Source organism: Parus major, chromosome 8, assembly GCF_001522545.3.
Source record: "Parus major isolate Abel chromosome 8, Parus_major1.1, whole genome shotgun sequence".
Taxonomy (NCBI): domain Eukaryota; kingdom Metazoa; phylum Chordata; class Aves; order Passeriformes; family Paridae; genus Parus; species Parus major.
Genome location: NC_031777.1, coordinates 3,487,441 through 3,734,810, shown reverse-complemented (window position 1 = coordinate 3,734,810; position 247,370 = coordinate 3,487,441). Strand labels below are relative to the sequence as shown.

The following is a 247,370-nucleotide window of genomic DNA, read 5'->3' as shown; positions in this document are numbered from 1 at the left end:
CCGTTCTCCGCTCCCCGCTCCGGGCTCTCCCGCACGCAGCCGCCTAGTGGGCAGAGGCGGGAGGAAAATCCCACCCGCAAACCCGGGCGGCACCGCCGCATCGCCTCCCACCGCCCTCGGCTGCCCCGCCGCCCCCCCGCGCCCCCGGCGCGCCGCCCGGACACGGCTCCCGGAGCCAAGCCGCTGGAAGGAGGGGAGGGAGAAAAGCGAGGGAGAAAACGGGGTAAAATGGGGTGCAAACAAAAGTGAGAGCCAACTGAGTTTGACCTCAGTCTACCTGGGGTCTGGATGCAAATCGGCGTGGGCACAGAAATGGTCGGAGGGCTGGAATTCCTCTGCTGTGGGGGATGGCTGGAGGAGCTGGAGTTGGTCAGCCTGGAGAAGGGAGACCTTAGAGCCCCTTCGGTGACTGGAGGAGCTCCAAGAGAGGACTTTGGACAAGGGTAGGGAGTGACAGGAGATGGGGGAATAGCTTCCCACCGCCAGAGGGCAGGGGTAGATGGGATATTGGGAAGAAATTCTTCCCTGTGAAGGTGGAGAGGCCCTGGCACAGGGTGCCCAGAGAGGCTGAGGCTGCCCCAGCCCTGGAAGTGTTCCAGGCCAGGTTGGATGGAGCTTGGAACAACCTGGTCTTCTGATGGTCTTTAAAGTCCCTTCCAATCCAAACCATTCTGGAATTCTGTAATAGTTGTGGGTAGCACCCACAACTCTGGGTTCTGACACCCCCTTGCCCCCCAAAAGTTAATAACATCTCTGGGGGAGGTTGTTACTCAGCTGAAGTTGGGGTATCAGTTGTACATGACAGGACAGGTGAGCAGAGCTGCCTGGGAAGGAGGGAGCAGCAGCTGCAGCCTCAACAGGAGGGCTGAGGACCTTCCTGTTGAGGGTCCCATGCAGCTTTCCTTCTAAGCAGGGCAGTGAAAGAACCATGTTGGCATTACATGTTGCCCCTGGCCAGCTGTCAGACCTTGGGGGAGTGGAAGGGTAAGTGGCCAAGCTGGCAGCAGGTATTTTTACACCCATCCTTACTGAACTTGGTTAAAAAGATCCGAATTCAGCACTCCCCACTGCTCTTTGAGAGCCAGAGACCAGCCTCATCAAAAACACGTGAAATGAGCCTCTGTTCCCAGTGGTCACTTACTCAAACAGAGCTGAGAGAGATTTTCAATGGAATTCTCTCCTTGCAGGTTGAGAGCCATTGAAGCCATTTCTGAGTTAGTGACAAATTCACCCAATTACTGTTATATATATAATTACCATCAACCAAAATAATGCAGGAAAGATTCTGGAGAGGCTGTATTTTCGCATATGTGGAGCACTCTAATTCCTTTTAACATCATAACCTACCTGAATATTGAAAATAATGAGCCTCCAAAAGCTTTTTGCTCAACAATGAGTAGCGCTGTTGACAGTGGAAAATATTTTTTCCTAGCTGAGCTGGTGAACCAAAGTTGAGAAGAGCAATTCCACCTGATTCTGCACAAAACTTTGACAGGTTTCCTGGCAAGCTACTTACTCCCCCAGGTTAGAGACTCCTGTCCTGGTGTGTTAAAATAGACCTTTTTCAGTCACAGGAACAAGGTAGTCCTAAATGGTCCATGACTCCTCAGATACGATTTCATGTCCCAATTTCCCCACATTGCTTTGGGTAAATTTCCCAATTTACCTCCTACCTCTGTAAAATGGAGGCTCAATGAGAAATATAAAGGCCATTAATAGTGATGAGCAGTTCAGCTCTGTAGGTAAGTACCCACTTAGATGTGTAGGGAGTCCTAAACCTTCACACAGACATCCAGAGTGAAACCCACCACTCTAAGGAAGCCAGCAGTGATTTTTCCATGGTCTCAGACACTGGAAATAACTAAACCTGGCTGACCTACACCCTGAGTGCCACCAGTGAGGTGGGAGACAATTTTGCAGACTGTCATGCAAAAGCCTGAGCTGGAAATGAGGTACTTCAGCTTTGGCTTTACAGATCATGACATGATCATGACAAAAATCACATTCCTTGGACCATGCTGATGGAAAAAAGCCCAAGAAACCATACATAAGCAAGGGTGAAATAGCTGATCAGGCCCTCCTGGCTTCCTCCAGCTGGAGGAGTCACTGCCCTCCTTCACCTTCCAGCCACAACAACGAGTCAAAGCCAAGGGCAATGTCCCCAAAACTCAGTGTTTTGGGTGTGACCGTGCATGAAGGAGCAGTTTCTCACCCAAATCCCTCAGAGCAGGGTGCCTGGCTGTAAAAACCATGTGCTCCAATTCCTGTGAAGCTGCAAGGGAAAAGCAGGGTCAAGCAGAGCCCAAAGCTGACAACCCTGCTTGAGGGTCCTTAATGAAACCTTAATGATGCTGAGGAGAGATGGACAAAATCCCTTGCTCTTAAATGTACTTCAGAGAGAAGTACACCCCAAGCCAATACCAGTTTTCCAAGGAATGGTCTCTGGAGGGAGAAGCATGTGGTTTGCATGAGGCATGGATGGTCTGAAGGGGTCCCTGAGGGCCATGCTGGGAAGAACTAGAGACCTTAATTTAGAAAAAATATTTGGGGGATCATTTCAAATCCCTTTTCTCTCTGTTTTGCTCATGCTCATTTTGGGACTCAGGGCCATAATCACCCACAGAGCACAGGCACCCTCATGTTTCACAAGCCTGCCTTGCTGATGCCAGTGGGAATTGAGCCTCAGGGATACCCCAGGGGTTTCCATCACTTCAGTATTAGGAAATACACTCCAGTGAATGAGACCTTCTGGATTGGCCTGAAAGCCCCAAGATCTCTTCCCTGTGCAGTCTTAGGGGGATGTCCAGCAGAGAGTCGCTGCTGTTCCCATCCCTTCCCTCCTGCTGCACCTCTCCCAGCACATCCCTCCAAAAAAACCCTGTGGAAACATCCGCAGCCGGTGCCCACACTCTTCCCTGGGCTTTGAGCATCCTTGTTATTTCCCTGGAGGTGTGTGGCAATGGGAATTTTGCAGAAGAAGTTTGGGAGATGGCTTTTATTCCTTCTCTCAGGGGTGCTGGGGACTGCAGCCCCAGGGAGAAGCTCTTATGCAGAGCTCCGTGTGCGGAGCGGAGCCGCTCTCGGCAGCGGCGATCCTTCCGTGCGCGCCGAGGAACGAACCGGGGCTCCCAGCCTGAATTACCAGAAAATTAAACATATGTCTCCACTCACCCAGGCGAGGAATTAGATGTTGATCCGTCCTGATTCCATCTATTTCAATTATAGACAAGGACAGGCACCGCCTTCCCCTCACAGAGACCCAGGAAGGCTGAGTAGTCCCAGAGAGGTCTCCAGCCCACAGGGCTCGTTCTGGGCAGGGGAACATCCCAGGCACTGCAGCCCCTTTGAACCCCAAGGTGAGGGGATGCTCAAGGCTATGGAAGGATGCTTGAGGCTGGGGGGGATATTTGGGAACCTGGGGTAGATGTTCAGCACCATGGGGGGGTTATTGGGGCCATGGCGGGGGGACGTTCTTAGGGCTCTGGGTGGATTATTGAGTTTTAGGGTGGAAGTTTGGAGACCTGGGGTAGATCCTCAGGGCTCTGGGGAGATACCTGAAGCCAAGCTCAGGGCCCCAGCAGGATGCTCAGAATAAGGGGCTATGGGGGGCTGAGAGCAGGAACTTGCAGAATGCACAGGGCTGTGTGGCTGTGATAAGAGGGAGCAACACGCTGTAAACCAAAGGTGATATTAAAAAGGTTTGACTGTAATCATGAGAGCAATAAACCCTCCAGTCAAAGCCTCCAGATTATCTGCTATCATGCAATGGTTCACTGAATGTAAGCGCTGGCAGGGGTGTGGAGAATGGCAACAAAGCCAAAAAAGCATCCCACAAAACAGATGTGAGCTTCATGCCAAGGCAGCTCAGGTGCTTTATTAGTCCATACCACCAGGGCTTCAATCCTCCTGGGGATGGGCTGGGAAAGCCACTCCCCAGTCCACTGCAAAGAACTCCTTCAGTGCAGTTTGTGTTTTCAAAGGAGAGGAGAAAGGCCTTGAGATGCTCCAGCAGTGGGAAATGCAAGTGGGTGATGTGCTGGCAGCTACAAGCTGTGCTGCCTGTGAGGCTGTGTCCATCTTCAACCCTGCTGGGGAGGAGCAAACACCTTTGCTGTGAAGCCAGTGGAAGTTAGTCTTGTAATGACCAAACAGTTTCTAATGTTTCACATGTGAATAATAAATATCATTATTATAGAAGAGCACTGATGTGAAGCCCAGCTACTGCAGCAGGTGTGTTAAGCCAATGTGCCTGTATATATAATACCCACTAGGAGAGGAGGCTTTTCAGAAAACATCTAATAGACCTGTGCTTAGGGATCACCAGGAGCACACAGGAAACCAAATGGATTCTTTGATTGTGCATGTTAAGGACAGGCACAGCTTTGATGCTGAGAGCATGGAGACACATTGATCCTTGAGAGGGGCACAGAGGATGTGGCAGCTCAATTAAATGTTGGTCTTGTCCACCTTTTTCTGTCTCCAGCCCCCCCTTGAGCGTGCCCAGAAGAGTCACCCGTGGGCATTGCTGAGGTTGGTTACTGCTGCTGGGGGTAAGTGGGTGCAAAGCTGTGCTCCATCCTTGGGTTTCAGGTGCTGCTGGCAGCAATTTCTCTGCTGCTCCCTAATTTCAGCTGCATCTCCCTGCATTTAACAGTCCCTTTGTTGCCAGCCTGTGCCCAGATACATTCCCAAATACCTCTCCATTGTGTTTGAGCCACATGGAGAGAGGTGTCACCCTGCAGGGGCTCTCTCTTCTGAGGGTCCCTCTGGAGCCCAGTGGGAGCCGTAGCCAGGCTGGCAGGGGCAGGGCAGGGCTGTGACAGATTGGCTCTGATGGCAGGGGGCTCTGCCATGCTGCTGTCACCCCCAGCCTCAAAACATGCTGAGAACTGGGGAAGCAAGCAGTGGCTTTCTTGGCTCACCAGGATGGAGACAGCAGCCTGCCCAGAGGACAGGCTGAGGGCAGGAGCAGAGAATTTGGGCATGCAGGGACTGAGAGCAGGCGTTGGATGGAGCATCTCCTTCCTTTGGTGTCCTGAGGTTCTTCCATGCAAAGCAAGGTGGAAATCACCCCCTGCTCTCAGGGCCAGCCCAAAAAGAGGGTTTATCTAAGCCCAGACACTTGTACTCTGGCAAAGCACAAGAGTTCCCAGCTTTCTAAATCACACTGGGTGCTTTGGGACATTGTCTTCCCTGTTTTCTTCCCCCTCTGTCCCACTGCTGACAGCAGAAGTGCAGCAGCAAGGCCTTAGATGCTCAGAAATGTCTGGAGCCCCTGGTCAGACAGCTCCAATCTGATTTTTGTCCCCCTTTGCCTGTCCGGGATTACAGTAACACTTCATCATCATTTAAGCATCATCATCATGCCTGTGATGAGCCTTTCTCACCCATCAGCAGTGCCAGACACACAGACCATCTCCATCTCCAGAACAAACAGCCCTAAAAAGCACAGGCGAGAGGCAAACAGCCTCTGGGGGCTCAAAACAAGTGATTGAAGTTCCTTGAAACCTTCTTTTGGAAGCTTTCACCCAAATTCCTGCCTCCCAAGAAGCAGCGCTGACACCCCCCCAGCCCATGCCATTGAAACCCATGGCTTTGCAGCCCAGCAGAAGAGGCTCTGCAGGCCCCCAGGCAAACAAGCAGCTGTGAAAAGAGCCACGGGGGAAGCTGGCACATGAGAGATGTCAGTCCCTGGTTAAGTGCAAGGATTTTAAATCCTGATCTCTTATTGCAAACAAGCATTGTGTGCTCTCGGCACAATCACTCCTTCGGTGCAGCCAAGCAGGGATGGTCTCCTTGCCCCTGTGCAGGAGAGGACAAGCCCCCTCCCACCCCAAATTGTCTCCTAGTGCTCCACACGAGAGCCTGGGGGGTGCTCCATGCCTGGGACACACTGGACTGGAGATGGGAGATGTCCCCTCACTGGCTGCACGCTCCCTCCTCCTCTTCCTCCTCCTCCTTCCAGGCCCGTGGGGCACAGGCAGCTTCCCAGCTCGGTGGGAATTGCAGCATACCTCAGTGACATCAGGATATTACAGATTCCTGGGGTTTTTAAAGTGCAAAATGCCCTTTAGCGCTGCTATTGCCATGCACAAGGCTTTTTAGATGTCACAGGGATGTAGTGAAATAATTAAAACCCGTGTTCAGACCTTAAATTTGGTATTAAAATGAAACTCTGCCAGCTCCAGAGCTGTTCAGAAGCTCCACAAAGGAAGGAACCTTAACCCCCTGTCTCTGCCTTGGGATAAGGCCACGCCATTCTGCCTTTGCCAGCAGTTTGGGCACATCCTGAGTGCTTCACATGCCTCTCCAGGTCCCACAGACCCACTTTCCTGCAGGATATATAAACATCTGAGGGGTTGGCATGGAGCTTGTGCCTACTTTACAGCTGGATAAAACTGATCCCAGAAGCAGTGAGGGCAAGGCAGGAATTACGGGGATGGTTCACCACCCCAAACATCTCCTTTGCCAGCAGATGGGGGTGTGGGGCAGCCAGAGCAGCTCAGTGGGTCCTGCCCAGCTGTGGGGGTATGAGGGGATCCTTGTCCTGCAAGGAACCAACACACAGGTACTGGAATTTCCATCACTTGGCTACACACAAGTTGTTAGGAAAAAAGAAGATAAATAAAGATAAATGGAGGAGAGCTGAGCATGCTGGCAACCTTCTCTATCATTCCTTTTCTTCCCTAAGCAGATCAAATTATGACCTGGAATCACTGAATACATATTTTATTATGTGGATAATTTAAAGGATGAGGATGAGACAGAGAATTCATAAGGTACAGTCATGGTAGAAGACAAAGAGTTCCCATTAATCTCCTACAGGGAAAAAAACTGAACAGGAGAAAAGTGGGGGGTGTGGACAGGTTGTAATCGATGCTATCCTCTCCTCTTCTCTCTGGGTGAGCTGGGGCATGCAGGGATGTCTTCTCCACTAACACCAGACAGAAGCTGCTTCAGATCTCACAAAACAGGAGTGGTGCTCTGAACTCTTCCTGGCTCCACTGCCCTTCGCTAGCAACACAAACCCATCGTTTCTCATCCCATTTCAAGAGCCTGGAAATCAGCTCTCCTCCTCCTCCTCAGTGCAGAGCTGGGGAGCAGGGGATGCCCCCCTACCCTCCCCACAGCCCCAGGGAGGGCTGTGCTGTGTCCCTCTCAGGACCCACACCCTCCCTGGGGCTGTGCCATCACGGTCTGCTGGCCTTTGGCCCATTTCAGCCCGGCCTGTCTGGCGCCAGCTCGAGCGTGATGCTCTGCTGACTTTGAGGGGTCAGCCCCACTTTCCTCCCCCCCCAGCATCCCCTGCCCCATTCAGGCATGGCTTGCTCTGCTCTCTGCAGACCAATGCCAGCTTCAGGATGTTTTTTGGTCACCACTGGACCAGGAAAGAGCCACTGGCTCTTGGTGATTGTTTTTATAACTATTAAGCAATAAAAATGACTCTATGGGCAGCTGAGCCCTGGCAGCACGCTGGGGGTGTGAGGGCTCATCCCTGGGGGCAGTACCCTAACACATGCCTCTGTCCCAGAGAAATGGGGAATGGGACAGGAGCAGTTGGCCTGGTGGCTTCAGACCAGCTCCTGCTCAGATCTAAGGCAATAAAAGGAGTGTATTTTCCCTCTTAAACACCTTGAATGGTTTTAGGAAGATTTTGACAAGTCAGATTAAGTGCTGTAATCAAGACAAACTTGTTGTTGAAATAAGGCCCCTAAGGACAAAATCAGAGCTGCTGAGCATTTTCCCCACCCAGCCCACCAGAGACAGGTGCTGGGATGATGCCTGCAGCATGAGTTGCTCATCCTCCAGCAGTCCCTGTCCTCACTGTGGGGTCTGGAGCAGGGGACACACTGGTTCCACTGCCATCACACCTCCATTAGAGCCCAGCACTGTGCCTGTGGCTCCCTGCAGACCCACCGTGGTGGTTGGCCCTCTCTGAGAGAATCCTGCTGTTGAGGGGGGTTAATGATGAGCTTATCTTGAAATGAACACTTCTAATTCATTAATTAAAAGCTCCCAGGGCTGCAAGGGCACACCAATGCTTGTGGGTTTAGGATTCATGTTGTGCTCACACTGCTGGCTCAGTTTCAGCTGTCACATGCTATTACTCAGGCCTGCCAAGGACAGCCTTCACCTCCAAAATTATTTCCCAAATTAATATCTGCCCAAAAGGATCTTATGAGAGACAGTGTGCTCCCCAGTTCTTGGATGGGTGGAGGCACTGGAGGGATTTCAGGGGGGATGATGGCTTTAGAGATGCTCATGGCACTCATACTTCTCTGCTATTCATGCAAGTCTCCACCCGCAAATTTTGGGACTACAACTCCACAAACAGATTTGGGAGACACTAGAGAAGGCAGAACTGAGAGACAAATAAAATCTGTCTCTGCATGCATCAGAGGTTTTAGGCAAGCAGCTATCAGATTGGTTTTGTCCCCTCACTCCCTGAAGAGCTGTTTTCCAGCACAGCCCACTGATGGTAGCAGGCACACTGCAAACATTCTATTCCAGGCAGATTGGAGGCTGTGATGTGTGTGTGGAGCCCTCCCTCACCTGAAATGTTCATGATGTGTGGAGCCCTGTGAGATGCTGCAGTCTAGGAGAGATGGAACCACCTTCTCCCCTTCCCCTGCACACTGCTCAGGAAAGTTCATACTAGTTTTCTTTCTCATAATTTATTCCTAAGAGATATCAAAAACCCATCAATTTCTTTCCACTCCTAGGAAATTTTCCCTGCTGATGTTGGAGGGCAAATTCTTGTTCTGCCTCTGCTGTGTACCAATGGCCAACCATCAGCCAGAGCCAGATTTAACATGTGAAGGCTAAGGTGGAGAGATTTAAAGGAGTTTTTTGGTGAGACCTACTCAACTCAAATGGCTGGTTAACACACAGAGCAGAGAATTCATTTTGCTTTAACCCAACTAACTACTTTTAAATTATCTTAAGAAGAATTTGAAGATTTAACATATGCAAATAGTGCCTTGTAACTGAACAGAGATGAGATGATCATCATTTCAAGAATTTGCAGCTCGCTCTGAAAACAAAATTAAAACAAACCACGAGGTGATGGTTACCAGAAGGCTGGGGGGACTAATGCTACAGGTGCTTCTCCAGGAGACAGATGTGGGCTCTGGGCCTTATGCCACTGATGCTGCTCTAATTTGTGGATTCCCATGGTCTCAAGCACACCTTCCCACTAGCCAAACCTCTCAGATCCCCAGCATTTAAGGTAGGTGAGACTCCCTGACCTTTACACGCTCCACCCATTCACAAGCGCAGCACATGGTCTCCACACTGCTGAGAGGAAGGAAAATTGCTCTCTGAGCTCAGGCAAGGAACCTCCCATGAGGCTGGCCTCAAGGAAAAGCCTTTGCAGGCAGTGGCAAAGGCTGGCAGGAGGCAGGATGCAATCACCTCCTCTGGATGCCTGCCAGGACACCGGGTGCTGCTGACACACAAGAGGAGTTCTGCAAGGCAAATGCCACAGTGAATGCTCTACTCACCCTTGGACTGCTGCAGGGCCTTGCTGGGGATTTCTGACCACCAGAAAAGCAGTGAGAATGGAAAGAGGACTTTTGAGCTGGAAAGGAGTTAATCTGCCTTCTCAATTATCTGCTGATGTCATTATGACCTTCCATAGTTAAACAAAATTACCCTAAACAAACAAGGCTCCGCACTCGGTCGAACACTGGCATTAGCAGCTGGCCACACACACTGCAGGAGAGCCCTGACATATTGATATTAATTTAGATTTCCCATTGACCATCATTTTCAATTCCCTCCAGCACTGAATTTTTTTAGCACTGAGGCATGTTCCTCCTACTCTTCTGTTAAATGCTTTAAAGTTAATTGAAGACGCTGTCTAGCCAAGAAAGGTTTTAAATTCCCTTTCTCAAAAAATCTGACTCACCTAACACCTCTTGCAAGGACACAAGAGCTGGAGGAAAAATGGTCTAGGGCAGCTTCCAGTCAAGGGCTTTGTAACCCGTTATTTTCAAAAGAAGAAAGTGAGAATTAAGACTCCAAGTGCCCACCAATCTGCAATTAACTTCCACAAGGAGAGTGGTTAAGTGCTGGGACAGGTTTTCCAGAGGGCCTTGGCAATTTTCTATCCATGCCTGGTTGAGTTGTGAACATCTCCAGGCCCTGAAGCAACCTCATCCAACTTTGAGTAAGCTCTGCACAGGGGGTTGGACCAAAGACCTCTGGACATCCCTCCCAAAGTCAATCACCCCCTGACTCTAAAAAGGCTGAAAACATGACAGGAACCATTTGCTGAGTTGGTGACTAATTAAAAAAATACTGACCACATGCTGTTTTAAAAAAAACTCCAACAGAATTACAGTAATTACATGGGACTTAATTTGTCAACTGTGAAAAGTTACCTGAAGGAAAGAAAATTAAGGGGATTAAAAGAAGGAGCATTACCTCTTGTGACAAAGAGACGAAGACAAAAAATTGCCATCAACTTCTGTTTATGAGCTGCTGTGTTTCTAATTAGGGCCAGACACCAAATTTGCATTTTATCTTGATTGAAACAGAATGAAAACTGAAAAAAATAAAGGCATCCGATGTTAAACAGCTTTCCCTGTTTAATTCAAGGAGTAACCTTACAGCATTCAAAACAGCTGCTTTTTTTCTTCTTTTTTAAAGATCTCGGCTTTGTCAGAACAATTTCAATTTAAAACACGGAGGGATCTTCAAGTGGGGAGAGAGAAGGAATGAGGTCACCTGGCCAACAGCGGCTGCACCAGGCTGGGGTACAACAGCAGCCAGGACACTTTGCAAAATAAATCAGTAGGCATTGATAAACAAACCAGAGGCTGGGGGGAATCCACACCTGAAAGCAGGGGAAGCAGGAAGAGCAGTGGCAATGGATCATCACATCAGCCCTGCCTTTGGAGAGGGCTGGCTGGGAAGGATGCTCAGTACAGTCACTCCCACCAAATTCTCTTCAAATGCAGCAAACTGGAAATCAAACTAATGCCCAGTGGGACGTGTCAGGCAGCTGCCATCAGGCAGAAGGAACCAATTTTGTTTTCTTCTGTCACAGTGACTCAGGTTGCTCATACAATGGAGACCTGCAGGTAGCACTCCTGAGCAGAACACAATCTGGTGTGCTGTCCTCTCATCTTTCCTTCTCTCCTCACCCTCCCCACCACTGACACACCAGAAATGATGGAAGAAAACCAGCATGCAGCATCCACCCCTCCCTTGGAGCTCAGCATCACTTTTCTCCCCACTGGACTGGACTGTCTGAAGCTACTGGCAGTGTCCCACATACTTCTATCTTTGAAGGAGCATAGATGACCCCCTAGAGACATGCACCAGCACTGAACCAGGACAGGACCTGTCCCCAGTTCTGCCACAAGGCTTTGTCCCTGCTTCTTCATTAATACCCTCAAGAGCATCCTTGATCTCCTTCCCTGCTTGGTGCTCAAAGGGTGTGGGAAGATTACACAATCCTCCTGGGAAGATGAGAGTCAGGCTTTTAGCACCTGGAGCACCTGTGCAAAGTCCCTGCATCAATCCCAACCCCCCTGGCATGCGGGAGACACGTCCTGCAGTGAATGAATGAGAAAGGATTCTGTTTGCAAACCAAAACACTTCCCACAGGTACCACTGTCTGCATTGCACCTTTGACACCCACGGCAGGGAAAAGACACTACGCCCACCAAATCCACTTTCAAGCTTAAGGAGTGCTGGCAGCAATCCTGACAGTTTAGCCTGGCTGCTGCTCGTGACGACCGTCTGCACCTTCTTATCTGCTCTGCTCCTGCCAAGAAAGCAACAACAACTCTCAGCTTCATGGTTTATTCCCCCTCCATATGTACAATTAAGTGTATGCATGACCATTAAAAATAAGGCTACTTATATCATGGCTCTGAAACACATTACAAACCAACTCCATCCCCTCTCTTATTACAACATTCAAAATGCTTGGCTTCCACGGTGTGCAGAGAGGGGCAAACACAACCAGACCACACAGGCGATTGAGTGGTGCAGGGCTTTGGTAACTGGATCTAGAAGCTTCCTCTTCTAGCTGAGATAGTCAAACACAGCCAGGTCAGTGGGAGGCAGATCTTTATCCCACGATGTCTTGGCAAGGTCGGTCCAGGTCTCAGGAACTGCAGGCCCCCTCAGCCCAACACGCTGCTGGGGGCAGGTGGCCCACATGGATGGGAGGACAACTTAATTCTCTCCTTTGGAACTGCCCCTTTGGGGCAAGGAAGGGGTCTAAGGAGAGGAGGAAGGGGAAGGTGTCCTTCTCTTCTTGATGACTAGAGGACTTCAGTCTCCAGTGGTGTCAACCTCGGTGACATTTCTCAACATATAATGCATCTAAAAAATAATTAATAATCAAAGGAACAACAGAACCGTATCATGATGGGATTTCAAAGTGAATTGCTTGCATGTCCAGGTAAGGCTTAGAGATTTTCTTTTTCTGGTGAGGATGAAGGAGAGTCCAGATGTAAGTAACTGGAGATGTGCAGCTGAGGACAGCCCTGTGTGCTCCTGTAAGCTCCCTTCACAACTCACTCTGTTCTCTTATGCAACAAGACAATCTTCCAGCTTCAGCTTGTGGCTCAATAAATTTTATTACTCCTTTTTGTTTTTATTTAAAAGAATTTGTTTTCCTATCATAAAAATTAGACAACCATACCACCACCAGCACCAGCAAAGTCTGTGGAATTAATGTTGATGGCAGACAGTTCATTGGTGTTACCAGTGTCTCAAAATGTCCTAGAAAGTCCATAAATGGAAAAAAACCCAAACATGATCGTTCTGGGGAGGAACATCAAGGTGGTTTTGGTTTCTTGTCCCACTGTGGTTCTCAGATGAATACTGTAGCATATCAGCAGGACCAAGTACCTCATGCCTCGAGAGAAAACCCTTCATACCAGCTCCAGTACCTGATTAGTAAGGAAGATGAGACATTTAGGATAGGAATTTATGACATTCATTATTTCCTACGTCAGCATATAGATCACTAAGACAGGACTAACCCTTCTGTCTCCACCCCTTACCCTTTATTCACCAGCATGCAATAATATCCCACAAATGGGAAAAGCACTTGGCAAGCATCCCAATTTTGATGTCTGCTTGTGTGATGATAAATTAGCCATGAAGCAAAACCATCCACAGATGCCTCATTTCCCCTCATCTCAATCACACAGCTCCTGGAAATCTTGCACCAGATATCAGAGCTTTTGTCATGCCAGCTCTCTGTGTTTGTTTCCCTTGTCCAGGCTGGGATGAACAGCAGCCTCTGAAGAGAGGACTAGAGACAGCAGAGGAGTGCCTGTGGGGCTGCCAGAGCTGCACCATTAACCTGGTTTGGCTTTACTGGGAAAAGCTCTAGAGCTGTAGCTCGTGGGTAATGCCCAGTGTGGCATCTGTCCCCAAAGTGGTGGGGGTTTGGGCACACCCAGGCCTTTCCCAGCCCATCCCACCTTCCCACTGCATGCTGTCAAAGGCAAAAGGAGATACCAGAGCTCTGACAGCCCTGGCTGGCTGCACATTTCTCTCTGTCTACCTTCTCTCATTAACAAGCAAAGTGCATGAGCAAAACCTCTCCTCTCTAATCACTGCTCTTGCTGCTGGATTCACTTCAAAATATCAAAAGCGTCTGTGCATTTTGTCCATTTTCCTAAGGAGTAGGTGACCAAAGTAACCATCAACCAATTCCAAAACATGAGATATAAATAAATTCCCTATGAATGAGAGGCCACAGCATTAAATGCTGCAACAGCAGGGGTAACTCAGCCACTTGTGTGTCCTAAAAAAGGGGAAAAACATTCTTGACACACAGTTAAACACAGACCACTTGGGTCTCTCACCATTCTTGCATTTTTGCTGATTTTTCCAGGGTGATTCAGACCAGCAGCTCTGGTACAGCTCCAGAGAACTGCTACTGCCACAGGGATGTGAGGGACAATCAGGACCTCAGCCTCATGACAATGTCAATGCAGTGTAAAACTCTGCAGACAGCAAGTGAAGCCCTTTACCAGCAGCTCCAGAATGCTGCCAGGGGTCTGGGCTACAAGCTTAGGGCATTAAGCACCAAACCTAATGGCATGGTGGAGGTCAGTGCTGCTGTGTGCAATGGGGGATAAAGTTCCCAAGGGAATGGTTTGGGCTGAGTTTGGTACTGCCTTGGATACTGGTTTTGCTTGGCTGATAGACACATAAAGAAGGACAGTCTTTTCACTCCAATCACCTGACATTCCACAGACAGAAATATATTGTACAGACACTCTGGAAGACTTAATTAAAGAGCTGAAAACCTGGTACTGTGTACAGGGAAGGCTGATGCTTTCACAAAACCCCGAGCTGGCAGCTGCTGTCTGTTACCGCCCGTCTGAGCACCAGAGTCAGCAAAGACAGGGAGCATCCCTGCTCATTTCAGAGCTGCTCCAGCCAGCTGCACACCAGGAGCTCAGCTTTCAGCCCTGCTGCATCTGCAGCAGCCAGAGGACAGGCTCAGGTTAATACTGGTGACTTAACACTCAGCCTCTGCTGCCATGGGAGCCAGCCACAGCCTGGGGAGATGCTTGTGCCAGGCCCTCTGTGCTGCCAGGACCCCAAGGAGCAGCAGTGGGTGCTGGATGGCCACCAGCAACTCTTCCACACCCCACTGCACTATTTTCACTGCTGGGGCACTGCCTGCTCACTCCACTGTGTGCCAGAGGCAAATACATCATTTAAATTGCAAACCTCCACAGCCAAGACCTTCTAATGGTTTCTCCTGCCTGTTCAGTGTCTCTGACCTTGCTCTTTACTATCAACAGATTCAAGTGTTTAAAGGCAAGATGTGTAAAATAACTTACCTTAATTGTACCCTGACTGTTAGCAGCAATAAGCACGTTGGACTCCTGGAAAAAAAAAAAAAGAGGCACTATCAGAACCTGCCATTGCTTTTTTCCTCACCCTTTTTTTTGGATGAAGCAGTGGAGAAGTTATTTTTATCTTAAACATTAGAAGTATATCTTATTTCAAAGGGATTTAACTCTTCCTATATCCGAGATGTTTTCAAGGCTAGAAGTCTTTACAAGTTATACTACCTTGAAGAATTAGAAAGCAATAATCCTTAGTGGTTGTACCAAGCTTTAAATCTCCAAAGCAATTTACAAACATGAATTAATTCTCACAGCCTCCCTGTGAAGCAGACTCATAAAAATAATAGTTATTTCATTTTTTTGGCAGCACATGGACAAATATCCCCAGCACACTAACTAAACCAACTAATCACCATTACAAAACTCCACTAGCTCCAAGGCCAAGAGGCTTCAGATGAGTAAAACAAAGAGAAGAGATTAGAGAGCAATAGCAGATGCACCCAGTTTGAAAGGGAAGATAAATAGAGAGGGCTCCAGCCCTGCATTAAGCAGAAAGGCAGCATCTATTTACCTCCTGCCAATGGATGGAGTTGCATTTGGAGATATCCTGGTTGACTGCAAATTAATGGTCTGCTGCATCAGTCAAGCAACCCCCAGGCAAAATCTGGAGGAGAGAGAGCATCTTCTCTCCAGACCACATTCCTCACGTGACCAGCAAGCACAGCTGCACCCTCCCCAGCCAAAATCCTATCCAAGAATCTACAGGGAAATCCACAAGCCTAAGGCACATAAGCACTGGGGTGCTGGCAAGTGCCCCAGAGATGCTGAGGGAGAAACATTGCTCCCAGATGGGTGTCCTGCAGCCATCCCCATGCCAGTAGGTGTAGTGCACGCTGCTGAAGCGCCCGCAGCAAACTGTTTTCTCTCAAGACAGCTGATATATTTTCTGAGACACATTTTAAAATTTCTCTTGCTGCTGCTATCCATCCCCAGACAAACTTGCTGTAATTATCCCATCGCTTAACATATGCATTTTTAATAAACTGGATGACTAGAACACATCCTGCTCCAAAGGGAGTGGGAAGGCTCAACACAGCCCCAAGCTGGCTGCGTGCTGCCTCATCATCAAGTTCAGGACTTTGCACAGCCTCCAGATTTGGGGCAAAGGGAGAAAAATCCCCTTCAGTGTGAAAATCCATTTATCAGGTAAGAGTAGCCTTGTAGTAGGCCATTGGGCTAACTGACACAGATTTGTTCACCCTGGTACAATCATTAGAGGATTAGTTAAAACTCCTGATATTATCTCACTAATGATCCTCCAAGTCTAAGCTCCTGAAAAGAAAGTATATCCTCAAAGGAAGAATATACTGCAATTTCTTTTAATTTGGTGGCTATGAATCTAATCCAGTGAACTGTTCAGCTTCTGGTTAACAGCATTAAAATCAACACCCACTGGGGGGGAAAGCAGATATAAATATTATCCAGGGACCAGGATGCCTGATAGGATTCTGAGAGGGACCAGCAGCGATCTACTGTGCAGTGCAGGAGACCTGAACTCCTGAGTACAGACGATGCAGGGTTTGAATGATTCCTGTTTGCACTGTGAGTGACTGGTAATTCATCCTGCTGCTGCAGTCTGCTGGGGTGCCACTGTAAATGAACTCTGTTTCAATGAACAGCTTTACCTGCTAAATATAAAAATGCCAGAGGGTAATTTACTCTCACTCCCTTGTTCTTCAGAAGCTCCTGGGTGTTGGGGGCTTCTCAGCAGGGTCTGAGCTAATCACAGCTCTGCTGCTTTCATCCACAACCATGAGATGCAAACAGGAGCAGACAGCAGCAAAATTAGCACCAAATCTGTCACCAAACAAACAGTGACTTGCTTGTTAAGGCACTCTAGCACTGCTTCTCCAGGAACACAGCTAAGTAACTTGTTTTTGATCCTCCAAAGAAATGATTCACTTCCTTTTGTGTAGCCTATAAAACAGTCAATATACTCAATGTGTTAAACACCTAAAGAAGTCATGAAGTCGTTTAGATCTGTAGGTTTGTAACTCGTGACAGCTGTGTGCACATTAAACCAATCTTTTTGCCAGGATGTGTATGACTGGAGTCACCAGGACCTCAAAAGAAAACCATCTCCACTGAACTGGCAGAACACCTATTTCCCCAAACACACTACTGTGACTACCTGTATCACTGAGGCATGAAAAACAGGGTCTAAACATCCATTGTGGCTGCATGTTCTCTTTTACCATAACTAATTGGTGTTTCCATACAGGGCAAGAAGGTTTAAAGACCAGCCTTACTCATCCCTTCCATTTCTGCTGCCTGCAGGAGCCAGCAACTCCCAAAGCAGAGGCAGCAGGAACGCTGAAGATCCAGCTCAACTGAGTAATCCTGCTATGAAGAAAGTAGCTATTAAAATGACTCTTGTACACATGAATCTTCTCCTATGAGTGGTCTGCACCTGCAGCCCCTCTTAGCAAGAGAGGCAGAAGGAACAAGCTGCCTTTACTAAAACAAAACTGAAGAAGAAAAATGAACAAACATAGCAAAGATTGAGAGATTAGGGTTTAGTGCCTGGCAAACAGCAGCATTTTGTACTGTGTGGCTGCTAATATCAACCTTTAGAACCTTAGTCTTCTTAATGCAATAGAAAAAGCTCTGGGGACATCAAACTTATGCATCTTCTTGTCCTTTAGTGTTACAAATGAATTAAAAAAATTAATTGGCAAATGTAGGTGCATGCCAGGACTCATGTTAAAATTAATATAGGGTGCAGTTCCAGAACTGCTCTAACATGCTCCAGGGTTGAAGTTCTTGCTAAGACCTATGAAAAACTTTCTGCATCTGCCTGCTTTTCTTTTGGATTGCAGAGATGGCATTATGTGAAATCTGAAGGGCAGTTCCTTGACATGGGAAGGCCCTGACTCCACCACAAATCTGTTATTGCACAGACTGGATACATATTCACAAGGCAGTAACCATTATGTAAAATGAAGCTGTAAATTGGTCTTGAGTGCAAAGACAGACCTGACAGGAGCACCTCTGTCCTGAACCTGACACATCCCTATTTCTCCAGTCTGAATATGACTGGGGCACCCACAGTACCTTCACAGCACTTACCCATGGGATTTGAAGGGACTTTCACTGATTGCACCAAAAAAAAAAAAAAATAAAAATTTTGCAGCACATTTTTGATGGCAAAGAAAAACAAAATCAAGTTTAGGACCTTCCTGAGTATATGAGATAGCTGCTACATTCATCATTCAAAGGAGTTATTCACCTGGTGACAGCTGGGTTTTGAAGCACACTGATTTCCTTCCCTCCAAGATGAGCCCTATTTTGGATGGCCCTGGGGAAGCAATTTGTACAGGAAAGGAACAGAGGAGAATTAAAGTCTGGCTGACTGCTGGTATTCATGCAAGAGTAGTCAACATGAAGACAATCAGAAATGCTCTGGATGTTTGAAGAAACGCAGCTGAACAACCGAAAAGTTGTCAGAGCCGCTCCAGTGCAACAGGGAGTCAGTGACAGCTGAGGTTGGAGCTCTCCCACTCCTTTAGATCTTTGTGTTAGAAAACATTGCTGGGAGGAGAGGATACCTCAGTGATCCCTGATGGACAGCTGTTAAAACCATGCACACCTCTCCTTGAAGGGGACACCCACTGATTCCCAAGTGGACTCAACTCCAGGGAGTGAGGAAAAGCTCTGGACAGACCCTCCACCCTCCCAGCACCTGCAGGGCTCCTCTCTGGCTATCCCTCCTCACCAAAAAAGATGCCTTGCTGCAGCTGAAGGAGCTACACATCCCTCTCACCAGTGGGCTTGTGCAAAATCATAGCTGAGTATTTCAGTCTTCCTCTGTTGACATCAAACCTGTCCCAACAGGGCTCAAAAAAGGGCAAGATGAGCACAAATCACTAACAATTCTATTCCCTTGAATACAATCCTTTCTGAGACCATTCCTGCCTTGCTATCCCACACATAAAAATCCTTGAAGTGGAATTCAGAAGCCCACACTGAAGGAAAAGCTGAAGAGATCATTCCTTAGGATGGATGTGTTTCCAAATTATATGTGTACATTTTCACATGAAGGACTGGAAATCATTTTTGGTCTTTCACCATATTATAATTAGTTACAGGCCATAATCTTTGTATTTCTTTGTTATTTTTTTTTTTGGCACAAATAAAGGAGATTCACCTCAAACTTCCAGCACAGCCATCACTCAGGTAAGCATGAGCTTTCTGGATTTTCAGCTAGGTTTGTTCTATGGAGTCACAAGTAGGGTTCTTAAAGATCTTATTTTAAATTAACAACTTCTCACCTTCCCTCCCCAGCAGATGTTTTGGCTAAAAAATGGCTGTTTTTTCAGCACTTATTCCAAGGAGCTGGAGCCTAATTAAGCAAAGCTGTTGATACAGTGGGAAAGTCACCTGGATGAGAAAGCTTGCCATTGTCTTCTGTTATTTACAGGTAGAATAAAAGTATATAGCTGAACTAAATCTAGTGCTGTTTGTACAGAAACTCCATCATTTAAGTAAATTTACTCCTTCCTTACTGAAGGTGGCAACTATTACCCTGGTGCTGCCTCTTAGGACTGAGCTGCAGACTATCTGCAAGACATATTTCACCAAAACTTTTCCCATCAATGTCACACACAAAGTCTTTCTACACATGTAAATGTGCAAAAGTGGTTCCCCAATAGACCACCACTGCTTGACTGCTCTTCATCTTGTAATTAGCAGATTCTAATGGCTTTTCACTCTAATTCCCCCGAGCCTTGGTTATTTTCTTGTGGTATGACACAAGTCAGTTTTTTGTTTTTGAAAGAAAATTACAAATTCTAACCCAGGAAACACAATGAACCTCCAGCGTACAAAAATCAAGAGGTTTTTGAAAAGCTGAACTGCTAGATTAGATCTCTTCCCAGCAGGACAATGTGCTGCATGCCAGATTTGGGGTTTTTTTTTCCTATTCTTGTGATACAACTGTTATCAATGAAAGGTGCACAGTGGGTTGCCTGAAGTGGTACACAACCCTCTATCTCCCTGTAAGCCAGAATTTACTTTCTATGCCATCACACTCACCTAACATGAACCCCTTCTGAAGAAATTTAAAGGAATATTTATTATCTATACTGTGAACATTAGGCTCAAGAAGAAATTAATTGCTTTATACCAAGTGCTTCTTTAGAGAACAAGGTCTAACATATAAAAGATGTTGTATCAAAATATTTCAGGAGCAGCAACACGCCAACTCTTTAGGTATTAAACCTGGAACAGAAAATGCACACCTAAACTGTGCCTTTTAATCCTTAGGAACTGGATTTTTATCTAATTCCTTTGTACACACACAGATAAAGCCTCTTTAGGCTTATCTGGGCCCCAGAAAAAAATACAAAAACTCAATACATCTGGAAAATGTCTTGTCTGTGCTTCACTCTAGATCCAGCTGTAAATACATAATCTTTTGGGTTTTTAAGTTCACAAATACTACACAATTATACCCATCCAGGATAACAAGAAAAATTCCTAAAATGTTAAGTCACAGATTTAAAGATTATGGCACTCCTTTGACTCACTTTCTGTAGAAAGACTTGCCTACAATCATTCATAGGCACATTGTAAAGCTTTTTAGAAAAAGGTTTTCAAACAAATCAGTGTTTTCATCATCCTACATCATGCACAGTTTACAGCTTCCACACAAGATAAAGTGCATGTCAATAGGAAATGTGCCCAGGTAGAAATTCAGCATCTCCTTGAATCCCTTCCCTTGTTTTTCAGCAATTCCAGACTTCAATCTCTGTAGCTGGGATGCCTTTATCAAGTTTTCTGACACTTCCACATCTGGCATTTCTAGCTCCAACTCAATACACATGACTACAGGCCTTTTTCCTACTCTCTGAAATACTCTTCTCATTTTTGGATTTTACAGCGCATTTTTCTCCTTCTATTCACACCAAACCCAGCACAAGAAGACGCTGTATCACTGGAAGCTTATTTGTTATCATACATAGCCAGGTCTGTATTCACAGCTCATGGGTGCCCTGAGAAGAGCAGTCCAAGGCTTGCTCCAGTGACACACTAAAATGAGCAGTAAGCTGTCTCTCAGCCAAGTGAGAAACCCCTTTTCCTTAACGTGCCCTTTTCATTTCTGCATGTAGCTCTCAAGAAAACAGCATCAACAAGGCAACTGAAGACAGGGCTAGAAGAAAATAGAACACATATCCAGTGCTGTACACAGACATCAGTTCCCTTGATTCTATTCCATCTTCTGAATTCAAGATGGAAATGGAGGCCAATGAGACTGATGGGAAGAAGGCAAAGAAAGCTCTGTAAAGGCAGGAGAGCCAGCCAGCAAAGTCCACCCCAGGTACTGCTGATATATTACAGGCAACTGCCTCTGCAATTTAGTCATTCTAGAACAAAACTGGTATTGACGAGCATCTAATTTATTTAGAATTCAGAATGAGAAAATCTCATTAGACACTGATTATTCTGCATCTACTGCAAAGCAAGATACACAGCTCTAACAGCTCTGCACACTCCCCCATCAGGCAAGGTAGGCATACCTACATTAAAACCAAATTATTCTGGCGTTAACCCTGCACCCCCAAAGCACAATTCCCCTCCTCTCTGTGTGGGAATATTGAGTTCCACTGCCCATTTATCTGTGACAGGGTCTCTAAAGCTACTTGTTCGTATAGTCATAAATCCTGGGATTTCAGATGATCCCTATAAACAATATGCTCAAGACCTTGAAGGAAGTGGCAGCAGTATATAAATACAGCTTATAATAAGCATTCAAGAAACCTATACATAAACATGCAACACATTAATATCAATATTGCAAAACCACAGGAAATGGCAAGGCATCAGTTTAGTGACAACAGCTTTTAGCATCAATTCTTTTTAGACTTAAAACTCCCAAATATTCATTTGGCAACACAATGCTGTACATTGTTTGACAACTGCACAGTTTAAGACCTGCATTTCTACTGCCAATGTTGTCCCTCTTTCCCTTCTATTGCTTGTTGCAGTCAGTCATTACATCATGCTGGAGGTGATGTATTTAATCTCTCCCTAGCCAAGGTCAGGCTGCCCTGCCCATCAGTGCAGTGTGGGGCAAAACCAAGCTCCAGGGTGTTATCATTAATATTGCTATTGTGTATGTCTCCCTTCCAAACTCACATCAGAAACAAAATGTTCAACCTGGAGAAACAGCCACCGATCTGCACGAGAGTATTCTGAAATATCATCTAAATCTGGTACTTTAGATGTTGATTTTTGCAGACCAGTGGCAAACCATCAGGGATCAGAACTGTAAACAGAAACCAGTAGAATGTGAAAAGCCTTTTCTGTTCAAGCTACCCTGAATTAGATAAGACAAGCAATCCACCCTACAAACATGAGAGTTAATGCAGCCCAGTCCCAAAACACAGCAAGGACCACAGCTCCCAGCTGCTCAACTAGGAAAGAATGGATGCAGAGACACTTATGAGAGAATGTTCTCCCCCAGAAGATGGCTGGGCACTGAAACAGGCTTTGCAGGGAAGTGGTCACAGCACCAAGCCTGACAGAGCTCAGTATGTGTTTGGACAGCACTCTGATGCATGTGGTGGGATTGTGTCCTATGCAGGGCCAGGAGTTGAACCTCATGATTCTTGTGGGTCCCTTCCAGCTCATGATATTCTGTGATTCTATCCCAGCTCTTTGGTCCTCTTGAATTTACAGTGTGCTCCCCTTGCCCTTACTGTGAAAGGCAAACTTCAATCTGCTAAAGCTCTGCTTCATGTTCAGATGGCTCTGTCATGCCTCTTTCACACTGATGATGTGCTTCTCCCACCTCTCTTATCTTCTCTTTCTTCTTCCTTCTTCCAAGTCAGTGATTTCCAGCTCAACTGTACCCAACACTCTTCAGCTCCCTCTTTCAAATCATCTTCACACTTGAATCAGCAATTCCCTTACTTGTGCAAGAACACTTGGATCTTTCCAAGCCCATCTGTTCCATATTTTCCATGGCTTTTGTATTTGTGGGATCATTGTCCCTGGCATGGCATTTCTCATCAAAACCATACTTTCAGTACTCTGTTCTTGGCTTCAACTGCCTCTTCTACAGTACTATGTACATCCTCCCATCTCCTCATCCTCCTCTAGTGAATTCACATTTAAAAATCCTGCTTACAACACAGTTCCCTTTCCCTTTCCTTTCCCTTTCCTTTCCCTTCCAGCAGTGTGCACATCTTCCTTGGGGCCAGAAAGGGAAGAGATGATGAAAGGGAAGAGCCTTCCTTTCTGGTCCCAGTATCTAATCAACCAACTGTGTCTGCTTCTAGAGGCTGCCTTCCCTTGGTTCCTGAACTCATTGCTGGGCAAGGATGACACATTTATTCCCCTGGGCCCTGCCTGGGCTGTCAGCTACAGCTCATTCCCACATCTAAGAAACATCTGCCTAGGTAAAACCCCAGAGGACAAAAGGATATAAGCAGGCAGAAGCCTTATGGTTAGGGACTGCAACCCCTTGTTATTTTGTGGGAACAAGCTGCCACTGGGCGAGGAGCATCCAACTAGAGAAGGTGATCCATGTCAGCAGCTTACAAATTCACACATGCCCCAGATATCCTTGCTTTCATGCTGTTTCCTGATACACAAGAGCTAATAGTGCACATCAGCTGTTCTGAGCTAGAGCATGGTCCTCTTGAAGGCTGACAAATGATTTCCAAGTTGGGCCAAGAGGGATCACTGCTATGTGACATGTCTCCTGTGCTCTATAAAGCTCAGCAAATCGTTGATGCTGCCAGCAGCTGGCCTGGGCCAGGCACCAGAATTCAGATCCTGATATTAAATCAGTCCCCACATAGAAATACCACAAAGGAAATTATTAGCTGGTCCAGCTCCTGCTTCCCTTCCCAGTGCCATTTGTTTCAGTTTCTAAATAGCTGAATGGTAACAGGCTTAAGCCTGTTGATCCAACCACCCTGATGATAATATTATAAATTATTAAGTCTTAGTTCTCAAATGCCAATAAATCATTTATATGTGCACATTTAATTAACAATCCAATCAGTAAAAACAACTTTGCATTCGCACCGCACGTTTTATCAGAGGAACCAAAGATGAATTACAACATTAATTAAGCGTAATAAATGCCCTGCTAAGGTAGTGAAGTATTATCTTACATGTGGGGAAACCGAGGCAACAACTTGGTGGATTTGCCCAAGGTTAATCCAGATGTTCCCAATGAGGTTTTGAACAAAAAAAGGCAGGGATGAAGACTCCTGAGGTTTAACTCTCTTCATAAGAATTCTTGTTGGAACTGCATTATTTACTTTCTTGCTGATGATGGGAAATCCATTCCAGTTGCATTCCTCTCCCAAAAAAACGTGAGGCACAAACCCCTGCAATCAAGCATGCTGAAAAGCAGCCCTGAATTGTGACAGCCAGCCAGGTGAGGCTGGACACACTGGCTCCAGCATCATCCCCAGCTGAGGTTCTGAAGGACACGTTATGACCTTCCCACACCACAGTTCACACCTAAGCTCCTGGGATGCTGGACACTTACCTGGTGGCCTGAGGTCCTAGGTGAGTGTCTGGTACCTCCCAGGTGCTTCAACAGCTCAGCAAGACCTTGGGGAATGTCATACCAGGTTCCCATGCAAACAGAAATTCCTGAATGACACAAGCTAACCTCTGGAGACAGAGGTCTTGCAGGTGTGTAACTGGTGGGAATACATATTGGCCACTGCTAGTGGGACAGGCTGGGAAAAAAACCTTCCTAAACCCCTCACATGATGCTGTTCCCTCAAGGCAAAAGTGGAAGAACAATTCATCCATCACAACCAGAGATGGTGGCAATCAATACAGGAAGATGGGTTAATCACAGGTGATGTCAGGAATGATTAAGGAAGCCAAGCAGAGCCAGGCTGGCTGGGTGAGCATAAGGGAAACACTTTGGCAGAAACTCATGAAATCAATTTATTTAAAACTGATAATGGATACATACTCTGCTGCTGTTCATTTTGTATGGTTGGCTGTTAACAACCTGGGGCAGCCAAGCTGTCTATCTGGGCAACCCCAAATATGTATGGTGGGGAGATGTGGCTGGGAGCCAGGTGCCCACCAAAGCCAGTCTGCCACTCACCTCCCTCAGGTAACACAGGAGACAATAGGGCTAGAGTCACTCTCCAATTACCATCACAGGCAAAACAGGCTCAACTCGGGGAAAATCTGATTGATTACTGACCAAATCAGAGTAAGATAATGAGAAATAAAAGAAAATCTTAAGAACACCTTTCCCCCACACCTCCTTTCTTCCCAAGCTCAGCTTCACTCCTGATTTTTTCTATTCTTTCCCCCTCAGTGACAGAAAGGGACAAGGAACTGGGGCCACAGCTCATCACATATTGTCTCTGCTGTTCCTTCACTTCTCAAGCAGAAGATTCCCCAAGCTCTTCTGCTGCTCCAGTTCTCCCACTGGAGACAGTTCACAAACTGCTTCAATGTGAGTCCTTCCCATGGGCTACAGTTCTTCACAAACTGCTGCAGGGTCAGCCCCTGTGTGGTCACAAGCCCTGCCAGAAAACCTGCTCTAGAGTGCAGGCACCTCTCTCCACATGTCCACAGGCCATTCTGGGAGCCTGCTCCAGTGTGGGCTTCCCACAGGGTCACATCCTTCTTTTGGGCATCTACCTGCACTGGCATGGAGTTCTCCATGTGCTGGAGGTGGATCTCTGCTCTCTGTGGACCTCCATGGCAGCAGGGGAACAGCTACCTCACAGGCTGCAGGGAATTCTCTTGCACCTGGAGCACCTTTTCCCCCACCTTCCTCACTGAGCTTTGGGTCTGCAGCAGAATTGTTCCTCCCATATTCTCACTCCCCTCTCCCTGATGCAGTTGTGCAGTATTTCCTCTCACCTCTTCTTAAATACATTATCCCAGAGGTGTTACCAGCATCGCTGATGGGCTCAGCTTTGGCCAGCAGTGGGTTCATCTTGGAGCTGGCTGGCACTGGCTCTGTTGGACAGGGGAAAACTTTGGGAAACTTCTCACAGAAGCCACCCCTGCACCCTCCTGCTACCAAAACCTCAACACACAAACCCACCTCTAGTGAATCACATCTGCAGATTGTAGTTTCTTTACCCCATTCAAATGAAAGCCACCTCTACCCCCAAGACTGACCAAAAAAGGGTCAGCCTGAATTCTGACATCTTTAGTTTCTATGCTTTATCTGTAATAACATCCCTCAAACATACCCAACCATTTTTAAGTGGGACCCCACCACCAAACCAAAGCCAAACCCTGATACAACAGTATCCTAAACCAATCAACTTCAAATGTTCTGGACATGTATTTAAATCCTGACCACTGCATTAGTGGGTCTCAAAATAATGTTGCAGGGGGACTTGAGTGCTCAATAAACACATTAATTCTTCTAAATGTTTTGCTTATTCCAGCTGGAAAAGAAGGATGACGGACTCACTGCATCTGCAAGCTTTCTAATTGTGTTACTGCATGGGCCAGAAGTCTGGCAACCATGGAAATCAAAGCCTGCACTTCTCTTTAGGCCAAGAACAGTATATTTAATACCAACAGGAATGGAGTCACAGTTTCAGCACTGAGAGTGCTGTCTGAGGCAGGGGACAACAGTGTATGTTAAAGCTGAGGCTGCAGGCAGGGAGTGTGGGGAATTAAACATCCATGGGGCAAGCAGGGCTACAGTAATAGGAAGAAATACACCAGGAAAGCTAAAAATATCTCATCCCTGGAGGCTGCTTCCACCCAAAGGGCTGCTTGGTGGTAAGAACAGACAAGAGAAGGATATCTTCAAGGTGGCCCAGCTTGTAGCTGCATAAACCAGTATTTATATAAAAAGATGTATTTCTTTTTTTTTCCCTTTTATTTTCTATGAAACACACATGTGCCACAGAAATGACATCATCAGGGCCTGGGAAGATAAAAGAAATGATAAATGATTTCTTGAGGAGAAAACTCAAGGCACAAACATTAATATTAGCATGCAGAGAAGCTTCAAGAAATTGTACCTATACTAATGCTATTTATAACATATGCTGATTTGGGAAAAATGACTTTGATTTGAGGAATGAAAGTTTAATTAAGGTAAAACAAAAGTTTCCATTAATCTTGATAGAACTCACAATTTGCTGCTCTCCTTCACCATCCACTTCAGCTAATGCTATAACAGGATCAAGAGCAGCCCTACATACCTGAACCCTCCTGCAATGCAGACAGGGCTGGGCAAGCTGCACCAGAGCACGTGGCCTTCCCCAGACTTGGGAAATAGGACACTTTGTCTCCTCAAGATACTGTTCCAAAAATGCCCTGAGTGCAGTGGGCACATGTTTTCACTAGCCAAGACACACAGGAAAATGAAGAAAAGATGTTGTTGAACTTGAGAATGGCAAAGAAAAATGGTTTAAAGCCTAAGGCCTGCAGGCAGGTTCTGATGACTTGCACTTCATGTCACAAGCACAAGTTTTCTCTTGAGCAGGTAAAATCTTCTCCTTGTGTGAATTCCAGTCAGAGTTTGTATTAAAAACATTTCCTGTCTTCTATTCCCACAGCACAGGTAAGGATAGGGCAGCAGAGCAGAGTATCTTCCCCAGCCAGCAGAACCATCCCCTATACACCTGTGGCCTAGAAGAGGTTTAGGGCTGGCTCGGCTCACAGCCAGTGAGGGCTCTGTAAATCTATTATAACTGTATGTAAGAGGGAGCTGACCTGAACTGTGTCAGGGTCATGCCTGCAAAGCTGCTTGGAAGAGAGGAATCTTTGCTTTGTACACTCAAAGGTGTTGGAATCTCTGAAAAGATCTATCAAAGCCATTTTTGTGGGTCAGTTTTCAAAGTAAAGCCACAATGCAAACTATCAGCTTTCATGGCAAAGTTATATGGCTGGTATTGATAAAAACAACAAAGTAAATTGCATTTTAATAAGGTCTGATTGTACATAAAAGGTGAAGAACTTCATTAAACAGAATCATGCAGAGTACAAATAACAGAGATGAAGTTGCTTTCAATATCCTACTCCTGATGCTTTCTCCATTGTATTTATATGAGGGGGGAAGGGAGTGAGAAGACAGCTATGCCTTAGGCACTAAGCATGATGAGAGTACAGCTTCATTGCTTTAGTACAATAAATGCAAAGCATGGCATCTTCCCTACTTCGTTCTGCAGAATGAACTATTCAAAAGATAATAATGAACTTTGCATCGTCTAGAGGACTCAATTGTACCTTCTGCCTGCTTCTCTAACCTCAGCCATCTAAAACACTCCTGAATCCAGAAGCGTGAGGGAAAACAGCAACTAAAATTCACCCAAGAAGTCAGAAATCACTGGGTCATTCAGTTGTAGAAAAGCATTTTAGATTTGAAAACAAAGGATGCAAAAAGAACAAACAAGGAAACCCACCAAGGACTGAGATTAAAGTCAGAAGCAAATACAGGATGCCTTAAGTTCATTGATTGTGAAAGAAATATCCAAACTCAACACACAATTCATACTAGACAGTAATTCTCTGTTCCTTCATTCACCTTCCAACTTTCCCTCTCCTCAACTTGCTCATTCACCTTCCTGCAAGTTACCCTTCCCTAAGGAATACCAGGAGGCAGCCCCTGAATTCTAATTGCATTTGCTATTCTACTAAATTCCATAGATTTAAATGGGCAAAATTAGCTGAATTCACCTATCAGGCATTCTTCACAATACCAGAGGAGAAGCTACCTGAAGCTGTAGATGGCTTTTCTTTTGTTTATGGCTTTTAAATAATTCAGAGAGGAGCTGTCAAGTTGAATCTACAAAGCTCCCTTGACTTTGGACTTGTGCTATCAGACTGCTTGCCTATTGTTTATAAAGACAAAAAGGAAAATGTTATGGGATCATATGTCTGCACAGGAGAGGAGTCAAGGACTAGGAGAACAAGGGCTGTCAGGACAGAAGTCATAAAAAATACAGATGGGAAAGCAAAAGTAGGCAGTAGGTGAGATACAGATGTACCAGCAAAGCAGCAAGTTGCCAGTTTGGTTGTGCTATAAATACGCAACACTCGCAGTTTCTTGTGGAATATGATGTCGTCCTTTAGAAAGGAAACCCCCAAATGCAAATGGTAACTTTAATTAGCAATTAAAAGCCCAACTTCCCAGCTATACAATTGCAGCTGCCTCTCCCAGATCTGTCTCACTTTTGCAAACCCTTGACAGCTGCCAGGCAGTGGGCCAGCACTTAATAATCATTCCCAAACCTCAGACAGCACAATTCCATCCTTTCTTTCCAAGCTCTTTGGGCAGACAAAGACTTACTAGGTCCTACCTGGGGACAGCAGCAAACCACAGGTGATGGCCCCTGGCATCCCAGGGAGTTCATACATTTCAAGGTGCCTTTTAGAAGTTTTTCTTTTAAAGTGACTCTGTGGCATGCACAGTTCTGATGGGGTTTTGCACAGTCATTTTCAATCAAAGCTGCAAACCTGACTTTAAAGCAAATGACTGTTTCTCGAAGCAACAAGAATGGAGAGGAGAAGGAAACCTCAGGACATGCAGCCTGCTCCCCTCACACACATCCCTCCAACCAGAACACAATCAGCTCTACAGCCAGTTTGCTAAACCTAACGAGAACTTTAAAAAAAAGAGCATTTTAATACAAAACCCAATAACTATGATTACAGTCTTGCTCTAAGCTACTGAGCTGGATTAACACTTGGCAATTATACTTAGCTGTGGATGCTGCAAACAAAATCCTGCCCAAGGGTTGTCCCCATGTGGCAGGACACTGCAGCTGAGGATGCTGCAGGAGCCCCCTTGTTACACTGCAGGACAACACACGTGTAAGGAGGGGAACGATCTGATTTAGTTGGCTGTCCTAAAGCAGACAGAGACCTCCACTTTGCTCTAGGAAGACTGCAACAGTGGACAAAACAATATTTATTTTGCCCATGACTGGTCCCAACTGGTCCCAGCAGCTTCCAGTCCTAGAAAATTTCATTACACCAGTCTTTCATACACTGGCTTTTATCCTGGGCTCCTCAGTGTATCAAATCCTAAATGAAACATGATGTAAGGCATGCAAATAAGGCAAGGAAGAGAGGACTCACATAATGGGAAAGTATCATTAAGTGGAAAAGTTTAACCCAGAAGGTCAAAATCATTCTAACCAGAAGAAAGAGATGCTGCATGGGGCACACTCACGCCCAAAATCCTTAAACGTGGCACTGATGGTGCCTTTCTTACTCACCCAGTGATTGCCAGCCAACAGCAGGGCCTGGAGCTGCAGTGCCATCATTACCAAGTCCCTACATCTCTTGGCCTTGGATACACTCCTAAACTACAGGGAATAGCTTGCCAATGGTGTGTTGTCTGCCAGAGTCCCTACAGCAAGATGCTGCTTCACCAATCCCTGACCTGGTCCCCTTTTCTTAAAAATTATTTTAAGTGAGGCATCTGAAATAAGCAATTCCAGCTCCCAAATTCTACTGGTTAAAGTCTGTGCTCAGTCTGTCCCTGAAATGAACACAGGGGCTGTCAAGTTCCCATGTCACAGCCTGGAAATCCTTTAATTAGCTGCTTTCCCCTGTGCTCTCTCTTTGCCCTCAAAGGACAAAATCCAGTTGATATCATAACTCTGTTCCAGGCTGTAACTGGAGATTTAGGATGACTCTATAGGTCTATGCACTTCCTGGTAGAATACAGGAGGTTAAGAAAAGACAGTAATTCTCGAAAGCATGTTTTTGTTAGGGCTAGCAGCAAAGGGGAGCAGTGGATCATGCTGTGGCTCTGCTGGACACGCTGCCCAGTGCTGGAGCTTGTCCTCCTCTGGGTTCTCAAAGAGAAATCAAAGCTGCATTAAGGTACTTCACTGTCCATCCTGGCCACTGCACAAACCCAGGAGCAGCTCAGTTAATGGCAGAACTTAAAGCCATCAGAGGCTTTTGCAAGTCAAGTAAACCTTTTTACTTCATGCCAAAGTAATTTCTAGCTAATACAGTACACAGATTTAACCCATTCTATACTACACCTCCTAACAACTTTATTCCAAAAGCCAGAATACATTTCACTTTCTAATGAGTAAAAAGCATCTCTCTGTATAATGTGCTCACAAAACAACTCTCATGCTTGTGATTTCTCAGCACTGTGAAACTGAAGTGAGATCTGGGTAACGTTCTACATCACTGTTAAAGAGCAATTCAATCATCTTTGTTCTGGATTAAGTCTTGCTCCCGATTAAATTTAACAGAGCAATGAATAGGAAATCCATGACTCGGGAAGTAGGCAGATTTTATCTTTAAACCCAATTCACAAGTAAAATCATCTCTCTTACAATAGATAATTCTGCTACTGTTCAAGATATTTTCACACAGTGGCTATAAAAAATTATCTCTAGATATCTCAAATGGAAATGACTATTTTTAATGCTCCCTGTCACTCTGAATGCATGCTAAGACTAACAATACTGCATCAAAAAGAAGAGCTCAACAATCAAGAAATCCATTAAGCTACCAATGACACTAATAGAAAAAAAAAGTTGAAAAAGACTTAAGTAAAACCCCTTGTGTTGCACCCACAGTACTTCTGATTTTCTAATACCCTTCAACTACATGAATATCAGAATACAAACCCCACCTTTGCTGACAAAGGGTGAGGGAATACAAACACTTCTGACATTTGATTTTATTTTTTTTTACCTAATCTGCTTCATCCATCCTTGATTTTAGATATTCTTTCTGAATAGATGCTGCTGTTGACTCATTCCTCAATAGACACCAGAGCTGAAGCACGTGGTAGGTACTCTGCTTTTCTCTGAGCCTGATGATACTTAAAATGTTTCAGAGCAGAGATGGTGAGAAGTATAGGACAAAATACAGGAGATATAAGAAAAACTACTGTCCTCTATCAGGACTACACAACTTATTTCTTGTGACAGTGAACTTACATGTAGCGCTATGAACATCAGTAGAAAGGCTCCCACAAAGAGTTCATGATCATATCCTGCCCTACCTACACCATCCAGGGAAGAGATAGAGGAGTGAATAATGAAACTGCCTTTAAAATAAAAAATGCCACACACAGAGCACATACACAGTATGTGTTTGTGGAGATAAGGAGAGACAGAGACACTGGCATTTGGTGTCACATTCATTACTTCATTAACTTTGCTGTGTGATGAGCTGAGCTCAAATTTCACATTCATGTGTTATCTGAAATCAATACATAAGCTCCAGACTGACTGAAAATACATCATAAACCTACCTCAAATCTGTTTGCAAAGAAAAACAGCAGAAACTTCAAAAACCTGTACAAAATGTCATTTTCTTAGCTCCCCATCTCACTCCAGAATGGATAATTCACAGGTTCACAATGAATAACAAAACCCAAAAATTTAGTGCTGAGCTTAAGAGGAGCCTATCCTTGTCCCCACTGCCATGCTCAGACATCTCTGCTGTTGAGGGAAAACCAAGAACAATTATGGCAAGAAGAGAATGGGTGGAAGAGAATGGTGGCTGCAGAGGGTGGCACAGAAAAGGTCTGAACTCACATTCAAGGATACACTGGAAGAGCTGTGGCCAAATTGCATCCCTTCACCCTGTAACAGTACACCTAGCAAATATTTATCTGAAAGGAATCTCCAAAGCAGCATTTTTCTTAAACTACTGTGCCTCTGCTTCTGGAAAGCTAAATATATATATTTTCTTAAGTCTTGAAACAAAGAAAACTCTCAAGCTCCCAATGCTGGCTGCTGCCTGCTGTAACACCAGAAGAAAAGTTGCTAAATCTGGTTCTACTTCCCATTTCCCAATAATCACTTTTTTTCTTTACAAGCATTTCCCAAAAAATTAAATTTCTTCTGTTGTATTGTCAAGCAAAGCATGAACCTCAGAAAAACAAAGTCAACAGCAAGCTGAATCCTTATGTATTAAATAAGGACTTTTGTATTTCATTTTCAAGTAATTTTCTCTCTTTTTTTCTTACTCCTGCTGGCCCAAATTTATCTTTTCAAATGCAGCAGCTAATGTGCAAGTTGTGAAGCAAGGCATGCAGAGAAGAACTATTAACCTATTTTAATCAAGGATATATCACTCTAAACGGTCAAAGATATCTAAAAGTCAAGATATGCCCCAAGCACACACTCCCCAGACTAGAGCAGCTAGTGTTGGAAGACACGTTGGAAGACAAAGAGCAGTCAGCTTTGTAGGTCTTTCTTGGAAGAAAAACCTAGAAACCAGGAGAAAGAATCACATATGCCTGATTAGCATGAGAATTCTTGGCTGGTGACGCTGAGCCTCTGCCAGTGTGGGTCATGAGGAGGGACACAGCTTCTCCTGCTCCTACTGCAGTTAATTTATGTGCTACCTGAAGATTACAGGTAAAAGGGTCCTTTATTTATTTATTTAATGGATCTGAACCAAACTTTCTTCCCAGGATATGTAACATTACTTATCTTCCCTCCAGTATCTCTCATAATTATAAAAACTTGGGAAACAATGCTCTGCCTCATCTGCAGCTCTTCAGGCTGCCCCAGATATACTTCTCTGCTGAAGTTAATAATCACTTCAGACATACTAAAGTAAAACTAAAAAACCCAGTACTGCACCAAACAGCTCACTTCTCTCCAGCTTTAGCAACTAGATAAGCATTTTGGAAGTGATTATGACATACAATACCATAAGAGACATAATTATTTAAAGCAGCACTTCCCTCACAGAATTCAAAACACCTCGTGCGAGGGTGAACGCCCATCAGCTGCACAACCCCAAATTTAACAGTGCCATTTCTGTCAAAAAAGGCACTCATTACATTACTAAACATAACTTTCCTGTCATACTGGCTTTCTCTTCCTTAGAAAAGGCTGATTATTATAATTCTGTGTGTAACCTATATAAAATAATTATGTCTCCTAATTACATATCAGGTAGTTTCAATTCAGGCACAAGATTGCCTTCAAAGGAGAGACCATTTTCACTCTGTGCACATACCTAGCTCATCTAGTATTAGCTAGAATTAGAGCAGAACACCACCAAAAGAAATTTGGTTACAAGGATACAAATCTCTGTTGCTGTTAGAAAACCAGTCTCAGCAGTTGTTTTTGCAAGCCTTTATTCTTGCTTTATTAACATGCAACACAATTAGCATTAAGCTGGTCACAAGTTAGTGGATTTCAAAAGGCTTTGGGGTTTTGCTACTGACAACAGAAGGGCAGAGGGCACACAGAAACCTTCATAATAGATGCCCAAAGCCAAGCAGTAACTCTATTAATGCACAGACGTACATAAAGTAAGGCTTTTGCAGAGAAAACCACCTATGCATAAATGCTCCTACTTCCATTTCACCCAGAGGTTAAATTATCTGATCAAAATCTTGTGCTGGAATGGAAAAAATCAGTTCGTATTTTTTCCACTTCATTTAGACTGTGTAAAACATTAAATCCTGTCATTAAAATTGCTTAATTAGGAGTGCTAGAGCAAAAGGTTGATGCAACTCATGAATTGTAACTGCTGAATGGTGGTGGCCTGGCAGGACTTGCCATTGATATTAGCACTGAAGAATGGGGAAAAGAAAAAAGAAAAACACAATATTGCAAGGTTGTTTTGACTTTAATTGAAGCAGTGTCACTTGTTAAGAGGTTATAAACCAAATTCAAACAGGAGTGACAGCAGACTACCCCCCGTGGGGGGCAATTCTGCATTTGCATGGAAGCTGGCTTCAAAGGCAGTGGTTAGCCCAATGTTGATGGCATTTCAAAACCTACCTCATTCTTGCTCTGGTCTTGCTGCTCTGAAACCAAAGTCCTCCTTTAGCAGTTAGTGTTGGGACACACAGCTCTGCCCCTGCAGTTCCTTTCTTAAATGACTCCCTTCATCTGCTTTGTAGCACACCAAATACTGCCCGACTGATATCGGCTCCCGGCATTCAGACCTCATCTCACTGGCACTTTGTGCCAACCAAGGACTTCAGCAGATGGCACTTCACACAGAAAAAAGCCAGCATGAGCCTAGCAGTGGAAAGTAAAGCAAAGGCTGCTCGTGCAGGAGATGCTCTGACTCAGAGGAAACCAGCTTTAGTCAGAGCTTGAGATCAGGCAATATTGGCTCAGTACCTACAGAACTTGCCAGGATCCTGCTGTGACCCACTGCTTTCAGGGGGCTCTGCTCCAGGACACTACATATAACACACATTATATACAGTGGGTCCAGAGGAGGCCACTAAGCTGATTAGAGGGTTGGAACACTTCTCCTGTGAGGACAGGTGGGGTTGTTCAGCCTGGAGAAGGCTCCAGGAAGACTTCATTGCAGCCTTCCAGTATTTAAAAGGAACCTGTAAGGAAGATAGGGACAAACTTTCTATTGCGACAGGACAAGGGCAAATGGTTTTAAATTGAAAGAGGGTCAATTAGAACAGATGCAATGAAGAAGCTGTTTTACAATGAGGGTGGTGAGGCACTACCACATGCTGTGCAGAGAAGTGGTGGAAACCCCATCCCTGGGAATGTTCAAGGTCTGGTTGGATGGGACTTTGAGCAACCTGCCCTGACAGAAGGTGTTCGTGCTTACTGCAAGGCGTTGGGACTACATGGTCTCTAAATGCGCCTTTCAACCCAAATACTCCACGATTCTGTGATTTTAAGTACCCCCCAAAACACTAGGAATGAGCCTTCCTCCCTCCCCAAAGGCTAAGAGCTGTAGGAGGGCAGAGACAGAACACCTGCCACCTCTGATTCCCACAGCAGCTGAAATGCCTTGAGACAAAGGCACAGTACTAAGATAAGGCATGGTAAGAGAGAAGCATACACTTCATGATAAAAAGCTTTCCAGGCACCATTTGAAAACCCCCAAACTTTACAATAGACTAATATATTATTTCATCTGTGGGTTTAGAGCCCAACAGGGTACATACCAAAGTCCAGACCAGGGGACCCAGCAGCAGCATGGCTGAGATTGGGTGGAAAGGGAACACAGCTGTCCAAGCATTTAATGCTAAAAGCAACTGCTCCCTGAATATGAACCTGCTCTTTTTTTTCTCTCCACCCCAGTATAAGTAACACAATTCCCTTTGAAGTTGTGCTGTTTGGGACACAGCTTATATAAGTGCCACATGATATATACTGCTACACCTTGCAACACTATGGTTCAGTAGCAACCTGAGGATGGAGCTGGGAAAGAAGTCTAGGTTCCATGTGAATTCCTGAGTTTGGTTCATCTGTTATAAAACTGATACTTGAATAAAGAATTGATAGTTATTAAAGCAGCTGAGTACCCATAGGAGATAAACATCCACTTACAAAGTTTAACAACAGCTACAGAGGGACTTCTTTGCATCCCCAGCTCACCATGTGTAACACAGCAATATGATTTGCAATTGCATTGGGATGCTTTCATATTTTAAAGCTTAGGAAACAGCAAGAGCCTGCTCACACCTCTGCCTGCACCAGCAATGATCTGCAATCCATTATCTCTACAGCTGCACCACTGGGATCAGCTACTGGAATGGTAATGCCAACAGCACTCAGTTATGTTGGCCACTGTGTCATTCACTCAGTCTAGGAAAGATGACTCCAATAAGAAGGACCTCAGTACCATCTGCAGTATGCTCTCTACTCCTCTTGGCATTAGAAGAGATGCACTGGTGAGCAAATATCATCTGTAAATGTCTGAAAGAGTAAATACTGTCTTCATTCAGAAAACATGGATTTTCATCTGCCTTCCCTTCAAGACAACATTGACCCTGTGGCAATTTTCTGTGATTATGCAAGAAAAAAAAAAAGCCTCACCTTGCAGAAGGAGAGAAACTGAGTTTGCAAATGTAAAGTTAAAACCAACAAAGAAGGAAAACCTGAGCCACCTACATTTCTTGGAGAAGCTACTCTTAAAATAGAAGCTACAATGATATCAGAGTGCTGCAGTACCGCAGGGGACCTGAACTTGAGAGATGAACAGAAGTGCCAGACTCAGCCCCTGTGTCCTCAGCAGTGGCACAGGGAGCTCCTCTGCATCCTCTGTAGGAAAGGAAGAGTTAGCACAGCAGCTGATGTACCAGCCACCTGCTGCTGTGCCACCTTGAGCCCAGAAACTGCAACATAAATGGTGCAATATACTTTTTTACCCCCAAACACCCCAGGCAGGAGGAGCACAGTGGACAGAGGCTGGGTTATCAGGTAATCTCCTGGCTCCCTTCAGCCCTGCTGATGCTCCACTGCAGCAGTGGTGAGGTCATGTCCTCACCAGGACGAAGCTCAGAGGTTATCCTCCAACCAGGGAGAAGACAGTAAGGAAAGAACACTTAGCAGTATTTTTCTTTTTCTACAGAACACTCAAAATGAAACACTTCCTCATGAAGCTGGTCATTTGCATAATCACATTATCAAGATGGTCTTTCATATGCATTGAAGTGTCAACAGACTGAGATGTCAATATAATGCATGAACTGTTAATAATAGAGTATGATATTTTTTTCCCCCACGAATTTCTCTTTCACTTGGACTCCAAGGTTTTTGACAGGGAATAAAATATTGTTAGTCACCTCAGTATTTTTTAATTAATTCTCCTTAGCCACAGAAAAAATAGAGCCCAAAATAGAGCATTTGAAGAGATATGGATATAAAAGGATATGACCATGTTCGGCACAAGGGATCATACATACCTTGTGACATCTTTTATCTGCAAGTAGAAATTATTCTGCATAAAAAAATAGTTTTCAAGCAGCACATAAACCAATATATACAGTGTTGGTACACATAACCAATATGCTAAAATCTGGAGGGGAAAAGAATCAAGCATGTATGGTGTATCATACACGATGTCTTCTGATGTTCTTGGTTCCATTTGTTTTTAAAGAAAACTTCAGATTTTCAAATGATTAAGGGACCAGTAGATATGAAAAAGGTAGGAACGAAGAGAAATTGAATACATTTACTATCTAAGCAAAGAACAAAATAAAAGTCAAAGAAAACTCTGTTTAAAGCATTGCCAATGGCCAGAGAGCAGAGGGCATGTCAAGAGGAGTGGGAAGCCATCACACAGACAGCTGTGAGCCTTTGCAGCATGCAGGCTATGGGGATTAGACAGCTTTCCAGAGAGGGAGAGAGACCTTTGAAGATTTTCAGGTGGGGTAGAAAAAAACCAGTAGAATAAACCTGATCAAAGCCACATCCTGCTTTTTTGAGAAGCTGATCCTTCTCAGCCTTCCATAAACTGCTGTGCATTTCCAGCACAAGAATGAAGATGAAGACCTCTGTGTTTCCAGCATGAAGCAGTGGTGTGGGACTGCACTGGAGAATAACCTGCAAGGATACCAGCTTGGGAGATGCTGCACACAAATGCTACAGGCCAGTCCAGGTCTAGGAAAGAAAGCAGTCAGAAAGCAGCAGATGCCCCTCCAGAAAATACCACAGCTGGAGCTACTCATGCTGCAACCTGTGGCACAGCTGGTATCAGAGGCAGGCAAAGGACAGCTGGGGTCTGATCACTGCAGGCTGACATTTATCTCCTAAACTTTTGGTTTCTACCTAGGTATTTCCTGACACCTAACAGGTAAGTAGAGGATGCTGTGAAAACAAAACACTACTGAGTTGAAGCTGGAAGTCAAAAAATTCTCACCAATTTTGAGATTTTAAAATTTCAGCAGCCAAGAGAGACAATGAAGTATCAAGTGTTACTTGTTTCCCCCCCAGAATCCCACTGGAATTTGTACTCCAAGCTACAAGATGTCTATATTTACAGCAGATACAAGTTATTTAAGAATGACACTGAATTAGCATACGGTTACTTGGGAATGACAAAGGAGGTTTCATTTTTAATGTTCATAAGTCACCCAAATTAATTAGTACTTTAAAGTGGCAATGAATCACTTCCTGAAATAATTTGTATTGGCTAAATTAATTCCTGTGAAGGGAGCCAATTTGCTGATTGTAAATTATAAGAGCCCCTGACTAGCTCCTGTGTACACTGTGTACCATTTATAAGACTACTGGGAAACAAAGGATGGCTACTTTTCATCAGTGAACAAGACTGCAGCCCTATTAAGTGACTAACTTAAAAGTGCTACAATTACAGGTTTCTATTTAAAGAATCCAAGCCAGACATCATTAAGAAACAAAGCTGGATGTTCAGAAGAATGGAAAAATAAACAGAAGAAAGGCTTGGTTTCTGAAAAGGTGCACCAAAAACCTATTTGAAGGGAATATTTCATCCTCTTAGATTAACAAAGAGAAGTTGAGACATGCAGGGCTAATTAAGAATTCACCTCCATCACAGGGCAATGCCCATAGCCAACCTGAAACCTGGAGTTCCAGAGCTGCCTTCTCTTACCCATGGTTAGATGACTGTTTCGAGACCTCCATAAATTTAAATTACTTTTGAGGAGTGATGAAGTGAGAAAACACACACATGGATTTCTACTCGGGTGGAGGAGATGCTTTCCTGGCAGCCTTCCTCCCAGGAGACCTCTTGCACCCATCCAGTACATCCCACCATCCACCCACTCTTTGGTTAAAGACTGCAGCACTCTTAATAGATTTCCCTTCTTTACTCCTCCAAAAGAAAAAAAATGTACATAAAGCTTTACCTAAGCTAATTTGCATGGCTGTCTCCTGCTCTTATCTGCATCTCCTCACTGGTATCCAAGCCTCGACATTTCTGCTTGTGAAATCCTTCCCTGGTAACCTGCTTATCAGCAGTAATGAATACTTGTGCAAACAGGTACAAAATTAAATGGCTTCTTTACAGTGATTATGATAGATTGAGCCACGCTTAATCTACATAATCAAATTGCTTCTGTGTTCAGCTGTAATACCTTTTTGCTGTCCTGGGAGCAGGTTCAGCCTTTGTTTCACTTTCAACACCTTCTTTCTGAGAAACACTAACCATGCCTGGGAAAAAGGCTACTTTAGGTGCAATCACTTAACACCCCACGTTTGAGGCATATAAACACTGCATGAGGGCAGAGCAGGTCCAAACAACAGGTGCCCCCTTTAGGGAAGGAGAAAACATCCTGCAGGACACATGGGGAAACACAAAGTACAAAGCAATCTCCTCCAGCTATGATCACATACCCAGACATAACTGACCCTTCTAAGACAGATGACATCTCTACCCACTTAAATGCACTCAGCTGCTACCACTGCTGTAATTTCCTTTCCCTATGCAGTAGCATCCCTGCATTCAAGAGCATCCCCTGTTTACCTGCTACTAAAATAGAAGACTGTTGTTTTCAATCTCGAGACCAGACTCTTGATTCAAATTAAGCTGTTTAAAATGGATGGCATGGGTATATTATAAAATCCTTGAGTTGGGAAATTAAAAAGGATTTAGTCCAGGGAATGTTCTGAAAAGCATCTCCACATCTAACTGATGTTTATCAAGTCACTTAGGCCAAAAGTATCCTGAAGCTTTCTCTTCTTCTAAATACTGACCAATTTTTAGCATAAAACAAAAAGGGAGAAATGGTTTTCCCCACAAACAGTAAGTAGGTGCTATTTAAAAAATATCCAACAGCCTATTTGCTTTTGTCCAAAACACAGCACTGCAAGAATCTGAGGTTTTCTTCACAGTCAGCCTGCTGGCTTTTTGTTTGCCTGTTTTTTCCAAAGAGTGTAACAGAATAGGTAGCCTACAAGCTAGTGCTCATTTTTAAACACTTTTATAAATTGAAGAGAGTAAACCTAGTGCAAAATGCTAATAAGCTCTTAGGGAGAATAATTTCCTCATTATGGCTTTGATATAGGTAAAAAAGAAGGTGCTGCTGGACCTTTGAGTAGGACAGGTGACAGCTCCAGAAAAAAGGTCTCTGCATCTTTGTAAGTAAAGATAAAGCAATGCAGAGGGAAAAAATAAAAATACAGGTTCTGGCAAGGGCCACTAGCACAGCTTGAATTACGCTCAGGAGGAAGAAAAAGCTTGAATTACATAAAAATATATTTAAGAAAGAATCAATGACATTTAATCTGAAAGTTTTAGTTAAGTTTTAATTAGGACCTGAGATTTTGCACTTAAGTGCATGAAGTGAAGGAGTACATGTACTCATGCTTCCCAAGATAACTGACAGATCTAAAACTTACTCATCTCAAAAGGTTAATTAAAGAACAATCCTTGACAGAAACACTGTATGGAAACCGAGTCTGCTCCACTGGGGAGCCCTGGGGAAAGGCTGTGCTGGTATCTCCCACCCCTCAAGAACAAAATGAAGATGCTGCCTGGTGACCACAGCACAGAGATGAGCGAGATGCTTTGAACCAGCCCAGCAAGAAATGGAGAAGAGTGTGCCCACAGCTTTATAAAACTTACTTACTGTGCTGCCTGTGGATCTGGGGCAGCTTTCCCAGCCCCAGTGCTGGGCTCTGCACAGCTGCTTCCACACACACAGTCCTGCAGCAGAGCAGGTGGGATCACAGCCAGTGGTGAGAGGTATGTGTGGTAATTCTTATAATTCTTAAAATTAGAAAACAGAGTGACTCACCCAGGATCAAAATTGTAATTAGGCCAGAAATAGGCTGTGGGTTCCCCAAATCCTGCAGATAATGACAGCACTTTGAGGCACAGGCCTTCTCTGGTTCAGACCAGCATCAGAAAAAAAAAAAAAGAAGTCACCTCTTAGGGAAGCCTGTATATGCAAAGCTCATTTGAAAAAAAAATCATGGCAAATTGAAGAAACATTATCAAACTGAAGAACAGGAGAGTTTCATCATTTGAGTAAGACTTCGTGGACATAACTGAACTTTGGCTGTGCAGTAATTTAATTTCCTAAGAACATGAGCAAAGCCTCAATTAGGTCAGAGAGGATCGCTGCACTGGTAGAAAAGAAGAGAAATGTGCAGCTGGATCAGTGGAAAGATTTGGTGCAAGGAAACATTGAGGACTCTTGGCAGAAGCAAGTGAGGCTGCTTGCTTGGTAGAGGCAAAAACCATCCACAGGCAGCTTTTTGTTGCTGTCTTTAAAAGCTAGAGCCAGGTACTGGGGCTGCCACAGGAGAAACAGGCTCACTTAGAAGCCCAGGAAAAAGCAGATGAATGCTGAAGGGAAAAAAAAAAAAGACCAGAACAGCAATGGATTCTGAACGCTGCTTAATGGAGTGAAGCCTGAACATTATTTGGTGCGATCTTGACGGGCCTGATTTAATTATTACATTTTTGTATAGTATTTTTCATCCTGATTATGAAGAATTGCTTGACAGCTCTTGGTGACTGCTTAGAAGTTTCTCAGCCACTTCAGCAGAAGGTCTATCAGAGCACATTTATCAGAGAAAAGAGTGCTAAAGAGTGGACAGCAACAGACACAACCCCAGGGGTGAGACATCTGTTACTGCCTGTAGAAGAGACAACCAGAAGAGTGGTGGGCAAGACAATCCAAACACTGATGTGAAGGCAGCTCAAGGAAAGGCATTTCTGGACACACAGGTTCCCACAGCATGTTTTTATTCAGCAGAAAGACAAATCAACTAACTTACAACAGCCACTCTTCACCTGAGACACGTATACCAAGCCCTCCTAAGTCCCCGGTCAGAAAGAAGCTGGTGATCCTACATCACTGACTCTCATGCCCCTGTTCAAACCACAGCAGCCCACTTCTTACTTTTAAACACAAAGGGCAGTTCCAGACATGTGGGTTTATTCTGGTTTTGACTCAGAAGTGTCCATCTGAAGTGAGTTTATGTCAGTGACAAATGAATCATGGTGTTGAGGAAGTGTCTACAAACGCATAATGCAGATTGGTAGATGCTGTCTTTGCGAATATGACATCTCAGGACAGCAATTACACAACATTTCAATTAATCTACTTGGAAGACTGCAGTTAAAATCAACTCCTTTTTGCATCTTCCCAACAGGTCCCTTCAAGTATCTGATCTGAAAACCCTGTACATACAAGAGTTACTTGCACCATCTTTTTTAATGCAAGCTTTTCAAGAGCACTCTGAGTTCAAAAGCAGCATTTTGCTCTCCAGAGCAGCCCCATTCTGAAAGGACACACTCATAAAAGCTGCATCAGGTCTGTCTGCCACATTGAAACATATGCTAGGGATGTGAATTCAGTGCCACTGGAACAGCCACTCAGGTGACTGCAGCCTGCACTCACCTCCTTTACACATCTACTCATCTAAACACAAAGGCTGTGTTCCAATGAGCAAACCCAGATAGACACAGGAACACTGAGACACGCTCCACAGTGAGTATCTGCAGGCACAATCATTAAAACAACAAAACCCCCACTTAATGCACCCACAAAAGCCATAGAGGGCAAGAAATACAATGCTGCCTTTGGGATTTCAGATGCCATATAGAGGAATTCAAATACCCAGGTGGAAGAGGTAAGATCACAGCAGCCTCTTCTCCCCCAGCATTTCAGTTACCCTGCAAATCATCAAGGTTCTCACAATGACCTGCAAGTACCCTTACTTTTCCCATGAACAGGAAAATACCAAGCACACTCAAACCCTCAGCAAGGCCATTTGGTGAGAAAGCAGGAGGCATTCCTTCTGCACCCAAGCAGAAAGCTTACCCCATCTGGAAGTGCCCTCCAGCACACAGCGCTCACAAACTCATTTGTGTCATCTTCTTTCCGGTCCTTGTCCAGGACACTTTTGACTGTATCAAACTTGAATGTCAGCAGTGTCTTCGAGAGGCCCTTATAGTATAAGTAAAGGGAATTATTTTCACTTCCTAGAAATAAAAAAAATATAAGTATACAAGATTAGGTTCTGATAAGACAAACAGAAATAAGGGTTCTTAGCTCTTTCACTGCTTAAGACAAGCCCATATATTTCCTTGTAGTTACCATCGTGCTCATGGTGCCCTGGTAGCTGGAAGTGCTCCACAGCAAACTTCCATCACACTTAATAACAGAATGGGGTTTTATCACAAGACAACTGCAGTGTGCAGCACACCTGCAAAACATACAGGATTCCAAGAACATTCCACAATTTCCTCAGGGCAAAGCATTTTGAGCAGAGCATCTGCACTACCACATGAATCATCACTACATCCAGCCTGCTCAAAGGCAGGTAGCACTATCAAGTTTTTCCTGCCATAGTCAAGTATGAGAATTTGGTCTGTGGAGGTTTAAGCAAGAGAGACTAGACTGTACAGGCTTTATTTAGAAATCCATCCCAATTTCTGCCTTGCAAGCTGCACAGCAATCAGAGAACACACAAGCTAAGGTCCTCCCTTCAAGTGCTGGCACAGCTGTCCTCCTGCTCACCCACAGCTATCAGCCTGTCACTGCCTTCCCAGCAGGAGCTGTGGATTTACAGGGCTTCAATAGTCTGGCTTAAGAAGTGAAAGGACAGAACAGCCAAAGGGGTAACTATTGATTCAGTCTTCTAAGGAGCTGTTTGCAATGTGGGCAGTATTTACTTCACCATGCAGAATGCCATACTAAGTGACAAGTGTGTGGCCCAGCCTACTGGTGATGTATGAAGATGTGCCAATTGTTAATCTTGAAAGATATAATTTATATCAATGGCAATGACATAAGTAGTTGATTTTGATGACAGCAAGCTTGAATCATCAAGCACAAACAGCTGCAATGCTGTTCTTCCATCTGCAATGGAAGAAAACCATCTATAGACCCCTGTAGGTCAGGACTGCCAATGCCATTCCCTGGGAGGGGAAGGAGGGTGGAAGATCAGAAAAATTTTCTATTAAGAAGCCCACGCAGCTAAATAGCACAAGTGGTGGTGTGCTTTGCAACTGGTGAGGCCCCAGCTCTGAGGAATCCTGTTAGCATGTCAGGGTGGCTGCTCTACTCACCACAGGCAATGTAGTCTCCATTGGATGCAAGCCCTACGAAGTTCTTCTCGTTGATGTGACCCTTGAAGGAGCGCAAGCAGTGAGGCTTCCCTACGTTCCACAGCTTCAGCTGACTGTCTGTTGACCTGAAAACAATACTTAAATTTACCCTGCTACCATATGGCAGGAACTCCTCCCTGGCCACCCTGCTCCTCAACACTGCAATGACAAGGTAAATGTAGGAAGCCTTAGTGCACAAGAGATTTATCCCACTTTCAATCATATGCAGCTCAGCTTGAGCTCAGAAAGATATCACCTTATTTTAAAAGCCTGTCAAAACACATTAGATGTTTGAATAAAAACTTCCCTGAAGTATTACTCTTCCTTTCTCCTCTCAATTGCAGAGTCCTCCACTGAACTGTATGGCCTTTGGGCTATCACTGCCTCCCTCCAGACCCTCACAGATCCAAAACACACCAAAGTTATTTATATTTTAAACCTTTACAGCATGACTAAAATCTGTTCCCTCCTCTGTGCCAGCTGCAGTTCTCATTCATGTCTTTCCAGGGCTAGGGTAGGAAGCAGTCTCCTCACTCCCCAGGTTCCCTGAAGCACATTCTCCTCTTCCTGCCCAATACCAAGCAGCAGCACAGAAAAACCTATGGGGGCTCAGAGTTGCTGTTAAAATTGAATCTGTTTTTCTCATGTGTAATCAAGACTGCATATAGTTCTGGATACAGAACTCAAGCTTCTACTTTTTCCCCCTTGTCAGGGAAAGCTAAATATTACTTTTCAAAATATACAAAATATGTTGAAATTAAATCACAATCGTTGATTTCTATGCAAATATTCCTGCCTTCAAAATGTTTTTCTGTTTACTTTGAGAGAACATTTTGCCTTTGGGGTTAGTAATCTCTGCTGCCTGGCAGAGCTCAAATAGGAAGATCCCACATTTCCAGGAGATATAGGATTAATTTCTTCCCCTAAAGCTGAAGAGACATGAATGTAATCTCTCACTCCACAGGCATTATTTCCTAGCAATCACAGCTTACATGGCTCTGGTATTCTGGCACTCACTGAGATACACAGTTGGGGAACAAATGGTGATATGGTGGAACTGAAACCCCATGAAGCCATTTTAAAGAAAGGGATAGTGCTGTTCTGATCCCTAAATTTGAAAGAGATTGGGAGCAGGACCTGTCAGCCTCCTGGCTGGGAGGGAGGAGAAGCAGGCCAAGCTCCCCCACATAGGTCACATCACCAACCTTGCTGCTCCCTGAATATTTAGAGCTGAAGGGAAAAACTCAAATCACACAACATCCATCAAATATTACCAATGATGTAAGACATTAGCCTTGCACCACTGTCCCATTTACCTAAAAATATAGCACAAAAGAGGAGAGATGCACCTTGTGCTATCCTGCAAAAAAGCTTATCTCAGCCCTCAATGACAGCTGGAATGACAAAGGAGCGATAAGGGAGCTGCAGCAAGATTTGTTAGTCACTATTACTAGTTAATATGAGGTCAGACCAGAAAGAAGGTATGAATTTTATCTGTAATACTGTGACTTAAGCAGGAGTGCATTCCTAACCCCAGGCTGAGATGGGAGGCCCAAAACAGAGCATTCAGCTTCTCTGCCTGGTGCTTGTTCCACATCTGTCCCTGCCCTACACTGCTGCTCATTCTCCCTTCCCTTATGCTTACTCTCAGAGGAACAGCTCAGAAAAGGCAAAAAGGTGTATATTCCTGCTTTTTTTGGCCCACAAGTACAGGCATGTGCTTTCTGTGCTATTAGGACAGCTGTATTTTTAAAATGCTGATTTTAAAAGCATCAGAGTTGCCTGGAAACTAAACTTTCCTGCAGCCAGGAAAAGGCAGCAAAAGACTAATCCCTGGTCCACAAGCTGTCAGACTCCTATGACAGCTGCTGCTCTTAGCTTCCCATCAAGACGACCTCAGACACATAGGCACTTAACCTTTATATTTTACTGGCATACCTACTAGGTGTCTTTATTAAAATAAAAACACTTAAGTCTATTACTAATGGAAAGTTTTCTTCTGTTAATGAATTCCCATCAAGCTCTAGCCATGTTTACATTGCTTAGGATAAGCATGCCATGACAGAAGAAAGCTATCCACCCTTGAACTGCAAGGAGAGACAAAGGCCATTGATCCTGGTGGTGTTACACCGCTCTTCTGGTTTCATATCCTCTCCAAAAAACCATCTTGGATGTGCTGCTCTGTTACATCTGTGTCTCTGTAAATCAGCACTGTAATCAATGTGTTGTGCTAAATACCAGGCAGTTCTGAACACCCCCGAGGTCAAAACCTATCTCTACAAGGCAAAGAAAATCAATGCAATCCATAAAACAGCTTTAGCTAGAAATCTAGAGAATCTGAATACACATATAATTTTTTTCTTAAATCAGTGCCTGATTTTTGAGAATCACTACTGCTGTTGCCTCTACTAAGTTTGCAAAAAGGAAAGGCAGGAAAAATAATCTGCACTGACATTTCTCCCTGTTCACACACAAGAAGGTAGGTGGACTCTTCAGTTGGTGCCCTCACCCTGCTGCTGCCTGTCCAAGTCTGACAGCTCTAACAGCTCTATTGGTAACTCCTCTCAGAACTTTGGGAGATGCTTTCTCAGAATGCTGGCCAAAGCAGAACAGGGCAATTCTGTCCTAAAACATCCCATAAATGATGCTCCACTTGATTATGGCTGTAAAACATTCCCAGCCTCCTCCTGTTTCTATTAAACACTTTCTCTAACAGAGATTTGGTTCAAAGCATTAAATTTAATTTTCTCTCTGTTCCACATATGAATTTGCAGCCTTATAGAGTTATAATGTTAATAGAAGTAGGAAGAGAGAAGCTGATTAAATATAAGCAGTACCAGAAGCCACCAGGGAATCCTCCATCATGCAGCTCAGCTCAGAGTAACTCCCTTGCAGCCTGAAAACACCTTAAAGTGCTCTCTTTCACTGAGCATGGGATAGAATCAAGCTGGATAACCACTGGCTCAGCACAAGGTAGCAGGCATACTTCCTGGCATTAGATCTACCTCTGTGAACCATCCCTGCTGCTCTCAGATGTCAGACATGAATGTGTTGAGTTCAAGCATCCCCCTGCAGCCCCTCACCTTCCCCATTAGGTAAGAGGGGTTCAGGAGAAGAGGTTTGTAGCCAGTCATTGCCAGTTATCACTAGATGATCTGACACATTCATCACCATGTGACTGAAAACCTATCTAGGTGAGAGGCAGCCACATCTGGCTTTGGGGCAGCCACATCTGGCCTGAACAGAAGCTGGAGAATATTGTTCCTCAGGGCCCCCATAGCAGATCTTATGGCAGCACGCTATTAGAGTCATGAAACACAGCTTCTCTTTGTCCACTTTCTAACCCAAATACAAGACAGGAAAGGGCTTTCACAGAGCAGATAATAAATTACCATAGAACAGATCAAACAGTCAGTCCTACTTGAGCTGCTTTCAGGATGTGGCTAAACCTTCTCTTCAGACCATATACATAGCAGTACTATTTGATCACTTCTGTCACTCATCAGTTGTGCTTTACTGCAGATTATTATCCCCAGGGCTCTGCCAAGAGCTTTCTCTATCACAGAGCTCTGGTCAGGAGCATCCTCAGTGCACACAGTGAGAGGAAAGTCCACCTGCAGCTTCCCAAAGTCATCACAGGAGCCACATCCAGTTTTCTTCATATTCCTCTTAAGCATTTTAGCTCCACAAGACAGAGCACAGCCAAGTGACACAGGAATGAATTTCTATTTTTGACTTAGAGAAAAGCAATGATCTGCTTCCCAAAAGCACAGCAGCCTGTGAGAGCAGCCACCCACACAGGTGAACTCATTCAGCAGCCCTGAAGAGCACTGAGAAGGGAGGGCTACACAGTTTGTAGCCTACAGAAAAGGCAACACTTACGCAGAGACGATTTCCTCCCCGCTCACAAACTTTGCATAGGAGACAGCCTTGCGATGGCCCTTGAACACCATGATGGGCTGCTTAGTGTTGCGAAGGTCGTAGTAGTGAACACAGTGATCTGGAAACAAAGAAGAAAAGGGGAAAAAAATCACTTGGGAAGGACTCATAGACCTGTAATAATCACAGCATTACAATAATCACAATCCTGCCTGCAGCCTCCACGTCTCACTTCAAGCCCCATCTAGGATAAACAATCTGTACTACAGCTAAAGAGTGTTTAAGAAGGCTTCCTAAAACAGCCCCAAAATTCGTTCTACAAGGATCCCTGCTCCCTTTCAAATGGTCAGGAAGGGAAAAAGGTGCATTCATATGTGTGTGCCTGTACATGTGGCCTCCTTCAAACCTCATGACCCTGTTCAAGGCAGCAGCTGAAAGGACTCTCACCTCTTCTGCCTGTCTTCTCAGCCCCCTGCCCAGCCAGTCTAACTGCTATTTCTAATTCCCAGCCTCCTCCTTTTCCTTCCTCAAGCTGTCCCCTCTTGGAAAACTGTTGAAGAACTCCAGGGTAAAAAATCAAGTCTGCTATTAAACTGGATTGTGGAAAAGCAGGATTAAATACGTCATGCTTGCTTCTGGGTGGATAACCTTGCTATCTTTGTTTTTTTGCTTCTCTCCTCTGACTTCATTACCAATCAAGAAAGAATTAGCATTTCTGCTAATGAGGGAACAGACTAAATTCCAGTTCATTTTAAGATTTAATTCACAGATGTGCCCCAGTGCCACAACCATATAAAAGGGATCACAGCAGAATTAGTGATACGCTTGCTTTTCTACACAACTAAATGTCAATTCCCAAGAAACCAGAAAAACAAGAAGAGAAAACCTCATAAGACCCAAGCCCCAAATACCCTCCCAGTGCTCCTTCCAGCTCAAAAAGGTTAATAAACTGCTTCCTTCCCAACTTTCTGTCTTTAATGTTGAATTTAATTTAATTACCCCTTGCTATTCTGGAAGCACAGGGAGGGAAGGCCACACACATGGAAACCAAGTTGGACATCTCTCTCACCAAGCAACCTGTGATACCCCAGACATCAGCTGAAATCTGCTCTGACCCTCTTCCCACTGAAATAACATCATACTGGTGGAAGCTTATCACAAAGATTACATATAAATTAATTTAAATGCCAATAGCTACAGCTATTATTGTTATTTGCAGAGCATTTCAAAGCTGGTGCTGTCTCAAAATCCCACGTGGTTTGAGAGATAACCAGGCTTACATCAATCAAGTTACAGCAACCACCACTGGGCCAGCAAGGGGAGCTCCTCCCCCAGATTAAGGAACAAATTGGTGGCCATGGCAGGATGGAGTGGGGACTGTGTCAGAAATACCTTCAAGAAAACCAGGTCTGCAGGCAAATCACCTTCCCCTCTCGCTGTTTCCAGCACCTTACTCTCTGCAGATGACCAGCTCAGAGGTCTCTCTGGGTAAGGATTTCTGGCTCTTTTGCTCCTCAAGGTGTAAAAGCAGATGCTCCAAGCAGCCACACCAAGTTTTCTCCACTACTTACACTGCCAAATTACTCTTATGTTGAAACCCAGCAGCTATTGCACCCCTTACAGTCAGCACTGAGGCTGCTGTGCCCCAAGCATGCTTTCAAACAGCTCCTGTGTTTTTCACCTCTGAAATATTAAACCTCCAAACAACCAAAATCCCAGTGTGCTCCTACCCCTGGGGTATTTTAATTAGCTGTAGAGCAACATGATGGTGCAACAGGCTTATTGCAAAATGGGTTAATTTTCTATGGGACTTTGAATTAAGCATTAACATTCTAACAAAATTTAGGCATCTTGGTCTCTTCTACTTCTCTGAAAGCTGGAGCCAAGAAACTCCACAGTTTTTCATCTATCCAGCAGACCTGTGGGAGCTATGAAACAGTTAACTGGCAATTGTTATTTTAATGAGCAGAATGATTCTAGCAGGGCATTTTATTAGGAATCAGTTACTGGATAAGCCTTTCATGTCTATTTTTGCTTACAGTTTCAACACTGCCCCATCATTAGGGGACCTTTTTGAGCACCAGTTTTTATCCTTCAAGAAAGTGGCAGGGAAAGGGATACCTGCAGATGGCTGCATGTGAGCAGCTGGAGCAATGCAGGGAAGAGAGAGCCATAGCAGGGCAGACAAGTCTATTTGCAGAGCAAAGCCATGAAGTTGCATTCACCTTCCAAATATCCCAGTAAACAGCCCAAAGCCTGGCAGCATCTGGCCCCGGCATGGCTGTGCCTCTCAGCATCAGCAGGGCAATCAATCACTGTCTGCTCTCATCACAACGGGTCTGAGGGAACCAGCAAGGCCAGTGGGTTCTAAAATTAGCCACTTAATTACTAATTGATTATTTCAGCATACGAAGTGTTGGTGCCCAACTGAGTTTTAGCTTTTTGTTTGTTTTTTTACATTCAACTGAAGCAGCTATTTTTAAGTAGATGTATGAAGACGAATGCTCAGTGCACTCATTAAAATCTGAACAGGTGGTCATGTTTTACAATTAAAAAGATACTCTCTCTTGTAGGCCATATGGACTTTGCAAAAAACATGATAAAAATGCCATCTGCTGAGGAAGCAGAGAGCCCCAAAGTGGAGCTAAATGAGAAAAATACAACTCCCAGGTACCCCGGCAGAAGCCTTGCCTGGTGGTCTTTGATGAGCTGAAATTGTCTGGGATGGGCAGCATCTCTGGTACACCAGTAGGTCCAAGGTGAGATGGCAGAGTGCTCTGGAAAGCTCAGAAAAAGGGTTTTTCCTCAAGAGGCAGCTGAAGGTGAGGGAAAGGGAGTGGGCAATGAGGGGAATCAAACACTTCCTGAATTCCACAAGAACCTATCAGCTCATCAAAAATCCCAGTGCTGACCTTTGGCATCCCTGGCAGACAGTGGAGCATGCTCCACTGCTAACCAGCAACACCAGGGGTATTTGCTTCTTGTTTGCTCCTCAAAATGAACATTAATATCATAATTCAGCTAGTTTCCACCCCAACTAGAAAACTCACTTAGAACAAGTTCATCTTAGAATTTACAGAGTTAAAGCCTCCTGCCTGCCCAACCCTTAGGTAGCAAACAGCTCCTTGCTTCACCTTTTCTTTTGCATGCAAGCTTAATTTAAATATTTATGAAATAATGGGAAAGAACATGTATATATTTCATAACAAATTAAACACTCCAGAACAAGTCTCGTCTAGTTCAATGTCACTGCAGAAGTTAAGCATGACAGAAATCTGCTGCTACACCTTCTGAATTAAAATGTTTGCTGGTAGGTCATTTTAATTTTTATATATATATATTTTTAAGTGATCTCAGAAGGCAAAAAGGGCAGCTAAGCTCAGCCATTGCTGCTGAGAGGTCTCTGACCATAAGCCTGAGTTTTTAAATAGTGCTTTTCCATTATGCTCAGCTTACTTCCCTTAAGACACTGCTGCTTTCACCTTTGAGCCATCTAGTGACAACTAATCAAAATTTCAGACTTCTCTAAACTTCTGAGATCTTGCCACCTCTTCAGTAAATACAACCCGTGTCAGCAAAGGATAGCATCCCTCTCTGCTCAGCTGCTCATAAATTCACAGACTCCAGCTGGCAGGAAAAGGGCAAAAGAGAAGGATTTGAGGGGTTTGTGCTGAACAAGGTGAAGGGATCAGCACCTCCCCAGTCTCAATTCTCAGATTCAGCTTAGTTGCAGGGGTGGGGATGCAGTGAATGAGCTGATGATGTGGTTACACAGTCATAGAAAATCAGGTTTAAGAACATCTAAAATAAGATAATTGGGAATTGCTAATGGAACCAGGCAGCATCATAGGTGATCTCTGAGTTGTTTAGAAAAAATTACCTTGGATTTTTAGTTGTTTAAACAAAAGAAAGAAAAGGACAAAGTCTGTTTCTGCCAAAAGTGATTTTCCTTACATTTAGACTTGTTACTAAAATTTACAAAACTGCTGTTAGCAGCAGGCTTTAGGCTCAACAGCACCTATTGTAGAACTCTTACTGTGTACTGATGAGCAGCAGCTCCATAAAGAGCAGCAAGGGTTATGACAGGGTGTCACACAGCAGCAATTTTATCTTTCACTGAGTACCAGCACACACAAGGCAGCCACACACAAAAACCAGAGAGCAGAGCAATCCTGCTCTCCAGGTAACATTCATCCTCTAGGTCAAGTGTTTCACCCACCTTCACCATGAACATTAATCAGCATCAGCTAATTCACAAGACTCCCCCCACCCAGGCTTTTTTCAACCAAGAACAACTTACTTGAAGGAATATCAAGCCAAGGACAGCAAAACAAAAATTTACCTGCAATGCAACAGTTTTATATTCAAAGGATGTAACCACTAGAAGCCCCAAGAGCTGCATACAAAGGTTCTGTGGCTCTCCTCTGGAAAACTAAATTGCTGGAGAATCAATGCCCATTTTTCTTATTTCAATCATTTAAAAATGCACATTTCTCAACTGTTCAATATTTAGATTATTGATCCATTAAAAAGTAAGTCCTTTATATTACTTGGATTTCTCAGTGCTCACAGACTTGAGAATATAAGTGGTGCTCCGTGTTCCACAGCAGATGAATATCACAGACAAGAAGATGCTCATATTCAAATGCAGAGCTGTCAGGTAGGCAGCCAGATGTTAATTAAGTGGTCTGGGAGAAGTATTCTGTGATGAAGGCACATTTTGGACTTTTTTTTTTTTTAATAAAATACATCTTCAATAGCAAACCTAAAGGTCAAAATAATTCATACATTAATGCTCTGGCTACAGCCTGCAGTCCTGCACACTTCGTGCTACACATCTTTTACTGAAACAGACGCTCAGGCTGGGGTGTAATCTTTAATGTGCTCTTGTTCTTCTCTGACCATGATGGTCTCATTTTTTAGGTCTAGTAACTCATGTCCTCAGCTCATGATTGCCCCAGCTTCTTCATTTATCTGTTTTCCTCCATGTGAACTTCAAGCTTGGATCAAGGCTGGCTTGTTCTCACCAGTGAAACTCTGTACATCAGCAGTAACATTAAGAGACGTTTATAGTGTGAGGGGGTGTATTTCAATGACTTGTTTAACAAGACAAACTGAGTCAGAGCAAATTTGGTGCAAGGTACCTCTGCTTGCCATCAATTAGATTATCCTGGGGAAACCAAAAGAACAGCAAAATAAAAGGATATAAAACAAGCCCACAAAACGCTTTTCATCAGAATGAAAGAGGAGAGACATGACTTTGTAACATTTCATTTCAGTTTTATTTTCATTGGTTAAAAAAAGTGATTTCAGAGATCCTGGAAGAAGCCTCTGTGACTCAAACACTGAAAGGGTCAGCTGAAATCCAATTATATATATTTAACCATCTACCTACACAAATTGATCCTTCCTTTTACTATCTTCTCTGTACACCGAGTGTAAGCAAGATCACTCAGTTTTCAGGGCTCTGAGAATTGTAGCTAGGCAACTTGTTTAGCAGGAAAATATAACTGTATCCCTGTGCCTTCAAGTGTCCAGAGTACAGTGGTTCAAATCAAAGCTTGCTTTGAGTGTCTCTGGCTAAAAGGAAAGAGTATCCGCTTTTATTTCCCTACGTGGTATGTCATGAAAGAGGGCATAAGCCATCTTGATGAATATTTGCTGCATGTAGATAAACAAGAGGTAGAACAACAGAACTTTAGATGGGTTAACCAAAAGTGTCTTTTCTGGCCAAGCTCAGTGTGATTTCTTGCTATAAAAAAGGAAGCTTGCATCCACAAAGGTGAAGTCTTTGGCTGGACTAAAAATGGAAACAGGATCAGGAGATTCACATGAAACCTCAGTTTTCACTAGGAAAAGCTTATCTTCTGTTAGGGAGGAGAAGAAGGAAGGAGATAAAAAGGAAAAACATCCTGATTTAAAAATAAATCACTGTACTTCCATCCAGTACACTGAACATGACACAGCACATTGGGGTACCTTGGTCCTGAGAGAAACCTGAACAAGGGCCTGGGAAACAACACCTGAGAAAAGACAGACAGCTGCCACCAGAACCCAAACCTTGAAAATTGAATGCTTGAAAACACATTTCCTGAAATTACAGAGGAAATCTACAAAAGCCATTTACCTAGCTCCAGAATTACTTACAGACTAACTAAAAAGTCATTAATAAAAAGAGTGGAAGCTCTCCAGTGGATCCTCTACATACCTGTGCAGCAGGAAATGGACCCTCCCTGCCGAGGCAATGGTATCAAAGGCTGGTTGAAAGACAACTTAGAATTTAATTATGAGGAAGGCCAAATGAAACGTAATCCTATATAAAATACAATATCTGTTAGAAACCCATTTTTGCTTAAGGGCCCTGAAAGTCATGGAATACTGCAGATTGGAAATGAACTCTGAAATCCAGACAGTCCAAGTGCCTAGTCAAGGATGGGACAACTGCAAAGTTGGATTAAATTTCCAAGTTAAATAATTGTGTTCAAGAGTCCTACTCAGTCATGCTCCAAGCATTTCCAAAGACAATTCTATAAACACTTCCCTCAGCTGTCTCAAAAGTGCTGAGGATGTCAGAGGATTAGGGAGAGGTTTTTTTTTTTTAATATAAACTTGCTTAAGCTATTTGCTTTTGACATAAGAAAGGCAAGACATTAGCCCACCTCTCAGCATTACAGCAATAATATTCAGGCTGTGTTTTGCTGCAGAAGTTTCTGACTTCTCAGATATTTCGGGTTTTGTCTATCTACACCCATAGGATGGGGGGTGGCATGAAGCACTGTCATACAACCTTAGCTCTCCTTTAATTCACTTTTTTTTCTTACTAGTGAAAAAGACAGCTCAATTTTAACTGCTGCCAAGCCTGTAATACCAAACAACAGTACTTGCAGATCTTAATGTGATTGAGGTGGCTTTGTTCAGAAAGTTTAGGGTGGAGATTTAATCTTCCCTCCAGCAGAAAGGCAGGCTGGAGTTTGAATATCCATATGTGAGTCTTGCTCTGGAGAGAAGGCTGGGGACATAGGACAGCTGAACATTCCATCTTTGGGAATAATTCAGCTCAACAAGACAAATGAAACTTCATGGAATGACACCTCCCTCAAAAAAATCTCTTCCAGGGCAGAAGAGACAGTGGGGAGGACAAAAAGGATCTTTATTTCAGCAACAGAAATGCAGGGTGGCATTGACAAAGAATGGTGAAGAAGCCTTCCAGCCAACAAAACACTAGAAAGAGATTTATTTCACTCGAGAGAGTAATACTGGAATGGGATATGAGCAGCACAGGGTTTGGCCTATCACAAACCACTTCTGTGAGGGAAGACAGTCTGATAGTTTCTACTACATAAAAGAAATAGAATGCTTCAGGAAAAGAAAAGAGATGACAATGCATCAGAGACAGAAAAAAAGTGGACTTGAATTCACAGGAACAAAGCCCTGCACTAAAAATTAGCACAAGAATTTTCTGAAGAAGGAATTAGAGTGTCAACAACAGTAAGTTGACATCAGTGCCCTCTGTACAAACCATTTCCCTTACTATAAAGGCAAGAGATTAAAAATGGGTTTGATACAGCCTAAAGCAAAGCACCTTTGCAGATGAAACTGTCTGGAGCATCTTGCTGAAGAATGCAGTGTGCTGTTTCTCTCTTGCAGCATGGGAAATCATATGAGGAGCAGACAGCAGAAATCAACCCATGTCACCCCAACACCTCCCTGCAGAACACTGCAGCACAGGTAAAGCTACCTGGAATTTTTTATTTTTCATGTTTGTACCTTCCCTTCCAAAAAAGGCCCAATAAAGCAAAAAAAATTACCCCAACAGCCATTATCACAGGCATATTAAAATGTTTGCTGGATATGGCTTTGTAGTCACACATTTTTTCTTCCAGCAGAAACTGCAAGTGCTCTGTTTCCAGAGCTAAGACAAAATTATTCATTTGATGCATTTGCTTTTTCCTCTTCTTTTTACCTGGAGTTTCCTTTGCAGTGAAGGAACAGTTTTTCTTTGAATAACCATTTTCTGCAGCCCTGGGGAAATCTCAGCAATCTCTTCTAGAAGCAACGCTCTGGTCCACAGCAGCAAACTGTAACAATGCCCTTATTTTATATTTCAGGTGTGTGTCCAAGATGATTTGGGATGCAGTACTTCATTTATATTTGCTCTCAGAGTTCTGTCTAGACAAGTGGTACCAGACTCCTGGGGAGGTCCTGCATACCCCTTCTTCATAGGTGTCAAACATTCAATGGCCACTCAAAAAGGGACTGAACTTGAGAAAAGCATTCAATACATATTTTCCCTGCAGGTGAAAACCTCCCCCCTGTGCTCTAAAGACTGTACAAGATTAAGCAAGGTCTGGATGATTCATGTTGCTGGTGGCAAAATCATAAAAAAACCCAAGCAACTAAACCCTTAAAAGTGATGAAGCCACAGAGCCCATGATGTTAGTGAGGAGATGAAAGGAAGTTTCTAAAGCAGAGGAAGGCACATGGGTATTTGGAGATGACGACTTAATCTCATTTTCCTACAGTGCAATACAGATGATGGGCAACAGCCTCCAAAAATTAGATTTAAGGAATCCAAATGGAAATCCACCCTCAAAAAAAATTGTATTTAGGGAATTCAACACAAATCCAGCCCAAGTTTTCATTTAAATAAACAAACAAACAGCTCTGAGAAAAAGGAAAATGATCAACAGCGTTCTGTTTAGCAAACTGGATGATAAAATAAGCACCATGAGAAAGAGCCACTCCATGAAAACTGAAATAAAGAGCTGAGGTTAGACTGACTGTCTGCTAGCCTCAGTTTAATCTCTGGCAAAACCAACATCACAATAAGACCCTTCTATTTTTCCTTCTACAAAAGAAAGGCTCAGGGATGTGCCAGCACAGGGTTTCAGGTCAGCACTTGAAATATTTTGACAGAGCTCTGCAGGAAGCACTATACCCTGCTTCAGCCAGGGATTTGCATCTCTTACTCACACCAACTGTACTATTTTTTAAAAAATATATACCAACACTAGCATTCCTCTAAAGATCTATATCTCCCTCTGCTGAACAGATAAAGAGAACAGCAGCCTTGATGGGAACTGCCAACTGGGTTTTTAACCTTTGTATTCCACAGATTCCCTATAGCTCAAAGTTACAGATGACATTTGCCAGGTTATGGATAACGGGCTTTACACACCCGGGACATTTTGTTACTGACTTGTCTAAAGCTTTTGATACAGCAGCCCATAAAACCTTCACCCTAAATAACTTGTCTTGCATTAAGGAGAGAAGGAGGAGACATAAAACATTAGATATTAATCAGTTGAGAAAAGGGCTCTGATGCAAGGGGGAAGCAAAACAGATTTCTCTAGAACTCTTTTGAAACTTTGACCTTTATGGTTTTAAAGAGCTATAGCAATTTCTCACAGGACTAAGGGATAGATGGCTTTTGCACAATTCAAGGGTTGTCTCTCAGACTGTTGGAGAAACAAAATATTCAGTACACACAAGCAAGATTTACTAATGCTACAAAACTAATGAAGAGAACAGCAGTAATAACCTGCAGCTTTGGAAAGAATACATTCTTTACATGTGAAAGAGGAAAAAATAATTATGCACTGTTCAGATGCAACATTCAATTACGCTCCTAACACAGCTTTTCTCATTGACTACGTAACATGCATAACTCTACATGCACTAGTGACTGTAAACTGGTGTCCAAAATAAATTTTATGACACCTAGAACATGTGAAGAACAGTAATTTTATGGTAAAAGGTGCTTCAATCCACGCTGTTTAAAGGGAGTAGACCTTGGAAGAGATGAAACTTCTTACATAAGCAACAGGAGACTTATTTGTACAAGGAGTGCTGGGGACATCTATCAAAGTCAAAAACCACTGTCATTTGCTGAACATGTCTCTCTCAATTCAAGATACATACTGCACACAACAAACACTCTTCCTAATGCTAAAGCCATGTCAGCTGTGGTTCTTGAAAGAATCAAAGCTGCACAAGTCATGGAGCTGTGATGGAGGGAAAGGGCAGCACAGCCAGATTCCCTGCAACCATACACTCCAAGAGGTCAAGATCATGTAGACAAGGGCTTGAGCCATTACGAAAGATGGATGTAAACAGGAACATCCTCCCTAAGATTTTAAGAGTGCATTTATGAAGCAACAGCATTCAGGTTTCTGTTGTATTAGCAGACATCATAGAAAGAGAACCAAACAAGCTTCAGAGCAGTCAAAGTGACTCTAAGGAAAGGGAAGTGCAGGCTCCTGACAACCTGAATTTGCCAAATTATCAGTCAAACCTGATTTTAGTCCAGAACTACATTTTGCTTCACTAGCCTGAGGAGATACTAGCCTTCTTAACTAGGTTCTGGGGATGATGATCTAATTCATTACCTAAACTGACCTCACAGCAGACTCCACTGGAAGAGAGGAAGGATATTAAATACAGTGTCTGCTAAAATCCAAGTTTCAGATAAGAAGGTCTATACCAAAGGTAGGGTGGATAATGTATACAGGGAAACAAGCACAAGAAAGCATATGATGATAAACAAGGTATCCAAAGTAGAAAAAAAGCAACATACCCTGAACTAGCCAATGAAGTAAGTCACATGAAGAACAGCCAGATTTGCACATGCATCTACAGTCTCGCTTTCTGTCATCTTCTTGAGATATAAATGGCTAATAGGAGCCTTGCCCAAACATTCAGAACTCTGCTCTTAAATTAAATGCTCAGACACTATGAAAAGATGCCTTTGAGATGAGAGCCCACAGTGCACTCACAGGTTACAGATTTTCCTCTGCAACTTGACAATCTTCACCAGTTAGTATGGAAGCACAGTAGCCAAATAAAAGTCTGGAAAAGTTAATCTATGCACCAGTCTGAACAGGAAGCCATTACAGCAGATGTCGTTCCAAAGAGCAATTCCTTAGAGCTACAAGAAAAACTGCAGCTTTGGAAACTGCCGAGGTCAGAAAGCATTAAACTCTTAAGGGATACAGCAACAGATAGCAGCAAGAGCAATTTGGCATTCTGAGAAAAAGATGAATGTTGGAGTTGCCTATCTGTTCTGGAATTTCAAGGCTCATTTCAATTTAAATTTGAATTTCGTCACATTGACTAAATGACTTCTATGCCAGTTGTAAGACAAAATGTTCAGGAAAAGAATATTTAAGCAAACAATTAGCACGCTCATTTCTGCTAATGACAGATTTATCCTTCTCTCTAGAGACTCAAATGGAGCTTTTGAAGTTCATTTTATTCACTCACTTGATACTGAAGTGTGATGACCTCTGGGATAAAGTCTGGAAACTCCCGGTAGGTCTCTATATTGTTACTCACTATTCACTGCAAATTCTTTATCCAAGACAAGTCAGATACCATTTCTTCTGTGCAAGTAAAAAAGTTCTATCAGCTCTTAAACTCTTAAAGCTTATGTGAAAATTGCACATGCAACACATCCTGCACACTGATGAGAGGTTTCATGTCCCTTTGTGATTTCCTAGGAAGCAGTGGCAGGAAGACATTGCCTGGCAGTTCTGGCAGCATCTCTGATGTGCAGGAACAGAAAAATCAGCTTAACTACAAAGACATTAAGTTCAAATAAGAGGGTATAGCTGCAGTTCTTCTCACTGTCAGTCCCGAGCAAAAGTAGGATGTGATCCACGTACCAGAGCCAGAAAGATTGTCTTCACCAGGACTGCAGAAGGCTTGGTTTGCTATTTCACCTTCATTTACATCCCAGCATCCATGAAGAGGGATAACATAGAAGTCAAATTTTCAAAGATGTGTCCTCACCTACAAAATCCCACTAAGCTCAGTGTTTCCACCTGAGTAAGTACTTTGGGACAGAAGTATGATCACAGCCATACTGGCCAAAATTACAGATTCCTTCAAACAACCCCAACTGACTCAAGTGCTGTAAATGCTTTTCAGTGTAAAACTAACGAAGCCTTTGCAGTGAATTCTGCAATGATTTTGAATTAAAGGTGACAAATGTGCACTTCCAAAACACAGACCTTGTCCCCTACTTCCCCTGCCAACAGCTTCAGAGATTATGGACTAGAGGAAAGTTATTAACTATCCACAAAATGAAAAGACACACTGCAGGTAAAGTCCTGTCCAAGTAATGGGCTGAACTGCTGCATGCCAGTTTGCTTTCATCAAGGCTGAATTCTAAGCACTCACTGCTGTGAAGTTTTTCCACAGGTTTGAAAGAAATGCCTAACCTTTGTCTGTGCCTTTAAACACCGGGCTCAATTCATACGCTGAAGGTAATCTCGTAGCTCAAGCTCAAGGAAGCTGCCTAACTCCACCCTAAACATGTCATATATTCACACAAATAGATCCTGAGTCACTGCAGGCTTTCAATAGAAAACACTCCTCACCCATGAGAATCTATTAAGGTAAGACCTTGCTCTCAGCTGGAAAACATTAATTCTCTTCCAAAAAGGCACACTACCTTCTTGGCCATTAATATCCCATCATTCTTCTGAGTTGAGTGACAAGCCAGGTAAGTCACCCAGACCTGAGACAGAGTGCAAGGCTAACTCTATAGGGAGATGTTTGGAAAAGAGAAATCACTGCTCCCGTTACTGCAGCAGAAAAATCAATATTTCACTAGCCAGGATAGTCCCCAAAGTGGCCCCACTTGGACACCAGATATATCAGAAAAGTGGAATGACAATGATAAAAAAGCCACTTTTGACCCTGAACTGTAAGTGCATCAGGGTGATGCAGAGACCTTAAGGGATATGTAAACAGCTGTAAATGAAAACAAAGCTGTTGACACAACAACAGGAGTCCTTCATAATGCTGATACTGATCCACAGTATCAAATTAGTTTTGTGACCATTCAATGAGGAAAGAAAGGGAACACCATCCAAAAACAGAATACAACACCACTGGGTAATGCTAAAGATGGTGGATAAGAAACATCTTTACACAGCATGGAAAACATGGTGAGGAAGGGCAAAATCACCTTGGAAGGAAAAGCAGAAAGTGGGGAGGGGAATAAGGGAGAGCTGGTAAGGGAGGCATTAAGAGCAGATCTCATGTTTAATGAGGGTTTGCCCCTTGTTAGTAAATACTGGCATTGATAGATGCTGCCAAAAGCCTGTCTGGGGATAGCACTGGTGCTCAATGGATCAGGGAATAACCTGATGCAGAAAAAACCAATTCAGTATTGGCCATTCAATTGGTAGTGTGAAGGAAGAGATGGAAAAGCAGAGCCTGGGATGTTTAGGAGGGAGTATGGCATCTCCAATGCAGGTAGTCTCAAACTCCCTTGCTGTAAGCAGTAAATCAGCATCAATCAGCACCACCCCACTTTTTCCCTGCTGTGGCCACTTCATCTGAACCCACACTGCCACGAGTTTGTGACAACATAGCAAAGCTGTTTTAGAGACCAACCAAAGCTAAAACTAATGCAGCAAAACCTTAAGTTCTGACCATGTTGGAGCTGTTGTGTTGCTATCCCTTGTCCATATGTATTTCTCTGCTGCTTGCACTTCTTTTGTGAAGCTCCTGGAGAGGAGACAGTCTCTGTCCTGCATCTCTGCAGCCCTGAAAAACCTCTCTCAGCCCTCAATCCAACCTGCTAGATTTGTGGGTCCTACAGGGGAAAAATACAGCATTTGAGGAGATGATGCACCTAATGTCGTAGAAACTTCAGATGTCTGAATTCTTACAAAATCTCTCCATAATATATGGGAAACAAAAAAGTGGTAGCTGCCGACACTATTACAGCACGCTGGGAATAAAACATTCCTACTATCAACAGCTACACTGAGCTCACAGGAGTTAGCAGACAGTCTGATCTCACCCAGACTGCACAACTTGGACATTCCAGCTGCAAAGTGCATGATGCATTTTCAGCCCTTAGTTTTCTTTTTAAAGCAGGGAAACAGCACTGCTAGAAAATATATGGGTTAAGGACATCAGTGCTATTGCTGAGGCAGAACAATAATAACTTCAGCCATGATTTATATAGCTAATTTCAGAATAAAACCCTATCTGTTTTTAAAAAGAGGAAAAGACCACAGAATGACCTGATTTTGTATTTGGCAGTGATTACAGTTTATACTGGACAATGTTTCAACTCAGTAAGCATGCAAATAGAGTATTTTATTAAAGAAACAGACAAAAGGGGTCTTTTCTTCTTTATGTGCCCTCTCCACTTCAACAGATTTTATCAGGCTACAGCCAGACATACCAGCTTTGCTCTCACCTGAAGTCCCTGATTTTAAGTGAATTACTTTTCAAACCAATATCCACTTCTCTCTTCTGTAGGCTCTATTTCTAGTTTATTGCTCATTTGTTCTAAGCTACCCAAGATAATTTTTTTTGGTCATGTAAAAGCTTCAGAGTGAAGAGTCCAGAAAAGAAACATATACATCATCCATATTAGATGCTAATAGTGGGATTTGCTTTTATAGTGGCACCTAAAGCTTGGTTTCCTGAAGCCACCTCAGTGCTCTCCACTAAAGAAAAGTGTTCCTCATGGAGACACACAGTCTAAGAACACTTTTAAAGGTGGTTAAATTTAAATCAAAGCATCACAGCAAATCCTGTGACAGAATCCCCCCATTTCTCTCACTGTGCCACAGGGTTCACAGCCTTACTTTGCTTCAGAATCCACCCCTACAGTCCTTCAGTTCCCTCCTTTTATTTGGCAATGCAGCATGTAAACTGGGTGCAGGTGGAAATGCTTTTATTAAACCCTCATCTCTGGTTCAAGATTGCTACAGAGGCCTGAAGCTTCAGATGAGAAGCAAAGTCAGGCTGTGAACCCTGTGCTGCCTCAGCTGGTGCAATTCATGCCATGTGTTGGTAGATCTCTAAGGGACTTTGGTATCTTCCTTACAACTTTTCTGTAAAAGGTGGTTTTAAAACTGGAGAAGGCAGAAAGGTACCTCTCAAACCTTTCACCTCTGCATCATGGGCTGTGTGGGCCAGCAGCCAAAATATTACTAACAAGTGAAGAGAAGTGTAAGATGGGGACAGGGTGGAAAGGACCTTAAGATCATCCTATTTCTGTGGTGAAGGCAAGGGAGGAACCAGCACAGAGATGCTGATCCAGCTGGAGCACCTGATTAGGAAAATCCATTTCAAGGGGGCATTCTGAACAGATGGATGCAAGTGGACACAATGCATTTATCAAGGGCAGAGAAGAGCTTATCTTAAGCAAGGTGTGAAAGAACAGGACCTTATGAAAAGCTGCTCTAGCTTTGTGGATGGTTAAGAGAGAACCTTAAAAGAAAATAAAAATGTTAACCCTGAAAAAATTTAGACTTCCAGTGAAAATTACATTGCTTTAACAAGTTATGCTGGCTTTCAGCTATTCTGCATACAGAGAAAGGAACTGAAATGTGTATGTAATTAATAGTATAGTAAATCAATTTACTTCTTTTATATCTATTTATATTTATTCCTTTATATCTTTTACATTTTACTGCCTTTTATAGTCTCAAATATTAAGTACCAATACTTCCTCCCTAACCATTTTATGAATTGCTTACCTCATCAAGTCTTAAACTATAGCTATATACATATATAAACACAAAAATACAGACACATATATAGCATCAAGCTCCATCAAATCAGCAGATAAAATAGGAGCATATACAGAAACAGCACTTCTGTTCAAATACAATACAAGACTGCATGGGGCATGAAATGCTCAGAAGTCTTGGCTCTTCTATCCTTGAATAAATCACTAAGTAAGTAATTGAAACAGTTTTCAAAATGTGAAAATCCTCTTAGCATGTGAGCAAGCCAAGGCAGGGCTAAGACAGCTTTCTAAAATTGCCCACTACACTGGTCACTGAATTAGTGTTCAGTCCTGTGGACTGCTCATTTTTATTCCTACTGGGGGCAAACAGGAGTGGTCAAGTCAGTGTGCCCAGTTCCCTGCTTTTCTTTTTTTTTAGTAGTACTCAAAAAGTCAGCTTTGACTCTTCCTTTATTAATTTTACAGCCTATGAGACAACTCATGCTATGCAAAAGTCACATTCCTTTTTTCCACAAAATGAAATTATTAAGCAAGACTAGCTGAAGCTGATAGAGAAGAAAAACCTTTGTGTCCATCATAACACACTAAACATGACTTGTACTATATGGACTATGAAAGCAGACACTCATTTCTTTCCTCTGATTATTTTTAGGAGATCAGAAATAATGTCTTTCAAGATTCCAGTATTTCTTTTAATATGCCATTTTCCCCACATGTATTTATGACTGAAAGATTAATTAAAATTCCGTTGTGGGAAATAATTTCCATCAGTTCAATTACCCCATGTAATTGTTTCAGCAATCATAGTATCAATCAAATATCCATTTTAATTTTTATTTAGAGATTCAATTACCAAACATCAAGCAGATGTAAACACTTCCTTCAGTACAAATACCATTTTATCCCTCAGCATCCTCTAAATCATAGAAACACACATGCAGTCCTTTAAAACCTCTATGAAACTTTTAGGGCTTCCTAATGCTTCTTTCACTACACACTTGCTGAAGACAAACTCAATTTGTTGGATTTGGGTGTGGAGGTAGCAACACTCCCACCTGCTCCTATACCCCACATGCCCTCCATCTCCAAAAGCCTTCCTCGATTTATCTGTGCCTTATCCCTCCCCTGTCTTTCAGGTGGCAAGGAATCCCAGTTATCTATTTATCAAGAACTCTGTTTCATGGTGCTTTTACAGGTATATTTTAATCAGTGGCTGATCCATTTGGAGCTAGTGCTCTCATCTTTCCCTAGAGCTTTTCCCACATAGTCCCACTCATTCAAATGCTGCTAGTAGGTATTGTCATTCAACTATTTTTACATGTAATTCACTAAACTTCAGAGAGATACCTGTCAAGCAAGTCAATATTTTACACTCCAGCTTGAATCCATTTTTGTATTCAAAATGCAAGTTTATTTTTTGCCTCCTAAGAGTTACAACCAAAGTAGAACCAATCTGGAAATGAGAACACCTGAAAGAAACAGCAGACCAGTGGTTGCAAGAATGATCAACCTATCTCTTAGAGTCCAGAGAGAACAAATGTTGTCAGGACAACTAGTTACAAGTGCATTAAAACTCCCCAAGGAGAAAGAAAATGCTGTGTCAGTTAAATGTTTATAGGCACCTCTGAGTCTTAGTTACTGTATGCACAGCACAATACAGCTTCCTCCCTAAAGACACCTGCTCTGCTCTCAGATCTTTGTGTTATCACCAAGAACCATTTAATCTAAGTGAATAAAAAAGCTCATCGTGCCTTCCCCACTGACTACTTCAAAAAAATAAAAATGTTAACAGCCATCTTTGGCCAGCTTAGGAAAACATGAGCCCACACACAGGGATTGTAGCTGGAGCTACGGGAGCATGCACAGCCACAGCTTTACAGCATGCTTCAGGTAAAACCAGTTCAAATTCCCAGTACGGCTTTGTAGTATTTATAGAACAATATTATAAATCAGAAAGAGCAGCTCTCATCATGTTAACACATTGAGAGTCCCACAGCAAGCTCTGCCTGGTTGCCTTAGTGATCCCAATAAACACTGAGCTGTAGGAGGAGGGATTACAGCCGACCTCACCCCTAATCAGTCACAGATGCGTTAATTACCCAAAACAGCCTCGCCCCTGCTGAGGCATATATCCAATAAAGATAAGAGTGATAGAAGGGGTGGGTTGGCTGGTCATGGGAGGATCTTGAGGAAGAGGATACTGAAGGAATGATCCAGAAGGACTGGGCAAACCGGGAGAGAGAGTCACTGCTGTGAGGTCAGTCTGGGTCTGCAGTTAGAGCTGACTGTTGGAACCTGCAGTCATAGTCCACCTAGGTAAAAGCCTGCAGTCAGAGACAGCAAGGGAAACCTACAGTGGGAGCTTGCTGTAGCCAGAGTCAGTGAATAGCTGGAGTCAGATTTTGAATTGTGGAGAGGAATAAAATCAGGACCCTTTTTATGCTGTGATAAACAAGAAGTCTATGTCTCAGCTAATTTCTGGCTACTGCAACACTGGGCGACTTCTTTTCCTGCCTTATCTCTGATAGAGGCATCCACAGTAAAAAGTCAGGCTGGGGATGACATTGATACATCAATGTGGCACTTGAGAAGTTTTACTCAGACATTTTAACTCCAAAGACACTTCAGTCTTGGGCACAGCAGCCCACCTCACATCTTTGGGTGGGGGGATAAGGAATAAAGGAAGGAAGAAACAATATCCCTTTGCCCCAAAATCCCTTTTACCTACCTGCACAGCCAAAAGCTAGGTGATACCTAGAAGATGGGCTGAATTTGACACAACACACGTTAGCCTTGGCCTCAATGCTTGCGACTGAGTTGTCCAAGTTGGTAGACCACAGTTTCACTAGAGAAAGGGAAAGAGACATGAATAAACAAAAAATAACAAAAACACAAACTTCATCTGAAAGGCCTAAAATGTAGTAATTTCATGAATAGGATTCTGGAAAGCCTCAGTTGCTAAGATGTTAGTGAGCCTAAAGGGTCAGTTTGCACTGGTGGTTGCTAAGTTTGAGAATATTCTCAAGTCCACATTGTAAATATCCTGCTCACCTCTGTACACACAGGAGATGCCAAAAGTGTCCATCCTGCACACCTGAGACCATCAGAGCAGGTGACTAACCACATGCTATAATCTCAGTGCTTAAGGTTACCTCAGTGCAGATTCATACAACCAAGGACAGGAAGGCTTACATCCTTTTTTGTTCCTTGTTGCTGTGCTGGGATGCAAGAACTCCAAGCTCCACAGCAAAATTGCTTTGCACAGAATAAATGTACCTAATTGTATGCACAGTGAGGGAGAACAACTTGTTTTATTCTTAAGAAACTGGCACAGACAGGAGAGAAATCAGTATGCAGGCTTCCTATGATGCAATAATCCCTTCGTACAAGAACTTTACTGTTCTATGAGAGTACCACATGACACTGATTAAACTACGTGCTAGAAGGAGCTCTTCCCCAAGCACTCCAGTGCTTCAGAGAATGACCAACAAAAAACACCAGGACTATTCAAAATACAGCCTTCCCCACCTGCCAGTTCAAGCACCATTTAACCTTAAGATCAAGAGTGCCAGGTGCTCCTCACATAGTTAATCTTATTATTAAAAGCTAAACAACACACTGCCTCTAGCCCAGCTGAAGGAGCAGCAGATTGGCATCAAGCCCCATTGGTGCCTACAAGGCAGAAAAGACTTAAACATTCTCCCCTCCCTCTTTGGTTGGTGAGTGGATCAAGCTGTACTTGAGTATCACAGTCTGAGGCTGGAAGCAGAGCAAGCTGGAACCAATGTTGAACATGCAGCTGCTACATGAAGGGTTAATCCCCTCAAAAGTTCCCCTTGAGCTGCCCAGGCTTGTTCAGATCTGTGGCCAACAGGTCCTCCAGCCTTACTGAATGAGCACTTAGGAGGAGAAGTGAGCAAAAATGGCAAAACAACAGGAAACCTGCAACCCACTGTGATCATGGAGTACATGAGAGATCAGCAGTCTCATGGTGTGTCCCCCACCCTCTGAGGGGTCCTCTGTGTCACCTCTTGGTCAGCTGTTCCCAGGCACTTTGAGGAAGAAGCAAGGTTTCCATGTGGAGTATCCATGTTTCAGAAGGCAAAGGAGGAACACTGGCAGGTTGGTTCTACTGCGCTTTTTAATAGTTTGGCAAGTAATGAAAGCAACAAGATTGGGCTATTTCTGACTGTACAAGGGTGGAGGAAACAGCACTGCTCAGAGCACACCAAGGAATCATTGCAAACACAGCACTCTGAGGATATCTGGCAGCTGCCTGGAACCATCAGAAAGCAGCACACACAGACACCAGCAGAAATACAAACCCCAGTGGAATAATCTATTTTCCCAGAAGCATTATGTAAAATTCAATGAAAACAGCACCCAGCCTGAGGTTGGTTTTCAGAAATAAATCCATTCTCATTGATCAGAACTATAATATTTGCCCTAAACACCTGGCTACATTTTAAAATGAAACAAAAGCTTTGCAAGCATGGCTTAAGAAGCTCTCTTCTCCCAGGCAAGATTGGATGACAAAGCTTCTCCAACATGTTCTTGACTTGGGGGCAGAGGGGAACAGGACCAGGGAAGAATTCTTCAAAACAAGAAAATATTCACATTTTGCTTAAATGAACAAACACCAGGAGATGAGTAGTCTAAGTTCTTGTGGCAGCAAAGGCCATCAAGTTCATGGATGAAATAAGAAACAAACAAAACATCTTCATGAGAGGACAGTATCAGCAGACAATACCAACTTGAGGAGTGTGAGGTGGGTACATGATGCCAAGTTCAGAGCAATACTCTGCTGAAATCTAGTATTAAAACAATACAGTTTCTTTTTAAGCTTTCCACCCAGTTATTTAAACCTGCATACAAAGCAGCTAAGTCTCTCCTTGACCCCCCCCCAAGCAAACAAATGGCCATCTGGTCCCAGCTTTGTAGCAAAAAGCTAATTGAGGGCTCGGTTTCAACTTGGCTCCTTTTTTCATTCAAGCTTGCAGGTCATAAGCTGAGCCATTTAATCTGGTGAAGAGACAACCCATGTGCTCAAAGTCATCATAATATTCGCTACAAGTGACAGGCGCAGATTAGAGCCTGCAATTTCTGTGATCTAACTGCTGTGAGATATGTCGGGCTCCAATTACATCTTAGTCAGTACCATAAAAAGGATAGATGGAACATATAACAACACATAATGAAACATGTCAAGTTTTACCTAGAACTGCCCATTATTTTTTAAAAAGAACTGACAGGTTAATAAAGCATAATTCATAAGGGTAGAGTTTATTTGCTGTAGCTTTCATCGGTTTTGCTGAGGTCGAGGCAGTAATTATACAACACAGATGTCTTGGTAACATCTAGAATTGTGTTGATGAGACAAGCAACCATCTGAGATTGACTATTTCTGAAACACATGTTCTCAAAGCATATTTCCTCTCATTCTGCAGCTGCTGAGAGACATCTTTATGTGGCCAAAAACCTAACCCTATATATACCCTAACCAAAGTATTAAAAAAAAAGTATTAAAAAGATGCCTCCAGAACAGTTTTTTTCAGTTTAAAATGTTTAGATCTTTTCAAGATGTTTTTTAGTTGGAGCTTTACAACAAATGTGTAAGTTTATAAATTAATTTTCCATGCATCAGTTCTGTGTCTAAACACTGACTAAAAGAGGCAGAAGCCTGTACTACAATAGCTGAAGGTGTTGATGTTCACAGCTGGTACACAGAGTGAGGATGTTTCATCCAGCCCATCACTTGTGAATTCTTATCTGCTCATGTGACAAAGAGCCTGCTGCTACTCTGGAAGAGCTCTAAGCCAGGAATAGGATCTTGCTACCAGAAAATTCATTTGCAGAGATTAGCAGAATCCCTAAGAAAGGAGAAAGCTGTTGAATTGTCTTGCTAGGCAGAATTTTGGATCCACTGCCTTGTGCAGGGGTCAGGAAGGTGGTGGAAACTGATGACTGTCAGTAGGCAGTGACTGCAGGGTGCTTGCATAAGACCCAGATTTTATTGTCAGTAACTATCAGCATCACCTTGACCTTTCCAAGGCACTCCCACCAAATGAATCTAACATCCCCACAAATCTCCAGAAAATTACTGAACTTTTTAGCCAGAAAAATGACCAAACTGAAGGCTCAACTTGATATTTTGAGAACAATAAATACTTACACCTCAAGTCAACAGAAGCTGAAGGAATGAAATATCAATGAAGTCACAAACAATTCTGAGGAAGTTGGAGGAGCAGACTCAGCTGCAGTTCTCAGGCCATTTCTCCTCTGTAGAAGGCTTTTCTTTTTTTTTTTACTCTGTGTATCTGTGTTGCCTTGCTGAATTAAGGGGCACTATAAAAAAACCATATCTACAGGACTAGTACCAAGGTCTCATTTACCAATGCAACACAGAAATTACTTTCCTTAGATGCAATGAGACAGATGCCTGCACTCCTCCTTGCCATGAGACAATAAAAAGTAACTATTGCTACAAACTCAGAGCTCTCAGGTGCTCCTGTTCTATCCTACCTCTCAATTTTGAGCCAGGAATAATGAGGGAACTACAGATGTAAAACCAGGAGTCTTCCTTCAGTTGAATTTATCAGTGGTCCTTCTATCTTCTTGAGTTTCAGAGAGCTTCAAAAACAAAGCCAGAGCAGAGAAACATTTGATCACCCCCCAAAAAGCTCTATCCCAATAAAAACAAATTCTACCCAACAGAGCATCACAGAATATTTCACTCTCTCTCATCTGTTAACTTTACTATGGCCATAAAACTACACCCCCAATGTGGAACAGACAGCTGTAAGTCATTAGCTAAGTATATTAGCTCCAGGCCTGTCCTGGTACTTTGATGGCATCATTCTGCCTTCACAAAGTTGATCTTTTCTTCTCCAAGAGCAGAAATTCACCCTTTCCTACTTACATGAGTATCACAGCTCCTGCCATTATTATGTGCATAAAAGAATTTAAATTAAGAGTGCCTACTCCCCAAGCTGCTTGTAGAACAAGCAAACACCAATTTTGCTCACTGCTGTCTAGTTAAGAGTGTATCTTTGGGTCCCTACAGACATACACAAGTACCTTTGCCCATAGAAAAGGAGAGAGCATAACAACTGTAGATAAAAGTGAAGGGTTTCTACACACAGTAGTTATTCTAAGTACAATAATGCTTTCATGCTGTCATTATCTGCTATGAAAGTAGGAAGATCTTCCTCAGATAAACATATTCTGGATAATCTTCACCTAACAAGATGGACAATGCAAGAACCTGGGGCCCAAGGATGCTGCTTCTAATTATAGGAGAATAATTTTCTGCCTAATAGCAAGCTGTTAGCATCCCCTTTGCAGTGCCTGAGCCCTGGCAGAGAGCTGAAAAAGCACAGGATTTTTCATTTGTAAGTACCTTCTCCAACACATGCCTAACTTTCAGAATTAGCTTCTGACTTGAAAAGACCAAGGAGAGACAGGCAGATACACGGGCAAGAGGAAAGAACTGGCAAAGCTGTCCTGTTTTTGCTAGCTTGTCCTGATCACTTGACAGGAAAACGTGATACTTGTGCTTTGTGGGGAAGAATGATGAGATTAGCTCTGGAAAGCCCAGTGTGGTCTCAAAGAAGCAGAGAAATAAAAGAGGACAGAAAGAGTAGATAAAGGATCTTTCCTACAGACATTCTACCTGGCCAGACATGCATTACTGTGTATTAAAACTGACCAGAACTCGATCAAACAGTTATGAACATAAGCAGAAGGACAAAATTTTAAGTTAGGCAGGTTTGAATTAAGACACTTGTCATGAGTGTTACTGTTCCCTCACATTTAATCCTTTAATTGTGATCACCCAGATGGAAGATGGATACTACAACATTAATGTGGACATTTTTCTGCTCTTGCTTTGTACCTCAAAAACTTCTAAAATCTGTGCTAAGACTCCATTTGTCTCTGAAGGGCTCTTTATCTATGCAAATCACAGGCAAGTCATGGTAAAAATAAAGGATAAAATGTTCCAGCCCAGTTTTATCCACCAAAACCCCAATACACCTTCAAAAGACCTTTGTGAATTGAAATGTGGGTTATGTGTATCTGCAGGCTTTATTACAATAATTTCTAAGTAAACAGCACACTTTTAGAGACAATTACTGAAGAAGTGAACTGTTAAACTGAAGACAGAAGCTCTGCTTGCAGCTGGGTTTTGCAAAACTGGACACCTCGTTAACATGCTAATAAATGCAGATCTACCTGGCAGATCAGCTTTTTATATGCATGGCTAGAGTGGGGAGCACTGATGAAGAGCCTGTTAATTTACAAGGTGAATATTCACTCCTGCAGCATTTAAGCACGTAGAAAACACACCTGTCTTCCACCAGAGAAGGAAGGGGAAATTTATTGAAAACATTTTAAACCCACCTTAAATCTAAAATAATCATTCAGGTTTTGTAAATGGAATTATCAGCTTTGGGAACTGTAGTGACAGGACAAGTGGAATGGCTTCATACTGCCAGAAGGCACATGGGATATTGGATATTGGGAAGTAATTCTTCCCTGTGAGGGAGGGGAAGCCAGGGCACAGGGTGCCCAGAGAAGCTGTGTCTGCCTCATCCCTGGAAGTGTCCAAGGCCAGGCTGGACAGGGCTTGGAGCAACCTGGGATAGGGGAATGTGTCCCTGCCCATGGCAGGGGCTGGAAAAAAAATGAACTTTAAGGTTTCTTCCAACCCAAACAATTCTGTGATTGCCAAATGGAATTGATGAACATTAGTTTCTTTTGGAACAGCATTTAAAAGCTTTTTTGGAAGAGGGGGAGCAACTTACCAAGTTTAGCACTTACAAAAAATTAATTTATCATTTCAAAGCAAATCATGAAGAGCTCTGTCCAGAGCTCTATCAGCCCATCTGGGAGGAGTGATCCCCATTGATTAGGAAAGGAACTTAAAAGCTCTTGCTGTTAAATAACTCTGATTTGATACTGTAAACACATTACAGATAAAACTCTCATTCATTAGTGATGAAGAATACTACATCTTGCTCAGTGCTGTCCTCTTCTTTAGGAGCTTCCTGTATCTTTTTAGTAGAGGAACATATTTTTACCACCATGTGGTAAATAGCTTGGCATAAGAGCTCTCCAAAAGTGCTTTGTCAAATGGACTCTGGAGTGTGGAAGGCTGGGAGCTGCTCCCATCACTCCTCAGTCCACCACCCAACTCCTTTAAGTTCCAAGAAACAGTCTTTAACATGCAGAGCTACAGGTATAAAAGAGCAGCAGGCATTTCTTAACTGCTGCTGTTTTACTGACAGCCTCATTTTTGAAATATAAATACATGCTGCTCTTTTGAAAGGCCCTAAGGCTTTAACTCAACAAGTTTAACAGTGTTAAAACACATTTTGGTTTGTTTGGAGTTCAGGAGAATGTTAGGTGAGAGTACATTATACAAAAAAAAGTGAAGCAAGAGCTCTTAATCCAAATAAAGCCTTTCCTTCTCTAAGATCCAAACAGCTCAGTAATATCTTGCCACATCACCACAGCAATTACAATACTGAAGGCAGCTGAGGAATCAGCTACTTGAAATAGCACTTTTTTGTTCTTCCAACAGAACACATAGAGCCTAAGTCTTCTGCACTGAGATTGAAATAAAAAAATACCTTTGGCATCATCAGAGCCTGAAGCCAATAGCTTAGGGTCCATCAAGTTAAAGTCAACGCTCCAGCACCTTTTCTCATGCTCCTGTTGAGAAAAACAAGAACAATATTGAAAGGTAGTGAGTTGTAATGTGATAAAACAGTAAAGGAAAATACACATTTGGTATAATCTCCAGGTCAGCAGGGACCTGGAGAGAGAAGCTTATTATGTTTAGCAGTTTTTTGAAAAAAGCATCTTTTCTCCCAATCAGACCAATCCCATCAATATGCTAGACATGCCAGGAGAGCAGAAAACACTAGAATAGCTTTTTAAAAAACTAAAACTGATTTCATTTTCACTTGGAAAGAAAAAAATATTTCAGGATATACACATTAACAACCTGGTTTTGCAGCATGATTTAGCTGGCTGTGGTTTCACCATGTGCTGCTGCATATCCTAGATTGTAGTTGTAGATTTCAATATTAATAAGCAACTTCTCGGTATTTCCCAATTCTGACAAGATGCCCATTTCAAACAGCACCTCTCTTGAAGTCCAGGAAATCTGTACCTTCCTGCTGAGCTATTAAATAAATCTCCTGGTGTCTGTTTTACCACTCAAATAAATATTATTAAAAGACTGCACACTTTTCCTTGAAACACAGAAGAGCTGTAATTGCTATGCTGGCACATCCCACATGGAAGCAGAACATCGCATTGAATAAAATCTGAAATTCAGTCAAAGCCTTTGTTTAAAGCCTTCACACAAGACAAAAAGCTCATGAGGATGAAGTCACTAAAGGGTTTCAGTACATGCAAAGCAGATGTCAATGCTTCTATGCAAATCCAAATAAAAAATTCAAGTAATCTGATAGGAAGCAAAATGAGTTTGTTTTAACATAAGCAACAGCTGGTCGTCTCTAGGTTCATTATTCAGCCTAATAAAGAAATGCAAAATGTATTTGAGAGGAAAACAGACTAGATTTATTCTGTCCAGTATAATTCATCTTTTATTAAGATATGCAAAGGATTAATAAAAACAAGCATTATAAAATGGCTAAAAAACAATGAAAAAGTAAACAGGCCTAAATAAGAACTAAAACTTAGGGTGAAATGTCAAGGAGTCTGTAGTTCATTTATTATCACTGACCAGTTTCAGTGGACAACACAGCAGCCTGCAGCACTTCCAGCCTCTTCCCAAACACTACAGCCCTCTTCCAGCCTCCTTGATCTGATCATGAGCTTCTCAGAAGCCATTAGACAGAAACACAACGTTTGAGTTTCACAAAGAAACAAAACACCAGAAACCTCTGACACAGGTCTGGCTGTCGAGCTGAGTGCGCTGCGTGGGGAAGGAACTTCCCTGTTCTGCCTTGTGCTCCCTTCTCCAGCCTCACCACTCAAGTGTGCATTTTACACTTCTGCTTCACAAACACCTGTGCTGGCAATCACTGCAGAGTTTTATAAAAGGCTTTTGACAAAGACTGAAGTGGAACAGGTGTGGAGAGACAGAGGCTTCTAAAGAAAGGCGTGACAGCTTCCAGGAACTGATTTCTCCCTGTGCAGATTCCCTGCCCGAGAGCAGCAGCAAGAAAACATCAACTGCCTCAACTTTGACAGGAAGACAGAGCTGCCTCCCTTGGAGGACTACAGCTCAATAAAGCTGTGTGGATGAGACACATTTACCAAATGGGAGGAACATCCATTTCACCCTGTGGAATGGAAAAGCCTTTTCCTGGACTAGGAGCAGAACCTCAGACTCAGCTCTGCTCTCCCAGCACAGTGCACATGACAGGAAATGTTGCTCACTGGTTGTTTGTTACCTGGTACACCTTGGATCTCTGTCCTGTGAATCCATCCCAAAGGATGACGGTGCCTTCATAGTCACTGCTGGCTAGCAGGTTCTTGTGGTAACTACTCCAGCTGATACAGCTTAAAAAGAGCAAGTCCTGGTCAGTCTTAGAGGAAATCATAATGCACAATACAAAAATCACCCCTACAATACATCAGGCAATGAGTATCTTTGCAAAGCACGCAGCATCTTGAGCAAACCACCCCAGTGAAAAAAACCCAAACCCCTTCAGAAATAGAACAAACGTTATTCCACAAACAAAAAGCAGAACTTTATTGACTGAAGAGACATTTCCCCCTTGATATGAAGTGCTAGGGTCTAGAATTTTTTAAAAATTAATTCATCTCAAACACTATGATTTTTTTTTTTCTGTTTGAATACCACACAAATTCTCAAGAGCTCAAGGTTCAACTCCTTAACCTCTTAGCAATAGATGCTACTGTTATTATTACCATAAAAAATTATTATTATACCATAATTACTTACCTAAGAGTAGCTGTATATGTAAAATGCATAGATACATGGACAGTAAATCAACCTCTCCTGCAGCACACATCTAATGTTCTATATATGTACCTATGTGTACATGAAAGTTTGACTCCTGAGAAACTACTTCCAGCTTTCTGTAAATGCTAAAAAAGCCTTCCTGTCCAGGAGAAGACAGCAGTTTGTTTGCTATGAGTATTTTAGGAAATGTTTCTGATCAAGAACTAGAAAATATTATCACACAGGTTTTTATTTTGAGCTGAACTGAGGGGCTGTGCAAAACAAAATTATAATTCCACTGGCAAACTCTAACGATCAGCAGAGAAAACAAGAGCAGCAACACTGCCAAGTCACACTCATAGCATTCTGGCACTATGCCTCCACTCTGACTCCCAAAAAAATCTGACAGAGGTAAGAAAATTTGTAATACTAGTTCACCAATTTTTGGACCATCTGGCAAAGAAGCATGCCAGTTGGTATCAACTGTGATGCAGGCAGCAGAAGCTGAACTGACAGATCCCATTCATGCAGGTCCTCGAGCAGCTCTGACACAGATAACTAGATCATAGTAGCCTTGGGGCCAAGTTTTAGCCAACAATATAAACCAGAAGTCCACAATTCTATAACTTTTTTGTACTGCTTTGATCAGTGCAGCTACACATTGAAATATGATGTAGATACGTGGATACTGATTCAGGAATATTATACCTTGCTAAATTCTTGGTTCCACTATACACTTGCATCCTGTTTTCCTTAATAATTTACACACAGACGAGGAAAAATCCTTTCCCTTTCTCATGGTAGTTAAACATTTATTGTTCCATTACTTAAATAACAGTAAGCAGCATTGGCATTCTGCTCCTGACTATGGTGAAACTTAACAGCATTCCTTGGTTTTAAAAATTTACATTTAGAAACTAAAAATTTTATTTACCCAATATAAGTCACCATTTTTAACCACCAGCTGCTAAGAGGATGTTTGCAATGATGCAGCTCACAGAGTGACTTCCCTGGCTTCACCTCTTCCATGATATGTCATTAATGAGAAAATGTTAAGTATCCCTAAGCCTTGTAGACATGAGAGCTGTCCACAAACGCAGCCATCGCTATTTCAGTCCTACTTCCATTAGGTACCCACACAGAAAAACAGGTCTTGCAACCTATGATTTACTAAAAGCCTTATTCTGAGAAGCTTAAGTGGTTCCCTGAGTTCCAAATGGAGTTGGCAGGCAGTGCCCACCAGGACCATGAGGTGAAGGTTTTAGCAGCCCAGAGATAACCACATCTGACATGTGGAGTCATGTTTCCAGGTGGAGCAGTCTGGGATGGAAGCAAAAGCAGTTCAGAGGCCTAGAGCTACGCCACAGTGAGCTGTGGGCTGGGAGCAGTCTCCAGCCAATGGCAGGGAGGTAGATACCACACCACAGGAGACCTTTATCAGTTCCCCCAACCAGATTATCTCCTCTCAAGTCAGGGCTTCAAGGAGCTTAAGGAAAAAAGGAAATAATCTGTAAGGGAAGCCATCATGTACAAGCAGAGATAGTACAACCCAGAGCCATATCTTAGAAGGCAGTCTCCTATCTGGATGGCTTTGAGAGGACATCAGACAACATCAGCAAGCGAAGAGGGTAAAGGAAGGCTGATGTACTGGTGACACTTTGGGTGGTTAAAGGATGAATGTTCCAGATTAGTTATGAAGAGGATAATCACATAACCACATCTTGTCAAAAAAGAAATCACCCCCAACAATGAAAATTAAGAATTACTGAGTTGGTAGAAAGATGTAAAGGACAAGAGTTTAACAGTTCTATTGAGATGTGATAAATTTAAAATACTTCACTGATGGTACAGATGGAGAAAAACACAGTTTCTGTGCCCAAAAACATGTTCATTAGATCTGGCACAGCAAAGATCCCAATGCAGCCTGATGGTGTTAACAAGGGGTTAACACTCATTTGGAAAGCATTTATAGATAGACTTAGAGGGGAAAACAGGAACTGACAGGTGAAAAATGGTTCGGGATTTGCAGCCACTAAGTGGTTCAATTAACACCTTTTAAGTCACACACACCATAAATCTTTCATTTTTAAGTAATATGATTAAAGGATCATAATAAGACAAAATCAACTCTGTTCCAGCTCTCTACCTTAATTCTGCCCTCATCCACACCCAACTCTCTTTACAAAGTCTGAAACAAGAGCTTTGCCCTTAACATTGCAATACCTGAGCTTCTTTCTAACTTAAATTCTCCAAAGTAAACTTCGTAGAGTGCAATTTAGGGTTAGATCAGGTAGAGGAGAGCTCCCTTTCCAGGCAGTTTTTTAGCAAGTGCTGTCCTTTCACAGAAATCATAGAATGGTTTGGGGTAGAAGAAACCTTAAATATCCCCTCATTCCATCCCCCTGCCCTGCCCTTCCACTATCCCAGGCTGCTCCAAGCCCCATCCAGTCTGGCCTTGCACTCTTCCAGGGATGGGGCAGCCACGACTTCTCTGCCAATCCGAGTTGTACCATCCTCTGAGCAGACAGCTTCCTAACACATAATCTAAATCTCCCCTCTTTCAGCTTAAAACCATTCCCCCTTGTCCTATCACCCTCTGCACCTCTAAAAAATGATTGTAAAAAGTCCTTTGGTTGTATCCTCTGGCATTGTATCCTGTGACAATCCACACCTGGAAGAAGGCTGTCCTGGATCTGGGATGTTTCTCTTCTATATGGCTTTCCTGGGACCTGCACAGGGCTGAGAACTCACTGCCATGTTCCCCCTTAAGGGAAGCACAGATCTTTCTTCCATGCCCAACACAGGCAATTTTGATGAAGCTTTAAAGACATCTACTTTTTTTGGGTTCCCTTGAGATGCTATCATGGGTAATGAATTGAGTAACAAACTCAAAAAAGGCGTGAGGGAGCAAAGCTGGAGAAGGGCAAAGGAAAGTCAAAGGTGAAATGAACCAAAAATGCAGCTTACATAGTCCTCAAACAGATTAACTATCAAACCCCCAGAAGTTCATAAAAATAACCTTTTGCAGACAACTTTTAGATGGTATGCAGCCACATCCAGGAGAAACTGAAGTATGAAGGCTCTGAGATATGATATAAAAATAACTACCTAGGGCTGACAGAATGTATAATTCACTGGACTAAAAGGCGTTGTGTGATGCCATCTTTTATTTTAAGTACAGTAGCTGTATTTGGTTTTTTTCAGTTTTTGCTTTGTTCTTTAATCCAGAAAGAGAGTGATAGTTACACCCCAGAGATTTATCTTATCAGAAGTTCTGATGGCTTTCCTTCCTAGGGGATTAAGCTGGAGAAACTGTAGTTGAAAGCTAATCACCAACCTCCAAAAAACCCTCCTAACCTCAGCATCTGATCCAGCCACACAGAAATCCTGACCCTGTAAAGATTCATGTGTATCCTTCATTTTATTCAGAGACACAAGTGGGCCAGCTCAGTTAGTGTTGTCAGTTATGCTGATCTTTCTTTCATGAGACAGTATTTTTATGGCTGATATGTCTCAAAAATCCAGGCTCATGCTACCCAGTGTCACCCACCCCTCTGGCAGTGAGAGTTAAATAAAGTTAAAGCTTTTAATAAGGCACAAATGCCCGTGGTCTGATCTGCTTCTGAGCACCAAGTGCTTCAGACCCAGTCTGCCACCATGATGGCTGATAGTTTTAGGACTGAAATGTTTTTAAGAGCATGATCTACTACTGCTAAGAACATCTACATGAATAACAACATGAAATAAATACTTCAGTGATATATGGAATTACATTACTGTGACGAATGTTTTAAAATAAACCCCTTTTTTTCCTAATCAATTCAAAGAAAACATCTAGTATGGTTAAAGACAAATACTTCTGGAAAAAACTTTCATCTTCTTGCAAAGTGAATCGGTGATTCCAAAAACTTGAATTAATGCAAGTTGAAGGCATATTTCCTTATAACCTTTTTAGTGTCAAACATCCTCTGCTCTGGAAATACAGGCATCCAACACAACCAGCTCATACCACTCCAAATCACAAAGAATCTACAATGAAAAAGACCATATGACAAGTTTTTTCTTAATTTAAACTTAATAGTGAGAAGTATCTGCCATTTTCAAAGCTGACAGCAATACACCCCTGAAGTGCTATTAGGATACAGCAATCACACATTTGATTTATTGACACCAAAAAATGAAAACTGTAAAATATTAGCAGCCTCCTAAAAAAGAAAGACTACTGATGCTTTGCTTTTACTGCAATTGACTAAACAGATGCAGCTGATTGTGGAGGTTTGTGGTAACATCTATCACTGAAGTACAGATGCTGCAAACACACGGTGGTGAGCGTGCAGAATACAAAACACGGATTTCAAAAGCATGTTTACCTAACCACACTCACACATCACCTGCTGTAGATTAACGAGGTCTAAAGCCAATTTTTTACCTGAATGCTAGATCTCTTTAATTTTCTCCCCCCGTGACCTATGGCAAAACAACAAATCTGCCTCTTGAATAAATCAGAACAGAGCTGTGGCTTGCTGCTAGCCATTCCTCTTCGTCCTTTCCCATCTCCTACACGGGGGGAGCTGCAGATTAGTGCCTGCCATAGCTAGGGACACAGCAAGTCATAATTAGCTCACAGGGTGCTGTTTATAGCTACTACACAATGCCAGGATTTGTTTCTTGTACTGAAGCTATGAATCTGTAAATGGGATTTTTATGAGGATTTATGTGTCATCTTGTGTTTTTCCTGGAAGCTTATGCCACTGTTGTTCCCAGGGGACGCGATGCACATTTACCAGAAACCCGACACACCGACTTCCTCCCCGTTCTTAAAAATAGGGATAAGAAGGCTTAGCAGATGATGAAAAAAGAATGTATTTAAGAAGCAGGTGGGTGTAAAAAAGGGGGTTGGAAAAGAGGAAGAGACTCAGCTACAGCTGGTACCAGGGCTCAGCTCCAGGAAAGCCTACAATCAATTACTGCTGGCATGAAGCTCAAGCTTTCAGCAGGCACCCAGCTGGCACACGGCAGAGCAGGGCTGGGTTGGAGCCAGCCCCGGCCCAGGCACGGGCTTCCCTTCCCGCAGCTGCTCTGGGCCAGACTTGCTCTTGGCCAGACACGAGTCCTCACAAACGCTGTCACCTGTCTGCTTTTATAAAAGCCCATCACAGCCTCTGCTCCTCTGAAAGCTGAGTCACCAACATCATTGCTAATGATTTATGTTCTGGCATCATTGCTCTGAACAAGGTTAAGCAGGATCAATTTAACCAGGAGAGACATGTCACCGAACCCCATCTGCACACAGACCCCTGCATCTCTGCTGGGAAGAGAAATACCACCCATTTGCTAGAGCAGAAATATGTTTGTCTTTGATATCAGAAGAGGCATGCACAGGTAGAGTCTCTTGAAGAAACTGCACTTTCACCCGAATTAGGACCAACAGCTTTAAACTGAGGCATTTTACAAAGAGCAGGCTCCGCTTGTTTAGATTTTGCTATTACAATATGGGCACATTTTCTGCACACGGCAATATTCCATAATGAAATTACAGCCTTCATCTATAACATCTCCCTCAAGCTATGCCACTTCAGAAAAGCAAGTTATTATGCTGCTCAACGCTGCACCAGCAAACCCCGGCACCGGTGACTGGCAGCAAAACTAATGGATATAGCGAGGATGTGTTTGACTGACAGACCAACTTTATTTGTCAAAACCAAAAGCACCTACATGCCAAAGGAAGCCTGATATAATTGGAGGAGGCTGGGGGAAAATAAACCCCACCATTTATTTCTTCAAAGGAATGAGAGAAACTAGGGCAAGAAAATGAGAGAGGACCTGATCCTCCTCTACTGAGGCAGTGGGTCAGAGGACAGGGCATTTAGCATATATACATAAAATATATACATGCATGAAATTTGAGGAGGAGAAAAATCTTGAAAGCAAGCAGCATCTTGGCTGGAGCACAAAGCTGACACGAGACCACTGAAGGCACTAATGTGACTCTCCTCACTAGTGGGAGAAGGGAGAATTAACAACTTTCCTAACCACTGGCAGGAGCATCAAGGTAGGACCCCTGTCAAAACTGAAACAGCAAGTTTGGGATTTATTTCAAGGTGTCCAAGAAATACCCAAAACACATTGCTTTTCCCCTTCTAATTAAGGCAAAAGGTATTAACTCTGACTGCTTGTCCTATTATTCTGTTCTTCTTTCCACAAAAGTGCAGCCAAATGGTGCAAACTCAGCTATGACTCAGGTAAAAATGCAGAACATTTCACCAGCCCAGCCAAACACAAGCTCCATAATCAGTACAGCATATCAATACAAATCACTCTCAGGCTGCTTTTACCCATTGTGAAAAATCTAGTCCCAGGGTCAGCTGCACTTACATCTTTCCCTTCATAAAACAGTGTTATGCAATTCCTGGGAATAATGAGCACAAGCAACACAGGAATGACTGATCTATCTTTAGAAATGTGTCAGCTACAAAACAAAGCGTGACTTTTATGCTCTAAAATAGGCTCGCAAACATTCTTAATTTTGTTGCACAACATTTTGTTTTCATGGAAGCTGGACTGTTACATAAATTTATTACTTGCACTTTCATGGCTGCTTTACTGCTTTTAAAATGTAGAGCACCAAATAAAAACAAATTATTTCAACAGCAATGCTGGAGACTTGTATTATAATACTGAATGTTTGATTGCCTGTATTATTTACTTCTGAGCTTTAACAGAATTTTTGAATTAGGATTTTTAAGTTATTTAGCTGGATTAGTTCAGCTGAAGTTCTAACATGGTGGCCTATATTTTATTGGTTTAATATATCTAAAAGAAAAAAAAAAGGCTGACAGTAATGATAGCACAGCAGCAAAAATAAAAAAATATCAAGAAAGGTCTTTTCTTAGGAGCTTTATATTATGAGGCCCAGCAGAACAGTACTTCAGAGAGACAAAAATTCCTAAGTAGAAGGTGCCAGCAAGGAATATTTCCTGAGAACTAGCAAGCTCTCAGAAGAATGGAAAGGATCTGGTCAATGAAGAGAAGAAAGCGTGAAGCAATCAGTAACTGTTACAAAGAACTGAGTACAGAGGTTACCTTGAGACAAGCTGTGACTTTACCTGGAGCATATATCCACTGCTTTGAGTGGGTATCCAACAGCATTTGCAAGGAACACAACAGCAGTTTACTTCCCTATTGCCTTTTCTCCTGCTCATACATGGGCTTTGTTACTACCATGGATGAACCCAGCATACACAAGTACCAGTGCTTGTGCCACCCAATCTCCATTAGCTCCTGCATTCCTCCCTTCCCCTCCAATTCCCATAAAGAAAGCAGAACAATTGCTACACATAAACAATCAAGTGGAAAAGGCACTCTGAGTTCAAATACAAATCAATGCCTACCTGATTTTGGAATTACAGGTCATTTCATTCTCAGGGTAGTGAATATCCACTGCATCCTGAATGACTGTACCATACTCATAGACTTTAATCTTCTTTGTCACTCCAGCGATGGCAAAGTAGTCACAGTCTCGGTCGAACTCAATACTGAGAAACAAAACACAGGTTGAGAACTCTATGAAACACCCCACACATACTTACCAGGAGGATATTTTACCTCCTAAACATCCTGGTACAGCAGAGTGGAAAATTCACAATTTGCAGTTTGCAAATACCCAGTTCAGAACACCCTGGTCAGGTGTGGCACACACCCCAATGGTGCAGAGTTCTTTCTCTAAATCACTGTTCTCTAATCCACTCCCCATCAACACACACACCTCCATTTCTGTGGTAGCACAATCCCCCTCTCACAGCCAGGATATTTGTTCACATGCTCTGGAGGTTTTTCAGTTCAGCCACACCATCTACATTGCATGGTACCCAAAGGTCAAAGCCAACAGCTTGTCCTGGAAACGTGCTTAACATTCCATGGCATGACTGCCCATTGATTCCTCCTGTGTACAACAGCTTCAGGAACCTCCAAGTGCCAATGCAGAGCAAAGCAGTATTTGTGAAAAAAACCCTCCTAAATTCCCTGGGTAACAGCAGGGGTTTGAAATCAGATCATCAGTACTGTAAAAACAATGCACACTATGACTTCCACTTAGGGTTGCTTGTGCAAACAGAGGCGTCTTCTTCTTGACCCACAGGGCAAGTTTGTAATAAATATCAATGAAGCTGGAAGTAAAAGCAGTCAACTTATAACAAAGTTTAGCTGCAAATGAGAAAAGCCTGAGGTTGTACGTGAAATACATTTAAGAGAACGGCAGGCAGCAGGTTACAAACAGCTCATGTCATTCCTGCCTTCACAGCCTGGAAGGACTTGAGAGAAATCTGCTAGACATCCAGCAGCTGGGGAAGTAACCCTGCTTCCCAGGAGCTTCTGCTTTCCTGCAGCCAATGGCACTACTGGCAGGGCATGTGCACATATACCTATTTCCTTTGAGGCCATCAGCTTCAATGTGACACCTCCCCAGAAAGAGTGTGTGGGCAGCATTTGCCCTCAGTCACAAGGTTTCTGTGATCATCAACCAGCTGTCCCCACATCTTCTGACTAAGCAATCAATCTGCTGTTTAAAGAAGTCTCTTTTGGACTTCTTCCACTCACTAATTCATTTCAATCCCTGCTGTCTCTATCACATTCCCGCCACCCCCCCCTTAAGAATCAAGAATGTTTATGAACCAGGGAGAAGTTCTTAATGGCACCAGGGAAAACTGAATTTACACTAATTTCACATTCAAAATCCTGAGAGCAGGAGTATTTAGGGTACCTTTCTACAATTAGAAAGCATTAAACCAATTTCAAGAAGAGAAAGGGCTCTTCAGGCTGCCCCCATAGCTGTAACAGGAAGAACTTTCCATTTCTCAACAGAGCTGCGAAGTTGAAGGCAGTGCAATGTTTCCAAGGGAAGATAAATTTAAACACCAACAGAATTTTCAAGTCCTTGTATAGGAGATATCATCAAGTTATTTTCAAACTATGGAGCGAAAAGATTGTTGATATGCAGTCTGTTCCCATAAAATACTTCAAAATACAGTGAAGCAGCTTGAAACTTGGCCCTTTAACTCAGGCACCCAGAGTTCTCCCAGGCAGTGGCAGGAGATGGCCCCACTCACAACTGATTGCCAGAGAAGCTAATCAGGTGCAGCCTGCAAAACTGTGAGCCTCCAAAATGCAGGGAGAAACATGCTTATGGCTGGGGAATTAAAGAAGCATGAGGGATCTACTTAAATAAAGTGGGAAAGGGAAAGAAGTCACTTAAGCATCCAGGCTGCTCTCCCTACTCCCCAAATCTACACTCATCTAAATCACTTTTTATACACACAGGATGAAAACACCATTCAGGCCTGTCTTGTTTTGTCAGCTCACCCTGTTCTGTGGAAGAATTTTATAATCAAAGCCTCTATAACAATACAACGGATTTACTTGTACCACAATCTTAATTGAACCGCCGTCTCTGCTCCTGCTCACTGCCCTGTGGATTCAGGTAAAGCACAGCTAAACTGATGGCAGTGATTCATCTGCCTGGATTCAATTTAAACCCTCAGCCTTCTGCTGAAGAAAGAAAAATAATGCATTACAATGTCTGGTAAAAAGCCAAGTTATTAGAACAGAATAGAACCTCTCTCATTTGGGTTGGGTTTGCTTCTCTAGAATTAATTCAATTTTTTTTTTTTAATAGAGACATGCTGTAGACATAACAAATGAGTATTTCAATATGCCCATAAAAGTTAACACATCATTAAAAAAATAAAAAGCCCTAAGCAATGGAATTGTCAGACCTGTGACCTTCAAACAGCATCAAAGACACTGCAGGGAAAAAAAGAATGCAGAAATAAACCACTACCAGCACAGACAACACACACCTGCACCTTGGCCTCCCATCACCTGTGCTCAGTCCTGGGAGAGACAGTGTTCTCACTTTCTGCCAGTCAGCTTTTTGCCAGTGATTTACAAATAAAAATAGGAACAGTCTAAGTATCTAATCAAGTGGATTATATACCATATAAAACTGTTCCTAATATTTGCAAAGCTCTGTTCATGCCTGGACTAATCAGCATTAGGACAAACAGCCTACTTGCACAGCAACCATTATTTTTATGCTTTTTCTTACAAGTCTTTTAAATACACTCAGTATTTTGCAAACCTTATTTGCATTTAACTGGCTCGTGGGTATTCCTGTCACTTGCTGCTTGAAGTCTTTGTGTCAATGTAAGCTCTTGCTTATACACAAGCTTATCTATATGAAAATTCACCAGACAATTTAAGTTTTGTTTTGTCTTGTCAAAAGACTCAACAGAGCAGGCTCAGAAAGACAACATTCTACTTTGCAGGTAATACATTTACCCAGTCCAAGTCAAATTCCTCATTAGCACAATAACAACATGCAATAAAAGAATAGGAAATAATTAAAACCCCCAGTAAAATTACCTTTTGGACCAGCAATGGTCCTTGCTCCTCAAAGACGTACTTGTTAAAAACAGTTACCAACTGCTCCTTTTTTTTTAGCCTGTTTTTAAACTCTACATTTCTGACTGACAAAGACTAACCAAATTTCTATAAGGAATCTTTTGGGGACACATGAACTGATGGGTATTTGAAAGAGCTTTATGAACATGCCACAGAATTACTTAATGAAATTACACTGAAAGGATTTTGTTCTAGGGAAAACAGAAGAGAGATAGATCTCTCATTCCCAAATCACTGTTGTCTTTCTCCTAAGAAGTTGAAATCAACATCATATGGAAATACCACTAAGAGCTGCTAAAAAGTAAGCACATCCTCAAGGGTTCTGGTTTCTCCACTGTTTATCTTAATTCCCAATCTGTGAGATTATAAATCAATTGCTTTATTTTAATGGTAAAGCCTATGACCTTGGAGAACACTCATAGCTAACAAATAGAATTATGAAATAAATTGCTTCTGAAACATGCCTGGAAGCCTGCTTTGGTGTTGAGGATAGAGCAGCAGGGAAAGAGTAGAGAAGGAGTATTTAGCATCTCTGCCATTGTGTAAAGCCTTACTACATTTGCATCCTGCTGGTGTGTGCAGTTGTTCTCCACATCCCCGGAGGATGCACTGGAGTTAGGGAATGCATACAGATGGGCAACTAAATTGATTAAAGGAATGGAGCAGCTGCCTCACCATAAGGGTTATAAACAAGGCAACAGCAAGACTGGTGTTCAACAAGTCACACTACAACTAGGAGGCACCTGCCAGAAGATTTGATTTGGGACAGATGAGGGTTTCCTCCCATGCAGACACACTTTTAAGAACCACACACACATTTCGGGTAGTAACTCCTGCAGAAGCAACCAGTAGTAGAGTGAACCTGACAACAATAATCCATGTACAACTGGTTCACACCAGATATTAACAGGTATGTACTGTATCCACTGTCTGAAAAAAGGAGATGGTGGGGCTTTAATTGCATTTGCCTTTAACTGCACCACCAGTTACAGTTAAAGGTCTTCAGCCAACTGCTCCTCTCCCCTTTCCATACAGTCTCCAATTGCTACTGTAATTAAAAATGCCTCAGCCCTGACTTGTTACCAAGATCTGTGACTGTAGGAGTTGCCATTTCTACAAAGTAGATGATTCAGTCCCTCTCATGGAACTGTATCTATCTATCTATCTATCTATCTATATATATATATATATATATATATATATATGTACACACAGACACACACACACAGACATTTTCCTCTCTGGATATACCAAAGCCTTTCTATTCTGTTTCTCCCCAGCCTAATGCTGTTTCTATTTCTGTATCTCTAACATCAACTCCTATCTTGCTGTGGAGTCCCATATTTAATGACAACATGGATATATTGTTGGGACTTAATTGGTGAGAAGAATGAGAGATGCCAACAGCAGCTTTTGTCCCTCACTTACATTTCCTCAAAGTCTTTCTTACTCTGTGCTTCCCCTTCATGGTCTCCAAGGGGTCACTTCTAACAATCCCAAGCCTGGCTATCACTTTCCAATGCTCATTTTGAGGCATCAAAGCCAAAGATTAGAAATTTAGGTTACAATCCAACACCATAGACACCAGTGCAGACTGTTAAGCACCTGGGAACAATACAGAAATTGGTATTAATATCACACACCTGACAGACTTTTTACAACAGACTGATATTTTAAGTAATTAAGCAAAGTAATTAGTGTCACTAAGTATGCACTGGCATACTAATAGGTGGTTTTTAAAAACAAAGCTATATTCAGGGATTGAAAACTGCAGTAAAGCACTCAGATTTTGTATTCTACCAGCTCAAAGCCTAAACTTTGTCACACAGAAAAACAAAAGCTACCGGGAGAAAGTATATGAAGTTTCAGTATCAAAAGCCTGTTTTGCTAAAGCTGTGAGTGGCTGAAATAAAAAAAAATAATAAAAAATACTGAGGTTTTTCTCTTTAATAAAGCAGCAATTCCATTAGTTACTCCCTATTCCAGAGAACCACCTAGGTTAGTGCTTTTATTTCTGAGTACTTAATCTGTGCCACAGGGACAAGGGACAAGGACAGACCACCACTGCAGAACATATTTCTTGATTCAAACTTCCAGGCTACCAAATATTTTCCAAAATATAAACTGAGCAAGCATGTCATGATCCCAGACAGGTTGTCACAATCCCTAGTCAGAATGGACCACTTAAACCTCAATTCTCTCTAAACTGTTATTTGGATAGATGAATTAAGTGTATAAATGAGATTACCACTCAAAGTCATTCTATCAGAGAGCAAACACATCTCTAAGAATCATATTACCTTGGGTTAGATGCGACCCCCAGATCACCCAGAAATTTTTCACATTTGTTCTCTCATCTAGGAGAAGTCATCTTGGCTGCTGTCAGCAGATCAGATTCAAGTCTAATGGATGTCTAATAAAAACCAAGCGACAAGTTATTTTAAACTATTTCTTTGCAACTGTTTGGAATATCCCAGCTCAAGTGGCACCAGCAGTTACTGAATACACCCAGGGTACCCTTCCCATCACCTCTCCTCCTCCAGGCCCCAAACACCCGATGACAATTCACTATCCCTAATCAAACCTATTTGAAGCACAAAAAAAGGAGACTAGAAAGTCAGCTCTGTGTGTTAATTAACTTTCCCCCACCATCTGGGAAAGGGACTGGGAAGGGTGTTGCTATAGCCCATCAAAGCCTGCAGTGCACAGGGAAGGACAGTCCTCAGCTCCAGGCTCCCTTGGAAAGGCAGCACTGCACCAGCCATGCTGCAGTCATACTTTCAGGATTTCTCTTACAGGCACGATAGCCTGGAGGGCTGTTCTGCTCTGTTTGAAGAAAGGCATAAAAAGGTACCACATTAACAAAGTAATGTCATTAGACCTAGTTCCAGGCCCATTTCTTGCTTATAAAAATCCTTTTAAGTGTAATGAAATGCCATCAGTTCTAACAGAGACCACTTCATAATACTCCTGTTCCATAAAGAGCTTGTTTAAAGGAGAATATTGAACTTGAATCGAGGAGATTTGGTGGGCTTAGATCCATCTCACAGCTCAGAAATCAAACCCAACAGAGCTACTTTCATGCTTTGTCATCTCTAGATAAAACGGAGTCCTTCTCTTTTCAAACCCAACAAGAGCATATACTATGCTGTGGGATTAATTGAGCTCCTTGCAATAGCTCAGTTTTCAGAACCATGCTCCTCCCTACCTTGCAAAGAAGTTACCATAAACCTAATCTCCTCTAAATACAACCCAAAATATCCCAGAAAGCCATAGCAGGCTTGCTATGGCTTCCCAGTCTTGGCTGTAAGACTACAGCTAGAGACAACCTCTTCTGCTGCATAAGGTTTTTTTCCATACATGTATTCAGGGCAACTTGGCTTAATTAGCACTAATGATGAGAAAACCTATAGGGAACTGCTGAATTCTGCAAGCAACCAAATAGAAAGCGTATTGATAAAAAGCCACTTTACTGCTGGGCGATGCTCTTCTGCATGTTGAAGAGAAGATGACGACAATCCCAGGGTTTCTATGCCAGATCCACACAAGTACAATGAGCCAAAGCTGCTGCAAACGACTACCATGCAACCTAATGAGAATTAGATGCAGTTTTCCCACAAACACCATTTTAAGTAAGCTAGTGCAGGAAAAAATGAACTAAAAATGCCAACAGTTAAATGCAGAGTGTTCCTTATGACACTTGAAAATTCAAGCCAAACGATCAGTCTGCCTGCTGCACTATTTTGGGTAACCTATATCTATATTTGAAAACAAGGAGGAATTGTTTCACCTAGCTGGGCTGAAACACTGGGGGTTATGAACAGCTCTGACAGCAGCCACAAGACAGAGTCAACACTTTCAAATACTAAGGTGGAAGAGGTTACAACTATCCAAACATTCTCATCTGCCTTCAAGCTTGAGAAACGTTTCCAGTACAGAATCACTGAATGGATAAGGCTGGAAGCCACCACAGTGGGTCATCTAGTCCTGCCTCCAGCAGGATCATCTCAGAGCACAGGGTTGCAGGCAGATGGTTCTGGACTATCTCAGTGAGGGAGACCCTACACCCTCTCTGGGTACTCTGTCCCAGTGCACCATCACTGCACAGGAAAGAAGTTCTTCATGTTCAGGTGGAACAAAACATAGCAGCCTCTACCCAAGCTGAAGTTTTAGAGAGGAAACCCTGCTCCACAACAACCTGTAAGGTGGCCTGAACAATAGCACCATCTTATCAGGATTACACCATTAAGTAAGAAGGAACTCAAGTTGTGGCAGGAATTGAAATGCCTTCCAGATATAAAGCCATTCAAAAGGTTTTTTCCAAGCCACCCTTTTGTTACTACACCAACAAGGATTTTGTTTCTTCAAAACTGAGCACAGCAACAGTTAACAGAGCTGATGAGGCAGGGAAACAAATAGATCTGAAAGAGATCTCCATCAAGACACGGGGTTTTTAAACAGTGCAGTCTATCTGTAGGCTCCAGTTCATGCTTCCTCCATGATTTGGCAGCAGCAGCTGAGGATGTTTGTCTCCAGCTGACCACACTGCCAGAGGTCCCATTTCACAGGACAAATCACCACCCCAAGCCTGACACTGCCAGACAGCCTGCAGAGAATCAGGAGGGACAGCTGGAGACAGTAACTTCTTTAGACAACTCAGCTCAATCCAACAGGCACCATGAGTCAGGGCACCAGCCTTCCTAAATATCAAGTCCATACACCACAGATGAGCCTTTTCCAAGTGTGGGAAGGATGGGCTTGGGCCATTATCTGCAATGATTCTACTGCCTGGTAATGACAGAACAAGGTTAAAGCATCATTTGAAGCATTTTTCATCCAGCTGACAAAACTGTTTCGTGAGATTTCTTTTGATGGCATTCTGAATCTTATTTCACCAGTATTTTGAACGTCATCCTTCCTTACTTTTTCTAAAGAATGGTTTATGTATACCTTTAATTCCACAGTCTTGCAGAGAAGTTGTTCTGATATCACTTGAACAAATGTATGCACACACTTATATATAATCCCATGAAAACATAAACATCACTTCACAGCTTATTCTGTGTTATTTATTACCTTATTCTATGAAACAACTATGCAGCACATAAATCCCAAACATGACTTGGAAACTGTATTTATTAATGCAAACGATGATATATTAATAATCATGAGCTCCAGCCTCTTTTCCAGGCTGAGCTGCTTGTAAGGTTTATTCTCAGAATCATTTAGGCCCACACCATACATCTTTGCATGCTCTAACACACTACCTTATTATATTGTTTCAACTACCTACCATTTAACAGGCTAATATCTCTAGTTGGCCAGGAACAAACAAAAAAATAAAATAAAAAAAATCCAAAGGCATGCTAATGTTTTTCAGATCATCAGCTCTTATAAAATTCAGGCATTTACAACAAATATGGCTAGAAAATAGAAAGAATACTGTAACAAGATACAGAAATCCATGTTCTATTAATAACAGGTTTGTGTCTTTAAGCAGAAACAAGAATTCACTGTATCAACATTCAACACCACATGAAAGCTATAAAACTGGGGGGGATTAAATCAAATCCATCTTAGACTTTTACAAACACTGTTGGAATGCAAATTGTGTGTGTGAGATGCTGGAGCCACAGCTTTTGTGGCTTGCCTGGCCAGTTCTTGAGGCCGAGACACATCACTGCTGCCTGATGACACCCCTTCTCACATGACCATCACAAGGAATGGAAGGACAGCTACCTCCAGCCTCACTGAAAAGATTTTCATCCTGAAAAACCAAGAGGAGTGGATGCAATGATGCAAGGCAATTTCCACATGGTAATGATGCCATTTTGGTTTTTACTTTCTTTTCTACATGCTTTTATCTCTGTATTCTTTGCACATTTATTTGTAGCTCTGGAGCCTATTGTATTAGTGGCTAGTTTTCCCAGTAATTTTCCATGCCCTTTCTTTCAGTCAGAAAGACAAAACAAATTCCAGGGCCTCTATGCTATCTTGGTTCTTCCTGGCTACCAAGATTGAGAACAATTCTTCAAGACACATTTTCATAAACAAAGTACAGCTAGTACTAACAGCAGCTAGACTGTACCTTTATCCCAAGTACAGTCCCCAAGTCTCTGAGGTCTCTAGTCCAACATCCTGGTCACAGCAGGAGCATCTCTGATCAGACATAGGTTGCCCAAGGCTTTCTCCAGCATGTTCTTGAATAACTCTAAGGATGGAGTTTGCACCAGCCCTTTGGGAAGCCTACTCCAAAACTGGATTACCCCATGCTACAGGCAGTGACTGCTACAAGGCAAGAATGGAAACTCCTTGCATAAACTGCATGTAGATCCTTCATGATATTGAAAGAAAAGAAACAAAACAAACCTGAAGAACAAACACTATTTAAAACATTTTGTTTAAAAATCAATTCCCAAATTTGTCAAAAGACCGCTCAATACTTTTAACAGATCCTTTATGAAAATTCATAAAGTTGAAGTTCAACTAAAAATTCTCATCTAATTGTCTGCAGATAAAGACAGGTTTCAAGTACTAAGAGAGCTTAATGGGAAAAAGATCTTCCTACTACCAAATCATCTGAAATTAGTAGGAAAAAAATTAGGTCCCACTGGCAGCCATGCCACTTCTATTCATTAACCTCACAATTTCAAGTTATTTAAGTTTTAGCTCCTATGTCAATGAAATAAAAAACTTCTCTCTGCAGCATCACTGTGGTCACCAGAAAGTTTACTTTTCAGGTCAAGACTGGAGATAAGAGCAAATAAGCTCTTTTCTGGTGTCAGACCTTCTTGGTACCAGGAGCCCATCCTGGGGACTCTGAGGGCTGTGTTCCAGGGTAGAGAGTCCCTGAACTCTGAATTCAGAGATCACAGCTGACCCCTGCATAACCCTTTTGCTGGGTACAAGTCACATTTAGCTTCTGCTCAAGGGACCCAGACCACAGTCATGTATTAGGAAATACATCAGTTCAGCACTCCAGAGAAAGATGGGAAAGTAAGGGAAAGGCTCTTCACTTCAGCTCTAATTAAACAAAAATCTCATTTCAGCCTCAGACAATGTCTGATCTTCAGGCCAGAAGTTCAGATGAAGGAAGGTAAGAGAACCACAGGACAAGCACAAATAAGTTTCCTTGGTAATTCTGCAATTTAAGTCTCCTTATCAAGCATTTCTCTCTCCCTTCTACTTTTGGGAATAGTTCAAATAAAATGGATTAATCCACAGTTTTGAGCTGCCACTTGTAAATAAGAGTTCATTTAAAAAATGGTTTATTTAATAGGCTATAAGTAAAATCCAGCCTTCCTCATTTCTCAAGGAGCAGCATCTACTGCACTCAAACATAATCCTGTAAAGGATAAACCCACTTACATTTCATTCATTTATCTTTACCTGCAAGATAAAGAAGCATTGCTGGTCACAAACTTAATAAAATGGCTCTTCTAATCCTAGGCAGCCCAAACATTAAAAAAAAAAAAAAAGCTTGTTATGGTAGATACAGAACTAAAAGGTTCTTGTTAAAGTCTGGATCTGATAATTTATACAGACAAGTAATTGTAGACCAAAGTAAAAAGAGGAACAGAAAACTGAAACAGTTCAATGAATACACATGACAAACTCACTCATAATGGATTTTTTCTTTTAAGCTCGCTTTTGAAGAAAGGATTTCAGGTCATGCTACTGGAAGGGAGAACACAAACAAAAATGCAATCTTGAAACAGACTTAATGATACTGTCTGGATGCTAAGAGATACCTCTTCACATCTCATTCATTACTTAGGAGCAATGGAATAATGAGCAAGCAATGAATAAAATATAATGGGAACCAAAGGTAGCATCCAGGTTTTGAACACTGGATCATGACTCAACAGATGAGTTGAGCAAGGCTTCTGCAGCCAAAACCACAAGTCATTTCCCCCTCTGTAAATCACTGAGCCTTTAGATATAGCTAGTGTTAGCTATCCAAAACCTTTTAAATGTCACTTTAAGATCTTCCAGAGAAATGGTAAATTAATCTAGAACCATTTGAAGTCTGAGTCAATTACAAAAACCCACACAAAACCTCCAAACCTAAGAGCCTATTCATATTCCCAGAGCTGGGAATCATGGAGCAGGGAGAACCAGCTTTCTGATACCCAGGTTTTGGAGAGTCATCTCATTGTAGAACATTTCTTGGATTTTCCTGTTCTTTTTCTCAAATATGAAAGACTGCCACATTATTCTCTGAAGGCCTCTGACAGTGGTAAAGCAATTTTCTCCATAAATCATTGTAATGCTAACGCAGCAGTTTACAGACTCATCTTTAAAAGAAAGACTTTACATTTACTGCCACTGCCAGCAGAGAGAAGGAAAGTTAAGCTCTGACAGCTGCTCTGTCTGGGGGCATAATAAATGGAAAATTTATTCCTTGGCCCAATTCTAACAGAATTTAATATACTTGTGAAAACTGTAAATACTTTGTACTTAAGAGAAGTAAGTGTATTAAAAAGCCATTTAGCATACTGAGATATTTGCACATTCATACTGCAAGCATGCTGAAGTCCCCTTGATGTTACAGCACAACTGGGTAACCTGCAATGGCAAAGCCTTAAATGTGCTTTCCCTAAACATTTTTCTTGATAATCTGTAATTCTTGAAGAAAATAAGGGACAAAGGGTTGAAATTTTCCTGGTTTGCCTCCTCATTCCAGAAGGGAACTGGAGTGTTCCTAAACATTTAATCAGATTTTTTTTAGTAAGACAACATACATATCATACATATGTTTACAGTACTTTATTAGTCCACAGTCAGTCCAGACATCCATAAACATTCTTACCACAAGGCTCTCAGGAGGGTATTGCTGCTACCCAGTTTCAGGATTTTTTCAGCCTATTTGTACACAGTCTTTAATTACACTTTTCACCCTGTTAGCATAAACCTAATTTTATTTCACTTCTAAACATCAATGTCTTGCAGATAAGGAATATTTAAATATTTTTCCTTTCTGAAGCTAAAGGTAATACATCTTAAAAAAAAATAAGCTGTTTAAGCCAGCAGATCTTTAGGAATTGTCTGTGAACTTCATGTTGGGTTAAACCAATCAAACCAAACACTCTTGTATTCCGTCTATCTGTAACAGCAGATTATTTATAAAAAGAAAACAAGCAAACTTAAGGAAATTTAACTTCTGGTCACTACTATTTTTATTCCTAAGTATACTTAAAATACCCCTTTAAAATACTTCCTAACAATTTTATTAAGACTCCTTATGTATCAGTCTTGTATTAACTCTGTATTTAAATCCATTTGTCTCAACAGCTAAACACCAAGACTTAACCTTCTGCCATTTCATCACCATTTCTTACTGCATACCCAGGAAAACCTTGAAAGATCTGTGTACTGAACTGAACAATAAAACTTTTCACAGCACTTTAAAAGCACAATTTCACTTTTTAAGTACCTTAATTTGGCTCATCTGTGAAACCTGCATGAACACCTAAAAGGCTCTTATTTAGTTTCACAGACTCTGAACTTGAGGCTATTAGTTTAAATGAAAAAAAAAAAAAAAAGGTGAACACTAAACTGTGTTGCCCAACACATACTAATTGTAAATTCTTGATTAACAAATTCTGACTTTACAGGAACTGTTTGAATAGCTAGGAGCCAACAAGAACAATGGCAGCAGCACAAATCAGCAAAGCCACTTTACCAAAGCACTTCAGGATGTGCTCAGATGTGAACTGTCTTCCCCAGCCTACATGCTAAAACCCCTGAAAATTTCTTAAATGCTTTGATAAACAAAAAGCATGAGCAGGGGAGAACATCAACTTGGAAACCAAGTTATTTTTCAGTAAAATACATTTAATCACCAATTCTAGGACTGGCTAGAAGAAGGCTTCACTGTATCTTCATTGTAACAGTAACACACATTCTTTGCAAACTTGTATTTCATCCAAGAATTAGAATGCCTTCAAACACGAGTGTGATTTACTGTCCTTCCAGCATTTTCTAACCAAATACCACAAAAATGCTGCTCTTGCAGAATGTCAAGAAGAAAGGGCAAAGGAGCAAAATCCATTCCATACTGAATCTGGTAGTTGAGAAAGTTTGTCTACATTGCAGTGAGATTCCCATCTGCATTTCATTGCAGCTGGTGTGAACCCAATCAGTGCAGGTTAAATACACGTCAGATCCCTGATTGCTGTGCTCTGACCTCTGGCTAAGTCGGACATTATACATTCCTGCTACATATTGCAGTAGTTAAGGAATCAATGCTGCTTTAAACAAAATGTGTTCTGTGCTACACCATGCCTCCAATTTCTTCACATAGTGCAAATTTCTTGGGGTCCCTCACCAAAAATTCAAGCTCTTCTGTCACTCTCCATGTGGCCCCTTTGTAAGGCACTAGATGAAAAGTCACAAAACCCAAATTTAATTTATCTTGTCAACATGTTTTTTCCAAGACCTCATGTACAGTCTCTTTGGATTTCCTACTCCCTATATCTAAAACAGGGATGGATACTTCTCTCAAGAGACTGCTGTAAACAAACATTTAAATTAATGAAATGTGCTTGCAAGAAGCTCAGACAGGTTGTGAACATACACCATGCAGAGGAGATATCCTAGTTAACATGTTCCATCCTTTTTTCCACCCCAAGGAGCTCCAAAGACAAACTACCACAAATAAGCAAAACCCCCAGGGTAGAGAGAAACCAGTTTAAGGTTAGGGCTGTGGCAATTCCCATTCTCTTCCTGTGCTCTCTATAATTATAGCCTAAGGGCTAAGCCTTGATCCCTGAGGTAGCTGGTTCATGGGCCTGAACTAGAAGAAACTGATTCTGTTGAAAAGCAGTCAAAATCATTTCACCAGTTATGTGTCAGAACTGGTCCACAGGAGGCTCAGATGAGCAGCAGCACACTGGACATGACCACCCTGCACAGCAGGGATACAGAGGAACTGTTGGCAAGAACAGAAATGTTACATTGGCTTTACCACAGCCACTGCCTCGCTTATGTTCAGCACTACAAACAACTTCCAAAGCCCAAGACTTCAAGCAATCACAGCTAAAAACAACTCAGCTTTTTTATATTTGCTATTGTGACTGGATTGATCAACAAAATGTAAAACCACCACAGATTCTTAAGACTACTGGACAAGATGGTTCATTTTTGAGATGCTAGAACTGCATCACTTAAACACAACCAAGCTAACATGAAGACAACAGGTTTTGTAGAACAGCTGCTGATAGAGGCACCTCAAAGATTCTGGATTGGGTCTGGGCCAACACCAACAGGAACAGTAAGGAATACTGAGGTACCTGAGTGCCTCCACAGATCCATGATAGTCACAAAATCGTCACACACTGGCAAAACTTTTAGGAAAATATATATTTTTTGCATACATACCAACAATAACTTGCTTAAAATGCATTATTAACTCAGCCTCAGCAGCCCACACCCACATGATGTGCTGTCAGAACCACAGTGTCTCCTACCTGGACACTATGCTGGAGCCATTGTAGAGGTCACTAGCGTAGGACAGCGTTGCCAGCGGTCGGACAGAATTGTAGCGTGTGAACTTGGACAGACACTCCTGAAACTCATCCAGCTGGCTGGTGGTTCTGCTGTCATCTAGGAAGAAAGAGGCAGCAACATTGGAGGGGGCAGAAACAGAGTAAGAAGGTAAACTCAACAGTAAACACAAAAAAAAAATCAAGATATACATCCCTATGTGATGCTACCTATGCTTGTTATCTGGGGAGGATTCCTGGTCAAAACCAGGCTCTCTCTCATCTCTAGCATTCTTTGAAGGCATTATGAGCTTTCTAGAGCACAAATGAAGTCTCTCCACTGCAATCCTGGGTGAACCTAATGCTGAGACTCTGACTAGAAGTCAAACACAATTTTGTAAGCTCATTTATTGTGTTCACATTCAGAGCCCGTGGGCCATGCAGATTATTAACAGAAAACTTTTAAGCATGTCAGGATGCCCTGCAAAGGACATGTCTGGTTTTCAACAGAGGTGAATGTATATTCTTTTCCCTGTTCTATTATGGTATGTCTACATTTGGTGTCAATTACATTCAAAATACTTTTAGTAAAAAATACTTCTCTTGTTATTCCAAAAGCACCAGAGCTAAGGGAGAATCATTTCAGGGCTGGAGAAAGAAGACAAGCATGAAACCAAAAGGCTCCCTGAACTAGAAGTTTTGTGAAAATTATGACCTTCAGCAGACAAGGTGAAATTGAGCCAGCTTGAATAATGATGATAAATATTCTGTGGGAAATGGAACAGTTTACTACAAAACTTAAAAGTAAATTGCAGTGTAGATAGTTGAAAGTCATTCACTGAATTCTCAGAAGTCCTAACTTTTCTTGGTAGAAACAATTTTATTTAAACCATTTACATTTTATTTTGTAAATAAGGAAAAATTCCTAACTTGCAGCAGTGCCTCATAGGCAAATCTGGATTCCCAGTATGATCAGGTATACACAGCTAAGCATTAGGTAGTGTCTTCAGACTTCGTAATGAACCCCCAAATTTGCAACAATTCTCATAATCCTTTCTCTAATGCTTCCACTCTCACTTTGTTTTCGCACCAGTGCATTTTAGGGGAAGTACAGCTAACACTGCTGGTTTACAGGTACTGCACACCTTGTCTCCCATTCCACCCCAGCATCCATTGCAGCAGCACAGAAACCACCCACAGACACACACAACAGGGATCAAATTCCATCCACTACTTAACCTAGCCTTATCAGCAGCATAAGGAAATAACAAGATCCATTCATTAGAATGGCTTGGAAATACCAGGGCGAAAAAAGAGAGGTTGATCTATAAAAGCAAAATCCAGCTGTGATTTCTTGTGGAAAAACACAGAGAATAATCATTTCTGCACTCTGGTAATTCCTTGCCATCAGAAATTATTGCCTCTGTACTTATAAGACATTTTGACGTGTCCCTCATATGCACTGTTTAATGTTTGATCCTATAAAGGAACAGTGAAGGCTAGTAATTAGCATGCTTAGGGGTACTAGCATATACATTATCCATGTCAGAGGGATGAAAAGGGGCAAAATGAACAAAGTGCTGCTCTAAATTAACATCATCAGCACCTGACCACTACAGGAAACAGCTCAAGAAGCAACACAAACATCAGTGTTTTTCAAAGACTGTTTTCTCCTTCAGCACTGAGATAGGGACAAATAGCTGCTACCCTTCTATTTCCCTGATTTAGAGATCAAGCACAAAGTCCTCCTATAATTTATTCTCTATGTGTGCCTGTAAAATCGAATATTATTTCTCAAGACACCTTCCCCGTCAAAGAGCAAGGCCATTTGATAATTACAGTAATATTATGTCTCCACTCCCTACTCAAACAGTCAGAGGCACTTCTTGCAAAAAAAGCTTTAAATCTACATTAAATCCTATTTAAAATGTGTCAAAAGGCAGGAATGACTTAGGAGAGGAAAACTTAATCAAGTATCATAGGTTATCCCTTATTTAGGAGAAAACCTGTACTTGCAAATCCTCTGCTCTTGGTGCAAATGACACATACGAATACAAAAAACCATTTTCACTGCATTCATATTTATAGTTCCAATTATGAAGAAAGATGCCTTCTACAAGGGAATGCTGGGAAGAGCCCCATTTGTTATCCTTGGTTAATAAGTTTTATTTTTATATAAACACAGTTATGCATCACCAAGACAGCTCTGCATGAAAACATCTCAGTGTGAGCTGTGAAGAACTGCATTCTGCAAAGCACCTGCTAGCACATCACAGGGATCTGACTGGACACATGCCATGTGCTTCTCCAGACTTTCAGATATCGAAGTAACCTCCCAACAGGCTGCATTCCTTGTTAAAATCATTTTGCTGTGCACAATGAGAACTGAGCCAGTCCATGCTCTGAACTAGGTAGGAGATGTAAATACTTCTAAGACTGAACTCCCCTAAGACATCCTGCAGCCTTTATATTTGGAGCCATTTATTAATTAATTTTTTTAATTATTTTTAATTTATTTTAAAGAGACTAAAAATAAATTCATGGTGAGAGAAAAAAAAAGAGGTTTGTACCCCAGCAATCCTGCCTTGGGAGGATGGTCCTTGCCTTCCCAGATTGTAAGTAAAGATACTCTGCTGCAGCAACCTGTGCCTGGTTTCCTCTCATCACCAAGTGGTGTCTCCCACTCCCTGAGGGCTGGCTGCTTGCCTTGCAGTCTGTCACACTCTATATGGGATGCAGCTCAAGGCTTGGCACTGCAAATCTCTTGCCTGCCATAGTCCATTGCCTGAAGCTTTTCTTGCCAAGCTGGTTTTCTCCTCCAGAGGGGCCACAGAACAACCCTCCTCACCCTCAAGACAGTTATTTCACCCTCTCATTTCTTAAGAGAATCTTGTGTGTAATTAAGACCCATGCATCCACTAGGCAACAATTACTCTAGCTGCTGTCACGCTGTTACTCAATTATGAATGAGGCAATCTAGGCAATTTTGAAAACAGCTTCTAATTCTAGACAACAAGCCTTAAATCCAAGGTGTGCCCCATGGGACAACAGCCCTGCTGCACACTCAGCTTCTATAGTCCAAACCATTTGTTAACCAAGACACAATCGAGATAACAAAGGATAACCTCCAAGTGCCCTCTTGCATGCTAAATACAGAAGAATGTATGCATTTATGTTTATACCTCTGTAGCATTTCAATAGCAATGTTTTTAACTACTGGATTTATACCACATCTAGTGGAAAGACAACTCAGTCACTCTCTCTGCTTTCAGGCATTTGCATCTTCAGAACAGGCACCAGAGAAATTGTTTATTGTGCGTGTTGCCCTTCACACTAAGGGATTACAAAGCAATACATGTGCCCCTCCAAAGTGACAGGATTAAGTTTTCCAAATTTAGCAACTTCAAAGATTGGTTGAGAACAGCAAAATGGGATGATCTGAGTAACACAGATATGGACAGCCACATTCCCATGCATGGAAGATGTCAAAGCTGCTCTCTCAAAAGCAAAGCTTTTCTACAAGAGGTACCTGACATCAGAAGTGGAACACCACATGAGAACTCACCTGAGACCCGAGTCATCCTGGTGGAAAAATAGCACTGCTCTAGGTCCTCAAAATGAGCTGTGAGGCGCTTGCGTCGCGAGGCCAGCGTGCTGTTATACCACGGCTGCTTTTTGGTCTGAGTGGAGAAGGGAGAACGCTTCAGAAAGTTAAAAGCCAGGCCTGGGTTTCACCTCTATAAATTTTACCCAATTATAAACAATTATACAATATACATGACAGGTTTTAAGAGTAAAACAGCAATAAATCAAGAATCTTGGCACTGTCAACAATTATTTCTCAGGGTCCTATGCTGTACCCTTAAACATAAAAACAAATCCCTGCTTTTAGACAGTTTTTGTTTCCTGAACCTTAGTAAATTTAGTGTTTCTGGCCTCACACACAGGACAGGCAATCCCAACCCTTGGGGAGTCCTGTCTTGCATTTACACAGACAGACAGCACAGGCCAACTTCCAGCTTCACAAGTCAAACAGACTGTACAACAAATACTCCCCAGATCCCTGGCAGACAGCTCATTAGAAGAAAAGGAGGCGTTTATTTTAATGAGTTAGTTACTGAATTACTTCTTTTGAAGCAGCTCAGTAACTCTTTGTAAAACTAAGCAAATAAAACAGAAGCAAAAGACAGCATCAAGTTTAAAGGTTAATTGAAAAGAAGTTCCTGAAGCTCATCAGTAAAGCCACCATTTCCCAAACTACTCAAACAGTAACAGTGAGATGTAGGAGCAAAGGATTTTAACTACACAAGTAATCTTTCCTGCTGAAGTAAACTCAGGAAATGCACTACTCACCATTTTAATCACGAGTGATAGAACGGAATGAAACCCTCTACTACATAAGAAACACAAAGAGCTCCTTGCTTTAGCTTCTATTTAAGAAGTCTCACATACCACATCCTCAAAGCTAAATTTAAAAATATTTAAGACCCATCAAGCTCCCTAATGACAACATCCCTGAGCAAGTACAAGGCCCATCATACTACTTAGTGGCACTAACAAAACCCACTTCGTGTACAACTCCCCCTCAATCCATGCAGGGGAACAGCCTGTTCTCATTACAGCCACCCACCAAGCTAACGAGAACAAATAAGTTTATAGCCCACTCAAATTTTGTTTGTACCTGTATGAAAAGCAATCTAACATTTTAGGAAAAAAAGCAAACTCCAAGCCACCACTTCCCACACACTGACATTGTGGCTCACACTTGCCTGTGAGAGCAGCCATGGTCTTCACAGCTTGCTTCATCTCAAAAGCAGCTCCAACCTCAACACACAACACTGGGAAGTGCTCTACATCAATACTTTTTAAGTACCATTTTCTACAATTTTACATCCTCAAAAAATGCTTAATAGAACACTTCTATAGCCTCTTCTGTAATTTTTGTGCACCACCCTGCAAATCTCCAGTCTCTCTCAGCACATCATTAGTGATTTGGGCTCAAGACAACTTCAAGCAAAGCACAGTTGTTTCAGTCTCAAGGAAAGCTGCCTGAACCACAATTAGTGACAAAACCCAAACCCAAGCCTGATCTGCCAGATCCCAGTCCACAATGAGATGGAATCAATCAGGTGTTTGCCTGCTGTGCCACCACCTGCTGTGTGTCCCTGGAAGATCCCTGTGGAGCAGGTCCCAGCTTGGCAGGTGGCAACCCAGCTGTGCTGAGAACCAAGCAAGGAGCACTCACCCACAGTCATCAGACCATTCTTAACTAAGCATTTCAACCTGCTCACATTTTGCCAAAACCAGATATTCAGTTTCTATGAAGCCTGCTCCCTGGCTACTTTCTAAGCAATACTGGGCAACAGGAGATAAAAATTAAGAAAGATAGAAAAGATGCCCAAACAATTTTTATTCAATGGCTAACACTACTATGGTTGCTCTAGCTGAAGATATCAGTTTGGATTCCTCTGGTATCAGGAGTGATTTTACTGTCTGAACTCCATCAGATACTCTAAGAGTCCACTAACAACTGTGAAAAAGCCCCTTATCTGCACACAAGCTCCTTATTTCTAGCAGAAAAAATGGTACTGCCATTAAATACTACCTGAAGAATTCCACAGGGCCTAAGTGACTTGTCTACTATTTACTTCTGAAGCTCATCTTCTGGAAGAGAACTGTCCTAGAGCCTTGTGGGATATAAATTCTTCCCTAACAACATGTTTGTGGGCAATGCACAAAGTAATTATATTGAAAAAGGAAAGCTGTGCTGTCCATCCTAGATAACTCTTACTGCCAGCAGTATCCAATATATGCTTTTTGCTGTGACTGACAATTAGGGAAAACCCCCACAATTTAATTTAAATTCTTAAAACTGTTTTTATGGTAAAGTCCTGCTGAAATTAGACTACCTTTGAACAGAAGTGTTTAACTTCAAGATTTCTCTTTGAACTCCCAATCCAAACATACATTAAAGTTTAATTTGAAAATTTGTACTTGAGAGTACAGATCTTGCACTCTTGAGGACAAGAAATCACATTTGAGGACAAAAAAGATTATTCTCACACAAATAAGGCTGTCATACAGAATGACTAGAAAGTCTAGGTTGTTTGTTTTGTGAGCTCACCAGCAGCTCACTATGCTATTAATTTTGCCTTTGAAATAGGAAGTACTGAGACAAGTAATGCCAGTGGAGAACAAATACACTGTAGCACATCAGAGTCCTGAACAGAAAACCCCCACTTACATTACCCCTGCCACCAGAAATGCACAGAACTACAACTCTCTGTTCAAGCAAAAACCTCCAAACACCAGAGTAGCAGGAACAAGCAGCATTTTCCCCACAGACTAGTACATGGAATTTTCCAATTACCAATTACTTACACAGCTGTATGCAAACATATATGTGCACCAGCTGAAAAATCCAGGTGCTTTTTCCTTTATATCAAATTAGATCCAACAGCACATTGACCTGTTAATTTACCAGTTCTGTGCTGGTGTGTGCTGGGGATGGTCCTCCATCACCAGAGAGCACCCAAGGCACAGCTGGAATGTGCCCAGCAGTCCATCTGCCCAAGTGAAAACTGTATAACCTTTTTGGAACTGTGAGCTGGGTGTGAGTGTCACCTCCCCAGCCCAGCTGAATCCCTCCAAGGTGCAAGACTATGGCAGTGCTGTTTGGAATTCAGGAGGCCCCATGGATCAGGCAGTTTGGAGGCTGCCTGCCAAACAGCTCCCTTCTATATGCAGCTTTTTACCCTCTATATGAATTTGTAAGGGTTTGTAAAAGGCCCTGATGAGGACAAACAATACAACTGTGCCTGGAGATTATTTTTTTTTTTGTTTGTTTTTAAAGTTAACCTTGATCTACAGCCATTTAAGCCAATGCAAAGGGATTTACCTCCCTTCCCCAGTGCCAGCCACATGGGAGATGAAGAGGAAACTATATCCCCTCTTCTGGAAGAGTCAGCTTTAAGAAAAAAGTCAGATGTCTAAATACATTACACCAGGTCTCTCTCACACAACCGGGCACAATCATTCCTACAGCTGCAGTTGCCCATACAACCAGTTAAAAGCATTTTCAAGGCTCTGGAGATGGATGAAGGTGCACCTCAACCCTGCCCAACCTCCACATCCACTCTCCCCCCATGCAGACATTTATGTATTACCTTACCTGAGAACTGCCACTGAAGCCTGGAGGCTGGCTATACTCGGTGGAGTCAATAATACTACTGCAAAAATAAAAGAAATTGTCTGCTTAAATCACTACACAGCCATCCTTTATCATTTTTAACCTCTTTGCTATTCCCTCCTTGACACTCTGCAGCATACTTGCCTTTGAAATCCATTTTACAGATAGGGAACACAAGGTTTTATTTTGTTTGGGATTTTAGGAGAGATTTTTTTTTTTTTAAATACAGGCTTTTCCTAGAGCAGAATGCTGTCACACACAATTATGTGTAGTGCAGTCAAATAATTTCTAATTAAATTGCAAAATCATATCTTCTGTATGAAATACGCAGTAGAAGACATTCTGAAAATAACATGCTACCACCGGTTTTCAAATCCTTAAAAAAAGAAAGAGAAAATAGAGGATTTTAATGCTCTGGCATCTGAATCAACACTGGAAAGGGAAAAACTAGATAAATCAGTGCAAGACACACACTAGTTTAAACAGACCATTAAGAAAATACAGGAATGACCTAAAAAAAATAAAATACTGACAGCCAGGATTATTATTATTAGACAATACTACACCATATTATAATATCTATAATGACACAACATACCTTTTAAATCACCGTTTTCAAAACACAGCACAGACGTACAAACTCAAGGGAATTGAGCTTTGGAAACTGCAAAAAGATCTCCTGATCCAAGCAGGAAACTGCTGGTTCAGTGCTCTTGGACATACAGGCAAAAAATCCAATTCCCACAGTAAAACACCAGAGCCAGATTAAAGCACATTTATCACTCAAATTTCATATACTTCCATGACAGGCAAAGATTAGCATACAAGAGCACAATTTTATTGATTATGCAGAACACATGATGAAAATCACCATGATTTGTTTCTAAAAAAATATTTTTAACCACTTTGCTTCTGCTATGTCATTTGACTTGGACAGAGAAGAAACTAGCTGGCATCATTTTCTCAGTATTCTCAGTCTTTCTTATAAGGCAACCTTAGGTTTTAAGCATTGCCTGAGAAAGCTGAAGACTTCTTTAAAAAGCTTAGAGAACACTGCTGTAGGTCTTGGTTTTGTCAAAGATAATTGTAACAATTCCTGCTTATGTAACAGCCAACAGAATTTATGTGTAAACTTGAGACTCTTGGCCACAAACAAATTGGTTTGGTTGAAATGCCAGGCAGGGCACCTGTAAGTTTGCAAGAATGAATCAATGGTACCAGTGCTTAAATATTTCTCTGAAAGTTTTCAAGCTCCCCTAGAAGTGGAGGGAAGTGGAAATAGAAGATGAGACATAACTACTGATGAGTCTTAAAAAATTAACTTGGAAAATGAGATTGATTGGACTTCTGTTCCAGGCAAGACAAAAGCTGCAAACAAAGAAAATCTGAGGGATAAAAATAATTTGCAGAAGCTATTGTAAGGGAGAAAACAGCAGAGCCATTTCAGGCATGGCTGGGGACAATGAACTTTAAATTAGAATGCGGCTGCATAAAATAATGAAGCATGGACAGCAGATCCTGCCAGAACTGCAGGAATAACACATTCAGCTAGAAAGCAATGAAGAAGTACTCCACTCTGAGACAGGTACAGTGGCAATTAACAGCAGAACACACAGACTGTCACACAGAGTGTCTGGTCTCGTTTTGCTGCAGGTTGTCTGGTGATGTAAAGTGTTTAAGAATGTAGACGTCATCTCCCTACCCAGACTACAAATTCAAAGATTTTCTGTGTGGTGCCTATAGCTGAATTAACTTATGTATGCTTGATCATTTTTCCTTTTAATAAACAAGAAGCAAGTTCTCAGAAAATTACAGAGGTGCCCTCCAAGTTCTTTTTTAAAAGATGTAACATTAGGTTCAGTTTGAAAATTCAGCTACACTGATATGACATTTAAAAACCCCGAACAACAACAACAACCAAGGCAACCCAAAGACTATAAATCCCATTACAGGGATGGAGGGGATGGGAGGAGGTAATTAGAACAAATGGAGGGGAAGGAAGATGAGGATTTCAATAACTGAACCAGAGTTACCAAGCAACTCATTTCTAGATCAGAATTTTCCCTCAGACTCCTATTAGGCATAGTTTGTTATTGCCATTAGTCCCGGATAGCATCACAGAGAAGTTGCTTATTCCTATCTCCTATTTGCACCATTTACTGGGAGCAAGAATAACACACACACCCGTTCAGAAAAGCCATACACAGAACTATTTGTTCTCTTCCCTTATTCTTCCCCTCTTGTTCTCTATTAGTATAGGAACCAAGCAATAGGCAACACTGTAAACAAGCACTGTGCTATTACCCAATTTAATGTTTCATCACAGCCTGCGTAGGCACTAGAGAAAACATGTGTTTCTTGCAGCCAAGGATGTACTGAACATCATAGCTGTGCTAGGTTTTTTTGCTAAAGAGCTTCTGAAGGAAGCTGGGGGAAGGCAAAGTAATTTCACATTTTGAAGATATTAAGAATGGGGAGGAAAAAGCTACAAACAATGAAAAGAAACAGAAAATTAATGAAGCAGACCTGTGATTTAGATTTAGAGCAGATGAATAAGGGCAAGTCACCAGAGACCAGATAAAACTGAATTCCAAAGAACTCTATTTTCTTGAACTTTAAATTCAAAGGCTAAAGAAGTTTTCTTCCTCTCAGCACTAGTCTGTGATAACCTTGTACTCTTTATAAAGGCACATTACCAAAGTGCTATACAATTACATTTCATTAACAGTGTGTTAAGTATGTTAAGTTATATTTCAATTTAAATACACCATTTTAATTCACTGATAAGCTAAAGAGTCTCTGCAAGTTCAATATAATTTTAACATGGAAGTGAATCCATCCCAACCTATATTTGTATTTCACTCTTAGTGGTTCATGGCATTTCTAAAATGCACTCTGAAGATTAAATATTTCAGTTAAGAGAAATGAAAAAAATCAGCACATTTCATATCAGCTGTTCTGAAGCAATCTTGCCAAGGAGGAATATGGTTGAGATATTCTTCAAAACTTACACTTAATGTTGAAAATAGAATTAGTTTCAAGTGGTAGACCTTCCTGGAATCTCATTTATGGTAATTCACAGCAATGCAATTGAATTATATAAAACTATATAAAAATAGGAAGTGGGTAGAAGTTACAGGAGTAACTTCTGGCAACAACTCATGCCTGTTCAGACACTTCCTTCACATACTGATTTCTCTTCTACCACTCAAAGCTACTTCTTAACGCAGGAACATCAAGAAAAGATAAGGGATCTTCTAAAGCAGAGAGAAAAAGGCAAACCCACATTCCCTAGAAAACACCTAAATATCCTATTATATCACACCCCTGGCATGTTGAACCAGGAGGAAAACCCCAAAGCTCGAGACCCAGGCAAGATGGAGCCAGACAGGCAGGTAAAGAAAGAGCCCATGGTCTCTGCACCCATCATGGCTCCAACCAGACCCCAGGTGAAGCACATCAATCCAAAGATCATTACAATTTCATTTTATACTATCTTACATCTTCAAATGCAAGAACTGAGACTGATTGACCCCTAGGACATGAAATAAATAGGCAGAAAGGATTATTAGGAAATTCTTAGTAGACTGAAACCAGTGTAGTTCTCACTGCAGACTGTTCCCCCCTCAACTCTTTTACTCAAACTCCTAGGCTTTAAATTTTATTCCAGCCTTCAGCAGATAAAAAAGTTCTTTGGGGGCTTGTTTGTTAGCTTAGCTCAAGTAATAGAGATACATTTCTACCAATAAGTACAATCTCCTGTTAAAAGAGAAAGGCTTCTAGGCCTGAAGGCATCCAACATCTAACAAAGTGAGCCTGATCATTGCTCAAGTTTACCCCAAGCATCAGTACCATAGAGCAAAACCAATCTATTTAATAGCCAATAACCAGAAAAGTAGTAGAACCTGACAAGAATCTCATCAGTTTCACAAAACTGCTTCTTGGCAAAACAGCAATACCCCATATCAAGAAACAAATCTGCACCCAAAAAGAAGTGAAGAAGCAGTGAAGAGCTGAATTAGAAATGTGTTCTCATTCATTGTGACCATATTCCTGTCCTTTCCCTCAGGGCAGCCAGAGCTTCATAGAAATATGAGAGATATTGGTCTCTGTGTCCAGAAGTAGCATCTCAGTAGGAAATTCCAACAAATGTTGCTGGGTTCCTCACCACAGCACCGTGTTTAAGTCTCTCTCAGGGAAGAAATCTGATCTTTTTTACTTCTGGGCTATTAGGTTTAGAGCAGCTAACTGCAAAAATATCTACCAGTACAATTTTATAACAGAAAATGACAGTTTAGAGAGCTCTACTTCTAAGAGAGAGAGATGATCACTTAATAACATAACTCGGCCCTGTTGAAATTAAAGCAAAAGACACATCTGTAAAGTAAGGCACTTTAAACTCTGGCACTTACAACTTGGATACAAGAAGCAGCTGCAATATTGTCATCAAGAAACCAGACTATGCAATATTCCAGACAAAAATACACATGAAATTATGTTATTAGAAAGGTATTTCATTAAATCAAAACAGACAGCAGATAAACAGAATCAACAGGCTGTACATTTTACATTTTGATCTGAGCCCATACCTTCAGCTATCCATGCTGATTGGGGAAGCCAGAGCACTCCAGTATCATACAAAATTAAGACCCTTCATATGCCAAGCAGAACTACATAATGTTCAGAAAAGGTAGCACATAAATAACAGCAATATTTTATTTCATAGCAAAGGCTTATGACTCAAGTTTACTAATTCACATGACATTTAAAGCCATCGGTTTTCCATGGCATCTGATTCAGATCAGATTTTTCATCCAAATGCAGGCTCAGATGGCTTTTTCTTCACTTCTTTGTTCACATAAAGTTTATACCAATTAGAAACACAATAGGAAAATACTGTACAGCACTCAAAACCTGTTTTTTCTTGTGTTTTGGGTACTGCCTGGAAAGCACTAGCAAGTAGAGTGTAACATGTACAGCTTGAAAGGCAAGTTGAGTTGCAAGCTCCATACCTGTGTGAAGGTGAGGGAGCCTCAAACTGGGGCACTGTGCTGTCCTCACTGACAGGGGAGTACAGGCCACTCATCTCCTGAAACAGAAAGCCATGTTACATCAGAGCTGACAGAACATGTATGCCTAATATATGTGTTCACAGAATACTGATGTTTTTCCATGCAGATAATCAACTCCTATCCAAAACTCTTTAATATACCTGACAAAACACTAATTTTCTTCAATTTTTTTTCAGTTATCATTCAAACTGGGTTTCAAAAGTCCTACAGCTGTGGTGCTCTGTGCTTCAAGAGTGGCAGTTTTGGAGCTTATACTCTTAAAAACTCAACAGATTTGGTTATCATCCAATTACCTCTAACCCAGCATCTCCCTTAAACATGGCAGAACAAGCAAGCTGTAACTGCATTTTTGAGATACATACAAACTTATCTGACAGCCCTCACAACTGGAAAGTAAAGCTGGATATGGGTCATGGCAACAGTCACAAGACAACAGGGCAAAGGTGGTGCCACAGACATAAAAGAGGATCTGTCAGTCCTCTGTGGGACAACTGCACAAGAGAAACTTTGCACATGGACTTGGCTTTGTCCCTCCCAGACTAAGTCACTGCTGTGCACCCAGTATGAGACTGTCTTTCATCTGTTTGGGAAATGGAAGCTATGCAGGATGCAGCAGCTCATTAGTTGAGGGGCAAAGTGTTCTTAGGACAATTATTACTTGAGCTTTCAAATTCCCACTATGTGCCTATTAGTTGGTAGGTAGAAAGAAAGGTATTTGTGAGAAGAGAGATCCCAGGCTTTAGAGGTCAGAGCCAAGGTCACCATCATACCCCAGGAGTACACCCCAGCTGCAGCCCACTGAAATGCCTGATGAAAGAGCAGAGAAACAGGTAGCTGAATGCTCTCTGAGAGATCCCACAGATTATGGGAATACTTACTCCTAGATCTCAATACTTATTTTACCAGTTTGAAGAAAACATGCTAAGGTGTATTTATTTCACAAAAGCTGAGAAACATTTAGGAAAAGAGGTCTGAAAAAATTCCTAATTGCTATCAGATAAATGGAAATTCTTGCAGTTGTCAGTCATACTTATATCTTGCTAATTCATCAGCACACATATTAACTGCATGAAGAAATCTAAAAGGTTTCTTGGGAGGTAGTTGGGAACACAGGCTCACTGCTCAAGATAAGCAAGAAGTGAGAAGCAAACCAGCAAACTGATTCCCAAGAAGCTTTAATGGAATTATATTTTGAGAGGTGTCAGTCTGATGTATTCCTGAAACAACAGCTTCCTACTGCAAGATTATACACTAGAATGGTTAGAGGAAAGGACCAAGAGCAACCTAAAGACTCAGTGAAGACAGAAAGATTGCACTGTCAGGTTCCAAATTCTTGGAGAATAATTCTCAGCAAAAATGTCAAGAGATTCCCATCATTAAGGAATTAAGAGAACTATGCCAGGAGGTAGCAGAAATCAGATTTGACATGCAGCAGAAGCTGGTTTTGGTCCTGCCCAGTCTCTGTGTAACAACCCTCTTCTGAGTCCCCAACAGCTCTCCATTTTAAGACTTGCACACTGCTGAGGTTTAAACAGGCTGTGCAAACAGCCAGCAACACAGAAAAATCTCAAGTTCTGATCAATATACCAGCTGCTGATTTCTAGCAAGTACTCTGAAATACTTACTACCAACATAAAGAAATTATTATATAAGAGCTACCAAACTGCAGCCTGCACACATCAGCTAAATGAACAAATTAAAGAAAGAGCATCATCTGTTCATTTTCCCATTACTGACTTAAATGCCATAAATTTAACCCAGCAGCCTCACAGCAAGCAGACAGCTTGATGAAAATGAAAAATTGCCAGAGTCAGAATAATGTCTGGGTACCTCACCTCTACTCGTTTAATATCTTCTTCCAGAACACTTAGCTCCTTCTGGATCTGCTCCAATTGCTGTGGATAAGAGAATGGGAGAAGTCTAAATCAATCTGCACTGCACCACCACCAAGATAAATGACAATCTTTCCAGACAGGAACCTGAACTATCTTTGCTGGTGTGCTACACAATTCAGAAGTCACCAGGCAAGAAGTTCAAATGCACAGATTAATGTAAGTGTGCACACACACCACATTCAAGACAAAGCTGTTATTTTGAAACAATGCAAAACAAGAGCAGGAGGTATTTTGATGTCAGTCAGAGACCTACATTATTCAAAGCAACACTATTATGTTCCTCTAATATGTTTCAGGCAAGGTATAACTAGTTTGCAAGCACTGAGTACAGAACCACAAAGTGGTTTGGGTTAGATAGGACCTTAAAGATTATTTCATTCCACCCCCTGCCATGGGCAGGTGTTGTAATGCATTTAAAAAAATGGTATAACCCAAGATGTACCCCTGAAATACAGAACGTTAGCTTCCCCCCTTATCTCTTCCTCCCCAGTTTTCCTTATTTGCTGTGTGAATGCAACCCTTCCCCTTCCCCTGCCTTCAAAAAGGAGCACACTGAGAACATATATAAAATAGAGCAGGCAAGGACACCTTCCATTAGACCAGGCTGCTCCAAGCCCTGCCAACCCTGGCCCTGAACACTCCCAGGGATGGGCAGCCACAGCTTCTCTGGGCAGCCACAGCTTCTCCGGTGTGGCCAGAGCCTCACCACCTTCACAGGGAACAATTTCTTCCTAATACCTAAACCCACACTCTTTCACTTTCAAACCATTCCTACTTGTTCTGTCACAATTAGAAGAACAATGAAGGACAATGATCATTTCACCCTTCAACTAAATACAAAATGTTTTACTAAAAGGTATCAAGATAATTCTCATGCTAGTTGCTAATTTGTCACTTGCCAATTTAAACATTGTCATTAAGTATTTGGCTTGGAAAAAACCTGTTATGACCAGAGCAAGATTTACTCCTGGTACTGAGCAAGCACCTGGTATAAAGGTATCACTTTCTCCCAAAGGTGTGATACTTACCTTGGATTACACCATAAACTGCAGTCAATTTGAGGGCTACACCTGAAAGGGCCAGAAGGAGATGTCCCCTCTCACCAGACAACATTTCCTTTCCCTTCTTTGTGCCACATGCAATACCTTCCAGGCTTTTAGTCAGTCAGCAAGCTGGCTTCGCTCACCTCAAGCAATTGAAGCCACAGACTTGACAATTGTTTACACCTAAGCAAGGACATCATCTCCTCACCTGCTTTTATTCAGCAGCTGTGTACCACTCAAACACCCACAGAGCCTAAACCCAGCCTTGCAAGGCCCAAACACACACACTCTCCTCTAGGTGAGGGCTCCTGATGGAAACTCAGCTCCAGTCCAAGTCTGGTTCACTGAGATACATAAATGTAATAAATACATGGAGACCTGGAAATCCACATGACTCTCCTCAGCTCCCAGTAAAAATTTACAGACAAGCAGCAATGTGGCCTGTGACCAGAAGCATTTGCTGAGTTAAGTCCACTGAAAGCTTAAGCATAACACATTCTGCAAGGACAAAACAAAGTTTTATACTTTCAGCTTTACAACAGACTATGAAATTGTCCAAATACAAAGTTACTAGTCTGGCAAGACATTATTCTTAGTATGACATATTCCAAAGAGTATTGGGCAAGCTACTCCCAAAGACTTATTTACTCAAGTCTTGCTAAAGTTTGATCCTTTAAGTGTTGGAAGGTTTTGCTTAAACAAAAAGCACAATTTAAACCCCTCTGTAGTAAAGCATTCCAAATATGTGTCCTCTGCATTAAATAAGCCAGCATTTTAATTTTCCTTTTAAACACTAACAACAGCTGATGCCTCTGAAGACAGGAGAAGAAAGGACTACTAGGTCCATACCTGTTTCTAACGTGGCTGCTTCTTTGAATGAGATGACATTATAAATGTATCCTAATCTCTGTACTCTGAAGGTTTCAGTTTACATTTGAGGTCCAGTCAGCAGAAGTTTAATGGTTTAGAACTAGACAGCCACAGATAATTTACAAATCACTACACCATCACAGATAATTCCATTTTCACTTCTGAGATCTACAGCCAGAATAGCAGGTGGTGCTACAGCTCCAAGATTAGTGGTGAAGTTAAGTGACACTTGCACAGCACGAGTCCTGCCTGAACTCAGCTCTAGCAAGTACCATTAGTCCCCCACATTCATAAATCCCATTTAAAAAGAAGTTACAAAACCACTTACAAGTTCCAAAATTACAGTGAGGAAATCAGCTATTCTACATGTACTGGCTCACAGCCAAACTGGACGTCTGAAAAATAATTGATAGTTGTTGCCATCACATAAACAGGATACTTTTTAAAGGCATAAGAGCAGAGATCTTTTATTGGCCAGCTTTCACTAACTATTGCACACAGCCACGAGCATGAGATGTGGAATTTTATTTACCAATTCTTCCTTCTAGTTACAACCTACCATAAACTTACCCAACAGTGGCAACTCTAAAAAGCAGGGAAGATTGTTTCATGCTTGTTTTAGGAGGGAGTCTTCGTGTGCCATCAGCATAAAATGAATTAATGTCCACACTGAAACCTTTAGGTTTTTGGTATGTTAGTTTGAGTGTTTTAATCAATCAAAAACCTTAAATCAATCAACATTCATTCCAATTAAACTTTGAAAAATGAGAATACTGATTTATAATTGCCAGCCTCTGAGGGACATTTAAGGAAGCCTAAATGAATTATAGTTCTTGCAGTATATTCAGATTTAAGGGCCCTTAATTTAATTTTCACTGTTGGGCACAGAAAGCAAGCCAAGTCCTGTCCCAGTGATGGGCAGAATCATGCCTGTCAGACTTTAGATTGAGTCAGCAAAAGCACTTCCAATGAGCACTGAAATGCATGCTTAGAGAGAAGCATATACTATAAATTCTCTTTTCAGACACAGACGCTTTCCCAGAAATGAAAGGGCCAATAAGGACAAGGAGGAGGTCCTTAATTCAGTGGTTAAACCTCAATTTCAACTTCAGTGAATGAACTACAATAAGCAGGTGTACAACATTCTGGTCCCATTTTTTACATATGGGCACATAAACAAAAGAAAAGCTACGATTTCAGAAGTTTCTTATAATCCTGGAAAGGGGATTTCAGATGTTGAAATTAAGAAGCTGCCAAGAACTTACACAGTGCTAAACACCAGATCATGGTCATTTTGTTTTTGGTTGGCCATCTATGACAAGCCTATCTGGATACAGCACTAAGGTTTCATCCTGGAGTTTCCTGTTTTTCCTGGAGCGAGGGCCCCTTGGGAAGCAGCAGCTTCCTGCTGTGTGTTTGCACAGCATGGACAACAAGCAGTCCTGACTGGGTCTCCTGGTGCCAGTTCTAAGTGCTTGCAAAAAACTAAAAGCTCACCAGTGGCACAAGGGAAGGAGCCATAGACCCTTGCCCAACTGTCTTCCCAATTCTAGAAAAAGCACAAGCAAAGAACAAGAGTTATTTTCTACAGAAATACTGCAAAATCAGCCACACTACTCTAACAAGCAGTTTGAACAGAGCATTTGGATTCACACTTTTTGGAAGCTCACAGGCCATTTTTTCTTCAGTGACACACCTTCCAGGCTCTGATCCAGACTCTGTGCAGTCATCACAATATACACCATAGATCCAGACAAAAAGATGAGACTATTACCAGAGAGAACATCATTTTCCCAGACACACAAAGTCATTACACCAACCAAGACAAAGCAAAAATTATCCGAGGAGGATAAACCAGGTAGTCATTGTAAATAAACCCTTAATTCTGTCCTGCAGCTTCACCCATCCAACATCAGCATCTTCCTACTTCCTGCTCTTCCACCAAGTACTGCTTTGACAAACCACAGTGTAAACTTCACTATCAACAGCTGAAACTTTTCTGAAGGTAGCCAGTGAAATTAATTTCTATCTGCAGAATTCAATACCTCAATGACAATGCACAATAAGATCAGTTTCTCTCTCTGGAAGTCTTTTCTGTCTCTGGGTTTTCTTTTGATTATTACTTTGGATGCAAAGCCCTTGACAACATACAGGGCAACTATGGCATGAAGGTCATCTTCACACCTCAGAGAAATTTTAGTCTTAAAAATTAATTGCAAATATCACTTATTTTGACCAAATACCTCTGTGTTACAATGTCTCTACACAACTGAAAGTAGGTGCAAGGCTTTTGTTGGTATGAAGACAAGAACATCTGAGCCTCCACATGTTTCATTAGTGAAATATGGCATTCAAGCCTCCACAAAACATGTGGACAGTCCATCTGCAACACATTTATCTGCTGAGAATATTTTTTCTCTCTGATCAATACTTCCTCCAAATGATAAATGTTTCCTCATAACTGGGAAGAGCTAAGGCTTGAGAACATCCAGGTTGTTTAACACACAGGATTCCCAAAGGTAGGAGAAGGAAGATGCCAGGCTGGTAAAGGCTGTTTCTTACCTTGAATATTCCTCTCCCTCATTTAAATCCTACAGTATGGAGGAAATGTGCTCTGGAAGCTTAGTGATAGGGTCAGATAGAAAAGCCTCATGATATAAGGACATCTGGCAAAGGGAACAAAGCTGCCTAAACAATTAGACTAATTGCCTTTGAGTCTAATACATCAGTAGTAGGTGCTACTTGGCCTTTTTCTTTGCAAGTCCTCTCCAGTGCAGCAAGGAGAGACAGCTGTCATACACTGATATCACTGTGATAATTTTTAGTTTGCCACTCACACATTCACTGTATCCTTGGGCTCCTTATCGCTGTTTCTGGAGCTCACATCTCTCATTCAGTAACTTAGAAATGCAAATAGATTTAAAACACCAGGTAAGTGCATTGGATAGGGACCAGATTACTCTAGCTATAAATTCTCCTCAGCAGTCCTGAAATGTAACCAAGACCACATGACAACAGAAGAGCATGACTGATTTCTGGTTGTCACCTCCTCTTGCTTACTCATTAGTTCATCCATGTGTGTACATGCAGAACATAAGGCTTGACAGGTGAAGTGATTAACACAAGGTAATGGATATCCCTGGAGAATTCATGCTTGTAATTCCCAGCAATAGCTCCTCTTATTTTTAGTATTTAAGATTTGATGGTGCAAAGAACAATGATGATTCTGAAATGCTGAGCAGGCACTCAGTGCCACAAGCCTGAGACACCTCAGGATTATTTTTCTGTCCCAAGATGTTTACCAGCTAAAAAACAGCCTTATGCATTAGCAGACATCAAAGAGGCCTTGTTTGTTAGACACGAGAGACTTCACATTATTAGAAAGAAAAAGCCCAGAGAACATAAAAATGAAGTGACATATGCCAAGGGAAACATGAATGCACCCAGAGAATAGCACCTGTGTAGAACTTGATTTGTGGTACTAATCACCAAGCTCAGTATTCTCCTTCAGTAAGCAATGGTGCTGCTTGACAGAAATAGCATCAGGTAGCTGAGCTAATATTATTTCAGAATAAATTATCTATATGATGTATATGGTGGTGTCTAACTGTTTGGAGACATTCAAATCGTGACCAGACATGATTAGCAAGGCCTCTTCTTTAAAGTACTGAATGTAAAAGTGGGGAGAATTAACTGATAAAATCAGCTTTCTCACAAAGTGTTCAAGATGAAAGAACACGTGAACATTTCAAAACTAACGAAGTTAAATTTGTGAAAGCATTTATACAACACATGTATGAAAGCAAGAATTTTAAAAAGCCACGGTCTACATTTGATTTCCCTGGAAAACAGTAATAAACACCCACCAGCACCAAGACATAATATTTCATTATTAACATTAACCTTCCAGACTTTTTGCGTCCTTAATTTCAACAGAAGAGGACAGTGAATTAAAAAAAAAAAAATAAAAAAAAATAAAAAATGCAGAGTGTGCATTCAATTAACTGTGCACACACAAGGCACTCAGCCATGCTAAATTTGCCTTAGGGGTATCCAACTGTTGTGAATGATCAATACATTCCTCCCCTCCAAAACTATCTGTTGTGTGTGAAGAAGTATTTTTAAGCTTTAGCCATTTGTTTTCAATCTTTTCTAAAGTAAGACATTTCTTTTTTCTATTACTATTGGCAAGGATTTAGGATTTTTTGCCATATTGCTCTAGGTCAAAAAGAAAACAAAATACATAAACTTCAAAAGAGAAAGGGCTTGCAAGCACCTTTGTGCAAAAAACATGCAGTAAATTCCAGCTTGACAAGACCAACATTTTTAAAAAATGTTTGGAAAAAAAACAGATCAAAACAGGATTTCTAATAGAAACTGCTGCAGGTGCTCAACCTTACATTTATCTTCTAGAAAAATTATGAAAAGGTGACAAAGAAGCATTTGTCAAAAGACTTGACTGCACCAATATTCTGAAGTACAAGTCTAAAAGATAGTTTTCTTCTAGCTATAAACTCACTCCAGTATGCTCAGAAGCCACAATTTCATTAATGAGAGAGAAAAAAATACATAACTAATGAATGAAGTTGGCAAGGAGGGTTACAAGTGGTTACAATCATCTGCTCTGAAGATGTGAAATACTATACAGGGACATCAACTCTGTGGCAGTATCTTTATTCACTTACAAAAGTACCTTAGTCCCTATGTAAGAACTTGCCATATGTAGTAAATGAAAACTGTTAATAAAATCTTGCAATAAATAGTATTCAAAGAGGCATTTTAGGAAGCAAAGTTATCAGAGTTCCTTTAAACATTTAAGTCAAAAATTAGAAATAAGAACTCAGGACCACACATTAAAAAAAATTTTTATTAAGAATTTATCTTTACAGCTATGACATACTGAGTGAAATTGCATTTACTCTGCAGGTATCTTTACTAAAATCAAGTCTGAATTAAGAAAGGAAAAAAGGTCATGCTCCTCCCCATAATAAGGCTGCTAGTGTGACTCACAATGACATGCAATAGATCATTGTTCCAGGGTCCACACATGTTTCTTGAGCTCAATTCATAAACAGCCACCTCTCACAGCATCAAAATAAACTACAGTGAACTGTTGAAGCTCTGACAACCTTTACTGCATTATTAATGTGATCACTTAACCCCCCCACAACCTCTCACCTTCCAAGCCAGCATCTCAGGCTGTCTGCAGTCTGGATACATCACCACTGTCATAAACCAAACAGTAATTCCTCTATTACCCCACAAAACTCCCTCCAGGAAAGTGTTTGCCACAAGCTTCACCAGCTACAGGGAGGACCTTGTCACTTACCAAAAAGGAAGCATCAACTGGTGTAATTTACTCTATGTGTAAACTGATGCCCAAGACATATTTTGGTATGTAAAACTATCCTAATGACTGGTCTGTATTTTGCAGGCATCTACCCACTGATTTTTATCTTTCTTACCCTTATCAAGTGAAAGCAAAGACTGCTACAAGTCTGACAAGTCCTCATTTCCCTCAAAATAAATGGCAAGGCCAGACACTAAGCAATAGGGCAAGGACAGAACTGACAGGCCTGCACAGAAGTCCCTGGAGATGTGACAGTCTGCATTTCACACTGGAATATAAAGGGGGCTACAAAATAAAACAGAGGAAGTCTTGGCAACAGAGGGAGTAGGTACATAAGCAGGGATGTGGAGGATCTGAAAAACTATACATCCCAATTGCCTTCAGGATGTTCCAAAGGCTGTTTTCAGAGGATCTGCAGCCAAAATTAAGTTTCTTGAGCCTTAAAAGGAAATGTTATCCTTCAAAAATTATTACTAAAGCCAAAGAGATAGAGATACAGATAAGATGGGAAAGGATTCCCAGGTACTGAAACTCACAGAATCAAGGCTGAAAGAGACCTTCAAGATTATCTAGTCCAACCACCACCCCAGTATCACCATACTAACCCCTAAACTATATCCCCTGTCCATATCCAGATGCCACTTAGACATTTCCAGATGTTGTGACTCCACCAGCTCCCTGGGCAATTTATTTCAATACCTGACCACTCAGTGAAAAAGACTTTTTCTAGTATCTAATCTGAACCTCCCCTGGTGCAACTTGAGGCCATTTCCACCCATCTTTTCACCTGAGACATGGCAGAAATATCCTGACTCCCCCCACCCCTTCCCACTACAACCTCCTGTCAGGTAATTAGAGAGCAATGAGGTCTCCACTGAGCCCTCTTTTCTCCAGCCTGAACAACCCCTTCTCCCTGAGCTGCTCCTTGTAAGATGTTTTCCAGACCCTTCATCAGTTTTCTTGCCCTTCTTTGGAATTTCCACAACCACTGTTGGTTTTGGCCATGCCTGTCTGTTGGTGGACAGACTCCAGACTTGCTTTGGAATGACTCCATAACCAGACCCTCAATCCATTCTGGACAAGGCTTCTTATACCCATCACATTTACATGGTTTCAAGTTTGACCTTGTAGTTACACTGTTGGGTCTTCTGTTCTTCACATCATTTCTCAGAAACCATGGACCACAAGAGAGCTCATCCTTCTACTGTAGGATCATTTTTCTAGGTTTTTGGGCTATTTGTGGTATTAGTGTTTATGCACTGCATGACCTTATAAAGGAAGAGCCTCAAACCATGAAAGACTGTGTATGTGATTATAGAACTCTCTCATATTCCTTGAGACACTCATTTTAGGACAAATAAGGAAAAAGCACAGAATATTAATTCTTTTACGTCACCACATTAGTCATGGCATTTGATAAACTGAAGAGAAAAACTTGGTAGTGAAAATAATTTCACTCCTTCCCAATCTTTGATTTTCTTCTGTGTTGGGAAAACAATCTTGTTTCAAGAACTTGATGTACATGTACACCAAGGAGCATCTATATTCCCACATGCTTCACCAGCATGAGACAACAAGGCAAATGATTAAAAATTGAAGCTGTCACACATAAAGAGATTAATTTTCCTTCAAACCCATGTGTCCTGTGTCTTAGATTTTCCCCAACACGCCTTGAGTTATTCTTTGCAGAAATAATGCCAAGCTAACACATCACTTCAACAGAAATGCACTGGGAGAAAGCAGCAGACACCACAACCTCACCCACTGAAACACAAAGCAAGTTACCTCTCGTTTGTTTCTCCTGGCAACTTTAAGAAATTCCATAAGGATCTGCAGTTGGGCAGCATGGGATTCCTGGAACACAGTAAATAAAGAAGTGTAACTCTTCCACATACATTAAGAAAAACAAGTATTTGTTTTACACAGAAACTACCTTCATTTAGAGGTTAGCAAGAGAAAAATAGCTTAAGGAAGTTTTAAAAATGGTAGTTTAACTTTATCTTACAGGTCTTAATGTTTTGTTTGGTTCACAAATTTTTTATGTGAAGGCAACAGCCCTTGTAACAGTTCTTACTAATACGCTGAATTGTTTCTTTTTTCTTTGGCTACTGCACCTGGAATGGATTTTGGAATTCAGGTTCCTCACAAACTCACCTTCTACCCTGGAAGATCATTAACATCCACCTCATGATCAGCATACTAAAGGATAAAGTACTTATACAAAAAAAGCAACCTTCCCCAAAATTTACATTTATGCTTATGTAGAAGTTACTCCTAAAGATTTCTCCAGAGTGAAAGACTATTCAACTGATGAAACTAAACCATCCCTTTCTAGTATTTTTCACAGTAGGTTATTTACCTCAGCCATCAGCACAGTATTTTCACCCAAACTAGGCAAGAACTTGACAGGGCAAGATAAAGAGAACCACAAGAGGAAAGAAAACTAAGACCTATATTCCAGCATTAATATAGTCCTAATCATATCCCAGCATTCCAAGACTTATTTTCACAACCTATTGAAATATTTATTATTAAAGGATTGTAAACATACACTCAAAAAGGATGAAGACATAGGAGCACACAAAATCCATGAAAAGCAGAGGGGACAGCAACAATAATGACATTTAATGCAAAAATACTACTTTTCTGATATTATTTTCTTACTCCCCATGTTCTGACAATAATAAAAGTGAAGCAAGTAAAGCTAGACAAGAAAAACTCAAATTATTCTTTGAATGTGAGGTGTGGTTTCACTTTTTAGGTTTAGCATCCTTAGAAGATATTCATACCATGAAATATTCATACATTCAGTCATATGCCTTCTTTGCTTCAGATTTGTCACAAATTATACAAAAAGGCTTACAGAGAAAAAACTTCTATTGTCTTTTTCCCCAACCATAACTTCACTGAACCACAATGAACACAAGTCCCCATGCAATAAGGCAACATAACAGTTCTGCTAATAGTCAAGCATAATTTGGGGTTACTTACTTTCCATCAGAACCACAAGTTGTAAATATTGATTCTGCAAGAGTGAATAAGTTAAGATATTCCCAATACAACTTTTCCTCACCTATTTTAAAGCACTGTTAAAATCCTGTTAAAACTCTCCTACTCAAAATTCACTGGGTCAAATTCTGTAATAATCCAGTCTAGTTTATATAGGGCTGGTTCTCATAACTTGAATACAATCACTTGAAATGAAAAGCAGAATGGCCAAATACATGGAGAACTAACCCAAACCAACTATATTCCAGTTAAATCATAGGAACAGCTTGCTTCATATTGGATAAATCTTCAAATCAGCTACATAAACAAGACATCTGAACTTTTCTTTCAAGCATTAAATACTTAAAAAAACCTTCAAGGAAAGGTGGTAATTCAGATTCTGTGGGTTCCAGCAGAAACTAAAATGTGCGATCCTTTTCACACGCTCGTTGTGTTTATTATTTAATCTCTATCCTGGACTTCTTCATGCTTATTACTCAGAAAGATCTGACATTTACTTGTGCAACAGACAATTAGCAAACTTCTTCACGTGCTTCTCTGTGTTCTCTGAGTCATTTTCTCTTATCCTTTTCTGTTTTTCCTGCCTGTTTATACAACCCTGCCAGCAACAGCATTATAAGCATGTTATGGGCATCACAGCTGAAATGTTACTTCACTACAAAGGTCAGCAAAGCAGTCATCTTTTAAACACCAAAACACAAGAGAAAATACTGAGCAATTAATTCACCTATAGAAGCTTGCCTCCAGGAAAAGGTAGCAAAAGAAAAAGCTTCTAAATACACAATGTTCATTTAAATAAGAGAAACTTCTTACTGCTTCCAACTGCTTCTTCTTTTGCACCAGCAGCTCCAGCATCAGGTTGACATTGGCTAAGTCAAGATTGTCTTGGTCAGTTCCCAACAAGTCTTGAATTATCTGCCACCTGTGGCCATTCTAAAAAGAGAACAAGAGATGAAGAGATGGTGAGTCCAAGCCATCCAGGGCTATATAAGCTATCCAACAACAGATATTAAAAGCAACATGGCAATATTTCATCCCTTTCTAAAACTGCAAAACAGTTTTCATATATCCAGATTCCCAATTCTGCCATGTCTACAGGATATGGCTCCTCTGACCTACTGCAGAACTTCTTATCATATTTGGAATATATCTGTGCTTCATGAAAGCATATTTGCTGCTGCTGTTGGGAAAAGATTATTTCATAGCAACAATTTTATCTGATTTGTGCCCCAGTTTCTGAGAACATGTTTCTTTAGGGAGAAAATAAAAAACTCCACATTTATCCAAGCTTAGCTGCATTACATCTGAAATACTGTTATGCATCAATACCTTTTAATTTTTTAAGCCCAAGTAATAGGTAAAACCCTGATGCTAAACTCAAATCAAAAAGGTAGCATCAGCTTATTTTTTCTACTGTCACCTCTCACATTACTCCTCCTAAGTGTAAGGGAAACATGAAAGCTGGGAAGAAGATGGAGCTCATCAGGTTGATCTCATTTAAACTGCTTGGAGCTGTGGAGGACTCCTCAGAGGACCAAAATACTACTACACAGCCCATTCTTCCCTGAAGGCTCTTTTCTCTTCTTCTCCATTAAAAAAAAAAAAAAAGGAAAAAAAGTAAGCACAGGAAAACCTGAATAATAGGTTAATGCCTGCACAGCCTTACATCAGAAAGCCTCAGGAACCCACAGGAACAGCTGAGAGGCCTAAAGAACATCTAAAAAACAAAGCGGAGTTAAAAAATCCTGTCCTAAAAAAGCTATGACACTAAATCAAGTTATTTAAATTGGCAAGAACTTAAAATGCCATCCAGGCTAAATCAGATATTTTCTCAGAGGCTGTGCCTTTTTGTATTAACTAGATTAAGAAAAATAAAATATGTAACATCCATATACAACACACAACTTTTTATATAGTGCTCAACAGAACCTAGGAAACTACTCACGCCAAAAACTCAATTTCAATCTGGAGTAACTGGGGGAAAAAACCCCATAATTTTTAAGCAAGTGAACAGGATTTGAGACATTTTAACAGATGAATGCACTAGTTAATTGTACTGCTGCTCAACTACTCAAATGTTCAAACATGCCTTAACATGATTTCTTAACGAGACCATGACTATTGCAATGTGTCTTGGATGACTTCCCTTACTACCACAAAAGTAATACAAGACACATTAAAGAAGGGGTACAGGAGCAATGTTACTCTTTTAATGGATGTGTAATTTTTATTTGCTGCCAAAAGGTAGACAACACTTTTGGGCATGAAGTTATGGTACATTGTTCACTTACTGATAGTTATCAAAAACAGGTGCATCTACAAGCACAGCTTTTAAAGAATAAAACAAATTTCCAAGAAGCTATTGTGTATGCCTTCAGGTCAGCTGTGTGCACTTCAAGTAATATCTAGTTTATGCATATTTTATATTAAATATGGAATATGCATATTTTATAACGAACATAAAAACTTACTGTGAGTAAACCAATGAATCTTTAAAAGAATGCTCTTTTCAAACACTGACAGCACTGGCTTCTGCAACACAGCCCCTAAATTCATACCACTTTAATATAAGTTTCTAAAAACAGGAGCTCTGTTATTTTTAATATTATTTTGCAATCTTATTTATGAATTACAAAAGACAAGAATGTCAGACACAGTAAGACAAATATGCAAGTTTTTTGGCTCATGTCATATATTCTTTTTGATTTTAACGTATAAGAGCATCCACAGGTGCTGTGAAGAGGTTCTGATGAACTGAGGATGCAGATCCTGCTCTGATTCTGTGACATGAAGCAAGTCTAGACAATAACCCAGGCAGTTTTATGTGGCATCTGAACCACAACACCACACTCCAAACGTATCTTTCTCCCTCTTGTGGTTGGTATTAGCATTCCTCCAGTTTCCTGATAGAACACACATGTGATCAGACAAGCCCATGGCACTTCTAATCATTCACTGCTCTTGTTGTAGCTGTAATTTCCAACACTGAATGAAAATTATTACCTCTAAACAAGTGTACTTCCATGGGCAGCTCCCCAGGTTATATGCAATACATCAAAGGGTGCTTGCCTATGCTAACACAGCTTCTCTACAGATACTGCTGGTGGGAAGAAAAGGAGTTAACAGGGTAGAAGGGATCTACTGCCACTGGTGTTCATATTATTCCCCTTTAAAGCAAGTTAAAGCATCAGCTCAACAGTTCAATCACTTGTCAGTTAACACACATAATTACAATTGCTGCACAGAATCGTTAAATAAATGTAAAGTAAAAAAGTTGGAACATACGGTGCTACTCACTGAATGGTCCAGTTTGAGTCTTTTCTCCTCAGATCTTTGCTTCTGTTTGAGAATTAATTCATTAACTAAAAAACATAAATAAGATGTCAAAGAGATTGATTTAAAATTCACCAAACCAGTGTGAAAGATTCTATCTCAATATTTTCACTTTAGTTATTAGTTCCACAGTAAGATGTTTATCAGTAATTAAAACAGTAGACGATGTCTCCACTTTTTTTCCTTATCAATTTATTCCTTGGTGGTTTTTTGTAACATATATAATGACTCCTTAAAAATCATCAATAAAAAAAAAGCCAACACATTCTCCAAATTGATTCAGTTCCTTTTTCTAAACACCCATAGCTCCTTGAGAAAGTTTTTCAACTTCAAGGCAAAAGTATAACACAGAAGAGTATGAGGGAGATAAATCAGGTAAGATTCTATTACAGGCCAAAAAAATAAGCACAGCTGATTAGAACAACTTTTCCTTGAATTATTATGTGCATTTCTAAAGATATGTTTCTGCTTTAATTTTACACCAATCTACCAAAAGTAAAGAGAAAGATAACTTTAACCCTTTGCACACATATGTACACAAGCTCTTCCCCCTCCAGGATATACCTCAAATCCCTTAGAGGTATAGTAGTTACATGATACTTTATCTATATACTATATAGTGTATATATGTGTCTAACACACTCTTTGGCCCAACATGTACTCCAAGATCTGCCTCAGCACCATCTCCAGCACAACATGATTAGGTCTAAATCAAGATGCCCATTTCTGAAGCATTCCTTGGCTACCGTGGCTTTTCAGACATTTATTATTAAATGGGTATCTCAGCACATGAAATCAAGATTTGCTTTAATTTGGTTATTCATACTGCAACGTGTTTCCTTTCATCTTTTCTCCACAAAACTAAGTTTTAAACTGTATTTCCACCTAGCAACGTTTTCTCCCTCTTTAAGAAGCAATCAGGATTGCATATAGGTATATGTATGAATATTTTCTGTATCTAATTTGCACCTATACCCATCATATGGGCCTCCCTACAGCAGCCAAAATAGCAGTTTCTAATACAGCCTCCACCCTTTCAGTGTCCAAGCTTTGTAAACAGGGCATGTTCTTTATCATTAGACAGACAAGAGTGTAAGAAAACAAAAATAAAGAGATTCACATCTCTAGCCAGAAGAAAAACAGCTTTGCTTTTCATAGTATGGAAACAGCAGCAAGTTAATCTCACTACTGTCACTCAGCACATAGAACTGCTGGAGGCAGTGCAGTATTAACAATTTATACTACTAACCTTTTTAATATAAAAATGACAACCAAGGGGCTGATATTTGGATTTTGTTTTCAACATCCAGAAGACTGTAATTTACAGGACAAACTTACAAGTAAGTGCCTGCCTTCCTTAACAACTAAGATGTTTCTCATGCAAGCAAGCCTAAAGCTCACCTAAGAAGTTGGGATAAAGATGATCTATGTTGTCCACAACGTAGTTGCATTTGGGACATCTGTTATTGTCCTCCAGGCTCTGGTGAATACATTTATAGCTGTTCAAAAACAAGAAACAAAACAAGTGAGCTCTCATGAAGGAACAAAGCATAAGCACAAGGTAAATAATAACAGACTTAGACAAGGTGCTGTGTGTGTGTTGCCAGCTAACAGCTGCGCTGCCAGCAACCTACAGTGGAGTCAAAATGTTCCAGTGTTTGAACTCAGAGTGTGCTACAGCAGAAAGCAAAGGTTTCTGGCAAGGATTACAAAATGTAGTCAAGTACTTCACTCTTATTTCCCTGAGGATTACTGCAATGTGGGTACTCCAGCCACAATACCATCTCAAATTCATGCTCCCCACCACTTCCACAGGCAGGAGAAGCAAACAGATTGAATTACTCAGAAGCAACTCTTCCAGATTAGCCAAATACTTTGCAATCAACATTAAAAGCATTTTAGGCAACTGAGCAGAGGAAACACCTTCACCAACTTCTCATATTTCTCCCCATGGCTGCTTTTCTCACTATCAGTGACTTCAGAGGTGCTCACTCTTGAATGGACAGAGGAACGAGAAGATGCACTTCAGCATCAGGTTTAAGCATCTCATTAAGAACCTGCTTGATGTCAGCTCCTGATAGAGACATCAGGTGGTAACATTGCTCCACTCCTCCTAAATAAAGGTATTTCAATGTTTCTCATCTTGGACCTCTAAAAAGTTACAGGTCACAGGGATCAAGTGTTACCACAGAGGGCACAAAATCAGCTGTTATCTTACCTGCTGCAAATTGAAACTCTTCTGAAAGTTACCTGAATCTGCTGCTAGACAAAGTACTTTATACTACTATAATGTTACTTCTTAGAAGGTTTAGTTCTAATTAGCAGACCCTGTAAGAGTATAACACAGAGAGGACACTGTAGGACACCATGGTTCAACATTTATACCAATCCCTAGAGGGGAGAAGAAGCAGCAATTGGTTCCAGAAATTACCCTAGAGGGTTGTTGCACTCCTTCATGAAACATTTGCTCCTCATGACAGCCAGAGATAACACACTGAAAAGTAAGTGAAGCCAGGCCAATTCAATACAACAGGAAAGCCTGAAGCATATCCTCTCTTACAAGGTTTAAAATAATTGCAATATACAATGTACAAGCCACTTCAAACTGTGCACAGTCTTGCACAAAGCGAAGGAGGAGCTGCCAGCATTGCTCCCAACACCTCTACAGAGGTGATGCCAATAGAGGTAAATTAACAAAATGTTCTGACTCTGGATAGTGGGTGTTAGCAGCAGTTCATGAATATTTTATTTCTTTACAGAGGAAATATGTTGGCACAGCACTATATGGTTAAGACACTTGGATTTGGCTTTTTAATCTAACAGGTACCCATCTTTAAAAAATTTATTTAAACCTCTTTCTTCAGTGTAGGGACAGAAGACAGAAAAGAAACAAACTCTGAAAGGGAATCACAGCAACACCTGCCTGCACATGCTGTAAGAGATGGACATTTTATGCAATACAAGAAACCAAATATTACCAGAAGCTGTGTCCACATTTCGTCATGTAGGCTTCTTCAATCATATCAAAACAGATGGGGCTGAAAACAAAGCAAAACAAAAATCAGAAAGATGTCTTTATGTTAAAATATGAAGAAAAGTATTAATTCAAAGCAACCACCCAATGACTGCTTAGGTAATAATCACCTATATGTAAAATGAAAGGACATATTAGTGCAAAAACAACCAAGCAGTTTAAAGATCAAAAGGGCAATCAACAGTTCTTTGAACTCTGAATGATACTGCAGTTTGCTACAATTAGGAACCAGTAAGTGTTCACTCAAGCTTTTAACACCTGCAGACAACCCAAACAAATCTTCAAAAAGCAAGGCTGCAGAAGAACCTTCATCTCTCTAAAACCCTGATTTTTTTTTACATGAATAGACAATGTATTAATAAATGATACAATAACTAGTTCCTCCTTTTTTTTTTTTTCCAGGCAATAACTATCCATAATTTTTCAAAGTGGCACAAAGAGAGCAGATTAGAAATAGTAATGATGTCATGAGAACAAAACTAATAAGTGGGTGGAGAAGGTGCAAACAAGGGGGTGTGCCTGCAGAGCAATGCCAGGGTTGAGGCTGCAGGAGAGCAGGATGAAACCAACAGGCAGCAGGCAGACACAAAGCCAGAGATGAGAAAGGTAGAATAACTAGTTAGTGACCAGAGCACAGCCAGCTCTCTGTCAGGGATCGCCAAGAACCAAGCAGGGACCTGAAGAGAAGGATATGCAAGCAAGCACATCCACAGGAACCTGAGCACAAGAGATTGGAATCCAGTGAGACAGGTAGTGGAAGAAGTCTGGCTCATCAAGTGTCTGTGACATGTTTGAAAGGAAAATGAAACACAAATGAAAGAAGAGGAGTGATGCATCCATCATACTTCCAGTGACTCCTATGGCTGCTCTCCCTGATAACCAGTGAGATTTGCTGTCGTGTACATACTCATTTCCAGGTCTTGGCCAGCTATCCAGCAAGATGCCACCAGCAGCAACATCACAATTCTGCACATAACACACAGATCAGCTGTGTCACAAGATTCACCTTGTTTTCAATGCCTTACAGAGATACAAACACTCTCCTCTCACTCCCTCAAGTCCACACCAATCTCAGTTCCGAGAGGCTTTCACCAGCACTTGTTTTCTTCAGAAACAGCCTCCTCCCACCTCCTGCCAACAAGACAGTTCTCACCGATCGAGCTGTTAATAAACTGTTAACAACTTCTGCAAAGCAGGAGTATTTTTTGCATCCAAAACCCAAAATCAGGATCAGACTGCAAAAAGCAATGCTTGTCTGAGCAGGGAAGGGGAGCACTCCACAGAAGGCATTCCCCCATTCTGTAATCTATTTTAGAGTATACTAATGTTTGTTACCCCATTAGAAAACAAATCTTAACAAAAACAGGAAGGAGGAAACACCTCTTAAATACTTTAAGCACATAGAGGTGAAGCTGTGGCTCCTGCTCTAAATCACCATACTGGAAAACACAGCTGTCATGAAAGGTTTGTCCAGCCTAATATATGAGCCAGGTTGTCTTAAATATTCCACCAAATCGCCTGTATAAACACAATGTAAAGCCAAACAAATCAAACCAGAATGCTACTCTCTCCACCGAGCCATCTCAAAAGAGGCCTCAAAAATAATTAATCCACACCTGTCCCTCTTCCACCCTGACAGACCTTTTTCTACACCTGTCTTGAGCAGCATCATCTTCAGAAGTCCAAGTCACTTTTTTTCAAGTTATTTAGTTTCAAGGCACTGTTTAATCAGAATAAATTACAAGCAAACTCAACCAGCACAGGCAGATTATTAGCAGGAGAATAAGGCATCTCTGAATTCTGTTAGCTGCACTTTAAGAGAGGAAGTCAAAGACTTAGGCTTAGATGAGTATCTAAGGATAGTTTCTCCCCACTGGCCCTGGTGATGAACAGTTTAACTTCTTCACCTTCTTCTAGTCACAGCCTATAACTGAGGTATATGCTCTATGTATCATGCTAGAAACTGCTATTCCCCACAGGGCCAGAGGTGATGCTCCTAATAATGCCCTGCAGCAAACAACAAGGCTGTAATGATCCTCTGTCTACAGGAGAACATCACAAATTAAAACCAAATTAGAAGATTACCTCCTAACATGCCAGTCACACGAGATCACTGTTCCCAAACTACTCCTTCGTACCCGTTTGACTGCAGAAGTGACAGAGGCAAAATAGTTGAGAAAAAGCAATCAGAGCCAACAAATATAGCTATTCAGTACCAGGGACATCATTAATGGTACTGAAGTTTTCATTAAGAACTTTTTCCCCTGAAATGCTCCCTGAGTTACAAGAGAAAACAAGATTGATATATTTTAATACTTACTGAAGCCAAGCTGACTGCAACCCATGGAAGTTGCTACGCAACAGCTGTTTGAAGCTAATCTAACACAAAGGGAAAGTTAAGAAAGAGGTGGAGTGACAGGACTTGAGAAATACTACAGTTTGCAGTATACACTGAAAAAGGGAAGAAGTATGGTGAAATCAAGGCATCTGTGCATGAGGTAGCTTATTCTCTACTTGTCTAAAGCAGCAGTCAGGTTAAAAGGATGCAAATTACTTCAGCAAGTCAAAAATGTCACTGGTCTCTAGAAAAGAAGGCATCAGTATCTGATGAACACTCTTTTTTAATCCAGCACTGCAAAGGCTTACCATTCTTTCTCTGCAGAGCAGACCTCAAACATTTTAAACATCCATTTTAACCAAGTTCATGGCTGTAAGTTTTGCCAGTTTTTTTCCAGGCACCTTTCAAGAGTGCTAATGTCACCCTACTGCCACACAAACACCTTCCTGAAGTGGTCACTATGAAATTTAAATATACTCCAATAGCAAACAAGATTCATTATAGTGCCCACCTCCTATTCTGCTCCTCTCTGGTCTAATCAGAGACCAGGCCTTGCTGCAGGCTGTGTCCTTCCTATGGAAGGTAGCCAGGTTAAAGATCACTGCTGTTACTATCTACTCACTATGAAGCTCTAATGTAAGGACAGGTACTAAGACTTCTTGTACATGGTATGCAAACAGCTTGCTCTGTTTTAGTTTGTGACTTCAGGGCAAATTTGCAATATTCCCTACTAAAATTGCTTTCCAGACCACAAACATGGGAACACTCAGCCAATGCCTGGATTAACAGGCAACAAACCAAGGAAAGAACTGGTTTTAAAAACCCATGAACCTGCAAGTCCAGGTGGCATACAGCCCTTCCCACATCTGAGCTGTGGTACTGGGTGCTGATCTCCAGATCAGCACACAATACCTCCTCTTCCACACATGATTTGTGCCAGAGCTCAGAAACAAGGACTGGTATGAAGTAGCCACTGGAGAGACAGGTAAAATCCACTCCATTCAGGGAGCAAAGCAGATAGTAACTGGTTTTAAAGAGGTTCAGTCAACCACTGACTAGGGAGGGCTAATACCAGGCCTGGGAAAACTAAGCAATTACATTGCTGGGCAGGATATAATTGTTTGACTAGAGAAGTTCCTTTCAGACACTCTGCAGGCAAGTGGAAAGACACCTGGCTACAGGAGCAGCACAAAAATACCTTTATATTCTGCATCCTGCACTAAGAGAAACAAAGTTTTCCCTTTTATAATAAAGTGGTCCACTAAGTCAGACCTATTTGCACATAGTTACACATTTCCAGGCAGAACTGACATTCACCACAAACAGGAGACACTTGCAAACTCCTGAGCATACACATGCTAAACATTTCACAACCCAAAGTAGCAACACATGACAATGTTTACCCTAGAGCCTCAGCCTCACTTGAGACAGTGCTTTCAGAAGACAGGCAGGGAGGTTGCACATATTCATATTATTGAGGGAATTTCCACCTTGATGTTCAAAACTAACCCAAACTTCTTTACTCTTTCCCACTTTCCAGCTGGTATGGGCACAATCTACCACTGAGTTTACAGCTGTGGCTAACAGCAACTCACAGCTCATGTTCAGAAAAATTACCAAGTGCTCGCTGCAGCTGGCAGCATCTTGAATTGTCCTTACAGAGGCAAAAAGGGCATGGGGGAAATTTCTGCTTCTCACAATGAGATATGTAAAGCTTGTTTAAATCAATTATTTAAACTAACACACACACACACACCTGTCTTCTTGGACATTACTCAAAACTCCAGAGCTGCCCAGTTTGGTTTATTTCTACATAACTGTATTGCTAAGTCAAATAAAAAAAGACAGATACTGTAATTTGAAGCTAGAACATTAAGTAAGAACAAGCCCTTTAGCCCACAGAAATATACAGCAGCGAAAAACCCAAGCTAACTATAATCATTGTCTGCTCTTAAAGCTTCTAACCCACACTTCAGTATGCTTAATGTAGCTCTTGTAAATCCTAAGAAAAGACATTTTTCCCTGAGTACTACTGGGCTGATTTCTTTCCTCTCACTTGTTCAGTCAGTAGTGCTTCTCAATGAAGAGAAAACAGCCAATTATAGGTTTTCCTTGAAGCATGCACAGTACTTACCTGCAGAAATAAAGCAAGAACCTCAGCTTTTTTGAACCATCTAAAAATACTTCAAGTCTACAAATTGGTTATGGGTGTAATTTCCTTTCCAAACCCCTCATTTCTACAACAGAAAACAAAATAGGAAATAAGAGCTGACTAGAAAGGGCAGGGAGCCATGCTGGCAGAACACTACTGCCAGAGTGTAAGAGTAGAGGGAACAGAGGAGAATGGGCACTTGAAATTGTGTTCATACCCCATGACCAGAAAACCTGTGAGCAACTGAGCTCACACCAAGAGCTCTTAAATCCACCTAACATGGCCTAGAGCCAGAGCAGGGCATCAGGTGATGACAGCAGTCCTTTCATCCCCATTCTGCTACTGAGCAAACTACTAACTACAGTCATAAGCAGTAATTTTTGATTATTACTTACTCCTAACAAGAATTACTTACTGTTTTTTCTGCCACTAACTTCTTAGCAGCTTCAGGTTTTCACTTCAGTAGCAAAGATATTTCCTATTAACTCTGCTAAACACTTTACAAGCTGTAAAGCTTACAGGGTTTCGAGACAGTACCTGTCCTGTGGGAGATGCCTCACATCCAATCCTCACCTGTAAGTCAGAGCTTGAGTTAGAGTTGTCAAAATCATCTTGGAAGTTGTGGTCCACTTCTTTTTTTTACTATTTTCTTTCACATATGACTTGCCTACAACTTGATCTTTTTCCCACTACCTCTTCCCTGTTTGCCTTTCTCAGGTGCAAACACCTGACCTTACTCCCTGTTCTCACATTTTAGGACATCCAGCCAAGCTGGATCAAACTACTTCTTATGTTGGGAGGTTTGAAACCCACCAACAATAGATTTTCTTCAAAACTGCAAATTACCAACAGTTCTCAAACCATGGGCCTTAGTTTACCAATTATGTCAAAAAGTGATTTCCAGCTATGAGCTACAGCTCTAGCTGGATGCTAGAAAAACAACATCTGAAAAATGTTTAAACCATCACTGAGAAAATTCCCTACTAATCTGGTTTTAGGTGCCTGCCTGACATAACACTTATTGCTGTATCAAACTAGACAACCTTTCCCAGAAACATAGGCAAACAAAGCCAGCTTTGCTGGAGCTATCAACCATCATGAGGCTCCTTGGAGTCCCATTCAGAGGGGCACTTAATCCTTTGCTGAATCCTCTTCCAAAGATCAGAGGGCGCCAGACCACTCGAGGTCACATTGTTCAGGAAAACAAGACAGTTGCTGTGTTGTCAGAACACTGTGAGGATACATCTCTTGCTGCAGGGCCTTTCCAACAACTTGGGTGCACTCAAGGAGGAACCTGCCAGGAATAACCTTATTTTGCTTGAAAACAGAGAGCATGGAAGCAATGCTGCTGCACAGGGCCAAAACCAGACAAAAATCAGTAAATCAGTTAGGTTGGAAAAGACCTCTGAAATCATCAAGTCCAACCTATGACTTCATCAAGTCAACCATGGACAACACCATGTAAATTAGACCAGAGCACTGAGTGCAATGCCCAGTTGTTCCCTGAATAGCTCCAGGGATGGTGATTCCACAACCTCCTGGGCAGCCCATTTCAATATATAATCAACCTCTCTGGAAAGAAATTACTTCTAACGCCCAACCTAAACCTCCCCCGGCGCAGATGAAGGCTCTGTCCACTTGTCCTGTCAGAGCGAAGTGTCTGATCGTCACCTGGCTGCAACACCCTGTCAAGGAGTTACAGAAAGTGCTAAAGCCCTCCCCGAGCCGCTTCTCCTCCCTAGGCTGCCCCTCTCCTTCAGCTGCTCATGCTGCTCCAGCCCCTTCCCCAGCTCCGCTGCCCTTTTCTGGACCCGCTCTAACACCTCCATGTCCTTCCTGGACTGAGAGGCCCAGAACTGGACACAGGACTGGAGGTGTGGCCTCACCAGAAGGGACAATCACTTCCCTAGTCCTTCTGGCCACACTATTTCTGATAGAGAGAGGCACAAAAGAGGGAAAACCCCAAAGCCACAATCCCCGGAGGGCAGCAGCCTTTCCAGCACCAGAAGGGGCTGCCGCTGCTCCCTCCTCCGCTATTCCACACTTCCCAGGCTTCCCGACGGCATGGCGGCGCCCCGGCTTCCCCCGGCGACATATCGCGACATATCGCCCTCACCACACGAAGTCGTTGCTCTTGTCCTCATAGGAGTTAATGAGCCCGTTGCAGAGCGGGGTGAGCAGCGGCCTCTTCCTGCCGCCGCCCCCCGGCGCCGCGGAGGAGCCGCCGGGCCGCGCCGCCCCCGCCGCCAGCCGGGCCAGCCCCGCGCCCGACCCCGACACGGCGGCCGCCACCAGCACGGGCCGCGCCGCTGCGCCGCCCGAAGAGGACGAGCCGGGGGCCATGGCCGCCGAAGAGGAGGAAGAGGAGGATGATGATGAGGAAGAGGAGGCCGGTGTGGCGGCGGGCGGCACGGCGGGGTGCGGCGGGCGGCTGCCCGACATGCCGAGGCCGGGCCGGGCCGGGCGGAGCGGCCTCAGCGCATCCCCGTGCGCGCGGGGGAAAATAAAGTTCCTTCAAAGAAATTAAAAGGGGGGAGGGGGAAGGAAAAAAAAAGAAAAGAAAAATGAAAAAAAATACCACACAATAAAAAAAACCAAAAAACAATAAAAGCCCCAAACGGCGGCCCCGGCGCGGCGCTTGTTCAAGCTTTATTGACAGGCGGTCAGCGCGGCCGCGCGTGCGCGGGGCGGGGCCGCGCCCCCTGAGGGGCGGGGCGGGGCGGGGCCGCCTCCCCTCACGGAGCGGCAGGAGCCGGGGCTGCCGCGGGCTGGGGTTTTCCTCGCACAGCCGCGGCCACGGCTTCGGCAGCCGACTCGGGGCCCTGGGGCCGGGCTAGGGGTGTGGGCTAGGAGCTTCCAGCCCCGCCTGAAGCCGCTCCCCCTGACACCATACCTAGTGGTTCACAATCCTAAAACACAGGTCTGTTGAGGAGCGGGTGAGGGAGCTGGGAGGGCTCAGCCTTTTGAAAAGGAGGCTCAGGGGGACCTTCTCACTCCCTATGACCACCTCAGAAGAGGTTGTGGCCAGGCGAGGGTGGGGATCTACTCCTAGGCAACCAGCGGCAGGACAAAAGGGCATAGTCTTAAACTGCACCAGGGGAGGTTTAGGCTGGACATAGGGAGGAATTTTTTCACGATAAAGGATGATTATGTATTGGAATGGGCTGCCCAGGGTGGCGGTGGAGTCACGGTCCCTGGAGATGTTTAAGGAAAGACTACAATGTGATACGTGGTACTCGGTGCCGTGGTCTGGTTGACAAGGTGGTGTTGGGGCATAGGTTGGACTCGATGGCCTCACAGGTCTTCCAAACTAATTGAATCTGTGATTCTGTGATCTCCCTCAGAGCACTGAGGGGAAGGCAGCCAGGCCTCAGAGGAAAATGTGCCAGGCTGTCACTCAGAGACCCTCCCTGATCCCCCAGCACCACAAAGAGATCCTGTGAAGGGCAGAGCTGGTCTGTCTCACATGTTCTCACAGGATGTTCTTCACCTGCAGTTATACCTTAGATATGTACCCCAAAAGGCATCTCTAAGCATGTTGAGGTTTATCCTGTGCCATCCAGCCCCACACAAAGAAATGGATCAATGGACTGAGGCCAATTAATTGTGTGAGATTCAACAAGTGCTCGGTCTTGCACTTGGGTAACAACAGCCCCAGGCAGTTTGACACACTGGAGGAGGACATGAGGGTGCTGGTTGGCAGCAGCCACGTCTCAATTGCTGTGTCCAGTTCTGGGCCTCTCACTGGAAGAAAGACTTTGAGGGACTGGAGTGGCTCCAGAGAAAGGCAGCAGAGCTGGGAAAAGGATCTGGAGGACAGGTCCTCTGAGGAGCAGCTGAGGGAGCTGTGGGGGCTTATGCTGAAGAAAAGGAGGCTCAGGGGGGACTTTATCTCTCTAAAACTCCCTGACAGGAGGTTGTAGCTGGCCTTATCCCAGCTGGGGATAAGGCTCTGCTCTCAAGCGATAGGAGACGAGGAAACAGCCTCAACCTGGCCAGAGGAGGTTCAGATTGAACATCAGGAAGAATTTCTTCATGAAAAAGGTTGTTAAGCATTAGAAGAGGCTGCCCAGGGAGGTGGTGGAGTCACTATCCTTCGAACTGTTCAAGAAATGACTGAACATGGCACTCAGTGCTCTAGTCTGGGTGACAAGGTGGTGATCAGTCACAAGTTGGACTTGATCATCTTGGGGGTATTTTCCAGCCTAAACGATTCGATGATTGTGTGAAATGTCTGGTGATGAGTGAACAGTTTTTCCCAGGTTTGAGTCAGCTCTCTGTTGCCTGGGTGGGTGGGAATCCCAATGGTAAGGATCACAGCCTGTTTGGTCCCTGTTTCCCAACAGCAGGCCTGAGTTTTACAGAACAAGGGCAGATCAGTTTCTGCACAAGTTAATTAGTAAAGTGTTGATAAAGCATGTCCCAAAGATGTTTTGGGTGTAATAAGAAATGTTGCCCCCAGACCCAGCCTTTTGCAAGCTGGACTGAAAAGTTCATGAAACACAGCACTTGTCAACTCCTTGGCTTGGCCAGAAGTACTGTGGAGGGATACCTGCTGTTCCCTTTCATTTCTTTTTCAACAGCCTATGGAAACATACTGCCTCCTCTGCATTGAGTAACTGTATTGTCTGCAGTCAGCTTTACCTGTCTAGAGCTGGGGAGGCAGCTGGTGAAACATTAGGGCATTCCCTCAGGAGGTTAATCCTAAACCCAGGTATGGGAAAACGCCCAAAAGGATCAGTGCTGCAGCACTCCTCCCAGTAGGGACAGCAGAGTGAGCTGTAAAACCAGTATGGCAACTGGTAAAACTGGTCTGAGAGGAAAAAAAAGGTGCTTCAGGTGGACAGTATTGGTCAGGAGACCTCCCAGGCATGCAGCAGGCTGGCAGGGATGCTGGATGACAAATGTCCCAAAGGCAGCACAGCAAAACACAGCTCTGGATTTACCCTGGGGATGCAGCTGAAGCGGTAGAGCTGTGGAATGCTCCTTGTGACCTCCCATCTCAGAGGTGCTGGAATACCATTGGGTATCTGCCTCTGTATGTTTACCCCTCATGCTGGGAAAATTCACCAAGGGAGTCAGCAAAACCCAAAATGTCTCTGAGGAATTTGATTCAAGCCAGGAAATTCAAAGGCAGAGTTCCTGTGAGGTCCAGGTCAGCAGTCTCACCTTTACAAGCTGATATCTGCCATTAGAGTCACTCCTGTGATTTAACTCTTTGTTGCTGTCATTAAAAACATTTTTAATATCATTTTGGGGGCTCTTTTTGGTGTTTTCTTTTGGGTTTGGAATTTATTTTTTTTTTTAGCCATTGGGTTCCCCTGCTTTCTGTAAATAGCTTTCTGACTGTGAGGTCTCAAGAGTAGCTCCATAAAGTCATTGAAATGCAGTGATTCCCCTTGTTTTCAGTGGAAGCAAAAGAGAATTGCTGTTATTTCATCCTTTCTTTCAGCCCAGCTGTTGGTGTCTGTGTGCCTCTTATTTTCTATTGCTAAGAGAAAGGGAAGTCTCATTTCCTTCTCTTCCAGAGGGATCAAAAGCTTTATGGATGAGTGTCTATAATGGACTTTCTGAAGTAGTAAGCAGTAGTATTAGCAAGTGCACAAACCCATGTTTCACACTGAAATACTGGCTGATCCTTGAAAAGTCTTGCTGATGCCTTTACTGACTGCTTCAGGGAGGAAAAAATGACACTGGCAAAAGCTGTTAAAGACCAAATATATCACCACTTATGCCTATACATAACTGGCCTTCACAGCATCCTCTGCACCCTGGCAATGAGTGTGACACCCAGCACTTCAATACCTAGGGAAGATCTCCATGGTTCCTGAGCTTTAGGATACCATTATGAGTTCTTGGAGACCCTCTGAGTGAATACCTTCTTTTCACTGCCCAGGTACATCCAGAGCAGCCTCTGACTCCTGGAGACACTTCTTTCCCAGGGTTACCTTTGATTTCCAGTTCCTCAATGCATGTATGCAGCCTAAGGGAAGGTTGGATGCCACTTACCGGAGGTACCTGTGTGTAAAATCAGGAAAAAGGATATAGAAAAAGTTCTAAAGTTCACCAGAACAATGATTTGTCAGTTACCTTCTAGTTCTTGTTAGTACAAGTTGAGCTCTAGGAATTAGTTTGATTTAGCCCAGGTATCAACAACACTGTGATTATTCTCAGTGACCAGGATACAGGAGTGAAACAGGATAGATCAGCTGTGAGAGGTTTTTCTGTCTCCTCCAGCCATCAGCGTGCCTTTGCACTGCCTGCAGGCCAGAATCTTGCATTGAAGCATAACTCATGATGGGCTCAAGACAGAGGGGAAAGTCTTGGTGTGGGGACACCTGCACCCTCATGTAGCACACACTTCATAGGTCCTGCTTCCAGAGGATTTCCTCACTTACTTTTAATGGAGATAAGTCTGTCTGCCTTCAAAGGTGTATGGATCAAGCACCCAAATATCACCCACTCCCAAGTGGCTTGAAACTTAGGCTGCAAACAAATCAGTTTCTTTGGGATAAGCTGTCTCCAGCTATAGTCCTTAGTGGTTATTTTACACAAACTGGTATTTCTGACAGATGTACATTTTGTAAGACTGACTGGTGGAATCTGTTCTTACTTTTCTGTGTTTTATAGCCTCTGAAGCCAGTCACTGACAATGTCCCATCAAAGTATCAGTTCTGATCCTGTCAAAGAGATAAGACACACTACCCATGGCATTAAAGGAAGGAGAAACCAAGTATTGTCTATAGATGAATGAACTTTAATAGCAGTGTAAGACTCTTCTCTTTTGAGTACATAAACCCTACTTAATACAACCCCCTAGTTTGTGACATTTGCAGCTGCAGCTCCAGTTACCTGCAACAAGCAGCTGCAGCTGTGATGTCCAGTGGCAGCACAGCCACAGAAATCATTAAGGATACTCTGCATGGATCATCTTGCAGGGAGACTGAGACTTCTTCCACACAGTGATCCATGGGCTGCATGTCTGGGAGAAGTGACAGTCACCTCCCAGGCTCCGGGCTCCGTTCTGGTCTGGTGATGACTCATTAGGAAAATTGCTTCTACTTCTGTTTCTGAGCCTGCTGCTGCCACCTAATTTCCACTGGGTCCGTTAGTCCATTCAGGAGCTCAGCAAACCCTGCTAGGAACTGCCACCCTGGCTTGGGAATTGCTGCTCCAGAGGTTATTAGGGAACTTTATTAATAATCACTGCATTAACCTCTCAGCTAGTCAGTGATAGAAATGCCATTTCTCCCATTTTATAGCTGAGAAAAATGAAGCGTAGACAGATTCATCACCTGGTTACAGAGTCAATGGGAATTCTTAATGCTCCATAAATCTGAAAATTAGGCCGTCAGCAACTTCTGGAGTGAACCTGCAGCAAAGCCATTCAGGAGACCTAGTTCTTACCATCAGGTACCTCCTTCCTCAGTTCACTGAGAGAAACCAGGGCACATCTCTGAATTTCAATTCTTGAAGTCAGGCACAGAGAGGTAGGGATGTAGAGGGGATGGAGGAACACAGCTCAGTGCTCCCTGCCCACAGCAGACATCTCCTCCACAGCAAAGAGCCTTGAGGAGGGGGTATGATGCACTTAGTGACCGTGCTTTGATACAGGGATAGGAACTAATTGGTCATGTGGAAACTCAGATATGTGTCTGGTCACCACCTGAAACTTGACTCTGAAATATTATTTTGTTGTTGAAATATACCATTTAGGTTAACTAAAGCTGCTTGGGATATGAGAAGAGCAGGAACTGTGGAGAACTGAGCTGGTTCATTGTTTTTTTAAAATTTCTTTTCTAGTTTAATAATGCAAAAAACAAGTAGTGCTAGGAGGGAGGATACTTAGAGACATCTACTCTATTTAAGATTATACGGAGGTCTTAAATATTTTTTTCAATGCTTTCTAACAACACCTTTGCTATTTGCAAGATGAAATTTGATGTCTCAGCCTTAAGTTAGCTCCAAGCTGACATAGGGATTTTATGCAAAAATGCTTTAACCCCTTTCAGAAACCAAGAATCAGCAAAAATAAAATATTTAAATTTATTGCTGTGTTTAAAAAGGTCAGATTTTTTAAAGAAAAAAAAAAGGTATATGGTAGAAGTGTCATTTTTGCACTGCAAAAAATTACATCATTCTTGTCTTCTGATGAGAAATTTTCACTTGAGTGAACTAAAATGAGGTTAAAATAATTTGGTGATTCTTCAGTAATACTGAAATACCGTCTTCAAGGTTTCCAGGCTCTATAGAGAACTTAAAAGAAATATCCATGGAACTCCTGTTTCAACGTGTGTGCAGTGAAGCAAAGCTACAGAGGAGTCTGACCTACAGCAGCAGAAAGACCTGATTCACTGCTCAAAATTATGAAATTCCCTTCACACAGGAAAAAATGATGATAGCATCTTATTATGAGATACCACATTGTAATGGATGTGTCCAGGAGTAGAGTGAAGGTTCCCTTATGGCACGTCCTTTTGCTCCAGGAGTGTTTGACCTCATATTAGGGGTAGGTTTTATAGGCAAATATTAACTAAACCCTCTGCTTGGTGTAAGCATGGGTAGAGATGGTTCCTCACACACACAGGCTTGTCCCAGACTGGTGCAACCCCAGGTCTATCTTGGGATGCTGAAGCTCTGCCAAACTCTCTGGTTCTTATGCAGTACAGCTGCAAGGCTCAGCTGTTCCTTACCTGCTCCCATTGACACCCCCCAAACCTGGCCCAACTCAGCCCCTCTTGTCACTCCTACTCAGCTGGTACACCATGTCTATTACTTTCTTGTCTTACTGTAATAATAATTTTTATGAAGATGATCTGTCTCTGTCTAGGCTGATTTCTCTCCCACAAAATATGATGGCAATGGTGTATTTATGTGCCCTTGCAGGATGAAACAAGTCTCTTTTAGTGGACTGCATTTGGATCTTCAAACATGAGCATGTGCTGCTATCTCCGAAAGCTCCCTCTTTTATTATTATGGATGGCAAAAGTCATAGAACCACAGAATGGTTTTTTTTGGGAGGAACTTTAATGGTCATCCAGTCCCCCTTTCCATGGGCAGGGACACCTTCTATGAGACCAGGTTGCTTTCAGCTCCACCCAGCCTAGCCTTGAATACTCCAGGCTCGGGGCAGCCACAGCTTCTCTTTCAGCAGAGAAATAGAGAGACAGCATCATGCCAGGTGTCAGGACCTTGTGGGCACAAGAAGGGTTGCTTGCCTTGAGGAGCCTCATCTGGGACCTCCACACACACATCCTCTGGCAATTGGCCTAGGCACTATATTTAAGGTAATCCCAGGACTTCTCCTTGGGGGGATGGGTTCCCACCTCAATGGGTGGGAACTAGTGCCTCTGCTGTTGGTAGGTAACTGGTTACCAGTCCTGCCTCATCTACTGTTGCCTCTGGATGGGCCTAGGATCTGACTCCTCTGGTATGTCTGAGAGCTGGTGGACCCTGTTATGAGAGTCCAGCCCTCCCTGCTGTGCTCAGGCTGGACCCTTTCTGGCGAGTGCCCTGCTGTGCTGGAGTTACCCTGGGCTCCTGGCTTGTCCCCTGTGTGGGGCAGCCCTCAGCTCCTTGGCTGCTTCCCCTGCCTGCTGTCTCTTTGCTAGGCTGGGTGGATGGCTGGAAACAGGGGTTAGTGCTGCAAGAACCCCCTGGAACAAGTCAGCTGTTTGTTTGGGGTAAGCTCTAGATGGCAGGTAGAAAGTCATAGAATCTTAGAATGGTTTGGGCTGAAGGGGACCTTAAAAATTATCTAGTTCTAACCCCCTGCCATAGGCAGGGACAAATTTCATTAGACCAGGTTCCTCCAAGCCTTGTCCAGCCTGGCCTTGAGCACTTCCAGGGATGGGGCAACCACAGCTTTTCTGGGCAACCTGTTCTAGTGTGTCACCATCCTCCTAGGAAAGGGTTTCTTCCTAATATCCCATTTAAACTTGCCCTCTGTCTATGTGAAGCCATTTCCAGTTGTCCTGCCACTCCACACTCCAGGCTCTTTTCCAAAGTCCCTCTCCAGTTCTCCTGGAGCCCCTTTAGAACCTGGAAGGGGCTCTGGGGTCTTTCTGAATTCTTCTCCAGGCTGAATACTCCCAGATCTCCCAGCCTGTCTTCATAGGATTTTATTTCCTTTGTTTCTTTTTAAAACTAGTCCATAAAAAACTTTCTGTGGCCTTGTTACCCTGTTTGAGCTGCTGTAGCATCCCAGCATTGCTTCAGTTTCACCCCTGTCTCCCCCAGCCCTGTGTAAGGCAGGGCACAATTTGGGCTGTCATGGAGAAGCTGCCCTCACCGGGAAAAACTTCAGCCCAGGAGCTGAGGATGCCTTCATGGCAGCAGCCCTCTAACATGCTGCTTTAGCATCGGGGCGATTAGCTGGAGTAGGGAAGACATGATTTTGATTTGCTTCTTCTCAGTACCAGCGCTTGCCATCAGAGGGCAAACTCAGCCCAGGTGAAGATGATCCGCACCCGGTTATTGCAGCCTGCTGCTTCCCAGCCTCATTCTGTGAGGTAATGACAAAGGCAAGAGGCCATTTACCGTCCTTCTCACAGAGGACAGATGCAGCTTCCCATCTCTGCCTGCTGCCGGGAAGGGCTCTGCTCCCCGGTTCCCTCGAGAGCGAATCTTGCTTTGCAGGAGCATCCCAGCCGACAGCAAGAGGCAAGGATGGTGCTGTGAGCTTCGAGTCAGAGCAGTGTAACACAGAAGGGATTCCCAGAAAGCAGCAGGTCTGGGCTTTAACATCCCAAATAGAGTACAACCTTCCTACTCCAGCAGAAGTTTTATTTATGGCTGAATATAGACTTTGAGCAGCACTCAAAAAATTGTACTGGTTGGTGCTTGCTTTCTATCCAGCTTCTTGCTGCTCTCCAGAGCCACTGGTGAGCATTGCTCTACAGCCCCAGCAAAACCAGTGGCATTAAAGCAACCTCCCTCTATGGGAGTAGTGCCTCAGATGCATCTAGTGGAGCAAAGTGTTCTATGCTGCTGCTGCTCTGACCTCTCCCAGGATCCCCATCTGCTGGCATGTGGGCCCAGCTGCCAGCCCCAAAACCTCCATGCTTCCCAAGGCATTTGGAGAGGATTTAAATTTTGCCAGCTCTTCTCTTTGCCTCTTCCAATGAATCTCAGTCTTAATCCACACCCCCTTCATAGCCAGAGACTTCTTTTAAAAAGCTGGAGGGCTTTTCAGAGGGGAATAATGAACCAGACGCTTTCCCGGTGTCTCTCTTTGTTTTTACAGCCCTGGGTCTCCCCTGAGGACAGAGAGTCCTTTGTACTGCATGGGGTCTCCTTACAAAAAGGGGCTTGTGAACAGAGCATCCTCCCATTGGGTACCACACCACATGGATTTTTTTTTCCACCTGTCCTCCTAGGCATAGCCAGTGTCAAATCCCTTTCTGTGTGTCAGGGACAGAGCCAAAAGCTTTAACCTTGGAAGCGCATGGTGGATGTGTGCCAAATAGCTCAGTGCCATCCTGCTGCCCACCCTCAGTCTTCCTGGAAGGTGAACAAAGGGTTAACCTGGTTGTCATCATCTCCCCTGCCCAGCTGATATTTGGAGTGAAGCCACATTCCAGTTTAAAGACAGCTGATAATTGAATAAACTCTACATCTTGAGTGAATTTAAAACCAAGACAGGAGCTCTCCCCATCAAAAGTCAATACATTTCCTCTTGCAGGAATTTTTGTCCAGTTAATGCCACAGCTGCCGCTTCCAGGGGATGAGTGCATGCTTGGGAGCAGTCAATTTTTGCCTGCCTTAAGACTTTAAATTTAGGTCTCTATGTGCATAGAGGAGATTCCTATTTCTATTTCCTGCTAAAGGTGAAATCTAGGGCTACAACCTCAAATGCCCTTTAAACCATTAAGCTTTAAGTAACTTACTGATGGTGTGGTGTTGTCCAGCATCTTGCCCAGGTAACAAGGAAAGGAAGGCAGAGGGTTGCAAATACAGCTCAGGTGCTTTATTATGTTTAGATCATGGTGTGAATGGAGGAAACCAATGTGATGTAGCTAATTGACATCATGCTAATTAAATATTGGATACTCTGCATGTACCCTTGCAATAAATCATGCCTAGTTTCATGTGGGAAATTTTCTCATTGTCAATATACAGATACGCTGTGGACCTGGAAAAAGCTGCTTCCTGCAAAGTTGAGGCTGGTGATTTATTGAGCTCTGTAAAATATATTTGCTTTGGTCCTTCTTTGTATTCACTGTTCAATGATATTCAAACAAATGCCTATGAGCCTGGGAACCAGCAGCTTTTTGGCACGTGTTCATTTTGCAAATGGGGGCATTCACACCAGAAATGCGGTTCTACGATTTCATAGCCACGTGGTGGGTAGGCAGGGATGTGCCATGCAATCTGTGCCCCATCAGAAATACCTGGCACTGCTTCTGTTTCAAACTTCACTAAGCAAAATAATTGCATGGAGCTGTTTACTGTCAATCTGCTGCCTGCATGTTATTAATAGGAGAGATGGAGTGAATAATTAGGACTAATGATTAGAGAAAGTTGTCATCTGTTCATGAATAATTTGAAGAGAGACAGTGTTCAACAATTAAACTTATTGGCAAAAAAAAATGATTTATTCCATTTTGGAAATGTGTTCTCTATTATGCCAATATATAGCACCCACACACTGGGCCAATGTTCAGCCTTCAGCTTCCCCCAGTGCTGCGTTTGGCACTCAAGCTCATGTGATGTGATTTCCAGAGATGCTGGGGATCCCCTGCCCCATCGAACTTCCCTACCAGGCTTTGGAACTGTGTGTCTTCAGGAAAGCAGGGACATCTTTCTAAAGTCCAAATCGTGGTTTGAGGATCACAGAATGGTTTAGGCTGGAAAGGACCTTGAACCTCCTAAACCCTTGCCATAGGTAGGGACACCTTAGACTGAATGGTTCCAAGCCCCATCCAGACTGGCCTTGAACACTTCCAGGGATGGGGCATTAAATTCATTGCTTCTCTGTGTCAGGGCCTCATCACCCTCATATTTAAGAATTTCTTCCTGATATCTAATCAAACCTGCCCTCTGTCAGCTGGAAGCCATTCCCCCTTGTCAAATTATGACATGGTCTGGTAAAAAGTCTCCATTTTCTTTTATGTCTCTTTTAGATATTGAAAAGCTGCAATAAGGTCAGGCAGAGCAACCCCAATTCTCTCAGTCTTTCCTCAAAGGGGAGGCTGAGTGCACATCACCCACTGCTACCCTCTATCTCTGCGAGGCTGCCCTCAATCTGACTTTGGGCTCTTCTGTTGGATGTTCACAATCAGCTTGTGGAGATGGATGGATGAATCTTGGTTTTCAGTGGCCTCACAAATACTGGAAACTTACTGTGTGAGTTTGGAAAAACAAGCCAGCATGGGAAGACCAGGGAGCTGGGGCAGTTTACCAAGAGCAGAGAAGACTGAGGAGAGGGTGTAGAAACAGGCTCCAAATGTACCCAAAACCACCCTAAAAGGAAAAATAACTGTCTCTTGAGAAAAAAGGCAAGAAGCAATTGGTTTAAACTGTAGCAAAAGAATTACGAAAAATGGGGGAAACAGCTTTCTGACCGTAAAATTAGTGAAGCCCAAGGAGATACTCTGGGAAGTCCCTGTTCCTGGAAGAAGGATCCTCTATGGAGAAGGCCAAATAAGGTTTGCCCTGTGAACTGAGGTGCCTTGCCTGTTCCTCTCCCACTGCTGGCTGTGAAGGTGCAGCCTTCCTCACTCAGCAGCTGTGGGAGATAATGTGTGGAAGTGGACCTTGGAGAATGGGATGTGCAGACAGTGGGAGACATATTCAGAGGTGCAGATGTGCACCAAGAGGTAGGATTTGTTTTATCTAGCTTCAGCCATACAAAAGCTGGTTATTGCAGAAAAGCTATTGTCCGATATCCCTCAATGACCAAAGGACTTAATGAGCAGCTGTGAGAGTTTTCCATCCCATCTGTGCCAGTTGTCCCAAATACCTGGGATAAATCAGGTCCTGGATTGAACCATAGCTTGTCTTTTCACTCATCAGCCTGGATGATTTTCTGGCTTTACACAACAAAGCAAACCAACCAGTCTTACAGATATGTGAGGTGTGTTGAACTTGAGCATCATAGAGATTTTCCATCAACCACTCAGGTTGAGGTCAGGGTTCTTCTGAACCTGTAAAAACCCTCCCTAGACTGCATCAGGCTGATGTCAATACACCAGCTCTATGCCCCATTCCTTCTTCTCAACCACCCTCTGCCTACCAACACTTTTTTTGTTGAGTCTGGCTCTCACCAAGTCTGAGGCCTGCTGAAAAAGATCATCCCACAAAAGTTCAAATGTTTAAATCCATTTGCTTCCAGACAGAAACCATACATGGGGTGCTCACTATCCCAAAAGCTGTAGAGCCAACTAATTTTGTGGTGGGAAAGCCTGCCAGCATGTTGAAGGCTGAGGGAATTCTGTGGAACACGTTCAGAAAGCAAATGATTGATTCATCATCAGTGGTGGAGAACTGATTCCAGGAATTATGCGTGTGCCAAGCTGAAGCCTGTCGAAGCCAGGGAAAAGGCATCCTTGAATTCAGGTCATCAGTCAGGGCCAGGAAATGCATGGAGGCCCTGGTACAGGAAAGCTTAACTTCCAGTGCGTGCTCAATCCTAACTAACCTCCGTTAACGTCAACGGTGATAAAATTAAACATGAGGTCAAGATTTTGGATAAGAATGGTTTATGGCCTAGAGGCTTACATGGATGAGAAGGTCAGGCCAGCAAGCCAGGGCGTTTGATATTGATCAGTCTAATCAAGGAACTCCTGCGTAAGCTGCCACGTGAATCAGGGAATAATTCGGGATAACAGACACATCTGAGTAATTCGTGACCTACTGGCAGATGATTCATGCAGACAGACAACATCCATCAGATGCATTATTCCTCACAAAGGTCTTCTTGGAAGGCTTATGGATCTGTGGGTGGCCCCACCTCCTCAGGGGGTTCATCAAGGGAGAAACTGGGAGCAGGTGGGATTGTGGGAATACCCCAGCACCCATTGCTGCATGGGGAAGAGCTTGTCCTTCACCCATCACCTTTGGGCAAAGAGGAATCTTCAGGATTTTCAAGCTGTCTTTGAGAAGAAATGGATCAAAATGAGGGGGATTGTAACTGTAGACCACATATCCTGTCCCTGTTCTGCCACACATCTCCCATGTAAATTTGTTTGGACGTTCTTCATACCTTGCTTTCCCACCTGAAGCATATCTCTGCATTCTGTTCCCAATGTAGTCTGCAAGATCCATCAACTATATCCTGGTGTTCACCAAGAGTCATCATAGAACAATACCTCATATACTGGAAAAAAAGCCTGGTTTGGATCTCTGAAACTGGGAGTTAAAGTATAAGACTCAAAACCTGGAGAAAACCAAGCGATGTCATCTCTGTTCACCACAAATCAACTAGTTTTCGAGTAGGTAAATACCTACTCCAGGGACACGTTGCCATGAAATAAAGCACCTGCCTTGCCCCTCCAGCCTAAACACACAACAATGCTATGGCATTACAGCTGTAACTGTGTTAGGGTTGTGGTTTGCCATGCTGGGTCTGAGATTCTACATCAGACAGGGAAGAGTTTGAGCCTGACAGTGTCATTTGACAGTGTCAAATTCCTGTTTGACAGTGAATCACCCATGCCTTTTGGGAGCTTTCTTTGGGTGCACTGTACCTTTGCTCCTGCTCATGGACCAGGTGATGCCAGACAGTGCCAAGTGTTCCAGAAGCAGAGGGTTCCTGCTCCCCTTAGGAGATGCAGTCCAGCTGTTTCACCTGGCTTGAAGTCACAAAGGGGAGAGGGTGGCCCCAAAGGAAGAGCCAGGAAGTGTTATGGGGTGACAGGGCTTGGACGCAGCTGTAGAACCAGCAAAGAGTCAAGGGACAAAGCTTCCTGCGATCCCATCAGGAGATCTGCACTGGCTCCAGATGTCCAGGGAAATGGGCTACAAAGCAATTATCTTGAACTGGTTCTTTGCCAGAAAGTCTTAAAATAATTGCAAGTGTAGCTGCAACCAGAATCTAGAAAAGACCAGTAAGGAGAAAGAATGTCTGCACTGTGTTTGCATGATCAGCATCAGGCCTGGAGATGCTAGAACAAGGAAGAGAGAAAGAAATCTCTTTTCTGCCATGGAAAACACAGTAAGGGGAGACAGCATGTCAGGTTCCTGATTAAGTTTGGCTGGGGCCTTGCTAATGCAAGCTCTTGAAGAAGGTGTGAAAGGACTTGCAGGCATCCTGCTCACGCTGTCCTGTGGGATGCCCAGCACAGGCCCCAGACCAGGGTGATGGTACCTTTCTTTTCCCCAAAGGGCTCCTGCTCTGCCTTGGAGATGGGAAGCAGCTCAGACCAGTAGGGAACTCTCCATCCTCACCCCAGCACATGAGCATGGACCTAACTTTTGTTCATTTCTCACAATTTTTGTGAATTGTTTGTACCATCATTGGTGCTCTAGAGCCTCCTGCATGGGGACTGTACCCTGTCCCTGCTATCTGGCCTCTGTCTGCATGCTCCAGCGTGGTAGGTAACCTTCTAGTGGCTCCCACTTAGCTCTAAGAGTGGCTATAAAAAGAGCTTGACAAGATCAAATGCTAATAGAAAGGTTTTCTGAAGGTTGAAACTGATCTGCTCAAGGGCATTCGTGACTGGGAGATGCCAGAAGAAACCAAATAACCAGTTCATTGTGGAGTACGTAATTGGATTTTAAATACTCTCCGGGAAAGAATTCTGGGCAGGGTGGGGAGTGGGGGGAATACTGTGCTAAGTGCTTGGAAAGCTGTTGCTCTTCTAAATCTTCACTTTTCTGCAACATGTATAGAGCATTGTCATTCAAAGCTACTGATGACAAATGGGGGACTTTCTTCCCTGAATTTGTCTGAGGTGTGTGAAGCTTCAACATCTACAGCATCCAGCACCCTTGGTGTCCATGGATGGTGTGGAAAGCCATGTCCCACTGCTTATACCCTTTGTTGCCACTATTTTTGTATTTGAAAGGGCAGCAAGCAATTCCCTGGACCCTCAATGGCTGGAGCTGCTTCACAATCCTGAGTATCATCCTTTCCCACACTGGAGGAAAGGTCCTACCAGTAGAGCTGCAGCTCCCTCCCACCCAGTTGCAGCATGAAACAGTGCCCATCTCCTAGCATGGAGCAGGTGTATGTCAGTATTGACTTCTGGAGGTTAGCTCATTGCAATTCCATTCAGAACATGACCTCTGCCTCCTTCTGAAATGGGGAGGAGAATGTCAGGATTGCTCTTCCACCTCAGGGATCAAGAGCTGTAGCATCAGCAATAACTGGGAAACACCCAAATGGCTCATTCAAGCCTTGCCAGCATCCACATCCTCACCCTGACTAATGTTGACTCTCCATGAGAACAGCAGCCACATCATTGGGTCTTCAGAGCTCTATCTGTGTGAGCACCTGGGCCCATCTATCCCTATTTTCAGTCCATGCTGGTGGACAAAGGCTCTCTCTTCAGTGACTTCTTCCTGCAGAATAGATGCCGAACCAAAAATGGTCTCAGGCCTGCTGACATCCACTGCAGCTGAGCCAGGCATCCTGTTGTGCAATGAGTCTGTCTGTGGGAACACAGGACCACACAACCATGGTCACACAGCTCTTGGACCAGAGCTGGCCCCTAACCAGCCATGGCTGAGCACAAGTGTGGGCCTTGCCCCAAAAAAGCTATGCAAACATGCTTTTGGAAAAAGATGGCTCAGATCCTGTAGCCAAGAATCCTCAGACTGTCTAAGGACCAGAAATCACCAGCTGTCCTGTGTGTGATCCCCATCTTCAAGCTCCCACTCTTTCTCCCCCCATTCCTCTTTTCCACCGTTCCCTCTCCACTAATGCATCCAGCATATAAAGCTGAGGTTTCCAAAAGGTCTCTGAACCCAAAGAGACATTGAGGAGATGGAAAGAGAGGGAAAGAGAAAGAGGCTTTTTTGAATATTGAATTAAGGCTGTCTCCAGTATTATTGGATTCCCATAAGGAGGCAGCCAGGGAGCCCACTGCTTTAGTGTCCTATGAATATTTCATTGCTTGACTTAAGCTTGGTGAAGGGTGTTTTTTTGCACAAAACCACCTTTTGGGCTTGTGGGTTTCTCTCCAAGCATTTGGTTGTTGTCCCTGCTCTTATAGCAGCTATGAAATCAACCTGGCTTGTGGACAGTCATCTGACACTACAGCAAGCTAAATTTGTCAAACCTGGGTGATCTTTTGGCACCATCTATGCAGGAATTTCCAGAAGACAGCCAGACATGGCTCAAAACATCTTGGTGGCTCAGTGGGTCAGACTGCACGAGTGCAGCAGCAGTGATGCTCAGTACCTGTGTCCCATGCAACCATGGTGACATCAAAGAAGGTGCATGGTCAGGGGGGTCATTTCACCCCACTTCAACCTACCATGTTGGCTGCAGAAGTGGGGAAACAAGCTGTGCTGGCTGGTACCCTGTTGTAGGCACTGGCCTGAAGGGTCTGGGTCTGCCTTGATTCCCCAGATTTTAAGTGCTTACCTAGAGCTTCTCTAGACGTTCCAAACCACAAATTCTTCAGGCTGGAAATCTTTCCAAAATGAGCACTTCCACAAAAATTTGTGGGTGTCCTGCTCTCAGGCAGGCTGCAAATCACATTCACCAATGCAATGGAGAATCCCAACATGAGCATTGCTTCCCTACTCTGCACAGAGGGAAATGGTCTCAAATACTGTGAAAACACTCAATTTTCACTCTCCAGACTGTTTTTTGGAAGTGCTGCTGCCCTACTCCTACCACCTCATGCTTGGAATTTCCTCTTATATTACCCAAATCTTCATGGTCCTGATCAGAGATGGCGGTGGCAGGAACCTGTTCCTTGTTTATTAGATGAGCTCAGAGGTCTCCCATCCACAGCCTTTAACACCTCTCCTTGCTCTGCCTCATGCTGTCTCACAGATCTAGAGTGATTTAAGTCTGGAGGTGCTTGGCTAATTTGGCTAATTCCATTGCTTTCTTTTTTTTTTTGTTTTTTTTGGTCTTCTCTCTCTCTCCCCTGCCTCCCAGTCTGGAAATCCTCTTCAAAGGCAAAGAGGGTAAATTAATGATAATTAATTGTTTTATTGTAAACAGGGCAGATAACACTGCTTGTTATTGAGATTGCTCAATACTTCCCATTATGGGGCTGTTTCCCACTACTTAGAACAATGCCAAAACACAGACATTTAGGCAGAAATTGTCTCCCAGGGATTTGCCTCAACCTGAATTTCTGTGCAAGATTTCAGCCAAACTGGATCTGTTTTTTCCAAGAGAGAACACATGGGAAAACCTTTTGGTTTGCATGTGGCCAAACACTCTTCCTGAATTTCCTTGGGAAAGCTCTTTCACCCTGTGCTTTACCAGAAGAGGTGAAATTTGGTGAGAGAAGACCCTCTTGATGGGGAGCTGCAAACCCTTCATAGTTTCCTTAGAGGGACACTAAGTGTGTTTTGTGTAGCTTATTTAAGCTTCAAGAATGATTTTTCTTAGTTTATAGTTTCAGCAGTGGTCACACAACCCACTGACCAAGAGGTACCCACCACATGGTGTGCAGCCCTAGTGCCATCCTCCCTGAGCCATGTCTTCTGCAGGGTGGAGACCCTCCATGTCTCCTGCATGACTGAGTCTCAGCATGCTCCAATCCAAGGCTGGGGGATTGAACAGCCCACAGAACCCAGGATGGCAACACACAACGGGAGAGAGAGCACAAAATCCACTTCTCCTTGCTGGGCACCTGCCTGCTGCACACAAGGAACTTCATCTTATCACAACTCTTTGTCCCTGAGGAAAGGTGAGAAGGGAGGTGACAACTCATTTTATGAGCCAAATTCTGCTGACCATAGATCACACATCACAGACTGGTTTGGTTTTGAAGGGACCTTTAAAGACCATCTTGTTACAATGCCCCTGCCATGGGCAGGGACACTTTCCTCTAGACCCAGTTACTCCAAGCCCCATCCAACCTGGCCTTCAACACTTCCAGGGCTGTAACATCCTCATGGTGCTACACTTTTTACAAGGTGTGGAACCTCTCTTCCCCATGAGGCAGGAGGGCAGCACCCTGCTGTTACCTGAGACACCCCCCGAGCCCCTCAACATGCCAGGCAGGTACAGCAGGGAGCCAGTGTGCAGCTGCCACTGTTGGTTACCCATGTGGCACAGGAGCACTGTGATCTTTTCATACAGATGGAAGATGATGCCCCAGGACCACACCACTGGTCCCCTTTTGCAATTTAATCAGGAGAATCAAGAAGTTCTCTGGGTTAACTGGGCTTTTTGCACACTGAGGGCACAAGAAGCACGCACCCCATAGCAAGCCGGGTGGAACATCCAGTCCTGATTACAACTGCAAATCCCTTCAGTGCCCACCTTGTTCTGCCCATCCTAGGCTTTAATTTTCTAGGAGGGTGACAACAGGTGGCTCCATTTGACGTCAATGGAATTGCATTAACGCTGCTGAAAACCAGGCCTGCGTTGTCTGCTCCAGCAGAGCCCTCTTGGAGCGCGGCAGCACGCGGAGCCTTTTGGCATACATTAGCGTGGGTAAGATGGATTGCTCAGCTCCTAACTAGGACAGATAGATAAGGATAATGGATGGATGCCCAAAGAGCAACCATGCTTTAGGCAGATGAATAAATCACTTTGATTGTTCATATATAAACAGGAGGCACCAGGAGGACTCAGCTTTCAGAGCAGGGTGCGTCCAATTTAAGCCATACGATTGTGTTTAAGGATCTAGAAACTATTCAAAATGAACTTTGTTAGTGGAGGAAACCCCACGTACAATGCTCCTGCGACAGAGCCTTTGTCACTCAGGGCTTGGCTGAGAGCCTCAGTCCCTCTGGTCCTATGGGAACCTCCATCCTGAGATACCCTGTCCCTGTGACACCTTTCCTGGGGAAGAGGAGGTGCTTAGGACAGGGAGAGGGGCAGTACCCTCCTGCTGAGAGAGGCTGACTGCAAGACCTGCCTTCCAGCTGCCTATCTCTCTGCACCAACCACAGACCCCCAGCTATCCTGGGAATAGGAGGGGTCTTCAAGAGGTTTTGCAGCGCATGAAGTGCCCTTAATTTCAAAGGATGCTCAGCTGTGGCATCTCCAGCATCTCAGTATGGGGTGGTGGGGTGATATGGGTCAGTATGAAGGACATACCTTCAGCCCCCAGAGATGGGGCAGTGGGATGTTACAGGGCCACTACCAGGGCCACTACGTCTCTAGCCTGGCCTCTTCATGCTGCTGAGCACTGCATTTACAGCAGCCCATGTGCTCAGTGGGATGGCAACCACTAGGCTCTCAGGCTGTGACATGGGGACATCTTTCCCACCCAGAGAAGTGGACAGACAGTGTGTGCCTGGTTTTAGTATTTTTGGTACAGGAGTTGTGGCTGTTCCCACGGGTGTCTGACTGTGTTGCGATCCATGCTGAGCACTTGTGGAAATGCTACAGTGGCTGCAGATCAGATAGGAGGAGACTTCCAGCCTGTGCAGGGATGGGGCAAGCTTTCAGGGCCCATCCAGGGCCAGGGCCAGCCCTTCTGTAAGAGGAGCACCTGGTATGCTGCCACTGCAAGGGCTGTGTCCACATTGAGAAGCTGTCCTGTGTCCTTGCAAATAACCTCGCGTGCCCTGCACTAGTTTGGGAAAATCTTTTGGTGTTCATTGACACTCCACACATTGGTGTCTTCCTTGCATATGCCCAAGTACATATGGCTTCATTGGGAACTCCCTCTGAACCTCCATCCCCCAGCACCTGAGCTGTGGGTCTGGCTCATGGGGCTGGGCTGTCCTGGCTGCTCCCCCAGGCCAAACCACAAGGGCCAGCAATTGGACTCATCTCAATTACGCTTCACTCACAGCACCAGCTGCCAGCTTTGTCCTCAGCACCCAGCTCCATAAATGCTTCTCACCTCCCGCTGAGGGCTGAAGCAAGCCCTGAGAGACTCCAGGAGCCATCCAGTGGTGTCTATCTTTCTCACATCCCTTTTATTTGCCCTCAGCAATGGAGCAAGCCAGGATGATGCTTCAGCCATTCCCTCCCAGAGCAATTGGGGTTCTGGATGCAGTTCTGCTCCTCTACCAAAAGCTGATTCAATCCCTTCCCACCAGGCAACTCCTCTTTCTCTGTCTGCTTGTTGCCTTAATATCCCGCTCATCAATCTCAGACGGATCCAGTAACATGGAATGGCAGATGGGGAACAGAGCATGAATATTAATTAACAACAAATTCCAAGCAGAGGACTTTAATTACATTAAGAGCGCAGGCTCAGAGGCAGTGACTTACATCCTGCTGTAAATCTGTTGACAGGTCATTTGCCACAGTGGTCAGTGCTCCTTAATGAATGAATATATACATTTCTAGTTCTGGTGTATGGGAGAAATAGGGTCTTGATTCCAAAAGTGGCAACACAAGTCTGCGGACCGGCGAGAGGGCTTTGCTCGTGGGAAGGATTCCGGGAAATAATGATTAGTATAATTACCTGGTAATCACACACCGGGAGCTCTGCTCGTGGGGCTGGAAATCCCCAGCACGAGCCAGACCTGCTGCTTTGTCATATGTGGTCTGGTCACTGGGGGGAGACCAAGAACCGCAGCACCTTCTCCGGGGCCGGTGGGTGCCGGGTCCCCGCCACGCTGGCGCTCGGTGCGAGGGTGCGCCCGCACCGCTGCCCGCCCGGCTCCGAGGGGATCCCTCCGTGCTTCACCAGCTCCCACGGGCTCACGGTGCCTTCGTGGGGGGTGAGGACACATCTCCCGTGCTGGTGGTGCTTTGGCAGCCTGGCAGGGGAAAGCAGTCCTGTGAGGGCAGGGAAAAACCCTTCTAGCCAGGATCCCCTCTCAGCCCAGGGACAGCGGCAAGTTGAAAAAGCACGTTTTCCCCAGCACGGTTTAATCCCGGGAAAAATACAGCCAGTGCTGAAGACCTTCTGTACTAGCAAAGGGTCGTTTTGTTTTAATCCCTCAAACTGGCCTGGGACAGCAATGCTGTCAAATAGCCTCTTATGGGGACAACTCTTTCTGTGCTCAGGGATTTTGCTGGATGTGTTTGGTCAGAGGTTTGCTGCTCAGAAAAGCTTGAACTAAGAGGGTTGCATGAGTGCCAGCATGCCAATATCCCAGCAAAATGAAGCTTTATCTTTCTTCTCAGCTGCCTTCAGTCTGTGGAGCAGCACGTTCCTCCACAGTCCCCAGTGGCAATGCTGAGAGCTGTGCTCTCGCTAGGAGCAGCACACAGGCACAGACCCTGTTGGGCAATAGGTAATGCTCAAAGAACTGTTGCATCCTTGGAGCTCCTCCTGCTTGGCCTAGTGCCCCCAGGCCCAGCTGGGAAGCAGTGTGGGACATGGCATGTTTCCACATTCTCCTGGGCCGTAGAGAAGGCAAGGAGGGGAAGGATCACTGTGGGTGATGGTGGTAGAGCTGCAGCAATGGGCACAGTGCCATGGGCTACAAGAAGGAGATAATATGGGATCTTGACTATGTGGCCACAGTGAGCTGCAGAGGACTCTCCAGCAGCAGATTCAGGAGCTGGAGGCTTGTACAGGCAGGACATGGCACAAACAGCCTCTCCTCTTCATCTTTAACTGGAAAGGCCTCGCCCAACAGGTTTGCATCCAAAGTGATAGATTACTGATTTTGCTGGCTCTCCCCAGACTGGGATTCCTGTATTTTTCCTGTGCTCCTTGCCAGCACAGTGAGGCTGGCAGAAGCTGGAAGTGCTGCTGGCCACCTCTGCCAGTAGCATGAAGGGGAGGTCAGAGGGGGCTTTGAGTAACCCTTCTCAACCAGGGTTCATTCATGCAGCTACAGCTCCAGAAGAAGTCATAGACATGGTTGAGGGGGAAAAAGTGACCTGGGGATAAAGATAAAACAGCTCATTAGTTCTGACTGAGCTGAGATGAAGACTATGAGAGCAAGCTACAAAGATCTGATGAGTTTTAGCACTGAGGAAGGTTCTGATTTGAAAGGGGTGATCCTTTGCCAGCAAGATCTTGTCCTGACCAAGGCTTTCACACCTATGCTTTGCCCTCTTCAACCCCTCAACAGCTGTGGTGAGCACTCTGCATTGAGTAGGTTTTAAGGTGGCACCAGGGTTAAGACTGGGTAAAAAATGCCACAAACATCTCAGGAGCAAAGCACCAAACATCCTTAGAAGGTATCTCTGTGCTCTGTGACGTGGGCCACGGAGGTGGACCATCATCACAACCCCATTGACAGACGCTGAAAGGACTCAGGAGCATGAAACCAAAGCACAAGGGCTTCAGCTAACTAGCACAGGAAGCACAACATGGCAGGACACATCCCAATAGTCCTACAGTAAATGGAGGTACCCACTTTGGTTGGAAAGGCCGGAAGAAGCAAATTCCTTGGTGTCTCCAGCTCCTGCTTCGTGTGTGGACTCACAGGTACCAAGATGCCACTGGCCTGGGGATGCACACCTGGGGCTGTTGCCACTTCCTACCATGCAGGTGCAAAACCACGCTATGGACAACATCCAAAAAACAAGCTAAAAAGGAACTGAAAACTTGCTGGATCATGGGTGGTGCCAGATCATCTCTTGGTCTTTTTCCTTGTCCAGTGAAAACCAGTAGGTGTCATATCCCCATCCTGGGATAACCATTTTTTCTCTTGCTTGACAATAATGTGTGTGTGTATGTGCTTATCCTTTCTTCCACATTTTAAACAGGGTTCAAACCTCCCCCAAGGTGGGACATGAATGACCTGAGTGGTGCACAGTGCAGTTGTGAGTTGGAGGCTGTGAGCTTCCTTGGTAGCTGGCACGTGGCTCCGTCCCCATCTCTCCCCTGTCTGTGGCTCTTCTGGAAAGTCTATTTTTATTTGTCTCTTCTAAAAATTAATGGGGAAGGCAGAGGTGTTTCCTTGTTTTGATGAACTTGTCCAAACCCCAAATACTTAAAACTCTGCTGGCCGGCTTTTAAGAGCTGAGTCTGACTCTTTCGTGCTTCTTTTTATTGCTCACTGCCAAGTGACAAAGCAGGTTCTCTGCAGGACAGAGGATGTCCCAATGACAGTGAGTTTTGGATCAGCAATAATCACCTTTAATTCATAGTACCAAAAATCCTGCTTTACCTTGAGGTAGAAGTTAAAGGCAGCCCCTTTACCTCCACCCCAGTCACTGTGTTCGTTTACTTCTGCTCCTTTTCCTCTTGCTGCAGCTGTTCCCTGGCTGGGGTCAGATGAGAGATTTTAAAATGAGAATTCTGAGGAACCGCTGAGCTGTGCATCTGCGCTGGGGTGGCACAAGCCATTTCTCCCTTCCCTCGTCCTTCAGATACCACTGCCAGATTAAATGCTCACTTCATGTCTTATCAGCTGGCTCTAGCAAATGGCTTTTCTGTCTGGGCGACACATGGAAAGTGTCTAAAAATGCAGGAGCAGGGTGACGGCTATCGGGAGATGGTGGAGATTTGTACAGGTAATTGCTCTGACCCTCCTGCAGGGGAAGTCGTGCTCGATTAAGGAAGTGATGCTATCGTGCGAGCAGCGTTTCCAAGAGGGATTAACAAGCAGATGTTGATGTGGGCACACGGATGATGAAAATGCAGCAAGATTGTGTCATTATTCCACCTGGCCACCAGAGCTGCCATGAGAGCAGTAGTGCTCTCCTGGAAGCTCCTCCCAACAGACTTGGCTCTGCTGGGGTAGGATTTTCAAAGTCTGAGCCGGTCCCTGCTGTGTTTTTACAAACATGCTCCTCCCCTTGGTGCCTGCACAGCTCTCTGGGGTCCTGTCTCTGCTGCAGGCACAGGAGCTGTGCGGCATCCCTTGACAAGTGCTTTCCACTGAGCTGAGATAGAGCTGTGCTTGGACTATCCTGACTTAATGGGGCTGAAACTCCCCAACGACAGTGGCAGAATGGAAGTGAGAAGCTAAATTCCATTTCCCCCCTGCTTTTTCATGTATGCTTTTCCTCCTTGGCTGCTAGAAGAGCGACATTATGTAAAGGCAGATAAGTCCCTGCCTTTTGTCAGCAGTTGGAATAATTTTCAGTATCTGAGACACCCTGCCTGGCAAAGGTCATGACCTGTTCTCTAGCAGGTCTTAATTTAGCACCTGCAAGTTCTTGGTGAAGTGTGAAACTTTGGGATACAGGAAGATCCTTGGAGGGTGTTGTGTAGGGAATGTCTTCCCTATGTAGAGATGTGACTTAACTGCTGAGCATCTTCACCATCCTCACCTCTCAACTGGAAGCAAATGGTTTTTACTGGAAGCTTGCAAGAGCCATCCAAAGCACAGCTCTGCTGCAGCTCAGGGCTCCAGCATGATGTCCAAGGCTGCTCTGAAATAGCTGCATCTGATGGTGATGCAGCCATCTGGCTTCCAAGCACCTTACCTGATGCCCCAATGACTGCCTGGCTAGTTGGCTTCCTCCATGGTCTCCCTGCATTCCTGCTACCCTGGGCAATCTACAGCCTGCACAGCTTGGAGCACAGCAAAGGAGGCTGGTGTGAGGTGTGAGGATGATGCAGCAGACATATCCTTTGTTGTTTTTTAAATTCATCCTTGGCTCCATTGCCAAAGGAGTTGATGTCGTGTACATGGCTTGTTAAAATCTTAAGGCAGGTACAGCTGAATGCAGCAGAGAAATTGTTGTCACCAAACTCATGAGACTGAACAGCACAGGGAAGCCTTACTGGGTGTTGCAGGGTGAGAGGAACCCAGCCTCCCAGGCCATGGAGAATCCAGGGGAGTGCCCCTGGGAGGTCTCTATGGTGGTCTCTAGTCCCTTACAAGATGTTTCCATCTACAAGGCATAAACACAGAGGACAGGACTTTCGACAAGGGCATGTAGTGATAGGTACAAAGGGAGACAACTTTTAAGTGAAAGACAGTAGGTTTTGATTTAGATATTAGGAAGAAATTCTTCCCTGTGACTGTGGTGAGAACCTGGCACAGGTTGCCCAAAGAAGCTGTGGCTGCCCCCTCCCTGGAAGTGTCCAAAGCCAGGTTGGACAGGGCTTGGAGCCACCTGGGATAGTGGAAGGTGTCCCTGCCCACAGCAAAAGGGTGGAACTAATGATCTTTACACTCTCTTCCAACCCAAACCATTCTGTGATCCTTTGATTCTATGGCTCTCTTTTGCTGCTGGATTTTCGGTGTGCGACTGTGGACTCCTACCGGCACTGGCACCAGACGGTGGCTGCACACCAGGGCTTATCTCCAGACCTACCAGAAGCAGGAAACTCACCGAGTTCCCAAACAAACCTCTGGTGCGGGAGGCCAGCGTCTCTGACCTCCGGGGGTCCTGAGTGTTTGAACAGGCTCCTAATCTGCTTGGGAAAAGCAGGGGAGCTGGGGACGGAGAGGAGGGAGGGCTGGGGCTGTGCCCTGAGCGGGGTCGGCTCTTGCTCGTGGCTTTGATTGCTGAGGCTTGCTGTCTCAGGCTTGTGGGATTTGGCTGCCTGGCCGTGAACAAAAAAGCTGGATTCTCCCAGAGCCTTTATTCCCATGTCAAGATCACTGGTGGTTTCCCGAGGAGGAGTGGAGGGAGAGGAAGGCTTTTGTTGATGATTTTTGACAGGCGTGGGGAAAAGCAAGGCTCGGCCTCTGCTCCAGCTAAATCCCAGAATCATAGAATAGTTTGGGCTGGAAGGGTCCTTGAAAGGTCATCTTGTCCATTCCCCCTATAGTGTACCCCACAGCTGCTCCTCACCTTCCCCTGCTGTGGGCTGAACCAGCCCTGGGAACCTTACTCCTGTGTTGGGACCATCCCAGAGCCCTTGCTCAGCATCTCACTTTGATGGGGTTCCCTCCTTACCCTGCCTCCTTCCAGAGGCTCCTGGGCCCCTGCTCCTTCCCAGCATCAGCAGCCTGTGTTATCCGGTCCCCACCCCAAATAACCCTGACCGCAGAGACTGACAGCCCCAGAGGGTCCAAAGAGCAGGGAGTGGCAGGAAAGATGAGTGGGGAAGGGTTGAGGAATAACGTGCCAAACTGACCCTGTGACACCCCTCTGCCCCCCTCCTTCCTCCCACCCAGCATCCTTTTACTTGCTTCTGAACATCATTAGCAGATTTGAACTGCAGTGGCACCCGGCCCATGAGGATCATCTCCATGAAAGATCCCAGGGCTGTTGCATTCCTTAGCCAAGATGGCCTGGCTCTGAGCTGGGATCTTTAACAGATGCCCACTCTGCTCCCAGAGGGACAGGAAACATGCTGAGGGCACACTGATTGCCACTAGTTGGTTACTCTGGAATCCCTGCCTTATCCACAGAACCAGCCTTCTCTTCACAGGTTCACAGGCAGTGAAAATCATCTAATCATCTCAGTGGTCAGTTAATTTTTTATTTTCTTTTTTTTGAAAGCAAAGAAAATTATCCAAATGATAGGGATTTACTCTGTAGCCCACAGTGGTGCTGGGATGGGAACAGCATCTCAGCATATCTCTTTCCCAGAGGCTGAGCCAGCCCAGTGATATGCCCCCATTGTCCTGCCATCCTCATCCTCACCAGCCCCACATTAGCAGGGATTGCCAGGGGAACCTGCCTGGGTGGAGAGTGCTCAGGAGCCAACATGGAATAATGAATCAGTCTCCGCTTCCTGCTCTGGTGGTTCCTAAATCCAGACAGACTCATGCTTGGACAGGCAGACCAGGGGGAGACAAGGGCTCAGCATTGCAGGGAGCCTTCCTCTGCTGTTGCCCATCTTGCCCCCAGGAAGTGGGCTCCTTGGTGGGCTTTGCATCCCAACCCTGCAGACAGCAGAGCTGTTTGTTTGTGGGTGTCATTCTGTCAAGGGAATGGCTTAGCCCAGGCCAGAGCCTGTATATAGAGTCTGCCTGGGTGCACTTCTGGAGGGTTTCATTGCTTTGATGATGGATTCATCCCAGCTAGGCCATCCCTGAGGAGGCAGTGGTGCCGAACCTCTTGATACATTGCTGAGGGTCTTGCTTCTTTGCAGTACCTGGGGAAGAATGTGTGGCAAGATGATAAACAGCCTCTTAATAAAGTCACCACCATTCAAAATTAGCCATCCCATGGGATCCTCTCTTATCAGGCCTTGGTAGACAGAGCTATCAGGAGCTTGGTTCATTCCTGAATGAATACGCACTGTAAGCAGCGCATGCTGGCGTTGGCCCCAGGACAACACTTGCTGGGCCGCTTCACCAGTGCCAAGCCCTGAGCTGGGTTGTTTCCATGCCCCCCTGCCAGTGGATGGGCACTGGGTCAGTCAGTGCAGGCAGGAGAGCTGCAGACCTCTTCTCACCACCTCCAGGCAAGCAATGGGTGTTGGTGTTGTGCTTGGATGTGGTTCATGCCACAGATGTCCTTGGGAGTTGCTTGAACAACTTTGCATGAGCCATCCTTGCTCTTGCCTGGCCTTGTTCGCTCCCTTGTGTCCTCCCTTCCTCTTCACACACCGCCAGCCCAGCCCTCACCTCTCTGTGTGCTCACACCCACCTTCCTCCTTCCCAGGCAGCAGGAGATGCACTGTGCTCACCCCTCCTAACCCTCAAATTTTCCAGCACTGTATTTTTCTATCTCCCCCTGACTAAAGGCACCAGTCCCCCACCCTTTTTTCCCATCACCCTCCCACCTTAAGAAGACAAAAAAACCGCCCAGCCCCAACCCCACACAGCCAGCTCCTGCCGTTTATTCTTAAATCCCTTCCCTCCTGCCTTGCTGGTTTGAAAGCCTGTACCCTGGAATGGGCCTCCCAGCTTTCGCTGGCAACCCTGCTTCAGACTGACCGCCACAGATAGTGTTTGGGAGTGAAAAAAAAAAAATCTATATATAAAATCATAATAATGAAAAGGAAGCATAAAAAAGCTTCTCATCTCACTGAATCTCCTCGTTGAAGTTTTCCTAATCTCCTATGCCATGTGCTGGTGTGAGGGAGTCTTGGGAACCAAGAGGAAACTTTGGGGGTTTGTTTTCTCACCTGTATGCTCTGAGAAACTCTCTCTAGCAGTGCTGGTGCTGTACCCTCTGGCAGAGGGTGGATGAGGTGCTTCTCACACTGCTGCCCACTTGCTTGGTGCATTCATAGGTGTTTTTTTGGCTTTTGGATGTGGTTTGCTCAGATAAGGCACCTCCACCCCACCTTTTTGCATGTGTCATTGTTTGAGAAAGGAAAAAAATAATAAAAGCGAGAAAAAGCAGAAAAATCTCTTGCCGAGGAGGGACCCTGAGCCCAAGAGAACCTCTCCCCTCTCCTGGGGAGGGCTGAGGGAGGGTGTCCCCTCCTTTCAGCTTCTTTTCCTCCCCTCTGTGTGATGGAGATGGAGGATGGAGGCGAGGTGGGAGCTACAGCAGGAGAAAACAGGGGCAGGGACAGGGCAGGTGCTGTCCCAAAGCCTCGAGGGCGGGAAGGGGGTGCGGAGGGGACCCAACGCCCGGAGGGTTGTGTCTCCGCATCCCCTCCCCGCCAGCATCCTGGGCAGCGCCCGGGAGGGCGGAGGGAAGGGAGGGCGATGCTCCGCTCGGGGTTTATTAGATTGGACATAATCATCTTTAAATAAGGGCAGCCCCCCCCTCCACACCCCTCCTTGAGGTGGGGGGGGGGAGCGGAGCGCCTCGGGGCTTTCTAGATAAGGGCGACTAACGCATCCCCCGCTCCCGCAGGCAGAGCCGGGCAGCGCCGAGAGCCGCGCAGGGTCCGCCGTGCCCCGGGAACCCCGGCTGCAGGCAGAAGGGGGGTCCCCGCCGCGGTGCTCTCGCCTTCCTTCTCCTCCTCCTCTTCCTCCTCCTCCTCCTCCCGCAGGAGCAGAAGGGAGGAGAGCGGTGCCGGGGAAAAGTTGGGGGCAGCGGCTGCGGCGGGGGGCGGGGGACTGTGCCCCGGCGCTGCCGCCCGCCGCCCCCCTGAACACCCCATTTCCCCCGCGGCCACTCGCCCCCCACCTCCCAGCCCCCAAACTTCGTTCCCAAGGAGGATGCTGCGCGGCGGAGCCCCCCTGGCCGCGCTGCTGCTGGCGGCGCTCAGCCTGGCCCGCGGGGAGCCCCCGCCGGTCTCGGGGTGCGGGATGGAGGCTCCGAGCCGCCGCGCCGCCCCCGCGCATCACCCGTACGGGCTGTACCCGCAGGGTCCCGCCGCGCACGGGGCGCTCGGAGCCGCATCCCCGCGGGGCCGGAGACCGCGGGGAGCCAGGGGAGGAGGAGAAGAGCCGGAGGGCGAGGCGGACGGCCGGGGCCGGGGCCGCAGCCGGGGGGAGAGGCGGCGGGGCCGGGAGCCGCAGGTGCCGGACCCTCCCCGGGAGCGGCCGCTGCCCGCCCTGTACTTCTCGGGCGGCCGGGAGCAACTGGCGGCGCGGGCGGAGGCGCTGCCCGCAGTCCCGCGGGAGGAGTTCACCCTGGAGCTGTGGGTGAAGGCGGAGGGCGGACAGAACAACCCGGCCATCATCGCAGGTAAACCCCGGCAGGGAGGGATGGGGACCCGACACCCCGCGACCCTCCTCAGACGTCCGCACGGGGGACTCCCTGACTTCCCCGCTCTGGCAGGTGACACCCCGCGCCCACACCCGTGTTCTCAGCACCGCGGGCGTGGAATATTCCTCCTTCCCTTGAGACCAAACCCTAAACCATCCCCTCCCCTCTGTTCCCACCCGCCCCGTCCTCCCAGCCCGCCCCCCTCTTCCCCCCCCTCTTCCCCCCCATCCCCATCTGGTTTTTCCGTCTTCCCTCGCCGGGAGCTGGAAGGTCCCTGTGGTGATACGCACCCCCTGATGCTCCCTTCCCCCCACCCCCAGCCCACCAGTCGCCCCTGCTCGGGGCTCCGGGCACACTGAGGCTCTCCGGGGCTCCGGCGGGTCCCCGGGGCGGTGGCCGCACGGTGGCAGCCGCGCCGCACTCACGGCCCGGCCCCGGTGCGATCCCCCGGGCTGCGGCCCCGAGGGCTCTGCGGAACGGCTGCAGGGCAGGGGGTGGCCCAGGGGCTTGTTCCACCCATAACTGCCCCCCCAAGAGCTTGCTGAGAAACAGGCAAGGGATGAACAAGTCCTATGAGGAGCAGCTGAGGGAGCTGGGGGGGGCTCAGCCTGGAGAAAAGGAGGCTCAGGGGAGACCTTGTTGCTCTCCACAACTACCTGGAAGGAGGGTGTAGTGGTTGTCTGTCTCTTCTGAGTAACAAGTGATGGGACAAGAGGACATTGTCTCAAATTGTGCCAAGAGACGTTTATATTGGATACTAAGAAAAATTTCTTCTCTGAAAGAGTTGCCGTGTGCTGGAACAGGCTGCCCAGGGAAGTGGTGGAATCGCCAGGGAATCACCCTGGAAGTGTTAAAAAATGTATACATGTGGTGCTTAGGGACATAGTTTATTTGTGGGCTTGGCAGTGCTGGGTTAACTGTGGACTTGACCTTAAAGGTTTTTTTGCAACCTTAATGATCCTGTGATGGAGAAGCTGAGGAGACAGAGAAGACTGGCACACAGACACAGAGTGGGGCAGATGTCACCTCCTGCAGTGGTGCTTCACTCAGCTGTGCCAGGATGGGTGTTTGTGTCTGGGTACAAGTTTGGCAGGGCAGTGCAGGGACGCTAGGAAGGGCTGGGAACAGATGGCAGTGCCAGGATGTCTGGGGTCTCCACAGTGGGGGTTCCTGTGTTTCTGTGCTGCCCCAGCCAAGCTGACTGGGGAATCCCTCTCTCTATCCTAATTTTCCCTTGGCTTGTGATTATTCCACTTAACCTCCCTCTGCTTTGCCTGCTCCCTTTCACTGATTTTTCTCCTTGGTTATAGGGCAATAGCCACACCTGTGCTGTGGAAGAGGTAGGAGGGATGGGCTGGAGTCTGTGACAGAGGGGAAAAACAGCTGTGTACAAGGAAACTACCAAACTCCCTAGCATCCACTTCGCTGTCTGCCTTCCCATCGGCATCCTTGACACCTCCCTGCTGGCAGGCAGCACCTTGGGATGCATGGAGCACAATTCCCAGTCATTGCATCAGCAGCACAGCTGTTTGCATCTGGAGGTCTGGCCTGCAGGTCCTGAGTTTTGAGTTTCCCAGTTAGCCAGCAGAGTTTTTTAATTATTATTTTTTATTCTTTATTTTTAAATTTCCTTCTGGAGGGTGGGACAGTTGTTAGTGCTGAAAGCACCACCCGTGAGCACTGGCATTCACTGGAGTAATATCCCCCAGCTTCCCTGCTCCAGGGTTTGAGTCAGCCCGAGGAACCTCCGGCTGTCTGAGTCACTGTTCACTTCCCACTGTCTCCCTCCTGTTGGGACCAAGGGGCCTGGGTGTGGGTGGCCAAAGGGGGCCAGCCCAGTGCTGCTGGCATTTTGTGTGAGCAGGTGACAGAAGCAGCTGCCAGCTCTTGGCAGGTGCTAAGTCTGCTTCTGATCTGGTGCTCCTGCTCTGTCAAAAAAGAGGCAACTGAGCATGAGGTCGTCCAAAGGTGTGGAGAAGCTGGAGATGCTCCAAGTGTCCATGTGTGAGGGAAGGCAGAAGGAAAGCAGGGCAGAGCTGAGCTCTCCCAGCATCAGTGCCTGGGATGTAAGGGCAGGCTGAGCAGCTCTGATCATGGGAAGCAAGCTGTCCTGACAGCTGGTGTGGCTGCTGCTTAGATTGAAGGCTCAGGAGTTGCTTTTTTTTTTCCCCTAGATGCCACATTTTGCCTCAGGGCCACCCTGGATGGGGTTGTTCATCCTTCTTAGTCACTGCTTCATGGGGGGATTTCTGCTGGGGTATAACCTATCACAGCTGCTGTTAGGGAAAGAAAGTGGTCCCTCTTCCTTGTCCTACTCATTTTGGGCAGCAGGTGTGAGTCCTTTCATGTGATGCTGTTTCCTTTTCCACCTTTTTTGTCTCCCCTCCACCTATGCCTGCTCTGCTTCTGGTGAACCCCAAAGGATTTCCCTTTGTGCAAGTCTGAGTTTTGCGTTTACTCAAGATTGTAGGTGATTTTGTTGGGTCAGATCCTTCACCAGAGACCATCCCAAACATCTGATGTGTCTAATCCAGATGCCCTCCTTGGGGTCCTGAGCTGGTTCCCACTGCATACCCTGAGGGCTGGCCATGACTAGAGGCTCCTGGCCTTTGTCAGACCCTCTGGAGCTTTAGCAGCAAATTTCCCCCAGCATCTGGGTCTCAAAGCATGACTGAAAGCTATTCCTTGTGCTGCAAAACTCCTGGGCCCAGTGGGAGAGGCTGCTTGCAGTGTGGTCCTTACAAAGGGACACACCTGATCTTCGTGGGCTTTTTCTCCATGACCTTCCCTGGCAGTTACCTTCCTCTTTGAATTTTTTTGCAGTGCTACCAACAACTCTTGTTTCAACCCCCAGAGGCATTCCCCTAAGGCACAGGTGAACAACATAAATCAGGCTAGAGCTCCCCCTTCCCACCTGAGGCATCAGAGGCAGAGTTGTACTTGGAGCTGCTGAGGAGATACCTCACACTTTTCTACAAACAGCCTTCCCTTCTGGTGGGTTGCCTCAGGACAAAATACCAAGCTCCTTGGAAAACTCTGGGGTCTTGAAACTGCTCCCCTGATGATTTCTCATGAAGGCCATGAGATTTCTCATGAGACCCAGGATCTGCTTCTAGACCTTTTTCGTTACACTGTTCTGCAGTGGCTGCTGGCTGTGGGACATGTGGCTCTGCCTGCAGAACCTTCGCTGCTGCTGATGTGGAGATGGCCATGTCTAGGATGTACCAGCTGCTGATTTACTGATTTTCCTCCCTGTTGTAGAGCTGGCCTCGACCTTACTTATATCCCTTTGAGGACTTTGATGAAGTCCTTGTACCTGGTTCTAGGCTCACTTAAATTTCTTTTGGCCAGTGTTGAACTCATCAGGCACTGCCAGGCATGGCTTGGCTCCAGAATGGGTTTGTGAGGATGATATCTTACACTCACCCCAGGGGCTGTTCCACTCCTGATGCTGTTTTTCCCATTTTTATCTTGGGGTTTAATCAAATTTGGGGCACTCTGAATCATTTCAAGCTGAACTACATGAGTTTTCTCAAGAGAGAAGGTACCAAGCCCTGTTTCCTCACCCCCAGTACGGACCAAAAGATAGCCTTCGAGTGCACGGGTCTCAGCACGTTTCAGCCAGCACCCAGCCCAAAAGTACACTCCAGCTTTGCCTTCTCACTTCTGCAAGGCTCCTTTGCTCACCTCCTGCTTTTTGGCTTCTCCCTGTCTCAGCTTCCCCTGGTCTTTCTGCTTCCCTTTCACAATCTACCAGAAAACAAGAGCTGGCCAAAGCTCATCCACCCACGGAGGCTTTGTGCGTGGCTGCCTTTGTAGTGAGCAGTGACAGGGATCCATGCCCAGGGTGGTTACGACCGTGGGATGGTTTAGAGGCCACCACCCGTCTCGCCCTTGGTGAAAGTGATGGATGGAGGGAGGGATGCTGCTTCCTGGGGTGCAGCAGGGCTTGATGTGACCTTTGCCAGCCGTGTTTATAAGGGGGAAAATGTGGGGTCATGGCAACCCTGCTTCAGACACATCCCCTTGGATGAGAGCCAGGAGATCCTGCTCCTCCTGGAGCTCCTTCTGTTCTACACCTCTGCTTCTCTCTACTGCCTCTCTGCAATTCTGGCAGCAGGTGGGGTATCCCCAGTGACAGGCAAGACAGTGGCACAGGCAGGAGTGCTTTGTTTTGGACCACCAGGTCCTGATGCCATGCAGATAGGCAGGCAGTGTATGCAACAGGAATGGCACAGTGAGGGGCTGGAGAATCCATGCAGTGGGAAAAGCAGGATGGAGAATAACAAATACAGCAGCAGGAACATGAAGAGAATCTCTGGGCATGGCAGCAGGTTTTGCCAGCATTGGGACACTGTTTGTTTGGGGTGATGAATGCGAGAGCAGGGTGCCCCCAGAAGACACCACTGGTTGCTCAAAGAGTGACTCCAAGCTCGTTCACCTCAGACCTGCATGAACGTCCTGGCTGTGGTGATTTAGGAGCCCACAGGCATTTATTTCAAGCAGCAGGTCCCTTTATCCTTGCCAGCATTTAAGTGCCTTATGGCCATTGATCCCCAAGGGCATTCCGTGCCTGTATGCCTCTGGTTCTTTGCCGTGGGCACTCAGCAGTGTGGGGGAAAGTCAGCACAGCTCCAGGTCTTGCCCAGCCTAAAACAGGTGTGCAGCATGCTTGGGGGCAGAGGGAGAGGCTATTCCTGGGAATGGATTCATGTTCAGGTGACCTTAGGGGATGAGGAGTGCACTCGGCAGGCTGGAAGCAGCACAGCCTTCCCCAACCCTCTCCCGCCAGCACTGGATGCATGACTGGGAGGGAAACTGGAGCATAAACGAGAGCTGTAAATCTGCCTGGAAGCTGTTGGGGAAGCAGTCCCTGGAGGAGCCTGTATTGCTTTGGGTTGCTGTGCTGTAATTCTTAAAAGCTTTGGCTCACAGATAAAAAGCTTAGCCTCTAATCCCATCCCGCCAGAGCACTCCTACAGAGAGCAACTCAGAAACACCTCACTCTTCAGCCTCTCCTCCCATCCACGCTCTTCCTCCCCTCTCCATCCTGCCTCTCTGGCTCTGCCATTCTTCCTGGCTACTCCACCCACTCATCCAAATATTATTTTGAATGGGGGTTGGGGTGTCTCCCCTGGTGGAGCACCCACTGCCCAGCCTCTGACCACCTTAATTTACCTGCTGCCGAGGACCCAGCCTGGGCTCCAGGAAGGAGTGGTGATGCTCTCTGGTCCTTACCGGCTCTCCTATCTCTTTCCATCTCTGTCCCCGACCTGCTGCAGGTGTCTTCAACAACTGCTCGCACTCGGCCAGCGACAAGGGCTGGGCGCTGGGTATCCGCGCCCTGCAGCTCAGAGGCAAGAAGGACGCCCGCTTCTTCTTCTCCCTCCGCACGGACCGGGCAGCCACTGCCACCGAGGTGACCTCCCACCACCGCTACCGCCCTGAGGCATGGACACACCTGGCCGCCAGCTACGATGGGCGGTGGATGTCCCTCTACATCGATGGGGTGCGGGTCGGCCGCTCCGGCGGGCAGGAGGGACCCCTGCACAGTGCCTTCATGTCCTCCTGCCGCACCCTGCTGCTGGGGGGGGATGCCTGGGGGACCACCCACACTTTCCGGGGACACCTGGCTGGGCTGGCCCTGTGGCGTGGTGCCCTGTCCCAGTCCCACCTCCAGCGTTCCTTTCTAGAGGAGGTGGCTGAGGAGACGGCAGGGCTGGCTCTGGCCGCTGGCTTTGCCACCCCGGAGGAATGCTGGACGCCTTTTCGGGAGGGTGCCTTCCCCCAGCAGTGGGTGCTGCTGTCGCCGCCGTCGCCCATCCTGCGGCCGCTGGGCCCCCCTGCCTGTGGGCAGACTGCCTGCGATAACGTGGAGCTGGTCTCCCACTACAACCAGCACTGGCCGCTGCGGAGCTGGAAGGTGGTGCGCTACCGCGTGGTGAACCTGGCGGAGGATGACGGCGGGCGGCCCACGGTCAGCTGGGAGCAGATTTGGCGGCAACACCGGGCTCTGAGCGAAGCTTTCCGGCCCTACAACATCTCCTGGCAGCTGAGCTTGCTGGAGGTACGCAACTCCTCTCTCCGCCGCCGCGCCGTCCTCCTGGGCTGCGAGCCCAGCAAGGTGGGCAACGAGCGCTGTGACCCCGAGTGCGAGCATCCCCTGACCGGCTACGATGGCGGGGACTGCCGGAGGCCCGGCCGCTGCTTCTCCTGGAAGCGCCGCGACGGCGTCTGTCACATGGAGTGCAACAACATGCTGGATGACTTCGATGACGGCGACTGCTGCGACCCTCGGGCCACCGATGTGGCCAGGACCTGCTTCGACCCCGACTCGCCCCAGCGGTAGGTGTGGGGCATGTGGGGGTGGTATGTGAAGGGATGGGATGCGCTCTCTCCCCAGCACCTGCTCTGCGCCTGGGCATTGCTTCTGACAGCTGGCTTTCCAATGTGGGAAGACAGGGGGGCATTTTCCCATGGGATGGGTGTGTTTGCCATCAAAAGAAGTAAATCCTACGGTGTGACACGGCACCCCTCTGTGATGCCCTGTCAGCGAGTGTTCTTCTCTCCCCAGGGACACTCCTCCCAGGGGGATTCCCAGTGCAGAGCTGGCAGCCTCTGGTTACATGCCAGTGGGAATGTGGGCATCCCCTGGGTGGGCAGAGCAGCCTATGCACAGGATATTACTTACCCTGATCCCCCCTCCCATGGCATGTAGTTGGTGAATTGCTGTCCTTTCCCACCTTCCCTGGATGTGCCTAAAGTCTGGTTTCTTAATTTGTGTTCAAAATGCCTTTTCTTGAATGCTAGAGTGAGGAGAAGAAGGCAACCCAGAAGTGCTAGATGTGAGGTGCAGGATTTGGGAAGGTGTGGGTGGGTGTGCATAAGCCTTCCTGAATCTTGTCCCAGGGAGTGATGGCCACAAGGATTCCCTTGGTTGGAGGAGGAGGTGTGCCTTTACTGTGTGCTGCAGGTGAAAATCCACATGGACTAAAACCCATGCAGCATCAAAATGCTATGATAGGGGACCCTTGCTCTCTCCAGGGGTCTTTGGAGTCAGCAGCAAGGGGGGAGCTGGGGAGGATGACCCATTCACATGATGGGGGACCCCGGGTTGTTTGGAACAGTGTCCGTGGTGCAGTCGGTGTCTTACACCCACCTACCCTCCTTGCTGGAGCCTCTGAAGTGCTGACAGCCCTGCTGATGGCTTCTAGCACTCAGGGCTCTGCTAAATATACTTTCTGGATGAAGATGGGAAACGGGGAAAAAAAATAATGTTTTTTCCTTTTTTTTTGTTTTATTTAAAGCCATTTTTGTCTCAGTGTCAGAGAAAGCTCATTCCTGCTGTTGGTTCCTGGTGACAGGCAGAGGTGTCCCCTGGAGCGTGAACAGTGCAGCACAGATGGCAGCATCTGTTGAGAAAAGTTGCAAAGGAGGGTTTTAGGGACACATCTCTCCTTTGATCTTCTTTCTCATTCACTTTTCTTTCCCTGGGCTGTGGGAGCAGATAGGCTGTAGTCATGAATCCCTTTTTCCCAGGTCTGCCTCTTTTCTCTGCTCCTTCCCAGGCAGGACATGGAGGAAGGAGGGAAGCAGGCATCTCTGTTTGGGCAGTGCTGATAGAGAGGAGCAACACTTTTATCCTTCCTTCCTCTTTCTCATCCTTAAGTTGCCTGAGAAAACACAGGGGGAGGATGAGGCACATTTCTTTCAATGCATCCCAGCAATACAGAGAGGCATCATACCATGTCCCTGCCCAAGCAACCCTCCCCAGATGTTTTCCCACCTCTGGAAGTGTCTTTGGTGACAGCCACCATTGCCACCCTGTGGCCACTTGTCCCCTTGTTTCCCATGCTGTGAGCCAGCATGGCAGTGCTTTCTGATCATGGAGCAAATGAAAAGCCTGCACAACAACTCTCCACTTGTGGTGGCCACCAGCACCCAACACCACTTGGCCTTGGCTTTGGCAGGGCAAAGGCTCTGTCCTTGCCTCTGTATGCAGTTAGAGAAATGTTTTCATCCTGAGACAAGAAGGGCTCCACCTTAAATTGAAAAAGGCCAAATTTTTGCTGGTATGAATCAGGGCTTCCATTTGTCAGGATTTTCCCCTGAAAGTTGGGAAACAAAACAAAACAAAACAAAAAAACACCCCTTGCTTCTGTGGGAAAGGAATGGGAAAATGGGAACACTAGGGAAATAACAAATCTTTTGCAATTTTCTTTCCGCAGACCTCATTGGTCTGCGCAGACAACAAGAATGATTGATTTTAGGCTAGGACAGGAAAATGAAATCCAGTGTGCCTGGCATTTGGGAAATGAGGGGGCATGGGTTGAATCCTGTTGCCACTGAGGTCTTCTGAGCTGCTTTTGGCTGTCCTCAGAGATCACAGAAAAAAGGAGTCATTGAATGGTTTGGGTGGGAAGGACCTTTAAGTGCGTCCAGTTCCACCCCTCCTGCCATGGGCAGGGACACCTTCACTGGACCAGATTGCTCAAAGCCCCATCCAGTCAGGTGGTGCTGGTGGACATTCACCCTCCCTGTGCTCATCCCTGCTGAGGATGGTTTCTGGGGAAGAATATATATGTTTGTGGGAAAACTGCTGGGAAACTAGTAGTGTGTGTTTGAGAAAAATCGAGGTGAACTTGTGCTTGCTGAAGAGCATGGCCAGGTTTGTGGTGTTCCCCCAAAATTGGTGGGTGAACCCCAAGACACAGAAGCAAAGGACCTCAGCCTGAGGGTTTTGTTCAGGCAGAACTCCTGCTGAGTGCTGCTGCATTTGCTGCAAGGTATTACGCTAAAATGAGCAGGGAGACTGGCAAACTTACAGAAGGATTTTTGGGTGGTAGCCAAAACGGGAGAAATAATGTGAAATAAAATTTAACAAACTGCAGAAAGGTGGCACAATAGGAGCCAGGTGCTTTGGTGTGAACAACAGCTCCGGGTCTGTAACTGAAGGGGAGCAAGCTGGCTGCTGCTCACCCAGACTTCTCTGCTTCCTCATACCTGTGCCAAAGCCCAGGAGGGAGCTGTGGCTTCGGGACAATCAGGAGAGAGAGAACCCCCACTGCAGGTGATCTCTGCATCTGCTTTCAGGTCAAGATGGCAAGACCAAAATTCTTAGGATCTTTTTTCATGGATTAAATCATCTCCATTTCAAGGCTTTCACCAAGAGTGGTTTGGATGTAAACCTTTCTTACTACGGCCAAATATAATTGAATTGAGAAAAGGGTGAGATGCTGGGCAATTTCTTAGCAGCATTGTAGACAGATTCAATATATTTTGGTGAAGGGTCTCAACACTGTGTCTCATCCTTCACAACTGTAAGCACTCAAGCAAAAGCTTTTTCCATCTTAACACATTCCTGATTTAAAATTCCCTTTTGGGCTACAGCTTAGAGAGAGGTAAATTGGAGGAAAGAGCTGAGGAACAGTGGTGGCTTCAGTGCTTCTTAGCTGGTGAACATCTCATTATACTTCCAGGGCTACAGCTGGTGCCAGCTTATAGCCTCACCCAGAGGAGGGAAATGAGATTTGGAAAGAAGGATTATTAATTTTTTTTTTTTTTTACAAGGGTATGTAGTGACAGGACAAGGGGGAATGGGTTCAAGCTGAAGGAGGTCAGGTTTAGATTAGATATTAGGAGGAAATTCTTCCCTGTGAGGCTGAGGAGGCTTTGGCACAAGTTGCCCAGAGAAGCTGTGGCTACCCCATCCCTGGAAGTGTCCAAGGCCAGGTTGGACAGGGCTTAGAGCAACCTGGGATAGTGGAAGCTTGGCAGGGGTGGCAGGGTTGTCCCTGCCAACACAAACCATTCCATGATTCTATGAAACCCACCAGTGGGACTGTGCATTTGTGGCTGGAGGGAGACTTGAGCAAGAACTCATGTGGAGAGTTGTGTGTAGACATCCCTGCAAGGCACCCCAACAGGAGACATGGGAAGCAAGTCACAGACTTCTCATTCACTCTTGGTCCACCTTATGTGGAACAAGGGGACAGGTAACATCAGGAGAGTTACTATCATCCCTCACCCAGTTTTATCCTGACTGCAAGCATTTCCCAGGAGTTTTTGGCAGTCCAATGTCGGGGTCTGGAGTAAAATTTGCCTTAATTTTCTGCAGGCTCCCATCTTCTTGCAGAGCTTGAGTGCTGCTGTAATTGGTGCTCTTGGAAGGAAAGCAGCAACAGCTCATTAGCAGCAATTAACACTCAGCGAGGGTCCCCCTCGGGCATTTAGTCAATGAGAATCTGGTGTGTGACACAGTTAATGTGAAAAGAAAAACTGGAGGGGAGTCTGGAGAGCAAAGTGGGTAAGGGCAGGGCTGCTGGGCCTTTCATCTTGCTGCCCAAAGTAATGGCAGAAATAACCCAAGTGACAAAAAGAAGTGAAAAATGATGAGGTGTCTCCAGGCTAGGTGGCCTCCGCTGGGATGACCAAAGTTGTGATGTTAAAATGCACCTGATTAACTGGACACTTGATGGGCTTTACCCCGAGTTTAACTGGCCTCCCTCCTAAGGGACTGATGCTTAATTGGGTTAAGGCTGCTTGGGAGCCTCCTGCAGTTTAAGCCTTGTCTTCAAAAGCTGGTCCAGCTTAACCTCACTAAAAGTCTCTGGTGGACAACCATGAGGAAGAAGGAATCACTCTGAGCTATCCTCAGGCACCCGAGCAGCCCCTTGTCAGGAGATGTCCAGCTGAATGTGGTTGGACCTGAGAGCATAAAGGGTGTCAAATGGAGAGCAGGTGAGGAAATGAGGTATCTTGGGACCAGAGCTGACCTGCCTATATACACATCTAGATGTGTTGGACAGACAGGCATAAAGGGTGTCAAATGGAGAGCAGGTGAGGAAATGAGGTATCTTGGGACCAGAGCTGACCTGCCTAGGCCTTAATCCCAACCAGATAGTAAAATAGCATTCAAATTAGCTGCTCCCTTCCCCTTCTCCCCTTGCTACAGGAAACATTAGTAGGTTTTTCTCACTGTGAAAGAGGGCAGGTACATGCCAGATTATTGCAAAAGTAAAAGCCTTGTGTACAACCTTAGGCCACAGGTGCTGTTGCAGAGAACAGATTCAACTGGAGATGATAGGAGTCTGCTGCTTGTGGTGGCTGGTTGCTTGAAGGGTGGATGGGAGAAGGTGTTTTCAGTGATTTTCAGTGCCTGTGTAGTGGCAGAGACTATGTTGGTCCCATGAGGAGTGCATGGCTAAGAGGTTCTCTGCTCAAAACCTGAGCTTTGGCTGCTTTTGAGCTCCCTCTGGCACCTCTTGGAGTCCTGCTGGCATGTGCCCAAAGATCGTCCTGGTTTATCCAAAGAGCCTCAAGTGCTGGGCTTGGGGCTTTAAAGTGGTGAGGAGGGGTGTGCTTTGGAGACACTAAAAGTGGCAGTGATTGGTTCACTGGCTTCTGAGCTGTCTTCTTCTAGTCTCTAGCTCACTTACTGGGACTGTGGGGGTCAGTAGCAAACAGGACCTTTTGCTGGAGCCTGATGGTTTCTTGGTGGATGCTTTAAAGTTTCATGAGTGCTTGGATTTGAGATCATTGGAAATCTTCTCCTTTCCTTGTAGGAAAATCCCTTCCCTCTGAGCTTTCCTATGGCTTAACAGTTTTAAAACTTAGCAAAAATAGGAGGGAATATTTTTAGTAGAGCCCATTTTATCAGGTGGGCAGGGTGTCTCCCAAGTTGCTTGTGATGGGATTTGGAGGCTTCCACCCATGTGAAAGTGCCTCAACCCACCCACCGCCCTAGCTTGGGGATGAAGACCCAGATTTGCTTTTGACCTTCTCAAAGTGCTGGATAGTATGGGGATAGACATTCTCTGATTGGAGAATATTGGTATTTTACCACTGCTTAGTTACAGAAGCCCAGCAGTGGGATTTTTCTCCCAAGAGGGAGGACGTGGGATGGTGAGAGCCTGCATGGCTGTGGCAGAGGAGGTGGTGGTGGGGGCTCCAGTGTGGAGCATCCCTCTAAGGCACATGTGGCACACCAGGGTCTGACTCAACCCATCCAGTGTGGGGGACAGTGAGCCAGCCAACAACACACCCATCCTTCCCTGGAGAGAAGAGACTATTTGGGATACAATTTTCCACTCTCCTTAGGGGAGAAACCTTAGCTGGCCATCCTCTAGGTGTGGTGAGGTAAAAAGCCACCTGTCCAGCATCCTTTTCCATTCATGGTAATTCTGTGTTTCTTACTGGTTGTTCCCTTTAACACACCCTGACCTGCAGGGGATAAAAGATTAGTTCCCTGTAAGCCTAGCAGCATTTGTGCAGAGATTTCTTGGGGCAGAGAGCTGAATTAAAAGCCTCCAAAGAGATCAGATATGAAGCTCCCTCTCTCTTACTCCTGCATTGCTCTGATGAACTGATTTTCACTCACAACAGCCTTGCTAAGGGCTAGAGCAGAAATCCCAGTAGCAGCTAGGAGAGGTGCAGAGCCTCGGCATCCCAACACCACCCACCTGACTGTAATCCAACAGCTGGAGGGCAGTGGGACTGCAGAAATTACTTCTCTTCAGAGGCAAATAACTAAACATGAAGGTGCTGCTGTCCAAGGGCCTGTGCAGGCTCTTGGGAGTGCCTGATGATGCCTGCAGGCTCCATGTGATGCCTCCTTCTGGTGCGGCCAGAGATCTGTTGAGTTACCCTGTGGGGCTGGAAGAGCAGCACCAGAGTATAGAGGAGCTCCAAGGGGTGGTTCCCAGTCCCATCTTGTTGATGTGCACAAATCTTCCCTGCTTTTATTCAGGTGTTAAATTAGGAAATAAAATCACAGTAATGCACTTCTTTTCTTGCCAAGGTAGAAAGCTCAGGGGTTAATTTCCAACAAGGCTCTGCGGGAGGATGAGTCTCACTCATCCATCAGCCTTCCTGTGGGCATGGAGCTGCCAGGCAGCGAGTTCCTGGAGGAACCTGCTCTGTTTCCCTCAGGGGTGACCACATCTCTGTGGGAGAGGGAGAACATGATCTGCGTGTGAGCGAGGGCACAGGACCCCTGCCCAGGGGCTGTAGGCAGCCCGGGTGCTTTTGGGGAAAACAGCTGTCCCAGATGTGAGCTATTGTTCTTGAAAACACCACCGACTCAGGGGCTCACTTGAGGGGGGCCGATTGTGTTGGGATGGCAATTGTGAAGGAACAGCGTGTGTCCGATGGCTGGGAGGGGTCACTCTTTGTTAGGTCTCCCCAGGGCTCCTCCTCATTCTGCTGTACCCTTGTCTGTGGGTGGAGGACACCAGCAGAGCCCCTGGCCAGGCCTGTGAGACCCCAGGAACCGAGGTGGCAGGAGCTTGGCAGCCATCTGGAGGGACACCCTGTTGGCTGGCGCTGACGGGGTCTCTGGGATGATTTAATCTGTGTTGGGTTGGCAGCCTGAGCTACAGCCAGGGGAGTCCTTAAGTGAACATACTGCTTTTAGTTTTCCTTGGCCCAGCCACCACTGTTATTTAGGAAATCAAATTGCCCCTTTCCAGAGGGCTGTGGGGTGAGAGGGAACGAGTCCAGCATCACCCAAACCCACTGAGATGGTGTGAAGCAGAGGACTTGCTTTGGAGGCTTTAAGAAGGATGAGGATGCTGAATGTTTGTGACTGTTGCTTCACGAGGGCTGTGCTGGGGATGAGAGGAAACATTGCTTTTATTATTTTTTTTTCCTGTTAATGTATGATTGTTACATTACAGAATTTCCCTAATAAATTATCTCATGTCCTTTTAATATCTGTGAGGAAGGCATTTTTAGAATACTGGCTTGTGTACTTTGTGCTCTGGCTAGGACGCCCATTTGCCTGGATCTAAAAATAAGTTGGAGGCTTGGGACTTGGTTTTGCCCTAAAAAAAAATAAAAATATATGCATATAAAAAGCAAGTTGGAGACGTTTGGCTTGAACAGGGTTCTTTTCTTTTCCTCTGAATCAATCCTTTTCCTGACCAATATCATAGTTGCAAGTTTTTGCCCTTCAGTGAGAAGTTTAGGGTGAATATAGCAAAGTTTTGGATCTTGTGGGAAGGCTAGACTTTGCCATCATGGTGAAGAGTGCACAAGGAGGGGCTTACTAACCACAGGGCTGTGTGGTTCCTCTTGAGCAGTTAATGCCCTGGGAGCATCATCCTTGCTCAGCAATTGATTCGCTGCTGTCAGGCCTGTTAAAGCATCCTGCCAGTGCCCAGGAATCTGAACTGAAGTGGCAGGCCAGGGGTGGGAAGGGTGGCACCCTGGTCTTCTGCCACCCTTTTATTGCCTATGCTGCCCTGGGGATGCCTGCTGCAGCTGGCTGCAGGCTTGTCAGGCACCAACAGAAATCCTTCCCGAGCCTTGCGGTGCCTTTTCTGCTGCCTTGTTTTTCAGGGGGACTGGATGAAGAAGAGACTCATTTTATTTATTTATTTATTTTTTTTTGTCACTTTGGCTGTTTTTGGAGATTGTCTCAAGCTTGGGGTTTTGCCTTTTGCATCCATGCAGAAACCAGTTTGTGGTCTGGCCCCTCTTTATCAGCCCGGCCTTCTGTCAGGAGGTCTCCTGATACACATCAGCCAAGTTTCTCTCCAGCCTGGGCTGGTTCTAGCACAGATCTCCACACACTCCCTCTGCTGCAGGTGGTGTGCACCAGTCCCAGCTCTTTGGCTTTAGGCAGCGTATGGCAGATCCTCACTGCCACATCTGCTGTAGGGTCACCTTCACCATCTCACCCAGTCTACTGCTCTCCCTCTTTCCCAGGGGCTGAGGTCTGTCCTGTGGAGCAGGGTGCTGGGAAAGGTCAGGAGACACTTGGGAAGAGCTGGACACTTGCTTTCCCTTGAACAGCAGTGAGATGTGGGTGCCTCACTTCTGTGAGCTGCTGTGAAAACCCTGCATAGCAGAGGTCACATCTTTCAAGATGCTTGCAAACACCTGCCTGTGCTCTGGGTAAATCCCATTCCCCACCAGCCAGGGAAACTGAGGTATAGAAGTCTTGGACATCTTCCCTCCGGTCATGCAGCAACGAGATGCTGCTGTTAATTCTGGCATCTGGCCCTTCTGTCTCCCAGTTCCTGGGTAGGGAAGAGAGGCATTTAATGAAAGGAGATGAAGCTGCTCTGTCCTGGCTAAATGCAAGGAAAAAAGTTGCACAGTTCCCCTCTGTCTGAGGGCTTTAATGAGCCTCCTGTCACTGAGACACTGCTCAGCCATGTGAAGCCCATGCAGTGCTGAGGCAGGCCAGGAGAACTGCACCCACAGGTGTTAACCCCTCTCCCTTACCTTGGCAGATTCTGAATTGCACTATGAAAATTGGGAGTGAAATTTGAGTTCCTGGTGACCCTGAGCTGTGTACAAAAACTCTACAGCCTTCCTAAGCCTGGGACATTGCTTTATGGTTTTGTTTTAGCCAAAAAAAGTAAGATAACTGATTTACAGGTCTGTTCTTGTAGCTTGGGTGGGACAAGGCTGATCTGTGCAACATTAGGCATAAAAAAGACCTGTAAAACTTTGTCCTGACCTGGGATGTTTTTTCTTATTTTGCTTTGAAACAAACAATCCAGACAGAAAGGGAACCATCCCTGACTTTGTTTAGCTTGGAACTGGCTCTAGAATAACTTGCCACCGTTGAGTTCTGCCTCTCAAAACCACACAGGGCTGTGAACATATTTCTCCATTTCCCCTGCTGCTTCTTGCTTGCCCTCTCTCCCACACGCTGTGTAACTGCAGCCAGCACGGGCACCGCCAAAAAGAAGGTGAGTGCTTACCCTGTGCCATGGATAGCAAGTCTCTCCCCAGTTGTTGGTGGGTCTTGGAGCTGGGATGGTGCCTATGCTGTGCTTTGGAGGGCAAGGCTGGACTCCCCTCCTTCCCTGAGCTGCTGCTTCACTGCCTTTCTCCCAGGCAGAGCTTTTTTTCCTTCCCCTCAATGGTTCCAAACTTGATCTTTAACTCTTTCTCTTGAATTTTTTTTTGCTAACTCTGTGCAGCTGTAGCTCTTTCTGTGTTTTCAAGGATGATGTCTCAGAGAAGCTGTGGCTGACCCATTCCTGGAAGTGTTTATGGCCTGGTTGGGCAGGGCTTGGAGCAACCTGGTCTAGTGGAATGTGTCCCTGCAAGTGGTGGAGGGATAGAATGAGATGGTCTTTCAGGTCATTTCCAACCTAAACCTTGAATACTTGAACATAGAAGTGGGAGATGCATTACTGGGGTGGAAGCAGGTGGGGAGCTGCAGTGTTTGTCTCCTTTGCTTATTCCACTAATGAGGACAAGAGGCAACAGTCTGTGACTCTGAACTCTCTAATAGCTGCTTCACTGAGTATTTGAAGAGGTGGGTTAGAGGGATCAGGAGAATAGATGTCCCTTTGAAATCTGGGGATTTTTAGGTCCTTGGGGTTTTTTTCTGCTTTATTCTAAGGGATTTTGCTGTTACCCTCACCCAGCCCTGCTGTACTGTACACATATCCTTTGATCTCCTCTTTGTAGTGACTGAACCCACAGTTTGATTTCAAACAGGTAAAAATCTTGGGCCTCTGTGTCCCTGCAGCCTCACAAAAAAGGCAGCTAGAAAGGAGCTTCTCCAGTGATGGGAAAAATGGGGAATAACTGCAGCCTTGTGCTGAGCCTTGGTAGACCTTGGAGGGCTTTTGGGGGTGATAACCCTAAATACGTGCCTTAGTTGGAGCAGGGAGGCTTCACTCAGTGCTCACAGACTGTGTGAAACAAATATCAGAGTTTAGGCCGTCCATTGCTTCCAAGATTACTTCTTAGCAATTAGTGCATTCCTTAGGAGTTTGTTCCTATCGATGTCTTTGATATGTGTCTACCCCAGACAAACCAAGATTTCTGCCTGGGAATTTCCCTGAAGGATTGTCAGCTGGGAGCCTGTTGCTTGAATTTAAACCCAAGAGTCTGAGGCACACATGTCTTTCCAGCTCCTAAGGAGTTGTCCTGTGAGCAATGGGTGCATCATCCGTGAGGGACGGTCCATGCGTGCTCCGCTCCCGCAGTGGAAGCATCTGGGAGCCCGGCTGTTCTGAGAGACCGGCTCTGCATCACTGCCTGGTCTAATGAAAGACATCCCTAGACCCTCATGGGGCTCAGATGGGCCTCGTGCTTTAGGATGATCTCAGCCATGAGGAAATGGTGAGCCTTTCCGAGGAAGAGACGGCCATGATTCACTCAGAAATAGAAAAGCCGAACAAGCAAATGGAAACTCCCTATTGACCAGGTTCCTGCAATTTAAATGGGTTTTTACTACCTATTCCAGTATTCATTTGAAAATCATAAGCATTTACTCATACACACTACAATCAGATGGTTTTTAAGCCATTAAGGCCCATTGGGTCAATAACCAGCATTTTCAAAAATCTATTAAATCCCCATTTCCGTGGAAATAGAGCTTTTACAATTGATCATGGCTACCGACTCCCATTAAAGTAAACCCTAAATGCTATCAACTCTCCCAAGATGTAGAGCACTAAAAGACAGTTTGCCAGACCAAATTTATCCCAGGGGAAAGTTGATGGCCCATTATGCCTAAGCAACATGAGAATTGTCATATAAGTCAGGAAGTTTATGGGACTTGCATGGATTCTTCTTCCCTGAGGGGGTGAAAAGGAAGGTTCATCACTAGTGCTAACACAAGCTCAAAGCCAGACTCCTGCAGGAGCTTTTTTGAGAACATTTAGCTTATTTTGTATTTAATTTCAAGTGTGTGTAGACTTTGGTTGTTTGGCAGAAATAAATGATGCTTTAGGGCTGAAGTGCTGTAAGAAATGCTTCATTTCTGGATCTTTTATTGGTGGCACAGGGTTTCCTGTCTTGCCTAGGTCTGCACAGCAAAGGTGCTCCAGCCCTTTGATCACCTCCATGGCCTCCTCTGGGCAAACCTTGAGAAGTTCACATTTTCCTTGTTCTGAGAGCCTCAAGTGCTGCAGCTCTGGTACCCCCAGCTCTGGACCACTGCAGGTGGGGTCTCACAAGAGCAGAGTGTAAGAATCCCCACCCTTGTCCTGCTGGCCACTCTTCTTACCATGCATGGGAGGCAAGACCTGTGCCTGTCCTAAACCTGGAGTGGAGCAAGCCTGCATGTCCCTGCTGAGCACTGGAGGGTTGCAGCTCTGGCAGGCCCATGCCTGGAGGTGACCCAAAGGCCTGGGACCCATCGATGTGCTCGTTGTCCCCTCTGAGAATGGACAGTAGTTTTCAGGACATGCACCAAGGCTGGGGGAAGAGCAATGCAGAAGGAAGGAGTCCCAACCCTGACTCCTATGTCTTGGCTTGGTGCAGAAACGGGGAACTTTGTGATCCAGCTGTCCTTTCAGATTAGGGCTTTGCTGCTTGCCATCTCTGCCAGACAGCAGCAGCTCTCAGGATGCAGGCTCGCTGCCGGCGTCAGCCCAAAGCTGCCGTGCCCCTTGGAGGAGAGGTCAGGTAGTCCCTGCAGAGCCAGAGGCCATGCTTCCCTTGTTTGTCTCCCTTCATGCCTCCTTCAATCAGCTTCAGTGCAGCCCTCTGCTCCCTCCCACAGCCCTGGATTTCTCTGCTGCGTGTGCCTGATCCAGCACTCCTCTTCCTGCAGAAGACCTCCTGTCCCCAAGACCTCTCTTGCTGAGGATGATGTCTGTACTATTGGGTCATGTCTAGATGAGACCACTCATGGAAAAGACACCCCTTCCCCTCCAACAACGTGGTGATGTTGGATGGTATTTGTGATGGGAATGGAGGAGGCAATGTAGTGAATCGATTCTTTCCTCCCTAAGAGAGTTCTATTTGAGGTGGAAAGGAGTGTGTGAGTTCCTGTTTCTGGATGGAGTGTTGAGAACTGTCCCTAGAACAAGTGTTGTGGGAATGTCTCATAACAGGTCCTGTGTCAGCAGGACCACTTGACCACTTGTGGTTGTTGGCCTTGGTGTTTCTTGCAGTGCAGGACTGACTCCTCCAGGAGCTCAGGAGAGAATGACTACAGGTCTGTCAAATAGACACAACCATCAGCATTCTTTTTTATTTTTTTGGAAACTGAAAAGCAACTCGAACTAAATGCTGGTGTCTGACTCCCAGCGAGTATTTCTCAAAAACCTTCTTTCTTCCAAAGGTATGCTAGGGCTGGTGGTACCTCAGTTCTATCTGGGAAGCCTACACAGGCACATGGAGATGTGCTGGGATTCCCAGCACAGCCATCCCAAGAGGCCCTGTGGGTGCCTCTTGGGATCCCAAGACAGACTGTGGTGCCCATTATGTGCATGGCAGCAAGCAGTTGAGTGAGGTAGTGAGCCAGCCCTGCCCTCAGGGTGCAAATGTCACAAACCCAGTGTTTTTCCATGGTCCAAGTCTTCAATACCCATGTGCACCCCATTGGTACTGGTGTCCTGAGGGTGCCCACCATGCTGTGAGAGCACAGCTGGGGGTTAAACTCTCCTGAGGCTTATTCTCATGTATTCACATGTGGGGGACCATCCTTGGTTCAACCCCCAAAACATGAGGACTGCATGCAACCAGCCTTAAAACTGGTGCCTGCCCTCTTGCCCTGCACGTAAGCTGTCAACAGAGCTGTAACAAGATCCAGAGAGGAAAGCAGCATGTGGCAGAAAAGCAAGCAGGCTCTGGGCAGGCAGATAGGAAGGAATTAACACAGCTTTCCTAAAGTCAGGTGTCCTGTGGTGATGCCAGAGGCAAAGACAACTCCTTGATGCCTGACTGTGGCTTTGCTCTATGTAGAGGAGAACCTTGAATGTGTAGAAGCTGACTGTGATGATTGTGGAAGTCCTGTCAAATGCTGCTGAGTCAAGATCAGAGGGGCTGCCTCCAAGGAACATATTACAGTAGGAGATCTGCTCTTGATCTCCAAACCAGGATGGTAAGGCCAGCAAAGCAATATTTGAGTCATTTAAGCTCTTTGTTCTTATGGGTGACTTCAACTACCTAGATGTTTGTTGAAAGAATGGTTCAGGAGCTCATAGATCATCCATAAGGTTCCTGGAATGTGTAGAGGACTGCTCCTCACACGAGTGTTGGATGTACCAACCAGGAATGAGGTGCTGCTGGACTTGCTACTCACAAACCAAAAATACTTGGCTTATAATATGGCAGTCTTGCCTGCAATGATCACAATATTGTGGATTTTGGATCCTGCTGTGTTGCTGGTGGTTAGTGCTAAGACAAAGGTTTTAGATGTTTGAAGGGTAAATTGTAGCTTGCTCAAAGCTCAGCTGGGAGGGATTCACTTCCATGCAGGCTAAAGGAGTGAGTTCTCAGAGTTTTCAGGAACATTCTCCTAGAACCACAAAAACAGTTAATCCCCTTTAAAGATCAGAGAACCAGGTGGGAACAGGTCTTTAGAGAGAGGACAGTCCAATTGGCCTGTCTCACTGTCATCCTTGTTCATCCTCTCAGACATCTCTGCATGTACCATAACTCTTCTCCAGGCATGTGTCCTGTGGTCAGTCCTTCTGGAGCCAAGGTGGCATTTCCCCTGAAAATGTGTTACATCCACTGACTTTTGTTTTCTTATGAATGTTTGTATTTCTGCACTCTTTCCTTTTGCTTTTTGCCCCCTGCTCTCCTACATCCCACACTTTTGGAGTCAGGCTTGCCTCCCCAGTGGTCTGTCTTCCACCCAGTCCACTTCAGTCCTCATCCAACTCCTGCCACCTTTTTTTAGTTTTTGTCTTTATCTTGAGCTCTGCTCCACTACCATGAGTTTAAACTTGGATAAAAGCAGGGACCCTACTGTACTTTTGTCCAGGGATGCATCTCAGTTACACTGAGCTTCAGCATCTTGGCAGATCTGCTTCTTCCTTCTTTTGCCCTTATTTCTGAAAGGATCTTTTACTCTTTGTTTTCACTGGAGTCAGCTTGATTTCAAGGAATTCCGTTTCACCCCATTTTCTCTGACAGCTCTGATGCAGCAGTGGTCTGCTGGTCAGTCCTGATTTTCAATTCTTCATTCAAGACCTATGTTCATCCCTCCATTTAAGTTGATCTGAATCAACTCATTACAAGTTCATGCCAAGTTTTCTTTCTCTCATCTGCTCTTTCATAATTTCTGTGCTTCTTAGCAAAACCAGGTCTAAAATAGCATTGCCTTTGGCTGATTCAGTGATGATTTAGTGAATAAAACTTTTAGCCAACACTTCCAGGAATAACTGGGCCATGCCATTGTTAGCAGCACTTATTTTTCAGCCTATCTCAGGGCAAAATGCCCTGCAGGCTTTCTTGTCTAACACTAATGTTAATGTCTTTCTTTCCCAAATCTGACCTCAAGAAGTTGCATGCTACCCTCTGATGTAACAGAGCTGTGTGCTACCAATCTGCAGCCTTCTAGCTCCCTTTCCCCTGTTAATCTATGTGAAAGGGTCACAGCCTTGAACTACAAAGTGTCTTTTTGATCCCATCTGCAGCTTTTTCAGTGCAGCTCTCTGACCCTTCAGCATCTGCTACTGCTTCAGTCCCATGCTCACACATGGAGATTGAGAGTTAACTCTGAATCTAGCAGGAATTGCTCATACATAAGGGAACCTCCTGATCCTGAAGGATCCTGTTTTGCCTTCTCACCCTCTTTGGCATTCTTGATATTCAGCCACCCATGCAAAACTTAAACTGTCCTGCCAGTGATGGCTGCTTCCTAGGCTGCTCTTCTACGCATGCCATCAGTGCCTCAGAGGTGGATTTTTCCAGGCATGTCCAAGAGCTGTGTGATGTCCTCATTCCTTGTGGACTCAAATGCTCTTTGGCTGGAGTCCAGCACCCAGTGAAGTTGATGAAAGACTCCTGAGCACTACAGAGGGTATTATTCCAGCAGTGTTGTGCTTCCCGTGATCCCAGGGGAATGTCTGGCTCTTTCTCAGCCTTCCCTTCCCATCTTGCATGTGTTTTGTATCTGGCTGTGTTACCAAAGCCTGTCCAGATGAGAGTCATTTGGATGTTGCTGCCTTGTCAAGTTGTCATGATGCTGGCAGAGAATGTTTGTGGCGTACCAGCAGAGTGCTGGACTGGAGTCAGAGCTCCCAGACGTGGTCATGGGGATGCAAATAGTCTTAGTAAGTACAGAAGGACTTAAAAACACAGCACCCCCCCCCAGCTGCATTAATGCCAGAAATTTTGGGGCAGGTAAACCCAGAGTGTGAGGCAGCTGCAGTTACAAGAATGACCAGCAGCCTCATCTGGAAGCAGACCAAGTAACTCATCTGGGCTCATCTGCTGTGCCAAGGTGACGCTGTGTTTATGCTCTGGTGATGGGCTTTGTCTGCTTGTGGTAGGGAGGAATGGAGGCAAGGCTGAGACGTGGTGAGAACAGGGATGAGGATTCCCAAATTCTAGCAAGGAAGATTCATTTCTGCAAGCAGAGAGCCCAGGTGTGGAGCCCACCTATTTAGATGCCCTGCTGAAGATTTGCCATGAAGAGGAGTCCTTTGGTGGGCCATAATGGAAGACACCCACTTTGGCTCACCATCTGGAGGAGCATCTCCCTTCACAGATGAATTTACAGACTCTGCTCTCCCAAAATGTTCACACCATTTGTATCAGCACCTGTCTTCATGGACTGAGCTGTGACCCCGAGACAAGGTTGCTGTGTTTGTCATTAACCCTTTGCAGCCTTGGAGAAATGTGTTACCCACATGCTAAAAATGTTATTGGCAGACTGGTGCTCATTTCTGAGAAGTCTGAGGGACTCCTCATTTGTCAAGCAGAGGTTTGGGGGAAAAGGGAGCCTCTCTGCTTGCAGGAAGCAGGAAGAGGAATTTCCTTGCAGTGGCTGAAAGACATGAAAGCAGAGCCAGGAATCCCCTGTGACTTCTTTAGGCTGTATGGTTAGCTGGAGCTGGCTGGGTCTCAAGTATTTTCCAGTTGTCCATGGAGGGCACTTGGACAGCTTCCACCCAACCCCACTCCCACATCCCCTCTGAAAGGTCTACAGGGAAAAGACTCCTATTTTTGAATTGCAGTGGAATTCCTGTGGCATTACACACTGCACCCTTTGCAGTACCCAGAAAATTCAGTTTTATTTATGGTACATGTATGTGCTGCCCTTGCTTTTCATTTGGAGGTGCCATCTTTTGTGTCTTGATGGTCATGGCCACTTTGTGGCCCCAAGGCTTCCAGTTATGGTGTACCTGTCACTAAAAGGTGCCACTCTTGCCCTTCTTCTCCCACATCAGGCTTGTTTTTACAGCTTGACTGTGCTTTCTGCTGCCCCATGGATTAGCAGATCCTCTCCCACCTGCCCACCACCAGTGGTCCTGCTGTTGCTTCTGGAAATTTGTTCTGGAAAAGCTGCAACAGCTCTGTCTCTCCTGGGTATATCAAGTCTTCTCCTTTGACCAAGCCAGCTCAGAGCCTGACTTTTAACCATGGTTAAGAAGGTGTTGTCACCCCCGTGGTCAGGACAAAACTTTCCAAGGAAAGCATAAGAAAAGAATGTGAGTTCTTCAGGGAGGTCATGGGTAGAGTGTGATTTTTCAACTGCTCAGAAAGGAAGCTTTAGTTCTTTAGACTTTAATAAGGTAAGGTCTAGTGCAGTAAGAGTTTACCACGCAAGTCTACAGTCATTTGATGACTTTCCCCTTTGATATGATGAGATAACACAGGAAAGATGGAGCACGACTCCATGAAGACAATTGTCAGGAAGCAGTGGACACAGTTGGGAATGTGAGAAACTTGGATTAGACATTAGGAATTATTTTTAACTTGAGGATACCTAAACACTAGAATAAGTTGCCCAGAAAGGTTAGGAAACATCTGTCCTTGTGGCTGTTCAGGCCTCAGCTGGACATGATCTTGAACAATGTGATCTAACTAGACATGATTTTTAACAATGGGGTCGGAATGGCTTGTGGAGATCCCCTCTGTCTGCAGCAGAGTCTCTGATTCTGCTGTTCTGTGGTGACTCCATTTTCTTTTCCTTTTTTCAGCAGCAAGAAGCACCACAGGATGACATCTTTACTATGTCACATACAAGTAAAAGCATGCAGTGTGGTGCCTTCATGTCAGATCACCAGTGTCATTCAGCAGAACTTTGAGACAGTATTTCCTGTTGTAAGGGTGTCTATCATTTCTGGGGTCATCCCTTCAAAAACCATGGCTTTGGATGGTGTTCATTCCCACACTCATGTCTAATAGTGTCATTCCGTAGCCCTCCTATCCCTAATTTCTCTCTACTGTTGCACATACTCTTCTTGAAAGCTCCACTCTTCCAGGGCTGCAAGTGCTCCCCAGCTCCACATGGTATCACCACAGAGCTGGCTGCTCTTGGATGCCCTTGGGGAAACATTGACTCTGAATCTGGCAAACCTGATGTCCCATTTCTATCTCTCCTGTCTTCTACCCTGTTCCTTGGGGTTGGTTTGTGTTTCGCTCCTTGGCTGACAGCTGTACCTTCATGTATCCTTCTGTCCTTCCTTTGTGCTTCCATGTTGGGTTGCAGTGCCCATCCTGCTGTAAATACCATCTAGTTTGGAATACTCTAGCCTTGTAGGCATTGGAAAAGTACTTGGGAAGCAGAGGAGAGTGCTGTCATTTATTTAGGCTGTTTGTGGAGACCAAAGGCTGCTCTGCCTTTGCCTCAGTGAAAATCACAGAAGCACTGAAGGAGAGGGAGAGCCTAACCTTGGCAGGAAGAAAAAGGCTCAGATGCCAGTTGGGTGCTCCTTGTCTAACATAAGGATGTCAGCAGGAAATGTAGTTTGAGGGGAATCAGAGTTGCCCATTCTAGAATTTTTGGGACGTTAGCAGGATATTTGTGCCTTCAATGCCATAGGGGGTGAAATTAGGGTCCTTTCTTCTCCTTGCCTATCCAACCCATCTGAGCAGCTCTCAGTGCTGGAACTGCTCCCTCTAACCCTTACACATCCCTGAACCATCCAGATCTCTCAATGGAGGAAATGACAGTTATTCATAATTAAGCCTTGACCAAAAATGTTGCTAATGTCAAGGGAACGGCAGGCGACAGCCAGAAAAACATCATGTCTCCAGAAGAGGGGCTGCAGGAATATCCCTCTGAATAGGGCTGACGTCGGCTCTTGGAATTTGGACAGCCTGGAAGGCTTTGGGGCTATTTTTCCGAGATATCATGGGTCAGGAATTGATGCTATTTTTAAATCTGTGTCCCCCGAGCAGCTCTGATGAGTGAAGGAGACTTTCTCTCCCCCCTCCCCCTCCTCATGCTCTATTTCTATGAAATTTTTGCTTTTATTCCTTCCGAGTCATGCCACAAGTATGTCCTTCAGGTTTGTTTATTCTTCTCACTATCTATTCCTCCCGGCCTGCTCCCGTCTTGGTTGGGTTGAAGGGATGGCGTCAGCGTGGCGCGTGTCTGGGATGCTCAGGCGAGACATCACAGAGAAGGGATCAAATTCTCCTAATTTGTCCTTTCCGGTTGGGAGAGTTTTCTCTCCACAAGCTGATGTGGCTGGGGAAAGTGTTCTGGGAATGCTGCTTTGTGGTGGGAGATCTCGGGGCCTGGTGAAGACAAGCTGGTCATCTCATCTCGCCACATAGTCCAGCCAAGATTTTTCTGAAGTAACTGAATCTTCAGAGCTCCTGGGAAGATGGGTGAGATGCCTCCAGCCTGGGATGGTCTTATGGGGCTGACTGGTAGGAGAGAGACACTCAGAAGGCCCTGATTGTCTGACACCTCCCAAGTCAGCCGTGGCTTTTGAAAGCCTGTGCTATTTCAGGTCCAGGGAAATAGCCCTTGGGTTTACTCAGCTCTGTTCCACATGTCACCCTGCTCTAGTTTATTTCTGGAATCTTTTATTTTTTTTCATTTTTTTCCTCCTGCTCTTCAATTTGCTGTAGCAACCTCTCTCTTTCTAAACAAGCCTGTTGGTGTAAGAGCTTGACCAGGGATCTTGCCATGTCAAACAGAGCATTTGCACATCTCACTGGTTTCCTTTCTCACTTCACATCTCAGATGAGAACGTGCCTTTTTCCCCTTAGCCCATGCTCAGCTCCATCCTTCTCTCCTTCATCCCATGTGGTAAGGAATGCACTAATGGGCATCACTGCTAATGGACACCACCAGAAGCACTTTGTTCAAACAGAGCTGGTATTTCTTCATGGTGAGCCCAGCGTAAAGAAACGATTGTGCTCCCTTCATCATCTATCCATGTAGCTCAAAGATGCCAATTGCTCCTGGAAGCATGGGAATAAGTGAAATGCTTTCCACCACCTTAATGTTGCTGTTGGCCCCATGCTGCAGGTTTAGTCATTCTTATGACATATTTCCACAATGGTGTGTTTCCATCATCATTCCAGTGATGTATTTAAAGCCTTTCCATGAGTTTTTTTTTTTTCTTGCTTAGAATCTCTTAAATGAATGGCTTCACAAACTGTGGGTCAGGGTCTTCAAGTTTTGAAGACTTAGAGACAAGTCACAGAAATGTGGAGACAATGTCTGCTACCTATCCTAATCCTGGCTCAGCCCGTGAGGTTAATGGCACAGATGGTGGGAAATGCTAATAATTGATTTATAGAATCATAGAATATTCTGCAATGCAAGGGACCCGTAAGGATTACTAAAGCCCATTTAAAAGGGTACCTGGCATTTGCAGCACAGTCCAGGGCCTTATAATTCCATTTATGTTATTACTGGAATTATTATTGCTGATATTAGGTTAGACCTTGGTTGCTTTGCATAGCTGAGAACATGAACTCCCTAAAGACCAGTGCTGGGACTATTGATGTGCTGGTGAATGTGATGCAATCTTTTCACTTGTGCAGAAACACTCACACAGAGGGAAGAGTGAAACCTAAATTTCCTGACTGCTGGATTTTTATTTTATTTTGATCTCCAAGTGCTGAGATATGCCATGTTTTGAGGAACACTTCAGGGACACTCAGACATGCCCACATTGCTCTGTTGCAATGCCTTGTGCCTACCCACCTCTCCCTGCCCATTACGTTCCTGTGGCCTTTAGAAATGGATGTCTTGGATATCCCATTCCAGTGTTTCTTCTGCTCCTGCAACTCTTTATTCCCAGCTCCGAATATGGGAGGAGAGACAACCAGCAGCATTGTCAGGAGACTTTCCCCACAAATTTGCCCTTTGATGAATCTGGCTCCAGAGATTACCCTCTCTTCATTAAGCTTATTTTGAGAGGTCTTTTTTTTCACCTGCTGGCTCCTACAGACATCCCAGACCTCATCTGAAAGATTCAGATCATGAGCTGAGGGGGAAAAGTCTTCTCTAAGGTCCATTTTGAGTAGACCTGCAAGATTTTTGGGTTTTTTTCCTTCTCTTTTTTAGATTTATTTTTTTTTTTGAGCAAGTTCCGAGATCCCTGTTGCTCATGCTCTTCCATGTGCAATAGCCTGGGATGTGTCTTGATGAGTGATGTGCCTGTGCTCTGCCAGGACACCCTTGTTTTTGCCATGTACTGCCATCTCTTGCATTCTGGTTTTCCTGGGGAAAAGGATGGAATGGAAGTCCAGATAGACTAGAGAAGCTGGAGAAGACTTTTCAGCCCCAGCTGACAAACTCTCTCTGCTCCCAACAGTTAGGTTTGATGTCCATTCCTCTCCTGCCCTGTATGAGGGGCAACCCCTGAAAACCCCTTCTTAGAAACAATTGGACTTCTGGATTCATTCTTCTTTCCCTCCACCTCAAATTCTGCTTTTCTGATGCCAAACTACCTCTCTTTTCCCTACCATGACCAACCTCTGCATTTCCTTCCTTCCTTCCCTCATATTTTCTCCTCCTGTTTGTTCCCTGTTACCCTATTTTGTTGGGCTTCTTTTATCCCCATGGCTAGAAAAACTTTTCAAAGTAGAACTCACCAACAAAGCTACTGTAATTGGCAAAACTTCTTCAGGCTTGCATGAGTGCCTTCCACCCCCACCCAAACCCTTCACTAGCTGAACTTGCACCTTACAGAGGAGAGTTTGCTGTGTCACAGGACATCCTGCTAAAATGCTGAATTTTTCTGTGCTTTAAAATGCTCTTGGTTTCAGAGTTGAGGATGTCTCCAGGTCTGCTGCTCCATTTGTAGGATGTCTGTGGATGGCTCCTGGTTTTCCTCCTCATTCTGTTGGAGTGTGTGCTGACTTTCTTCTCTCTTTTGTCCTTGCAGGGCATACATGAGTGTCAAGGAGCTGAAGGAGGCTCTGCAGCTGAACAGCACCCATTTCCTCAATGTTTACTTTGCCAGTTCGGTGAGGGAGGAGTTGGCTGGTGCTGCCACTTGGCCATGGGATAAAGAGGCCCTTAGTCACCTGGGTAAGTAACTTATCCCCTTCCTGGGGTCTCAGAATTACTGGTTTTCCTCTCTCTTCCTTGACTTGGCAAAAAGAGGCAGATGTGCTGTTCCTCAGCATTGTGGATGTTTGATAAGGTCACAATAACAGGGTGTGGGTGTTCCAGCAGCTGTAAGGAAAAGAGCTGCCTGTTGCCTGAATCCACGTGGGTAAGACGGTGAGGTTATACACTGACAATGTTATCATCAGGCACTTCTGATGGTGAAGGAAGAGAGGCACTGAGTCCTGTGGAACTACAGGTTTACCATAAGTGCAGGCTCTGGAGAGAGTTCTAGACTCACATTTGGTTTCTCCTGGACCTTCCAGGTCTATCTTTTAGGATTCTGGAGACAGTGAACTTCACTCTGCAGCATGTAATAGCAAACAGATACAAAGCAGGAGTGTCAGTGTTTTCAGAGCTGAGATGGCAGATTTCAGCAGCTCCAGGGCTGCCCAGGCAGCAGCCAGAACTGGCCACTTCCAAATCCAGCTGCAAGTGTGAGGATAACTATCAAATTTTACCATGTTTTTATAACTTGGCCTACTAACTGCTGGAGACAAGGTTCTCCTTGGCCTCAGAGGACTCAGAGCAGACCCTTAAGGTCATCAGTCCTCATAGGCTGCAAAACAGCCAAAATGGCAACTGGTTCCAGAATGTGGTTGTTTTGTGAATTTTCTGCTATTTCTGTTGTTTCTCTTTTTCCTGCCTCTCCTACCACCCCTTCAGTGTTGGAGTTTTCTGGCAAAGCCCTTTACACTTTGCAGTCAAAATGTCTAAAGTGTTTCTCAATAAGTAACTGGAAATAATTACTCCTGACACCTGCACAGCAGACCTAGACCTTCTGCTTTTACAAGTGCGTGATGTTCAACCCTTAAAAGTTTTACACTGCTATTAAAGACCTGTTTCAAAGTTCCTTTTTGCCAGTTTCCCTCCTTCAATGAGTTTCAAGGCTGTTTTTTCAATAGCATATTGCTACAGCTGCTAGTTGAGGAAGGCAAATCTCCATGAAATTTATTCTTTCAGCTTCCAGAAATCACTTCCAAGGCTCAGCTTGACAATCATCTGACTGCAGCAAGTGCTTCAGCCACACACGTTCCCCTCAGGCCCCTCCCAATGGCTTGCAAGCAGTTGTGCAGAGGGGTAATTGGGGTGACTGGTCTCATCAAAAGCTTGCATTTAGCTCCAGTCTCTGTGCTTGTGTCCAGCCAGGAACACGAGGAATGGCACCATCTGGAAATGTTGGATCAGGGTTTGTAGCGTGGAGGTTCAGGGGAGAAGGGGTGTTGTCTTGGCTCTGGTGCCAGAGCTGTGAAGTATGAAGCTGGATCTGAACTTCTTTGAGTCTCTGGCACGGACCAAAGACTTTGGTTCAAGATTGTCCTTGGTTTTAGATTTAATGAGCTCGGGAGGGCGGGTGGCAGACTCTGTTCTCCGTAAACAGTGAGCTTCACCACATCATCATTTGTTTTGTACCACGCACAATGTATATTATTGTCCCACACAGAAGAAACTTAGGGCTGAGAAGGCCATGAATATGTGGCTTTTGACAAAAAAAGAGGGTACTGGAGAATCTGAGTAGATGTGAAAGTAAAGCGGTGAGTAAAGAGAAAGGAAAACCTTGGGAGGAGTTAATGGCAGTTTGAGAAAAAATTCCTGAGCTTAAGGACCTAGCTGTGGCCAGGGGTGGAGACAGGTCTATACACAAGAGAGGGGTCTGTCTCCAAAAAAGACAGACTCCTTTCCTTGTGCCAAATCTTGCTAATCTCCTGTCTATCCTGACCTTAAAATATGACAGCACACAAGACCTGCACCCCTCACACCACCGTCTGCTCCCAGGGAGCAGAAATGCTGTGCTGATTTTTCCCTACACACATACAGACCCTCCATGCTTTAGTTCCCTGCATGAATCAAATTGGTTCCTTGACCTCTCTGAGAAGCCAAACAGCCTCTTGCCTCCAGAGAGTGTTGGTCATATTTTGCTCTGTTTGTTTCTCTGAACTGGACTTTCTTAGATGTTTTCAGGGGAAGCATTGTGAGACTTTTTCTTTTCCAGCTGCCTTCCTTTCTTCTATTTTAATACTTTGCCTCAGCCCGAAGATCACTAGATTTATTGTTCTCCACCAGTTCTTCTCTAGAAGTTGTTTGATGTACCTTCTAGATTTTGACCTCCTTATAAGCCATTATTTCATGATCTTTGAGTGTGTTTTTCAAGAGGGTCCTCCTCACCTTCCTGTTGGTGTCATCACCTTCTGGAATTCTTCAGTGAACTTTGTTTTTCATCCCCTTCTCCTCACAGTGCTTCTTTGAGGCTACCAGAAATTACATGACCATTCATATGCTGGTTACCTACAGTTCTACCGTTCTCCTCCAGACTTTTTTCCTGAGGAAATTTAATTTTTAGGCAGCCTTTCTGAAGGCTTGGGTATAATTTACCAATAATACAGCGAAGAGCAACTACTTTCAATGAAGCATAAAAGACAATTACTGGCTTGGAGAGGCTGAAGTGGTCTATGAAATTTCTGTAGACCGTGATAGAGCTGCTGTGGAGCTCCCAGAGAAAGACAACTTGCTGCCAGCCAGCAGCAGAGGTAGAAGGTCTCAGGTCTGTTTGCACCACTCCCTGTGACTATACTGTTTGTCTCAGTCTTTCCACCATAATCACAGTGAGTTCCTCGCAAATTCAGATTTCTTGGAGTCTGGAATGAATTTTCTGAGAACTTAGAAGTAAATCTTTTTAACTACAAAGCAGAAGGAGTCAAAGAACTTCCTTTCAAAAAAAACCCAACAAAAACAACAAATCCTCAGCTTTCTGCAGTGGAAAGCCTTGTTCAAAAAACCCAGCAATGTAATAATGCAGATACTTTAAACTTCATGTGTAGCTGCATGTGAACTGCATAAACATGGTCGAAAGGCAAGGGAATTGTGAACATTTGATGTTATAAATACTTTCTGTAGTTATATAAGCTGAGGCCAGCTCATATATCTGGCAGAGGTCAGTGGATCCTGAAGGAGGGCCAGCCCTTCCACCCGAGCTACCTTAGGCAATGGCCATCTTCCTGTCTGACTAACTGTCATGCGTTTGTTCCATTAATTGCTCTGACTCAGTGTTTGGGGAAGACTGGCCCTGCAATGCAGGTTCAGCTTTGTGGTTTACTGTTTAAAGGTCCTGTGGTTACTTGGGAATGTCCTCTGGGACAGCCCTGACCTAGGAGCAGGTTGGCTTCTTTGGGGCTGGCATGGGCAGGAGTCCTTCAGCATTCCCATTGGTCCTGGATGGTAGCAGAGAATGTCCTGGGAGCAGGAGCTTCCAGGGCTGTGTGAGTAAAGGAGAAGCATGGTCTACACCAGCACAAATCTGGTGGCTGGGCATCTTTTGTTGCTTGATCAGAGTGGAGGCTTGGCCTTGGGGACATTACCAGGTGTGCAGCTGGTAGGTCTGGCCTGGAAGGACAAGGTGGTGTGAGGGCAGACCTGAATCTTTCCAGCTGCCTGGACTTGGTTGGGTGAGCAAGTCCAAAGAAGTCTCTGGTTCACCTGCCTTGCAGTGCTGGACCCCCTTGATATCACAGGGACATGGAAGTTTTTAGATTTATTATGTAAATGCTGACCTTGTGAACCTCCTTGAGCCGGTTCTCAGGCACTGAAAACCCAATTTAGCCCTTTGCTCAGGGCAGGAGGAGGCAGAGGTGAGAAGGTAATGCCTTATCTTCAGTGGAGAGAGAGGGAAGGGTGGTCCTGTTGGGATGTTACAGTTCCACATCTTGCCTTCACAGCCAGGATCCTGCAGAGGGGAAATAGAACTTCCTGGTCCAAAGCTGGGAGCTCTCCCAACTCATCAGGGAGCAGTGGGGACAGGGAATGAAGGGATAGGGATGTTCTGGAAGGCAGAGTTCTCAGGCTGTTTTTAATTCTGCCCTTTAATTAGTTGTTAAAATGAGTACTAAAAATATGATCGTCCTTGTGGAGTGTGGGGGAGGAATGGAATAGGGGAAACCAGCAGAGAGGAGGGGAGGGGACAAGGTACCCTGGCCTTGGCATCCCTCTCTTGTGACAGTTTTCTGCCTCTCTGTACTGGAATCCCATTTATTCCACCACATGGGAAGAGCATTGGATTTCTGCAGGGAGGAGGAGGGCTGGGCTGCTTGGTCCCAGGGCGCCCTGTGCCCCTGGTGCTCAGCCCCTTTCCCTGTGGTTACTGCTGCAGGATGCGTGCGGGGCTTTCACATCTCATTTACTTGTTTATGAACACTATTTTCTTTCTGTGTGTGCATTCCTCCTCTCAGACCTTTGGGCAGGCAGCCCTCCCGCCTTGCTCAGGCTTGGGTTTGGCTGTAGAGATGCCTTTTCTTTCTGTTCTCTCTTCTCTCATGCCCTGTTTTGATTGAAATGAGAAGCAGCTTTTCTTTTATGTGCCCACTGGGTTTCCCATCAATGGGATGCCCTTTGCTATCTATAGCATTTACTAGGGTGGTAATTGAGAGGGTGATGGCTTCCAGAAACCTAAGAGTTGACAGGACAGAACATGAAGGTCCCAGAAGGATTTTTCAACCTCTGTGCCTTCTTGTGACCTGTCTCCAGGCAACTAAAGGGTCAAGAGCTGACTGATGGGATGCAAAGTCCTTTGCTCTCATGTCTCACCACTAGGAAGAAAGGGAATGCAGCTACTTTGTGACCCATCCTTTGCCTCAAGCCCTGGGCAGAAAATCCACACTGTGGGAAGGAAGAGCAATAAACATGAATTTTGAGCTAAGAAACGGTGCCACTTGACAGGTCAGTGGTGCCTCTCAGCCCTTCCATGGGCCACACACACAGGATGTTCCACAGAAGATGCCACCCTCATTTCTTCACCCCTTGTTGGAAGGACTTGGGAGAATTGCTCAGGGTGTCTCTGAAGGTCCCTTTGCAGCCCCCAGCTCAGTGTTCACCCAGCACAGCTCCCCCATAGGAGTCACAGACCTGCTGGTGCCTTGCCAGGGACACTGTGATCTGAGGAAAACCCTCTCTTGGAAGGAATGCCCTGTACTCGAGGACATGAGGTAGTCAGTAGTGCACGGAGCTGATCCAGGAGCAGATTTCAAGCAGTCTGTGTGGCTGGAGACAGGATCACACTGTGGCCACCTGCCAGCTCTAACTTTGCTGGCAGGGCAGTGATCATCAGCAGAGATGCAGTAGCAGAGGCTCTGCCGTGAGGTAGCTGGCACAGTAAATCCTCCAGGGCCCTGCAAAGGAGGGAGCAAGCTGTGCTGGAGCCAACTATTCACCACACTGCCATCCAAGCTGTCTGGGTTAAAAGTAGTTGTGTAAAAACAGCCTCCTGAGACATGAAGGAGTTGCCTGGAGTCAGCCTGGGCACATGCTGGGGTCTGCTTTTAGCACCCCTGTCTTGTTGATACTTCCCAGCCCTTGCTCCTCCACTGTAAGGCAGCATGGAAAAGTGGATGGAGTGTGAAAATGAGAAGAAAAAAAAAGGAGTAACTGGTCAGTGAAAAACCTCAGAACAGGGAGACAAATGAAAAGATTCCAAAGAAATTTTAATCTGGACAAAATAAAGGAGGCAAATAAAAGGAGGCCAGTGAAGCAATTTTTTTTGTCCTTAAGCACCTTCTGTGGACAGTTTCCTAGCAGATGTGGTACAGAGCCATCAGTACAGGATGTGCATCCCAGGTCAGGAGCTGGAGATGCTGGCAGTGAGCAAAGGGAAGGCTCTGTTCCACCTGGCTTTTGTCAGTAGCCTTGATCCTTGTTCTTCCCATCACAAATGGGCTCACAGGAAAGGAAAAACCATTTGCCCTGCAGCCACAGGTCAGTTTAGGGCAGGATGGCCGTGGGTCCTGTCCAGCTCAGTGCTGTGCTCTTAGTGTGAGGTAGCAGCTCTGGGGTGGTTTCAGGGGGACTTGCTCTGTGCCCGTGCTCCAACATCTTTGACAGCTGAACCTGCACCAAACTGGCTTGGAGACAAACTGCCCCTCTGTGTCCCCTTGAGTCAAGGGCTGGGGTACCCCAGTGAAGAGGAGTAGGTTTGTGATGCTTTGTGAGGATCCTGCTGGGTTCATTTGCACTTTGCTGACATGCAGACCCCTCTGAAGGGGAGGAAGGGATCTTTAGAAGCCGTGTCTTAGGAAATCCCACTCTAAAATACACTGAATTTGGGTCAGGTTTGTGGTAGAATCTTAGTGGGTTTCAGCAGTACCTCATGAGACTTGGTTTACCCCTCAGAGTCTGGTCTGGAGGTTGAAGCAATAGGTCATGGGTGATTTCTCAGCAGGGGCTGGAGGTGGTGCACTTGAATCTCCATGGGGATTTGTGCTGAAGCTGGCTTCTAGCTGGCACAGCTGAGTGTGTCAGGACTTTGCTCAGCACCTCATTGTCCTCACCTGCCATGGGAGCTGGCCTGCCTTAGACACCTGTCTAGGCTGGGAAAGGACATCTGTCCTCTGGTTCAAAGGATGATCTCTGTGAAGTCTCAGCGTGGCTCGATTTGGTGCTTTGTCTCCAAACTTCATTGATGCTGTGTGATCCAAAGCACTGAATTACAGCCCTGCAAAAAAAGATGCAGAAGCTATTTCGGTAGCAGAAATGATTGAAGATGTTCAGGTGGGAATAAAGTGGTAGGAGGGGAAGAAAAAACACCCATCCTCTTTGAATCCAAGAAGGCAAAGGAGCCTCTTCTTGTACTTTTAAGAGGCTGAATGTGTCCGTCTTTGTCTGTCTGTCTGGCCCTGTCTGTGGTCTAGAAGCACAATGAAAGGAGTTTTACCTTTACAGATGAGTAATGACATACCTCCAGTGTCCCTTTCTTGGAATGATGCTCTCTGCACTTGCAATTCCAGGTGGAGTTGTCCTCAACCCTGCTTACTACGGCATGCACGGCCACACCAACACCATGATCCATGAAGTGGGACATGTCCTGGGGCTGTACCACGTCTTCAAGGGAGTGAGTGAGCGGGAATCTTGTGATGACCCCTGCAGGGAGACCACTCCATCCATGGAGACAGGAGACCTGTGTGCTGACACTGCCCCCACCCCAAAGAGTAAACTCTGTCGGGACCCAGACCCTACCAATGACACCTGTGGCCAGACACATTTCACAGGGACACCCTTCAACAACTACATGAGTTACACAGGTAATGAATAATCGTTGTTGGGAGTCACAAGGGGTCACCTTCATTAAAACTTGATTTTCCTTCCCTTCTACCTCCTTCAGTAGTGCCTTACCTCATTCCCTAACCAACAGGGTCCCTCCTGTGCATTGGGATGTGTCAGGCAGTGCATGCAGTAGCTGCTTAACCACTTTCTTCCCCAGGCTATTTGTATCCATCCCTTTCTTTCTGCCAGTGGGTCCCTGCACATTCACCAAGGCTGCTCTTGTCTGTGTGTGCCTTTGTTCTCCAGTCCTGAAGCTGCTGCTACTATTATTATTATTTATTACTATTATTATTATTACTATTATTATTGTTGTTGTTGCTGTTGCTGTTGTTACTGTTGTTGTTGTTACTACCACTACTACTGCTATTATCATCGTTGTTATCGTTGTTGTTGCTAATTATTTCCCTCCTGAACCCTTTGGGCTTGTCTCCCGAAGGCATGCCGCAGGGGCCGGTGTTTGTCCTGCCGTGCCAGCAGGACCGAGGCCGGAGGAGCAGTTCAGTTCCCCGCCCTGCTGGAGCTCAGGGCGGGCGGTGGCACTGCCCAGGTGTCGGCGCTGGGCAGGTGCAGGGACATGGAGCTGCTGAGGCAGTGCCATCTTGTGGCTTTGGGGACACACGACACCGGAGAGCCCCGGCAGCAGAGCCACCGCACGCTGGGGCCCCCCAGCCCTCCCTACAAGTCCCCAGAAAAGCTCGGCCAGGAGGAAGGGTGCGTGTTGCCGTGCCTAAGCCTCAGGCCGGGCTGTCTTCTCCTCCAGATGATGACTGCACCAACAGCTTCACCCCCCACCAGGTGGCCCGGATGCATTGTTACCTGGACCTGGTGTACCAGCGCTGGGGCCACAGCAAGAAGCCGGCGCCCATCCCCATCCCTCCCATGGTCACGGGGCAGGCACAGGACTCCCTCAGCATCTACTGGCTGCCTCCCATCAGCGGTGTCATCCACGAGAGGTGAGGGAGCTGTGCTTGCCGCGGTCCTGCGCTTGCACAGGAGCCTGCTAGAAGGGACAAGGGGTCTCTGTGGCGTGGACCTCCAGTCCCACCCTGGTCATCTCCAGCAGAACCCTCTGACACGAGGGCTGCTGCCATGGCCCCCCAGCAGATGGGCTCTCCTGCAAGCTTCCCGCTCTCGGGGTGCCGGGAGGAGAAGCCAAAGAGCATCAGGAGGCAAAGCCAGCTCTTAAACCCCAGAGTGCAATCAGGGAATGAAAAACGAGCTTCATTTAGCACTTATTGTATAAAGTAGCTATTTACCAGGAGGAAATGCAGCCCTGTGGTTAAGGCAGGGAGCTCGAACCACAAGCGCTGGGTTTCGTTCCCAGCACTGTCATGGACTCACAGAGCAGCTAACTGGGGGTAAGTCAGGAAACTTTTCAAGCCAGAGAAATGATGCCAAGGAACCAGAGTTGTCTGGCTGTTGAGCAGTGCACAGCCATGACTGTTGGGTGGCTGTCTGGCTTCTCCCCACTAAGGGAGCCACCAAGACCTGGATACACCACCAGTGTCTCTATTCAGCAGCCCTTCTTACTAAAATATTTCAATTTCCACCAGGTTTTAGGTAGTCAGACTTTATTTTTAGGGTTTCTTTTTTGGTTTTTTTTTTTGTTTTTTGCTTATGGGATCATAAGAACATACTTAAAGAACTTTCAAACTTGTTTTGAAGCTGCTTCATAAAGCTGTCTTTTATAATTAAAAGGAAAATGCTGTGTGATGGCTGCTGGGGCACTCTTGGGTCAGTGTTTGCTGACTTTTCAAAGAATGGGTGCTCTGTACAATGAGCCTTTTGCTCAGGTGTAACAAGAGCACATGCATGTCACCTCACAGACAGGAGAGTCTCTGAGTGCTAGGTAGCCTTGAGTCATCCAAATAAACTGCTTTGTTTGGGAATTAATGTGATTTGGGAGCAGGAAAACATTGTTCTAGAAGGGAGGCACTTTGAAACCGTCCCAGGTTGTCACTCGTAGCTGTCTCAGAAGCTGATCCATTGTGGCAGTCCTGCATCCCCTGAGAAGAACTGGCCAAGGAAAGTGGCTGAGGCTGGCATTTATCACAGAAAAGTGCCTTTATCTTTCCTGGAGAGCACAGGAATTGACATTATTGTGGCTGGTTTGTATTACAATAATGCTGAAAGCCAAAACCTGACTCTGGGTTTAGCAGAGAGTGCCTTAATTGCACCCACTCTAGTCTAGAGGCATTGGTCTGGGACATGTGGGGTCTGTTAGCTCTGACTGGTGGGGATGGGACAGGTTATTCATCTAAGACAACCCAGAGAGCATGGAGAAGAGGAGAGATTAAATCCAGCCTGTCCCATGGGCACTTGTATTTCCCTGTCTTTGAAGAAGCTTATTCCAAGCAGGATGATATACCACGGGACTTTCTGAGACCTTAGCTCTGCTTTTCCAACTTCCTGTCTGGTCCCACCTGGACAAATGTGGATGGGAAGTTAAATGGTCCCATTTAGGCATGCCAAGGTCTGTGCTCTGTCAGCAGGGAGCAGGACACGCTCTGTGACAGCTGTGCTGAGGATGGCACCTTCCGTCAGTACGTGCACGAGGCCTCTTCCCCTCGGGTCTGTGATTCCTCTGGCTACTGGACCCCAGAAGAAGCAGAAGGTAAATGTCTCCTCTCTTTTCTTGTCTGTGAGTCCCCAGACAGAATCTTTCTGGTACAAGGAAAAGAATTAATTTTTTTTCCCTTTTCTTTTAGAGCATCAGTTTCTGTAGTGCAGGAAGAACTTCTTGGTGCCCAGGGAAAAGCTGGTAATGGCCATGGCTTTGAACAAACTGACTGGCACCCCAATATTAACCCAAATCATTGTTCAGACAGGTGTTGTTGAGAGATACTGACCAAAGAGAGGAGCATTTAAATGAAATCACTCCTAAAATATAGATCTTGGGACCTCATTCAAAACCTTAGGGACATTCCCAGACTTTAATGCAGTCTTGTCCAAAGAGAGCAGGAGGAGCTCTGTGCTGAGTCCCACTGAGTCTATGCCAAGCCCTGGGCAGACTATTCCTCCCTAGCAGGACCCACAGCAGCCAGGCATTACACTCTCTCTTGTGCTGAGACCCAGATGTTGGTTTACAGACCCACTTTGTGGGCACAGTGGTGACTTTCAGGGTCACACAGCTGCCAGAGGAGCTCTTGGGCTTTTCTTGCTGCCTCAGTTACTCCAAGAGCAGGGTGGGGGAGGCAGGAGAGCAGGGGAGCTGATTCTGGGAGCTGTGTGAGGTGCATGTGCTGCTGCTGAACCATGCAGAGCCAGAGATGTGGTTCTGTGTGTCTGTAGTTATCACAAGTGCTTGTTTGCTCCGATAAAAAGAGAGTTTGTAGGTTGCAGAAACTTTTAGACTTAAATGGGTGAAAGCTTTGAATTGGTGCTGGGCCCTAAGAAATGCTTCCAGTGGATAATGAAGACAAGGGTACTTCTGCTACAGAATGATAAAATTCCAGTGATGATTTCTGTGTCTGAAAGGCCAGCACTCCATTTCTCTTGCTGAGTGCTGATCCACCATCAGGGGAGGCAAGCTGGGGCTCTGGGGTTAGCCTGGGAACTGTCCTGGCGGTTCTTCTGGCAAACAGCCTTCCAGACCTTCTTCCCTGCTTTGGACCTGGGCCCTTCCTGACTGTGACCTGTCCCAGCAAGTGCTTGTGCAAAGCTTCAGTCTCTGCTCTGCTTGGAGTGTTCAGGTGCCCTTGGCAAAGTTTCTGTACCTGTGGGGCTACAGAGCAAGTGTCACATTCCTCAGCTGTGTCTAGGCTGTCCCTAGATCTTCACACTGTGTCCAGCTGCAGTGTGGATACCATTGTTCCCATCTGAGAGGGCTGTGAGACACCAGGTCTGCTGAGCCTTGTGCATATGTGCAAGTACCCAGGAGCTGGGAGACCAGCAAGGATTATTACTTTCCAAATGTTAGGGCAGGTGCCACCAGGTCTAGAACATGCCTGTAGTGGGTGTAAACCCACACAGGTGCGCAGTTGTAGCCCGGTACCCTGGTTTTCACCAGCTTCCTCCTTATCCCAGGTCCTCCAGATGTGGATCAGCCCTGTGAGCCCAGTCTGCAGGCCTGGAGTCCGGAGCTGCACTTGTACGACATGAACATGACCGTGCCGTGCCCCCAGCCCGATGGCTGCATCCTGGAGCTGCGCTTCCTGCGCCCTGTCTACCCCGATTCTCTCACCCTCTGGACCACGTACCTCTCCACGGGCTCTCCCAAGGCGCTGTCTGACATTGAAATCCTGACAGAGCAGGGGGAGTCCATCCACCTGGGCCCCCTGGACACCTTCTGTGATGTCCCCTTTACTGTGAAGCTCAATATCCCTAAAAAGATGTCTGGAGTTAAAATCTATACCTTTGACGAGAGGATGGAGATAGACACAGCCCTGCTGACCTCCAGGCCCCACAGCTCCCTGTGCTCGGCCTGCAGGCTGATCCAGTACCGGGTGCTCCGTGACCCCCCGTTTGCAGACGGGTCCCCAGCCACCCCCCTGCAGGCACACCGCCAGTTCATCGACACGTGAGTCACACAGCTGCTCTGTCTTGGGCTGAACGGGTGGCTGGGTCTGCTTTTATTACCTCCTTGTGTCTTCTCTCTTTGAATCCCTGGATGGTTTTGCTTCTGCTTTTGTTTATCCTCCTGTCCTCCCACTCCAGTGCCAATGATCAAGTGTGTGGCAGACCCACCATGCTAGAACAACCCTTGAGCCTAGGTTAACTGGAAGGAGCTTATTAAACCCAGAAACATTTTCCCCATCAATATAACCCATAAAATTACATTTCCCCCATCAATACAAGGAGTAAAATGATTACTCAAGCTAATACCACTTCTCCCCAGCTCAGACCCTTGGGAAACAATCAGTGTGACCTAAAAGAGACTCTCTTCCCACAGGCTCTGCCTCTGGCAGAGTATGAAGACACATCAGATTGTGATACTGCATGGATATATAGTGATGCCTATAGTTGTGGTGAGCAAATCTCGGTGTTGCAGATGTTGCTGTTCCCTCCAGTTCTCTCTGTTCCTGCAGGGAAGTCACACCTGGGCAGGTGTACCACTACCAGGTGCAGGTAGTCTCTGGGACAACCTCAGGAGAAGCCTCCCCACCGCTCATCCACGTGCATGGAACACCCTACTGTGGGGATGGGAAGGTGACCACGTAAGTTGAAAATCTCAGGCTCTCAGCTGAAGTTCTTTAAGCTGTCAGGTCATCCTGCCCCAAAGAGAAGCAGCAGGTGGGTCCTCCATGCATGGGTACATGGCTGAAGATGCTGCCAAAATCCCTCCAGCAGACTGAGCTGTAGAGCTTGTGTTTTGTTAAGTGCTGTACGCATAGGAGATGGAGCTTCTGAGAGGCATGGTCTGCATGAGGGGTCCAACCTGAACATCCTCTCTTCTTGATTCAGTGCTTGGATTCTGGCCCATCTCAGCAAACTGTTGTAGAGTTCAACCCAAAGGATCTTCCTTTGGAAGTGGGCAGTATAACTTTTTGCAGGAGTAAGTTCTGCAAGAAGCACAGTCCCACACAGCGTAGTGTCTTTGGAGAGCTGTCCAGTCTCTGCTCAGAGACCCCAGATAATGAGGGATGCACCAGCTCTACATTGAGAGAGCCCAATGCTTCGCCTGCTCTGCCTGGGAGATAATTATTTCAGGTTTCCTTATCTGAGCTTTTTCAGACTTCCAGGATACTCAGGATCACTTTCATTGGAAACCAGTTTTCTCAGCAGGATGGCAAAAGGGAGTGGAACCTTCTGTCTCTCCCTTCTCCTGCCTCCTTCTTCAGCTCCCACTGAAACCCCAGCCCCCTTTCACAACCTCCTTCCTTCTCCAACATTTGCTTTCTCCAGAAACAGGTCTTCCTGATGCTTAGTTCTCTGCTTCTTCTATTCTCCCATAGTTCTTGCCTTGGGTCTTACAGCAAAGTCACAGTACAATCATGTCTGCTCCCAAATGCTGTGATTTTAACCTCTTTTTATCCCCTGGCAAGGTGTTTGCTCTATTGAATTCCATGTGTGGTACTTCCTTTTGAACTGCTTCTGTGGAAATAGAACCAAGATAAGGGGTCCTCACTTATAACTGGGCAGGAGCACAGGGGTGTTGAGTCAAAGGGGGTAATGATACATTTGGCTGTTTCCCTCTTAGGAGCCTGGAGGAGGAATGTGATGATGGTGACTTGCTGGATGGAGATGGTTGTTCCAGGAAGTGTAAAAAGGAAAAAGGCTTCAGCTGTGTCGGTGAGTCCAACTGGATTGAGACAGGTACAAATGGATTGACTCCTTTTGAGGCATGAGTCAAAACTGTACATTATTCACACTGCTCCTTAGGGCAGGGGCTGTGCACCTCATTGCAGCAGAACTGGGATTTGCAGCTGGAGTGCTCCATGGATCTTGTGGTGGGAAAACCCCAGGCTAATGAGACAGCAAACCCCTTATAATGGGAGGAGGTGTGTGTGCCTGGAGCCTGGTTTGTAAGCAGCTCATTCCTGTTCTCCCTGCAGGGGAGCCAAGCCTGTGCTACATTCATGATGGGGATGGTGTGTGTGAGCCCTTCGAGATAAAAAGCAGCATGCTGGACTGTGGTCCACACACTCCTGAGGGATATGTGGATCTGTGGGCAGTGAAAGCCTATGCCTCCCTACAAGATGCAAAGTCCTGCCCTGCTTCCTTAGTCACTGGAGAGCCTGTTGTGAAGGTGAGTGAAGTTATTGACAAAAAAAAAAACCAAAAAACTTTTCTGGCAAAATGTGTGCTGGGGTAGGCACAAACAAAATCAGCTCTGGAAGCATTCATTGATTACTACCTTTCCCAACCAGGGACTGAGTGGAAGGCCTGGGCATTTCTCACACTCCTCTTGCATCAGCCCTTGAGTTCAGGAACTGCAGTTCATGGAGAGGTGTTTCATCCTGGCAGGGAGCACCTCCCCCAGCCATGCATTTCACTGAACAGTGACCACCCCATCCCAGCAGCCAAATGCTCACCTTGGAGCATGTGACTTGTCCCACTGTTGGCTTAAAAAAAATCCTGTAAGTCTAATACCTTATAAAGTCAGGGCCTGAAAGGATGAAATCACACAGACATCAGCATCTGTACTGCTCCCAAGCCCTCTGATCTGAAGCCAAGGAAAAATCAATGGGAGAATTCCCATCTTTCATACGGGCTTTGGAGCAGAGCCTGGAGGGGATTTTTCCTGATTGGTGTTAACGTGGTGTGTATGTTCTTTCCTAGCAAGCTGAAGAAAGGCAAGAAATATGTAAAGAGATCATATTTAGCCCTTTCCACATGTGTTTCTACTGACTTGATATGAGGAACGATCTTCTTGAGACCTGCAGCATGATTAAACTGCCCAGACATACATGTCTAATGAGGTACCTTGGGCTCAGGTGTCTGTTCCTTTACAATGACACCTGTATCTCCCAGGTTTTATCTGCCAGGTCTGTGGGGATGTCTGGGATGCCACAGGGCATTGAATGGAACAGAAGAGTGTTATTCAGGCAAATGAATCACACCTTTGTATCTCATGAGCCCAGCCAAAATTAGGATGCTGTGGTCCCACCTACCAGCTCACAGCTTGGCTCATTGTTTGTTACTCCGCCCCAGAGACACCATGAGATGCTTAAACGACACATTTACAGCACCCCAAAATGGCAAAGGTCTTCTGTGCACATGTGTGGGCACTGAGATGTCTCTTAGGAAGCCACATCCTAACTGTCTTCATGCTAGGAGCCACCCTGGGGTCCTTCTCAACGCTTGTTGAATCTTCCTTGAAGATTTTGTAGGTGCTGTTTTCCTCTCCTTTCCTTGTAACCTTCTGGGTTGAAATAAATCTCTCCTTTCAGGTATGTAAATCCCACCCTCATGAGGTGCCAAAGGACCTTTTGGAGGCTGCTTGGTTTCCCTGTACTCCCAGCCAAGAGAATGCCCAGGAACCAAATGAGAAGATGCTCTTGGGAGATGAGGGTGTTTGGCTCAAGGTAAGTGAGGGTGTATGGTCAGGCACAAAGGATTTGTTTGTCTTTACCCAGCTCTGGTCACAAAACCCATCCTTTTCTTTCCTGTAGGAGCTACAGCAACCTTTAAAACTACTCATGTAGTACTCCATATGCCATAGTACTCTTTGTAAGTCCCAAAATACCTGTGTCTGTATCTTTACCTGGTTGCCCCACTCCCACTGTGAGCAGCATCCTGGGGCAGATTGCCAGGAGAAGGACGGTGCATGAAACCAAAATACCACAGAAATGCCTCGAGGCTGAGAAACAATTTGCTCCTGACTCTCCCATTCAGTCAAGCTGTGCTTTAACACCCCCAAAGGGTAGGCACAGGCTGTGTTAAAGTCCTAGTTGCCTTTGTTCCCCTAGCTGGGGAGAGCAGCAGAGGGCAGCAGGATATCCTCTGCCATCCTGAGGAGTGCCAGCTGTGGCACACAGGTCCTTCTGATGACTCCAAAGCAGGGGTGGCACTTTTGTGCCCCAGGACACTGGTCCTGCAGCCCAACAGGGGCTTGGGGGCTGCCCCTGGCAGGGTCAAACCCCTCTGTCCCAGCAGGTAAAGGAGGGGGACAGAGGAGGCCTGAGGGATAGGCCACTGGGATTTTTACAGCATTGGGTTTCTGACCACAGGCACAGTTTAGAGGTTTTGTGGCTGCTGCCTGGTGTTGCTGGAAAGCCGGGCTCTGGCTCCCTCTGCACTCTGAGGGGCAGCTTGCCCTGTTTTGTTTGAGGTTCTCTAGAGAAGGCCTCTTTCCCCAGATGCTCAGACAACTTGGTGAATCATCAAACCTCAGTCAGTAAGCATGGGTACTGCTCTGAGGTCCTCTGTCTCTCCAAAACAACTTCCTTTAACCTTCTTCTAATTTCCCCTCTCTTCCTTGTCTGTGTGCTCACAACCCACTTAGTGGCTTCAGTCTCTGGCCATGACTAAACCTGCCTCCTTTCTTCCTTTGCTAAGGAGAAAGCAGTAATCCTCCCCCTTGGCCTTACCTAGATGAAAGCTTGCTTTCCACTTCTCAGCAGGGGTTGAAACATGTTAGAGTTTTATTGGAGCTTGTGGTCAGTTCTCTTCCTCTATGGATGTTTATACTAAAGACTTTCATTACTGGTTCTCCGTGCTCTCTCTAGGAGTGCTATTATTTTCCGCCCATAAAATTATTTATGGACTAGTAATAAATATGCCTTTTTTTTTTTTTAAGAGTTGGCCTGATTGGTAACATATTGGCTTAGGAAAGATGGCTTTTTGTTGACAATTTGCCTAGCACAGCTGCCTGCCCAGACAGGAATGGTGCTGTTGATGCACATGTGAACCCATGTGCACGGAGTGTTGGGTGTCCACCACCTCCCAGGGCCATTTTAAAGCTGTTGCATCTGCATCTCCTGGGTTAGAGCTGCATCACAGAACTCATCAGATGGTAGGAATCACTTCCTGCAGCATTTCTGAAGAGGTGGCAATGAGCAAGGGGAGTGGCTGGGTCAAAGGATCATGGAATGGTCAGGGTTGGAAAGGAGCTTAAATGCCCTCTAGTTCAAATCCCACTGCCATGAGCAGAGACATCTTCCACTAGACCAGATTGCTCAGAGCCCCAGCAGACCTTAAATGTTTCCAAGGATCCACAGCTGTCCTGGAAAACCGGTGCCAGTGTTTTACCATGCTCACTGTCATGCTGTAATTAGGCTTTGGGCAAGAGGTATGTGTCTCTGTGCCCCTTGGGTCTGTCTGCACATGAGAATCGTTACAATTCGCAGATCTCCAGCCATGCTTTGTTCTCAGTTTTTAATACACCTGATGAGGAAAGACATTAAAATCACTTGTAAGCAAGTCAGGATGTGTAATGCAGGAAATTAAAGAAGGGGGGAGAGGGAGGGAGAAAAATTAAGAAGATAGCCTGCTGTGGCCAAGCACATAATATGTATTGAAAAGGATTGGGATGTTAATCAAGGCAGCTGCTATTAGCCTAACTTGAGGCCAGTGCCTTTCACCCTTATGGAGATGCACTGTAGGAAGGGAAAGACTGAACTCTCCACTGCAAGATGTGTAGTCCAGGGAAAGCCTCACCCCACTACTCCAACTCCCTCTCCTCTCCTGAGGAAGCACACTTGGAGGTTGGGTTAAAATCATCCAGGTCCTTGGCACTTTGCAGCTGTAGCTCTGTCCTGGTGGGCTCCTTGTTTGTGAGTGCTGCTGGCTCTTCTCTCTCTCTTTTCCTCTCTCCTTGCTTTCCTGTTTCTTTTCCTTCTTCCCCACTTATTTCACCAAGGGAGACAGGATATAGCAAATAAAAAAAATTTGAGCCCTCTGGTCCACTCCTTGCAGCCAGGCAGCCCTGTAAGCAAGCAAGCCCTGGCTAAGGGAGCAAGGAGACAGCAGTGGGGCCTTGCTCATGGGGCTTTTGCTGATGAGCACCTCCCTGCAGGGTGGGACCCCTGGGCTGAAGCCCAAGGTTTTCCCATGTGTGAACAATGCCTGACGTGGCATAAAGCACCCTGAGGCTAGGCTGCCATCACAAATTGCATGGTTGTCCCCTCCGTTCCCACAGTCTGCTCCTTGGGCTGTGCCTGGCCAGCCAGTACTTGTCTTCTTTCCAAATACACCTTTGCCTCGAATTTCTGAGCTTCCACCACGCCAGCATTCCATAAAAACACTGTATCGGGTGGATCTGGATCAAAACACATCTCAGCACTGGGGGAAGGGGGGGTACCAGGGAGGGGAGAAAAACATTTCTGTCTTCTTACTTCCAAAGAACATCTGCACTGCCATGATTGATGCCATGAGTTTCCCACCTACTTCCAGCTGCCTTCAGGGTTGTAGACAAGTAGCAAGCTGCTGGCTCTCCTAGCAGGCAAGGCTTCTTCCCATGAATCTTTCCACATGTAGCCTGGTGGACAGTTTGTTGTCACAACGGGTACTGGTGACATTCTTTGGGCTTGTTTTGTTTTTTGTCTTTTTTTGAGGGTTTTTTTTTTTTTTTTTGGAAATATTTTGGTGGCAAGGCTGATAGCTGTTGTCTCTGGGTGCCTCACTTGCCTGGCCAGCTCTGTGTGGGGTGGGAGTCCGAGCCTGGTGAAGGGGGAGCAGGAAAAAGGCTACCCAGGTCTTGCTCAATTTCAAGAGTAGCAAATGCAGATGCTGTGAAGATGCTGCAAATTTATGTCAAGGTGGGACTGAATATGTGAGGAGAAGGCTAGTGGAAGGCAGAAAGGAAATTCAGAGGGAAAGGACTGTTTTGCCTCCCTTCCTTCCCCCTCCCTATCTCCCCACCTTTGCACCCATTTGCAGCCCTGCAAGGTCTCTGGTCTCTTATGCCAGTTCCTGCTGTTCTACTGCTCCCTCTTTCTCTCCCTTGCCTATAGGGGCTCTGAGAAGTTCTATTTGGTGTGCCTGCCCTCAGAGTGTCTCCTGCCCTCTTTCCTAGGTTTGCTTTGAGAGACCTGCAGTGCCCACCTCCCTCCTGCTCTTCCTGGCCTCCTCTGGCACTGTCCCAAGCCAGCAGCACAAGCCGGTGGTTGGCGTGCAGCTGACTGACACAGACGGACAGAACCGCTCTTTGGGTGAGCAACCTATGGGCTGTGACACCAACAGGGACACCCAGAGCCACCACCACAGCTGGGATCTCCCACTGCTGTCCCCTGCCCTGCCTTGCAGGATCTTCTGCCTTCCAAGCTGCTCTGTTGGCAGGTGTGGGGAGCAGATGTAAACCAAAAGCAAATCCCTGGAGCTGGACTAGTCACTTCTTTCTTTGCCTTATCTCACAGGGATGTACGAGCTGTCGTGTCAGCACAACCCCCTCATCATCAACGTGACCCATAGCCAGGAGGACCCATCCCCCCAGGTTGCTTCAGTGCTTTTCAACTTCTCCTCTGCACTTGTGGGCATTGCAGCCGTGGCCTTGCGGACCTTGGCTCAGCCTGGCTCCTCTGACCCCCTCAGCACCTGCCTCCTGCAGCACGAGGAGGGCTACAGGTATGGATGGTCTCCCCAGGGCACGTGTCCTGGTTACTCGTGTCCTCTGGGAATTGGTGTTTGAATTCTGGTGGGTTTATCTTCTCATTGACTGCTTTGTGACCATCCTCAGATGGCTTTTGAGGTATTGTTGGAAGATCTACTGTATTGAATCTTGATTTAGTTATCTTGCTTCAGGGAATACAAAGGCAGGAACCAGGTTTTGTGCATGGCCTCTGCATCTGTCCAAAACTGCGCTCAGGGACTGATTCCTGGTGGGAAAGTCATGAGAAGATTGAAAATGGCTGAGAAGCTATCACTTGGAGTTTTTGTTAAAGCTGAAGCATTGGCTTCTTCAGCACTTGCTTTACAATCTCCATCTCCATCCATTCCGGTCTTCCCCATGCTGAGAAGGGTGGGAATGAAGCTCTCCTCACCTGCTTTGTCGTCACTCCTGGTCTATCCAGGCCCCTCACTGGGTCTCACACTGCCCTGTTGAGTGTGGTGATAATGCCAATGCAGCCTCAGCACTTTAAACCTGCCAAGTCTGGCTTTACTTTTGGATCCCAGGCCCCCTGAAGCTACACACATGTGCTGATCCAGGGCTCCAGTTAGGCCAGTTACTCAAACCACACCACTGGGAATACTGATTTTTGAGTTGAGCTTTGCTGGAGCTCTGGGGTTCTTAAGCACAGAGGGGCTTTGTCTAGGGTCATCTCATCACTGTTTTTGTCCTGCTCCTTCTGTTGATGGCCTGGATGGGTGAACATCCCTGATAACAAATGAGTGTGTGCATGTGTTTGTCTTAAAGCCTGTGGGATTGTGGTACAATTGATTTATGGAGAGTTCTGTAAGCCATGAATATCCTGAAGTTGCTTTTTACTTTTTTTTTTTTTTTTTAAGTGCATGTGTGATTTATACAGAAACATAAATCTTAGTGAGTCAGTGTATAAATATTATTCTCAACCTTACATTAAAAGATCAGTGTTCACCTGAAATGCAGCATGTTTCCTCATGGTGGCTGTTACAGCAATGTACCCACATGCTTCTAAGACCCTGGCCAACTGATGTGGTTTTTCAATTACGTTTTCTCATCCCTTAAAATAATCTTGCATTCTTGTTGCTTGAGAGCTTCCCCCTTCCCCTGAGAAGTGACTGCAAAGAGGAAAAGACTCACTGGACACAGCTGAGCATTGACTGGGGATGAGGAGATGCCCATATAGGGGCAAATAGAGAGGAAAATAGATGTTTTCCTCATAAAAGTCTCATTATAGCTGAAGAACAAGCCAGTTCCATATTGCCAAAGCACACCAAGCTGTGTCCCTTTTCCAGGGGCACAGCAGAACCCTTGTGTCTCTTGTTGCCCTCCCATGGGCTCCCCCTGGCCTTGACTTAGCAGCAATATGCTGAATTGCAGGATATGCATACACCCTTAGCAAATACTCAAAGTAAATCAGATTCCCAGAATTTTCAGAATAGAAAATTCTTTTAGAGTATTGATCTTCAGAATTAAAGCCTTGAATATTCAGGGCAGGGGGCTAGGCTTACAGAATGGAGTAGCCACACTAATAATAAAGGATCTGCCTCTGTTAAGTCAGGAAACATTCAAGTATTCCCCCTTTGTTATATTTTAAAAATCCAATCTATCTCCAAAAGTAATGTGTTGCAGTATTTGTAAAGGTTAACAATTCATTTCGTATAAGGTAGGTGGACTCTGGCAGTGGGCAGGGGGGAAAATTCCCTATAAAAATTGAGGAATAGAAAATCTTTGGAGGCTGAGAGCCCTTTGACTGTAAAAGATCACAGAACATCCATGTTCTCCCTGTAGAGAGCTGAAGTGGCCGTTTGCACGCACCCAGCCTCATATACACAGTACGTGCGTGTGAAGGCTTTCCTAAAATAACCTGAGAAAGGACAGTAACAAAAGCAACAAAGAAATGAGGTTTCCTGCCTTCAGCCTAGAAATGCTGATTGCCAAAATAATAAATACATGACAGGTTGGTATTTTTGTAGCATCCTTCATCTTGAAGGATCTGACAGTGCTTTGCAGGCTAGGAAAAACATAGAGATCGTGTTTATGCTGATGAAATGCAGATTTCTCCAGGTCAGGATGGAATGGGTGTTTGACTCTGGAAAAGTATGTACTGGTTTTGAAGAAAGTGTCACCATTTGCTTTTGGACCCACTCAAGGTGCTGAAGGTTGGCAGAGAGCTTGCAGGCCAAAGCAGCACAGTGTCCTCACTGCCACCACCAGGAAACCCCTCTCTGCTGTCTCTGCCAGCAGATCAGGGGTTGTCTCTGCATTCTGCTCCCAGTCACAGCCTAATGAGGTCAAACAGAAATCAGACTTTTAACATGTTTCCATGCAGGAGACTCAAAGTCTCCCAGCTTTCATCCTTTTTGCGTTTTTAAACTGAGCCACAGTCCCTCCTGTTTAACTTGGTACAGGTTATACACTGAACCAGGGGAACATTTTTCATTTCCTCTGTTATGTTTATTTTTAGCTTGCTTTTATTTTTAGTGTGTTTTATTTGATGTTCACGTATGCTGGGAAATGCCTAGGTGGGTTCACAGGAAAGGTGCTACAACAGGCTACCTGCTTTGTGTTTGTATTTCCTGTGTGAAAGCCCTCCTCTGCTTCCCCAAAAGTGGGTGTAAGGCATCAAGGGGAGTCTGGTTTGTATTCCTCTAATATGGAAAATGGATGTGAGGGAGAGAAAATTAGATGGAGTTGTTTACATCTCTTCAACTGATAAACTTTATTCAGCAAAGAGGGCTGTTTCCCAAACAGGTTTTGTTTGGTTTGTTTTCTTTCTTCCAGGCACCAAATTTATGCAGAGTCAATTTATGAGCTGCATGTGTGATGGCATGAAGATTTATGGGCACCCTGGGTAGACACACTGGTGTCTTATTTCACAGAAATGTGGAATAGTTTGGGTTGGAAGGGGCTGTAAAATCCTGACTCTTTGTCTCTGGCTTGGGGTGCCCCGTGAATGGAGTCCTCATCTCTGGAGGGATTTAAAACACATGTAAACTTGGGGACAAGGGTTAGTGGTGGCCTTGGCACTGCTGGGTTAATGGTTGGACTTAATTTTACAGGGCCTAAATGATTCCATGTTTCTGGGGTCTTAATGACCACCTTTCCAGGGGAATGGTCTCACCTCTGCCTTTGAGACCCCTAGAGGTGCTCCTCCTCCAGCATCAAAGCCTGTTGACTTCTGGCACTTCTCTTGTGGGTCTCTGACTGGCTGATAGCCAAGACTGTGTTGTAGAATGTGTTACTAATTTTAATTTAAATTAAAATTGAAATTAATGTCCAGCTGGAAGGTGTCACAGGTAACCCCTGGAGGCTAGGCACCATTTCATGGACTGCCCCATCCCATTTGCTCTCTGCAGTCTAATAAGCTTCTTGACATCAGTGCTCTATATATGGGCTTTTTTGGGGGTGGTCAAGATGTCTTCTGCCTTTCCCTGACACTAGCCAATCTCACCTAGGGCTAAAAATATCTCCCAGAACAAGTTTTTCACCAGTTTGGTCTTGAGTCAAACACAGTAACTGAACAGCTTTCAAACAGGGTGCTTGGTGTTACCTCATGGAAAGGACCACCCAGTCTGATGCACTTGTTCCAAGCACAGCTGACCCCTGATACATCAAGGGAATGTGAGTTAGAGCACAGATCACTTGTGTGAGGCCCCATGTCCAGTGAAGAAGGAAGGAAGCACTGGGGGACCCCAGGTTTGCCAGCAGAGCCCTCAGTTTTCTGCTACAGCCGGTCTCCCCCATTCTGCACTGCCCTTCCTGATGCCATACACAGGCACAGGGATTTTTCACAGGGACTCGATTAAATGCATCCTTCAGAAGGCTCTCTTATCTCCTGTCACAAGCTGCAGGAGGTGATGAGTCCACCATCTCTCCTGCTGAGCTATTCTCATATCCAGTTACCCTCTCTGCTGAGAAGGTGCCTCTGATTTCAAGATGAAAGTTGTTGCTTTTGCTCCATCCTTTGCAGAGAGGTCTGAATGCCTCCTGCCAGCAGACAACTTTTCTGTGTCTGTACAGAGCCATCAGATCCTCTCACTATCTCCTTTCTGTCATGATAAATATTTTTTCCTCTTTAAATCTTACAGCATAAGTCTTGCAGCCCAGCTATGGCTTCTGCTTGCAGCTCCCTTTTGAAATCCCTCTGCTATTTTTATGTCTTTCATGGTGATGGATGTGGCTCAGAAATTAATTCCTCTGGACAAGATGAGAAAATGAGGTAGAATATGTTCCTGTGGAGATTGGATATGGATAAAGATGTTCTTTGGGTACAGTCTGTCCTGGCTTAGGTTGGGAAGGTGACTAGACCAAACCTGACATCCTGTTCAACCTCATTTTCTGTTCCTCTATGCAGCTATTTTAGTGTAGCAAACAACAACACAAAACCATGGCAAGGAACTGTCTGGAAATACATTATCTACTCTTGCTTCTTTTTTCCCCTTTGCCACTGTGGCTATGGAGGGACCAACAGGTCATTCAGTGTCTTACTGGTGCCTTTTCTCTGTCTCTGAGGCAGATGACAGCAGATGACTCACAGGGATGTTATTTTTTGCCAAGTTTCTTTTGGAGTCACGTAGAGAAGCAAACACCTTTTCTTGAGATGGCAACCTCAGTGCAGATTGTAATCAAGAAGCATCACCACCGTTGGGTCTGTACACGCAGCCTGCTCCCACAAGGATGGTTGCCATCAGATTTACTGGAAAAGTGAGACCTTTCACCTTCACGGGAAACATGCCTGAAGGGAGACATTCCCAAGTATTTCCAAAACACCTTTTCTCATTTCCTAGCTATTCTCTTTTGCTAGACCGCATTGGAGTAAACACCTTTTATCTCACTGATGTTGAGTGTTACAATCCAGGCTCCACCAGAGTATGTGCAGTGATGACTTTTAACTTCAGGAGACTTGGCCAAAGCCTTTGCTTTTCTGTCAACATCTCCTATAACCCCCTCTCTCAAAAATTCGCACCATGAGAAGAACTTATAAGTTTCCGCTGTTAAGAGCTGGAGCTTGATGATAAGGGATGTTTCAGCAGCAATCTTGGGGCTGAAAGCTTGAGTAGACACTACAGCAATGTATAGATGATTTATTATGCTTTAGGCAGCTGCACTGCATTTGACTTGGCTTAGTTTGATGTGGGTAAATCCATCAGTATTTTCTGAGTTGCATTAAGTAAGTGCTGTAAAACATGAAATTTCAGCTTTTCAGAATTTGGGATTTGTCACAACAGTGTTACCATACTAGCTTTGCCACCGCTGGCTTAACATGCTCTATTGCTGGTAGTGGCTGCCTGCTTTTATTCCAGAAGGATGAAGGATCCCAAAGGAAAAGATTTTCTCTAGTTTATAGAATTTTTCCCATTTCAGAACAAAGTTCTTACCATTCTGGAGCAGTTAGGGCCATCATTAGGTGAAATTTCACAGATTTCCAGACCTGAAACTTCCTTTGATGTATAAGTTATGTGACTTGGTGAGCCCAGAGCATCGTGCAGGCTTGTGCTGACATGAAATAAGTTAGGGAGAAAAACCTTGGTATTTTGTAAAAATGTTGTTGACAAATCATTAGTTTGAGCTTCAAAAGATGCTGGGATAGAAGTGGAATTTTTTTTTGATGTCTTGGGCAGAAAAAAAGTAAAAAAATTTTGGCTTGTCCCACATCTTATATGGCCTGAATCAGAAATGGGCAGAAGTCAGGAGTTTGCAGCTGTGATACAGGAATTTCATTTATCATCAAAAGCAGAAAGAGCTCCTTCATGCTGAGATCAGAACTGGGCTAACTGCACCATTTCCTTGTCCAGCCTTTGTTAGGGTGTTCCAGGGTCTGGGAGCTGTTATTTATTCCAACACTTTACCCGAGCCCTGGCATAGCATGTGGATCATGATGGGGCCAGGTCACAGGGCTTTTTTACTCTTCTGACCTGCACTTGTTCACCATCAGGCTCAAAAGTGTCCTGGCCCCAAGTACAGCGGTGACAGCAGTGATGGTGCTGGTAAAGGAAGCAATCAAGGTAACATTTGCTGGTAGGGTTGATATATATTTTTTAAGACTATTGATATATTTGAGAAAATCAGACAGCTTTCAGTGATGTGAGCTCCTCTTGAGGTCTGGAATAGCAGCACCAAGCAAGGTGTAGGATGAGCACAGCTGCTCAGAACTTGAGCTGATCGGTCTCACATAACTTCCAAAATAAAATCCAGTGGCTATTTGTTGGATATGGGGTGTTGTTAGTCACAGAGAAAACAGTGCTAAGTTAGTCATCTTTGGGGATGAAGAGAAAGGTAATTATTCTAACTCAAACTTTTCTATTATTTCTAAAATATACCTGCATGCACATACAGAACATGTGCATGAGAATACGTATGTGATGTACATAAAAGTATTTTGTTGGTATGAGCTGTAATTATCAATCTCTTATGCATAACTACCCTATATAATATTTTGTATTTATAATACATAGGAAACTTGCTGATATCTTGATCTACTTTCTACCATATTGCTGCTTAGGTTTCTGAACTGGTGGAAAACCAAAATGCTCCCGGTAGCGCTCAAAAGGATTAGCGCTTCATTCAATTGTTATTTAATAACAGCATTGTCCCAGCTGCCAAGGCTGCCCCAGACAACATGCTGTCCCTCCATCAGCACCAGCAGAGCTGCTCCAACCAAGCACTTGGCCTGGATGCATCCAGAGGGTGCCACAGCACACCCCTGAGCCGATGCTGCGATGGGCACGTGCTCCAAAACTCAACACCCTGACCGTCAGCTGTGAGGGTGGGGAGGCCTTGGCACAGGTTGCTCCCTTCCTTGAAGTGTTCCACACCAGTTTGGAGGGGGCTTGGAGAAACCTGGTCTAGTGGGAAGGTGCATCTCCATGTTGGGGTGAGGAAGGGGATGGAATGGAGAAGCAAGGCTGGAAGGAGGACATGTGTGTCCAGAGGAAAACACACAAGGAAGTTTAGGACGGTGGCTCCATCACCGGGCAGTGGAACTCAGGACTGGAGCAAATACGAGCCAGGGGCACAGGCAGGGAGCAAAGCAACTGCCCAGAGAAGGTGACTGCGGGAGGGGAGGGGAGAGGGCTACAATTGGTAACAGATGCCCTCAGAAGCTAATGACCTGACAAATGCTGCACTCATAAAACAAATTCTTTAAAAAGGAAGCAAATGGAAATATAAGCTAGTGAAAGAATTTGCAGCAGCTGCCCTGAAACCATTTCTCACTTCATAAACAGGTCTGCATTGAAAAAACAGCCCCTTTCTTCTTGTTCTCCTTTGTGGTCCCCTCCTGTGCCCACCGGCTCTTTCAGGGCTGTGGCCTGCAGGTTTCCACCATGTCTTTGGCTCGGTGGACTTGTCCAGAGTCAACAGCACATTGCGTTCCCTTAACGTCTGCGTCGGCACCGACTTGGATTTTTTTGGGGTTTGTTGTTTTTTTGTTTTTTGTTGGTTTTTTTGTGTGTGTCTTTTGTGGTATTTCTAGCTCTGTGCATCCTTGGCTGGAAACGTTGAGTAAAGGCAAGAGGCAGAGGCCTCTGCCTCGCTGGGAGAAAGGCAGTGCCTGGAAATGGCTGGCAGCCCTGTGCCAAGCAGGGAGCAGAGGAGAGCGAGGTGTTCAGGTACAGCTCCCTCCCTTCTCTCCCCAGTTATTGCCTGAAGCTGCAGCAGCACCTCTGTCCCTGACTGAGCAGGGCTAAGATCAGGTGTTGCACCTATATCACTTGGTAACAGATAAAGCCAGACTGGTGGATAACCAGGGCCTGAGAGCTGTTGTATTGCCCTGTGTCTCGTCCCAGTTCCATCCCAGGTAATTAATCAACTGGCTGCATTTCACTGAAGGAGACCATAACCCTTTGACCAGCACTGGTTCTCATTATGGAATTGTGATGCTAAAGTAATCAGTACCTCTAATGACTGCTCCTCAGTGGGAAGCTGCTGCAGTGAGGAGGAGAAGGAGACATGGGTGATACACTGCAAACTAAGGGATGGGTGATGCATTGCAAACTTTCCTGGGACCTCTTGTAACTTGCAGTGGTGCTGAGGGGAAGGTTATTCCTCCCTTTAGCTACATCTCACCTTGGTGGCCACAGCTGAGACTGTAGAGCTGGACAGGTGTGTGTTGAGATGGTCTTGATCCCAAAAAGCCTGGCATGAACAGGCTTGGAGTGCTGTGTTTGCCTGTGGGAGGAGCAGAGGTGCTGAAGACCATCAGGGCAGAGGGGGAAGGTGACATGAGTGGGGTTGAGGAGCAGGGGAAGGTGGCATGAGTGGGGTTGAGGAGCCAGTTGTATATTCAGCTTCTGCCTTCTGTCTCAGGCTGTGATGTAGCTGTATCGTTATGAAAGGGGACTGCACAGGACCTGAGAAACATCTCGTGGATGATTCCCTAATATTTGCAGAGGTTTCCTCGTAGCCAAACCTTTCCTTGCAGTCAGAGAATCATCTGTGGCTTCTCCAGTGTCTTATACATATCTTTGACATATCTGATTCAAAAGTTATACAAAGCCTCTCCTCTCCTTGTCATCTCCCTCCTTTTGTTCTCTTGGTCTATCTCAATGAGCCCCTTTGGTGCCAGGCTGTGTGCACACCCTGTGCCTGTGTGCAGGCAGCATAAACTTTGGAATGTTGTTGCTCTGTGTCTCCTTTCATCAGCTTGAAAGAACACGGTGGTGGTTGGTGGGAAGGTGTGGGCTGGGGCTGGGATGAAGTCCAGAGCAGAGCTGGGGTAAAGTACTGTCCTGGCATCATTGTCAAGAGACTTGAAGCCTCGAAGAAGCTGGAGCTGCAAGGGATAGGTGTGCATTTCTAGGCACCTGACGAGCATTCATCCCACACAAGTGCCACATGGAGAGTGCCTTTCCTTGCTGAAGAAGTCCAGGGACCCACTGGTTGATCCCTTTTCTGTTCTCCTCCACAGCTGTGCCCACGGTGCCTGCCTGGGATCGGGAATTTGCACGCGGCCACTGCTCGCTCATGCTGCCACCCTCAACTGCAGCTCTGATGGCCCAAGGCACATGATGTGCACTGTTTCCTGTGAAAAGGGCTTCGTCCTCCGCTCCAGTGCTGGGAAGAGGCTGGGCTCCATGGAGGTGAGTGGGCCTCAGGGTGGCCCATGGGACCAAGACATGGATTAAAGAAAGATTTAACTACCCTGAGGTGATTGGAGAGAGCACAGACCACTTTGTTCCTCCAGCTCCAACCTTCTTGCTGCTTTCCTGACACATCCCAGCTCAATGAAGCTCCAGTGCTGGACCCCTGTGTTCATGGCTGGTGTTTCTGCTCTGGAGATCCCTTTCTTCCCCTCACTGCAGTCCTAGTTCTCCCAGTCCACTCTTGTCTGCCGAGCACATCTCTACCAGGCTGAAAGCTGCTGCAGGGCATGTCCCAAATCAAGGTGATGCACTCCAGCAGAGGGAGGGGTAGATATTTCTGCTCTCCAGATGGGCATTGCTTGGAGGGTTAAACATCCCTGGGATGTTTTCTCTCTTAAAGCTGAAGTTAGTGGCTCAGGAAAAAATGAAGTCATTGCAGAGCAACTATATTTAGAGGCAGCTGAGAGCATGGAGAGCTTTTCTTCTTTTGTGTTGTGTTGCAATAATGGCACAGAGGTCACCGTGAAAGAGTTTGTCCCACTTTCCAGAGGGTTGGGGGTTACCTCATAAAAGCCAGGAGCCAGCACAGCTCTTAGCTATTGACTGAGGAGACCTGGGATGATGTGTCCTTGGGAACTGAACTGCCTTGGTCCAGGCAGTCACCTTGGCAGGGGTATAGGCACACAGTGTCCTGTCCTTAGGCTGTTTCTGGAGAGGGGAATGGGAGTAGCTGGGGCTGAGCTGGTCTACATGCCAGACTGAGTGAGAGCGTGAACTTGCTTGGGGCAGGCAGATGAAAGTGAGTGGGGCCATGTCAGCAGGGTGACATTTCCTCTCCTTGGAGATCTGCTTGTGACACCTGGCAGGCAGGTTTCCCCATGCTGCAGTGTTGGCCAGAGGAGAGGTGGGCGCTGGGAAGTGCAATAGGGCAGCTGGAGATGCACTGCTCATTACTGGGAGGTTATTAATTACATGGCCACTGGGTCTGTGGGCCAAGGCATGTCCAGGGAAAACAAAATGTTCCCATTCTCCGAAATGAAACCACACAAAATAAGGCTGCCTCGGGTGACAGTTTTCCTGTGTTTGGCAGTGAGATGGGAAACTTCTGAGCAGAGCTTTACTGAGTGGCTGTCACAGCAGAGGGCAGCTTGCAAGTGCCTTGCCCTGAGCCCTCCAGTGATATTACAGCGATGTCTGGCTTGTAACCCTATTCAGAAAAATGCACACAGCTCTTCTCCTGAGCATCCTCTTCACCTAGTTCAGCTGTACTATGATCCTGCTGCACACTTGGGAGTGCCAGACTCAAATTTAGTGCTGTCCTTTAGTGCCACTACATCCAGGTTCAGTCAAAACGTGCTGGTTGGGAGAATAGGTCACATGTTCAGTTGTACCAGCAGTGTGACTGTACTCAGGCAGTGAAGGGACACCAGGAATATTGCTCTACAGCCTCTGCCTGAGGGCTGCTGGGCTGGGGTTAGCAGTTTGGGAATGGAAATCATAGAACAATTGGGGTTGGAAGGGACCCATAAAAGATTACTTAGTCCAACCCCCCTGTTGTGGCTAGGAACACCTTCCACTAAACCAGGTTGCTCATAGCAAACCATCATCCACCACTCAATTTTGATGAAGTCTGTAGCACATGTTGACCGTATTTAGTGGTGGGACCATGGTGGTTTTTGGTCTCAGGCAGTTCCCCAGCTGAGTAAGAGGGGCTGTATAATTAGCATTTGTAAATGAGGTTATATGATTTCAGTGGGGTCTGTGGGCTGAGGCATGAGGGAATTGGGACATTTAGGGAAAAACAATCAACAGAAGAGCTCTCTGACAACAGTTGAAATAAGACTTGATTTTTAGGGGAGGAAATTGCAGTGCATAGAGCTGGGAACAGCTTAGCTCAAGAGGTTTCAGTGTATCTTGAAGGGATTTTCCTTTTTTCCTTAATGTGGGCTGGCACCACCCAGACAATGTAACATGCACAGTAGCTGGATTGTTAACCCAAGACACATTTGCTGCTCTCACACCCCACACATCTCCCTGTGAACAGGTCAGGGCTTCGTGATTCGTTGTCTAGAGTGGGGAGAAAGGGCGCACTGGGGGAGGAGAAATGTTGGAGAGCTCTCCTCATCCAGAAACTTGGGTCAGACCTTTCTGCTGTGCTGGCACACCATAAATCATCTTCAGGATGTAAATCCATCTTCAGGAGTCTGATGGAGCTTTGCTTTTTCTGCAGCAGGAGGTGGTGCTGACGTGCAGTTCGGGCCAGTGGGACAGATCTGTGACTTGTGCCCCTGTTGACTGCCGTGTCCCTGACCAGTCCCACGTGTACTATGCTGAGTTCTCCTGCCCTGTGGGGACTACCTACCTGCAGAGATGCTCCTTCTCCTGCATCCCCCCAGCCAAGCTTCAAGGTATGGTCTGGAGTGTCAAGGCGTTTAACCACCCTTTTTGATGCCACCTTTCCATGCCTGTCCCAAGCAGTTCAAACAGAGCATTGCTATTTGGAATTTTTCACTTATCCTGGGGTTCTCCAGTTGGATGTGCTCTTGAGATACTTCCCAAAATGATGAGTATCCCTCCCCCTGCAGCAGAGACATCCTAGTGTGGGGATAATTCCCTCTGACTCCCATCCCCTGGCAGGCAGCCCTTATCCATCCACCTCAAGGTGCAGTGATGTCCTCTCCTGATAAACTGGTCCAGCCTCCAGTATTACAGTGATGGAGACAAGAAACATGCAGGCAGACAGAGAGGACTTCAGAGAGCCAGAAGTGGCTCTGTGCCTGGTGGCTGTGGGAAAGCCTGTGGTTCAGGGGGCCTGGGGCTGTATAAAGCCATAGAGACTGATGCCCACAGCTGTAGAGCAGTCTGGGAGATGCTCACCACCCAGACACACCATGGCCTGGCTTTCATTCTGCCGACTCCATCAGTAGCCGCAGGAATTTTTTGAAGCCAAGTCAGAGAAAGAGAGCTACTGTTCTGTCTATGCAAGGGCTGAGCTGGATGGGATTTCAGGGGTAATTGCCTTGACAGCTTCAAGCATTGGGACTTTGTGAGTTTCCACCAGTGCCTTTGCTCTGAAAAATCACATACAACAAATCATTTTAATGGGTGCCCTATTTTATGGAGACATTTATAGCTGAAATGTACGAGAATTGTTTACTTCTTTTTTTAAAAAGAAAGAAAAGTTAAATCCAAGGAGCAAAAACTGCAGAGAATTAAGGTCTCATTTCATGACGGGGAGGATGGTGGCAGATCCCCAGAGTGAGCTGATCAATGGGTAATATGTGAATGTCATCTCAACAACACAAATTCTGCATGAACTGATGCCCATTGCCTTGGGTTGGTCAACTGAGGGCAGAGCTTTAATCTGATCTTTCACTCACAGCTGCCTCTTGGTCCCACTGCAGTCCCTGGGAGGTTTGCCATGGGCTCCCTCAGTGGGAAGGCGTCCCCTCCGTGGGCCCCTGGGTGACTTCCAGCATGATGGCTGGAGGTGCTGGGCCAAGGCTGCCAAGCCATGTGGGTAAACTCTTAGAGAACAGCTGACACAACTGAGCCACTGAGGCAGGGACATGTGCTATGCTTGCTCCCCACAAAGACTTGCCTCCTCACAAGCAAGCTATCGACGCTAATAAATGCTAAGAATAAATGCAAGGAAAGGATGACATGGCTGTGTGGCACTTGGAAGTGGAGGTGGAAGACAACCCTTGGAAGCCTTGATCCATCAGGAACACAGATGCTGAGTAGAGATTTCATCTTGTCTCTGGCCCCAAACTGTTTCTGTACAAAGAAAGTGATATTTGAAGGAACTGTAGAGCAGCCTGGCTGCACCACAAACACACTGATCCAAACCTCTCACTAGGAAGAGCCCTATTCACTCCAGTCCAGCTATTTTTCTTGCTCATCAGTTCCCAGTGAACTATCCATCATCCACACCCTGTGGGTGATGTAGTCCTGGGCACTTCCCACAGGCATCTAGAGCTGTGCAGTTTTGGCCACCCATTTAGCTGGGTCTATCAGGGACAACAAATAGCTGGGCCAACCTCTAATGATGGGTGGTTTGAATTCCCAGTCACACCAGTGAAGCCTCCCACATCTGTCCTTGTGGCATTTTCCAATCCTCCTGACTCTCAGGTTGCCCAGAGAGGTAGTGGATTCCCCATCCGTGGAAACATTGGAAGCCAGGTTGGACATGGCTCTGAGCTCCCTGACCTGGTAGAAGATATCCTTGCCCATGGCAGAGGGAGACTGGACTAGATGGCACTTAAAGGTCCTTTCCAGCCCAAGCCATTCCATAATTCCATGATCTTACACTGCATCTGTACTTGGGTGTGACAGCTTGATCAGCATAGGTAAGGGCAAACTGCAAAAAGCCCATGGGGAGAATGAAGGTGGGCTCACCTGAATGTGACAGAGAGTTGTCTCACACAAAGGCCCCTAGCTATCCTGGGCTACCAGGAAAGAGGACAAGTTTAAGGGAAAGATTTGGGGAGATTTGCAGAATCAAGATCATTTCTCCAGCCTCTAGAAGTTGACCCTGCCATGCTTTTGTCTGCATTCAAGTATTTTCTGCTACAGCCTGACCAAGCAGGTGATGGAGTCCACGGTCTTCGTGTTTTTTGTCCCCTTTGGTATCAGTAGACACTTTAACAAGAGGACTTCTGCTGGTTGCTCTGAGCTCCCCTTGGCAGGACCCCATTCCTGGCTCAGCTGTAACCCCACACACTGCTTCTCTTTTGGGGTCAGGAACAAACCAGTGGCTCACCTGCCTGGAGGATGGTCTCTGGTCCCTGCCTGAAGCTTACTGCAAGCTGGAGTGTGACGTGCCTCCCGCCGTGGCCAACGCCAAGCTCCTGGTGCCTCGCTGCCTGCAGGGGAACCACGATGTGGGCTCAGTCTGTCGCTACAAGTGCAAGCCTGGATACCACGTGGCCGACAGCACAGCAGACAAGCCTAAGAAGTAAGTCTGTGGCAGGTCTGTTATCACCATTTCTTTCCTCCTCCCAGTGTGTGCAAGGAGCAGAGGTGATAGGGCAATACTGAAGACCTGTCTCAATGGGTAGAAGGCAGAGCAGCTTGCTCTGATCACACAGATTTCTTGAAATACAAGAGGCATTCCCTGGTCTAGGTGAACCTGGTGGGAACATGGTGCTGTTGCTCACAGGAGTTTGTTAAGTACTTTAAGCTGAAATAAGCAGATCTTCCTGTGCACCTCAATGTATTTGTCACTCTGTGAACGTTAAGCACCAATTTCAGTGTTTGTGGACCCCCAGGTAATTAGATATTTACAAGATGCTGGCAGATTCCTGGAGCTTCTGTCTTTCCCAAAAGCGATCAAACATAGAACAGAGGCACTGTAGGAATGAATGGCTGCCTTCTGTCAGGGTTAACATCTCACCCGCTGTGCCTCTCAGCTAAATTTAATCTCTAGCACTGGCATTTCAATGGGAGAAGATTTTTCCTGGTGCTTCGGGGAAAAATTCCTGGTGGTTCACTAGCCCTGCTCTCAGCCAGTATCGCGATGCTGGGGGGTAGAGCAGTGTCTTTCTGTGACGCCCCCAGCCAAAGTCCCCATTGGGTTTGGTCACTAAAGATTCCCTGGCACTGTCTGGGTCCTCCCCAGAGTCTTGATTCAGGCCCAAATCAGGTAATTATGTGTTAATTGTTTAATGCCCCCTTCCAGTTTTAATTGGATGCAGACTTCATCTCTTCTTTGCTCTGGGGTAGAGTTGTTGTGTAGTGGGAAGCAGTTGCCAAATTTCTTGCCTAGTAATGAAGGAAGTGGTTTCTGTAAACAGCTTTTCACAGTGTTAGGAGCATTTCTGGGGCCAAAGGGAGCTGAGCAAATGATTATGGCAGCGATCACATGGACTGCTTTGCAAACTCTAGAGCAGCTTTTGTGCCTGTGGCGCTTCAGGCACTGGGCATTCAAACAGATCCACTCAGTTTGCAAAGTTAGGCACCCTCTGTCCTGCTGCAGCAACTGCTGATAAAAATGGTGACCTCTGGGAGATCCTGAGGCTCCTCTGATGTGTAACTTCCATATGGGTCTGAACAGGCTGTGAGACAAGTCAAGAAAAATCATGGAAAAGTGGATTACATTTTCATAGCAATGCATGTTGACCTCGCATTTTCCCCTTTGTAATTGTTGTTGCTGCTATTTCATAGAACATCTCTGATGGTGGAATACAAAAACCTCATTTACAAAACCAGAAATAGTATTGCTTTCCCATCATGCAGATTAACTCCTATGTGAGTGGCCCACCCCAAGCAAAAACCTTTCCTTGAACTTGTAAATGTCATTGCAGCGTCTCATCAGGAGCTCTTGCTGTACACTCAGCATGAGTACAAACCCCTTGGCTGTAGTAGCTACTAGCCAGTATGTCAGTTCCTGGATTGCGGGAAATCCTTCTGGTGTCTCAGCCCTGGCAAGGAGAGGGAGGGAGCTGCCAGAGTGAGAGGTTGATCCCTTCAATCATGCCAGTTTTGGAGAAAGTGAGGTGGGGGAGAGTTCTGGAAGCAACCAACACTGATGAGGTGCAGCTTCTTGATGTGGTGGTGTGAAAGTAGGGTCTAAGCTGGTGATTTGGACATCAGGTCTCTCTGGGTTCAGAAAACTCATTTCTTGATCTGTTGTCTCCCTATTGTCCACCATCCCAGCAAGCACAAGCCTTGCTAAAGGATTTAGTGCCATACAGGTGCTGATGTAGATACAGAAGCAGGACCCTCTGTGTGTACTGTATATTGGAGAAAAGTCAAGCATAAGCTGTGACTGACCCTGAAGATTCCTCATGGCAAATAACTAGCTCACCCTTGGAAATACAGTCAGGCATCCTTTGAATTATTCTTCTAGCTCTAGCTTTGCTCCTTATGTGGAGTTGCCCACCTTATGCAGGCCATGGTTGGGATCCAGCTGTCTCCGTGCAAGTGAAGGTAATCTTGGACACAGATGCAATTCCCTCACTTCTATTTTTTGGTAGAATTTTCCAGCAGGAGCAGTAGGGATTCCTAGAAGGGGCTGAGATCGTAGTTGAAATTAATTTCCCATAATATAAGTGGAATTGAAAGGGGATGAAGAAATCAGTTGTCTTGGAGATGCTTTTGTCTATGAACCTGAGTGAGGAAAAGCCCTTGGGAAATCACTGCTTGTCAACGAGATCCTTGAGGAAATACTGATGGTGTAATCAAGATCCTGCCAGAAAGTTGCTGCCTTCCTGCTGGCAGGTTCATCTGACTGACAGTGCTGACATGAAGGGTAAAGCTTCTTTGACTCTTCCTAAAAGAGATCTGTTATCAGCCTGGAGAGGCTTTGTAACAGCTTGGCTTCCAGCTGCCAAGCTACTTCACTTCTAATTCCAAAGTAAGGGTAATAAGGGGGACTTTATAAACATTTGTGCTTTGTGATAGGAACTTTCTGGATTTAGGCAGAACCTGTTCCATGGCAGTACTAACCCACCACCTGGATCACACAAAGATATGGACTGTCAAGGAGAAATGTTCAGCATCACCCAGAGCTGTAGCATTGGAAAGTGGTGGCCTGAAAGTCAGGGGTCAGATACTTTGGGGGAAAGGGCATCACCCCCACAGTGCTCCTTGCTGTTCCTTCCAGCATGAAGTGCCATCTGAAGCAGATCTCTGACAGCAATAGACAAGACCAGGTTTGATGGGCTTGCAGAAATTTGGTCTTGTAGAAGGTGTCCCTGTCCATGGCAGGGGGGTTGGAAGAAGATGATCTTTAAGGTCCCTTCCAACCCAAAACAATTCCATGATTGTGTGATAATAGCTAAGAGATCCTTTAGAGGAGCACTCTAATGTTGAGAGGATGCTCTCAATTTGGAGACCTAAAAGGTCAGACCCTTCGGGGGACTTGTTTCACTTGCCCATTGTGGGATGATTCCTTGGAGAGAAGAGATTTGGGGATCTCCAAGCTGCCTTTGTGATGTGTTGAGCTCCTGCTAGCTTGAAGGAATGAAGCAAAGAGCCACTTTGGTATTTTCAGGCAGATTTGAAGGTCTCAGCCTGCAGATCAAGGGAGCTCAGCACAATCCCCAGTGAGTTTACACAGAGATATTGTCCCCTCTTCCTTCTCTCCCTGTTTAAAACCAGCAGAAACCATGGAAGGAGAGGAGGTGGGAGAAAATGGGGACTGGAAGGAGTTAGCAGACTGGGGACTGGAAACAAAACAAAGTTCACAGCGGGGCAAGAAGGACAGCCTAATCCAGGAGCCCTGCAGTTTAGGAGGGCAACAGGCAAGTGTGTGGTGGGCACAAGAGAACTCACTGCCTCTGCCTGTATCTCACCCCTTCCAGATAAAAGGCAAACACATACAGCTGTGGGAACCAAAAAGTCAGGTAAAGAAAACTCAGGCTGTCAACCAGGCTCCTGTCACTTCCATGTCTAAGGTGTCTGAGCATTTACAGCCCAGGTTGTCCGGGCTGTTTGGAGGGAGCACAGCAGTGGAGGGTCCTACAAGCTGCTGCAGCTTTCCTTCAATTTACTGAAAAAACTCTCTCCTTTCCCCCTATTCTCTTTGAAGCCATCAGTCTCCTGCCATAGCAGATGAGGCTTTAGACTCATTTGTCACCATTCCTGCACAGCAAACCCACTCCCCCACAAGCTGGTTGCATCAGAAGATGGCTGGATCCCTGCCAGGTTCTGCATGTTCAGCTCCTGGAGCTGGCAAGTGCTCATGCCTTTGCCTCAGATACAGCCCTTGCTGGCCTCAGACATCTCCCTTTCCTCCTCTGTCCATTAGGCTTGCCTGGTTGGAGGGTTGACTCTGATTTTCCTGGCTTCCTTGTTAATCAGCAAGTGCCACTAACCCAGATCAGAAGAAGTTGGGAAGTGGGAGGGGGTCCAGAAATTTCAAACTCCTATGAAGTTGTGTGTATTTATGTATATACTTTTTTTTTTTTTTTTTTAAGGCCTCTTCCTTCCTTTCTCCGTGTTTCCATATGAACTGCTTATTTCATGTATGTGGGAGTGGTCCACACCCCATTCCCTAGCCCGGGGTCAGCCTGGGCTGGCTGTGTTTGATGTCCCTGGGTGGATGCTGGCGGTGGGTTCAGCCTCCAGAGCAAGATGGTCTGGGAGGGTGCAGGTTTGGGGGAGAGGTGTGAGAGGCCATGCTCTGCCTGGGGGCACTCCAGCACCACATCAAAACGAGGAAGCTCCTGTGAGGACGATGGGGCTGCAAACCACAGCCTGCACCTGAGCAAACTGCAGCTGCCACAGCGTGTCCTCCCCATGCTTGACCCGTCCCCCCCAGGCCTTCCTGGGCACAGAGCCTCTGCCATGGTTTGGAGAGCAACAGAGAGGTGCAGTGGCCAGTGAAAAGTCATGTGTGCCTGGGATGCTCCTGGTCTCTTTAAAGGAGTTTGCTCAGTGCCTGAGGTATTGCTGTGGCAGTGATTTCACACTACCAATTTGTTTCTATCTCCATAACCCCCAGTGCTTTTCCCCTTCCAAGTTCTGCAGCTGGATCACACCCTGTGAGCCAGGAAGTTCAAGAAGGGGAAAATGCTGCTTGTGGAGCTGGATATCCAACATGAATTAGTCCTTCTTGGCATGTGCCTTTGCTTACCTTTAAACTTGGGCAGATCAAAGCATTCAGTCAGATTTGGGAGAAGGCAGTCTGATGGGGACATCATTGCAAGGCAATGACTGTCATCCTCATAGAAAGGGCAGGTAAACAAGAAAGTTAAATGAGCAATGGACTGAAACCACAGATGCCTACAATGAAATCCAGAGTCCCTCTGCCTCAGCAGCTTTCTGAAACACTTCATAGCTGCAGCTCCCTTAGTTAATTCAAGGCTGCTGCTGTAGGGTGATACTGCAACAACCCTCGCTGCTCAGGTGCTCACACCACAGCCATCCTCACTTTTCAGGTGGGCTGGAGGGAAGATTTGTGCAGAGCTCTGTGCCAGTGGACTTGATGTGTCCCATTCCCTACCCTGCCTGCCTCTGTGTTACCTGCTGGAGCCCGCATTCACCTTGGCAGGAACCCACTGCCCCTTTGTACAGTGCTGAGAAAAAACAGATCCCTGATTTCTGAAGGGAGAAGGGGGCTCTCCAAAAGCTGCAAATATTTTAAAATATGAGAATGCTGCAAAAACCTCTAAAATATCTCACCCAGGAGTTTCCAGCAGAAATCTGACAGGGAACACCCCTGGTCTGGCAGCAGGGTGCAGATGGGGTCCCCTTGCTTCTCCAGGCTGTGTGACCCTGCACCATGTGTGGAGGCACAGCTGGGTGGCCCCACACAATGTCATGACCCTGCACCAGGTGTTAGGGGGCACATGGGTGGCCCCACACTCTGTCTGCTGTCTCTCAGAACAAGGGGCAATTTATGCCTTCCCCCAGGGGTTTCTGTAACCCCTGGCGGCCCCCTCCACATACCTGTGGCAGGCTATAAACTCCCGAACGTGGCGCCTGGAGCCCTGCCTGCTGGCACCCGTGGTGGGAGAGGGCAGGGGCAGGCAGCTGGAGTGTGCTGTCAGTAAAGGAGGACAGGAATGGGGAGAAAAGTCTCACTAAGGATGGAGCAATCAGCTCTGGCTCAGGTAAAGCCCATCAGGGCAGTGACATGTCTTCTGCTGAGAGCGTAGTCCTTGGCCAGACTGATGCCTCACCAGTTTTGATGCCTCTGTGTAAAAGATTTGGTGTCTCTATCACTGCCAGGGAAGGGAGACTGAAAAGTGGGTGGGCTCCGCTCCTGGACTTTTTCTTTCTTTCTTTTCTTGGCAAGTAGTTTGTGTCTGGGCTGTTTTAGCAGCATAGGGTGGTACTGGTCTGCTGCGGCACGGCAGCCCCTTGGTGAGAGCAAGATTGACAGATCTGGCTGGAGTACAAAGAGGAGCCTCAGGAGCAGCTGGGCACAGGCCAGAGGATTTACTGGTGGAGGCAAACTCCATCCAGCAAAGTATGCAGCTACTGGCGGTGGGACAAAGCAGGACCTGCAGGGACTGTGGGAGGAATGGTTTAGGGGCACCACAAGAGGTGGGGAGCTGTGGGGTGGCAATTACAAGGGAAATGCATCCAGTGTTCCTAGATCAGTGGAATCCCCCCAGGGAGAAGAAAAGGTCCTGGTTAAGCATGGGGTGTCCCTTTGCCCATGTGTGCTCATGGTGAGGGATTGTATGATGTGGGAAAGTCCTACACATGGAGGGCATGACTGTGCTCCAGGAGAGAGGTCTTCAGTCTGCTCCTGACAGCTGTGGGATGCCTGGTGCAGCCAAGATGCAGCATTTGGGGTTCTGCAGGCAAGTCTGGTGTCTGTGTTTCCCCAGGAAGTTCCTGAAGGTCCAGTGCCTGGAGAGTGGGCAGTGGGAAGAGGGACACTGCGTCCCTGTGGTTTGCAAGCCCCCACCCCCCGTCTTTGAGGGCATGTACAACTGCACCCAGGGCTTCGAGCTGGACAGCCAGTGTGTCCTCAACTGTGAGCAGCAGGGACAGCAGGTGAGTGTCTGGGGAGAGGCACACATTGACCACACCTTGTGTTTCAGAGCATCTGCAAAGTGCAGGTCTCCCTGTGCAATTCTGTGCAGAGGGGTCCTGCAACAGTTTGGCCCATCCCCAAGGCCAAATACCCTTTTACCACCAAAGAGCAGACCCTCTACAAGCCCAAAGCTGTTCTTGCTGTGCCCCATACATGGCACAGTGTGCCTGGGGATGCTCACGTGCTCCCAGGGGACCTTGTCTGGAAAGCAAAGGTCCTAAGCAAGCTGGCTTATCAGAAAGCCAATCTGGCTGGTCAGAAAGCATAAGCAGGGGGTTTCCAGTAGGTTTTGGGAGCTGCTGTGAAGGCATTCACTTGGGATGATGGGCAAGCTTGCTGCAGCAGTTGTACTCACCAAGGGGCCTCCCTGGGCATGGAGGCTGCTGCCTACCAGCTCTTCCACCCAGGTGTCTTATCAATGCTTGGAAAGAGTCTTGTCAGAAGAAGTGTGGCTGATTCCCTCTGGTGGGATCCAGCAGCAGCTGGGAAACAGTTGTCTTTCTGGTCAGTGCACATAGGCTGGAACAGAGGGCTGCACACCAGCTGCCTTGGGGAGCTTTTCTCTGGAGGGATGGGTGTCCTGGCACGGTGCTCCCCCAGAGATGGGCAGTGGCCAGGCAGGGCAAGTAACACCAGCTGCTCTCTCTCTGCTTTGCAGGTTCCCATCATCTGCACTAAGGAGGGCTTGTGGACAGAGGAGTTCAAACTGTGTGAGAGCTTGCAGGGCACCTGCCCACCACCCCCGGAGCTGAATTTCGTGGAGTACAAGTGTGAGCAGGGGCATGGCATTGGTGAGGATGAAAAACAAACTTTGTGTTGATTCAATCATCCCATAGAGTTGATAGTCACAATGACTCCTCCTCTACAAATCCCCACTTAAACAGAAAAAAAATCCTGTTTTCTCTTCCATCATCTGTATAAATACAGATCCAGGGTTAGCTTTAGCCTTGTGCTCACCCTGGTTGCACTCTTGGGCAAGACCCAAACCTAAAGTTGTCTTCAGCATTAAGCATCTCTCTTTCCAGAAGCAGCAGGGATTGTCTTTAGGGCAAACCCAGCTCTTTGCATTCCTTTTCCTGACCTGTAGCCCTCCATCTTTCCTGAGGTCTCTCCACTTGCTACTGCTGTTGCTGTTTGCAGGGTTAACATGACAAATTCTAGATAAAAGCCATAAAAGCTGCAGTGACAATTGAGTGTAACAGGGCACTTTCACCAGATGAGGGACCGCATCATCCACTTCTGTCTGCAGGACTTGGTTGCTTTGTGCTTTCAGGAAAAGCTACAATACTTAGCCATGATTGTTGCATCTGGTCTAGGATCCCACTGGACAGGATGCTTGAGCACAGCAGCAAATTTTATTGTTTATATTTATTTATTATTTATTTGATTACTTTGCAGTGAATGCACCAGTCATCCCAGTCTGGTCCAACCAGGCTGAGGACAGTCTAATGACAGGGACTGCTGAGGTTAAGCTCAGGACAGACCTGATGTGAGGCTGGTGTTAGGGCTGGGATCCCACCTGTTTTTCCAAGGTAGTTTTTGCAGCCTTTTATCTTCCTGGGTCATGGGAAGGCAGTGGGAATTCTGTGGTAGAAAAATTATGAAAGACACTTCTTAACGTGTCAGCAAACATCATATAACATCCAGACCAGACTTATTTTCATGCTGGGTCCCCTGTCCTGCCATGAAGGTTGGAATCTTTCTCTTAGATTGTTTTAGTTTTCCTTTCATCTGGGAGAAGAGAATTGAGCACAGCTCTTGTAGGCTTTTGGCTAATTCAGGATTTGGGGAAGGAATTGCTATCCCAAGCTGGGAGGAAAAGGGTCCCCTCTACATCTGTCTCTACCATCAGTGGTGGCCTCCTACAAGGCATTGATGCCTGGCTCCTGGTAAGGTCCTCAAGGCTTTCCCTTCTCCCACAGGTGCTGTGTGCATTCCTTCCTGTATCATTCCTCCCAGTGACCCCGTCATACTGCCCAAAAACGTCACTGCTGAGACAATGGATCACCGGCTGCAGCCCACCAGAGTCCAGGTAAAAGGGGAGATGAGCTCTTCTAGCAGGGGGGTTGTGGCAGCATGGAGAGGGATCCTGTCTCCATCTCCATCTGGTGTTTTAACCCAAATTGTCTGCCTCAGGTGAAGAAGGGTAAGACTTGCAAAGGCAAGCAGTGGATGCTACTACGCATCCTCCTGCTCGCCTGAAGTTCAGCATAGTTATCAGCTCCCAAGCCAGCTTTCAAGGAATTGCAGGATACCACAATATATGAAGTTTAATGCAAGAATCCCACTGATTTTTCAGGATGTGCTGTGTGCCTAAACCCGTTAAGCTGCTGTTTATTGTCGGCCAGTGTGCTGGGAGAGCAAAAGCCGCCTCTGGCACAGTGTAAGCCTGGGTCCCCAGTTACCTGGCAGCAGAGATGCAATCCTAGGCAGGCATTTCCCTGCCAAGGAAGAGGCAGGACACTGTCAGCTGAAAGGTGTCTCCAGCTGCCAGGACCCGCTGGCCAGCCGGGTGCCTCTGCTGCTGGAACAGGGGAGCCTTTCCCTCCCCGCCTCTTACTCATTTTGTAGGCAAAGCAGCTCGAATAGCTCAAATAGTTTGGATCCTCATGGCACGGCTTTACCAAAAAGCAGCTCTGCCGGGGTAATATTTCTTGAAATAAAAACGAGATGTATAAGGAAGGAGGTGGAACAAAGAAAAGCAAACAATCTTCCCAGGAGCCAGTGCTCCCATCCAAATGCTTTCCCCTCCTCCTGGGAAGCCGCAGGAGGCCCAGCATCATGCCTGTGGATACTACTGTGCGTTGCCTTGAATCAGACCCACAGCGGACAGCTGCCGGGGGGGTGAGGATGCCTGGGGCATGTGGGATGGTTAAGCACGAGCCTTGGAAGGAGGCCTTGCCTTTGAGGGATCAGATGGCTTGGCCCGTTGAGGCAGTGGCGTTCGGCTTCCCTTTCACCACCGCTGCAGGCTTTCGTGCAAGGGAGGCATTTTGCAGAGAGGAGGAGGAGGGAGAGGAGACGCTATTTTAAGAAGGAGCTCTGTCCTGTGCCAGGAGCTCTCTCCCTGGACCATCTTGTTTTCCTCTCTGTCCTGGCTTCTCTCTCCGCTCCCCACTTGGCTCCCCCAAGCCTTCAACAGTTTGCTGTTCCCGGGAGCTGCCATGCTCCATGAGATGGAGAGGATGGGGCAAACAACACTGGGAACTGCAGTGGCCACTCAGAGAAGGCACAGTCCTGTTTTGCTTTCAGCTCTGATTCATTGCATCCCACAGCTGAGCAGGTTTGTCTCTCTGCCCTTATTTCCCAGCCTAGAATATGAGTATACCAATATGAGTATGCTAAAATGGCATCCGAGTTGCACAACAACCACATGCAAAGCAACTCCATGGGGTTGGGATGCACGCATCCTCTTGGCTGAGCAGGAATTAGTGGGCTCTGGAATTCCCCAGTCTTTGCCCCATTAGGCTGGCTCTCCCTGGGACTGCCCTCCTGCGCTGGCTGAGGAGTACCAGGGCCTCATCCTGCTCCAGCTTCATCACGGTCTTGACCAAAGATGCTGCAGAAGGACCTGCAGCTGGTCTGTGTGGGCAGAGCTGCCCCATCTCTAGCTGCCATTCCACCTGGGAATGCTGGAGCCAGTCTTCCTGCCACTGAACATGTCAAACAACAGGCTGGGAGAAAACACACCTATCCCTCTGTGCAATTCCCGTGCTGCGAAGGGCATCCTAGGACACTTTCACGGGCCAGACGCCGTTTTATGGGGCCTCAGATTTCAAAGCCTGCCTGAGCTTTACAAGGAGGAAATTGCATGTGCGGTGGGGCTTTTCTTCCCCCTGTGTAATCATGAGTGTTCCCCACAAACCCCAGCTAAATGAGCAGGGTGGTGTGTTCCAGGGCCGGGAAACTGAGCCCTTCACATCTCGCTCTTGTGTCCATCTGGCTGCAACAGCTGAGTTTGTGCCTTGTAAATACCAGTGAGAACCTCAGAGTGACCATGAGTCTGGAGTATCTACTTCAAGTCCTGTCTGGAGAGATGAGTCCTCCCAGGATGCAGTTTCCAGAGCCTGAGCAGGGATCAATGAGCCAATTGTTGTAGGCACTGAGTGATGACCAGCTGAGAAGCTTGTGAATTCAGCATCACACAAAGACATGATGGCAGACTTCAGTCTCTTGTGGCTTACCCCCAGTAGCAGCTCCTGGCCAAGTCAGACATTATGGTGGCACTGCCAGCCAAACCCACTTCTCAGGTAGTCCCTGTCCTTTCCCTTCGTTCTCTTGCAGTTTTGTATCAATATAGAAACACAGAATCACTAAGGCTGGAAAGGACTTCCAAGATCAGCAAGTCCAACCATTATACATCTACACACACACACACACACACACACACGTGTGTGTCTGGCCTCTGCCTTGAACAGTGTACCCTGCTCTGTGGGTTCTTGGGTGCAGCTACCCTGGGTTTGCTGGGCCTTAAAGTGTACAGGGAGGGTCCTGGGGGTGTCACTGCTGTTCTGCCCCACACTGAGTAATGCAATGCTGTAGGAGACCCTCAAGCTCCAGGAAGCACTGCTGGCTGTTTCCCTGCCTCATCCACCTCGCCTGACTGCAGTCTTCTCCTTCTCTTCCAGAACATTGTGTGCACGGGCAGGCTGCGGTGGTACCCGGAGCCCTCTGTCATTCACTGCATCCAGTCGTGCGAGGTAAGCCCTCCCTGTCCCCAGCACAGGCTGCTTGCTCTTTGCAGGAGAGTTCCTGGCAGTGAAGACCTGCTCCAGCACAAACCAGACTGTTTTCACCTTATGTTTGCTCTGAGCTGGGCCAGGGCTTGCTGGATGAGCAGAGATAGCAGAGGAAATATCCTTGTGTAGAATCCCCACAGCCAGGATGATGCTGGGGAGCAAGAGCTGCACAATAACCTATTTCCTTCCTTGCCTGCTTCTTTTTGGCCAGCCTGAGCAGAATATTCTAGCAAAAGGATTTCACTGGCAAGGGGTATCCCCCAAAAGCCTGAGCTGACTCCAAGCTGGAATATTTCCCTAACCAGAACCGCAGTTCTAGAGTAACATGGGTCCAGAAAAGCCCTGTGTGACTCACCTGTCCAAATCAAACAGTCAGGATTTCCAGCCTTGTGTATGCAAAACAAACTGCTCCTGAAGAATCTGCAGACAAAGAATTCCTTGCAGAATTTGGTTAGCCACTCATTTAGCTTTGAATAATGACCAGGCAGGAGAAAATCATAGGCAGCCTGGAGTCAGTTCACAAAGGAAATTAAAAATAGGCAGTCTTTGTCAAGCACTAGTTGTTATTATGATTGAGGATAAAAGGAAAAAGGGGGGGAAATTTTGGAATGTTGTATGCTGAAAATTTGGGATTTTTACCAAAAAGGAAAATGTAAAAGGAGTTTGCACACCAAAAATAGCTTTGGGGTTTGCTGATTGTATTTTTTTTTCTTGTGCTCATTTCAATGCAAATGATTGCTTTTCCTCGCTGGTTCTGCTGAGCTCAGCTCTTTGCCGACTGAAGTGTGGGGGAAAGGGCAATGTTGCAGGGGCATGTCCTCAGGAAGGAAACCTAATGGTCTACAGGAGGTGCAGCAGTTATTTCCCAAATTCAGTGTCTGTGTTGTGCATGTCTACTGCGAGACACCGGCAGAAAAAGTAGGTAAATGAGGTGCTGTGTGCTAGAAAGGTGTTTGGTGATTGAGTACCAGAAGTTAGTGATCCTCTGATATTTTGGGAGCTCTGTGTCTTCTAAACCACATCTTTTAGCACAAATCTGGGGTAATGTGTTTGAAATGGGATGGCTTAAGTGGAAGAGCAGACCAGATGATTGAGTGATTGTCTCTGTGGTGGTTCTTCTAGCAAGGGAGAATTTCTTGTGCTCTCTGGGACTAGGTCCTTTCAAAAGAGCTGATGGAGTGTGAGGTGTTTCTTCTTCCCTTCCTGTGCAGCTCAAGTTACATAAAGCTGACACAACTGTGATGCTCTCCCTTAGGCTCAGGTACCCCAGACTGACCCTAGTGTTTCCTCCTGTGTGGTTCCTGTGCTTCACCTTGGGTGTGTGTGTTCAGTGAGAGATCCCATAGGGAATGATGAAAAATGGCAATTTATTTGTTTGTGTGTGTGAGAGAGAGAGAGACTGAGTACCTGAAGTCACAGTGTAAGTCACTGTGCTCTCATCAAATGCGCTCACTGCCAACATGAGATCTTTATGTTCCCGTTTGCTTCACTCTGCTTTACTCTGAGGAAGCAGTCCCAGGGAAGACTCTTGGCAAACAGGAGGTTAACCAGGCCAAAATCTTACAGTGTCCCACCAGAAGATGGAGAGATTCCATGTTCTTCATCACCCTTGTAGACTTCTTAAATACTTTTTCTGCTTTCAATTATTGTTTCATCAAGAATGACCAAGCAGTCAGTACATACTCTTCCATCCGAGGTCTTACCAAAGCCCTGCATAAAGCTTCCTTGTGCTGGAAATGTCTCTTTTGATGGGACACAGGACTGTATCTGTTGTTTCTGCACTTGCATCAGTCTGGCAGTCCAGATATCCTGAGGTCAGCAAGTACACGCAGATCTTTCTCTTCCTCCTTTCTTTCCAACTGATGAGCACCAAGCTAACAGCAGATGTTTTGCCATCACTACAAGAGCTTGCCCTTCCATTTTATACAAGAGAATGTCATCTTGTTTCTCTCTCTGTAGTCTTTCAGGTCATCTAACTATTTGTTAGATATCCTGATCCTCCTCTGTGGAACAGTGCCTTGTTCCTTGTTAGCAGTTTCATCAGGGCAGGCCTATTTTTACGGTCACAGTCACTCACTGTAACACTAATGAAGATTCATCCTCAGATAGTTTCTTTCACCCTTATGCTCTCCTTTTTGCTACAGCTCCCAGCTTCCTCTTCATCCTTGTTTTCCTTCTCCTCACTTCTCACATACATGTCTTGGTTTATTTTTTTCCATGTGTTTCCTCCTACAGTGCTGCAAGCTGCTAAGGTTAGACCAATAATCCAAATTTTCCTAGGTAATTTTTTTTCCCCCACATGAGTTTCATAGTAGCCATTGTCTTGCTGTAAAGAGTAACACTTATTGAAGGTGCCCCGTTCAAAGTACTGCTCTGGGAGCTTCTGCTTGGCACTGGCAAGAAGGGAGATGTCACCAGTCTCCCCATTTGACCACAGAATACCCTGAATGTTGTTTCTACTTCATCTGTGCTGACTTCCATCCTCATTCCTATTCCTCTTTGCCTTCCTTCTTGTGACGAAGAGCTCTGCAGTTCTCAGAGGCTGTTCCACTTCCCCCAATCCCTTGTGGATGTGGAGGCATCACACAGCAGGAGCAGAGTAAAGACTATAACCTGCACTCTGTCCTCACTGCATGGAGGCCCCCTCACACATGTGGTTCAGCTTCACTTGCCATGTCCATGGGTCATATTAGTCCTGGGTTCCCCCTCATTTCGTAGGAGCCCCTCAATGGAGACACCTCCTTAAAGAGCCCAGACTGTGCCATCACTGGGCAGTGAAATGCTGTTCCAGTGGACTGTCCATGTCACCTCAGGTCTGAGTCACCCCTTGGAGAGTCCATTGTCTCTCTGTTGACTGCCAAGTGTGTCTTGGATCAGGCAGGTTTCTCTTCTGGATGCCTCAGTGAGGGGAGCAACCCTACATAACAGGAATCCAGGCCACCTGGCAGCTCGTACTGTCTCTCTCTGGTGGAGTCACTTCAGGCCGGGGCATGGGAGCAGTAGCCAAGGCTCAACCTTCCCAGCTCCATCTGGAACTCTGCCTCATATTGGAAAGTGCAGGTCACCATGCAGTGGCATTGGAGGGACTCTCGCTCGTCTTTCTCCTACGCTGGCGGTGGATCAGCCTGCCTGCTCATCCCTCTCATTTCTCTCCCCACCTCCCTTCTCTTTCTGTTAATCTGGTCATCCATCTGCCTCCCTCTCTCTTGCTGTGCCTTGCCAAGTTCCCCAGTGCCGGAGCAGTGAGGCACGTACGTCGGCGAGGGAGGGAGGGGAGGGAGGGATGCAAACCCTTCCAGGAGCCCGTCAGGAATACAAGTTAGCGCTGAGCGCACTTTGCCTTTCGAGGGCCAGCGGAACATCTCGTCCCCTGCCATCAGTAGAAAAACAGATGGCGGCACCAAGGGAGGGGGCTTGGGGCTGTCAGGAGAGGGGAGTGGAGGAGGAGAGAAACCCCTCCTCCCCACCATGGCTTGGGAGGAGGTTGTTTTGGTCCCGGTGCTGTGTTTGACTGCTGTGAGGGAGGTGTTTGCAGCACCTGGGTCACGTTCTCCTAAGCCATCCCAAGGTGATCACTTCTGATGTATCATCCACCTGTGCTCAAAAGCAAGTGAGACTGTTGACTTGAGAGGAAGAGACAGCTTGTATATAGAGATCTTGTATATAGAGATCCAGGTTGCTCCCTTTGACCATTCCTGCCACGATCCAAAGTAGTCTGTGCATGAGTGTGGCTGCTATGGAGCACCTCCTAGTCTGTGCAATGCCCTACATCTGCACCCCTCTGTCTCCCACCACAGGGGCTCCCGTGCTTCACATTGTAGGTGGTTTAGGTACAAAGGTTCACTTAATTTATCATCACTGTGTTTACACAATGTTTTTCATAGGACAGGGTAACCACCACTGTCCTGCTCAAGTGCACTCAGAGAAAGCTAGGCTGCTCTTGCAGTGACCACAGTGAATGTGGGCAGCATTTTTGGGCAGCCAAAATTGTGCAACATGCTGGCCTCATTCTCACCTCCAGCTTCATGTTGTTATGTGCAGGCAGCAAAGGGTTAATGGAAAGGGACTTTGACTTGAGGTCTCTGCCTCGTGGCCTGGATGAAGATGGGCAGAGAACAGAATGCTGTTGTGAGCATGAGCTGCTGGGAATTTCTCAGGTCTTCCCTGCACGAGGACAAGGTCTCGCTGCCCTCTCATGCTGCTGGTCATGTTATCACAATCGTAAAACGTTCATCTGTTCTCTGTTTTGTGGTTTTACTGAGCTATTGCAATGGAAATCATTAAATAGGGACTGAAGTGTTTATGTGGTTGCAAGTTGTTCCTGAATCTCTTGATCCAACAGGTAGTAAAGGACCCTGAAGAATCCTTAGCTCTTCCCACCAGGATGCACAAAACCCTCACTTGGCACATCTGTGGCTTGTGTCCAGCATTTCTCAGTCAGAATTAACCCTTTGGAAGGCATATACAATAAGGATGGTGGGAAGTGTCACCTAAAACCTGTTATTCTTTCATGTGATGGGAGACAGGGTGTGAGACTTGTTCCCTGGGACAAGCACTGCAACTGAGCTCCAGCTGCCTCTGTTCCTCAGTGTCAGTGGGGCTAGGGACCCTTGGTTCTCACTCATCCCAGACTTGTGTGTCTCTGATTTTGTACCATGGCAAAACTCAGCACAGGAAACTGGTAAGAAATGTGATGCTGGTGGAATGCCCTGCTCCAGGAAAGATTCTCTTCTGTACTTCTGAGGCTTAAGTCAGTGAGGACTGCAGGTACCCCATCTGCACCAAGGAGACTCTCTAAAGCAAGCGTGGCCAGAATTTAGTCACCCTCTCATGATTCACACATCTTTCTCCTCTCTTGGACCAGACAATGCTGTACCTCCCACCCTGCTTAATGCAGCTTGTACAGATGGTGGGGGAGCATGAGGACCAAGGACTGCAGGTAGTGGTCATTTCTGCATCAGCCCTGACATCTGACTGGTGAAACCAAAGCCCTTCATGCTGGGGAGGTGGAAGGCAAGATGGGGAGCTCTTTGCTTTCCTGCTGGGTACATTTTCATGCTGCTTTTGGCATGGGCAGTGTGGGCTGCTCAGCATGGGATACAGCCTTCCAGGGGATGATCCAGAGAAATCTATTCCTCTTACAAAAATCGCAGCTGAGGCGTGCACTTCCTAAACAAAGAGAAGATCTCTGTCCCCTGCACACACACGGAGTGTGATTGTAGCAGCATCATTTTATTAAGAGACAAAGCAGAGGGAAATAAAATTTTCACACAGCAGCACAGTGCAAGGACAAGGGACAGGTGCCCCTCCCCTACCTGCAGGGACAGGCTCACAGGACCCCAAAAAATGGGGGTCTTTTGGCATGGGTAGGGCTCCAGCACCCAGAGACACCAATAGCGGTGCAGCCCCAAAGAGGTGGGAGCAGCCTCAGCTTCCCCAAGTCACATTGTGCCAGCAGCCCTGCACTTGGGATGTGCTGACCTCTGGCTGCTTCTCTGCCCTTTCCAGTTCAGGTGCCTTCCCCTCATCCCTGTCCACGTCCCGCTTTTCCCCCTCCCAGCAGTCACAGTCGTGCAGCCAGTGGTACAGACAGAGTGGAAAACCACTGAAGGCACCCGCTGAAATAAAAATCAATGAGTCGTTTCTGATAATAAACATCCCCAAGCGTAGCCCAGCCAACTGCTCTTCCAACACGAATATTCATTCCCCTTCAGCTCCTTCATCCCTTGTACATTGTTTTTCTTTCTGTTTAAGATCTGTAACAAGAACTTGGCAGAAACCAGATACAAGTGGGTCAGGAGGCCCTTGTGGTTTTCAAGGCTTGTTTTCCATAACCCGTTCTATCCTGTAACATATTTTGCACAAATGGCTTGGCAGGAGATCCAATCTGTGCAGCAGGAGAGCTGCTGAGGGCAGGATGGCAGGCTGGTGCTCATGGCACAGGAAGTCCTGCCTTCTCCTGTGTGTCCCAGCGGTATCCCTGCGAAGGGTGAGCCACCATGCTTGCCAGGAGCACTACTGACACACAGCAACTTCCTCTGCTCCTCCCACCCTGTTCTTTCCTGCTTCTGTGTCTCTTCTCCTGTCAGCACTGAGATCAGGGTGTGAAAAGGACAGGGCTGAGGAACTCACCGTGAATATATCATGGACATGGATGTTTTGATGGAAGCAAAGATCTGCTCTGATGTGGTGATCTCTACCAGCATTTCATCTCTTTCTTCCCTCTTGTCTCTTGGACTGTGCAAAGACCTTTCCAGATGGGTCTCTGCTGAGGCCTCTGAGCAGCACAGTGCAGAGGGATAAAGAAACACATCTCCATTCAGGGGTCCAAAGTGCCACATGTTCAATTCTGCAGCAGAAGTGTGTCCGAGCAAAATCCTGGCCTGGGACACAGAAGCACTTTCAGGCACCATGAAGGCAAGGACTGCTCTCCCAGGATGGCCACTGACAGCAGCCCATGGAGCCTCTGTGCACTCCATTCCCCTTGCAGACACCAATCCTGCACAAGCTCAGCACTGACTGCTTCAAATGGGCCCAGCTGCTTGCAGGAAACCCCAAGGGACCCCACTGTCCTGAAGAACACCTAGAGCTCCACACCAAGACTGCTGGGAGGTGCTATGGCAGCAGCAGCGATGGTCCATGAGCTGAAACCAGACAGCAGGGTGTCACAACCCTCCAGCCCACCTGAGGTGTTCACTCAGGTGTGTGGAGAATGTTCTCAAGCAGCAGGCCTCTGTTTCTGTAGTGAGACTTGGGGAGAAGACATTGGAGCTGCAGCAGCTGTTTCTGGAGACCTGAGATGAGGTATAAACAATCTGCATGCTTAGCTGACAAGTGGCTCAGGGACACCAGCAGGCTCAGAAGCAGTTGGAATTCCTCTATTTTGCTTTCTGTCTGTGTCTGAGGTGATGGGGCAGGTCCATGATGTCTCCAATGAGCCATGCTACAGGCAGGTACCACAGTTCAAAAGGACCAGAGGGATGGCTCAGGGGACAGGAACTGGAAGACATAAAAATGGACAATGAAGCAATAAGTCTGTAGGATTTTGTTTCTCTTCTTCAGGCCCAAGTTCCCGTTTCCAAATTTCTAGAGGTCTCTTCTTCTGGATGTTGCTCACTCTGCTTCCCTCTTTACAATGGTCCAGGTAGACCTTGCTCACTGCTCAGGGTAGCTCAGGGCACAAAAAACATCCCAAAAAACTTTCTGAGCATAAGCCAGACCTGTTCCCTCTCTGTCCCTCTCTGTTTTTCAGAGCAGATTACCTCCTCGTGCCAGAGAGCCTCCAAAAGGAGAGAAGGAAAGTGAATGTGCTTGGGGTGTCAAGGGGGGGAGAAAAAATAAAATAAAAGACACTGCAACAGAGAGAGCGCCAAGAAAAATATTTAATCCAAACAATGAACATTGTCATTTCCTCCCACAGTCTGCATTCCCAGTCAACTTCCCTGGGCAAGCAGGGAGAGCCAAGAATGACCGGGCTCTCTGCCTCACCAGCGTGAATGTGTGTAAGGAAAGGGATCTGTCCTGGGGACCCGGTGCTATAGAATCACTTCAGCCAGCTCCTGCCACATCTCTGGCCTTAAGGACTGACAGTTTTCTGCAGGGGAGCAGTGGTTTGGAAGGATGTTGGAGGGATTGGGACAGGGATGGGAGGGGGAATTTTCAGGGACCCAAGGTGGGGTGGTGGATGTATTGGGGCTTTAAGTGAACCAGATGTTTAACAGGGCTTTGGGCACTCTTCAAGTCCTCCCAGGGACCTCCCAGAGCTTTTGGAAAGATCTTGCTAGTGACTGAGGTGGGGAGGAAGAGAAGACATCTGGCAGGCAGCCTCTCCAAGGGCTACTGCAGCCTGTCCATGCTTTTCTTCCCCACATATCCTGACTGTTCCTCCTGCCACAGGCAGCACCTTCACCTGGAACACAGCTTCTCTTGCAGACCCCTGCAGTTGTAGCACTCTCCAGCCCTGGGACAACTCAGGTTTGTGTCCCATGGTTCTGTGAAGCCTGGTTTGGTCTGACATCCCCCTGCCACCAAAGGGATGGGGTTTCCAACTCATCTTCCCACCACTAGTGACTCATCTGTCCCAGGAGCAGAATTACTGCTGGTGAAGCTGATGCACAAGGCATGAGTCTCAGGGCAGCAGCAGCTTTTCCAGGGCTGGTCCCTGCCCAAAAGGTGGTTCCCCTGTTTCTCTGGGGCTGCTTTCAAAGTGATAGCTGAGGAGGGCAAAAACACCTGCATCTTCTCAGCCACATGGTTGGATTAGCATAAAAGCAGTCTGAGCTTGATGCCCAGAATACCAATTCCCAAAGGGATAAATGAAAGGACATCAAAATCCATGCTGACTTAGAAGCTCCATGAAAGCAAAGTGTGCACCTTCCTTGGATGGATCATCAGACACAAAGCCCAGGACCAGTCTGGGAGAAAGCATTTTGCTTTTTAAGGCTGCACTTGGCTCCCTGAGACTGGGATCTGGCCTTTCAATGGCTGTGTGCAGATAGAAATGACAAGCACTTTCCACTTCAGTGGCAGATCAGAGGAGTCTTTCAGTTCCTCAGTTACACAATTAGCCAGGTAAATGCTGACTTTTTTATTTTTTTTTTCTTTTTTCCACCTTCCTCCAAAACATCTGGAAGGGGGCATGGCCAAAAGCAAGGTGCTGGGCCTTCAGGTGTGCTCAACCAGAGCAAAACGTGCATTCCTGGAAAATAATATTTATCAAATACCAGCAGTGAAGCACTGAAATATGTCCAAGACTGATGTGATCTGTGTTTGAGTCTTCTTGATCCAGCTTTCCCTCACCTGTTGCACCCTTTTGTGCTCTTTCACACTGAATCAACCTATGTGTAAGGTGGGTCTGGAGAAAAATGCCTGGACCCTGCCCACCCCACTGATGGCACTGGGGACTCCCTGCTGGGCAGGACAACAGCCCCAGGGATGGAGCCAGCCTGGGTTGTGGAAAAATACTGTGCACAGGCACTGCTCCCTGGGTGACATCTCCCAGCATCCTTGAGAGAAACTGCACCATTTGAGCAGTTGGAGATGATTCTGTCTGGGATGCACTGGGATCTAACCAGTCCTTTCTCACATCCTTCCTTTGCCTGCAGTATTTTTCCCTCTTTCATATTTTTTTTCCCCTTCAATTTTTTCTCTCTTCATCCGTGCCTGCTCCCAGCTTTGAGAGGCTGTGTTTTTTTAGCCTATTTAAATTGCCAAGCACTCGATTTGCCGTTACTATTTTTGTGCCGGCAGCGCAGGGCTCCGGCCCGGCAGTGCCAGATGCTGCACCTCCACGTGCTGACACACGCCCCACTGGAGCTCCTGTCTGAACAAACAAGGAAGATGGATGGCCGAGCGGGAGATCCGCTGACACAGCCCGTCTCCCTGGCTGCCTCGGTGGCACGCCGCCTGGCCCAGCAGCTCCCCACCACTCAACACAGCGTAGAGCGGCTGCTGCAATTCCCTTATTCAGTTTTTCCCTGTTTATAAGAGACATTTCAACCAGCCCACTACCCACCTCCCCCCCTCCACGCTGGAGGATGCGTATTCTGGCAGCTGAGACCCAGCTGACCGTTTCCCTGGATCACATCCATAACCTTCATGTGGCACAGCTGGGCATTGCTGCTTTCCTTTTTCTTGCTAGCATCTTAAAACATCATCAGGTGTTTTTGCAAGGCACAGATGTGAGCAAACCGCCTTCTCCCACCACTGGCATTGCTTTGTGTAGAGCCACGCGTCTCAAGCACTGAACAGAGTCTGTATGGGTTCTGCTCTCTCACATCTCCTACCCTCGATAGATTGCGTTGCCTGTGTCCCCACCTTGCCATGATTCCTGCAAGAATGAGCCTGGTACAAGTACAAGGACTCCTGTGCCCTTGAGGATAACCAACACCTTACTTAGTTCTTTCTGCTTGACAAAAGGCAAAACCATGTGGAGGCTCTCAGTAAGGCAAAGGCGCAGGAGTCACTGTGTTCTCCAAACACTAGACAAGGAGCAGGGACAGAAATCCCCAAACCTTGTGCCTGGCTCTCCTGAGCCTCGAGTCCAATTAGTCATTTTTTATTTTCCCTTCATATGTTTTTCCAATGTAATTTGGAGCATGAGTTGTTAAGTTTCCCCAACAAGTGTTGCCATAGGAGCCTGTATTTGTTTAGGGTGGGGTAC

The 247,370-nt window shown here is 45.4% G+C and overlaps 2 protein-coding genes and 1 non-coding gene across 7 annotated transcripts in view; 1 reads left to right on the top strand and 2 right to left on the bottom strand.

Moving 5' to 3' along the window:
• Positions 1-11,798: 11,798 nt before the first annotated feature.
• COP1 (COP1 E3 ubiquitin ligase) lies at positions 11,799-135,852 on the bottom strand. Of its 5 annotated transcripts, XM_015635745.3 has the most exons (20): positions 135,301-135,850; positions 128,639-128,698; positions 127,062-127,159; positions 125,613-125,689; positions 123,141-123,260; positions 121,104-121,172; positions 111,996-112,055; positions 110,101-110,177; positions 105,071-105,128; positions 101,465-101,579; positions 97,885-98,020; positions 83,347-83,490; positions 75,441-75,549; positions 73,644-73,725; positions 66,740-66,856; positions 48,510-48,627; positions 44,589-44,713; positions 43,339-43,499; positions 14,832-14,876; positions 11,799-12,914 (listed from the first exon to the last, which is right to left on the bottom strand). In XM_015635745.3, exons 1-20 carry the CDS (start codon positions 135,624-135,626, stop codon positions 12,897-12,899), a joined length of 2,115 nt encoding a protein of 704 aa, XP_015491231.1. In that variant the 5' UTR covers positions 135,627-135,850; the 3' UTR covers positions 11,799-12,896. The 5 variants fall into 5 exon arrangements, with proteins under 5 accessions (XP_015491231.1, XP_033372162.1, XP_033372163.1 ...); XM_033516271.1 differs by lacking the exons at positions 11,799-12,914; positions 14,832-14,876 and adding an exon at positions 41,305-41,391 and having other exon boundaries at positions 135,301-135,852; XM_033516272.1 differs by lacking the exons at positions 11,799-12,914; positions 14,832-14,876; positions 135,301-135,850 and adding exons at positions 41,305-41,391; positions 133,758-135,253.
• LOC117244830 lies at positions 29,682-29,817 on the bottom strand. The gene has a single exon (XR_004498625.1).
• A 68,736-nt stretch (positions 135,853-204,588) lies between the features above and the next one.
• Positions 204,589-247,370, top strand: part of PAPPA2 (pappalysin 2) — a 49,605-nt gene continuing 6,823 nt past the window's right edge. Inside the window, exons 1-14 of the mRNA XM_033516445.1 lie at positions 204,589-204,596; positions 204,955-205,083; positions 206,067-206,158; positions 206,422-206,615; positions 207,760-207,894; positions 211,326-211,461; positions 211,666-211,873; positions 220,801-220,972; positions 223,206-223,383; positions 225,719-225,932; positions 232,261-232,429; positions 233,128-233,260; positions 234,392-234,501; positions 237,098-237,169. Of these exons, the coding sequence (XP_033372336.1) occupies positions 204,589-204,596; positions 204,955-205,083; positions 206,067-206,158; positions 206,422-206,615; positions 207,760-207,894; positions 211,326-211,461; positions 211,666-211,873; positions 220,801-220,972; positions 223,206-223,383; positions 225,719-225,932; positions 232,261-232,429; positions 233,128-233,260; positions 234,392-234,501; positions 237,098-237,169 (1,950 nt within the window). The remainder of the gene's footprint in view (positions 204,597-204,954; positions 205,084-206,066; positions 206,159-206,421; positions 206,616-207,759; positions 207,895-211,325; positions 211,462-211,665; positions 211,874-220,800; positions 220,973-223,205; positions 223,384-225,718; positions 225,933-232,260; positions 232,430-233,127; positions 233,261-234,391; positions 234,502-237,097; positions 237,170-247,370) is intronic.

Coding starts and splice junctions, on each gene's coding strand:
- COP1 (XM_033516271.1), bottom strand. CDS start 135,626: ATGTCGGGCAGCCGCCCGCCGCACCCCGCCGTGCCGCCCGCCGCCACA. Junction 125,690..127,061: donor TCTTTATCCCAACTTCTTAG/GTGAGCTTTAGG, acceptor TATGTTTTTTAG/TTAATGAATTAATTCTCAAA. Junction 83,491..97,884: donor GGCTCCAGCATAGTGTCCAG/GTAGGAGACACT, acceptor TTTGTTTCTCAG/TATTGAGTTCGACCGAGACT.